Here is a 249,821-nt window from a genome sequence, read left to right on the forward strand (position 1 = left end):
GCGAGGAGAGAGCAGGAGGGCGCTGCCCTCGCTCCCGGCTCCCGGCCGGGCGGCCGCTCGGGCCCGGGCCGGCGCCATGTGCTCAAGATGGCGCCGGGGAGCCGCATGGGGGGGGGCTCGGTAAGCGCCCCGCTCCCGGGGTGCCCGCCGGGCCGAGCTCCCCCAGAGAGGATTAAGATCTAAGAGAAAACAACCACAACGACCGGGTCAGCCAAGATGGAGCAGGAGGAGGTGTACTGGAGCTGAGGTTTCCCTTGCAATCGGTGTGAGATGGCAGGCGGCCCCCTGCAGCCAGGGTGTACTTGGCGGAGCAGAGACCCACTCGTGGCCCGTGGAGAAACCCACGTCGGGAAGGAGATGCCTGAGCCCAGGAGAGGTCATGGAGCAGGGGATGCGCGACCAGGTACTGTTGATAATGGGGCATGGAATGCACGACGAGGTCGTGGAGGCATCTGGAATCCGTGGGACGCCCCACGCCGACGCGAGTGGCAGCAGCTCCCTGAGAGGCCGAGACTGGTAAAGCCCGAACTGGTACAATCCATGCGGAAGGATTGCAATCCTGCGGGCAGGACTTACTTTGGAAAAGTTTGGGGACTTCTTTCTTCATGAGTAGGGGATCCACCGAAGCAAGGGAAAAATGGTGTAAAGGCTCCTCCTCCTTTAAGAAAGGAGTGGCAGTGAACAACATGGATGAATTGACCTGCATTCTCCATTCCCTGTCCCCCTGCGCCGCCGGGGGGAGGTAGAGCCGGGAACGAAAGGAAAGGGGTTGGGGAGGTGTTGTTTTAAGATCTGGCCTTGTTTTCTCTTCTCTCCTCTCAAGTAACCGGTTTCGTTCCCTTGTGTCTCCTGTTAAGTAACTTAATAAATTCTTTTGTTTTAAGAGGAAAGCCTGAGTCATGTTTTGCCCGGGACCATGGTTGGTGGGTGCTCCCTCTCGGTTCTTGTCTCGACCCTTAGTCCAAAAAAAACACGACAATGGGGCATCCACAACTTCTCTAGGCAACCTATTCCAGTGCCTCACCACCTTCTGAGTGAAAAATTTCTTCCTTATATCCAATCTAAATCTCCCCTCTTTCAGTTTAAATCCATTGCCCCTTGTCCTGTCACTACATACCATTGTAAAAACCCCTTCTTCAGCTTTCCTGTAGGCCCCCTTTAGGTACTGGAAAGCTGCAATAAGATCACCCCAGAGCCTTCTCTTCTCCAGGCTGAACAGCTCCAACTCTCAGCCTGTCTTCATAGCAGAGGTGTTCCAGCCCTTGTATCATCTTTGTGGCCTCCTCTGGACCCGCTCCAGCAGCTCCATGTCCTTCCATACAGCTCCATACAGCCCAGGACACGATTTGCTTTCTGGGCTGCCAGCGCACGGTACCGGCTCATGTTGAGCTTCTCATCCACCAGCACTCCCAAGTCCTTTTCCTCAGGGCTGCTCTCGATCCATTCTCTGCCCAGCCTGGACTTGTGCATGGGATTGCCCCGACCCACGTGCAGGACCTTGCACTTGGCCTTGTTGAACTTCATGAGCTTCTCACAGGCCCACCTTTCCAGCCTCTCAAGGTCCCTCTGGATGGCATCCCTTCCCTCCAGTGTGTCCACAACACCACACAACTTGGTGTCATCTGCAAACTTGCTGAGGGTGCACTCGATCCCACTGTCCATGTCTCCAACAAAGATGTTAAACAGCACTGGTCCCAGTACTGACCCCTGAGGAACACCACTCATCACTGGCCTCCACGTGGACATTGAACTGTTGACCACAACTCTTTGAGTGCGACCATCCAGCCAGTTCCTTACCAACCGAGTGGTCCATCCATCAAACTCATGTCTTTCCAGTTTAGAGATAAGGATGTCGTGTGGGACAGTATCAAATGCTTTGGATAAGTCTGGGTAGACGATGTCAGTTGCTCTTCCCCTATCCATCAATGCTGTAACTCCATCACAGAAGGCCACCAAATTAGTCAGGCAGGATTTGGCCTCAGTGAAGCCATGCTCGCTGTCGCCAATCACCTCCGTATTTTCCATGTGCCTTAGCATAGTCGCCAGGAGGATCTGCTCCATGATCTTGCCGGGCACGGAGGTGAGAGTGACTGGCCTGTAGTTCCCTGGGTCTTCTTTTTTCCCCTTTTTAAAGATGGGGTCTACGTTTCCCCTTTTCCAGTCATTGGGAACTTCACCAGATTGCCACAACTTCTGAAATATGATGGATAGTGGCTTAGCAACTTCATCTGCCAGTTCCCTCAGGACCCACGGATGAACCTCACCATGGACTTGTCCACCTTCAGGTTCTTTAGATGGTCTCGAAGCTGATATTCTCCTACAGTGGGCGTTTCTTCCTTCTCCCAGTCCCTGCCTTTGCCTTCTGTGACTTGGGCCATGCCACTGGAGCTCTTGCCAGTGAAGACTGAGGCAAAGAAGTCATTGAGAATCTCAGCCTTCTCCATATCCCGGGTAGCCAGGTCCCCCGTTTCCTTCTGGAGAGGGCCTACATTTTCCCTAGATCTCTTTTTATCACTGACATATCTTCTGGATTTGGAAAAGCCAGAGGCACCCTTCTGTTTTCTTGGGTGGGATGCACATGGAGACACCCCATCTTAGCAGTCATCCGTCAACCTTGGCAGAGGTGTGGGGTGGGTCACTGGAGTGTGGACACCTGTAGCACACATTTATTTGAGCTCCACCTGTGCAGCCCTATCCAAGCACATGGACGTGTGTGTCACAGGGCAACAGCAGCAGCTGGGGCTGCAGGAAGAGCAGGACTTAGAGTTTGGCAGCTGAGTTACTGATGTGAAGGACTTGCCTTTGCATCAAAGTGTTCATCTGCAAGGCTTAGGTCTGACAGCAGGTGAGCTGGAGCCAGCGATCTTCTGTCTGAGCATCTGACTGTCACCAGGAAACATTCAAGGTCAGGTTGGACAGGGCTCTGATCTAGTGGGAGATGTCCCTGCTCATGGCAGGGAAGTTGGACTACATGACCTTTAAAAGTCTCTTCCAATTCAAACCATTCTGTGATTCTATGATCAGATACCCATTGGTGGGGACAAGTCCACTGGTGAGGCAAGTGCTGCTATATTGTAATTGGTGTAAAAGGTTGCTGGATCAAGCCCCTGGGAATGGTGAAGTGCCATCAAAGCAGACAATACTGATAATCCAATGTCAGGACAATGAGCCCTGGACCATCTATGAAGTATTTATTTTATGATATGCCACTGTAACATCACCTGCTCACAAAGGGATTATTCTGGACAATACGAGATTGCAAGAGACCACACACACCACTAAGTCTAGTCCTGGCTTAACCCATTCAGTACTTCATCCATGAAGGCCCGAAGCCCCTGCTGAATTCATCTGCGGGTTTTTCCCCTCTACTGTTTTCGGGGAGCTATTTGAGAACCTCCCTGCTCTGATGTTGAAAACCTTAAACATAATCATGATCAGCTTGTTCAGGAGCCACCACTTCTTGAATAGTTATTTAGTTGTTTGTGATGAGCATCTACCACTCCTCTGAGCTGTTTCCCTGTGTGCAGGTGGTTGCACGCGGCAAGGAAGATGTGAAGACAGTAAATTTTGGGGTTTGGGGGCATGTTGTTGCTGGTAACTCAGTGATTTCTGGAGCAGGAGGTGCCCCCAGCTTGGCTGTGGTGACATCCTTGGTGACCGTGGCTGTGCTCTTGCCCTTTTCCTACTACCTTCGTGTCTCTCCTGTCTACACAGAGCCTTTGGGACAAGGACTTTCCGTTTCCATGTGGTTATTGCAGCGTTCAGCACAGCAGGGACCCGGTCTCAGCTGGTGTCGGGGTTTAGCCCAGCTGGCAGCTAAGCTACCAGGTGACAGCTCGCCCACTCCTCCCCTCACCCCTGGTGGGGTGGAGAGGAGAAAAATTTAATAAAAGGCTTGAGGGTTGACATAAGAACAGGGAGAGCTCACCCACCAACCTTGGCCACGGGCAGAGCAGCCTGGGGACAAATCAATCTAAATCATTAATGGTTCATTCAGAGAGGATAATGAGAAACAAAGCCAGACTTTAAAAACACCTTCCCCCACCCCTCCCTTCCTCCCGGCTCTGCCTCCTCCCCCAGTGGTGCAGGGGGACAGAGAATGGCGGAATTCCGGATCAGTTCATCACACATTGTTTCTGCCACTCTTTCCTTAAGGGCGAGGACTCCTTACACTCTTCCTCTGCTCCCATGTGGGTCCCCTTCCCACAGGAAAGAGTTCTCCATGAACTTCTCCAACATGAGTCCTTCCCACATGATGCAATCCTTACCCATCAGATTGCTCCAGCGTGGCTTATCCCCACAGAGTCATGGCCTTTTACGGTGGAGCCACCTGCTCTGGTGTGAGGTCCCTTCCCGCTGACTGCAGATGCATCTCTGCTCCACTGTCGGTCTCCCGCAGTATGAGGGTTGTTCCCACAGAGACCATCCTCTATGAACTCCTTCAGGCACAGGCATCTCTGCTCCAGCGTGGGGTCCTCCACAGGCTGTGGGTGGATCTCTGCTCCATCATTAATCTCCATGGGTGGCAGAGGGGCTGCTGCCATCTCACCACAGGCTGCAGGGGAATCCCAGCTCCGGCACACCTCCTCCTGCTCCATCTGCACTGACCTGGTGTCTGCGGAGCCGTTTCTCTCAGGTCTCAGTCCTCTCTCTGCTACGCTGGGCCTGATCAGCCCGACAAACCTTGGTGCTCCTGATAGGAATGAATCCCGCCTGATGGATGCCCCAGGAGCGGAGCGCTGGGGAGCTCCCCAAGCTGCGCCACTGTGGCCATCTCCAGTCGGGTGGTGGCAGGGGGCCAGCGCCCCCACCTCATCACTGCGGGTCTCCTGGCTCGAGTTCTTTTGTCCCCTTCTTAAACATGGCATTGCAGAGGCACTGACTGGCTCAGCCCTGGCCAGAGACTGGTCCAACTGGTTTTGGAGCTGGGGAAGCTTCTCACATCTCCTTGCAGGGGGTGTCTCTGCAGCCCCTCCCCTGCTACCAAAACCCCACCACATAAACCCAGCACAGCTGGGAATGCTAATGTCACCACTGAGCAAATAGGAAACAACAAATAAAATCATTTTTTTTGGCCATTATCTGGGAACAGAGTGCGCAGAGGCTTCTCTGGTGCTGATCACATTGCTAATGACTGTCTTAAAAGGTACAACGATGTTTGCAGCACAGGAAGGTATTTCTTTAAGGTGTAACCCACATCGTTGCCAGGAAATTCCTGCCCACATATGTGCACGGGTGCCGTTGGACCACGCAGCACCAGGGCAGGAGGGTCAGAGGCAGCACAGGGATGCTGAGTGATGTTTTTTGGCAGCCCCGCCGCAGGCTGTGGGTGTGCAGGAGAGGAAATCAATGACCGTTGCAGAGGCAATTTGGCAGCACCTGATGAACCCAGCGTTCGAGCCCTTCTGGGTTTGTTGCATTAGATCTTGTCTTTAAAGGAAGGAGGTGAAGGCAGCTTACAGAACTGGCATGTTTGCTTCAAACGTCCCCAAATTCAACAAGCTGTGTACGACAGGTCTGAAGCATTGTGGCTCTTCTGCTCTCTGATACGTGGATCTGATATAGAAATCCTCTCGGGAGCTTAGCTCTGCGGAAGTTGGAGGAGAAGCATCAGGGTCTGCGTGTTTACTGTCGTTACATCAATTATGGGTCTGAACTCTGCAAGCACTTACTGGGGCTGTCTAATGTCAACAGTGGTACTGGCTTCACTGGAAGCGCTACATTCTCTTAGGTATCATACTGTTTCCATTAAGTATTAAATGTACTTTGGTTTGATAGCCTGTGCATGGTTTTAAATAATAATAATAAAAAATATTAAAAAAGGTAGTCTTTAGTTGTGTAACTTTTAAGTAAACAGAGCTGTAGAAACATCTGTTAGCTTTGATTTTAATTTACTGTGTAATAACTTACATCATAATAAATGATGTTGTGTGATTTGGATGTAATTTTGAGTTTGTCAGGAAGCTCGCAGCCAAATCGCTGAAGTTAATGGTAGTTCTGCAATCAGCTTCACTGTGTGTCAAATCAGAAGAGCCATTATTGAATTTTAAAAGGCTGAATTACTGCGTTGTTTGTATTAAATCTTAATGCCGTTTTGGATAACGGTAATGTTTTCCCTTAGAGGTATGTACTGGATAGGATTTCTGTTCCTGAATATAAAAACCAAACACTGTTTCTGTGAAATTGCTTGAATTCCATTTTTAAAGAGATTAGATATATCCAAAAGTAATTTCAAATCTGTCCTAAATGAAAGAATAATTTCCCCTGTTGGATATTGTGTTATATTGCAGTCTTTCCTACGAATTAGGAGAACTTAATGGTGCGCTGCCACATTGTTAATTACAAAAAATAATGTCCTGACATGGCTGGTCTTTAAGGGGGCGGGGGGAAGAAATGTTTACATTTCTCTAGGAGTGGGAAGGGAATGGGAACTGCCCTGTACTTGCTTGTTTTCAGGCAGTTTCGCTTCTTTCAACCACTGCAGGCTGTGCTGCAAGCACAGCAAGAGCATTGTCTTGGACTCCTCAGGGAGGGCTGGGAACAAGTAGATAGGTGTATGTGTACTGCTCTCAGACCTTCTAAAATTGGGGTGGAGAGTTTTTTTTCTCCTCCCCCAGAGCCTCAAGTCTTTTTGAAGAGTCATAGTGTCCTTGACTGGTTGTGCTGCTAGTCTCTTGCCATTTCTAAGTTTGTGTTTTAAAGTAAATAAATACAATTTAAAAAAAATCTCTTCCCATAAAGCACTTCTGGAGCTGAAACCATGCCTTGCTAAGTCAAAACGAGCCTCCTAGCTATGATCAGGTTCCTTGCTTTGCTGAATCTGGTGCTTTGGAGTTACCCACCTGGTCTCTGGACAACGAAGGCTGCATCAGCCCAGGGTGCAAACGCTCAACTCTTGTGCTGAGGAAGGGAGCGAAATTGGGCTCCTTTGCTCATGTCTCTAGCCCTGCTTTGCTAAATCAGCCTGGGCAAGCGCTGTAACAAACTCATAATCTCCTCAAGACCCAAATGACCTTTTTGGGGGTTGTTGATCTTTCAGGCTCGACTACTTGCTGTAAGGATTGATTTGTGTTTGAGTTCTCCTCTCTATCTGGAAGAAAACGAGCGATGCATAGCAAAATGGCTAATCTTGATTGTTTCTCATCACTTTTTATGCAGATGATGGCAAGAAAGTCACCCAGCCTGATTTTTCCATTGTTTCCTCAAACACAGTCCAGATGGGGCATCTCTTGGCAGGGACAAATGACCCAGCCTCCCTGTGCATTTAAAGCTGCAAACTAGTCTGAGGATTTAAAATAATTTCTGTAGCTCTTGGTTAAATTGACATTTCATGGGTATCAACATCTTTTAGAGGAATGTTATTTGAATTTTCACTTGCTCATCATTTCCCATGGCAAATTGCTGGCTGGTAGGTTTTTCTTTTTTCTTCTCTCTAAAATTATTGACTCGCTCCATATGTAGCCCGACAAAGCCTCTCTCGTGCGGGAGAGCACTGGCCCATGGCATCACTGGTGAACTGGGAGACTTCTCCCATCTCCCTCGGGCGGTGCGTGACAGCAATAGATATAATGGACTCATTTGGATAATTTAGTACTTGCTCAGTGTATCTGGTTTCTCTAGTGACACTCTGATGTTCATGCTTGACTTCCCCACCTCTCAGATAATAAATGAAAGAGGTTTCACCTTGTTGGCAGCACTGGCTTTCGGCCCGTTAACTTTCCTGACATTGTGTACTTGAGAAATTAAATTACCTAGTTTCCTGGCTAGCTCCCTAATGAATGCCATTAATTAATATGTTTTTCAAAGGAGGAGGTGTTTTTGTTCTTAATCCACGGGAGAATCTCTTCCCTTGGCCCGCCCGTAAGCCGGGTGTTTGCACACATGGGAGCAGGTCGGTCCCTCTGCAGTTGGCTCTACCCTGCAATGTCCCGTAGGCTTATGCATGAGGCTCTGTTCCCCAGGGAAGTGCCAACTGAGGATGTGGGAAAGTGAGAGATGCTCAGTGAGGTAGAGGTGGAAAGTGCTCGCTGATTCCTCTTCTCTCCCCCATCTTCTCTCCTGCATCAGTTTCTAGTCCGCTATGAGCAACCTCTGCCCTAATGAGAAGAGCAGACAGTTGATGTTTCTGCCCTCTTGACCTTATTGTTTCTCACAGCCAGCCTTAAAAATCCTATTTTTTTGTATCTTAGGCTAACGCTGCTGCACAGTGCAGTCGCCGTTTGCTCTTGGGTCCTCCTCCAGCCTTTGAAAGATAAGACAAGTTCAAGTGAAATGATTTGCAGAAGACCTGTCCATCTTCGTGCTCCCTAAACATGCCCTTTGGCATGTAACTTGTTTTATAGCACTTTTCAGAGGAAGATCTAGTCCCATCAGCAACCAGGTTAACGAAAAGGATTATTATCTCTGCAGATGATGAGCCAACGTAGCAAAGACGCTCTTGATGCAGCTAAAAGAAGAGTGGACGTGCAGCCTGGTCATTTAGTAGGAATTAACAAAAGAGTGTTGATCTGACACCCCTCTACCACTTTTTTCTCTTTAAATCTCCTCTCTGCAATGGAAGAGGCAGCCCAGTATACAGATTTGTATGGGCATATAAACCTAAGATGGGGAGAGGTGTGAAATGCACTCACCTTGGAGATCAGAGGTGGCTTTGGTTTTTCTGGATGGAGAAAAAGGGACTCATCTGGGGATGCAGAAGACCAAGGCTGAGGCAATGGGCACTGGGTTGTTTGTGGTGTCCATCTATCCTTGGAGTGAGAAGGAGGAAGCTTGGGGTGTAGGGAACATGGGGCTCTGGTGGTGCCTGGCCTCCACAGTAGGCAGTAGGTCATCAGGGTGATATGAGATGACTTGATACGGGCTCAAATTCCCACTCCTGAGCCTTTCTGGTGCCTTGGCAAGAGAGAAGCTGAATGAAGGAAGAACCTGGTGCTGCAGCTGGCTTCTTGAGCTGTGGAGGCTGGGAGATGGACAGGGAGCAAGCAGAACTGTGCTTGGGCTCTTCAGGGAGAAGCAGTCACATGGATGCAGGCAGCAGTGACATGTTCTGTGCCACTGGGGTGGGAGCAAAGCTCTTAGACCAGATCCAAACAAACCTGATTCAGGTGAGGCTCCAAGCATCGATTGATTCATTAGCTTCACTGTGTCTACTCATGCTTTAAATCTCACCGTGCTCAATACCACGCAAAACTGAACCCTTTTGGTTCCTTACCCTTGCTGTAGTGCCTGAAGGGTATATTCCACCCCGTATCCCTGCCACTTAGTCACTTCTGCTGCTGCCTCTTGTTGTGATCCGTGGTGTTCTTCGTTGGAGGGAAAGAACAATGTCCTTTGAAATCCTTAAAGCTGATGTGAGTCACAGTCTTTTTAAGAAACCCTGGCAGAACAGATACGTCAGAAAGTTTTAGGATGCAAGGAGGTAGGTTGATCCCTCTTGGGGAAAACTTAAAATAACTCCTGTACAAGATGGTGAAGGAACCTCACCCTCTGTGGGGATGCTTAGTACTTGGTATAGATTTGGCCGGTGCTCTGAATCCCTCTTCCCACTCGTGGTGGTTGGGCTAATGTACATTATGATCAAAAGGAATAGGTGAATTACAGTCTTGGGGCTGAATCTCTCGTTCTCTTGGAACAAACAGGACTTGAACTGTTAATCTTTAAGGAAAAAGTCTCTTCAATAGGAAACCATGTGTAATACCAGTAATTGTGGCTAATGCCTTAATTAGGGCTGGCTGCACAGCTGGTTTAAATAGAAATAGTGTCCTTTAGGTCGTTTAGTTGATAGTCTGGTCCCTTATGCATTGGGGTGTATCTAGGCACACTTGGAATTCCTGATCTCTGTGGGTCTCATTTTCTTTCTGCTTTGCGAAGAGGCAGTTGGAGAAGCAGGTGAAGATGCAGTCAGCGCCTTCCCCGTTTTCTCAGGTTGCAAAACTCTCTTGAACAAGAAGACTTCAACTACATCCTTCCCAGACCTGTGTTGCACAGCTCCTTTGGTGACAGAGTTTGACTTCTCAGCTTCGAGACTCCTCTGTTTATGCAAAAAGCTGCAAATAGAGATTTTGGGAGCTTCTCATGTTTGATGAGAACTCTCAGGCTCAGCTTGGCTTTCGAAGGACATGTAATCACACCCATAATCGCAGTTCAATCTATTTTTAATTGTCGCTAATTAATTCTTAGTAATGTTTAAACCTTGTGAATTGAGTAAATAAAAGAGAAGAGCACCTCTTTCACCAGCCTTACACACTTGTTCTTGTCAGGGCTCTGATTTTTCCTAGCAGCATTAAGATGCTTTTTATTCCCAGACTGTGGCTTTTAAAACAACTCATGGCTGTGAATAAACCTTAACTGATTACTGCATGTATAACTTGCTAACTGTGGGTACCTGAGGCAGTTCCTACATGTCTGATAAGAGCCCTCAAATCGGAGGTATCACAGCTCCAGGGAAAAAGTAGGCGTGAGCATCGCACTGTCCCAGCACCTCCTTATTTCGATCAGAAGTGTCATCAGGGTAAAAACCCCTGGGGAATGCTTGGCTCTTGAACCTACATTGAGCTCTGTGCTCCTGCAGCTCTTCTGGCACCTGAAGCTGGATAGGCAATGTTTAATGCCTGCTTGGCTGTGTCCTAGGAGGTGCAGGTCAGCTCCAGGAGGTGCTGGAGATGCTGGTGGGGTCTGTGCTCTGGTGCCTGTTCGTTCAGGCAATGAGAGAGACTTCATTCTGCATTGTGCAAGAGTCAAACAAAACCCTATCTTGACATGTATTTAAGACCTCCAACTTCAATCACTTGTTCCTGAAAGAGGTGGTACATATTTTTTTCAGGTTAAGAGCCCTCATGCTGTATTGCTGTTTTCAAGACTTTTTCTGACTATCTTGAGTAAAGCAGTTCCCCTGGTCCCGAGTCTGAGATGGCTACAGGAGCTGCTGTTTCAAGGCTTTTGAGGGCTCAGGGTCTATAAGCACGTCCCTGCTGGTGGACACCCGCAGCTCCTGGGAGCCAGGAACTGCTGCTCATCTCCTTGGGGGGCGTTTAGCATCTCTCATATCATTTGCCAGGGAAATATTTCTCTTGGCTAAACCCCATTTTACCAGCAGAGGCCGTCATGCCCATACGCTTGAAGACAACGAGCTCCCACTGAAGCCCATGGACATACTAAAAGCTTTCCAGCCTGTCTATGAGATGGATTTGACTCCGTACCCCAGTGTCCCCAGCCGCCTCTCTCTGAGCTGTTGGGCTGATGGGATTGCAATGCAGACGCATGTTTTGTTATTTGTGTTTAAAAAACTAATGAGTAGTCGGCTGGGGCTGGAAGAAAAAGCAAAGCTCTTAGTAGGCACCGTGGGGTCTGACTCAATCTGTAAGGACTGGGGTTGCAACACCAGCAAGGGGCTCCCCCAGCACCTTCCCTCTCCTGCCTGGTGTAACCTTGTGCACTGCTCGTGTACATGGCAGAGAAATGAAATGGCTCCATTAAAGGAATCCTTTGGTATTATTCCTGTGGCATTAAATACACTTATTTTCTGAAGGAGATGGACTGCGTGTATATATGTTGTAAGTATATGACGTGCTGGGCTGCAGTGAGTATATTCAAGAAACTATCCAGAGATGGGAATAGATCCTGCCCCACTTTTATATATGCATAAAAAATGTGCAAACCCCTGCAATACTAAAGCTGAGGCAGCAGCTGCCGACCCTGCCTGCTCTGCTGTGTCCTGGGGCTGGCAGGTGCCTCAGGCAGAGCGTCGTGTGCTTCAAAGCTCCTTGAAGCTCTTCTATCTGTAGCAATTCTGTTGCAGTTCAAGGATGCCCTTTTCTTCTGGATTATACCCCCAACCTGAACCCCACAGGAGCTGTAGAAGAGGCAGATTCAAACAGCTGGTTCATAAAATATCTACAAAACTACTTTGCCTGTCTCTGACCCATGTCTTGCCTGTTCTCCACAGCCAGTTTCTTTACACTCAACTCTATGAGGTGTGCTGGTCACCAAAAGAACATCCAAATGCAGACCATGCATGCAGACACCTACTTTGCCTCTAAATTGGCTCCAGACTATGTGATGAGGGTTACAGATCTCTCTAACCATAAGTGCAGAGCAGCGCGTATGGAAACATAACCTCAGACAGGAGGTTTCACTGCATCAGCCTTGGGAAGGAGACTAGAACAAATGTTTCTTTGGGATATGTCATTTGTGTTGCATGACGTTGGGTAGAGGACATCTGGATTTTATGGTAATAGGTGCAAAATAGGAACCGCATAGAAAAGAAGGAACTAAAGAAAAGGTGTGTTCATGCTTTGCTAATTTTTACCTAATAATTAGCAACTGACATCGTCTACCTGGACTTATCCAAAGCATTTGATACTGTCCCACATGACATCCTTGTCTCTAAACTGGAGAGACATGGATTTGACAGATGGACCACTCGGTGGATAAGGAATTGGCTGGGTGGTCGCACTCAGAGTTGTGGTCAATGGTTCAATGTCCAAGTGGAGGCCAGTGACGAGTGGTGTTCCTCAGGGGTCAGTACTGGGACCAGTGCTATTTGACATCTTTGTTGGTGACATGGGCAGCGGGATCGAGTGCACCCTCAGCAAGTTTGCAGATGACACCAAGCTGTGTGGTGTTGTGGACACGCTGGAGGGAAGGGATGCCATCCAGAGGGACCTTGAGAGGCTGGAAAGGTGGCCCTGTGAGAACCTCATGAAGTTCAACAAGGCCAAGTGCAAGGTCCTGCACGTGGGTCGGGGCAATCCCATGCACAAGTACAGGCTGGGCAGAGAATGGATTGAGAGCAGCCCTGAGGAAAAGGACTTGGGAGTGCTGGTGGATGAGAAGCTCAACATGAGCCGGCAATGTGTGCTGGCAGCCCAGAAAGCCATCCGTGTCCTGGGCTGCATCCAAAGCAGTGTGGCCAGCAGGGCGAGGGAGGGGATTCTGCCCCTCTGCTCTGCTCTCATGAGACCCCCCCTGGAATACTGTGTTCAGCTCTGGAGTCCCCAACACAAGAAGGACATGGAGCTGCTGGAGCGAGTCCAGAGGAGGGCCACAAAGATGATCCGAGGGCTGGAGCACCTCTGCTATGGAGACAGGCTGAGAGAGTTGGGGCCATTCTATCATTCTATGATTCTATGATTCTATGATTCTAATTATTAATAATAATCATCTAATTACCTAATAATGGGATAATTCCAGGTTAAGCACTGTACAGACTTTATCATCCCAGGAAAAAAAGGATTTCAGGTGAGTTTGGACCTCAGAGAGCCAAATTCTGACCTGTTGTACAGCACCAAATTTGTTATAACTCCAGAGGTCATCCTTGGCTCACGGCATTCTGTTGGGTTCTGGCCTGAGCCTTCTTCAGAGGGAGGATTTGGGGCAATCTCTTGCTGGATGCAGGGTTAGAATATAAAGCCATATAAATACTGTTGACAGTTTTAACTAACGGTTCTCACCAATAGCTTGGTTGCTTTCCCGGTAGTTCTTTATGCACCAATAAACCCCATTGTTCTTCTCCCAGTTGTTATTCATCAAAAGAACAAAAGTGAGCTGGAGTATTCTTGGCACATTTCTTTTTAATTAAAACAACAGACGAAGGAATTGTACGGAGCAAAGTTTGAATGAGACATGGTAAATATATCTTCTCCTCCAACATTTTAGCCCATTTGATAAAAGTGATATTTTTTTGTGGCTTAGACCTGATGTCCTACTCCAGGAGAAAGCAGAGTGCAAGGCTAGAGGTAGCTCAGAGGAGTGATTCTCACTGGGGCAACGACCATGGTGTCCTAAAGGTGCCTTTAGTGCCTCAGATGTTTCTTCCTGACATATGACTCATTAATTGGGGTATCTCTGCAGGTGTAGCCGGGACTGGTGCGTGGCCTCATCCCTCACTGGGGCTGCATCAGCCCGAGGTGGCTCCCAGAGTTGCCCGGAATATCCTAAAACTGTATCTCCCAGTGCAAGGAGGGGAAAAGGCATTTCTTCTACCCCAACAGCCCTGCTGCCAAAGGCAGGTAACTCACCATGGGGCTATGGGAAAGCAGGTATTAGGAAAACTATTTTAGGGTGAGAAGGGACCAATCTTGCACCTAGGTTACTTGTCCTGAGCAATCATAATGCTGCTTTTTGGCCTCAGATGTTGATGCTGTCAGTGTTTTGCTGCATAGAGCCAGAGCCGTGCGGAGCAGTAGCACTGGGGGAACTGGGTTTGGTGAAGCGTTTACCTTGCGAAAGCGTAGCAAAGATAGGAGCTTTGCTTTTCTGAGACATCTCATGACTTTTCTATTTCTGAAGGCTTGCTTTCATTCTGTTCTGTGGGATTATTTTTTGGGTGAAAAGGCTGGCTTTTCTGCAGCCAAAACCTACATCCAGCTCCTGGCTTTCAGCTGAAACGTTTGTAACCGCAGTTTCTGCTGTGGGCTGGTGTCTGTCCCAGAGAAACAAAAGGTGACAGTTATGAATATGCTGCTGTGGAAAAATAACAGAAATTGGGGGGGAATGGGAGAATGTTATCCCCCAAAGTTCAGCTTGCACCTTAACATGAGCTGTAATATTAGAGCAGCCTTGAGATAAGACACAGTTGCTGCTCCCAGGAACAGAACGCGCTTGGAACGGACAAGGCCTGCATCTAGTAGGATGGAATGTGCAATATCCGTGATGTGGGGAACGGAGTGGTATGGAGGTACCACGGCTCATCCCTGTTATCGTGGATAAAGAACGTCTGGTGAAGATAACCCCATATTTACTATCAAGCAAGATGGATCACAACTACTGTCTCAGCAATGATGGTGAAATCACGCTCTGAAGCTGAACTTTGCTCATTATAACATTAATACAATACCAAAACACACCTCCACCTCAAAAGCTACTCGCCTCCGGGCTGCGCAAAGTACGTATGACTAAAGTCACTCAAGCTCCACCTAAAAGTAAAGAAATAGTATAAAATGGCTAAAGAGAAGGGGGATGTTAGGGAAAAGACCCCTATCGAAACGTCCGGCATCAGTTGACAGGCTGAACCTCTCCTCTCCCCCCCATAGGGACACCCTATAGTACTACTGAAACTGGTGTACTCGCCGGAGATATTTCCACTAACAGACCAGTCGTTTGACCTCTTAACGTGACAGCTGTTCTGCAAAGCATCTGTCTGAGGAAATGTGCAGCATCATCACTGCAAATGTACTACACTGGAAATGTACTCAGCACTGGTGAGGCCGCACCTGGAATATTGTGTCCAGTTTTGGGCCCCTCGCTTTAAGAGAGATATTGAGCTCCTGGAGCGGGTCCAGAGAAGGGCGACTAAACTGGTCAAGGGGCTGGAAAATAAAACTTATGGGGAGCGGCTGAGGGAGTTGGGGCTGTTTAGCCTGGAGAAGAGGAGGCTGAGGGGAGACCTGATTACAGCCTACAAATACTTGAGAAGGGATGGTGGGAGGTGGAGGAAGGGCTCTTTACATTAGTGTTGGGTGATAGAACAAGAGGAAACAGGCATAAGCTTAGTCAGGGCAGATTCAGGTTGGACGTTAGGAAGTATTTCTTCTCTGAAAGGGTTGTCAGCCACTGGAATAGGCTGCCCAGGGAGGTGGTTGAGTCCCCATCCCTGGATGTGTTTAAGAATAGGGTGGATGATCTACTTAGGGATATGGTTTAATGGGGATTAGGGATGGTTGGACTCGATGATCTCTAAGGTCTTTTCCAACCTAGAAATCTATGAATCTATGAATCAAATATCCCTGCGGGATCCTTGAGCTTCTTGGGACCAGCAGCACACACGTGCCTGGACGGTCCCTTCGGAGCAGCATGGCTTGGTGCCTGCCGAGCTGACCGTCCCATGCTCGTTCTCAGAAGTGCTGTACAGAGATGTGTAACGTGTCTTTCTGCTGCTTTCCAGAAAATAAAGACCTGAGAGTAAACAGGGGATTTCAGGTCCTGTGGTGCTGGTGTCTCTGGAATTCAGCAAGTGAAAGCTGCCCTGTAAGGAAGGACAGGGATTTTATTTTTTTTTTTAAATTATTTTAAGACCTTGGAAAAGCCATTCTTGTGTTTCTTCCCAAACCTGTGGTTTAACCTACTTGGAAGCTGTCCCTGAATAATTCGTTTTATTATGCTTAATAGAAAGATTTCCATTCAGCAACAGAGACCATAAAGAACACAGTGCTTTTTTTCTGTATTATTCACGTTAAATCATTGGAGACTGATGCCAAATACCTGCTAAGAAGGATGGGACAGAACCCCACCAACTCTGGGGCTCCCCATCCACTCCTGCCTGGTCCCGTAGCACCACCCTCCTGCTCGGGCTGCACCTCCTGCCATCAAAACATCTGTTCCTCATATTCCCAATAACCCACCGCTGATGCCATTCACCCTTCCAGGCTGGCTGCTGGAAACCTCCAAATTTATCTTGGAAGAGTTTTAAATCATGTGCATTAGAGATGTAACACGGCCGAACCCTCTGATGTACCACACAATACTGATGGTGTCATTAACTTGGGCAGCATATCGTCAAGCAAATTGCACTAAATTCATCGTTGGAGGAAGCTGTGGGCTGAGTTATCCCACAGGCCGGGCAGGTGGTAGCAGGAGGCTCTGTATCATCATCCTACAGCCCTGCCATAAATTCAGCTCTTGCTTCTTCCATTAGTGTGATTTAGTGCCAGACTGACTGCCCTGCTTGGTTTACGTACACTTGAGCTACACCAGAGAAATTCAGTATGGTTTTCCATATCACAGTTTTTAATTGAACTTCATTTTCTATGACGAAACCCCTAACAGTACCTTTGAATAAGACAAAATAATTTTTCTTCTTTTCTCTTCCCGTTCGCAGTCAGACTTTAAATCATCTGCTGCTGACTGCAGCTGAGGTTGACCCAGTCTCGTGGTGTTTGTCCTTCCCTTACCTGCCATGAAAGCCTGCTGGAGCCCCTGCAGGCCTGTGTGCCAACCCAGGCTGAGCATTTGGGTCTGTACCCTTACGCCGTCATGGGGCTTGGAGCACAGCTGCACTGGTGGCTCAGGTGGGAAGACAGTGGTTGAGGGACCCTCAATCCCTTTCTACCTCCTGCTGGCATATCTGCCTCTGGGCGTGGGAGTGAAACCCCTGTTGCACGTACTAGATGTTAGGTGAGCCCCATGCTGACATCCCTGGGCACGAACGGGGTTGCTGGGCACACTTCATGCTGTGGTGTCCTTCCAACCATGATGTTATATCATTTATTTTTCCTGTCCTCCACCTATCTCACCTCAATATTTGCCCATGAGAGCTGTCAGATGGGTATGTTTGTGCTTAATCGGTTATTAATCTAATAACTTTGGTTAGCCAAGATGGGCTTCTGTAAGGGCACCTTGTGTAAGGCACGTACAGTGTCTTCTTCTGACTGTTGTATTTATTTATTGAGCATCAATTTTTCATTTGGTTGGAGGTGCAGCATGGTAACTGGAGGACTGAGGAGATGGATGCAGGAGTGTGTTGCTGTTGCTATGAAGGTCTCCAGACAGAGCTCCTGGAGGTGTTTGCTTTTTCTGGTCACTGACCTGGCTGGTCAAAAAAAAAAAAAAATCCATGTAAAGTTGAGACCTTTGTTATCAGTAAGGTGATCCTGACACCATGAATAATGGAGAGGAAATGCAGACCAGTGCGATATGGTTGCTTGGTGGGTCTCCTTTTTCACCTGCCCATCTGTCTTATAACCACACGACTGGATAGCACTAAGTAATTTTTCATGAGGTTTCTGAAGCTTGCTACATGTTATGAGGAGGAGAAGTGCCTCTGTTTTATCCTGTCCTGAGCTGGCATGTGAAGGACAAGAACCAGCTTGACCACGTGCCCTCATCTGATCAATTTTCCAGGGAGCCACAACCTTGATTGGCACGTCCTGATACTGTAGACCCAGATTGTCAACTGACCCTGAGCCGGTGCTGAGGCAGCATTGAAAAAATGAGAAAGTTCTCAGTACAGCCCAATGAATAAATAATAATAACGAAAAGGAGAAAACCCAAAGACCAGGAGAGGCAGAAGAGAGAGGAAGGTGCCTCAGCCAAGGAGGTGAAGGAAGGCAGGAAGAGTCAGAAGGAGGTGAGCTCCTGGCATCCGTGGGTTGAGAAGGACAGGGGACTCCAGGACATACCTGCACTGCGCTAAGGAGGAGGAAGGACACTGCAAAACGAGGGCAGCCCAGCGTTAGACAGGGAGAGGACAACTAAAGGCCTTTGGCAATCGGTAAAGGAGCCAGGGTAGGTGGTAGTACTCAGGTTAAGGCAATCAGAGAGAGTTATTAAAAGTGTAGGGGTGAAAAACAATGACATGAAAGAAAAGACCAAAAAGAACAAAGTAGAAGAGGAGGAGGAGGAGGAGGAGGAGGAAGAGGAGGTAGTGGAAGAGGTAGTTGAGGAGGTAGCTGAGGAAGACGGGGAAGATGAAAGCCAGGACAAAAAAAGCAAAAAGAAATCAAAGTCCGAGGACTCAGAGAATGATGGAGAAGTGAAGAAAAAGAAAAAGAAAAAAAACAAGCGCAGAGAGTATAGCAGTGAGGATGAAGACGACTATGAGCGCGGGAAAAAAAAGAAGAAAAAAGGCAAAAAAGGCAAAGAAAAGAAGAAGAAGAAAGGTGACAAGTCCAAGAAAGGAAAGATAGACGAGAATTTTTTGGAGATGTACGAACAGGAGCTTCGGGACTATCATTCGGACTCCTCCAATGCAACAGAAGATGAGTACAACAAAAAAAAAGGTCAGCTCCATCGTTTCTCATCTCCCCTCTTGAGCACGCAGTTATGTTTTTGGCCCTGCCGATTCCTGCCTTGGGACCCTTCCTGGGAGTGCAGGCACTAGTCATTCTTCTGTGCGGAATATTTCTAATGAAATATTAATTTCAATTATTTGAGTGGCCCTGTCAGATTGTGTCTCTATTAGCTCTTCTGTTCATGGAGTCACTTTTGCTGTGTGTGCGTGGTACTGCTGTAATTACATTCTCCTAATTAATATTTGCATTGTGGTGATGTTCATAAGCTGCAATCAGCAGACTCCCCTTGTGTAAGCAGGATACATTGCAAAGATGCACAGTCCTGCTCAGGTATATGTAGCAGGAGCAGGATGGTGATCTCAGCAACCAGTTGAGCAGGCAGTCGACCTCTCAGGATTGATGTAGAAGTAGGAGGTCCAGCATACCATCTCTCTGACTGTTGTAAGTAACCGAACAGGCTGGGGAAATATTGCTACTCATCTCTAAACCTCAGTACTGTGTCAGTGCAATAAATAGTCCACTCATTTTGTAGGCACAGGGTGCTTCAGTTCAATGCACGGTGAGCTGTGCAGGGACTTCAGGTTTAGATGATGCACTCAGTTTCGTTAGAAGAGCATGTTCTGGAGAAGGATTGAGGCTATCAGCCTGGCAACATCTAGACAGCTAGCGGGAAAAGACTGCATTTTAACATCTTGTATGCTGGGTGGCAGCTAGTAATACCCACCATCCCCAGCAAACCTGCAGTAGAGAGGTGAGGAAACTGCAAAGCCAACAGCAAAGACCCATGATGTATATCCCTGATTAAAAGAAAAAGCCCTCGATAGGAAGAAGGATGCTTCCAAGCTCAGGGAGGTTATCTCCTCATCAGAGAGGTGGGCAGCAAAGAGGTAATGGACTGCTGAGGGGTGACACTGGCCACCCATTACCTGTGCAACTGGATCTTGGTGTGACTGGGGCAAGACACTTAACCTCTCAGTGCTGTGGTTTCCCCATCAGTTAATTAGAGTAATAGCACGTCTTGTATGCGACAATTCGGGACACCGAGCGTGCCTGAGGAATCTTGTAAAGCATCTAGCGCTCGTGATGTGGCTGCAGGTTAACTGTAACTGATGACTTCTGTATTGGTGCCATATGGCTGTACTGGGAAAAGAAAAATGATTCAGCTGCTCTGGTGCAGGAGAAGCAAGGCCCTGACAGGTACACTGTATTTAGACCATGAGTGTAACCTACCTCATTTGTGATGGCTCCTTGGGGGAGAAAGGAGGTCTCCCCCCTTACTACAATTATTTTATGGTAGAGGGATACCAACTGTTGCACTTTTAAAAAAGAGATGTTCCAGCAAATGTTTGTAATAATGTCTCCACGGTCTTCTACTTAGTTTATCAACTGTTTCTGAAGGGAAGATAATGACTTGTGGTTGAGACGCTGGGGAATGAATTAAGCAGGGACTTGATTCTCATTGTCCCTACCAGAAATTAAAAAACTTGGTCCAAAACCTGCCACACTTACTACTGTGACATGCCTAGGACTTCCGAGAAACTTGTCATGTGGCCAAAAGTCCCAAGGCTGAACCACTGGTTGCTCCCTTGGATTGTGGACCTTCCTTCTTGAGCTGTGTCTCAGTTTTTCACACCCTCAATTTCCAGATATTGACAGAAGCAAGTGCACCTGTATGTGAGAGGGTTAGGGAGAGGAGGAGGTTGTTGGGTAGGACATAAGCAATCAATGAGCCACAGAGGTTTCCCACCCGTGAAATCGTGCTTCTGGACCATTTGGCAGGAAAAAGCAAAAGCTCGGGAGCAAACCTTGAACGTCCCTACCTTCTTGCTTAAGTTTCAATTATTCCTTCTGCTGCTCTTCATATTTTGGTTCAAAATAGCAGATTTCTTTTTTTTTTATGCCTTTGTCCTGGAGTCCACCGCTGCTTTTCTTCCAAAGGGCCACTGAGTAAAGGGACTGCTGTTGGTCAGGCTTTAGAGAAAGGTGTAACCTCTGCAAAAAGCCTCCCAGAAGATTTGGGGATGTCAGCTGCATTGGGTACTGGTGAATATTCAGTAAAGAGATATTTCAGCCCACAAGGCGTGATTCCTTTTGCTGTAAAAAGGGAGACATTGTAAATGTTTTATAAACAGGGAGTCGATGGTGCCTGTGTCATCTGATGTCCTCTCTGTCTCATTGTACTAGCAAACAGGAGAAGATATTCCCTCTCCCATCACATTTGATCGATGACTGAAGAACAAGGCAAATCCGGCTCCTGAGGACAGGAAAACAAAAGATATCAAGTGTCTGGGTGACAGTGTATCTGAGAAAATTATAGCAGAGATAGCAGGCATTTTTAACTAAATTGTAGACATTGTCCATTCCTGTGATCCTGGTGTTAATGAGGTTAGTTATTTATTAATAAGTATTTGCAAAGTTACTTCTACGGTATAACACAGAAGGCTCCTGGGAGACCTTATTGCGACCTTTCAATACTAAAAGAGGGCTTGTAAGAAAAATGGAGAGAGACTTTTTACCCAGGCCGCTAGTGACACGACGAGAGATAATGGCTTTAAACTGAAAGACAGTAGGTTTAGTTGGATATAAGGAAGAAATTTTTTTACATTGAGGGTGGTGAGGCACTGGACCAGGTTGCCCAGAGAAGCTGTGGCTGCCCCATCCCTAGAAGTGTTCAAGGCCATGTTGGATGAGGCTTTGATCTAGTTTGAGATGTCCCTGCCCATGGCAGGGGGTTGGAACTAGATGATCTTCAAGGTTCCTTCCAACCCAAACCGTTCTATGATCCTATGATCTTGAATTGCCAATAATAGTGGAAACAGGGCACACTGTGTAATATAAACTTAATCAGTGGAATCAGTAGATTTAAAGCACAGTAAGTATCCAGTGATTGTTTCTATAGCACCCTGGCTGCCTAAACCATCATTAAAGCTTCTGTAATACCAGCTACATGAGGTTCAGAGTGGATGTCCGAGACGTGAAACCAACCCTTTGCAGGAACTCCATTTCTTTCTTTCTCCATGCCTTTCTCTTGATATCTCAAATCTTGCCTGTGATAGGTAAGGAGAATGGCATGGTTATTTATCCTCCTGCTCAGCTTTGGGTTCAAAGAGCCATGAAGGAAGGCATGGTGTTATGGAACCAAGTGTCACTACCTATTTTCTGGGTCACTTCTGCCAAAGCCATGGATATCTCTAGGTTGGAAGGGAGAAAGAAAATGTTGCCTTCTCCAAACTTCTTTTTATGCCATTAACTGAGTCGTCCCTCTGGCTGAGCCGGTAGCTGCTGGCTTGGCGATTCCAGCGCCGAGACATCCACGGGCTGTGGCAGATGGTGGAAAGCTCCCTCCTGTACTGCATCACAGTCAAGTGCTGCGGACTCAGGAGGTCTTGGGGCTTCCCTCTTTGCACAGCTGCAGCTCCCCTAGGGACATTTATCATGTCAGAGGAAAACAATATTCTTTTGGATAGTATCAATGACAAAATCCTCTTTTTTCCTTTTGTCTCCTTTTTTTTTTCCTGCTGAGTTTCAGATCTGGATATTAAGAAGTGGGTGTCTGTCCTTTAAAGAGAAACAAATCCTCCTGTGGGTTTGCTTTGTCTCTTGGAAGTTTTACTGTAGCCTGTAGTCAGACCTGCAACACTGTGCTCACTTGATCAGCATCTCCAGGGCCAAGGATCCCAGGACTGTTTCACAGAGGATGAAGGATAAGGCACTTGCATTCATCCAGTCTCTTAAATGGCCAGTCTGCATGACAGCACATGGCTAGGAAAGCTTAGGTGGCTCATGATGATAAAGACACCATAGAGGTCCATAGGTAATGTACACTCCCTGGCAAAGGAATGATGCTTGGATTAGATTCATAGATTCATAGATTCATAGATTTCTAGGTTGGAAAAGACCTTAGAGATCATCGAGTCCAACCATCCCTAATCCCCATTAAACCATATCCCTAAGTAGATCATCCACCCTATTCTTAAACACATCCAGGGATGGGGACTCAACCACCTCCCTGGGCAGCCTATTCCAGTGGCTGACAACCCTTTCAGAGAAGAAATACTTCCTAACATCCAACCTGAATCTGCCCTGACTAAGCTTATACCCATTTCCTCTTGTTCTATCACCCAACACTAACGTAAAGAGCCCTTCCCCCACCTCCCCACCATCTTTTCTCAAGTATTTGTAGGCTCCCAGGAGATGCAGTACTCTGAGGCTGCAGTCGTCTCTTCCAGGGACAGATGCTGAGCACTTTGTATGAAACACTGCTGGTTTGTCCATGCTTAACAAAGGGCGAACCTGGACTTCAGCGATCTTGCCAGTGCCAATAATAATTGGAAAAACGAGGAAAGACACTTAAGAAATGCATGTTTTTGTTAACACATTGTCTGAAATGGTGATGGGAGGGGGGAAACGGCCACTGTTGATTTGTAAATGGATATACAAGCTGCTCATCATTTCTTTTGATGTGCACCACCCATTTTATGGTGTTACATTTATCACATCATGTTCCTTTAGCATCTGAAGCAAAGAGTTATGCAGAAGAAGCATTTGGGACACGCTGAGTTTATTGCTAAGTTCTGTTTAATGCAATTTAGCAGTGGAATGGAGGAAGAGAGCAAGCGCTGTGTGATGGCCAGCTCTCTCCTTGTTCTATATACAGAACTGGGGAGATGAATCACATATTTTTATGACAGATGATCATCAGTTGCAAAACCAACTCATCTGCGCCCTGCGCCGACTGATCTTCCCGAACCGAGGCTTTGATTAATATTCCAGATCGGAAGGAACAAGGACTCCTCTTTGGAAGACAGATTTTTTTTTTCTCCTTGCCACTAAAAATGAGTTTTGATTTTAGGCATAGAACATTCAGAGAAGAGTTTTGTACCAGTGGTAGTTGTCTGTCTTGTGACCCAGAGGGACATGTGAAACTTGTCACCGAGAGAAGGTGGTGGTGCACCTGCCTTGGAGAGGTAGTGGATCACACCCGTTTGCATCTCAGCATTTCCCATAGTGACAAATGGCCACAAGAAATACGAATTTTGAAAAGTTCAGATCACTTTTAGAGTTTGTTAGACGAGTGTACCTGGGAACTGTCAACTTGTGTGGCAGAACAAGCCAACACTAGACTAATTGTGATCTTGCAGTGTTGATTTAAGTTACAGGAGCACTTGCTAATAATTTTATGTAGGCACTGACAAATCTTTGGCCTGGCTATTAGACACCACTACACACCTGTATGGTCCTACTGGAAAGTTAAAGTTGTAGAATCGTAGAATGGTTTGGGTGGGAAGGGACCTTAAATATCATCTAATTCCAACTCCACTGCTGTGGGCCAGGACACCTTCCAGTAGATCAGGTCGTTCAAAGCCTCATCCAAGTTGCCTGGAGGTGTCATGCTGAAATGGCATCTTACAAATTGGAAATGAGTGGTTAAAAGGCTGTGGATGGGACTTTGCAAGGAATCACAGTGGCTCTTCGCCTCTGACCTCCATGGCCAGCCATTGACTTGCAGTGGGGCTGCTGCTAGTCATTGGTATGGAAAATCAGTGTCGTAAAGCAGAGGAGTGCAAATAAACCTTTCAGAGGCAGCCCTTGCTGGTATCTGAAGGTTTAGACCCTTGCAAAGGTCTCCTCTCGTTGCAGGTCCATGCTCAGCAAGTGCAGGCACAGGGCTGGGGGGAACAAGCGCTTGTGTACCCCCCACCTCTCCCTCTCCCCACGCAGGACCCAGCAGCCCCAACCATATGCAGCAGCCATCCTTGCTAAGCACACACGATCCATTTGGGATGGCTCAGCCCAGCTGGCAGCACCAAAAACAGCATCAAGGAGCAGCTGCAGGCGCCGGGCTGCTGAAGGCACGGCACAGCTGATGTGCCGGCTGATGCCTGTAAAACCCACACCCTCCAGGACTGCCTTTTTCCTGCACCGCTGTGCTCCTCACACCCAAAATACTTAAATCTGAGCAGAACGGCACGTTTGGTTTCATACCCTTAATTGTGTGTGGCCACTTCTTAGGCTGAACATTCGATTTTTGGACTTACAGAAAGTATTGGAGAGTTCTTGAGAGAAACTGAGCAAGATTTCATTGAGAAGCAGATGTTAAATTTCAGACCAATGTATTCAATTCTAGCTATGTTGACCCAACTCATGTGTCTTGTCTACCTAGATTTGAGGATCTGTAGCATCCAAGGTGTAGTACAAGGTGTCCTTTCTGAGGAAAGTGACCTTTAGAGGATTGGGACTAGAACTTGATCACATTGGAATAATTCAAGATTTGGCAATTTTTACTTTTTCTTTCCCTTTTTAAATTTTTTTTTTTAACTCTTAAGAAACTAAGTGTGATTCCCATGTTTTTAGAAGATCTGAGCTTTGCCTGGGTAGCTTTTTCATTCTCTGGTTGCAGAAAATGAACTGAGGAGCTGCTTTTGGGCAGATATAGAATCATAGAATGATTTGGGTTGGAAGGGACTTCAAAGATCATCTAGTTCCAAACCCCCTGCCATGGGCAGGGACACCCTCCACTACACCAGATTGCTCAAAGTCTCATCCAACCTGGCCTTGAACACTTCCAGGGATGGGGCATCCACAACTTCTCTGGGCAACCTGTTCCAGTGCCTCACCACCCTCTGAGTGAAAAATTTCTTCCTTATATCCCATCTAAATCTCCCCTCTTTCAGTTTAAATCCATTGCCCCTTGTCCTGTCACTACACGCCCTTGTCAAAAGTCCCTCTCCAGCTTTCCTGTAGCCCCTTTAAGTACTGGAAGGCTGCTTTAAGTACTGGAAGAGAGCACCCCGGAGCTCTCTCTTCTCCAGGCTGAACAGCCCTAACTCTCTCAGCCTGTCTTCATAGCAGACGTGCTCTAGCCCTCAGATCGTCTTCATGGCCCTCCTCTGGACTTGCTCCATTAGCTCCATGTTCTTCTTGTGCTGGGGACTCCAGAGGTGAATGCAATATTCCAGACGAGGTCTCACGAGAGCAGAGTAAAGGGGCAGAATCCCCTCCCTCGACCTGCTGGCCACGCTGCTTTGGATGCAGCCCAGGACATGGTTGGCTTTCTGGGCTGCCAGCGCACATTGCCGGCTCATGTTGAGCTTCTCATCCACCAGCACTCCCAAGTCCTTCTCCTCAGGGCTGCTCTCAATCCATTCTCCACCCAGCCTGGACTTGTGCTTGGGATTGCCCCGACCCACGCACAGGACCTTGCACTTGGCCTTGTTGAACTTCATGAGGTTCTCACAGGCCCACCTCTCCAGCCTCTCAAGGTCCCTCTGGATGGCATCCCTTCCCTCCAGCGTGTCCACAACACCACACAGCTTGGTGTCATCTGCAAACTTGCTGAGGGTGCACTCGATCCCACTGTCCATGTCACCAACAAAGGTGTTAAATAGCACCGGCCCCAGTACTGACCCCTGAGGAACACCACTCGTCGCTGGCCTCCACGTGGACATTGAACCGTTGACCACAACTCTTTGAGTGCGACCATCCAGTCAATTCCTTATCCACTGAGTGGTCCATCCATCAAAACCCTGTCTTTCCAGTTTAGAGACAAGGATGTCGTGTGGGACAGTGTCAAATGCTTTGGACAAGTCCAGGTAGACAATGTCAGTTGCTCTTCCACTATCCATCAATGCTGTAACCTCATCATAGAAGGCCACCAAATTAGTCAGGCAGGATCTGCCCTCAGTGAAGCCATGTTGGCTGTCACCAATCACCTCCTTATTTTCTATGTGCCTTAGCATAGTCGCCAGGAAGATCTGCTCCATGATCTTGCCGGGCACAGAGGTGAGACTGACTGGCCTGTAGTTCCCTGGGTCTTTTTCCCCTTTTTAAAGATGGGGGCTATGTTTCCCCTTTTCCAGTCATTAGGAACTTCACCAGACTGCCATGACTTCTGAAATATGATGGATAGCGGCTTGAGATGAACAACTACTTTGTGACATGTGTTCAGTGAGTCTTGCAATGCATAGAAATCCATCAACAAAAGCCAAAATTATTATTTTCAGGATGTTTTTAAGTGTTGCCACTCAGGTATTTGTGACATTGTGTTGCACAGCAGTGTCCAGCAAGGAAGAAATATCAAAGGCAGAGGAAGAACTCCTTTGACAATGTCTGGGGAAACATCTGTGCCCACAAGACACTGAGAATGAATAAATATTTGTTGGAGCAGCAACAGTCAGCCACGAAGAGGCCTTAACCAGACAAAAAGTATGTTGTGAATCTGGACGTTACGTCCTGGTCGTGTCCTCAACAGCTGACACAGAAACCCCCAGTAAATGGTAGCATGCCAGCAGCAGTCAGATGCTCTCAACACCACCCCCACCATAAGCTTCTGTTTTCCTGGGGCTCAGATGGATAAACCACCTCACTTGAGGCTGTTCAGGAGACTGACTCAAGCTGGAATAAAAATCTGACTTTTCCTGTTTCCTTAGTCCCTTATGGCTCAGTATGATTTTCTGCCCAGGCTTTCTGTCCGAATGGAGGTAATTACGCTGTTTTAATGGCACAATATTCAAACACTTGTCCAAATACCCAGGGAAGTGACGATAAACAGCTTCATGGAGAGCCTGGAAGATGTATATTTAACAAATTATAAATGGGAACAAAACTCATGATGCTTAAAATACCAGTACAGACCTGAAAGCAGGAACTTGATGCACCAATGGAGAGAACTGTGGCACCAGTTAGAAATTCTTGGTCTTTTTGGCATTTCACCCCTTGATGTTCAGATCTGCTGTAGTTTTCCACATCAGTTTGGTGACCTCCATTTTATAGACATTTGCATCATTGTACTATCTCTACCAGACTTGCTCTACAAGCTGCAAGTGTTGATCAGGAGATTTTTCAAAGAAGGAAGAAGTAGGATATGGGAAGATCATAGTTTGTATCCATTCATTTTCCTATTTTTTTTTTTTTACATCTTTTCTAAGGTGCTAGTTGCATAGTAGTAGCTGTCTGTCATGAATGATTAAGTCATGGAGTTATGATTAATTCATGATGACACCTAACAACGTGTGGGTAAATATAGGTAACACACATAAATTATAACAAGCCTCTGATGGGTGTCACTCCCTGCTTATGTCAAGCATCAACCTGGAACACAGCTGGAAATCTGTCTCGGAAGAAAAAGTTGCTGGTTCCTCAGGCGAGAGCTGCAAAGGGCTCAGTGCCACCCTCCAGCTTGCAGATGGTGCGCTGGCCGTGGGGCAGCTGTCCCTGCTCGCGGCATCATCCCGTCCTCTCCCGCCGGTGGCTTTGCCAGGTGTTGACTCCTGAACACAGTGCTCCTGGATTCGCTGCCTTGGGCTGAGGGGTTTTGAAACATGTCATTGCTGGTGTGTTTTCCTCTGCAAAAACAACTCCGTCATTCCCCAGAAACAAACCGGGAGAAATGTTGTGCTTTGCTTGTGATGGGGAACACCCTGCATCCAACACCTGCAACACCTCCAGACCAAGGCTGCTGGGGGGTCCACAAAACAAAAGATGAGTATTTGGGATCAGAGCTGGCAGCAAGGGGAGCATCTCTCCTTTGTCTTGTTTGTCCTGCTCCCTAGACAACTAGAAGAAAGTGGAGCTCATTTGAATCTGCTCCTAGGGTGACGATAGCCAGCAGGGAATGATTTCCAGTTGCATTCTGCAGACACATTGCTCTACCACAGACTTTGCTTCGTGCTGCAGGTAAAATCAATATCGTATTTCACCAAGGCTGTGCTGTACGCTTCCCATTGGGCAGCAGTGTCTAATGTTCGTGTCCACAGTTGTGATTCAGAGACACCCCGTGTCCTGGCAGGCCCTCCTTGTCTCCAAAAGGTAATGAAAGAAATGGAACAGGTGTTTCTCGCAAACGTTTCTCTCCTCTGAGGCACAGTGTTTTCCTCCAGCAAAATTTAAACTTGAGTAACAAAGATGTCAATTGCTGAGCTAATTCCACTCTGCTGTTCCAGCAAAGAACTGCTATTTGTTTTCTGGTGGTGCTAAGGCAAAAGAACTTTTAAGTGGTGGCTGGAGCACCTGATGAATAGAGTTTGGCTTCCTACGGTGCATGGGAATGAAATGTTGATTTTGCAATGGCTGATGAAGTAAAACAAACTCCAAACCACAACTACTCAGATTGTGGGAACAGGCGGGACAGTATTCAGCTTTGGATTGATATTTTGAGAGAAAAATGATGTTTCAGAGCAGATAATGCTCTCTGTGCGTACTAGTGGTGAGTTTGCAGGAAACTTCCCTATTTCATGTCCATGAAGAGTCTCAAAATGCAAGACACTCTTAATTCTGCAATTCTTTATATAATCTATGAATAACAAAGTGTGTAACAGTGTGCAGACAGTCCAAATATTCATGGAAAAAAATCTATCTTTTGCTTTGAATAATCAATTTGGCATCCATGCCGGATTCAAAAGCTGCTTTTGCTAAAGCATATAAAGAGCAAGCAATCTCTTGTAGTGTGTGAGGCACAAATCTGTTCACAGTTTTGCCAGTATGAATCCGATGTCATTGTTCTCAAGTCAATGGAGTTAGTCAGGATTTGCCCCAGAGTGAATGAGAGAGGAATTTGACTCATTTTGTGTATGACAAGAGATTATTCCTCAAATGGTGGCTTGACAAAAACAAACAAGAGCTGTTTCCAAATGCCCATCTTCACAATGGATAAAGGATGGTCCTGACAAAACTATAACCATGGGAAGTATGTAGTTGGTCTGTTTGTGTGTGTAGAGCAGTATTTTGGCAAATATAACCTGTAACAGCCAGCGCAGACCCTTAAAAGCTTCCAAACATTTTGCATAAATGTCAAGGTACTCTTAAGGTGCTCCGAGACAAACACACACTGAAGTGCTTCGGTAGGAGCCAGGGTGATTGGTGCTTTGCGTGAATCAACATTAAGTGAACATTGAGAATAACCAGTGAATTCCCAACTGGAAATATGGCAAAGTGCAAACAACCATTACAGCTGCCGAGGTAAATGCATCCTGCTAAAGGGATGCATCTGAAGGTATCTCTGATAGCCATAGCTTCAAAGCAGTTTGTGCTGGTTTGGGTTTATCTTCAAGACAAAGACGGCATTTTGCTGGTTTCTTCCCCTGCTTCAGTGTAGGATGGTCTAGTTCTCGCACACCTCGTGCACGCAGCCTGGAGGTCCAGCTTGGCAGATCTCTCTGATGAGATGAGGGGGATGAGTTTTGCCCTCGGTGTGGTGTGTGCTGGTACGTAATAGATCAGCTCAGAGAGGAGTAAAAGGCAAAGATACCGGTGCTTCTGTGCACACTGGGATGTTTCGTGCCTGCAGTCACCTTGGAGCTTGCACACAGCGTTTCCCTGCCCATGCTCGCAGCACGGCTCAGCTCCTATTTCTGCTTTCCTTCTTCCTTACCCAAACTCTTTGATGACTCCTCACTTGCTTTGCTCTCTTATTCCCCCTGTTTAATCATTCTTGTGGCATAACCCTTAATTTTTTTCTAGCAAGGACCACGCTTGCTAGACAACAGTTAGGCAGTCATGAGCTCCATCACAGTTCTCCGTACTCACTGTAGGAGAACGTGACCAGAAGGGATCTCCAGTAACTTCTCTAATTGGTGCTAAGCCATCTCATGTTGTCAGTGTCAGAAAAACCTGAATTTATCAGCCAAAGCATTCTTCTGCCCTGAAGATATTCCTTCCTTGTGGAGCTAAGGGAATTTTGCATGCTCTTAGCTAGAGGATCTTAGTCTCCGCTTGCCAGTCTTTACAGCTTTACAGTAATTTTATCAACCGTTTTGAAGCGAGTGTTTCTCTACTCGGGCCATTGAATGGGTGGGTTTATAGTATCAGCTCTTTTTATAAGGCAGGGAAATGGATTTAAGCTCTTCCAGCAACGCCGCGATGTAACCCGATATTGGCTGATTTTATGCTGTGTCTTGTGCTTGAAATGACTGTTTCTGAATGCATATCTTCAGCAAAGAAACTCATGTCTATTATTTCCTTTATTGAGCTTGTGTATGCCCATGAACAGCACTAGTAGGTTTGCAGTCCATAGCAAATCTGTTCTCTTTAGCTTGCTGAAACTTTTCACTGGTTCCCGAAGTCTTCATACCAGATAGCTGAACAGTGGAGTCAGCTGGGAATTCAGTATCTACCAGATGAGATAAGTGAACCAAATTCTACTTGATTGAGATAATATTTGGAACAAAAGAGTCTATATCAGTGGCTGTATTAAAAGCTTTATGTTGATTCTACCTAGCCCATTGGGAGAAAAGCAAGATTTGGAGACTGACCTCCAAAGTCAATCATTCCCATACTAACACTGTAGATTACTGTAACTTGACCGGGTCCTGGGCACTCAGAATAGACTTACCTTGACCTTGGCGGGTGAGGCTGTTTGCCAATTAAAAGCACCTAAATGTAGATGTCTTCCTGTGACCAGCGGCTCATGCAGCAGAAAAATGTTCAAACTGAGATCCGGTACTCTCTCTTTTGCTTTCACGACCTCTCTTTGGGGCTTCTCTAACCATGTTGCATGATGAACTCAGCCAACACTGGTAGGAAAAGTGATAAGGAGCTGCACAGATGGGCAGGAGTATCTTAACACTGGCCTGACCGAGCAGTAGCTTGGGTGAAGAGCTACCTTGGGACATTTGGGGCATCCTGTCCATGTTTGAAGGGAAACAGATGACCAATGCCAATATTTGACATTGGGACATGGGGATGTCATGGTTATCACCTTATGTTTGACCAAGAATGAAATAGGGGTATGGTGGGTGCAAAGCTATGCAGCCATGGAGAGGCTGAGAGATTTCTGCCAAAGTACATATTGATGCATAAGACCAGCAGGAATACGTATGAGCAGTTGTTTTTCACATTATGGAAGCCAAAAGTTATTGCAAAGCTCTGAAATAAGTTGAACTGAACTGAAAAATGTTCATGTTTCAAGTCCTGCTGCCTAAGATGGAAAACCAGAAACTCTTGAGGTGTGCAGCTGGTAAAACATCGCAGTGTCTGTTTAGAACTGGTCTCTCAGCTGGGTCTGCGGAGGAGATATCAATGGGTTTGAACTGGCCCTCCCAAAGTCGACTTCAAGAGCAGATCTCTTTGAGGAGCTTAAAGGTTCCCCAGTATAACTCTGACTGATGTGGGACTGCTAAAAGCAAAGCCACTGCGTACTGACATCTCATAAATTAGTAAGGGAAGAGGGAGACTTTGTGGATGCACTTGGAAACTTCAAGGGCAACCCTAAAATCCCTGTGGATGCTATCTTTATTTGCATGCAGTGATTGCTTCCACTGAGGAGGAGTCTAAATAGTAGAATGCAGGCAGATCTGGAGCAATATACCAAAACCTCATTCTCTTCTGAAAAACTGCTATTTGTCTTTTGCTGTTGGACTAAACAACAGCCCCAAAAGAAATCCTGAACTGACTACGTGCCTCAGTGTCAAAGGGTGGGAAAACAGCAACCTTTGTGCTGCTCTACTTTGCAAAGAAATAGAGCCTTTTTATTGGCTTGGTGTTGTTTGTTTTTCTTTTACCCTCCAATTTGACGATATAAACTGGATGGATTATTTCTTTTAACTTTGCCTGGTAATAAGCATGCATTCCACATGAGACTGATGCAGGTGGAGGATAAGAAAAGCGAGTACACAGGTGACCAAATTTATTTACACACTCCTCCTGTAAAAAAGGAATTGGGAGATTCCAGAGAATTTGGGCAGATATTTTCCGTCATTGGAGGAGTTTTAAAGGCTGTCATTTTTGCACCATAGAGGCAAATCTTTGGCGAGCGTTACAGCCCACCATCCTGAGAATATTCACAGCAGTGATGGAGGTGAATCTTCAGCAAGAAATTCAGAGCTCCTGAGTAGTGGAGAGAGGTTTGAAACATGGGGACTCAAACTGAGGAGAAGATTGGAAATCCCATGAGACTATCTAAAAAGAAAGTAAGGAACTCAGTGGGAAGGGAAGACCTAGCTTGCATGATGAAACAGATATGATACTCGAGATATTTAACTTCTGTATTTTCTTAATCTTCCCGTTCACAGCTGGGGCACTGAAGTAGCAAAATTGATCTTTCTAGCCCAGATTCCACCCTTGGTTAGAAGTGTGACTTCCACAGAAATCCAATTTCAAGCTTTTCAGCTAATTCGGCTTTATTGTCCCAAATCGTAAAGTACAAGATGCTTATGTTTGGGATTTGATAAGGTTGGACATGTTCTCTCACAGCCAGAACATCCGATTATTCAGGAGCAAACTCCTGGGGTGGTTGAGAAATGCCACTAGTCTACAGTTCTTGTTGTCTTGTATCACGGATCATGTTCCCGGCAAAGGGGCTTGAGGTGCAAAATGCTGCCTGCCCCCACCCCAGCACAGTAGCCTTTTCTGCCTGCTGAGTCCTCAAGCTACAGAGATGCTCCCAGCAAAAATGACACCCGTCAGCTGTCAGTGGTTGAGTTACTCCTCACCTGGAGTACTGCGTCCAGTTCTGGAGCCCCCAACATAAGAAGGACATGGACCAGTTGGAGAGGGTCCAGAGGAGGGCCACAAAGGTGATAAGAGGGCTGGAGCACCTTTCCTATGAGGACAGGCTGAAAGAGTTGGGGCTGTTCAGCCTGGAGAAGAGGAGGCTCCGGGGTGACCTTATAGTGGTCTTCCAGTACCTCAAGGGGGCCTACAAGAAAGATGGGGAGAGGCTGTTCAGAAGGGCCTGTTGTGATAGGACAAGGGGTAATGGTTTTAAAATAGAGGGAGGTAGATTCAGATTGGATATTAGGAAAAAATTTTTTACCATGAGAGTTGTAGAACACTGGAACAGGTTGTCCAGAGAGGTGGTGGATGCTCCATCCCTGGAGACGTTCAAGGCCAGGTTGGATGAGGCCCTGAGCAACCTGATCTAGTTGGAGATGTCCCTGTTCCTTGCAGGGGGGTTGGACTAGATGACCTTTGAGGGTCCCTTCCAGCCCTAACCATTCTATGATTCTATGATTCTATGAAAATGAAAGAAATTTAAAGAAAGGAAACAGTCCTGGATCCAAGGTGCTGAATTTTCCATGCCTTTGAAGGAACAGGCTAAATAAGCTGCATTTGTCTCCAGGTGCCTTTTCAAGAAAATGCTAGAATCAATATTAGTATTACACTTCCATTTTCTTCCCCCCAAGGAAGTCCTGGGCCTAGCTTCCATGACATCACTAGAAAGCCGTTACATCATTTACTTGCACAGCTGGCAGCACAGCTGTAGTACTGGAGAAGGGGCGACAGGGCTCCTTTCCCCTTCCAGAGGTGCACCCTGGCACTTGTCAAGCGCCGTGACATGCTGGTGTCACCAACCCATCCCCTGCTTTTGTCCTTCTGTGCAAAGTTAATTAAGATGATGCTAACCACAGCGTACGCACATCCGCCCCGATAAAAAGGGCTCATCCATGTCCTGCCTGCTCGCTGCGTTGCGTGGAGGCTGGATTTAGGGTTTTGAACCTAAAGTGCAAATTTGTACGTACACATGGCTTGTGTTTTCTTGTAACTGTGAGACTCCCGTTATGAGAATTGGAGAAGGGTTTTGATTTTTAAGGAGAAAATATCGTGGCTTGTTGACGATGTTGTCTTAGGCAATTTCCTTGTACCCCACCATCTCATTTGTTAGGAGTTGAAAAGTGGAAGTAAATTAGTCTCACTTACATCTTCTGTAAGGAAATTAAGGTTAGACATATAGACGAGGTGACATCAATACCCGTAGAGGTGGAGCAGACCAGTTCAGGAATGGGTTTCACTTGATGTAATATGGGCAGATGTAACATGACAGATCCTGCCTACCATGTATAACTTGTAAGTCTAAGCACTTCTCTAACAGTAAAAAACCCACCTCACTAGAAAACCTACCTGAGCATTTGAAAAGGATCTGGGAACTCGTGAAGTGTTGTGATGACTTTTCTTCTCCCTTTTCACAGGAAAAAAATGCCTTCAGCTATGTGCCTACCAGCACGGTACAACTTGACCTCACCCTCTGAAAACAAGAACTGGGCCAAATTTTGCTGAGCCTCTGCGAGGATGCATTAAAGGCCATTTTTTCAGATGAAAGCTTGCAAAGGGAAGCTCAGCTATAGCTGCCACTTTGGCAATGCCTATGGGATGCTGTGACGGTGATGAGCACTTCCACGGCACAGATAAATTGCAAGATGCTTCGAGATGGCCAGATGTAAAAGGGTGCTATAAACCAGCGCAGCAATGTCATAACTCAATGACGTCAGCTGGCTGTTTCCAAAGCAGAGTTGATGCAGCGCTGAAAACCATGAAGCCATCAGTGGTGAATCACTGGGGTGGGATGGATTACGAGTCTTCCTCCTGTTAATGGCTAATGGGAGGATGTCGCCTGTCACTCCGTGCTGTGCCAACCTCTCCCATCAGCATGTGTGAGTGTTAACAGGAGGAAGGTGAAATGAAAACCTTGTTCATACATATTACTCATGCGCAAGCTGTGGATTTCATATATCCTTTTTATTTTCGCAGAGAAATCTCCTCTTCCGTTGAGCCCATAAATGAAATACATCAAGCCAAGGGATTCTTAAAATTTAGTCAAGCACAGATCATAACTTACTGTATTTATTATAACAATGTCCCCTTCCTGTCCTATTTAGATTTGTGGAAAGGTGAATTTAGGAAAATATTGTGGTGGCTTTTTTCTGTCTCAGTGCAACAGAGCCGCTGGAAGTGATGAGTAGTTTCTAATCAGTTTTACATGAGTGGCCTGGGTTTTGCTCTAGCACCCTGCCTCCACGCTTTTTAGTTGAAACAGTGATTTAATTTGTTCTCCATGATGCTCTGAGGGAAGAGTGTTAGTGGGGAAAAACATTCGATGCTCAGAATTGAGAGTTGCAATACAGTTTTTGTCTCTTTTGAATACAGATGTGACGTAGCGAGGGAAAGATGGGCGCTGACAGAATACGTAACGGTTCTGATGCACCTGTGAAGATGGACATTTTTACAGCGTTAGTTCTCAGAAGTCACGTACTTAGCAGTCAGGCTGTGCAAGATGAAATGATGGGAGTTTAGCCTTTCCTCCAGCTTATAGGTCTGAGCCTGGAATATCATTATTAGCTAATGACCGTTGTGTTGCGTAAAGCCAAAAAGGGCCATCAAGATGCTTGGTGTGACCATAGGGAGAGTCTTATAATTTCCTCCAATTCCTTCTGTATTGAGCCAACCAAAACACACCCTTCAGAAACATAAACTGTTTTCAAGCCTTAAGTCTTGTTCAAACTTCACTCTTCCTCTTGTTATGGAAATTTGTGTCTGACTGTAATTTGAATTTATCTAGCTCTACCTTCTGGCCATTGGACCTTGCCGTGCCTTTCTCCACTTGAGTATAAGGCTCATTTTAACTTGTGTCTCTCTCAAGAAGATATCAATGTGTGGTAATAAAGCCAACACTCGATCTACTGCTTGGAAAGACAAATAGATACAACTTTTGAGACTCTAATTTAAGCATGTTCCTACCTTATTCTCATCATGATTTATCATTTGGCCACTGGTGAAGTCTCCAGAACAACTGAAATGAAAACTTTCTGGCTGTAGTGTCTTCTTAGCTTCATACAAATATGTTATCAGAGCAAACAGGAAAGTATGCATTGTGGTGACATGTGCATAAGTGAAAAATGGCTCAACAGCTTTACTCTAACGCTTCGCATAAATTCATCTGTTATATGTAATACATGCACATGCATCACGGTAGGGGAGGTGATGTATTCACAGAGAAGTTTTTTATTTTCAGCAAAATCTGTCCTAACTCAATCCCTCTCTGCCCATGTAAAGTGTCTCCAGCAGTTCTTATTTTTTTGTGTGATGATTTCCACTAATTGTGCTCACTCTTGGCGGAGGATGCCTTGTCCAAGAGATGGGTTTGTTTTGGTGGTGGGTGCTGCGATCTATCTCTGGGGTTTGAGGATGACTTGGATCTATAATGTATAGGGTGAGGAATTTCTCCTGTTCTCCTGATCTTTCTTTTCTCCTTCCACAGTTTATGAGGTCGTGACCGTGACAGGAGATGTCCGGGGAGCAGGAACCGACGCCAATGTCTTTGTCACTCTCTTTGGAGAGCTTGGGATTACTCCCAAGACTCATCTCACAAGCAAGTGAGTATCTGGAAGGAAATCTGTTTCCTTGAAGCCTGTTCCTTAGTAATTTTATTGCATTTTGATGAAACGTAATATTGTGCTGATGGATGCGGGGGGAATAAATCTGAAAGGTATTTCGAGATCACCGGGGAAATCTAAATTTTTGCTGTTGCAAATTTCTTACCAAATCCCTTGCAAACCTGCATTCCTTTCTGTAGGTGGAAATGTGTGTTCAGATCCATATTACATAAGGCTCACACTTCCAAGGTGTGGGGATATTTGCTTTTCTTAAAGCTTAAATTAGGAGCTCCCAATTTAGGAGCTGAGAATACTTGTTGCTTGGTGGAGTGGGTATGATGGGCCATGTTCGCATGCCTAAATCCCACTGAGGTCTCCATGCTAAGTCAGGTACAGAGATAAGGATCTTTGAATGTTTCTGAAGAGTAACTCAGTGGGTTTGAAGTAATGTTGTCGATGGGTAACCACCCACACTCAGCCATAGGAAATCTGAGGCAAGCAGAAATGGAAGAATTTAAGCTGTTTCCTAGTTTAGGCTGTTTCCATCCTATCTGCTGTGTGCTTGGTTGCACACCATTGTGGTGGCACTGTTCTGTTTTCCTCTGGCTGATGTCAATGCCATCCTCTGGGTGCAACTTCTCAATTCTTATTGCTATATTGAACTTAGTGGAAAACACATTTCACCCTCTAAGAACCTACTACGAGGCTTTTGGCTCTCTCAGTTGCTTTGTTGTTTGGTTTTTTTTTTTTAAAAAAAGTGAGAGTCAGGGCCAGCAGGTGCTCAGCTCCCATGAAAGCAAGGCGACTTTTAACGAAGTCCCAGCTCTCTACTAATGTACTAATTTCTCCTCAGCCAGACAATTACTCTAAGAGAGAGCAGAAATCCCTTCTCCATGGGGTCTAGGAGAGGCTGTGTGTCTCTGGTTTTCAGTGTTCTTATTGTTTCGGTTTTCTTGAAAATGTGCTTCAGAAATTATTAATTCTGAGCTAATGTCACAAGGTAACTTCACATTTTCTCCATTTCTACAGCACCGACAAGAGGTACCTGCAGCTATTTTAAATTTTACCCTCAAAAGAGCTTCTCTTCCCAGTGAAGCAACTCAAACATGAGAGTCTGTAAAGAAAATGATATGGGAATGGTAAAGAAAATACATGAAATTTCAGCCCTGTTTGCCATATTTGAAATTCAGAAAGCAGAGCTAGGGAAGGGAGTTATATTATCCCCGCAATCCTAGAAACACCAGGGAGAAATTGCTGATTGCATATGATACATCTGTACAAAACACTTTGTTTCTGTTCTGTGATTTCCATCCAGACATCCCAATGAAGTTATAAAGCTGAAAATGGATTTCTTAATTTGACAGAGGAGGAAACTGAGGCAAGGAGGTAAAAGATGACGTGGTCCCATAGCAGGTCAGTGGCAGAGCTGGAAGCAGCAGCAGCTCTGCTGGAGGAAGAGCTTCTAGCACTCAAACCTGCCTTGTATTTGGCAAAGCCATCAAGGCAACATCTACTTTCCAAGGAGTTTTCTCATGGTCAGCATTTACATAAAGGGCCATTTCATTGTGAAAGTGCTCTTCTGCATGTGGCTATAGAAAGAATCAAAATATTACCTCCAAAACCAGAATAAAACAAAACAAAAAAACCCTGTATGTCCCTGTATGTAAAAAGAAGGAGACAGAAGACCCCCATAACAGATTTCTTAATCGGCTGTGACCTTAAACAAGCTACTGGTTGTACACAAGTTGTACTGGTTGTTCATCTTTGCTAGTGCCCTGCTGAATGCCTGCTCTTTCCTCCTCCACTCACCACATTTTATTTTTTTTTTTTTTTTGTGAAAGAAAGAAAGGAAGAAGGGACACACAGGGATGGTTTTAGGTCACAGCAGCAGCAGTGTGAGCTTGTTCAGACCTGGGTTAGCATTTCAGACTTGGATCCCTGTGGCTGCAGAGAGCAGATGGCTGAGACGTTGGTAAGCAAAGATGAACGGCATGGGAAGTCAACATTCTGCAGTTCAGGGCTCTTAAAACCAATCCCATAGGAGGTGACTGCTGGAACTGCGACTGCAGCTTTCCACTGGGGTTTTCCCAAACATCAGCAAAATTTCTGCATCTCTAAGCAGCCTGGAGTGTTACAGCCCTTCATCGAGGAACAGCAAGAGAAAAGCTAGTTTGAGTGTAGAAGTGTCTGCGGATCTGCTTAATTGGTAGTCTCGTCTCCTAAGTAGGAAGCAAACCGTGAAATAGTCAGTTTGCCTCCAAATTTATTGATGCAGCTTTGTGAATATGGCAAAAGGATGGAATCTCATGCATCTTTCAACTAGATGTTTACACGAGTTCATTTATGACTGCAAATGCATGACATTTTATAGGTGTTTACATTTCCCCGGGTATGACAGAAAGCTAAAATATCATGCATTGCCTAAAGATGGTACTACCATTTCAGCTTCTGGTTAGAGTAGGTTTCTCTTATTTCTTTCGTGATTGTGCGCGGGTAGTGAAATACATGGCATTTCAGATCTTTTTGTTGTGCACAGTGAAGGGAAGACATGGCAAGATGATGAAATATCGTGTGTTTTTAACATTGGCCAACAATAAGGTAACTGTGAAAAACAGACACAAACCTTCATCATGTCTTGTCAGGAGGAACATCAGTGCCAGAAGTGGCAGCACCCAAATTCTGACCCGAAAGGTGCATTTATTTAGGCCAGGAGGTTTAGGCAAGTAGTGTTGGGGTCTGGAAGGGACTGGAATAAATCCTCCTTTGCAGCCACTGTTTGCCCATTTGGGGGTCAGTGATTTCTCCCCACCGGTGCTGGAGGTGGTGGATGGGTGCTGGCAAAGTGCTGCTTGTCCCTGGCCACTCTTGGCAAAACCCTGCTTCAAAACCCAGCTCACGAAACTCTCTGCATGTCCACCTGCCATCCTGCACCAGCTACAGCTCAGCCAGAAGCTAAAAGCATTACCAAAACCAGGTTTCTTTCCATGGTCTCCATCATAGGCACGTGGGCAGACACGAGGCATTGCTTGGTGGCATTTTGACAGACACTGAAACCGTTCCTACAGGCACAGGCGACTTCTCCATGGTCCAACATTGACCAAACAGTGCTGATCCTTCATATCATTTCATTTCTCCTTCCTCACGTGCTTTCTGCCACGCTGGGGCTGAGGACTGCATGCAAAACTCAGCCAGGAACGCAGCGTCCAGCTCATTCACAGTTATTTCATTGCAAATTTATTTATTTGTTGTTTGCGTTAATGAATCCACTTTTCACCTGGTCCTGCTTGTGACAACTGTAATAAATATATATGGGGAGATTTTAAAGAAAATAAAAAGTAGATGGAAATTACTTATCAGCTATGACAATCTAAAAGAAAGATGAAAAAATTGGTGACAGCTGGCTGCTTACGGTGCCACTGAATTTGAGGACTACGCAGTTAATTTTTTTTTTATTTATTTCCTATGCCAAACACTTTTAATTGGCATTCCCTTGTGCTTGTCTTGAGTCACTATACAGAGCTTTTCCCACTCCTAATACCAGCGAATACAAACAAATTGCAGAGTACCTACGTGGTGGTCTTTAAAGGATGTTAACATTTGTAGCTCTGCTGCAGCTAAGCCGTTACCAAGCTGCGGAAGATCTGATTTTGTTGTTTAACTACTCTGGAATAAATAAACAAATACAGGGAAGCAAGCTTACTCACTCTGAATAGTTAATATAGTAAGTTAGGATGTGTTAGAAAGTTGGTTTAGAAGGGGCTGTTCAGGCTAGGAAGGAAAGGACCACCAAGCGCAGTGGAGGAAGGCTTCTCGCATCGCTGCTGAAGCACTTCTTGAGAAATGAGTTGCAACACTTTTCCTTGGATGACACGGGACGTTTCCCGTTTCAAAGCTGCTTCTGTGCCTGACCGTGCTCTGATTTATGCCGGTACGAATCTGCAGCACTTCGCGCCTCTCTCTGAAGGCTTAATGACCCGAGGCAGCGGCGTTCAGTGGCAGCACGCTTCGGAGTCTGTATTATCTTCCAGAACGGAAGCAAAGTGAGAAATTCCTTCTCTCTCTTTCTTAGGCGTATCGGCTAACCTGTGTCTGGCATTTCAGGAATAAAACCGCCTGAGAGGGTGCTCAGACAGCGATGCTGAACAACCCAAAGATAAGAGCCAGTAGAGTTGGTGTGTGTATAAGTTATACTCTACTTGCAGCGACGCACGTAGCAGCTGGTGGTACCAGCTACAAGGAAGGTCAAGCCTTAGGAGTAGAAACAGTAATTTGCTCAAAACAGGCAAACTTTTAAGGGAATTTAGCTGCTAGACCAGGTCCCTGCTGATAAGTGCCAGCAGCATTTTTCAGACTGTAAAATCTGGCCAGTTTTCCCATGGGATGAGCATAAGGTAAATCTCCAGGAAAGCTGCAGAGGGACTTTTTCCAGGGGCATGTAGTGATAGGACAAGGGGCAATGGATTTAAACTGAAAGAGGGGAGATTTAGATTAGATATAAGGAAGAAATTTTTCACTCAGAGGGTGGTGAGACACTGGAACAGGTTGCCCAGAGAAGTTGTGGATGCCCCATCCCTGGAAGTGTTCAAGGCCAGGTTGGATGAGGTTTTGGGCAACCTGGTGTAGTGGAGGGTGTCCCTGCCCATGGCAGGGGGTTTGGAACTAGATGATCTTTGAAGTCCCTTCCAACCCAAACCATTCTGTGATTCTATGATTCTAAGGTGCCTTCCTGGAACAAATTCAACCTTTCTGCCTCACTCAAAATCCTGCCCCTACCCACAACTGGTTAATCTCAGTCTTAAAAATGCCTGAGCTCATTCTCATTAAAACTTTCAAAAGTATTTCTCCATGGGAATGGGATAGAAATTGTCGGCAAAGTAAAATTTGCCCCCGAATTTGTCAAAGTAGATGTAATTCGAATTCAAAATGTAATTTAGTGTTGGGAAATGCTGAGCAACCTTTGCACTGTTATCAGTGACACTATCCACTTTGTATACAGTTTCTCCAGGAATTAACAACCAAACTGCAGACAGCAAAGACAGAAAGCATAGCTAAAATTGTATAAATTAAATACCACCGTTTCATTTACTGTATGTAAATCATGCCACCAAAGATGAAAAACTGATATTAAGATACTGCTGCTCTGTGCAGTAAAAAGTGAAGGAGCACATATCCAATGTGTGCCATCGGGAATGCTTACGGATAAGGCAAGGGCTGTTTCAGTGTGCCCTATGGCACTTTGTAAAGTTTCAGGGTAAGTTCAGACACGGATTCTCATGGTTTTGGGTTGGTGTTTGACTCCTGGGTGTCATCATGATGCTACCCGCCTGAGCGATTTATCTCATTCAATTAAATCCTTTCAAGTGGGACCATTTTTTCACTAGCTCTTCTGTGTTTGTTTAAGCAGGATTCCTTCTGCTGGTCAGGTTATTGGTAAAAAAAACGAAATAATGTCCTTGGTACAGAGACGTTTAAAATTGCTATGCTTTTCGGTGGGTTTCTTTTCCATCTGGAGTATTTTTTGATGCATGCTGCCATACATGGTGTTTCCACCTGCCTGCTGACTGATGTTGTCAGCTTCGTGACAGCAGCCTGGGCAAAACATTTGCAGACCAAAATCCTTGGAGTATACCTTTCTCCAAGAAGGAAGTTAATGATGCTGCTATTGGAGCTCTGCATTAGGAGTAAATATTGTTTGAACATACATTTTTTTTTGCAGTTAGGCTGTCTCTAAGTCCATCCAGGCTAGTGCCCTCTCTCCAGGAGTGATCAGTAGTGGATGTGTAGGGAGGAACAGAAGAATGAGGCAAACACATAGCAAGCATTTTTCCAATATATTTTTGCATCTTGTGACAAGCCGCCGACTTAGCCAGAGGCCTGATAACACATACTCACCCAGCCTATAATGTATATCAGATAACCTGAGGACGAGCAAATCTGTCTGTATTGTCAAGCCAGGAAAACAATAGGGATAGACCAGCGCTCGTCCCTGCCACCTCTGTATGTCAAAACTATACATTCCACCCTCGTCCTTGAGAAACTCATCTCCCGTGAGACAGCAAGTGACCCAAACAGCTTTTTTTTTTTTTTTTCTAGTGAGTGACAAGCTGTAGGATGTTTTTTTTTTCTGCAACCATCTGAAATCATCCCTGCTATCCAACTCCCTTCTGCTGTTGCTAAACATCAGTGGCAGGAGCAGGTGGAGCTGAGGGCAGGGCTGCAGGGAGATGCCACCAAGAACGGACTCTTTCTGATGATTTAATGGAGCATCTTTCTAATTTTGTTCAAACTGACATCCACGGTAACACTTTGTGCTTCTGTGCAACCCTTCATCCCTGGTGTTTTTGCAGGCGATTCTCTGTGTACAAAGCATTGTCAGAAAAAACACCTAATAGAAAGGCAATTTAAATGATTGTTAATGGAGTGATTCAAAGCTGAATTGGTTCGGGTTACTCCATCACTGCTAAAGGTGATTATTTTTATGCCTCTGCTGTGATCAGTACCCAGGTTTTCCCTCTATTCCTAAGAGTTCAGCTCTGGAAAAGTCACTGCTAGGTGATCAGACATGAAGACTATTTTCTACAAATCTTCAAAATTTCAAATTCCAATGTGACTTTCATTTAGGTTATGAGTGTATTTTTTTTTTTTTAATTCCCCTTCATTAAAAAAAGAAAAAAAGGAGATTTGCTAGGCAAATGTTTATTTTACGTACTTTTGCATTTAAAACAACATGATTGATAGTTCCTTGTTGTCAACATATCAAGTAGTGGTGAAACCCTCATGGCACAGCCTCTGTTGTCTGCACCGACCTACAGAAGAGACACAGACAGGGATTTATAAATACAATACTCGAAGAGGCACCAGTTCTTGTGGTGCTTTTTAGCAACGTGACTTACCCAGCCAGGGGACATAGTGCTTTAAATCATTGTACATTTTCAGTACCCTGAGCAGTGCAACCTGCAGGCACTCAACAGAAAGAATTTGAAAACATCCTCAGACACAAAAAATATGAAATTTCCCTAGCCTGATGTCCCAACCAAACGATAGGTCTCCAAGGGAAATTCTGCTGATCCTTAGACTGAGCTTACGGCTGGCCATGCCCAGTCCCTGGGTGTGAACCCAGTCAGGCCCGAACATTGGAAATTTAGTGCTGCAATTTCCAAGTTAGAGTTTTTCCCCACTTTATTTGTCACTGGAGCTGTGCAAGCCACTGTGCTGCGTTGTTTGGTGTAACGAGTTCCTTATGGTAATCAAGCTATGAATTTCATAGATTTCATAGATTTCATAGATTTCTAGGTTGGAAAAGACCTCAGAGATCATCGAGTCCAACCATCCCTAATCCCCATTAAACCATATCGCTAAGTAGATCATCCACCCTATTCCTAAACACATCCAGGGATGGGGACTCAACCACCTCCCTGGGCAGCCTGTTCCAGTGACTGACAACCCTTTCAGAGAAGAAATACTTCCTAACATCCAACCTGAATCTGCCCTGACTAAGCTTATACCCATTTCCTCTTGTTCTGTCACCCATCACTAATGTAAAGAGCCCTCCTCATGTTTCCTACCTCATGTTTCCTACCTCAAATATTTCCTACCTCAGCCCCAGCCTGGAACAGGCTCTGATACAGCCCAGCTGTAATTCCTCCTTCTTTCACTCTCTTTCTTTTTTTTTTTTCTGGATAAACTTCAGTAAAGCTATTCACCATGGGATATTCCCTCACTCTCTCTCTTCCCACTTAATTGGCAGTGCTGGAACAATGCTAGAAGGAAAGATGGGAATTTTCCTTAGAACATCCCCCTTTTTTTGTGCTATTGACGCTGCATATTCACCTCAAAGGAAGAGGCTTGTCAAATTCTTCCTACTTCTCAGCAGCAAGACTTCCCAGGAGCTTGACTCCTGGACCGCAGTTGTGTTTCCCAACGCTTCTCCAAGCCCTTTCAAGACGCACGAAGCATCTGCTCGATGGGCACTTTCGGATGCCCACTCTACGCTCCTCCAGCCCCAGGTTTCCTCCCCCACCGCCCTCTCGCCACCCCAGCAAACGAAACAGCCCAGCAAAGCGGCGGGACTGCCGTAAGCCATCAACTACCAGGACCATTGTTTTTCAGAGCATCGGAAGCTTTAGGCTAATTAGTCTCACTTAATACTTTTGCGCCGTGCCGGTAGCAGCCTGCAGCGTTGCATTGATCTCCGGAGCCGGCGCGCAGAGGAGCCGCTGTCATTACGATGCTCGCTCAAGCCTGACAAACTAATTGCCTCGCACTCTCTGGCTGTTTTCTCTCCGACAGCCAGGTTGGGGGAGGCTGGGCCGGATTTAATTGTCTCTTGTCTTCGCGGCAAGGTTAACCGTTTTAGCCTTTGCGCGTAGCGACGATGCTCCCGGTGCGGTATCCGAAATAGCAGGATGGAGGAGGAGGAGGAGGAGGAGGAGGAGGGCTGCACGTGCGTTTGCAGAACACACAAAATAACCTTTAAACAGCGGCGTGCGCAGATCCTTCAGTGATGGGGAGAAGACAGCTGAGCGAAAACGAACCCTCTTGCTCGGGTTATTAATATTCATTAACTTTCAGAGTGCAAGACGCGTGTCACTGTGGCTTTACGCTGCTGAAGGGCTGTGGTTTCTTGTTCGTTTTAACAGGACTTGTGGGTTTTGCTGTGTTTAATCATCTGCAGTGATGCCAGGTGAAATCAGGGCCCATCAGGGAGGGTAGGTGGGAGAGGTTGTGTCTTCCGAGCAAGGACGGGGTTTGCCTTAAAGTTATTCATAGTATTTTTGTGGAAAATATGAGCTCGAAAAGGATGGAGGTGCTTGCCAAAGATCACACCACAGGCTGGAGGCGGAACTGGGAATTAAATTCTACATCCTGTGACCCAGGCCAATATACTTTATATTGCCTTCCGCTTGCACCTGTGAAATACAAACCGCACACTTATCGCTTCGCAAAAAAAATCAAACTAGTCCCTGTCCTACAGTCATTTTGCTTTGAATGAGATGCAAATTGTAGGAGAAAGCTGCAAAGGAAGCTTCAGTGGACATTAAAAATAAATCTCTGAAGATAATGTTTGGAAAGAAACATTTGACAATGCTTTTATCTCTGGCTGAGCTCTGGGAGATCTGCAGCTCCACAGGGAACTTGCTGGGCTATGGAACCCCTTTGTTCCATCACCAAAAGTGGGTCTACTTGATGCCCGTAGGCTAGGATAGCAGGGAGGACGCCTCTGGGAGTGGGAAGCAGAGATGAGAAGCATATTCAGGCCCTGTAAAGCAAATGAGGTCAGCGTGCAGGGGTACAGATTCACCAGGGTCTTCCACACTGGTTGGCCAACAAGGGCTGGTGGATAAGGTGAAATGAAGCTCTGTCTCGAGCACTCCGAACAAGCACTTTCCAGCTGCCCTGGACGGCAGCAGCTGACAAAATCCCCGTGCTTTTTGCTGTTATGTCTATGTTTTAGCAACCAATGGATAGGCTAGCAGAGTTGAGGAACCACAGAGGAGGTGTTACCAAAGAGTTGGGAATTCTTCATGTAATTTTTGCTTCATTGGCGCTGCCTTGAAATGTCTTCACCAAAGATTATTTTTAGACACCTCTGAAAGCTACTTGCTGATGGGAAAGTCTTACTGACTGCCCCAGCTCTTACCTCTATGGGTGATTTAGTTGAGGATTTTAAAAAGCTTTTGTCACGTTTTATACTTGGAGGTGATATGGAATGTGATCCAAGGTTTGCATCTGCTTGGGCCAGCATTGCATTTCCCCCAAAGCTTCCATCTCAACTCCTGGAAGGACTCAGAGATTGAGAAGGGAAAGAGTCTGTTAAATGTCAGTACTTCAAGAGTCCGAAACTTGTCACAGGAAAGAGAGCATTGAAAAGTAGGTCTTTCCAGTGCTAGGAATGACATTTCTTCATCCTTAAACACTAGTGCTCTGTCAAGCGACCACGCGTGCTTGCTGACAAGGTTGCTGTTGTTTTACTACAGCTTTTGATGCATGTGTATTACAGGAGCAGCACAGCCTTCGAGAGGAGCAAAACAGACGTGTTCCGAGTAAAAACGAACAATGTCGGACAAATAAAGAAAATAAGGTACCTGCACAACGTTGCTACCACAGTACCTGCTCTGCAAGGTGCTAATTGAATGACAGGCTGCAGAGGTTTTAGCGTTGCCATGTTTTATTCATTATTTTTTAGCGTGCTTCTATCAAGGTGAAGTTAAGGGGTAGTAAAAACTTGTTTACTGCCTAAGATTTGAACTGAAGCGTGAAATCGCCTACGGTATTGCATATAACTATCCATGCTCCCCACCAAGAATTGTATTTCTGTCATATGCAATCAGGGAGGAAGGCATTTAGGACTGTCTTTATGTCCTGATGGAGGTAAATGGGGTTCGCTATCCTCTTTCACTGAATTAGTGTAACGCAAATGATGATTATTATGTTTAAGCACCATCTGACAGATGTATATAAAATTAAATATTAGTAAATAGTGTAAAGAAACCGGGGAAAATGGGAAAAGGTGGGTAAAACAAGGTTAAGAAGAGAGAAGAGCAGAAGGGACACAGGGCGAGAGGAGAGTCACATATGGTTTAGATATGCAGATGTAAGGTGAATGAATGTATATGTCGAATGAACACGCAGGTGTATGTCTGTGTGCATCCCCTTGCAGATAGTAGCCCATATATGCACCTATGATATCTGTCCACAAATATGTATAGACAGTTGTTATTTCAAAATGCTCTGTAAAAGCCCATGAATCCTACGAAGCACTTTGGATAGACAGGTATAAACAGGCATTTTGTGTATAGCTGTTCTAGCCTTGCCTAATATAAAATATTTCACAAAATCCAAGTGCTAGAAGCCAGTCTTAATCAAAATATCAAATCTAGGGTTGTTCTTCCGCTAGGATTGAGCATGATAACACCGGATTGAATGCGGGCTGGTTCCTTGATCGTGTGATCGTGACCGACATGAACAGACCTCACCTCCGGTTTTACTTCCCCTGCAACAACTGGCTGAGCAAGGAGGACGGGGACGGACTCTACGTCAGAGACCTCATCGGCAGCCTGAATCCCATGGATGTGCCCAAAAGTAAGGGTTTTCCAAAAAGTTTGGCTTTCTGGTGCCTTGTCAGAAGGACAGGGTGGCTTTCAGGTGGCTTCAGCCATATAATATGTAATTGAGCATTCTGCGGTAATTTGAGTTTTCTTTGTAGTCGGTGGTGAGAGAAATAGGAAGATGCAAGATGCCCCACAGAGGGTAATTTCTTCTTCCAGTGTTAGACCTGACATCTTAGGATGGGATGTCACTATTTGGAAAAGCTGTGCTCTTTGGTTGACTACTGAAGGATCCGCGATAACTACTTTAAATTAGATTAAATGGATACATATGGAAAAGAAACATCCCGCCCTGGAAGATGTAGCCAGTCTCGTTGTGTGCAATCAGAAGAAACAGTGTGGTTGCAGTCCTGTGTGTAAAGTTTAGTGTTTCCAGGCTCTGGCGACGACCTGCAGGAAATTTCCATAAACAAGCCAACCCTTTCAACTGTAATTCTATGCTGGTTTACTGTATGTGTATGATATCCACATTGAACTGGTGCCTACTTTTCAGAGTGGTTTTATACTAATGATGTTGAAACGAAGCCAGGACAGCTTGCAAACCAGACATGTACTCCCAAATTGATATCAGCGTGTAGGCCATGTGGTGATGTATAGTGCGTGTAACGTGAGTGGGAAGACGATCGAGATGTGAAAGTGGAGCCAGCAAACCAGCCTCAGGTGGTATGTCAGCAGTTTATCTGCAAGTGCTAATGAGGAAACTGAGTTGTGTTTTCCTGATGACCTCACCAACGCACCACTCCTTTCTGGGAGCTTAATTTTGGGCATGGATATTGAAGTACACCCACCACTAGCCACAGGTCTGAGGGAAAGCAGACGTATAGTTTGGTGCAAAAGAGGGGAAGCTTGTGTTTTTGCTAGTATCACATCTTTTTGAGAAAATGTAAGAATTTTCTTGCACTAGCATTATTGACATGACCACTGAGGAGAGTTTTTTCCGTAAAAAGTGTTTATTGCCAGCCTTAATACAGTGCTTTGAGCATTGGTAGATACTCTAGAAGAGCCAAGTATTATTTTTATTGAGATCCTGTTTGAAATTAACAGTGAAGCAATACACCATGACACTGTTTGTTCCTGAGCTGTTAAATAATTTTACTCTATTAAGACACGACCTCCTAAACCAGTTCCAGTATGTTGAAGATGTAAGTATAAAAGGATATTGCATGTGAGTTGGCATGCACGAGCAATATCTATCGACAAGAAATGTCTGTGGGAGCATTTTAGAAATGCAGACCCCTCCAGGGTGGCTGCCACAGGGGGATGAGATAATGTCTGGAGATGCTCTGCCAAAAACCCACCCAGTGACTGCTGGGACTGTGTGTGCCAAAGTCTTTTCCTACTCTTTTACCCATCCAGTTCATGAAATGGAAGAGTTAAGGACACTCAAGGGGGCAGGAGGGATCTGGAGAAGGCAGTGGATGAGTCAAAGCAGTACACCATTAAGGAGAGGCTCCATGGAGGAGGAAGTCAACCATTCAATCTTAATAGATCTTTAAATGACACAATAGTTTATCTGAATTTATTATTGCTCCTGCCTGTGAGAGCTGATTCAAAGCAAAACATGTGATTTCCTCCATCCTGTTGAACACCTGCCTCTCAGCAGGAAAAGATTTATGGGCTAAACTCTCAACTGGTAAAAAACAGTGCAGCTCCAATAAAATTGCTAGAGCAACTTTGCATTTTACCAGCCGAAAAGTTAGTCCCCAGCGCTTCCTCTTCTGGAGAAGTGGTTTTGGGTTGTAGACCAACTGCTCACTATGCACTTTGTCCAGGACAAATACAAATAAGATTGTCTCCTAGCTCAAGAGTATGAAAGAAGAAGTTTAACTAGGCTTTTGTCATAAATGCATCTGTTCTCATTGCCTTTATCAGATAGAAAAGCCCACCTCTGAACGGCACGGGCTGGATGCTCTGCAGCCATCCGTACGAATGCAGGGAGCTGGGCTGAGGCCAGAGGCGCGGGTGAAGGGTTGGATGCCTTCCAGGTGGCAGGTCGGAATCTGTAAAAGGAGAGGGTTAGCTCAGCTATCTCAGGTTGCAGTTCCCCTTGAACCATAATTAATGAAAGATAAACATTCCCAGGCTGCTGAGGTGAACTGTCATCTGCAAATGTAAATTTATCTGAGTTCATTTGGCTCCCTCTGGATCCATAAAGGGCTGAAATGAGATTGTGATATAATTTTCTTTGTACATACAAGTCTTAAATTTGCCTTATATTTTGCCTTAAATTTGGTCGTTTTGTTGTAGTTTTTTTTTTCTTTCAAATGGATCGAACAGTGGTGTTTACTCTTCAAGTATTAATATTTTCCAGGCTACTAGACAAATGAATGATTATGGGATTTGGTGATTTTATGTGCCTGTAAGGAAAGAAAAGACCAATTACTCCCTCTTAAGTCCGTGTTCCCATGAGCAGTGTTCAGTGCCATACTTTTCTCCTTTTTGGACATGTCTCTTCAACCACTGTTCCCCTTTTTTCTCTAGTTCTTTGTAAACCATCTGGGCACTGTTGTTGCAGACCTTAGTCTCGTGCTTTGCTTTGGCTCGTGGAGCTTTTGCTCCATTTGCTGCCACAGTCTGGTGTGTTTTTGGAGGTAACCAAACACGTTTCCTCCATATTCTCTCTCCTGCAACATCTTCAGCTTTTGATTTTCTCCTGGAGAGCTTTCTCATCTTTGTCATGAGGATTTACCTTCCTCTCTTGAATTGGAGGTCACTGGTGGATGTGCATCTTGTGTGTGATACGTGTGGGATGTGGACTGGTGAAAAAAAAAAGGATTTTTTGTCATATTTTTGCTTTGTTAAAGCTCTGTAGAGACATTGGAAACATATTTGAAGGGGATTGCTTGTGCTTACCAAGCCATGGGGAGACTCAGCCTCTTTGTTGATGAGGAGCACAGACCAGTTGGAGAATCCCTATAGGTCTGTGAGCATTGAAGAGGTTAATTTAAAGGGAAAAAAAAAACCGACCCCAACAGACGCATTATTTAAAAATGCAGAAAAGAGTATGTTCTGAAAAATAGTCAACATATAATTGAAAAATTCGACACACGCACATAGAAAAGTAGAATTCTTTTCATGATCCAAATAGAGTTACCGAGGATGGCAGGAATACTTAGTGATTGCAGATGCCTGACTGATTGCATTTACTTATCTGAATAAAACGGCTCCTGTCAGGTTCTGTGTTGAATGCCACACATTTCTCAAGGAGAACAGGTTACATTCTAAGTGTTCCTGCTTGAATGATCCTCTATTCCCTGTATTGACATCCATGGCATTGTACTCCCATGGCCCTTTGAGAGTGATAGTGCCACAGATTCTTATTTACCCAGCAGCTGCTATTGGCAGCCTGGATTAATTTACATTACAGGTATTAATTACAAGGAAGGGCTATTGTTTTGCTTTATGCTGCTCCACTTGAGTTTATGAAGGCTTAGGATTGTATGACCGTGGCTGAGCCTTTATGCAAGGGACCGGCTGAAAGCTGAAGTCAGGTGCCAGTTTTCCTTTGAATGTTGCAGGTTTTGGATCACTCTGAGGGTGTCTGATGTCCTACCAAAGCGGTGGGGGAGGAGAGCTTCACTTATAGTTGCACTAATAACCGCTGACCCAATGGAGACACAAAAGCCCATTGTCTGGTATCTGCAGACCGGTCATGAATCACTTGTGCTACTCTGTGGACAGACCCTTGTGTCTCCTACCCCACAGTGACTCTTGTTTGGTTGGATTTCACTCCCCTCTCCTTGGTGGTTTGCATCCCCAGAGCTGCTCTGCACCAGGGCTATGCCTTTCTCCATCCCCGCGTGTGATGGGTACAGATTTTATCACCCATCTGTAAAGCAGGGAGTCCTGAGATTTGGTCTTCAGGTGGATTGAAGAGTGTGTCAGGATGTAATACTGGAATATTGTTGCAAGGCCTGATTCATAAAAGAAGCTGAGGTTTGGTTCTGTTAGATGTTATGTTAATTATCCATGGGCCATCTTCTCTCTAGGGTAGCAACAGGCTGTTATGACTATTTAGTTGGTTGAGGTTAGTCTAGGCTCTCCACAGTGTGACCTCCAGTTTTCCTCAGAACAAGGGAAAATTTGTGGTTAGGTACCATCACCACGTATTGGCTGTTCTTGATTACCCTTAAAATCCAGCCCTAACTGAAACAATGCTCCATACTTTTCTACCAAGAGAAAGTGGGAATATTCATTTGCAAAGGGGATCTCTACTCACTTGGTTCTTAAAACCATGTTCAAGAGCACAGATACTTGAAAACTAATTCAGTCTTCTGTGTGATTGTAATTTATGCTAACCTGTTAGATTATGGTAGAGTCTTGCCAATCTACCCGTTGCAAATTAGGTTGAGAGCCAAGGGCAGATTTCCAACTGGCTCTTTGACCATCAGCACCCTGGAACTCTTTGAGATTAGACATGATGAGCTATGAATGTGCATGGGACAGCAGCTAATGTCAAACTGTTTGAGGGCTGCATATTCACAGCAGGACAGAACTGTGTATGTGATCTCAGACTACAAAAAGCCTCCATTCTCTACTTGTTCTGGGTAAAAATTTAGTCTTATTTGGTCTATCAATGATGAATGTGTTTGCAATGGGTGTGCTATACAGCACAGTGCTGAGGAGCAGGGCAGTTACAACATGTTGCACATGCAGACCTTGAGGACGGGAGCATCCAACACAATGTGCACTGGCAGCCCAGAAAGCCAACCGTGCCCTGGGCTGCATCCAAAGCAGCGTGGGCAGCAGGTCGAGGGAGGGGATTCTGCCCCTCTGCTCTGCTCCAGGTTGGATGAGCCTTTGAGCAACCTGGTCTAGTGGAAGGTGTCCCTGCCCACGGCAGGAGGGTTGGAACTAGATGATCTTTAAGGTCTCTTCCAACCCAAACCATTCTATGATTCTATGATTCTGTTTTTTCCATACTTAAAAGTGTCAGGCATTGGTCACCTATTGTTTTTTGTTATTATTAATATTATGTCAAAAATGGATTGCAAGACCTGGTTATGTGTAGCCATGCTGTATCTAGGGCTAAGTCTGTATGGCCTTTTGCAGGCAGATATAAGTTTTCTGCCTTACTGAGTCAAGGACCAGCTTTGAACTGGAAAGTCGATGGTTGTTTTGATTCTGGCCTGATTCGGGTTTGATATACGGCACATCCAAGAGTTTGCATGGATACGTCCTAAGGGGTAACAGCTGTAAGGTCACCCTGAGCAACTGAGAACTGGATTCCTGTAAAGGCAGATGACTGGTGAAGCTTGCCCATGTGCTTGTGCATGCAGAGGGTAGTCTCACCTTTAAAAAAGGGAAACAATATTTATTATAATCACAAATGACAGAAGTTCAGCCGATCGAGTTGCATTTCAGCCCCAATCCATTAGTCTTTTACAAGTTTCTTTGAATCATAGAATCATAGACTGGTTTGGGTTGGAAGGGACCTCAAAGATCATCTAGTTCCAACTCCCCTGCCATAGGCAGGGAAACCCTCCACTACACCAGGTTGCCCAAAGCCTCATCCAACCTGGCCTTGAACACTTCCAGGGATGGGGCAGCCACACCTTCTCTGGGCAACCTGTGCCAGTGCCTCACCACCCTCAATGTAAAAAATTTCTTCCTTATATCTAATCTAAACCTCCCCTCTTTCAGTTTAAATCCATCGCCCCTTGTCCTATCACTACACGCCCTTGTCAAAAGCCCCTCTCCAGCTTTCCTGTACGCCCCCTTTAGGTACTGGAATCATTGGTCTGTCCTCGTCAGGGGCCAAGTTAATGAGATCACTCTAGGAGACTCGGGCCATTTGTCTTCATGGTGGGCCGGGAGAGAAGACCATGGGCAGAGAGAGAGACAGAACATTCTCCTTCGAAGGCAGGAAAGGCAGTCCATGGAGGTGTTATAAAGGCAGTCTGTGCTGGACTGCTCTGCCTGATGTGCTTTTGAGAACATCTATGAGAGCACACGTAGAGTTAGCATGCTCTAGATGTTCTCTGAGGTTTTTAGATCCACTAGGACCTAAAACTCATATAGGGAATGTGAGCTGTGTTATTTCTTCCCTCTGTGAAGGAGGTTTGAGTTAAGACTTCACAGTTCATTGTCCAGAGTTAATGTTGGCTGTCCCAAGACTTATAAGGCACCGACATGACTGCGGCTTGAGGAAACACTTGGGGCAGTAGGTATTGATGCATGTGCTTGGCTTTGAGAAGGTAGCTAAATCCTTCCTGTCCCAACGGGATACGCGTGTTCCTCAGGGCTGGACTGGATTCGAGCTGAAGCTGTGGCCAATATTTCTCAATAACATACTGACTGGTGCTAGAAGCTCTGATAAGGAGCAACATTTTGGATGTGAGGCACCGGTCGCTGATGCCCTGTGGGCTTTGCAGCCTCATTTTACAAAGTGCCAGGCCTGGAGGGTGGGACTGGTCCCTTTTCTGCCTCCCCTGGCTCATGATTTAAAAAGAGGTGTTATATTTTGGAAACTTCCACGATCAGAAAAACTAGAAAGGTTATTTCTGAAGGTGTAGGAGCTGGGGGAATGGATTAGTAGGCGTTACCTGCTCATCAAAACTCATCTTTATTTACATTGGGAACTGGAAGTGTACAATCAGCACAGGAAAATGCACTGACATATATTTATGAAATAAATATGACTTACTTCTGAGTAATGGCACATACCCCCTGTATTAAGGATGAGACCTTGCTGCATGCTAAGATATTCAATAAACAAAGTTTTTAGAGGGAGTAACATCTTTTAGTACCCAATTGATAACACTGGAAAAAAACTGTCATGCTGTCTGGCACACTGAGTATCCAAAAAATGTCTTTTTTTTTTTTTTCCTCCCCCTCAAAAATACTTCAGTTGGTCTAATAAGGACTTTTCAAACTTTGCACATCTTATATTACCGTGTCTATAACAAGTTAGCTATGGGTGTTTTACTTGCAACATATTTTTCACCTGTTGTTTTGTCTCTGAAGATGGGTAAGGGCGATGGGAAATTGAAATGCAGAAATAAAAAGAAACGCAGGTGACTTGTAAACCACAAGGAAGACAAGATGCACAGAGCTCAGAAACAGAGTGGAAACAGAGATTTGTAATTCATATAAAGGATCTCATGTTTGAAAACAAAAAATTTTAGAGAGGCATGAGACAACTCTATGTGTGGCTGTTATGTAGATGTATATGTATCCAACACAAAACAGACAGCACAGCGTGTTTGTGAAGACGGGGGATAATTTTGACCAATTATGTCTGGATATTGTAATTATTTCAACTATCATTTTTGAAATAAAGTAACTTTATTTACATGTATTATTTATACAAAACAAGACTGACATACAGTGATAATAATATGATTTTAAATAATACTGTAAAATTATTTTACTCTTCATTCTGTGGAGAAATGTTTTACCTGAGAGGCTATTATCAGTGATTTCCCCAATTTTGATAATAACAAGTCTGGGGAAAGCAGGAAGTGGATATTTCTTTTGTGAAATATCTGCTTTTTTTTCTCATGTGGTCCCACCCTGGGTCTGAACTAATGAAAAATGATGAGAAATCTTGGAGAATTAGATGAACAAGGATTTTTGTGCCACTGTCACAAGGTGGGTTGCGCCGTGCTAAGCTCCATGCCTCTGCAGCTAAACCGCTATTGTCTCTGGAGCAAGGTCATTTAAAGCTCACTTCAAAATGTCATCATCACTTTGAAGTCGCAGTAGGAACACCGGTTTAGCATACCCTACAAGCAAAGACTCCTGCATGTGGTAGATTGCCTCTCACAGGCTTTGCAGAGGGATGATCCGGGCTGAATCCTAATACGATAACTGTTTTGATGCATACTTTGATTTCATGTAAAATCCACAAAAAGATTGGGCTGAATCTCGGTGTCTCTGGGCTGGATGGGGAGACCAAGTGGCTGAGTTTGTTATAGGAGGGGCACAAGGCAGCAGTTGAGTCATGTTCATCAGAGCAAACAATCATTTATTTTTCCCGTCTGTTATGCCTCCTTGGGTAGTACCAATATCTCTTTCTTAAGAACATGCATTTAAAGAGGTCTTCTGAGAATTTCTCATGAAATACTGATCCGAGGTCACACCGACCTTGCACCCTCGGCTCTGCCTCTGATGATGCGCACCCCAAAGCCGTGCAAAGACTCTTCAGTATTCCTTCCCCACTAACACCATGTTTTGGCAGAGGGACTCATGGCCAAAGGCAACACGAAGGTCTTTCTTCATCAGCATCCCCTGTGCTCCAGGTGTGCCTGTAATCTGCATTTCGAGTCTGAACCCTTGGTTTAAGGAGCTGTTCACCACCTCTGAAGGCGCAGCTCATTAAGAAAAACAGTTGTCAATTACTCTTGACAGACATTAATTATGTTCAAGCTGTAAACCAACCCTTTGAATCAAACTCTCCTGGACGGGGAAAAAAAAATCTTCTTTAACTGCGTGCAGTTGCTTTGTGCAAGAACAGGCCATACTTTTGAGACAGAGCTAGCTCCTGGCGAACTTGGCAGGTCTCTGCTTTTACAGGGGTTGCTTTAGGTTCTCATTATGTCTTGCTCTGACTAGGTATCTCTAGGGTCCCTGCTACTGCAGTAGAGACAGGTGTAATGATTAGGGCTGGGCAAGTTTTTTTCTCTGCAGTGTTTGCAGAGCCTCCGGAGATAGCACTGCGTTGTATGAAACCGCAGTAAATCATCTCCACCAGAAGGTCAGGAGAAACTGATCTAGGAAGAGGTGGTGCTAGCCTGATGGGATGGACTCTTTCCCAGGACAGACAAGAACCAAATTCAAATGCTTACTCTGAATCAAGTGTGTTGGGATGCCAGATCCCAGCTTCATGCCCTAAACATGGGCTGTCTGACCTTTTAAGGTTGCTCTGACCAAGAAGCCTAGCTGTCACTGAGGAATATGCCATCAGAAGGACGATAAAGGAGCTTCCATTTTGACAAATCAGTGCTTTCCATCAGGGAGAGGTTTTGTCAGACGGTTTCTGGTGGGCTGGAATGACTGACTCGATCTGACAGCGAGGAGCCGAGGCACATGGATGTTCAACCACCTTCCATGAGCACGTTCAAAAAGGCTGCAGAAGACTCGGGTTGAAACTGCGCCTTGCCTGCAGATCCAGCCCTCCATCTCTGCCTCTAGCAAAAATCCTTTTCACTTTCCATACTAACCACAACCCTATTTCTTTACCAGCAGCAATTCAGTGACAGTCGCAGTGCCTGTCCCCTGTCTGTTCTCCCTGCCCCGTCTCTGTTCCGAAATCTGCCTGCTCAGTGCTGAGCAGCACAGGATGGATCTTAAACATTCTGCCCTCGGGGGCTCTGTGAGAACAGAAGGGTAATTGCTAAATGTGCCTGACAGAAGAATCACCCGTTGCTGCCCACGACTTAGCTCCCCGATTTTAACCCAGCGTGTTTTGCTTCTGAGGGCTGTGACAAGCACAAGTACAGGCTGGGCAGAGAATGGATTGAGAGCAGCCCTGAGGAAAAGGACTTGGGGGTTTTGTTTGAGGAGAAGTTCACCATGAGCCAGCAATGTGCACTGGCAGCCCAGAAAGCCAACCGTGTCCTGGGCTGCATCCAGAGCAGCGTGGGCAGCAGAGCGAGGGAGGGGATTCTGCCCCTCTGCTCTGCTCTCCTGGGACCCCACCTGGAATACTGCCTTCAGCTCTGGGGTCCCCAGCACAGGAAGGATATGGAGCTGCTGGAGAGGGTCCAGAGGAGGGCCATGAAGATGATCCGAGTGCTGGAGCACTTCTGCTATGGAGACAGGCTGAGAGAGTTGGGGCTGCTCAGCCTGGAGAAGAGAAGGCTCCGGGGTGATCTTATAGCAGCCTTCCAGTACCTAAAGGGGGCCTACAGGAAAGCTGGAGAGGGACTTTTTACAAGGGCATGTAGTGACAGGACAAGGGGAAATGGATTTAAACTGAAAGAGGGGAGATTTAGATTAGATCTAAGGAAGAAATTTTTCCCTCAGAGTGTGGTGAGGCACTGGGACAGGTTGCCCAGAGAAGTTGTGGCTGCCCCATCCCTGGAAGTGTTCAAGGCCAAGTTGGATGAGGCTTTGGGCAACCTGGTGTAGTGGAGGGTGTCCCTGCCCATGGCAGGGGGATTGGAACTAGATGATCTTTGAGGTCCCTTCCAACCCAAACCGTTCTATGATTCTATGATTCTACGATTTCTCAGTCACCGGATGCTGTGCCGCTGCCCTGCTCCACGGCGGGTCGTGCATGAGGGAGGCGTGCAGGGATGTCTAGCTGGGAATTCACCGTGCCGTGCGGGAAGCGATAACTCCAGGTAACGAAGTACGGCTGACTTTGTTTCCCTGCCTAAAGCTGGTGCCCCTGCTGCTACAGACTCAGCAACTTGTGCATAAACATGCTGCCTGATGTCCCAAATAATATTAGCAAGGAGATTTCTTTAGGCAATGCCATCCTACGGCGTTTCAAGTGACCATGATATCCTATCGCTAAATAAACGGCATCAACAGATGAATATCACTTGGCTGAGCAGTCAGCTGCAGCTTGCAGGTGGAAGGATTTGGCTGGGATGTGTCCTTTCATTTCCTGTGGTTGGAAGCAGGAGGTTGCACAAGAGCAACTGGGGATGTTGGGACTTGATAAAAAGATCCTGGGCAAGGTGTTGGGCTAGTGCTGCGTCCCTGGATCCTTGGGATGGAGATGGCAGAGGTACCAGCCTAGAAGGGACGTATGAGGGGTAGGAGGGCTGCAGTGCCATGCCCATCATCCCCTAGGAGCCCTGCTGGAGTGCCTGTAGCATCACAGCCCTTCACCCTTATTCTCCACAAAAATAATCCCCTTGGCTCTCGGTGGAAAGAGCCTGACTCTAGCCCACGGTGCAATATTAATCTTCCCTCTTGGCTGTTGGAAGCTGTTGGAAGCTGTTGGAAGCTGTTGGCTGAGTTGATTAGTGACAGACAAGCTGCTTGACTGTCGCACCTCTGCTAAATTAATGCAGTGGGGTCATGTCAGTTAGTGCCACCCCACTGCTTCCCAGTGATGCCATCCTGGCAATGTCTCCGAATACCTTCTTGGGACAGCTTTGTGTGCGTCAGCGTGCTGGATGGGGGATGACAGTGGGAGCTGGATTGTCTCTAATGAAGCAGACACCTTGCCTTAGAGAAAAGGAAGATGCTGTAACCATATAGGACATTTGCGCTTGTGTATTGCAAGGAAAGAGGAAAGACAGCAGAAAACAGTTACTGCTCTCACTGCCAAATTTTTGTTAGCTGTTGTGCTCTTGGCATCTTGCAGTTCGTGCTTCTGAAGCTTCTAATTTTGCTTCTGGGAAAGCTCCCCTCTCTGTGCCTGTGCTGCAGCGAGCCTGCACTGCGAGGTGGAGTCGCAGCTTTCACCAGCCGTACATCAGCATTTTCCATGTTCCTAATGCTAGCAGAAGCATTCAGGAAAAAAAAAATATCCAGGCAACATCTTGATCTCTATTTCCCAGATGAACCCAGAGCTATGTATTGAGTTAAAAAAAGCTAACTGGGTATTTTTGAAAGGATGATGCTACTGTTTTAAATAATGCATGATTAAGGGCTTGCAGAAGAGGGAACAACATCCACCCATGCTTAAAATGAAGAGTGCTTGCCTTCAGCCAGATCTCTGCCCGGCTGCAACGACAGCTTTTTCCTGCATGCTTCTAGCAGCGGAGGCCTCGCTGTCTTTTTGAGATGTAGCATCCCTTTCCATTTAAATTCGCACATCCACCATGTAATTCCGTAAGATGTGCTGATGTATGAAGCACAGAAGGACTCCTGAGCAGAATGAAGAGCTACTCTTTCTGCTGCAGCTGAGTGTTGAATTGTTCAGAGAGGGGCAGGGCACTGGCAAAAATTCAGCACGGCTCAGGATTGATCCCGTTTGCTTCCTGAAGAATTAAAATCGTCCTGTGTGCAGGGCTGAGCGGGGCAGGTATGGCGACTGGCTTGAGTGCACGCAGTTTCAGAGCTGGGAACGTATGACAAAAATCAAGGGCACAACCTGGTGAGCATACGCGAGGTGTGATGCTGTGGTCTGTGAAGCAGGGATGTGCTATGACCTAAGTGTGATGAAAAGAGGCTCGGCTACAAGGTCCAAGCAAACGGTTTATTTGCACCATGCTTACAGGTTCAACTGTAAGGCTCAAGTAACAATTCACTTGGACTGCACTTGCAGATCCAACACGCCACTATTGCAGGTTTTTATGGATACAATGGAGGAATGCACTATCACAATTCAACACCAAAATATACACTGTTACAATACACCATCTCAACACACAAGTCACTGAATGCACTATTGCAGCACACAAGAGAAACAACACACAAGTGCACTAGACTTAAAGCTGCTAAAAAATCACTGACCCTTCCAGGTAAGGGCTCTCAATCCCAGGGAAGTTACCTTGGCCGGTGTCCTGATCAAGGGGGGAGGAATCTCCTCCCAGACCAGCTGTGTAGTTGGAGAAGCAGCTCCTGATTCCCAACCCAAATCATAGGGCTTTTATCCCCTAACTGTGTAGGTACTATGCCTGAGAGGGTCTTTGGGTTTCCCCTTATCGATCATCTGAATACACAAAGTTGTCTGAGTACAAAAAGTTGTCAGCTGAAGTAGAAACCTTCCAGCTTCCCTTTACCTTATCTCAGGCAACTGGACAATGGTTGGATTGAGACTCAGGGCACGTTCTTTGTTGTGGGATTTCAAGGCTCAAATCAAGTTTTGGTTCTTTGAATAATGCAGCACTGACTCATCAGACAACTCAGGGCTGAGTGATCTACACAGCTCCCCGTGGGTAGTCTCTGCCTCAAGGCAATACAAAGTTGGGTTGCTTCTACAACCCTGCCTGGAGTCACCTGTGTGCTGGGCATTGCCGAGAAACTTGATTTGGATTTATGAGCTGGATGATCCATACACTAAGCCAAGGACCACTAAGACTCTTGGAGTATCTTTGCCTGCGGGAGCACATCTGCAAGGAGCACGGAGAAGAGGCACGCAAGTGCACACTGCACAGCTCGGCTTTGCTTATGTTTTAGGGAACAACATAGAACCCTTGCAGCACGGTGCCCTGTGGTTGCCACCAGCCCGAGGTGATAACCCACGGCATCTCCCAGTTCTGCGGGTTCAGGAATCAGCTCCGTCAAGGGGGTCTCTGTGCTGACACTCTGTCAGCAGCATCGTGCGTGTGGAGAGCCCTTGGGAGCACTTGGTGTTCTGAGCAGGTTGTCAGATGATGTCATTACAAACCTTAGATTCGAAACATAACGATGGATTCGTTCGAGGTATTAGATCTGGCAAAAAATTTTACTGGCATTTTTCTTGCTGACCAGGTGTATTTCTGCAGAAACCGTACAGGGTGCCGTTCCTGCCCTGGTTTTGGTCACTTCTGGTTGCTCTTCATTGAATTGTTCTCTACACGTGCTCCTTTATGCTCTGCATGTGTTCAGGCATCCTTCTGGTCTATACTTCAGCAGCAAAACACCTGATCCTACAAGGGTAATCTAAGTTCAGGCACTGATACTTGTTCTTTTGTGGATCCTTTTATCCCATCAGGTTCTTCTGGTCTCTGAAAAGCAGAGCAGAAAATTCATAGAATGCTTTGGGTTGGAAGGCACCTCAAAAATCATCTAGTTCCAAATCCCTGCTGTGGGCAGGGACACCCTCCACTACACCAGGTTGCCCAAAGCCTCATCCAACCTGGCCTTGAACATCTCCAGGAACGGGGCATCCACAACTCCTCTGGGCAACCTGTCCCATTGTTTCACCACCCTGATTGTAAAAAGTTTCTTCCTTATATCCAAACAAAATCTCCCCTCTTTCAGTTTAAAGCCATTGCCCCCTGTCCTCTCACTACACGTCCTTGTCAAAAGCCCCTCTCCAGCTTTCCTGTAGTCCCCTTTAGGTACTGGAAGGCTGCTATAAGGTCACTCCAGAGCCTTCTCCAGGCTGAACAGCCCCAACTCTCTCAGCCTTTTTTCAGAGGAGAGGCACTCCAGCCCTCGGATTATTTTTGTGGCCTCCTCTGGACCCACTCCAACAGCTCCATGTCCTTCATATGTTGGGGACCTCAGAGCTGAAATTAATCACTGACATCAGAACAAATATTCTGGAGGAGGAGCAATGAGCAAAGCTTCCTGAAAAATATAATCTACAATTAAAGATCTCAATGTACAGTGGGTCACTCTTAGCTAGAGGAGCTTACTGGCCAAATGGGAGCTGTAAATTGCATTCTCTCTATCCTTGGCTAGTGCAGATGAAATCCTTTGGTGTTGACATATCTCTAGCAGCTTGTTAGAGTGCGATGAACTGAAGCAAAAGAGTTAAAGAGAAACATTAAGGCATTTTCTCCCTTGTCTGAGCCTGTCTCTGTCCTCCTCTTTCTTGTTATTTAGTATTTATTGCACTTTTATCATTATTGTTTTATTTGTAATGGCATGTTTTGTGATGGGGAGCCAAGAACGTCAGCTCGATTTTTAGCCTTTCCAGAGCACATTCATTAAACCATGACAGGTGATTTTCCCTTCTCTTTGGGCTCTGCCCTTGTACTCCTCACCCCGGGAGCTGAGCGCATATTTATAATTCAGGGGATGGTCCAACAATGCTTGCTCTCACATCCTCTGCCTCAGGGGGAGCGTGTGCACCAAAGTGTCTGCTGTCTTTTATAATAATTTTTAATATATACTGATTACGGCGGAGGAGGCAGGTGACCTGCTCTGGGAGTAATTACCCAGGGCTTGAGATGGTCCCTAGATCCTGAGGGAATTCATTTCTGATGTTGGCTGGGAAGCCCAGACAAGCTTCTCCCCTAGCTTTGCACCTGCCAAAGGGAAAAAGTTGCTCACCGTTGGTCATAGTGAGAAAATTTTTATTTTTGCAAAGAAGGTATGTGTGATGAGGCCTGTGAATCTGCCCTTCTTGCAGAAGCAGCATGCACAGGACTCAGAAACAAAAAGGTTCATTCATAGATTCATAGATTTCTAGGTTCGAAAAGACCTCAAAGATCATCCAGTCCAACCATCCCTAATCTCCATTAAACCATATCGCTAAGTAGATCATCCATCCTATTCTTAAACACATCCAGGGATGGGGACTCAACCACCTCCCTGGGCAGCCTATTCCAGTGGCTGACAACCCTTTCAGAGAAGAAATACTTCCTAACATCCAACCTGAATCTGCCCTGACTAAGCTTGTACCCATTTCCTCTTGTTCTGTCACCCATCACTAATGTAAAGAGCCCTTCCCCCACCTCCCCACCATCCCTTCTGTAGGGAAGTATTTGTAGGCTGTATTTGTAGGTGATGTATCACAGAGCTTGCAGTATCAGCTACCCAGGGCTCAGTAATACAAGGTGTCACAGCTGCTTTGTCGAGGGCGTCTATGATGTCAGACACTGTTTAGAGGTAGATTTCACATTAATCTTCATCAGTTTTGCTTTGTATCTTGCTCTCTGTCTCCAGCACTGCTCCTGTATAGAGGGCACAGCACTAGACATCTGCCACAGCTGGTTTTGCTTGGAGGAGCAAAGTAGTCAAGGGGACTTCGACAGTCGATTTTGAAAGTTCTTCATGTTTGACCCAAATACAGTCACGGTGAAGGGGAGCTTTCTCATTGGTTTCAGAAGAAGCTGAGCTCAACTTTGCTGTCTTTTGGAGCCAAGTGAGACCCATCCTGATCCTTCTGAAGAATTTGCTTCTCAAACTCACTGACATGGCACATGTGAAACATTCGTGGTGTCTCTCACCCACATGATTTTTTTGCTTTGCTTGGCGCCACATGTGATGTAGCTTCATGGTGTCACAGCTCCTGGTCTTTTTTTTCTGTTTCCCCATTAAATGGAAAGGACTGGATGGTTTTTTTTTTTTTAAAAACTGGGCAGAGTAGCAGGGTGGTCACCTTCGAATTTTTGTGCTTGTGCAGTGTGACTGACCTTTCCTCAAAATACTTCTTGTCACCAGCCAGGATTAATACAAGCTAAGCTGCAAAAATAGCTGTAGGAGAGCATTCAGACCAGAGGGGTCAGGTCTGAGCTTGGGCGGACGGCTGGCTCTGTAGGACATGGATGGTCTGAAAAAGCAAGGCTGGTGTGTAGGTCCAAGTTCGTTTAATGGCCATGTATCAACATCAAAATTTGCACCTTCCTCTCATCTATTTCTACTTTCAATGTCAAGGCCAGGAACAGAGTGACCTGTTCCTCTTGCTCTGGGCAGTGAATACCCAGTGTCAGAGCTCTGACTATGGATTTTATTCCTCTTGTAGAGGAGAGGGTCAGTGTACAGGATCCAGGAGCCATGGATCAGACATGTTTTCGAGACAGCATCAGCACAGTTTGTAGTACTGTGTTTTGTATCAAACCATGGAGTTACTAATGTATTGGGATTTCTGCCTGTCTCCTTGCAGTCAACAAATACGTGGTCCGAGTGTTTACTGGCGAGGTCAGCGGCAGCGGAACGGATGCGGATGTCTTCATTAATATCTTCGGAGAGAAAGGAGACACAGGTATTCAAATGCAAATCATTTCCTAAAATATTTCTTCCTGCTCTGCAGGCCTGCGATCTGAACAACACACAGCAGCAATCTGGCAAATGCAGAGTAATTTGGCTAAGTGAAAGGCACAACAAATGGTGTTGTTAGCTTCTGGGGTGTCTCACATCCACAGCTCCTGGAAGCTGTGTCTGCGGAGCAGCCGTCGTGGCTGGGCTGTGAGCGTGACAGCAGTTACCTACCAACAAAAAACCCCAAAGTCTAAGAAAATGCAGCATAAACCACCGGTGCAGTACGTCCCAGTACACTGAGGGATCCAATACCAGTGTTGCATGCAGTGAGAACTGCATTTCCCATCTTTCTGTGTCCCTGGACAGACAATATTGTCCTTCCAGTGTGGCACAGGTTACAGCTGAGGCTGCATGGCCATTTAGAAAGATAGTCTAACCAAGGTTTATATTAACTGGCTTTAAATAAATGATGGGAGCTTTTTTTATTTACTTTTTTTTTTTTTTTTAATGCAGGTTGTATTACAACAGTGGTCTAGGAACTTGAATTTACTTTTCAAAAAATATTTTTAACTGAATAATAATAAAAGAGTGCCCAGACCAAACTTTCTGGGTCATGTCACGGGTGGAAATTCCTGGAGACCCAGAGAGCAAACATTGTCTCTCTTCTATACTGCACATATCCTGTCAAATTCAAGAAATAATGATATGATGTCTGCCAAGTGTCCTTGAACAGATTATGAAACTTAGTGGATAGGTCTCATCCGTGATTAATTCTCCAGATTTTTACAAGGGGATTCATCTGATCTTGCTGGAGACATCTGAAAGTGGGAGTGTAAACCTAAGCCGGTTGTCCAGGCACTCTGTCATATCTATGCAGAGGAATAACACCCCTAGAAAATGATTCATCCACTTCTAAGGCAAGCGGGATGAATTCCCCTCTGACACCTTTCCCTGGACTGGTGTCTCGGACAGGTTCAAACCCCCTGCAGCACCACTCGCACAGGAACGGCGCTGGTTGTAACCCAGGTCAGCGCTTTGATATTTTTCATAAAAGCGAGTTCCTGTGAGATCAGGAAAAGGCAATACCCCCGGCTGGATCCTAATCTGAAAATAAATCCTTCCTGTGTGATGCAGCAAAGAATCTTATGTCCTGAAATGTCAAAATCCGCAGCTTGTGACCAAAGCCTTTTTTAAATGATTCGGAGATTTTTAAAGACATTAAAAATAAAAGGGAAATGTGGTGGAATGAAAAAGAGATGCATCTGGATATATATATCCGAAAACTCTGAGAGCTGTAAGTAACCATGAACATTCGAGTGAAAAACCTGGTTTTTGTGTGCTCAAAAGAAGGTACATTTTTTATTAGAATATAAAGTCCTCTGCCTTCACCTTGAATCCTGGGTGCAGAGAGCTGGTACCTGAAGAATATTTGATTCAGTCAGTGGTGACATTCCGAAACATTTCTTCACTTAAAAACATGCATGTGCCAGTAACTCTTTCCTCCTTGATTCTCATATATTTTTTTTTTTTTTCCCAGGTGTGAGAAAACTGGACAATGACAAAGACAACTTTGAAAAGGGAGCAGAGGACAAGTTCACACTCGATGCTCCCAATTTGGGGAGGTTAAGGAAAATTAATATAGGTCATAATAACAAGGGTGGCTCTGCTGGCTGGTTCCTCGCAAAGGTTAGTTACTCCTGAGATGTTTAAAGAAATGCAAGGATGTTTGCTGGCCATACAGGTTCCTGGTGACCAAGAAAGGTACAAATCATGTTTTCACCTTTCCAGAAGTATCCTCTCCAGCACTTATTTTTTTCTGCAGAGCAAAGAGGTGCGGATGAAGCACTGGCAACAGCCTGGTGCACGTCAGTGTGGTGCATCTAAATGAGGTCCAGCAGATTTAGGTTTAGGTAAATTGTCAAACATCTCATGGCAGTGAGAAAATCCAGTTGTTGAGACTTGAATTTGCCTGCTCTAATCATATTGCTTCTGTCTCAGCCATTGCACTTTTTTTCACAGAGGAGACCAAATTCTCCAAGCCGTGTCCTCCAAGCCCCCCCTCACTCTGTTGCCTTCACTCATTACTGAGATGGTAGAGATAACAGAGCCTAAGAAATATCTGTTGAGTCTGTTCACAATGGAAATTTACAAAGACTTATAGCTTGCCCAGCAAAAAAAAAGATATACCTGCCACAAAGATCCTTTTCTTCCACTTTCCTCCTCATTTTAATCTCCTGCTGTAAGGCATGAAGGTATTGCAGCTTTTAATGAACTGGTTGAAGGAATATTTTAAAAGGAGAAATCTATGACTCTTTCCTCTAATCTCATTTTCTTTCCTCTGCTGCTGTATTTTAACACAGCTGGCTTTAATCCACTGAAGATCTGACCTGACATTTCTAATTCCTAGGTAACAGTGTGGTTTGATGTGTTACAAATGCAAATATTGGCACATGCTTTTCCATCGTCACCATACGCTGCACTAAAAGTTGTTATGTTGGTTGTCCACGAAAAATGCAGAAGATGAAAAACAGAGCTGTTGTGCTATCTACAATAAACAGGGGGGGGGAAATAAAACCCACATAGAAAAGGAACCTCATTCTCACATTGCAGATGAAATCTGCATGACATGGTTTTTGATGTTGGTTAGGTTGCTATAGACCCAGAGCCTGAAGTAGTGGCTAGTTGTAGTCAACACATTAATCTGACGTTCTGTCACAGGAACCACGGAGATGTTTGTGATTAAGTGAAAGGCAACTTTTGCCTTGCAAGTTCAAATGGAAGCTTGAAGGAATGAGATAAAACATAGCTGAGTTATCGTCTACTGTTGGTAGATGTTTTTCTCTAATTTCTCCAATATCTGGAGCCTCTAGAGTTGTCACTCCCAGATGAACTTGCTAAGCATCATTAGGAGTTCTTCTCATGTTTCTTGTGCTCTCAGTGTGGCTTATATCCAGAGTTGATTTTCCACTTCCAAGTCTATGATTAAAGATATTAACAGGAACCCAAAGAGAATCAGCTGGTAGAGGGGAATCTGAGTGTCAATATTTCTCCTGAACCTCATTTATTTTAGTCTCTAACACTCCATCACAGCACTGCTCTCTCACGCTGACGATCCCAGCCCTGGCAGACACTGCTGTCCATGTCTACAGAGGTACAACAAGAATTAGTAATGCTGCAGGCAACAGCACAGTGTAGGATGAGTGACAGGAGGGGAAGCTCTGATTCCCAAAGAATAGTTTCTCAAATCTATCAGAAAGGACAGATTTCAGGTTCTCCCTGCTTTCTGTGAAGGCAGAGAAAGGTGGCAATGACATTTTATCTCTAATAGTGAATACTCTTTCTCCGAGTCATAAGCTGCTGATTTCTTCTTTTCTGGCTGAAAATCTTCAGTACTCTTCACTGCTCCTTTAAAATACTGCAGTAACTCTATGGCAAGCTTCAAGAACCCAGAAGAAGATGTTGGTAAGAAATGCCTCAGCAGGAGGTGCAAGAAACTTCAAGTGGGTAACACTGGCTAAAAGGGGAAGATTGTTCCCTGGCTTGTGTCAGTAGAATACGTCCCTAGAGCAGGGCCAAGAGCCAAATCCTTCCACATTAGAAACTCTTCCTACCACAGAGTGTCATGACTGTCTCTGTAATGGTTCCATCCTGGAGTGATTGAGCGGGATAACATGATATTACTAGGTCACATAAGCTGATTCAATGGTCTTGATTTGTCCTGAAATTCCTGAGTATGATTTTATAATAAGGCTCTAAAACTGAGGGATAAAGAAGACGGCCTGTTCCCAAAGCAGAACAAAGAGCTACCATTCAGCTGATGGAGAAGAGTAGCCAGCAAACGAGCTCTGGAGAGAAGGAAGACAGACCAGCCAGCTGGTCTTGCTAGCAGAGACATCTGGTCTTGTACCCTGCGAGAGATACAGATTGAGTTCACTGGATAAAAAAAGAAAAGCAAAACGCCGTTTTTTTACTCACTGATTGTCTGAAATTCTATCAGTACTAATTAGGGAGCAGAGAGGGATCTGCTAGAGTATTGAATACAGTAAATATCAGGTAAGAGTGTGTACATTAAGCTTCTGCTCTTCTGTCACCCCTCATGTAACATCTTTGCTCTTTCCACGTGTATTTTGCAAAGTGCTGCTCCTTTTCTCTTAGGTGATCATTGAAGACATCGGCAATAAATGTGTGTACCAGTTCCCAGTTGGACGCTGGTTTGCTTTAGATGAAGACGACGGAAAAATCCAGAGGGACATTCTTGTCGGGGGCACCGAAGCCACAGGTGAAGTCATGGGCTGAATCCATTGTGGGAAATGTATGCTAATTAATGGTACTAGCGGTGTTTTCTTTAGAAGGTTGGATGCCTTGTGCTGAGGCAGACCTGCAGTCGACCATCTGCTAGTGACAGCCAGTTTTGTGTGAGGGTCCCGAAGCTACCATGACATTTCCCACCTCCGCATCTCACTGGAGAAGCTGTGCGGGACCTACCTGCTGATTTATTACCTGATGCACCTCGATATGGGGCTGATGGGCAAAGGATGAAGGAGCTGGCTTGTGCTTCAGCAAGTCACTCACCAGCTTTCAGAGTGCAGATTGCTACTTCCACAGTCACCAATGTCCCACTTCAGGTTCTTAGCTGGGGAACTACAAATTTTGATTATCCAACATGGTTAAAGCAGAGACAACCAAAAGTTACGTCTTTCATAAAAGAAACCTGGATGAAAAGTCAGTAAAATAAATTACTATGAGGCAGAAGATTATCTGGATAGTATTCTGCCTGTATTTATTCATCACCATAAAGGTAAACATTTAGACTAGGCACATAACAACTTTTCTTCATCACATGATCTTCGACATCTGCAGTCATTGTATTCCCTCTGCATGTGCAGGAGGAAAGTGGTCTGGGAGCAGAGTCCTGACTGCAGGATGCACATTGGGAAAAACTAGGGGAAGACGGGGGAAAAAATCTGAAAAAATACAACTTACTAAAAGCTTCCCTTATTACTTTACCATTCATGACTGTGCAATTTTCCCCTGCTTTCATGAGTTTTGTTGAAGATATATGCACAGTGAAACATCCTCAGATACAATTTTTAACATAAACTTCAAAGAAAGAGAGAGTTGTTTAGAAGAGAGTGCATTCTGAAGTTTCTACTTTGTCCAAAGTCCCTGTTGAAATTTCTGGGTGTTTTAAGCAAAGGAAGAATTTAGCTCGGACCTCAATGATTTTAGACATGCTCCCTAAAACACTGTTATGGTTACAGAGGTGTCTCCTTATTTGATGCCATGACACAGCCCCAAGATAGACATGTCAATGAGCCTTCTGAGAAGTAAGGCTTGTAGGAAGAAGTGTTATCTTTCTTAGACCAACAGTTAGAGCTAGAAAAAAAAAAAAACAAAACAAACAAGTGAACTTTTATGCATATAGACTTCTTCTCAGAAACATTTTTGTTTCTTCCAGCTGCTGACCCCACATTTCTAGAGTTTTGTGATGCTTCAGATCTTGCCACCACTGTTTAAAGCAACACCTGTCCATCCTCTAAACATCTAAACATGTCTGGTGCTTGATACCTCTCAAAATCAAGTGACTTAGTTGCCAACCCAGTTTTCTGCCTTTCTTCACCTAATTATCCCCACATGGTGACAAAAAAAAAACACCTTTTTTGCCTTTGAGCCATGCAACAGGGAGTTTGTCACCACAAACCTTCTTCTCTTGGGCAGTCTGAAGGTAGCTGTAGTTGTCTCAGAGGTCTTTGTGGGACAAAAACAAATGAAGCTTTGCATTTTGTATAGGTCGAATACTAAAAAGACCAGTGAGAAACAGTAGGGCCCAGTGTAAATCCAATCAAAAATTATTACTCTCAGTCTTTTTTACTCCTTTCTTTTCTTCCTAACCAAATTCCTGATTCCTTCAGGTATTGTCTACAACGTTGCTGTAGTGACGGGTGATATCAGAGGAGCTGGCACGAACTCCAAGATCCATGTAATCCTCCACGGCTCCAAAGGCTTAAAGAACAGTGGGAAGATTTTCTTGGAAGGAGGTGAATTTGAACGTGCCAGGACGGATCTCTTTAACGTGGAAATAGCTGCTCTTCTCAGCCCTCTCAGCAGAGTCACCATTGGGCATGATAATTGTGGTGTCAGTTCTGGCTGGTTTTGTGAGAAGGTGAGACTATGTTCATAGATTTCATAGATTTCATAGATTTCATAGATTTCATAGATTTCTAGGTTGGAAAAGACTTTAGAGATCATCGAGTCCAACCGTCCCTAATCCCCATTAAACCATATCCCTAAGTAGATCATCCACCCAAGTTGTTTGTAAGCAGCTCTCAGACTGCTTCCTAATCATAATTTGACCTCAAAAACAAAATATTTTTTTTAAACAACAACAACAACAACAAAAAATCTGATTCTATTTGGATGACAATATTCCCAGTTTAACAAGTCAATATTATACATAATGCATGGTAGTAGCTGATTGCCTCAAAGGCACATTAGATGCATAAGTCAATCACTTGCTAATCGAGTTGATTGCCCCTTTGCAGTCACAAAGATAAAGATTATTTTTCGCTCACCACCAAAAGCACCTTCGGATGTTCACCCAAGGGGCTAGACAGAAATGCAGCTTTGGATCGCACTGGGCATTTCAAAGTTATCATCTATACTCAGACTTTCCTGAAGTTTTTAGACACTGCTTTGGAGCTCACAAAAAAAAGTTACTGGCCACCGCTGTCACTGGGAGGTAGTGGAGCAATGCGTGATGTGAGATTGTGTACAAGATCAGCAGGAGCGGATGGGAGGGTGGAGAGGGAGGCATCAGTCTACTCTGAAGCTGTGAGGAAATATAGTTTTCCTGGAAAACAAAATCAGCTTAGGATGTGTTTGAAGGTTTTTTGTATCTTGCATTTCTTGCAAAACCCTACTGTGCATCGGTGTGGTGCAGGACATGTGCTGCACACTGACACAGCAGTGACTCCTGCAGCCACATAGCCTGCTCTCATTCCCTTCCCTGTGGTGTTTTGCCTCTTCTCAGTTGGCCCATTTTGGTGTACTTCTCGAAAAGTGGGAATAACAGGACAGATGGGTCCTAAACACACCCCAAATTTGGAATTGTGCAACCAGTCCAGTTCATGTTGGTCCAGAAAACTTGATTTTAAGAGCAGGACCAAGATCTCCAGCTCTGTCTTTTCTTTGGTTACGTAAATTTTCAGCGTCAAGGTCCTGTGGGCTGCCAGTAACAGAATACTCAAACTCACCTTCCCAATCTCTTTTCCTAGGTGGTGGTTTACTGCCCATTCACTGGTATTGAGCAAACCTTCCCATGTGGGAAATGGCTGGATGAAGATGAAGGAGACGGTCTTATAGAGCGGGAGCTCTATGAAATGGTTTCCCTACGCCAGAGAAGACTGAAAAGTAGGTACAAGTGCCCAGGAGCCTCCTGTGACCCCCCTACATGATAGCACCATGCATGCCACCCATGCAACAAAACTTGGTAGACCCATGGTCAAGTAGAGGCTCAAGTGAATGGAGTCCTGCATCAGTTTCAGCTTTGAACATCCTGGTTTGGGGAGTTTAAAGTGAAAGTTTTAAAATATTTTGAAGACTTGCACTCGTTTTCTTAAGGAAAGTAATTGGAGGTGGCAGCCTTCCTAGGTTCACTGGGCTTAGGGCTGCCTCAGCTGCCATCTCACTTTTGCAGACAAGCCAGGTTACGTTTCTTATCACTACAGAAGCAAAGCTCCCCTGTTGCAGATGGAAACAAAACCTCAATATAACAGAAAAACAAATCTGGGGGGAAACAGGAAGAAAAGCCAAACTCTCCCCACTAACTTCAACCTTTTTACTCTTGGCCTTAGAAAGAAAACAGCTCCTATTCCTGTCCCGCTGCCAAATGCGCCTCCCTTGGCACATGAGTGCTGCAGTTGAAGCCTCTTCTTTCAAGGCAGGCGATGGCACACGTTTGCTGCTCCGCGCCGTGGAGGCCAACGTGCCGGAGCCTTCATCCATCCGCACACGGCTCCGGCACCCGACCTGGCTGGCTGGCTGGTTTCGCACCAAGCCAAACGGATGGCTGCCGTCTCGCCTGCACCAGTGTGTGTGTGCAAGCAGAACGTTTTAATTAGTATAATAGACACAGTTTAATCCGAATGCTTCGGGTGGGCTCCTGCTTAAACAGCAGTTCATTTAAATAAGCTCTCTCTCTAAATGTTAGTCGGTGTTATACCCACATTGCGCCTCTGACTCGGCCCATTTAGCTAAAGCATCTGCAACCTTTAACCCTCTATTATCAGCTCTGATTGTTATTGACAGGCTAATTCCCCTGCTGCCGCGGCGCAGGAGATAGGCAGAGAGCATTAGCCTTGAGAAATCTGTGACCTTTAGCTGCCAGATTATGGAAGCGTAAGACTTGGAGTTAGAAAAGACCTATTATGTCATCTCGCCCATCTCCCCGTGCACGCGGGACCGTCCCTTTCTGTAGGGCTGATCAAAGCCTGGTTCGCCCTCTCGTTGGGTATCCATGGTGAAACGGCTCCCGGCGCAGGGCTCGCAGGCTGTTTCCCTGGCGGGTTGCAGCTCGACGTGTAGCTTGTGTTGATACTGGGTCTTTTTTTATTCTTCCCCCCCTTATCTTGAATGTTATCCTGGAAACTGTCATGTCAGGTCTAGTCCTCCCTGGTGTTTGTGCCCTGGGGAATATTTGCTCTAGCTCCAAGAATTTCCGAACTGCCTGGATCACATTTGGACAGGACACGGGAATGTGCCTAGCAAGCCCTGGGTGGATGATGATGGGTATTTGGGGAAGTGCCTGGTCTGCTCTGGCAGCTGCAGACCTAGCTCACCCACGTTTCTCCCTGCGTGGTTTCTCCCCAACAACCCTCTATCAGCATTTAATCCTGACACAAGTCCCCCTTTCACCCTCCCTGCATGCATCACTCCTCTTCTTCTTTCCTTCAGCAAAAGGTCAGGGAGGCCAAACCAGACAGACGAGAGAAGATCCTGGTGCCTGAATTGTCCTTGCTCTTCTCCCCAGGGACATCAGGCTGCTATATCACGTGCCATACGCAAACTCCCCTTAGCTTCATTTCTTCCCAGATAAAACTTCCTGGTGCCTTTCAAAAGGGAGTGGCCATTGACATTTTGCATATTATTAAAATAAGGGCAAATTTTTTTCTAAAATAGAGTTTCCTTTCCCCCCTCATTTTCTTGAGTAGCTGTTGCCTTTTTTTTACAGCCAAACACTGAGCAGATCAGCAAAAATCTAATTTATATGCATGTCATCGTATTTTTATATTCCATTCTGGGCTCTGAAGGTCAAGCCGTGCTCATGTGGGCTCAGGCATACCGAAAGTGTTGGCAATTCTTTCATTAGGATTTGTTAATAATTCAACTGATGTCTGAGTCAGGAAAGAAACCTGTTCCTTCTCTTGGAGGTGCTGCAAGGCCTGCAGAAGTGAAACGTGTTATTATCAATAAAGAATGCAGATGAGGGGCTCTTTAGAGGAAATAATGTCACCTTTATATATGCAACCATCCTCTGATATGAAAGCCAATGTAAAGTTGCTGCAGATGGGCTGCTCTTACAGCCAAAATGCTGGGTGAAGACTTAAGAGAAAAAATTTGTAGCTTTGCCATGATCTTTGGGCATGTCACTTAGAGTAACACAAGTGCGCACCGAAGTCAGGTGGGATTTAGACATTTAAACAATTTTTAAACTTTTGAAAAATATCTTTACATTGCTTTGAGCGTGTCTGCCCTATATGATGCAGCCTGGCTAGAGATACCTCAACGAGCTCCAAGCCAGCCTGTCCTGCAAAAGGCATATCTGGGGTAACTGGTCCAGGATCAGGAAGGCTCATTAGTTCATGATGGAGTGATAGGTGGTTGTTGGATAGGAACAAACTCCTCCTTGTTCCAGACAAGTTTTAGGAGCTACCTGGAGCTGCATTGCACCATACACAAGTAACTGGAGACTCCTCATTGACAAAAAGAAAGCTGGCAGTATTTCCCTGGCTTTGAAAGGGTCTTTGAAGCTAGAGTTGTAGATGTTGGAGAAGTATACTGAAACTACAGAGATGGAGCACCATGTAATGTATGACATAGAAGAATATGGCTTACCAGGAAAGTCATGATTTATGGGTTTTCTCATTTTATTTTAAATGAAAAAAGACTTATATTTCCAGGCAATCTCATTCCTTTATGTCATGTATCAGCTGATATGTTTGTACAGAAAAGGATAAAATGTTCTGGCCTTCTTTCGTACCATCCTGCCAGCTCTACCACCCAGGGGAAAAAATGAGAATTATGTCTTTTACCATGACACTTTTAAAAATTACTTTTTAAACAAAATGTCTTGAACTTTTCTTTGTAGAAAGCCCCTGGTCTCTGTGGATTTGGACAAGTGACATTAAGAATGCAGGGACAGATGCCACCATCTTCTTCCAAATTTACGGAGACAAAGGGAAGTCAGATGAGATGAAGCTGGACAATAATTCAGACAACTTTGAAACTGGACAGACTGACAAGTTCATGGTATGAATCTTGTGCTAGTGGTAAATTTGGCCTGGTGTTTTTTTCCAGGGCATAAGCGTCAGCCCTGTACAGAAAATCATCAGCATGAGATCTTTACCTCAATAAATCCTTCTGAAGTGGAGGTGAGGTCAGTCAGTTTGATGGTGTTGCAAATGATTTCCCTACCTGTGGATCTGACCTGTCTTCTCCAAACTGGGTTTAGGCTGGTGTTCCTGGATGTTCAGATGGTGATGACTTCAAGGCACGGTGGTTCTGAGTGCTGCATCTCCTTTGCGGCTCCCGAAGCCAATAGTCTCGCCCTTGGGCACAGCCCCACTCACGTTATAGATTGCTCCACTCATTTAAACCATGCTTCTCTAAAGCTAATAATTTATCTATTTTTCCCTCAGTGCCTAAGTGGTCATTAGCTATATACAGGAGAGTTAGCAGTGGTGTGTCCTCTCCTTGGTGATCTGGTCTTCAGCATCCTTGGATGTGGAGCCTTCATGAATGCTTGGGGCTGAGCTCAACAGTATATTTAATCTGGAGGCTGAGAAGGGTCTTCTTGTGTTTAAAAGTTAACTGGGGACTGGTCAGAGAGAAATTGAGAAACAAAGGATTTTAATGCATGCTGTAGCCAAAATATTTACCCCCTTTTCTCCAGCAGCCGTAGATAGAATCATAGAATCACAGAACGGTTTGGGTTGGAAGGGACCTCAAAGACCATCTAGTTCCAACCCTCCTGCCATGGGCAGGGACACCCTCCACTACACCAGGTTGCCCAAAGCCTCATCCAGCCTGGCCTTGAACACTTCCAGGGATGGGACATCCACAGCTCCTCTGGGCAACCTGTGCCAGTGCCTCACCACCCTCAGAGTGAAAAATTTCTTCCTTAGATCTAATCTAAATCTCCCCTCTTTCAGTTTAAAGCCATTACCCGTGCCTTATCACTACATGCTCTTGTAAAAAGTCCCTCTCCAAGATGCCTTCTGGAGGAAGCGTGGCTGTGCTTTGCAGACCCTATTTGAGAAAGAGCTGAAGCTTAAGAACTGGCCTTAGTTCTTTCTGGGAGGAATGATTTCAAGGAGCTTTCATGATGAGAAGTGTTTGGATTCCACTTATGTGTTCTCCTCTCCTGAAAAGAGAGGCATCAAGCTGTCTTAGTGGAGTAGCGTTTATTACTTTTAAAGAACATAATTGGTCTTCTACTTTAGTTTTCGATTCCTCTCTGATTTGACTCTTAAAGGATGTTCGAAGGTGTCCTTTGTGTACACGCTTTGCTGACTCACAGAAATGGATAATGCACCTTTTTTCCCCCTCTATAGATTGAGCTCCCTGATCTGGGCACATTTTACAAGCTTCGGATATGGCATGAGAAAAGAAATCCCTTTGCTGGCTGGCATCTGAACAAGGTGAGGGCATGGCAATGGCAGGTAGACCCGAAAAGCCAGACTGGTCACAGAGGTGTGCACCGTCGGTCCCGGGTCACCGTGTTCCCAGCCAGGGATGCGATGTGCTGTGGCCTGAGGTGCCTGCCTTGGCAGACGGTGCTGGTCCAGGGGTGGAAGTGGAAATCCTACATGAAAACGGGATGTGAAGAGAGCACATTATAGTGTTTGCAAAAATATGTGGGGAGAGAAGGATCTGTTGTGTGGTTTTCTTTGAGGAAATTCCTTCTCCTTCCCTTCCCTCTCAGTTCAGCCCAACTATGTATGGGAAATGAGAGCAATGGGAAATGGCAGCTCCAACAGCCCAGATTGATGGTGAAAAGCACTTTTCTCCATCTTTCCACTGTCAGATCACTGTAGCCACACCTGCCCCCCGCCTCCACTGCTGCCAGGGATGTTTTCCCTTCTTCAGAAAGTTTCCTACTCTTAGACATCATTAGTGTACAGAGAGGCAAACCCACTCCTTCTGTGGCCTACATAGGGAGGTCGTAACTGGAAACTGGTTATGGTAGAGACTTGTTGTACAGTGGAGCATAACCTGCCCGAAGTGCTGATGGCCCCGTTGCAGGAGATGGACACTTGCAGACTGGAGGAGCCTGTGGACGCTGTGCAGGAGAGAGCAGCACTGTGCTCTTTGGGAGACAAAAAGGGTGACCTGCTTGATCTCCAGTCACACTTCCTTTGTTCCACCAGCAATGACTACGGTGCTGCCAGCCCTCACCTGGGTCTGCAAGGCAGCAAGTTACACAGAATCACAGAATGTCAGGGATTGGAAGGGACCTCAAAGGATCATCTAGTCCAATCCCCCAGCCTGAGCAGGACCACCTAGACCAGATCACACAAGAACGCGTCCAGGCGGGTTTGGAACATCTCCAGAAAAGAAGACTCCACAACCTCTCTGGCCAGCCTGTTCCAGTGTTCTGTTACCCTTACTGGGAAGAAGTTCTTCCTCATGTTTAAGCGGAACCTCCTATGTTCCAGCTTATATCCATTTCCCCTTGTCCTTGTCCACTACTTAGGGATATGGTTTAATGGGAGATTAGGGACAGTTGGACTGGATGATCTCTAAGGTCTTTTCCAACCTAGAAATCTATGAAATCTATGAAATCTATGAAATCATTGTATGCCAGTGAGAAGAGCCTGGCTCCATCCTCATGACAGTCACCCTTTACATATTTATAAACATTAACAAGGTCCCCCTTCAGTCTCGTCTTCTCCAAGCTAAAGAGACCCAGCTCCCTCATAAGGGAGATGCTCCACTCCCTTCATCATCTTTGTGGCCCTGTGCTGGACTCTCTCCAGCAGTTCCTTGTCCTTCTTGAACTGAGGGGCCCAGAACTGGACACAATATTCCAGATGCGGCCTCACCAGGGCAGAGTAGAGGAGGAGGAGAACCTCTCTCGACCTACTAACCACACCCCTTCTAATACACCCCAGGATGCCATTGGCCTTCTTGGCCACCAGGGAACATTGCTGACTCATGGCCATCCTGCTGTCCACCAGGACCCCCAGGTCCCTTTCCCCTGTGCTGCTCCCCAACAGTTCAGTCCCCAACTTGTACTGGTACATGGGGTTGTTCTTACCCAAATGCAAGACTCTACACTTGCCCTTGTTGTAGTTCATTAAATTTCATTGTATTTCATTAAAGTTCATCTCTAAGCTGCACCCATACTCCTGCAGAGCTTGGAAGATGTTCTCTGCACTTAACAAACAACACCCTTTGCTGCGCAGCCATAAACAGCTGCAATGATAAACCACAGTTTGCCACTTAGAGATTTTTCTCGCTTGGCTCTAATGTGGTTTGACAGGTCCTGCTCTCCTGTGTTGTCAGGGAGCTGTGAAAGCATGCTGTCCAGGGGGAGAGGGCATCAAGTGCTGCCGTGCTCACCGTATGGTGGGGGCAGGTGCCTGGCTGTGGTCTTTATTGAAAAGAGAGTGCTGGTCAGACTTCAGAATGCTGCAATCATCTCTATTAGTTGGTTCACAGATGATGAGCAAGAATGCTTAGACCTTCCATAGCTACACATTGCTCCGGGATGTCCTCTTTTCCTGCACAGAAATTGCATTCACGGAGCACAAGAGGGATCTGACAGTGTGTCTAGGATTCATTTGGGCCAAATTGTCTAAGCAAACTTGATGAAGATGCATGAAATCGATCTGCCCATATACATCCAGTCTGGTATTTTCTGGATGCATCAGGCTCGTGGCATATGAATCCCATTGCTCGTGCATCCATTTTGGTACCTCGGAATTTAAATGAAGCCTTAACTTGTTCCAGTCCTCACACATTTCATGCCAGGCTTGCTTCACGTTGGGGCAGAACGTTTTCTGCCGTTTCCTATTACAGGAACACAAGAACAGCCATACTGGTCAGGCCAAAAGTCCATCTAGCCCAACAGCCTCTCTCCTGTGTCACATAAATGTATGGTTGGAGAACAGCAAGAAAAGGACAGGCATTTATGATACTTCTCCCCTAATATTCTTCCAGCTTTCAACTATTTCCCATCGGAGACTTGCTTCCTGAACAAATCTACTAAATATGAAGAATTTTAACAGGTTTCTCTTCCATCAACTTGTTTGAAAGTTCCAGTCTCTGCTTGAACAAGTAAATTTTTAGCACCCATAATAGCATTTGGCAAGGACTTCACAGGTTGTGTCCTTTTGTTTGCTTTGAACTTCGCCCTACAAGCACCATTTGATGACCTGTATTTCTTGTAGCAGAAGGGTGAGTGGTTGACCCCTCTCTGCCTTCTCCATGGCACCTGTGATTTTGTAGACCTTCACCCGCTTCTCCAGCCATCTGCTGAGCCCTACTTTATTTGTTCATTACTCCTTTGGAAGCTGTTGCAGGCCTTTCATCATTCTTGTTGCCATTTTCTGGGTGTTTTCTAAATGCGCCGTGCACTGGTTTTGAGCTGCGGGGACCAGCAGTGCATGCACCATCCACGATTTTCTCTGTGGGCTCATACAGCAGCCTACAATGAGCAATTACTACAAGCCACAGCATCCATCAAAACTTTCACAGCATCGTGGAGTGATTGGAGAAAAGAGGAACAAAAAACCATCAGCTATGACAGACTTTCTCCGTCGCTGCGGTGCGCACATCGGAATGACGGTCCCGTTATTAATATGTGTTATTTCTCTGCTGCGACTTACTTTTGCTTCCCAGGCGAAAAAAAAACCTGTCAGGAGCTTGTTGCTTTTTTTGTCTTTAAGCCTCTGAACTCACGCAGTGTTTTGGTTTAATGAAGGTAACTCTGCTGAAAACGCTGACAAAAGAAAAATACTCATTCAACTGCGGCCGCTGGCTAGATATAAATGAAGACGACAACGAGATCGTGCGGGAGCTCCCCGCGGAGGGATCTCTAGTGACTGAAGTCATGCCAGGTGAGAGCCACGGGCTCCATGCAGGGGCTCGCTTAGGACCAGAATAGAAAGAAACCCTCTTTGTGTAAGGGATGCACAGGCAGACCGATGCAATTCAATTAGCTCCTCTTTCTGGCACTTTCTCTCTGCAGTATTTTCTGCGTGCATCGTTAGCTGCATGAAGCCTCAGAAATCCCAGGCTCTTATTCTGAGCAGATTTCTTTGTGGTGGGAGATGACAGAGACCTGGCCACAGAACAATTGTTTCCAGAGCTGTATTTTTATTTTTTTTTTCAAACCTGTGTTTTTTCCAGTCTCCCTTAAATTGTGAAACGCCAGGTTTGACGGGATGGTAGTGGAAAGCAAGCTTAGATGAAATGCAATCTAAAATTTAACAATACTTTTTGGGCTTATTTTAAGTTTTATTTAATAATACGCACATTTATGCAGCTATACGTATAAATGTATAGGAAGTTGCACAGAAGAGCTGTGCAAGAGCATAGGCACCTTTCAGCACGTGTGAGCAATTTGAAATATTTATTGGGTTAACTATGGTTGAACTGGAGGGTTAATTAAGGAAAGCTGCAGAACCTGTGTTGGCTTCCTGAAGTGGTCACTTCTATCTTGACCTTGTGTCACAAGCATTAAAGGTACTTTGGAGGGAGAATTTTGCAGAGCAGAATATCTCAAGGTTGCCATTGACATTTCTCTTATGTTTACCAAAGCATTCAATAGGGCTCCACACTCTGTAGACCACGAGTCTCCTGTTTTCTGAAATTTCCAATGAACTCGGTGATCTGCATGCAGCTGAGCAGTTCCTCAGAAGAGGAAGAGTAATTGTAATTGCAAATGTTATTAAAATGTAAATAAACCTGGTTCTGAAATGTATTTTTAATCAACTGTGGAGAGGGCTGCTTGAGTTCAATTGCAGGCACTTTCCCATGAGGAGCAGTTGTGCTGAGCGGAGGCAGGATGCAGCATCCACGTGTTGGGCTTGCAGGATGGTTTGGGAGGGAGGGTGGAAGTATTGCTTCTTATCCCTCCCTGAGGCTGGAAAAGAAGGTCTCTGTCCTGAAGGTTGGTCTGTGGGCTGGTTCTTTGTTGTGAAATTTATTCTGCAAATCCTTCCCTCAATGGGATGGGAGGGCAGAGATGAGTTCAGGGTGAGGCGAGGAAGGTGGCAGCTTGAAATCCACCCAGCAAATTCCTGAATAAAGATCTCAAAGGTGACAAGGAGACAAGATGCAATACAGCCTCCTGCACTGTGAGGGTCCCAAGGAGGTGGAGCTGATGGGGCTTGTCGTGCCTCATAAACTGAACATGAAAAGTCCATGCCTCAGGTCCCTGAGCGCTCAGCCCTTTTTAAGTCTTGTTGTTTGCCTGTCAACGCCCCTGGGTGCTGAAAGTCATGGGGTTTTTTTCCCCAACATGTTGGTCCCCCATTACCAAGACCCTGTTAGGAAGGCTGGGGCCCCCAGGAGGTTATGCATCCTGACTCATGAGGTTTTACTCTAAAGGAATGACATTATATGTGCTTCTTTGGAGGGGTTTTATGGGTTTTCTTAACATTTCAGGCCTTGCTATTTTATTTTTTTTTATTTTCCTAGTCGATGACGTGTAAGCATAAAAGTCAATACCTCAGCAGAAGCACCAACTAGAAGTATGAACACTTAATATCAATTGCAAGATTGTGGGAAATGCAGTAAATTCTAATGGCAATTAATCGTGTTGCAGAAATTGTGTTATTAATTTATGTCTCCACAGTGATAAAATACCGGGTGACAGTTTGCACTGGGACGGTAAGTGGGAGCGGCACAGATGCCAACGTCTTCGTCTGCCTCATCGGTGACCAGGGGGACACGGGAGAGCGCGTTCTCTACAACTGCATCAACACTGTCAACAAATTTGAAAAAGGCAACGTAAGTTCATGCAGCAGCTCCTTGAGATGGGTTTTAAATCAGGTCTGCAGAGCATCCTAACAGGTTGTGATTGGAGGCAGGTTTAGTTTAGGGACAGTGTGCCCTTTCTTGACATCGGCATGTTCATTAAAGAGTGTCTTGGTTTGCTCCCCAGCTAAGTACTGACTGTTGAAATTGCATCTTCAGATTGGGGAAGGCTTCCAGGAAACATGACCATCTTCCAAGAGCAAGAGCTCTTTTTCTCTCCCTCTAATATGGCAAAAAATTGGCTCCTGAGGCAAAGGAAGAAAAAGCATCTTATTTAAAGTGAAAATCAGAACTGAAAGCCCAGTGAGTTTCTTTTATATTTCATAGAATCATAGAATGGTTAGAGTCAGAAGGGACCTCAAAGATCATCTAGTTCCAACCCCCCTGCCATGGGGGGGGTTTGCACATTTCCTTCAGTCTCCCCTCAATCATGCTGCACTAAGTTTTTTTGTATCTTACTTTCAGTCTGTTTTTCAAGATGTTTTTTGTGTGCCCGTGTTCTGGATTGAGGGGGGTGGAAATGACTTGAACTGAAGACCGAGCTTGTTTTATGGAAAGTTGGAGATAATGAAGAGGTCAAACTGCAGTTAAAGCCCTCACAGCATTAACAAGCGAATAGTGTGCTGATCTGATCTGTGGGGTCAACCTGCTTAACATGTATTCAATTATGAGGCACATCTGGATCTCTAGGGCCCAGCTTAAGCTGATAAAATGTAATCAGTACCTCCTGGGGAAGATTTTGAGAGTCTGAACACAGAACTCTGCAGATTTCCCATCTTTTGTGTCGTTATTGGATTGGAGAGTTAGAATGGAAAAAAAAATGAGGATAAAAGGACATCACGTTTTAAAAACTGACCGTGGAATTTAGGCTTCTGAACTATGCATTAACACTTTGGATTTGCCTTTAAGTGTTCAGAATTTCCAATTCTTCACTGAAATCACTGAGATTTTAGACTTTAAAAGAACTTTTTTCACTTTTCTTGTGCCTGTAAGACCTGACAATGGAAACACATGGCATTTACATAGTGGGAAAATTCAGTCTGCTTCTAAATTATTTAAAGATTTGCGGACACGGACACTGCAAACATCATATTTTTACCTAAGAACTTACATTATAGTTTTTTGACTTTTAAAAGACAGGTCCAAGCTGTAAAAAAAAATAAATTTGTCATTTGGTGAAGTCATGTTTTGTCAAAATGGGATTTAAATGAGTAATGTTTTGGTGGTGGTTTGAAGGCCGTTTGGATGGAGTTCCTAAAAGAGAAGTTTGGTTTAGAGAAGAGACAAGTATTTTAAACATAGATGATGACTCTTTTATTTTTACACCCAAAAATGAGTTATAGGGTAAACTGCATGAAGGGGAAAATACAAAATAGGAAAAATAGTTTTGGAAATCAGCTCATGTGATTAATAGTATCCAGATGATATAAACCAAACTGGATTCTGTTAATGAAAAACTGCTTTTGTGGCATGAGGAGCTGAATGTTGGAGAACGAATTGGAAGCTGTTTAAGGATTGATCCTGACAAACTAAGAACTTGTATATTCAAGAGACTGAATGAGTGTATCTACACTGATTAACTCAGACACTCTGTTAAAAAGAAATGTAGCTAAGTCAGTGCAGTCTCTAATCTACAGCCACTTAAACCAATAGTACCTTGATTACCAATTTAATTTGAAAAGTTTGCTTGCAGATGCAAACTAACAGCCTGTATAGAAAGCAAAATCTAAAGATGCCTCTAAATTAGGTGTTCGCCCTGCTGCGGTTCCATTTAGTTACTTACTTACTCATTAGTTTATATCAACCGTTAATAAGTAAGATGAACATCAGGCCTAATGAATTAGACTTCCATTGACTTAGACTGGCTCAGTGAGGTTTTAATACTTTAATCTCCAATTCCTCAGGTTTTGAGTACGTAAGTAACAGTTGTCCATGTATGTAAGCCTATCATTAACACTTAAAAGAGTGGTAGTACGTTTAGTATTTTTAATTGTCTTTATTTTAAAGGTCAATTTGGAGTCCTGAATGATGGGGAAAATTATGACTGCTTCAATAAATTTGAATATTTAAATAAGCATTGCCTTTCCACCACACTTTCTTTGAGCTGGCTGGATACATATTACCACCACACGTGCTTCATGGGCTTTTGGGAGATGAAGAACAAATGAATCACAGTGTTTGGTTAGCTTTCTCTCACCTAACGAGGCATCTCAGCCAGATGGTAACCACAGCAGTCGTGTCTGTTTGTTAGTCTATATGCTTCAGATATGCTGTGTATTTACACAGGTATTTACCATACATGCAAGTACATCTGTCCATGTGTCATAGATACTTGTCTATCTTGATTCCCAGAGGAGTAACTCGCTCTTTTAATACATCTGTTTTCCTTCAGCCACTGGGAACTACTGCTCCCAGTTCGCTCTTGGGTAACAGAGCTCTGGTCCTGAGGGGCCATCACTCGGGCTAATCTGTAGGTTGGTAATTTCATCCCTTTTCCAGGGGGAAAAAAAAAAAAAGAAAGTAAAAGAAAGCAAAATTCACATCTCCTGAGGGGTGTTAAGGGTATTTATCTGCTGCGTAAGGTTCACACCAACCTGTGAAGACAACTGATGGAGCAGCTGGAAATATCCCTGTGCCATTCCCAATGCTTGCAAGCCAGGAAATGGCTGAAGTTAAATTGTCCTCAGTAGACCATGTCACCTGAATTTAACACGGGGTAATGTCTTTGAACATACCTCTAAATACCTCTGTGGATTTTGTCTGTAGTGACCCACCTCGGGTTTCCCAGAAAGCTGATATCTGAGCAGGGGTTTGAACTTGGGTTTCGTGCCTCTCTGTATCAAATTACTTTTCTTTTTTTACAGTTGTGGAGGGCATGCCATGATGTGGGAGATTTAAAATGCTGGTAGATCATATATTTGTGAATCTAATGTTATACATCTAGCACAAATATTCAAGCTTTCATTCTTTGGTAAATTAATTTGTACTTTCTCCTTCGTCTCCTGAAGAATCATCTTGCAGCATGCTGGTGATGTTGGTTTGATTGCAATAATAAATTTGGGTTGTTTGTTTTCTTTTAAGGAGAAATATTGCCTTACCTTTTTTCTTCTCGTTCTCAAAGGCTGATGAGTTCTTCGTCGAAGCAGTAACGCTGAAGCAGGTGAGGAGGGTGAGGATAGGGCATGATGGCAAAGGAGGAAGCAGTGGCTGGTACCTTGCCAAAGTGATAGTGAGGGAAGAAGGACAGCCAGAAAGTGAGGCTGTGGAATTCCCCTGCTACAGGTACTGGAAAAAAATGCTTGCAAATTGTGCCTCCATCTTTGCATTTGCCAGACTTGTAAGCTGTTCCAAGGCTGGATTTTCTAAGCACAGCTCAATCCTTTTTATTTATTCATTCATTTATTTTTGCTGAGCCTGAAAGCGAAGTGTGTGGATTGGGAGGTTTAAGATATGGTTAACTGCCCTTACCAAAGACACAGCAATCTGAATTATGAACTTCCCAGCAATTAGCTCAGTAACGCAGAGAATTTCCAAAGGGTGAAATCCAACCTTCCAGTGCCACACCCAGGGTCGCTGCAATTACCTGCTGCAGAAACATGCTCTGCAACTGGCCGCCATCTGCTATTTTTATTGCATGTGTGGGATGAGGTTCTGGTCCCTCACATGCACATCCCATCTTTCCAGGAGAGATAGGATGCTATTTTTGTGTTGGGAGAATGTCAAATTGTTATGCTGGCATCCTGAGAGCTCCTTGCATGAAGGGAGATGCATATCATTCAGGCAGAGACAGCAGTGGAGCGGAGGGCTGTAACTTACCCCTATGGGTGAGTTATAATGTATTCTTCTCTTTCCTAGACAACCAAGTGGCCAAAAGAAATGTGCTGTAACTGAGGCTACCCGTGGGGAACGAGATGCACCACCTGTCCTGGCACTAACTAGGGTCCTCCTCAACACTGCAGCACAGACTAGAGAGAACTGGGTGGAAACACAAGAGACTAAAGTCAGTGTAGCTCAGTGTCCTGTAAAGTCCCACTTGCCCTCTCAGGATGTCCACCCTGTAGGACGGAAGCTCACTGAGCTCCACTTGACAACATCAATTACCTGTTCTGAAAAGTCATCTCCTGGGGGACCAGGGGAATGGTAGAATGCAAACACAATTATTTTTAAATTACAAACAAAGGTAAAACCTCTAAGCTGGTTCCTTGTCTCCTGTCACTGTAAATCAAGAAGAACTCTACCATAACGAGGGGAGTCAGCCAGATACAAAACAGGAGCCAGCCCCAGCCTCTCTGTGCTGCTAAAGCCACGTCGCATCAGAGAGCAAACTCACCGGGGAGACAGCTCGGAGCAGCAGATGCAAAGTCGTCTGGGTTGTGAAATGCAAGCCAGTCTCTCCCCTTCCAGAGAACAAACCACCGCGTTGTCATCGCTGCCTTTTGATACATATTTAACAACCATATGTTTTACTGAGTTAAGCAAGCAAGCTAGACAGGTGTCCTAGACAAGCTAGACATGAAGTGTCCGCGTGAAGAGCTGCTTTGCTCAGGCTCCTCCGAGATATTTCTGTGTCTATCTGCACCGTGCAGCTGGCTCATTTTGAAGATTTTTGAATTTTCTCCTTACATGGCTGCACGACTGGGTGTCTTCCCTCATCTTGGAGTGATGAGCACATTCCCCTGAGGTTTACACCTGTGGGTCGGAAGCACCAGAGTCCGTGGGCCGTTCTCCTCAGGCCAGGGACTGAAAAAGGAGGCAGAAAGAAGCCCCAAGACCTTATGCCCAAAATATTCATGGGGTACATTCAGGCTTCAAGTCACCAATGACGGAATTCCACTCTTCTTACCTTTCTTAACGTCTCTTTTTCCAGGCGATATCAAAGTTATTTGTGCAGCTTTGTTTGCTGTCCTTGTGCCAGCATTATCTCTTCCTCTCAGATTGAGAAGGTAACATGACTGATCGCCTCCAAGCACAGGGACAGCTGCTCCCTCCCACTATCTTTGGTGCCCATGTCTCTTGGGAGACTGGGGCATCATCGCAGTATACTGGTGTCGTCATGGAGTCTGGAGATATCTGAGGGCGAAGGTGCTCACCCACTGCATCCTCCATGTGAGGGATAAACGTCTCCATGACCTGCAGTGTTTGGATGTTCTCCTCCAGTCCTGTAGGCCAAGGACAGCTTATGTCCTCGCTGCTTTGGCGGGTGCTCAAAGAAGCCTGCTTCCATTGCTTCTTCAGAGCCAAGATGTTGGCCAAGACTTGGCCAAGAAGAATGGCCTTCTTTCAGTGAGCCAATGCAAGTGAGGTTAGTTAGAGATTCTGTGCTGGGGACACCAGGGAGGCTTCCGTTTCTGCTTGGTCAGTCTGTGGCCAGCCAGTAGACATGCTGATGTTCTCATTGCCTTCATCTCCAAGACCTGATTAACTTCCACTCTAGCATAATCACATGGTCTGGAGAAAACAACTTCTGCTGCTGTGTCCTTACTGAAAGCTACTCCATTGACTTCCTGCTGCTTAGCTGCTACTGTGAGACAGCTACCGGACAAAATGCCTTCCAGCAGAAACACATCTCACCCGTGCAGAAAGCTTCACAGGCTTCTTACCTCTGTAAAGACTAAGCTGTCCCAGAATGTGGAGAGCAGATACTATAGCAAAGAGCTGGCTAACCAGCTTCCACTAAGTTAACGTCTGTAGGATGTCCTTATAAGATCTTCATTGCATGTAACTCGTTGAAGTCTCTGTTCTTGTTATTTATATATTCATATACATGGCTATGTTTTGTCTTTTAATTTGAAAGCTTTTTTATGGCTCTGTAGGAACATCTATTACCTAATAGTCACAAGAGCTCTGTGAGAAGAACGATCTTTGTCGTACAAGGGAGCCAGCAGAGATAAAGAGAAGCTAAGTGGATTAATTGTGAGTTTGTGTCAGATTCAGGAAGAGCATCAAGAAATAATGACTCCCAGGCCTGTGCTTTCAACTCTTAAACCAGCTGGCTGTGAAGGGAATGGCTTGTAGCTCTTCTTAGAGTCGGTGATTTTTAAGGTGGTCATTTGATCTTCTGCAAGAAGTCAACACAAGTGACTTCTCCAAGCGCTATTTGCAAAGTTACCAGTACGTCACTTGGACGTGTTGCAGTATTGTTCCCCCCTTATGACCACACGACTTGGCAATATCTGTGCTTTTAGGAACTGAACGTAACCATTCAGTGGCACAACTGAACAATTCATACCTTGTAATGCCTGCTGTGGTTTGGGTATTGTGGTTATGAAAGTTCTAAACGAAGGAGTTCACCTTTCACCCCACAATTGGAGCCAAACCTTTTTGAAGCTCAGAACTGAGTTCTTCAGATTTCATTTTCTCCTCAAGGCTCAGTGGAAGTCCAGGAATGGACCAGCTGACATTCTCTAAAATATGCTATTTTTCATAATATTTATATTCCAGACAGAAATGAGTTTTCAATCAGGCAAAGCAGTGAGTTCGTGATAAGATAGAATTTTATGTGCTATAAATCATTACAGCTCCACTGAAATCTTCAGTGATACTTCGTTACATTTTTTTCTAAGCATATGGACTGCACCATCCTAATTTTTCTCCAGCACAAGCATAAGGGAACATCGTTAATTCTCTGAAGAACAACAGACGGACCGTGAACGGGATGATGCACCAGGAGGCTCCTGTGAAAGAACATTTATTCAATCAAATGCCAAAAGTGCTCGTCATACAAAGGATCTAGAGAAACCTCCTTTTTGTTTCCTAAAAATAGACCAAAATGTCTATCTATTTTACACATATTTATATATATAGGTTGTATTTAAAGACACACACACACAAATACATATGTATGTCTGAATCTGGATGTGCTAATTGTTCTAATTGCACACAGGCTATCATCTACTGGGTTTCAAATGCCATATATGATGTTATACTGTGTTTTGGTTTGTTTTGTTTTTTCTCCCAATGCTTCTCTGACTCTCTGATCCTCTAGAAATTCTATCTGAAGTGGCTTTCATGTCTGATTTTTGTCCACTTTGTTTTCTCAGACGTACAATATCTCTTTAGAACCAAGTATGTGATACAGGACAGCATTACATCCTTGGTAATAGTGTATGTAGTACACAGAGGCATGTGGATTACATACATTGAAACTGTATGGGAGCTCTGGTGAAATAAAAGATTTTGACAGGTCTCTTGTACTAGCAATATGATAGCCCTGTACTGAAAATCTATATTTTCTGCAGCCTGATGTGTTTATAATGTGTCAATCCATTTGTGTTCAGTGTAAGGCTATAAACCCCTGGTTGCAGTCTGCTGCTCAGTGATACGTTATTGGAATCACATTGAAGGGAAAATTAGGATATTGCAGCATATGTGCTGGAGGGAAGGAACACAATGGCATTGCTCATCCAAATACTTCCTCTGTCACTAGTTAAAGCCATCTTCTTGAGAAAATAGTCACTTCTGGCTGTTCTCTTGGCTGAAACAAAGCGAGGAGCCTTAATCCACTTCTGCTGATAAACTTCCCTCTTCCTCCTTCAGTCCAAGACATAATCCTTCTCTTGCCAGGAGTAGCTGCTAACCCTGGTAGAGGAAATTTCTTTATCTAGGGGTGTGTCCTCCTTTTTTGAATCATTTTTCTCTTCTGTCCTCACTGCTGAAGCAGTTAGCATCTACCATGCAGCACACAGAGATGTGTTTCTTGTGGGATGTATTTTCATCCTGCCACCTTGGTGCAGAAACGGTTCCCCCAGATTCATCCCACATTTCCCTAAAACATCAGTCATGGTGAAGGTGACAAAAACCAGCATGTACACAGGCAGCAAAACCAGCAGCTTGCAGGACACAAAAAACAGCAGCAGGAGAGCAGAAGGATGTCTATGAGCTTCTGCATTTCTGAAGGCTGTGCAGAATTCAGTGGTCCTGGTGTGTGGGGGGGTTGTTCAGGCTCGAATTTTGTGAGTCTTCCCCGTTAACATCCGTGTACACAGAAGTATCTCAACTTTTGGGATGATGTGGTCCCCTAACCACTGGATACCTGTCTAAGGACATGAATCCTGAGCCAGCATCGAGAACTACATGATACAAAGGTATTAAGGACCAGTTCTAACAGGTAAAAAAAATAATCCCCTAACCCCAAAACATCAATAGAGTCTTCCTTTCTTAAGAAAATGTGATGTCTTGTCATGCTCCTCTTCTGCCCTCCTTGCACTCCACCCTTGCTTAACTCTTGACCTCAATTTCATGGTCTTCCCCATAGATTTCCCTGCTCCTCTATCCCCACTACAACTCTCAGCTTCCACCGAGGCACAGCACCCCATCTTATGCCCTCACATGACGTTCGTTTGATCATCACATGTTCACGTGTCCATCACCTTCATGCTGACTCCCTTAGCTTTTTAACTCTTTTCAAGCTACCTGCACATGGCCACCTGCTCTACAGAGTGAAAGGGAAGAATACGGGGTAGACTGCATACCCGACAACCCGCCAAAGTTTAGAGGGGAGCTGGGAGGGGAGATGTGTGTCTGTGTGGTGGGGTTGTATGCACTGCTTTTGCATGGGGGCTTTGCTGCTGGTGCTCCTGGACTGGCTTATATTTGGATTTATTTCCTAGTGATGGTTTTCTGCATGGTTTCTTTGTGCTTATTGTTTTCCTCTGGAGAGGAGGAAACTAAAATGATAACGTTTCTTCAGATGGATGAAATGGAGACCTATCATCCTGGGTCATCCAAAATGTCTAGTTATTTGTTGGTCACCATGGCAAGTCCATGACTGTAAGCTATGCTGATTTATTACCAGAGGGATACCATGGGTTTGATCCAGCTGTCAGTGGGCATTTGTTCATGTCCCCAGATCCCTGATATGAGGGTCATTTGCTGATTTCCATGTGTGGTGGCTCATCAGCAAAATCAAAAATGGAAACTCAACTGGAAAGTGAGCTCCTCTCCTGTTTGGTGTGAGGGTTGGCCAAGGAGAAGACACACAGCACAGCAACATTGCAGGAACCTTACAGTACATCCGTGACGCGTGTGTCTGGGCAGAAGCAGGTCTTCTGCGCTCTGGTGCCATTCACATAGCTGTGTGGCCTTCTTTAAAAAGAAATAGTTTATGGGGATTCGTTTTTCTAGTTCTGGGAATTATTATAGCCATTTAAATACCCTGCACGACCTGCCAGAGCTTGCTCACTTGTCGTTTGATAACCCCACTGGTTTTAAGCAGTACTTTTAGCTGCAAAAGCTGCTCTTGCAGACAGCTGTGTTTCTGGGAAGAGCAGCCTTTCTGGGAACTGCTTCTGCTCTCACGGCACGATGTTCAGGCACTGAAATGGCCCCAGTGCACCGCTGTCGGATACCTGACCCTAAGCAGGTGCTTACAGGAATATCTTGAGAGCCACAGCAGCCTGAGTTCAAAGTGGCAAGTGAAAAATCTCTGCCAAGGCCCTTCCTGTTGTCGTACAACCGTTGCGGTACGGCATGTGATGGGTTTGGGGCCGTAATTCCTTCATCCCTGAGGCTCAAGGAGTGGCTGTGAAGGTTACCAGATTAGCAATTGGTTTCCCTCCATTATCCTTTCAGTTTTTTTCCCTTGAGATCATGCCACATTTTGCTTTTTGCCTGGCTCTTCTTCTCAGTTAGTCTAGTTGGATAAATAGATTAATGTAGAGAAGCAAGAGAAATCCTTCCTTTTGCTGGTGCCAGCTGCCTCCGCATACCCAGCTCTGAAAATGGGAACAACATAATTCAGCCCTTCCTCAGAGGACAAAAAAAGGTTATATACTTATCTGTAAGAGGGGAAAAGTGATGATAAACTAGTCTAAGTAAGCACTAAGAAAAAGGGGGTTTTAGTAACATCGGCGTCATGAAGGTTGTAACCAAGGCAGCCAGTAATTAAGTCTGCAAGTATTTCTGGTCGACGAAGATCAATGCTTTCAAGAGACTGAGATTGTCCATTTACAGGAATAACTTGTGGCCGTGGAGTCTGTGTTTCTGGACAGATGGACATCACAGCAGATGATGCGAGCAGGGCTCTTATGATCTCTCTTCTTGGAAAAACGGAGGTTTAAAGTGTGACTGCTGCGGGGTCTGGTCAAGCTCCCGCAAACTTAACAGAGATATGGAGCCCTGTAAAAATATCTTTTTTACTACAGTTTGAATTTTTTTGCTATGTGTGAAGCCAACCTAGATTCTGAAAGGTCCAATAGGTCTGATTTATTCAAAGATAACTTCTGTTTGTAAACCAGGTGGCTTGACAAAAATGAGGATGATGGTCAGATTGTCCGAGAATTAGTGCCTGCTGGGGAGTCACCAATGCTAAGAAGTGAGTTTAGCTTGGAAAAAAGAAGGTCTGGGTTTGAGCTGTGTATGCACGTATTTACTTGCTTTATTCTACTTAAAAATTCATGTCAGTTCACAGTAAATCTACTGGGCTTTTTTTGCCATTCTTATGCAAGGAGCTGCAGTAGGTCACTTGGGGGAAATGCTTCTGACCCTTAAATCCTAGTTTACGAATGGAATTAATTTGCATAAAAGAGAATAATTACAACATTATGTATGAAGAAAGAAACTTCAATTTTTAATGTCGTGATTTGTTTAAGAATTGCTTTCTTAGAAGAATCTTTAATTGCTACTGCTTTGATAGAGTAAATTCCATTGAATAACACTGTGCTGCCAGAACAAAATCACCAAAAGGATTACAGTATCCTTTTCTGGAGAACCAGGACCCCAATACTATGATTTTGTTTAGAAAACAGTGCTTACAGCACTCAGGTTGAAACACATGTTGTTTTATTTTAGAAAAAAAAAGTCAAAGCTATTGAATTAAATAGTAAATATAAAAAGAAGTTAATTCACCTCACTTGCCTAAGCTCATTTTTATGGCTTGGTAATTATCTAATGATGACAGGGAGGAGTATAGGATATTTTCTGCTTATTAGTGTAACTGTTGCATCTCTTATGTTTTGGTGAATAACTCCAAGGTGTGACAGCTTATCCAGCATGGCCTTAAGTTGCTGGATGCACAAATGAAGGAGCAAAGTGCTTTCTGTGCCTATAGCTGGACCTCACCTCCCCTGTATCTGTTTGAAGCCCATTGCCTGGCTGAGCACTGGAAATGCCACTCACGTGTCTGTGTTTCGTACACTGGTCTCACTTTAGATGTCAGTTATCACATCAGCGTGAAGACGGGAGATATCCCTGGTGCCAGCTCAGACTCCAAAGTCTTCATCAAACTCTACGGGGAAAAAGCAGACTCCAGCAAAGAGCCTCTCCTAGTCTCGGATAACGATCTAGGCAATTATTTTGAACGGGGTCGAGTGGATGAGTTTACTCTAGATACAATGGACATTGGGAAGGTAAGAACTAATTGCAGGTGGCTCTGTCCTTCATGCGAGTGTCTGAATTCAGAATCAATATAACACTCAGGATTGAATCTGGTGTAAGAATCTCTGGCCTTTACATTGGATATTAAGAAATACATCTTGTATAGACTACTACATGAGCAGTCTAGCATATATCCCAGCATGTGAAGAGTGTTTAAAGTTTATAGTTAAACACATTGATGACCATCGTGGAAGAACACGTTGCTGGGGAAGGAGATCTTTATATATTAAGTACATTCTGTTGTGTTGTGTTTTTTTCTGCCCTCTTTTCGTTTGCTTTTTTAAAGATCAACCGAATACTGATTGGACACGATAACGTGGGTCTCCGGTCTGGCTGGTTCCTGGCCAGTGTCCAGATCACAGTTCCAGTCCAGGGAAGGCAGTACATGTTCCCCTGCAACCGATGGCTCGACAAAGATGAGGCTGATGGCAGGGTGGAGGTGGAGGTCTACCCAAGTGAGATTGTGCCTATTGAGAAATGTGAGATAATATACATTGAGAAAAGTGTGCTATTTTATAGCTAGGACTAAATTTGTACTACTAGCATTCTTAAAGGTCCAGGACATCACTATGTTAAAAACACCAAAACCAAAAAGTCCCCATCCCAAAGAGCTTATGTTGGTGAGGAAAGCAAATTATTCTGCTGGGGTTTTTTTTGTTGTTTTTTTTTTTTTTTAAAAAACAGTTTGAAAAACATTAATCAGTTTTCTGTCTTCATTTCTTGCGATTGTACGAAAAATTTACCCCCTGGGCAGTATAATACAGCACAAGGAGTTGTGTTTCTTCATTACAATATCAATGGGTTCTACTTTCACATTTACCTGTCCCACTGCCCCCGTCCTGCATAAGCACAGGTCCCATCCTCCCTATATTATCCCATGACCTGGAAGACAGAGGCTGTTTGATAAGTAAAGACCAAATCCCTACGGTCTGTTTGACTCTTATCAGTAGATTTGTTTTCTTTCAAGGCTATGGTTACAATTTGCCTTGGGATCCTGAGAAAGGATGCTGTGTTTTTCCTCTGCTCTGTGTAACTCCGTCCCTTGTATTATACTAAGGAGATTGTTTAACCACTCTGTAGTTAATACTGAAATGAAATTCCCTTTTAAGGCTCTGGTTTGCATCCCTCTGACACTGGCTTAATACTTGTAAAAGGGAAAACTATCAGGTTAGTGTTCAGTGAAGAGTTGTGTTATCTGACATTTGGTTTGGATAAGAGTGAATGGTCGGCTACGTGGTCATTTGTTCAGACGAGGTAATTTAGTTTTGAACCTGAGCCCTCGGGAATGTTGTTATCTAAGCTTCTCTGCTGATTTAATGGCTTTATTTTTGGACCAGTGATAAACTACGAGGTGTCTGTAGTTACTGGAGACGTGCGGGCCGCAGGCACCAACGCCAAAGTCTTCATGCAGATTTACGGCGAGACTGGCAAAACTGAGTTGATCATCTTAGAAAACAGATCGAACAACTTTGAACGGGGAGCCACAGATATCTTCAAGGTATGATGAAAGCAGTCGTTGCCACTTCTATGAGGGGAAAGAAACGACCAGCCAAAACTGAGACATCAGCAGAACAATCGGTCCAATCATACAAAACAAAATTGCCAGGTCTGTTGGTATTGCTGTCCTCTGTCCAAACTTTTGGGAGGTTTTGTAGTTATTTAGGGAAGTTTTGTGTTTCATGCAGTGAAAATCTTTCACTTTCTGAGAGACTGGTAGCAAAGGTATCATGGAAAAATATGGTCTAATAGCAGATTTGTTTACCTTTACTTTCAAAAAGAGATACACTGGATCTCAAAACACCTTAAACTTATATTTTGAGCCTGACCACATGTTACCGCCCCTTTTCTTTATCTAGCTGGGGAAAAATAAACCCCATACAGAATATAAGGAATCCTGGCTTTGCCTGCGGTCACACGTGCCATTCACCACAGGTACATGTTGTCAGCCCAACCCTGCAGAGGTTTGCTGCTGGAATTTCTGTGAACGTGTGAGTGCCCCATGGATTCTACTGCCTGTAGCACTAGTCCAACGTGCACTGCACAGTCACAGTGCTTGAGGTGCACAGCATCGTCCTCCAGCTATCAGTCTGGCCAGCATTTAGGTTGATACTGCAGAGTCCACACCTCTTTCTGAGCAAACCAGTAGTAAGTAGAGTATTTGCAGGGTTGAAAAGCCTCAGGCATAACTCAAGCATGTGAGCCAGGACTTGGTTAATCCAGCAAGAGATCCTAGGCAGACAAGGCTGAGCAGCCGGTGTGCACCGCACTATGGTTGAACACCTCCTGAGTGGGGCCTGGCTAGGTTGGACCACTGTCTTCTGGCTTGCCTACTTGGGTTCTCTGTCCAGCAAAACCAAGGTCCAAGAGGAAAGACTGGTCTTAGTTGACCTGATGAGGGTTAAAGCAAGGACAGGATGTGCTGTCAGGGCATGTGTGTCAGAGTCACATCCTTCTGTATCGCAGTAACCTCAGGAGACACCAACATCTGGACAGTAAAGCACAGATTCCAAAAGGAAGCTGGATTTTAGGCACATCCGTCATACGTGCTCACAGCACAAGGCTCAGCACGGTGTTGCCCTAGTCTTTTCATAAATTTGTGGTCCCATAGAGGTGAGATCAATCCCATCACAAAGTTAAGCACCTGCTTGGAGCTAGTGATGGAAACTCCCCTGAGTCATCAAGACTGGAGTATCCTTCCCATTGTCACTGACGAAACAGAGGTGTCTTTATCCAGAGCTTTACCACAATTTTGTGGTGCATATTTCCGAGATCAGTTCACCTCCTCGTGACTCAGTTTCTTGCTTTATGGAATGGAGTTAGTGATTATCTATTTTCACAGAGGTTTTCTGGAATTAAGATGACTAACACCTTATAAATGCTAGCTTTTATAAGACCCTCTATAACTTTAAGATTAGCTTTCTCTCATTTTAAAGGCAACAAGCTTTCCAAAATTTATGAGTAGATGCTATTAGCCAATATCAGAGTTATAATACAGGCATATCTACAGTGTTCTCTTTACATAGCCATGTTTATATCTTCTCTCAGATGCTTATTGCCAGACTTCAAATTTCTACCCATTTCCTGTGATTTTTTTTTTTTTATAAGAAGGCAAAGCAGAAGCTCTGAAGCATTAACAGACAGATCCTCTCTCTCTTTCATGATATGAATGTTTACAGAAAGATATGGGCAAGAATAAGATCGTGTGAGCTACATGCTAATAGGAAATGCCATCAGTTATAGGCAGGGCACGCAGGATGATTATAGCAAATCTAAGGGTAAAGCGGTGTAAGGAAAGACACATTCTTTATGCTAGGACAGCTGGATCAATTTTAGTTTTCTGATAAGCATCTCGTGTGCAATTGATTTTGTTTTATCTACTGCAGAAAAAAGTGTTTCTAGACTGAAACCGTATATGCCAAGTTGCCAGATTTCAGCCCGGATAAAGTGTTTGCAAGTTTTTTTAACATAAACAGTGCCTAACAGCTTAAGCCATCATCAGAAACAAGTCATTGGTTGTTGAAGGATTGTGTGGAGTAAAACCTTCTGTCTAATTTCATTAGGTAGCAATCCGGATAAATAATCTGAATCAGCGAGGTTTTGTATCTGCTGTATTGGAAGTCTTCTTACTGATACAGCCTTCTGCTGCTGATGCCTTGTAATCACTAATGGTTGTATCCTCTCTGCACACTAGCGAAGCGAGAAGATAATTTTCCAGATGAGAAGTAAGGAGAAGGGCAGACCAAGCCCATGGTCCCTGTCAGAGATCAGGTTATCCGAGGCCAGGTTTACTACCTTTTCACTCTACCATTATTGATTCTTGCTTGGTTCATTATCCTGCTAGGTATTAAATGTATTTTACTATTAATTTTAAAAAGGACTCAGATACTGAGAATCTTTTAAACCAGTACGATATTTTGGCATATTCACGTTTAATGCCAACATAGAGACAGTCCTGTTGAGGAGAGCAATGGAGAAGCAGGGAGACCAGTAAATATGAACTCAGCTCCTATCCTCGCTGTGGTTTTTATGAAGGTCTTCAGCTCTGTCTTTTCAGGTTAGATTTGTTGGCGGGAGTTAGGAAAGAATAAAACAGGAAGGAAAAAGTAAAAGTAAACTTACATTAACAAAATGATGTTATTTGCTTAGATGGTTAGGGATGACAGAGGCGATGCTCCTCATTTTTAAGAATGCGCTTTATGAAGTTAGGATGTCTTGTATCCTCCTGGGTGCTGACTTTCCCTTGGTGGCAGAGAGAGGCTGCAGACGTTGGCAAGATTTTTAAGATTCGGATAGGCCATGACGGGAAAGGCATTGGGGATGGCTGGTTCCTGGAAAGCGTCACGCTGAAGCGCCTTGCCACAAAGACGGAGGAGTCTGATAAAAAGAAGAAGAAGAAGAAGAAAAAGCCTGACGAGGAGGAAGAAGAGGACACCAAGGTGGAACAAGTAATGGATGTCTACACGTTTGTGGCACACCGCTGGTTGGCTAAAGACGAAGGAGATAAGGAGCTTGTGGTGGAGCTGGTGCCTGATGGAGAATCTGCTCTGGAGGGTAAATATCAGAGGGAATGTGCGTGTGTGTGTGAATATGGCAGTTGCATGAAGGTCGATAACCACACTGTGGTGTTTTGCAGGACTGTTTGTGCCGCCCCAGCCACCCCATTGCCCTAGGCCTTCAGCGTAGCTTACACTGTGGCTTGGTTGATCAGCTCGGGGGAGGAAGAGGACAGTGGTTTAACTCAGGCAGCAGATGGAGGAGACAGCCTAAAATGGCAGTACCCTAAAGGATTGCTATAGGATTCTCCAAGGCTTGTGTTGGGAACTTGGGTCGCGAGTCCCACAAGTTGTTACTGTGGTTAGGAGTTTAGCAAGCTTTAACAAAGCCTCTCGTGTTTTAAGACACACGCAAACATTCTAACAAACTGCAGACAAAACCTTTCTTAAAGCTAACTGTGCTGGCATTTTTAGGCTACGTGCTCTTGTGATGGGCCACAGATCTGATGGAATACGGCTATTTCTGGGCTCCTCCTGATCTGCCTTTGTGATTTTACTTGCAGAGAATACATATGAAGTCCATGTTCTCACTGGGAATGTGTGGGGGGCTGGGACGGATGCTAATGTCTTCTTGAGCATCTATGGCCTAGGAAGAGGAGACACGGGTGAGCGCCAGCTGAAAAGGTCGAATAACCTCAACAAGTTTGAAAAGGGCCAGGTAACGCATGAACTCAACTCACTCAAGCGGGCAGAAGGCTGGCAGAGCTCTCTCAGTTATCATGCTGGACATTCATCACAGTCTCTTCTCTGCAAGGCTTGGCTTCTTCTTTCAGCTTAAATATCAGATGTGTTTTATTTCTGAAATGCATTATTTAAAGCAAAATGCCTCAAAACATTTTCCAGGGGAAAATCATTTGAATAATAAGCTGAACACCAATTCTACATCGGAGCCGCCTTTTGCATCTGCTTCCTATAAGCGTTCTAGTAATACTGTTTTCTGCCAGGAGTACTTGAAAACCACAAATTTTACACTAATATTGGAGATTATTTGTGAGGCAGCCCAAGCATGTCAGTATTTAGATTGCAAATACGATTCCAAATGTCCTACTCAACCAGTCAGGAAATAAAAGCAGTATTACACAGTGTGCTATAATTACATTATAATCCAATCCAATTAAACAACACCTCTTGTAGATTGAGTATTTGCCATAAAAACATTTATGAAAAATTAACAAGCTACTATTATAGCCAGGAATTGTTCAAGGAATAATTTCGAATAGTGAAAAATTACAGAAACAATAAGCAGCTGTGGAAAACTCGCAATCGAAAAAAGAGCCTAAGGTTGTTAAATAGGCTGTTAGCTGTGATTTATGAGCTTGGCACTGATGAAACTGCAACCTGCACACGGCTCTTCATTCAGTGGAAAGAGCTCCAAGCTGCAGATGTAATGTACTCTGCTCTTGGGAGTAGGAACCCAAAGTCTACCAACAAGTTAATCACATTAAGATGTTTAAAGTATTATGATAATGAGGACCATCCTCTCCCACTAATACAGTTAATACCTCTTGGTTGCAGTAAATGACAAAAGGAAGAGGTTCTGTGGTTTGAAATACAGCACATGGAGATGCACAGGAGGGTTTCCGTGGAGTGAATACAATTCAATCTGAGGGAAAATACTAAGCCTGAAGGTAAAAAGATTCAGGAAAGATGAGTTAAACCTAGAGGAAACTGAAATGGGATGAGGTAAAGTAAGGAGTGAAGGATTGTGCAGCTCCATGGATGTTACTGCCTTGTAGGAGCCAAGAATAAGTGTTAACAGGAGAGTTCACAGCTCTGTAGTTATTTTAATACAATCACCCAAAGAGTACAATGGGGCCTTACAAACACCTTTTGCTTTAATGGGAAAAAAAGATTACCGTTGGCCATTTGCTGCCTTTCTTACCCCATTTCTGGGAAACACGGTCATTTGCCTCTTGCCTCCTGTGCAGGTAGATGTGTTCACCATCAAAGCCATTGACCTGGGTGAGCTGAAGAAGCTACGGATCCGCCACGATAACTCTGGTGCTAGCCCAAGCTGGTTCCTGGAGAGGGTAGAGATTGTTGACCTCAAGGAGACCACCACGTGAGCAGCCTGTCGCACCCTTTTCATATGGTCAGAAAAGGGGGCATGTTCTCAGGAGCCTGCAAAATCTCAGGAAGGTGGAGGAGATGCAGAAGGGCATCGTCATAGCTCCTCACCAACTTGCAGGGAGCAGGCATCCTCTGGGAGCTTTGTGATGATTGTTCTGTTATACGGAGCATGGGGCTGTTCTGGGGTGCCTTTGTGTGGGGTTTGGATGTCTCAGCATCTTTGCAGTTTGGGAACCAGTGGTATCTGGAAGGAAACCTCAGCTGTTTCTACTGGGAGGGACTCACCTTTTCGAAGAGGTCCCCTTGCAAAGCCTGCACTCATATATTTCCTTTCAGGGATCCACTCTGGAAGTCCCTGACATCACGTTTCCTTTGTCTTTTGCATCTGCTGCAAAGATCTGGGCCAAAAGCAGGTCCTATTCTAAGCACACCTCCATGATTTTCACAGACAGCCGAGTGAGCAAAGCCTAGGCTGTTAGAAACCTGAAATATGGGCTTGCCATTGAGCTGGGGCATGCTTGAAGTCTCATGCTTAAAAGTTGCACAATGCTCTGGTGGGTGGGGTTCGTAAGGACCTCAAGATGGGTCCGCTCTTCATAAACACTAAATGCCTGGGAGAACAGAGGTTCCCTCGAGTTATTTAACTTCTTCTAGGAGTGAAAACTAGAAGGAATCGCTCATATGGGGCTGACAGCTCAGAAGAAGCACTTTTCAGTAAGTGCTCACTGACCCATTTATGGATTTAGTTCCCACAAACAATACCAAAGCTCAAGGATGAAAACAGATGTATTGTTCAGCTTTGAGTAATCTTGTTTTCTTTAAGTAGCCTCTGATCTGCGCTTAATTATGTTACTAAAGCCTGTGAAGTCCGATCTAAGTCCTGGGTGCTGCTGTCATTCTTGTAGGTATTATTTTCCATGCCAGCGGTGGTTAGCAGTTGAGGAAGATGACGGTCAGATTGTCAGGGAGCTGGTCCCAGTGGATGAAGCATTTGTAAAGAAAGATTCGGAAAATGATGGCCAGTCTCTTGCAACGCTGGGCCTGGAACAGAAAGGTTTATGTTAGACTTGTATTTCTTCCAGTACGGGGTTGAAAAGGAGCCAAGTTATTAGCAGTGCTAAGGGCATTTAATGGTTAGTGTTCACTGGGTTGTGAGTAGTTCTGCCCCAACCATGAAGTTTTCAGGTGTGAATGAGGTGTGAAGTGCGTGTCAGCCAGTAAGGAGTGGACACGCCTCATTTTTAGGGGATTTAATCTTGCACGGTTGGGCCCAAAGGCAGAAAGCTAGGAAGATGGATAACATGTTCAGTCATCATCTCTCAACTAAAATGCACATTAGTTTCTAATATCTAAGGCATAAATCCCAGTCATTTCACATCACAGACTGGAATGGTTAAACGTTTCAACATGAAACCAAGCAGAGAAACATGACCAGAGAAAGGGAAGGGACCTAAATTTGTCTCACTTTCCATCTTGCTGCTTGCGTGGCTTATCCTTCCAAATAACCTTGTCTCTCTTGTACCTGATTTTGAGTGGCAACCACAGAGCAGTGACGCACTCCCGGGTCCGATGCTGAAAGGCGCCGAGTGCCCAGCACTTCCACTGGCTTCACTGCCAGGGAAAAGTCTTAAACTCTCCCCCAACTCCACCCTTGTATGTTGTTGAACATATGAATAATTTCCACAAATCGTACAGCCAACAAATTTCCACAAGTTGTTGAGTGAGCCCTTTGGTTCAGGAGGACCTACTGGCTGAGCAGCATCTTGGAAACATGTGTCTAACTATGGAAGAAAGGTGCCGTTTTGGAAATTTTGAGTATGTTTTTGCAGCACAGTGAAGATTACATTAGACTTTTCCACATTTTTCATGAATTTAGTGCACTTGCTAGATGATGGTGCAATCAAAACCTCCCTAATGATGCTATTGTGAAGGGTGTGTTCATGAACATGAACTATATGTCAAAGTGCACATACCTTCTGGTATGTGTTATACGCACGTACATTATTTGGTGCTAATAGAATAAAGGGGAGGATGTGGTTTTTTAGATGAAATAATATAGGCAGAGGCAGCTTTGAGGAGCCTTAGAGATTTCCAGGAAGCAAATGGAAAGGCTTGAGCACATTTCTTATCTGTAGATATGCAGACAATGTACTGAATTACTGGAGCAGCAGAAGAATTCTGCAACCAGATAGCCCAGCTCACCCCAGGAGCTACCGCAGCGTATGGCAGGAATTAGAGATTACAACATGTCTGTGATCAGTCGAAATAAAACCCACAAGAAACACGCATATGCAATGAAAAGTAGAGTTAATTCCGGCTCAGACTTCACACTCTTAAATTAAGATATTTTATCTGACAGCTAAATCAACAACATACACTGTGAAAGTGAAAACTGGGGACAAGAAGAATGCTGGGACAGATGCCAACGTCTTCATCACTCTCTATGGAAGCAAAGACGATACAGGTACGGCTTCACGTGGTGGAAGAGGACAGCGTTTCACTGCTGAATATCTGAAAAGACAGGTCACAGTTTCCTTTCGATTCCTCGATACCCATTCCTCACTCCTTTTTAGCACAATTTCATGGTCTCCCTGTCTCCGCATACATCGTGATAGCTGGGAGAGTGCCACCAGCTGCGGTAAATCACTGTCGAGCTTTGGGATGCTGATTTGCACCAGCTGCTGGGCTAAAGGCTTTAATTTCAATTATAGAAACAGCACAGTTGACTGGGGCTACATTACTGAGCAGTGAATGCAGTGGATGATTTGCTTTCCTCAGCAATGAATCAGCATGCTCCTGAAATCCAGCTCTCCTCTGCCTCTTTGAGTGGCCCAGAAGTATTTAATCAGCTGAAGAGCAAATCCTCTTGGAAGCAGCCGAGCTGTGTGTGCGGTGACTCGGATGCCCTGTGAGAGTGACAGGGAACTGATGGGTAGGACCGATTTCCTTAGCTGTGAACATGACACAACAGCATCATCCCAGTGGCAATGCCAGAGGATCACTCAAGAAAGGAATTATGTATATTTTGGGTGTTGGTACAGATTTGGATTCAGAGGGAGGGAGAGACAAAGCTCAGGTCTTGAGATGAAAAGCCATTTTTTACCTTTTAGCCACTTCCCCTGTTCCACTGTTGACTTTCCCAGAGGATTTGTTTCACATGCTGAGCAATGTCCTTTTGCATCACCGCAACAGGGATAGTCAGCCTCAAGGCCTCAAAGATTAACAAGAACAAATTCGAGCGTGGGAAGGTAGATGAGTTTACAGTGGAGTCTGTGGACATTGGAGACCTGAAAAAAATCAAGATAGGCCATGACAACAAAGGTGAGATAATCTGCTTTGTAATGTAGTATTTCTAGCGCATTAGGCACACTGCTGTGTGAAATAACCTGCCTCCAAGACCCCAAAGGTAGTTTGGGCAGTTTTTAGTGGCAGATCCTTGCTGCCACTTTGGCTGTAGCTTCTACTACCTTTGCTGCTGACACCATTCCCGTGGCTGTGGCAATAAGAGCACAGTGGTGGCAACTTGCAGGTACCTTTCCAACCTCTCTCTGCAAGAGGCTCTTTAGTTTTGCAGCCAAATCTTTAGAGAGATTCCTTGTATATCACAAAAACGGATAGTTTTTCTTGTTCCACCTGAAACCTACAGACTTGTCTCATGTATTTTATCGATATTTTTGTTGTTTTCATCACTAAATCCTAGCTGTTTCTTAGACATGGATGAGTCTCTACTTAAAAACTAGGAAGCAGTGGAAAGACAGATTGGTTTCTTCCCTGTGGGGCACCAAGGGACATGTTTGTTGATAACTCCTCTGTCTTATTACAAAGGCAAATTAATCCAAGCGATGGAGTAATTAGCACTTCCACATGCACATCTTTAACCTGACGCGTACAGAAATGTAAAGCACATTAGCTCAAACCTGGACGATGGCTTGCAATGATCTTTATGGTATTTCTTCTGTTTTTCCATTGGCAAAAGAGAGGAAGATTTATTTCTCGGAAGTCTGGAATGCAATGATTTGTTTGCTCTTGTCTGAAAGGGCTTTGTGGGTTATTCACTGTTATCTCTCCAACCACAGGTAACTCAAATGGCTGGTTTCTGGAATGGGTGGAGATTGATGCCCCATCACTGGGACGGTGCCTCAAGTTCCCTTGTGGCCGTTGGCTGGATAAATCAGAGGATGATGGAGCCATTGAGAGAATTATCTTCCCTGCAGAACTGCAGACAACAGAATATATCCCATGTGAGCAGAATGCCATTTCCCCAGGATACACCCATCATTACAGAAGATAAAATCTCCCTAGCTCATGCAGTTTTGTAGGCTGAGCCTCTCCCTTGAATTGTCTTCGATAAATTTATAAATACATCACATGCCAACTATTCCAATTACTACAGAAAGGCTCCTCTGGGTGCTCTAGACTAACATTTCCTGTATTTTCCAAATCAGAGCCATTAGAAGTCATGTAGCTGTGTATGACTATCTTTTTGCTCCTTCTTGTCTTTTCCTTAATGGTTGGACTCGATGATCTTGAGGGTCTCTTCCAACCAGATGATTCTATGATTCTATGATTCTATGATTCATCTCCGAGTCTTCAGCCCATTCCAAGCCGTCTTCCTTGTCTCTAGTTTCCCTTTGATCTTGTTCTATTCCAATATTGCTGTTTCTGTGGTCAAAGCAGACACTTTGGGCTTGCTTCCAAGTCTTGGTTGCCCCAGTGCCTTTGGCATGGCACACCCCTCTCTTGCTGAAAGACCGTCTTCCAGAGTTTCTTCATTGTGGTGCTTTTCTGACAGTGTTGCAGCAGTCTGCCTCTTTTAGTATCTTCGAGTTTTTCCTTCCTCTTCATTTCACTGCCCTCTAAATTAATGTTTGAGGTAAACCCAGTGTCATTGGGAGCTCCTTCTGAGTACAAAGCTTATAATTTTAAAGTTTGCTATGGCACCTCAAACTCTTTGGTTCAGGTAACTTCTTTTCCCGTCTCCAGAACGTTGAGAATTAGATAACATGACTTTGTTGAAATAAATGACTGGAAATCTTATTTTGCTTATTTTCTAGCCCTCTCTTTCCGTTTTCATATGTGCATCCTTGCCTGTGTACAGGGAACTCACAGCCCTGGGATTGCATTTCACTTGTTCCTCCCTGGTCTGCCTCATTTCAGTTTGTCGACAAATATTTCCTGGTACACCTTCAAGGGACTGTCAAAATTGCCTTTTCCCTTCATTAGCTTGGAGGCCACAATGATGAGGGATGAGGTTTGGAAACTCAGAGTTGATTTCCTCCCCATGCCCTGCCAGGTGCTTCCTAGGTCATTCTGGACAAGAGATCAATTGTCCACACCAAAGATGTCTCCTATCTCATTGCATCCCTCATTGTGTGCGCTGATGGTATCAAAAGCCTTACCTTCTGCAGTTCCTGATCTAGACATCCAAAGTTAGAGCTGCCAGATCTCTCTTTCTCTGCCCCAGCTTCCCTCTTCATAAGAAGTTTTGAGAATAACAACATAAAAGATTATCAGCTGCTTTGACCCCTTCTTTTTTTGCTGTCAACACTGTGGATCATGTTAAAGGTCTCTTTCACACTGATTGGCCTACCCTCCAATGTCCACATCCTCATATCCTACAGTCTGTAAGCTAAAACCACCTTTCTTCTCTGAGGATGTGCCAACATCACCTCTTTGTGCCTCCACCATTCTTTGACCAAGCTATTTTTCATTTCTCATATCTTACTTTCTTTACCTGAACTGTCTGGCGCAGAGGAACACATATTCTTTGCTCCCATCCTTGCTTTTGTCAGTCAACTGCAAGACATAACAGTCTTTATGTTTACAAAAAATAAATTTCTAGACGGATATGGTGAGTATGTTCACAAGAGCAAATATAACACAGAGACCTTGAATGTGCTTCTCATTATGTTTTTCCATTTTATCGCAGTTGACACATGTTCTGATGCAGATGTTGACTGTGTAATTGATTAATATCCCTATATAGTACGATGATGTAAGAATTTCTGGTGTATCGTGCCTTTGATTACATAGTTCATGTAAAGTCGATTTTTGCCATCAGTCCACATTCAGCCTTTGAAAATAGTCAGGCCTCTCTGTCAAAAAGGTTGCACCAGACTCAGTGTCAGTGTGGGCTGTTTCACCATTTGAACCATTCCCACCGTGCTATTTACTGCAGTCTGGTTTCCAGACTGTATACCTGGAGGTTTCAGTTTGCCAAAGGTAACTAAAACAGTGTGATTTGTTTTATGATGACTCGTGCCAGAATTGTTTCACACTGAACAAACGATGAAAACACATCATGGGCAGTCCAATTAAAATCATGCCTGTGGGGGTACAACTTTAAAAAGTGCCATGTAAATGAAATGGGAGTCTGACAGCTGAAAGTTGTGCTGCTGCTGACCTTGTTATGGTGCTACTTAGCTGATTCAGTTCTGAGCTGATGTTAATATTCAAGCAACAACAGCAAGCGTCATGAGCTTCAGCAGAGATGATTTTTAATTCATAATGTGTAGCATGTGATTTTTTGGTCTCCAGCATTATTTTTTTCCCCCCTTCTTTTACATATTGGAGAAACTATTCCAGTTTACCTGCAGCACAGCAGAGCTGGTTTCGTTGAGTTGGGCAGAAAGAGTATTGAGTTCCTCCAGGCTGACTCTCTGTAGAAGAAAACTTCTTCATCTCTCTTCTCCTGAGAGCCGTACTTATAAAACCTGGGGTTTTAATGAATAATTAGTCTCCGATACTCGTAATCAGAATTATTCCAACAGTAACATATGGTGCCAGAAACCTTCTCTCTACCCTAACAGAGACGCTGAATCCGAAATATAACATAAAGTACTGTAGTGTAAATAGCAAAGATGACCGAAGTTGACACCGTGTAGGATGGTGCAGATGACAAGCAGCTGAGAAGATTGTAGTGAGGGGTGGGAAATGGTGGAAGCTGGGCAGGTGGTGTACGGGAGAGGGATGTCCAGGGACAGATCCTGGTGACAGCACTGGGCATTGAAGGCTGTGCTTATGGGCTGTGACGTGGGCTACAGGGTCTACTTGTGGCAGGAGAAGCCCTTACAGATAATCAGTGGTGCCCAAGTCTTACTGTAGATTTCAGAAAGGATTTAAAATAGAAAGGGACAGGACGTAGTTTGCCAGATGGCACATCTGAATTTACATGTCCTCATGACAGTGGAGCATCTGATTTCTCAGTATCATCAATAGATGTTTGGTCATTCAATCTGGTGAATTTGGAGAACGATTCAGCTGACCCTGAGGAAGATGCCTACAGTTGCTCATCTGACTCTTTCTCCAAAATCCGCTGACTTTAGTGATTACATCCAGAGATGTAAACACCTATTTGGCATGCAGACATCTGAACCCAGGTCCCTTATTCTGTGAGGTAAACACCATCTCAGCTTGGAAACTGAGGCGGGAAGTGACTTGACCAACGATATTTAGCACATCTGTAGCAGAGCCAGGAACAGAGCCACAGTCTTATTCCTGGGTCAGTCTTATTCCTGAGCAAGTCTGAGTCATGCTCCAGCAGGACTCAGGACTGAGAAGCTGTGAAAATAGAAAAGGACAAAAGGACGCATTGGATTGTGGTGTCACGGGGCATTCTGGAGAAAACAAGGTAACAGAATAAGGAAGAATTTAGGGGCTCGATCCTTACTGGTTTACATTCACCATTGATCTAGTAGTGATTTAATGTTTGCCTTGGTGTTATGGAGAAGGTGGTACTAAGACAAAACCAGGTCAGAGCGGACAGCAGAGGGTTTTATTTCTTTTCCTTATGATTGATTTTTGTCACTTGTTTAGTAATGAAAAAAATGGGATATTTTTAATCAATATAATATTTGTATCCTGCCTCTGGTTGGCTTAACGTCATCCATCTGCCTAGTTGCTCAAAAACTTGTGAATCCATGTTTTGTTTTAAGACTTGAGCTGTTGATGTAAACCCTGTTTCAATAACTTTAGATGGCAGGTATAAATATACTGAGTGCTTTCTGGTCGTGTGATTAACCCCAAAATCTCAGTAAATGAACATGCATCAAGGTCAATTGGCCTTGTGTGATTGAAGGAAATTCCTTTGGATTCTCATAGTGCTGACCAGCTTGATAGCTAAGTGACCACAAGTGCGTGATTCCTACCCTGTCCTCTTTAACTGTTGAGTGTTCTAATCCGGATTTTGTTTCATTAAAACGTTCTTAGGAGCATTGGTATACTGCTTACTAACTTTTTTGTTTGTTTTAATTTTCTGCCATTTCCTAAACTAGTTGTTCCATACGAGATCACGGTCTACACCAGTGACATCTTCGGAGCGGGCACGGATGCAGACGTCTTCATTGTTCTGTATGGAAGTGACGGGATCTGCACTCAGCAGAAATCCCTGTGCCTCAACAAGAGAGAGCAAAGGATGTATTTTGAAAGGAACTCGGTGAATCAGTTCATTGTGGAGGTAAGATCAAAGATGCTCACTCTCATCTTAGGTTGTCCTAGGGGGATTAAGAAGAGAAAATGGAGTGAATTGAGAACTTTTCCTCATTTAAGGAAAGCTATCCAGCTCTTCTACTCAAAGAATGCAGGTTCAAAACTGTTCTGCAACAGACTTACTGTGTACTGGATCAAATCTTTTCTTAGTGACCTGCAGTTCGTAGTGACTCAGAGGTACCAATGTGCAGTGTCCCTGAGGCTCAATGCTGTGTCAGGCCTTTTAAGGGCTGGTGCAATTTTATCATGGAGCTGAGATCTTAGAATCATAGAATCATAGAATTTCTAGGTTGGAAAAGACCTTAGAGATCATTCAGTCCAACCGTCCCTAATCCCCATTAAACCATGTCCCTACTCAGTACATCCACCCTTTTCTTAAACACATCCAGGGATGGGGACTCAACCACCTCCCTGGGCAGCCTATTCCAGTGGCTGACAACCCTTTCACAGAAGAAATACTTCCTAACATCCAACCTGAATCTCCCCTGACTAAGCTTATACCATTTCCTCTTGTCCTATCACCCATCACTAATGTAAAGAGCCCTTCCCCCACCTCCCCACCATCCCCTCTCAAGTATTTGTAGGCTGTAATCGGGTCTCCCCTCAGCCTTCTCTTCTCCAGGCTAAACAGCCCCAACTCCCTCAGCCTCTCTTCATAAGTTTTATTTTCCAGCCCCTTGACCCGTTTAGTCGCCCTTCTCTGGACCCGCTCCAGGAGCTCAATATCTCTCTGAAAGCGAGGGGCCCAAAACTGGGCACAATATTCCAGGTGCGGCCTCACCAGTGCCAAGTACAGGGGCAGGATCACTTCCCTGCTCCTGCTGGTCACACTATTCTTGATACACGCCAGTATCCCATTGGCCTTTTTGGCCACCTGGGCACACTGCTGGCTCATATCAAGCCGGTAGTCAACCAAGACCTCCAGGTCCTTCTCCACCAGGCAGCTCTCCAGCCACTCTTCCCCGAGCCTATAGCGATGCTTGGGGTTTTTATACCCCAAGTGAAGGACTCTGCACTTGGCCTTATTAAAGCTCATGCCATTGGCCTCAGCCCAACGATCCAGGCTGTTCAAATCCCTCTGAAGGGCCTCCCTACCCTCGAGCAGATCGACACAGCCTCCCAGCTTGGTGTCGTCCGCAAATTTACTGAGGGTACATTCAATCCCCTCATCCAGGTCATTGATAAAGATGTTAAACAGAACCGGACCCAGCACTGAGCCCTGGGGAACCCCACTGGTGACCGGCCTCCAGCCGGATTTAGCCCCATTTACCACCACTCTTTGGGCCCGGCCATCCAGCCAGTTTTTAACCCAAAGGAGGGTGTGCCTGTCCAGGCCAGCAGTTATCAGTTTCGCCATCAGAACACTATGAGAAACTGTATCAAAGGCTTTACTGAGGTCAAGAAAACTACATCCACAGCCCTTCCCTCCTCAACCAGGCGGGTCACCCCATGATACATGATACACGACATCAGATGCTCCATGATACATGGATACATCCATACATGCATATGGAGGCTTACCTTCCAGGTAAAGTTGAGAGCCGCTTTGGAAGGTCTTTACATCTTCTGTTTCCTAGACCATTCTCGGTAAAGAGAGGGTATCAGTCTCCATGCATGTGGGATCTAATATGGGTACATCTCCTTTCCAGTCTTATTTTTTGTATATTTGCTTTCTCTTGCAGTCTGCAATACTTTGAAAGGTAAGAGGAAACCAATGCTTGCAGTATCACTGAAACTAGCTGCCTTGTGTTTAAGGTCCTTATGCATCCTTTCATATTCCTGTTTCAGCAGATTATGTTGAAGCATCATAGAATCATGGAATCATAGAATGGTTCGGGTTGGAAGGGACCTTAAAGACCATCTAGTTCCAAACCCCTTGCATGGGCAGGGACACCTGCCACTAGATCAGGTTTCTCAAAGCCTCATCCAGCCTGGCCTTGAATACCTGCAGGATGGAGCATCCACAACTTCTCTTGGCAACCTGTGCCAGTGCCTCACCACCCTCTGAGTGAAGAATTTCTTCCTTATATCTAATCTAAATCTCCCCTCTTTCAGTTTAAAGCCATTGCCCCTTGTCCTATCACTACACGCCCTTGTAAAAAGTCCCTCCCCAGCTTTCTTGTAGGCCCTCTTAAAGTACTGGAAGACTGCTAAAAGATGTCCCTGAAGTCTTCTCTTCTCCAAGCTCAACAGTCCCAACTCTCTCAGCCTGTTTACGTAGCAGAGGTGCTTCAGCCTTCTGATCATCTTTGTGGCCCTGATCTGTGATGCTCACTACCTACATAGCACTTCATTTTGGGGAGGATGTTAATTTCTTCTACCTCTGTGGCAGCTTAAGCATCACGCTCTGTTTCTCTGTATCCTCGGACAGAGAGATTGTTACTTTACTACAGACATCATGATTTTTCAATAGCCGAGGCTAACTTTTTGAAGGATCTTACCAAATATTTCCTGAAGCGTTTAGACAACTGTATGCAAATACTAAATCAGTGCATGTAAATGATTGAGCTCATTTACATCTACAATATTCTGCAATTCCTATTAATAATATATTGTTATTGCCTAGAATTTGTGAGAGGTAAAAATATAGACAGTCCAGCTCTGGCTCGTCCTTTTGGTACTGCTGCATGTTCTCACTTTCCCTCTCTAGATGCAACACCAACACTGACTTTCTAGAGAACCACACAACTTCTCTGTGTTTTGAGTTTGGTTTGTTTTGTAAAATAATTGAAGGCAATTCTGAACCGAAACTTTTTAACAAGTTCAAATGCTTCCAGCCCACTTTGTTGTTACATGGCATGAATCATAAAATAAACCCCCAGTGTGATTCCTTAAAAACAAAGAACAAGACTTATTTCGATGGAGTTTCCACACAGTTTTTCATAATAGAGGTTGCATTACTCCATAGGTATAAATCTTAAACTGAGTGTTATTGTTATTTCTTTATTCCGTAAGATTTATTTTAGGTTTAGTAGAATCTGAAACATCACTACTTTTCTTAGATGAAGTGAGTGAAAATGCAGTTTGTTCTCCAGATTTATAACACCATATTAGCCTGTCTCCAAACTCCATTCTCTTTTTACCAGTTCCTCTTGCTGCAGGAGATGGAGATGAAGCAAAATATATTCTTCTTTCACCTACTTGTGTAGAGGCATAATTTGGAATTCAGCAGACCTTAAAAACAATCTGGGGATCACAGGAAAGACGAACTGAGAACTACCCATTTATTTTCGTGTTTTTAACTGCCCCGGCCACTTTGTATTTTGCAAAAGAGGCAAAAAAAAAGATTCGAGTCTGGTCTCAGCTATGCTCCCAAGTGATGATTTGTTGGAGATGCATGCAGCGGAGTAAAGACCTCTTCTTCTTTGACATGAATCTGTACTGGTCGAACATCACTTTATTGCTATGTATTGATCAAAGGCCTCCTTGAAAGTTGAGTATTTGGACAGACAAAGAAGGAAGAAAATAATTTTCCTCTTGTGTGTACTTGTGCACATGCATGAATTTCAGAAATGAGTTTGGATCGTGTAGTTATTTTGCAATCGATGCTTTTGCTGTCTAAAATGAGGGCAGGGCTGGTGAAGTCAAATCCATTTTGTTTGAAGTGTGAGCTCCTTAAGTAGCGCAGGAGTCGAGGAGCCTCCTAAAACTACTGATGTCTTTTCTTCAGTATGGGGCAATAGTGTCAGCTGGGAAGAGAAGAAGGGAGTAGTCTCCAGCAGTGCAAATTGAGATGTTCATTTTTCTCCTGTTTCCAAGAAAAAAAGACTCCAAGTCCCTATGGACAGAAAGACAGTTCAGTGTGCTTCTGCTGTGTGCAAGGGAGGTTTGCAGCCAGCCTGGGTTTTTTTAAAGGCCAGCTGTACAAAGGCTTGCACTGAAATAACCAAAAGCTATTACTCAGGAGCAAATATCATTTTTCCTGTTCAAGCCTTTGGAAGGAAGGTGACTTGAAGGTAATGAACTAGTAACAAATCACTCGAGTAATAAGTTGAGGCGTAAAAAAACAGTAGCCACTTCACAAGATACTGGTCCTGTTCTCTTGCTCAGAATGTCATTGGGATCCTGTGGCGGAATAGGAGAGAAATAATATAAAATGCCAGGCTGTTAATATTGTACTTTGACCTCAAGGCTATTCTTCCAATGTAATGAGAGTGCACATAAGCGTTTAAAAAGGAAAGGGATTTAAAAAGAACAATTTAAGATGTGGCAGCATTGCAATTGCTAAAAAATTACCTCATTCCCACTCACACAGAGAAGCCTGAGATGCAGGATTGCTGCTCTGCAACCAAACCTATCTCATACAGTGAGTAATTTGAGTAGAGCAAGATTCTCTCCATTTCTTGGAAGAGAAGTTCAGGGAAACCCTTTAGCTAAAATGCAAGTTAGGGCATAATTGGCATCAACTCTAATATTTGCTCCCCTGGGCCTTCATACAGACTGGAAAAATAGGAAATAAACTAAAGAAGTAGTACGTCAAGTCACCTGTTGTTCATGCCACAATCTTTCTCCTTTTTTTTTTTTTTTTTTTTTTCCTGGTAGCTGGAGGATGTTGGTGACATTATTGAAAAGATTCGCATAGGACACAAGGGTGGAGGTCTGAACTCTGGATGGCATTTGGACCGTGTGGCGATTCGGAGACTGTTGCCAAGTGGGAAGGTAGGCTACAAATCCCAGCACTCTGCAATACGTTTCCATTAGCAGCCACTTCCCTTTCCCAAAGCACATCTTCTGTATACAAAGCATGATTAACAGTGAAAAACGGCTCCCTAAAGAACAATGCACACTAATGAACTTGCTAGAGCTTGGGGATCTGGTGACAACAAACATGCATTGCCATGTTTTATTCTTTAAACGTTGATTGTAAGACTTTGCAATCGTTACTTTTTAAAAAATGCTGGTTTTGTTGTACCTTTTGACTAGAGTTATTTCCTCCTGGCAGTGGATGGGAGCAAAGCAGTGATGTTGCTCCTCAACCTTTTGGAGGTCTTCGCTACTCTTTATCTGTTGTGTGAAGGAGCAATCTACCTGCTGGATTTGAAGGCAACGTTATCATGACTTGCTTGCTAAACTGAGAGGGGAGATGCCTGAGTTTGTACCCGTTGCTCTGCAAACACAGCTAAAGAATTACAGGGCTGAGCAGATGTCCCTGTGCTGCACTGCACCACTGTCGCTGGACATCCCAGAGTGCCCAAGGCTAACTTAGATAATGGTGGTTTTGGGTGATGTGAGAGGTCAAAGCTTCATATTTTCACGTGTAGCTTTGTTCTGAGCAAGCACAAGGAAGTGCGAAGTGGGTGTACCGTTTTAAAACAGAAAGTATTGTTGCTCAACATGGGCAAGAAATAATTTCATCAGTCCCTTAATTCTGGAAGAATAAATGCAGTGAGCCAGTAAGGTTAAGACAAGCAAATCACCTGTCCATGCAAGTCCCCGAAACACTCATATAAAAAACATTAAGTCCTAGGACTTTGATTGCTCATGTCAACAGGATTAAGGCAGCGGATCCAGACTGGTCATCTTGATCTTGTCCACAAAAGAAGCTGTTCCTCGGCCGTGCTTTCAGACACTGGCTGTAAGAACAGGAATGAGTCTGGCTGCAGGGGAGTTCAGAAGAAAATCACCTCTTCAGGACCAGTTCAGAATTGGAGCAGTAGCTGTGTTTGAGAGCACCTGGGCTCTCTCCTCTGTCTTGTCCTTTCTCCCCTTATTCTGAAGGGATGTTAGCTTTCACCTCCACCTCAGTGCTCAGGTCTGTCCCCTCCTGAAGTGACTTCTAATATCAAGTGTTGGTGTAAACATGACTTGCTCGGTCACCGTGGACCTACTTCTCATCTTGATGCTCCTTCAAAATTTCCATGATATGTTCTACTCCCTTTGCCTCACAGTCGACTCAAAGGTCTGGCTTGAACCTTCCTCATTGTGTTCAAGCCTGTATCCTCCTGCACAAGCTTCTTCGCAAGCCAATACTCTTTGTTTCTCATGATCACCTTTTTGCCAACCTGTTACTATCAGACCCTCTATCTGTGTATTGACTGACTCTTGCTTTGTACAGCTTCATTAGGCCAACGAGCAAGCTGATGTTGCTTTTGGAGATATTGTTATTGGTCATAGGCAAGGGAAGATGAAGAGGGAGATGTGCAAAGGTATGGAAACCAAAGGAATAAAGATTCCTGGGCTGCCTTTTCCTACACCTACAGTTGACTGAGCACTTTGGGAAGTCCCAAGAGCTCCGTGTTGAGTGCTCTTCTATTAGCCCAGAAAGGGGCTCGGAGCTGCGCGGCTCTGCAATCGTTACAGCAGCTTTGAAGGGCAGATGGTGAGAAACCTGGGAAGGAGGAAGGGAGGAAAACCATGAACAACTGAAAAATGGAGAGATTTACAATTCTGCTGATCTTTTGATTATGGCATGGGAAAAAAGAAGAGAGCAGAGCCCTGCATGATGCCGCTGATCAGCCGCAGGATATTATGACCTGCCACAGGATAGCAATATGCTGCCAGCGCTTCTAAAAGCTGTGCTACCTGATTAGACTGCTAAGATGTGTCTAGATGTATCTGTAATGCTGCAAAAGAAAAATGAGGTCAGTAACTTTTCAGATTAAATTGAAAGCACTTGGGTAGGAAAGTAGGATTGCTGCATGCCAATAAAGCTCTGCCTTGGCATGCCAATTATATCTGATAATTATATTTCATTTATTACAACTTGGAGAAGGGCAAAGCACTGACTTTTAGCACACTATCGTACCCTGTCTCTAGCTTAGGGCCGGACTCAGACTCTAATGAAACAAATTCTGATTGGAGCTGCGAGAGGATTTTGCCGTGGGTAACATAAAACACTGCACTTTATGTCACTTAAATATTAATGCAATCACTAACAAGGAAACTTCAATAAAAAACTGCGGCAATGACATGGTGATTAACAATAATGATACAATTAACTCTTGCAGTAACTGCACATTATGCCCCGCTGTGCAGGCACTCAATTCCCTGGATATCCTATTACCAAATAAACAGTGTTTGTATCAACGGCACCTACAGCCAACACTGTCAGACCTTAGGAGCAGTTAAAAGCTTCAGTGAGAGGTCTCTACTGGGAGGAGAGCGGTTCAGCACTGGAGCCCTCTCTTCCCAGCCCAGGTGGGGGATGAGCACTGTTCATCAGCTCAGCATACAGTGAGATGATACAGGTTATGTGGTCAGACAGCCAGTGCAGAAACGAGTAGGCGGAAGGAGTGGTGTGGCCAGTCACTAGATGCTGCATTTTGCTTGTCTAGCCCATATTACTCTAGAAAGTAAAATATTTGAAATCATCTAAAGTGCTGCTGGTTTTGTTTGACACCGTTCTGTACAAGCCATGCTCCAAACCGCCTTACAGAGTTAAACACTGCAAACCTGGGGTTAAACAACAGCGCTGCAGGGAGTGGAAGAGAGGAGGAGAAATGCTGTTTTATTGACAGCAGAAGGTGTGGGTTCAAAGGATGGTTGTGCCGCAGACTAAAGACACCTGATCATGCAGGCCCTTTGGAGGGGTTCAGCTCCTGCAGATCACCTTGTCTGGGATCGGTGCGTGGTGGCACGACGACCTGTTCGTTCCAGGTCAGCAGTGACCGGAGTGCACCTCTGATCTTAGGGACACGACTGATTCCCCCCCAGTGACTGTGTCGGGGTGGGGGGCAGGACTCAGCAGCCAGTGCCGTAGTACACAGTGATAACTATATTCAATATTGTCACAGCGACAGCTATTGCTTTCTCTTAGTATATGTTAATATTTGAGTACTTAGGAAAATAGTGAAGAAAGGACCCTGTATTGATTTGATAAATAATTACGTGAGAGTAATTAAGGTGGGCTATTCATGTGTGTGTTATACATGGAAGTGATGGCACAGAGAGTACTGGAGACAGCAGAAAGTCTCTGTGCTACTTAGGAGAGGATGATGAAGTTGTCAGTGAGTGAAGAGCCGTTTTTTTTCTTCCTTTATTTAGTTACTGTGAGATTAAAACTGACTTTTCTTTTCTGTTCAGACTTGTGGGCTCTGCAACTTGCATGATGGCTCATGCCTGTTTCTTTACGGAGACATAGCCTGGGGTGCCCAGCACACGGAGCCATCTTACCATCTTGGAGGCGTTACAGGAGTCTGTTCTTAATAAGTAGTCTGGGATTGATTTTGTTTACCAAGTGGAAAACACATGTTCTATTGTTTTTGTTTGTTTGATGATAGAAAACATACTTGTTTCCACCAAAGTGAAGTCAAAACAAAAGATCAAAAATTAAATCACTATTTTTCTCCTCTTAATGCATGTATGGGAATTGCCTGGAAACCAGCTTGAGTCACAGAGTTATAGGAAAAAAATCCTGAAGTATTCGCTCAGAAAAAAAACCCTACTGACTTCAAAGAGATGCTGGCTGAATAAGGATTGAAAAGAGATTGCAGAGTCTCAGTAAAACACGGCCTCAGCAGGAACAGTGCCGATTAGGAATTTGCAAGATCAAAAACTGGGAAGGACAGAGATCTACGGGATCATACAGCTAGTGGCACTTGGCCATTGAGAATACTGTTACACGTTCAGTGCTTCTTCTCAGAGTCCTCAGATGTCCTCTTTCTGGAGGAAATATATTTTTTGTGCTATTTCAAGTCTGCATGTACATACACATACATACATACATGAGCTGAAAATCCTTGCCTGCATGTCAGAATCTTTTCAAAGGGGAAATGCTAACACACGTTCACGTTGTTTTGAAGAGATTACCTCTGTCGTGTTTACTTCAGGGCTCGGAAACTGTCACATTTCCATGTGAAAGATGGCTTGCAAAGTCTGAAGACGATGGTGAGATTGTCAGAGAACTGGTACCATCTGATATTTTTACTGAAAAACTCATGAAGGACGGGACACTCAAGCAGATAGAAGAAGAAGTTGAAGACCCATTAGAAGGTAATGTAATCCTAGGAGTAGGTGGGGACCTATTTGTCTGATTTTTTGGAAGAAAACGTGTGGATGCATGGTTCAAACAAATGCAACGCTGGTGTGACTGTTCACATTTCTTTCCCCTCATGTTCTCCAGCCTCTCTTATACCTGAAGCACTTCTGCGCAATAATACTGTCATTTTCCTGCAGGGCATTTTTAAACCTGTCACAGACATCCTTTCACACAGGCGTAGTTTGCACGTCTCCTCTGATGCGTAACAAATTTCCTCCATCTTGTCCTTGTCTTCCAGGCTCTGTAAACATTTTCACTCGTTTGCCCAGCTTCACTCGTCCTGCGCGCTCTGCCCCTTCCTTTCCTGCCCTACCAGTCTGATTTATGCTCCTCTTTTCTCTCAAAGTTGTTTTTCCTGCTGCTTTTCAGGTACGTATGGACATCCTCTAAAAAACTGGCTCTAGGCAGCCACCCTCTCCTCATTTAAGTACCTCTGGGCAATAAAATAGATTCTTATTGAGCTCTGAGCTCATCTTATAGAGAGTTCACATTCAGTGTTTGAGGTTTCATCCTAAACCTGGTGCTTCTCTGTATGTCCAGCTGCTCCTAACTCTTTTTTCCTCTAGGACCTCCTTTTCCCAAGCTCCTTCTGCCCTTGAGAGAACTCACGAACCCTCCTACACCCTGAGCAGATCAAACTGAATTCAGCCGCCGTCTTCATTCTTGGTTCTTGCATCTGGCAACGAGATGATTCAACAGAGGAAATCGTTCCTCGGCCTGTTTCTTTTCTCTCAGAGTGGTTTGCATTTACAGTACACCATTGTCAGGGTGGAATTTCTACGGATTGCAAGCGCTTTCCATTGTCAAGGGAAGAGATGTTTTGCAGTTAGGAGTGTTGGAGCCTTTGCACTGTGCCTTTAGAAGAGACAGATGTACTTCTTCCCCTGTTAGGAACTGCGTGATAGCTCACGGGAGATTTTTTTTTCCTGTGGAGGCAAAGACAGTTTTAATATCAGTTAGAAAGTGGCACGACTGCTAGATGCCTGAGTGGCATTTTCTTTAGTTTACAAACTTCTGTTGCTTTACCTTGCATTAGTTACCATGTCTTAACTAACCTAAGTGACTAATTTCTTCCTTCTAAAGGCAAAGCCTTAAAACAAGTTTTACAGCCTGTGGAATAGGATTTTTGGATGGCTGAAGATTTCTTCTGACTAGGGCTAAGTTTGGGAACTTCCATTTTAAAATATCTGGGACAGGAGCTATACATTTTGCATCTCTATGAGTCCTCATACACCTTGGGCCCTGACGCAGTGTAAACAACAGCAATGGAAAAGCAGCTTGTGGTGTTCTGAGGATCATCTTTTACACAGTGGACTGCGTTTCAGTCCTGAAGGTCTCTAGAACTGGCAAGCAAACACTAGAGGGATGCATTAGACTATACGCATTGCTTCCTCCTTCACTAATGTAGCAGGTGTCTCTCAGACATGAAGCTGTAACTCTGTAGGAGATAAGGTGACGAGACAAACCAGAAAACGTGGCAATGCACGTAGCCTGATGAGTGGTCTCAAATGACGGTCCTGATCCATTTCTTAGAGAAATCAGTGGAAACCTTTCATGAATGATGAAGCAGAACAGGCCATGCTTTACTGCAAAGGCTAGGTACAGAAGAAAAAGACAGCATAGCTACTTTCTTTGACGCTGTTAACATACAAAGAAGAATCCTAACTAAGAATTCGTGCCTCTTCCTCACTTGCATTGCCCTGGGATTTGCAAGGAGGCATTCTCCAAGGTTCGTATGCCAGCAGAATAATCAGAGACTTGTACGGTTCCTAGTTGTTCTTCTGGCAAGGATGCTTTCGGTAACTATTTGTTTTCCCTGTGTAATTGGGAAAAGAGTAGCAAAATAAAAATAGGAGTATTTAACAGGTTTAGTAAAACACATTACTGAAGATTTGATGAGGTTTTATTGGATCGTCATTGAGCAAGCTAAAGAGAAAAGGGTACTTAAAAAGTACAGTCCAACACTTCCTTAATTAAATACAGTCTCAGCAAAAGGACTCGGAAACCTGTTCTCTTGCTGTTTGGGGAATTTATAGAGATACATGCCATTAACTCCAGTAGTAATTGCACATATAAATCCCTGGAGTTTGTTTATGGAAGGTGGAGTATTAAGAATTCACAGCACTGAATCACTTGTTCTCAGATGTAGGTCCCTCGAGCCTCAGTATGAGAAGGTGCTGAGTTCCCTCACCCCTATTGACTTTGCATCCAGTAATAACCATAACGATTCTTTGCATTTTTAACGGTGAACTATGTGATCAAAGCAATACCCAGGCATTGATTAGATAGAGAAAAGGAAAGCCAGCAAATTTCAGCCCAGCGATTCCCCAATCTTTGGATCATTACCAGAAGCCCGGAAGGATAAAGCATACGGCATTTTAAACCTCCAGGAACTGAGTGATGAGCAGAAAGCTTGGGGACCATTTTCTTAGGTAAATTCAGTACCTAAGACAGACCTTGATAATTCACCTGGCCAGAAAATCACGTCTCTGTTTCTTTCTGCAGTTCACACGTACAAGATCAGCGTGTTCACTGGAGATATATATGGTGCTGGGACAGATGCTAATGTTTTCCTAAATATCTATGGAGATCTGGGGGATACAGGAGAGAGAAAACTCAGCAAATCTGAAACGAACTTCAACAAGTTTGAAAGAGGACAGGTACATATGCAACGGGTTAATAACACTTTCTGATTTCTGTCTTTAACCTGACAGATCCATCTCTGTCTTTATAGGCTGAGTTTTCCTATGGGGATTGAATTGATTGATTCCATTTACCATGTTCATTGCCTCTTTTAAAATGCTTTGTATGGATTGTCAGCTGGGTGTTACAGCTGACAGGCACTGCGGCAAACGGGTAGGTGCTTCTGTGGAGTCACTGATAAACGATTTATGAGCTTGGTCCATATAAACTGGCTTGAATTGTTCGCTGCGGGTTTGAGAGCACACAAAACCCGAGGTCTCTCATTCATACAGCCTCTGTGCAACTGATTTACATGTGCATAATTCACCGCAGAGCGTGATAAATTGATGGGACCTAAACTGTGGCTGTGCTTGTTTGACAAAATAACTCCAAAAGTGGTACTCGGCGGTCAGTCCATGAGTCATATTCACAGCCTTGTGCGGAGATACTTAGATGTAGTGATGGCAAAGGTTGTTTTATCTGGATTGTCCATAAAAACCTAACTGGATTAGAAGGAGAAGTCTTACTTAGGCTTAAAAATCAGGATGTAAAATTCCAGGAGTTCAATATTGATTGCAAAAGTGTCAATTGATTGCACAGGTGTCAATTGATTGCAAAAGTGTCACTTTGTGCAGCTGCCCTCATAGCAGCAGCAGGCTTCAAAACGCTTCCCTGCAGAACAGTTCTAGTTTACGGAGATGCCTTCTGTGGACTGCTGCAAAGCTCGTAGCCAAGCACCGTCATGTGAGACGGAACTTCAACACGTACTTCGCTCTGTAGTCTCCATTTGCTTTTGTCCAGTAGATGATCTGTTGAGAGCTCGTTAACAGAAGCAACTGTAATTGAACACTCTGCAGGAGGATACGTTTACTGTACAGGCTGTGGACCTTGGCATTTTGTACAAGATCAAGATTCGTCATGACAATAGCATGTTCAGTCCTGACTGGTTCCTGGAAAAAGTGGAGATCCTGGATGAGACCACAGAGGAGTCGTTTGTTTTCCTGTGTGAGCGCTGGCTCTCTAAAAAGAAAGAGGACAAAAAGATCGAGCGTACGCTTTATGAACAGGTACGGTTACTGCTCAGATCTGCGATCCCAACCCGCTGCTGCTGATAAAAATAAAATTATTTAATATCTGGTTGAAGTCCAAGACAGCTCATTAGAGACTTATGGGTTTTTGGCTTGTCCAAAATGCACTCATGATTTTCAGGCAAGTGCTGAAAGTGTGGCCACTCTCAGCCCAATATCACCAGCTCTGTAATTTGCAATTTCAACAGAAAAATCAAGGTCTCTAAGCGAAACTCTTCAGCTGAGAGCCAAAGTACCTTGCTGATGCACTGCAGAGTACATTTCCCTGCTGCTCTGCTTGCTGTGCCCACGATATTCAAAGTCCTCGAGCCAGAATATTGAGTCCTTTAACTTCACTCTCACTGGACTGGATGGGTTTATCTTTTCAGCTCCTTCTCTCTCTGAACATAACAAGTCTCGCCTATTTGGTACCACTCAAAGCACCAAATGTTTTTTAGTGAAATGCCCTTTCTATTTCCGCATTCTCTACTGCTGTATTAGGCTAATAAAGTTAATTGGAATTTGAGGTATACACACTAATTAGAATTAGCAAACAAGATTAATAGACCTCTTTTGCTTCCGTACGGTGAGAAAAGCAGCTGACTATAAGTCCATTGTATCGAAGGAGCCCACTCTGCAAAATACAATGATATTTTAATTGACAGTTATCATCTGTTTTATTATCAGTTTCATTATCACCAATGAAATTGGGCCAGACTCAGCCTGAATATAACAGAATGGATGTAAGAAGAGTCACACCTTGGATGCGTATTGCCATATGCTCCCACATATAATTGCAGCAGACAATGCTACAAGTGCTTGTGGTCACACTTACCCTGTTGCTCATATCAATTCATAATGAGGACAAGCTAATAATTATTTTTTTTTAATTAAGTGACAGTGTGATAAGAGCCTCACATTTATTGAACAACGACACTGAATGCATCTGCAGTAACTCCTCAAATACAATAGATGTTTCGTGTCATTCAGCTTTGCAGCACGCTCCCTCTCATGCTCTCTGACCTGTACCAGGTGCATTACTCTGACTTCACAGTCAAAGAAGCCCTGACAAGCAAATCTGGCACCGTTCCATCTGCCCGAATTTTCTGTGGCTACTGCTTACACAGGCAGCAGAGAAAAAGTCACAACACACCATTAAAGTCTGTTAGGTCCATTATGTTTTCTTTTATTATAACACATGTCCAAAACGGCCTGTCAAGGTTACCAATGAAGTAAATGAACGACCTGCAGTAAATTACAGGTCACATTTATCTGAGCTACACTGAGCCAAAAGCTACCTGGGGAACTAGAGGGATTTCTGCCCATGTTGTTCTTGGAGGCACATGGGAACAGCTGACAACACTTGAGCACTCAACCTCATTACCCTCCCATACATGCCTTCCAACTAGAGCTACGACGGTGAGCGAAACAGCCTGGATGGCTCGTCTCTCAGCCTGTCGAGTCAGGACAGCAATGCAAACATGAAGGAGACCAAAAAATCCCGCTTGGTGAAGGCGGCAGAAGAAGGATCACGTAAGCCAGCACCGTGTTTGATTGCACGCATGCGTGTGTCCTTGGCTTTCAGTGCTTTAGAGGTTGCGTTCGTCCTGGTGAAGGGCAAAGAGAGGCAGAACAGCAAATCGCTTCTCTTCAGCAGGTGGTGTGACCACTTTGGGAAAGATAGGACCAGTGCTTGTGTTTTTGTGTTTGTTGCTTTTCCTGTAGCTCTCTGATGCTAACAGAGGAATAAGCCATGAAGCCCACAGCAACTTCAGTGTTTCCAGCCCTCTTCCTTCTCTCCCGTGGAAATCTATGATGCTGTAGTTTGTCAGAACTAACTTCTCCGTTGCCAGCAGATGTAAGGTCTCCAAATAGTGTAGTGCTTTGGATAATGTTTAAGAACAACATGCAGCTGTTGGAACCAGTCCAGAAGAGGGCCACAAAGATAATGAGAGGGCTATGAAAAGAGGCTGAGAAAGTTGGGGCTGTTCAGCCTGGAGAAGAGAAGGCTCTGGGAAGACCCTCTAGCAGCCTTCCAGTACCTAAAGGGGCCTACCAGAAAGCTGGAAGAGGCCTTTTTGCAAGGGTGTGCAGTGATAGGACAAGGGGCAATGGCTTTAAACTGAAAGAGGGGAGATTTAGATTAGATCTAAGGAAGAAATTCTTCTTTCTGAGGGTGGTGAGGCACTAGCACAGGTTTCTCAGAGAAGTTGTGGCTGCCCCATCCCTGGAAGTGTTCAAGGCCAGGAGGGATGAGGCTTTAAGCAACCTGGTGTAGTGGAGGGTGTCCCTGCCCATGGCAGGGGGGTTGGAACTAGATGATCTTTAAGGTCCCTTCCAACCTAAACTATTCTATGATTCTATGTGACTGTATCATTAGGTAGGTGGTTGTTCAAGGGTACACTGCTTTCTGTTGTGGTGAGGTAAAAGGCACAGGGTACCTCTACAGACAATTACAATCCTAAATCCTGTCCCTTAGATGCCTAAAGTTAGATGAGTGTATCCACACCACCAAATGTGGAAGAAAAGTTGACAACATCCATAGGGCCTGCTCAGCAAGAAATCCACTGACCTAAAGAATCATACTCCTTCCTCCTCCACCAACAACCTCCTTGCAGACAGCACTTCAGAGGTGGGAGAAGTGAACCTACCTTCTGGACAGCCGAGTCTGACAGAGTTAAGGGAAGAATTTATGGGAGTTTTGTATAATTTTTTTCTGAAGTGTCCTTCAAAGGATCCAAAGATCTTTGCAGTAAGAGGGACTGTGGTCAGACACGCTATCACCAAAAGAGCCTCCCTTGGGTAATCAGAGGCTCTTTTCCACATGATTCCATAAAGTAGCTCCTGTTTCTGATAGCAGCTGTTTGTTTGGTTTTTTTTCCTGTATCTCTTTGACCTACTCAAGATGATGTTTCATGTAGCATGTTAGATCTGAATTACCAAAGAAGGCTTTGAATTTCCCAAGACCTTATTTGCCACGCTTAAGGCATCTCCCCTTTTCAGGATCAGACTAGTAGTGCCTCATCACTGAGGATGTTTGTTTAATATGAATTTAAATGTGATTTATTTTAGAACCCTCCAGATTTTTTCCTTACAACATGTAGCTGCATCACAACAGATGTTGGGTTGGAGGAGAGTGGGATACAGGGAGCTGAGCAAGAGCTCAGATAAGTCTCTCGGCTCTCAGAAAACAAGTTTCAGATGGGAGCACTCAGGCGAGTTTGTCCTTTTCTGGAAGGTGAATGGTCTTATAATTGGGCAGGAGAGGAGGGTCTGCAAATGCTGCCACTGAAAGACAGAGAGTCCATGAACTCTAGGCTGAAGTTCTTGCTCAAATAACTGATGGAAACAGTTGGTGGCTGTAGTGTAGAGGTTCATTTTTATGCTCTGGTTCCTGAGACAAAGCAGAGTTGAATATAAAAGAAAAATCTGTTTCTGGATTGCAAGTTATAAAAAGTGAACTATGCTGGGCTGTGTCTGTAAAGGCCAGCTTTCGTGCAGGGAGGCTAGTCTTGCTTGACTGTGTCCGATACGAAGTGGGAAAGTTGTGCAGGTTTTGTTTCTGTCATGGCTGTGAATGAAGCCTGGAAGATCAGTGTCCACCAGATGAAGTTAACCTTGGTGGAAAACTTCCCCAGTCCACCAGTATTTCCTTATAACTTCTTTACCACTGAGGCTTCTTTTTTCCCTCTGTACTTACGTATCTTTTGATTAACCACCTCTGTGATTCAGAATGAAGACTTCTGGTCTAAATTGCACCTACAGTTTGTCATTGTCCTACACAGAGTCTTCTAGTTTTAGATTTAGATTTTAGATGTGTGATTAAGATACTGTGTTGTAGCAAGTAACTGGGCAGCAGCTGAGTCACAGTTACTCTCTGCATATGTGCTCTTAGTCCACAGCAAGTGCAAAATAATTAAACTTATCTTAGACTTCCGTGGTAAGCCAAGCGTAAAATGATGTAATTTGGCTGAGGAGTTTAAGATAGCTTTCAGTGACATGGTCCGAGGGAACTCACACAAATGGTCACTGCAGCTCAGCTGATGCCCAGTGGCTTGTTGTGATGTGATACCTGGGTTGCATGTTCCACACCTTTAAGTTGTGAAGCAAACATAACGCTGCACATCGCTTAGCCTAGTCTGCAACCCATGTGTCTCGGGACAATCCTTCTTTTGTAATCTCATATTGTGTTGAAATGCAAAATAAGCAATTCCCATGTTCCTTCTGATACTACTTCTGTGGCAAGACAATGGATAACATCTGCAATGTTGACATTCCATGTAGTTTCACAAATAATGGGTAAAAGATCAGCATCTCCCCTGAGAACCCATCTCCAGCAGAGCCGGGATAGTTCCCATCATCCCCATTGTGCCAGGGTGGTCTTTCTTCTCTGAGTCCTGGAGCTTGTCATCGCCACTATCTCTGTTGCAGTGACATGGCTTCATTAAGGAAGCTGTCACTTAAAGGAATGTTGGATAAAGATGGACTGTGTGAGCTAGGCAGCCACCTCCTGAGCTGGATAAAAAAACAGCTGTTAATTAGTTGATTAGGGGAAGAGGTATTGGGAGGTGCCTGGGAAAAGGAATGACACTTTGAGCAGCCCAGTTCTGACTGTCCCATGCTCAGATGGGGAATATCTCTGAGAGACAGGAGATGGACGTGAGCATGAAGCACCAAGAAAAGTCCTGTTGACTAGGAACCTGCTTAGGTCTGAACTGGGAACCCTAGTCCATGCTGGAAGGCAGTGCTGGAGATGGTGTGGTCCACACCCTTAATGAAACCCAACCTCCTCTGAGGGGGACGTGTGCCATCAAACAGCCTGAACTCTGCGAAGAGACTCAAGGAAACAGGGGGCAAAAGGAGACGGGCTGGAGGACCTGTGTTGTCCTGCTGTGGCCACGTACCTCAGGTTTTACATTCTCCTATGTTTGAAGAAATAGAACTATGGAGTCACAGAGAAAGAAGGAGACAGTGGAGAGGGGAGACAGACAAATTGAAGGATCACTTTTCTAGTTTTTAGAGGAAAGAGCAGCAAACGGTATTTCCTACTGTTTTGTAGCAAGCTCCTCTATGTCGCTGCATCCTTTATTTAAAATGGGAAATTATGACAATTTCTCATAGTTCTCACTTTTCACACAGATGTTTCAAGTACCTTGTTGCTTGAGGATGCAACATCAGTTGGAAACGCTGGTAGTTCTGTGAACTTAGACTATCGCAGGAGAACAGGGTAAAAACTACATAAAAGAAAATTTTGTCTCTATTCAAAATAGACTTTATCGAAAAGAGGATTCTGGAGCTGCTCTGAACATGACCCCTCAACATATCTGTATAAAATCTGTCTTTCCTACAGCTAAACCCTTTCTTCTGCTAGTACCAGCAGCTCCAATGCTTATTTTGTGAAGAATGCGTTGCGTATCTTTATGCCGATGTGCACACTGAAATGTAAATGATATCATAAAAGGGGAGAGTAAGTCTTGCCTAATCATCAGTTTATTTTATGATGGTATACAAAATCCTCAAATTGGGGCTGAATGAATCTCTTCGAGTTCTGCTCTGTCCAGAGGTAAGAAAAGATTTGGTCAGCAAGAATTCTTGCCTTCTCTGATGTTGTACACATATTCTGAGCTCATAGTACAACTCCTACACCAAAAATGTTGTTAGTCATCATAAAGCAAAATTAGATGTCAATCCTGGGTGATTTGAAACCAACTAAGTTTTTCATCAAGGTTTATAAATCTCCTTTTTTTTTTAAGTCAAAAAAGAGATGATGAAGCCAGGCTGAGTTTCGAGTCTGTGATGAGGAAAGGTTCAGAGCTCCGAGTCTTGTCAGAACGGTTTGAACAGCCCTGCACAAATGTTCTGGGAAATCAAACGAGTATTCAGCGTCTAATTCTGCACCGCCCGCTCGACTTACCCAAATGAGCTTTTGGAAAGCACTTGAAAAGCAGTCTGGCACTTCCACCCTTTTAACAGCTGAACTGAAATCTCTGAAAACCGCAGGAAAAACCTGCTAAGTCCCAAGCCTTGTCCCGAAGGCTGTTATCCTTATGCAATATACAAAATTATTGCGTGACCTACATTTAATACGAAGCATGTTTACGCGTCGTTTGCCTGGTTTTGCAAAGGGATGCCGAAACCCTGAGCTGCCCCGTAGATCACAGCAATCTTTGAATGAGGCACAAAAGAGAACACCTGCAGTCGCACTGGGATGTTCAGTCAGTGATGGTTTACCTTGGACCCAGCACAGATTTATTTGCCTTTATTGAACGGCTGGTGTAAGACCGCTTCAGTCTAATAGCCTACTTAAGATTTAAGTACCCAGTCTCGTCTTCAGGAAGGTCTCTTGGTGTAAATAAGGATTCAAAACCTTTGCTGTTCTGTCGTCTGTTAGGGAGAAATCTGGACTTATATCGTCCTTGCAGCCTGCAGGGTTGCCTGGGGAAATTAACCCTTGCAGAATTCAGTCCCAAGTGTGTATGGGAAAGCAGTCTCCCACGCACGTTTGTAGCCCAGGGCAGCATGGTGTTATCCCTTCTGCGAATGAGTTCAATGGGATGTGAACCTATTTAGCATGCACAACTGCTCTCTCTGATGGGATGAGTCCCTGGTTTTCTGAAATCCCACTTAAACGTGTATGTGTGGGGGTTTTCTGGTGACTAAACCTCTGTTTGTTGCAGTGATCCCGTACCACATCACCGTCACAACGGGCACAGAATATGACTCCAGCACGGACAGCCGAGTGTACATCATCATCATGGGTCCTCAGAAAGTGCAGACGGAGAGGCTGTGGCTGGATCTCCCAGAAGGAAAAGACGAGTTTGCAGATGGCTCTGTGGAGAAATTCTCTGTTTGGGGCCTAGACGTCGGGGAGATCAAAAAAGTGGAGGTACTTTGTGAACGCAGGGCAAGCACTGGAAGCATCTGAAATACGTGGCCAGAGAAAGCACATGTTCCTGTTATTCTTAGTAGAGAAGGAAAGGCACTTGGGTCTAAAAGGAATGTAAACGTGGGTGTGCTAATGAGATTTCACATGTGTCTGGCCCTGAAAATAAGTACGCTATAACTCTGGCGAAACCAAGATCCTTGAGAGGCAGAAGATAATTTTGAATTATAAGGAACTTGTAATATGTCCCAGTTTTGTGCCATACCTGGCGCTGTTTTTCTCTTAGTCAAGCCCTGTTATTGACAGATGCAGCGAAAGTTTCCAGGATGCAGCCTTCCATCAGTCTTTCTCCTAGTTGATTTTTACACTACTTCCAGCCGGGTGTCATAAATTGTGCCTGCAATGAGAAACACATCTTGTGTAATTTTCTAGCTAAATATGAAAATTGTTTTCACAGCTTGGAGGACCCAGGCTTAGAGGAGAAAATTAATCATCGTTCATAAGTAACATGCACAAATAGATTTTGGTACAGGGGCCATTTTTTCTGCTATGGCTCAGGGAGACAGAATTTGCATAGACTTTCCATCACTGAGCTTATACTTTACATGAATCTTCCAATATGTTTGTGTACATCATTCTTGTTTCATATGGCAGTTCCAACTCCTGAAAGCCTGCTCCAGCTCCCAAGAGCTGAAAACCACAGCACCTGAGGACCTCAAGATCCTATTTGATTTTATTTCTACCCCATGCCCTGTGTTGCAGTGAACCTACCTGTTGGTGTGTGTGCTTGTGAATTCAGAGGGAGGAGAATGAAAGAAGTATAAAAAGAGAAATCCTAACTAATTAAAAAATCTTTGCAGTTGTATGTCTTCTTGCAGCAGCTGATAGACTGAAGCAGTCTCATTAGCTTTCGTTCAACCAATAGATTCTGGCACCTTGAGAAGTCCTCATAATAGATTGGAGTTTTTTATCAAACCATTTTCTTAGTGCACTCTAAGTGCTTGGATGAGTATTAGTGGCACTTTCTATCTAGCCCATCCCTAGGTCAAACTTTGAAAGTGAAGTGAGTGTATAAATCCTTCTCTTCCAGACTGTGTGCACATGGAAACAGCCATGGGCTGGGACAGAGAGGGAGGAAAAAAGCAGTATAACCCCTCAGTGTCAGAGAGACAGAAAGAACAGGCTGGAGAAAGAAACAGAAAGGCAGGCTGGGAAACAGACAGTGAGTAGGGTGAGGAAGGGGTAGGGGATAGGAGAAGGTAGGAGCAGACACTTGGAAATAGGCAGAAGTAAGGAAAAAATAATTGGAAAAGGATTACAAACAGGAGAGAAAAGATTGCAAATGAAATGCAGAGAGTTAGAAAAAGAAGTAACACATAGCTTTCAAGCTGGGTCGTGGTCTTCTGCACTCTTTCACCCGAGTCCTCAGTGATCTCACCTCTTGCTCATTTTTCCCTTTCAGTTCGTAACCTGGCAGCTCGTGGCTAGAGGAGTCATCTGCTCCTGGCCTTCTGCCTTCCTTCATGCAGTGCCCTCTGCTTGGAAGGTCTCTTCTTGTTGATGCACGTCCCAGCGATGACATCGATGTGCCAGTCTGCCACGGTTGCCATGGCATCAGTCCATATTTTCCTTGCAGAAAATTGCAGTGTTCAGGGACATTGCAGAAAATTGCTATTTATCTTCTTGGGAAAAATGATGAACAGTTCGTTCTTAGATTTGGCATTTGGCTGCTTCTGGAAAAAGGCAAAAAGTTCTGAATATGAGTTACCGTGTGAAAATAGCATAGCATGGGGATTAAGTTTCCAGAAGCCCTCTGTACAACCCAGGCAGCAGACTGCAAGATTTTGTAGGATCGTGAGATCTGCAGCGTGATACCACTTTCAGATTGGCCTTGTTCCTCTGTTGCAAATTTACCATAGTGAAAGCAGAAACAGTGGAACATGAAGTAATTTGAAAGGGGCTCATTTATACCTGTCTTGTAAGCCCTCGGATATAATATTTACTATTGTGCACTTTACTGCACACACTGACATGAAAATAAATAACACAAGTTATTTGGTATAAGCACTTTGTACTGTGTTCTTAAATTAAGTTTTAATATTTCTTCTCCTAATGAATGAAATTTAAAAGATGATTTTGGTGACCTTCTATGATGGGGTTACAATGTTGGTGGATAAGGGCAAGAGCAACTGACATAGAATCATAGAATGGTTTGGGTTGGAAGGGACCTCAAAGATCATCTAGTTCCAAACCCCCTGCCATGGGCCCGGAAATCCTCCACTACACCAGGTTGCCCAAAGCCTCATCCAACCTGGCCTTGAACACCTCCAGGGATGGGGCATCCACAACTGCTCTGGGCAACCTGTTCACTTCGAGTCACTTCCTTATCCACTGAGTGGTCCATCCATCAAAACCACGTCTTTCCAGTTTAGAGATCAGGATGTCATGTGGGACAGTATCAAATGCTTTGGATAAGTCCAGGTAGATGATGTCAGTTGCTCAGGCACATCATCTACCTGGACTTGTCCAAAGCATTAAACACTGTCCCACAGGACATCCTTGGCCCTAAATTAGAGAGGAATGGATTTGACAGATGGACCATACGGAGAATAAAGAATTGGCTGAATGGTCACACTCAAAGAGTTGTGGTCAATGGTTCAATGTCCACGTGGAGGCCAGTGACGAGTGGTGTTCCTCAGGGGTCAGTACTGGGGTCAGTGCTGTTTAACATCTTTGTTGGAGACATGGACAGTGGGATCGAGTGCACCCTCAGCAAGTTTGCAGATGACACCAAGCTGTGTGGTGTTGTGGACATGCTGGAGGGAAGGGATGCCATCCAGAGGGACCTTGAGAGGCTGGAGAGATTGGCCAGTGAGAACGTCATGAAGTTCAACAAGGCCAAGTGCAAGGTCCGGCACGTGGGTCAGGGCAATCCCAAGCACAAGTCCAGGCTGGGTGGAGAATGGATTGAGAGCAGCCCTGAGGAAAAGGACTTGGGAGTGCTGGTGGATGAGAAGCTCAACATGAGCCAGCACGGTGCGCTGGCAGCCCAGAAACCCAACTGTGTCCTGGGCTGTATCAAAAGGAGCGTGGCCAGCAGGTCGAGGGAAGTGATTCTGCCCCTCTACTCTGCTCTCCTGAGACCCCACCTGGAATACTGCATTCAGCTCTGGAGTCTCCAGCACAAGAAGGATATGGAGCTACTGGAATGAGTCCAGAGGAGGGCCACGAAGATGATCAGAGGGCTGGAGCACCTCTGCTATGAGGATAGGCTGAGAGAGTTGGGGCTGTTGAGCCTGGAGAAGAGAAGGCTCTGGGGTGATCTTATTGCAGTCTTCCAGTACTTAAAGGTGGCCTACAGGAAAGCTGGAGAGGGGCTTTGGACAAGGGTGTGTAGTGACAGGACAAGAGGCAATGGCTTTAAACTGAAAGAGGGGAGATTTAGATTGGATATAAGGAAGAAATTTTTCTCTCTGAGGGTGATGAGGCACTGGCAAAGGTTGCCCAGAGAAGTTGTGGCTGCCCTATCCCCAGAAGTGTTCAAGGGCAGGTTGGACGAGGCTTTGAACAACCTGGTCTAGTTGAAGGTGTCCCTGTCTATGGCAGTGGGTTTGGAGCTGGATGATTTTTAAGGTTCCTTCCAACCCAAACCCTTCTACGTTTCTATGATTCTATGAAGTATCCCTGTTCCTAGACTGCTGTCTCTGCAGAGAGACACAGGCATGATCAGAAGAGTCCTGCATTGGTCTGCATTTCTAAACCACTTCTGGTTCTCCATCACAAGCACAGAGTAAAGCGTGATGGAGTGCAAAGTGTTGCAAGTCTAGTACCTCACTGACTAGGACCTGATCCTGGAAGACCCTCAGGTCTGTCTAGTATTCTCTGCACCTTCCAGAATAAGCAAGAAAACCCATTTTTTACCATCTTTTCCTTCTATCTGTCACTCAAATTCTCTCCCATTTTCCCCTGTTGTTACTTTTGGTTTCAGTGTGATCATGACCTGCCCAGTGCAAATTGTGCATCTTATCTTGGTGATGTGACGTACTCAGGAGTCCCTCAAGGACAGCTGGAATGAGTGACAAAGATTTTAGCTGAGTTTGTCCCAGATTTTACAACATTGTTCTTGGAGCGCCTGGAACTCCGCTTTTGTGCAGGTTCTCCAAGGCAGCTCGATGTGCAGGATGCTTTCTTCTGGCCTGTCTCTGATACCAAAGGAGTTAAAGGTTGCTGTGAAAATCTGGTACCTAGCAATGTCTTAGAATGATGTCTTAGGAGTTGGCTGTAATGAACCCAAAAGAGCAGTAGGCTTTAAAGGGCTCATTGGGATTGTCCCTCCAGCTGCTCTGTCCTTGCTTCACTGCAGAGCTGTTGCCCTGAACTCTCCCCACCGCCTCATCTGCACCATCCTGCAACAAGTCTCGAGAGGCTGTGTGCAGACTCTCAGAGGAGCTTTGGGTTTGGTGAAGGGCAGCCAAGCTGGCAGAGAGGGAATGGGAAGCTGAGTGTTATATTCCCATTCACCTCACACCCCAGGAATCTGAGAATTAATGCATCCATTGTAGACTTGAATTTCCCTAGTGGTTAACTCTAATTTTCTGCAGCTGCACAGGCATTAGTATAGTAATAATGCTCCTAATAGCAGTGATGGCTGAGACAGTCAGATAAAAAAGCTCACTTTTTGGGGGGTAGAAAAAAGATACCACAGACATATCACCCTAGATAAAACCGTTATTAAAAATTATTTTCTGAGCAAACCTAAATATCCTAATAATTTAAAAACAAAACCAGGGAGAGCTAAGGGTCTCATTTTCCTAGTGATGACACAAACATCTAGAAATTTTCTAGAAATCTAGAAATCTATGAAACAACACTTGCTCTGAAAACAACGAACTGTAGGTAGCTCTTGTGTTCAACCTTTTATGTACGGATAGCTCATCGTCATGACTGGCTGACTGAGTTCCGGACATCAGCTGGGATACATAATTATGCTTAAAGTCTGCCCCAGAATGAACTACCCACGTTCTGTAAGAGGGACACGTGCGGTTTCTGGCACAAGTTTGCAGCATCAGGATCCTTTTGCTGCTGATATACCTGTAGGGCACTGATTGTTGCACTTCACGGCCCTTTCCAGACAGCTCCAGGTGAGCTTTGGCTTTCCTAAGCTCCTCCCTGCATATGTGGGCAGTGTCTCTGTATTTCTCCAGGTCCCCTGTCCCTGCTGCCACTTCTAGTATTCTTCCTTTTTCCATTTAAGTTTTGTCAGGAGCCCCTTGTTCATCCATGCAGGCTTCCTGCTAGTCTTGTGTGACTTCCTGCTCTCCAGGACGGGCCATTCTTGAGCTTGGAGGAGGTGGTCTTTGAAAATCAACTAGCCACAGATGTAAGCTTCATCTGTTGGCTCCTATACAAACAAGGAGCTTTTGCAGTTTAAGGAGATGGGAAGCAGAGAAACAGCCTGATACATGTAGTTGACTTAGATGTGGTTTTTTTGAGGGAAGGAGTGCTTGAATAATGCATGTGGGTGTTTGTATAGCTGCATCTTGCATCCTGGTTATGAGGCTTTGGATAGTCACTTCCAAGTGTTGCAATGGTCATGGAAGGGGTTGGAAAGATGGAAGAATAGGTCTGCAGAGATCAGCAAACCAGCAGATAGAGATCAATGGAGCAGAAGTAAAATAGTAAGAGACTGGACATGTTTTCATGTAGATCAGTCCAGTCTGCCTTGCTTACTTTTGACATTGGTAGTGTCGGGCCTTCCCTGAAGCTCAGCAGCTGATGACCTGAGCTCCCTTGTCCACATCAGCTGCCATGGACACTGATGTCTTGGCTATTGAGCAGCAATGGCACAAACTATTTCACAGCTCACTCCATTCCACTGTGAAGTGGTTTGTGTGACGGTCTTTGTAGTCAACGCTCTCAGTCCTCCATCACTGGTTGAAACATCCAATCGAGGTCTTTTCTCTGAAGAAATCCCCTTTAACCAGCAGATGTTTTCTCACTGACTGTCACAGGTGGGGCATGATGGTGCTACCCCTGAGAGCTGCTGGCTGATGGAAGAGCTGACCATTGTCGTGCCCACCAAAGGCGTGATGTATAACTTTGTCTGTAAGTGCTGGCTGGCCAGAGACAAAGGTGATGGACGCACTTCACGAATCCTCAACATCCTGGATGCTGACTGTGTCAACGTTGGCATCAAGGTAGGCTCTAGGCTCATCCTATATCTTCAACTGTTGTATGGATCTGTGCTGATATAAGTTGTGTGTCAGCAGTTCTTGTACTTTGACTTCTGCATGTGGTTTGAGCCTTTTACTTGCAGGTGATTTCTTTGTTGTTTCTTTAGCAAAATCTCGAGGAATGGTTTAGCACCATTACCACTTGGAGCACTCTTTAATAATGCTGACTGGATGCAGCCACGGCATAGGCAGAAGGACAGGGTGGGGCAGAGTAGGTAGGAGACAGCTCAGCAGCGTGTCCTCATTTTGTCACCACATTTGGAGCACCCACTGCACCACCTGGGACACATAGAGTGGGGGCAGCTGGAAGGCGAACACCTTCATGTAATCTAACTCCACTGTGCTTCCTTTGAGGAGATTCTTCTAACTCGTCAAATAACAGTAGTGGAGATATTTTAATCTTCGCATAGTGCAGCTACATATCATATTTTCTAACACAGGGTAGGAAACTGAATTCAGTTAGAAACTAACAATAACAGCAAGTTGTTGAAAAATGGAAACATTTGTGAGCTTGATCTTTGAAATGAATAACTGATTAAAGTTGAATAAGCAATGAAAAAAAAAACTATATAGTCTTTTCATCCATATATATGAAATTTGAAGTAATGTGTGCTATGCCATATTTCAACCAAGTACACATTGAAAAGCTGAGCTATGCTGATTTTGGATGTTAGATTTACAACAGAAGTAACAGTCTGGATTAATGGGATAATAATACTGTGTTTAATACCTGTATGGCAATTTAAAATCTCTATAGATGTATTTCTATTTACAGTGAGGTTACACTTTCATAAGACACTAACTTTTGCTTATGCTGCTCTTGATTCCCAAGCTATAGATTTTCTCCTGAAATCTTTTTTGTTCCCTAGACACACAAAAGTGTGACAACATTTTTAGCATCTGTGAAGGATTCGACAACTCTACACAGGTTTTGGTGGTGTAGAATTGAGCTAAGAAAGGAAATAAACTCCCTCAGACTGAATACCACAGTTAAAACCTAATCTCTTAAAAACTTCCCATCAGATGTTTAACCTCCTGGATAAAGTTTCCAGACTCCTATTGGTGAGCTGATGGCTTGCCCATAGATAGAAGTGGATGTCAATGAAGACCCATGTTCTGTCTTCCTTTAAAAGCCCAATCCTGAATATTTATTTTCATAAACATGCCAAAAATAGACGCATCTAACTAAATTTTTTTCTACGATGTTGGGCCAAAAACTTGCTGAAAGGTTGGAAAGAAATCAGGGAAGTTGCTTGAGATGTGAAATCAGAAGTGCTCGTTTGACTTTCTGATCAGTCTCCTAGTTGAGGAAATTTGGGACTGTTCCCTCCTAAATAGCTGTAGTTAGAAACGCAGTTTCTTTTTTTTTAGAGTTCAAAAAAGACTAATACCTTTAATAGTGTGGGGAAAGTTAATGCTTTTTTGGTTTTGTTTTTGCCTGAGTCTTGCACAGCCATACATGCCCATTTCCATTTAATTTTCTTCTTGGCTTGGTATTCCTTCTTTGTCTTTTAAACTGAGTATTTGCTTTCCCATATATAGAGAAACTAGTTAATGTCCACCACAGTCATTAAAAGGTTTAATGTATTTGTAAGTTTTTCTTCTCCTAAATATGGAGCAAATATGATGCTCTGCTATTTTTTGAAATGTGTGTGGATGAATATATGATGGACAGGTCACTCAGGATCGACCAAACACGAGAAATAATTTTTTTCCATGGCATTATTCTTTTGCACTGTTTATTTACATGGCAATCACAATTCAGGTCAATAAAACTTGCCTAGCAGTGCACTATTTGAAATACGTTTTGTTGGGGCTGTTTCCTGATATTCTTCCACCTCTTAAATCCAGAGGGCTTGTTACCATAGGTACGATCTCGAAAGCATCTAAGTGGTCTAAAAGTCTTAATGCCACTGGCAGCCACTGGGAGTTGCACGCTTTTGAAGTATTTTATTCTGAATCTTATTATTCACATGTCAGGAGAAAAGAGCAAAGTTAAGCTAATAAGGGGAAAATGATGCAAAATATCTCTTCACAAATTGGCATATCTTTAACATGCAAGATCTGGGAACACGCTGCGTTTGATGCAGCAGTGTGTGGTCCCACTGGGATCTAGGATAGCTGCATTCTTCTGCTGTACAGAGTGTTTGGATGTATGGACTTTAAAACTATCAGAGATGTTGGACTAAAATGTTGCCCGGATGGACCCGGAACACTTGGGGGAAATATTTTACAGTCAAAGGAAAGAAATAATTGTGCCTTTGGGAGCTGTTTTTTAAAAGCGGCAAGAGTTTGATGCAGTACGGAGCTGTGGAGTGCTGGGAGGTGGCTGGGAGGAGATGCCAGTAGCAGAGGGCTGGAGACCCACACACTGGCGTGGGGGTTGTGACTCCCATGGAGTAGCATTTTACCAGGTCTTCATCGCTCCCCAAGCATGTGGTTGTCAAAATGGATGTGTCTCTCTCTATGTAGGCTGAGAAAACATGCAGAAAAAGTCCTAGATTAAGCAAAGAGGAAGGTCCTATAGCAAGTGTCAATTTCTAACTTCACCTCCAAGAACCACAGTGCAGAAAGAACCCAAAAAAGCTGTGTTGTGACAACTTCTGGCAAAGAAGTAGACCTCCCACAGATTCTGCCTAGCCTTTTACCTAGGCTTTTGCATGGGTTAAGGACAGCTGTTCGAATGAGACCTTCTGATTGTTCAAATCCTCACCAGGTCCTCTACGAAGTCACGGTTGCGACTGGAGACATCGAAAGCGGCGGTACTGATGCCAGTATTTTCATGACTGTCTTTGGATCCAATGGCACCACTGAGGAGATGCAGCTGGACAAAAATGGGGACAGGTACGGTAATTTTGTCATTTTTGTTGCTCAGAAATGGAGTGATAACAGATTCTGGTGTCAAGTCAAGAAGCATTTGGGGCTTTGATCACGCTCCCACTGAAACACAAAGATAAACTCCCATTGACTTTACAGATTCAGAGCTGGGACCCTTGTGTTATTGTAGTGTATTTAGCAGAGTAGAGGAAAGGAGAGCACTGTGTAGCCAGGGAAACCATCCCTTGCCATTTGTAGAAGTTTTGTTTAACCTGTTCCTCAGTGTCTTTAGAGATAAGCCTTGAGAACAAAGATATGAACTGTGAAATCTTGCACCAACTCCCAGAGGAACTGTGGACCTTGCGTGAAAACCGCAGATGCAATTTCTGCAAAATGCATCTCTTGTGGAAGAATCAGTGATTTAACCTAAGCATTATTCAACGAGAATGTATTAGTAACTGCAAAGACAGACAAACCAACACGCACATACCCGCTTTGGGAAGTGCCTGTGATGGGAAGGCGCTGACCCTCCTCCATCTGCTACTCCCGTTTGCTTTGCTGCCCAGATGTCAGCCAACTTGGTCCATATGCTACACGAGGGATGTCAGGGCCTGAGCTGGTAAGCTGAGGGCTGCTGAGAAGTTGGCTTCTGGGCTCAGGATCTGAGCCATGTTAATGTCACCGTGCCGTTTCAGAGCCGGAGCTGGTTTGTCTTCAGCTGGCACAAAAGGGACACGCACTGACATCTGCCTGCCCAGATGTGGCCTTACGGTGCAGAGAGTCAGAAGTGGGTTGTGAGCTGCACAGGCTGCTGCACTACATGCTCTGATTTGCTAAAAAGGTGAAATCTCATGTTTTCTTCAGCACAAACAGCTTTCAAACACTGTAACCCTAGCCTGACGCCAGCACTTCTGCAAGCCAAAAAAACCCACATGCCACCCATCCATTTCCTAACACTTCCCTGTTCCTTTCCAGCACCTCCCTCGGTACAGAAAAGCTTTGGCATGCTCAAGAATGAACATGGCACTAACCATCTTTCAGAGATGAGCTTCATCAGGCTTAAATTTAATTAATTGACTACCTCTAATCTTACTCAGTAAAGCATCTGCAGAGCATCAGGAGGGCTGGAGCATTCGGCCACATGGCTCAAGCTCAGCTTGCTGAGGTGATGCTGGAATCTTCCCCATCCTTCCGGCGATGCAGTTCCTCTGCTGCAGCTCTGCGCGTCACGTGTGGGACAGATAATTTAAGACAAGGCTCCCTACATAGAGGTGTTTGCTCAGGGGATGTTTTACCTGCAGCTGTCATAGCAGAGTGGGTGTCTGGGCAAGCGTGTTCAGCTAAGCTTGAAACCTTCATGTGTTTAGTTAGTAACAACCACAAGCCCTGTTTGCTCTGAAAAAAAAAAAAAGTAACAGAGGTACTGCTGACTCAAATCTCCATGAGAAACATGGCTGAGTCACGCAGAAAGCCATAGCTCTTGGCCTTGCTCCCCATCACAGAGAAGACATTCAAGGTGCAGGGCAATGCACTTGGGTTACCAGTGTGTCTGGCTATCGGTGACATCCCCCTTCCAAGACCACAGGCCATCCCAAACAGATCTGTTATCCACTATTTCAAGCCCAATATTCAATCCTATAGGTGGGAAAAAGGACCACGACTGTTTGTATTTAAAAGTAACGCACAATTCACATCAGGGTTCATCAAACAAAAATCTCTGAAAGAGACCAAGACAGCTCCAGCCCCTCAAGAGGGGGATACCTTATACCTGGGAGACCTTCTAGCAGCCTTCCAGTACCTAAAGGGGCTACAAGAAAGCTGGAGAGGGATGTTGACAAGGGTGTGTAGTGATAGGACAATAAGCAATGGCTTTAAACTGAAAGAGGGGAGATTTAGATTAGATAGAAGGAAGAAATGCTTCACTGGGAGGGTGGCGAGGCACTGGACCAGTATGCCCAGAGAAGCTGTGGCTGCCTTGTCCCTGGAGAAGTTCAAGGCCAGGTTGGATGGGGCTTTGAGCAACCTGGTGTAGTGGAGGGTGTGCCTGCCCATGGCAGGGCGGTTGGAACTAGATGATCTTTGAGGTTCCTTCCAACCCAAACCATTCCGTGATTCTATGATTGCAGTTTTGCTCCACCTGGCCAGGCAAGTGATATCCCTACACTATGAGGCCTGTTGAAAAAACATTGCACTTGTCTATACAGATGGAAGGATAATATTTGCTACAAGGATATGAAAAAGCAATAACGGAGAGCCACACAGTTGTGTAGTATCAGTTGCTTGGGCTGTCTTCTGCCAGTAGAAGATCTGCAAAAGGTGTTGAAAACTCGTTGGAGCTGTATAAAGAAGGACGCGTAAAACACAGCTATTAATACGTTAATATCCTCAGGATGCTGTGCTATTCTTTGGGGATGTACCAGCACATCTCTGCTGGCTGGAGGTGTTCTGTACCACACCTCCAACTGTACAGAGCTCTCGTCATCTCATTAGCACCCTCTGCAGAGGAGATACGTGTCCCCAAATACACATATTGCCTATTTCCACACCATTCCCACCAGTCATCATCCAGCTGTTAATGACGCAGGCTTCCCTGGCTCTTGTTTTGCATGGAAATCTCTCCAGCCTTTGCGCCAGCAGCGAAGGGTGGGTGAGAGCCACTGCAACCAAATGGTAAAGGGCACTTCATCTTTTTTGGGGCCATCCAGTGCCGATTCGCTCACAGCAGCTTAACACATTACAAAGAACTGCCTAACCCGCTGCAGATTTAAGGCAATTTTAGCTACATTACTGTTGTTGCCAAGACCTCTGGGCAATAGAAATATTTATAAATGCAGGCATGGGTAGGAAAGCTTAATGAAATCCCTTAGATAAATGTTTCAGCGTCCTGGAAAATGAATAGCAGCAGTCAGTGTGCCTGGGTACTTCTTCTCTTCTCGATTTTTTTCAGGCTTATGTTCATGTTCATATAAATTAGGGATAAAAAAGAGCTCTTGGGTCACCCAGTTTACCACTTGGGCAATTGCTTCCCTCTAGTACGACGACTTCTTGGAAGCAGCAGGTGAGTGTCAGCCTTACAAACTGTAAACAGCATTTACTGAAGAGAAATAATGGTTAATTTTGCTGACTGACTGTTTAGCTTGGAGTTGCTCAGCCTGGAAAGGAGCAGAGAGAGAGACTTGTCTGAAGCCTTGCAAGTAATAGTGATTGTAATGAAAACTGATCATAGGATCACGGAATAATTCAAGCTGTAAGGGTCACACCTCTTTCTTAAATAGAAGTGGAAATCAATCCAGTCCAGGCACAAAAGCACACTCTCTTTCTCACAGTGACACAGGCTGCCTTGGTATCCGGTACCTCAGGAAGACAAATAACAAGAGAGGGGAGTTTTTCAAAGAGCAGCATAACCCTTAATAACTAGAAATGGACAGGGACCAAAACGCCCTATCCAAATGCCTCTGGGAGCGCAGGGAAAGCAATGCCTGGATGAAAAATGAGATGCTCGAGCCAATCCCTATTGCTAACATCTGCAGCAATGCAGGCTCAGATAATGGTGTGAGGGCAATCACATTCACGCTGCAGGATGTAATCTGAGCAGAGGTTGGTAAAGAAATGTTTTTTTTCTCTATATCCTGGCATAGCTGTAGGAGGCTGCGTACATTGCCAGGAATGAGATATCATCGTTATGGATTGTCTATATTGTGGTAGTGCCCACAGCTCAGAGCTCTCTCCAAACCCCTTGGCAGACTCAGTTAACTCACTCACAAGAAGAAGTTTGCACGACGGAGGAACCTCAACAGCGGAGTGGTCAAGGTGGTTCTTGGCAGACCCCTGGATGTGGCTCCCTTTCTACTTAGCAAGGGTTGAATTTCCATCTCCAAGCCCACAGCAAGTCTGCCAGAGTATTTTGAGGGCAAACCTAGAAGATACACTTGCTCTAAACAGGGTAATATTGAGCCTGAGGCAGCACTTTCACAGGAGCAAGGCTTTCTTCCTAGCACCATTGATGCTAACAGGGAGGCACGGTGGCTGCAGTCCTAGCCAGTGTAATATCTTCTTCAGGAAGCATATGTTAGTTTTTCCCCTTTTCCTGCTTTCTGCTGATTGCTATGGATGAGCAGCTCCTACACATCCTTGTGCCTATATACAGCAGCCAAACGTAGGGTAAGATCTTTCATGCAACGTTGCACAAATCTATCCTGGTCCTTACCAAAGACGGAGCCAGTTTGCAAATCCAAATTCCCCAGATGCAGGAGGGGAGTGCAGGATGGTCAGTTGTGGCTCTTTTCTAACACAATTTGCCTGCACTTACCAAACTCAGGCGTCGGGCTCCGGCTTGCCATCCAGTTGCCGTATTTAGCAGAGCTGCAACTGTCTGTCACCGCGGCAAACGCAAAATTACGTGCTGCGTCTCAGCGAAAGAAGATTAAGCAAAATTGCTTTGCCTCCTCGTTGGGATGGGCTAAGGGCAGGCATGTGGGCAGATGCCAGGAGGAAGGCGACGTGCAGAAACCTGACTGTGAGTCTCTATTGTTCTGGTTACAAACAGAGTGATAATACATGCTGCAGGCTGCCTGGAATGGCTCCAGGTGCCTCGTATGGGCTTGATTTTCCAGGGGAGGAGGAATCCCTGTCAAATCTGCACTGAGGTGTCTTTCCAAAAAACGCAGTAGCTGGTGATTGCAGGGCTGAAAAGCTCAAGTCCAATAAAGTGCACTTATAAACTTTTAATTTGAGGGTGTTGGCAAGGTGCGAGCGGCAGCACGGACAGGGGATCGAGACGCAACGATGCTGTAAAGCAGCGGGAAAAACCTCTTCTCTCTTTCGATCCCTCCAGGTTTGAGCGAGGCCAAGAGGACAGTTTCATTATGGAGATCGCCGACATCGCACCCCTCAGGAAGATGAGGATCCGGACGGATGGCAAGGGGACCCGCCCGCACTGGTTCCTGGAAAGGGTAAATACACTTCACATCTCGCGTCTCGGCAACCTGCTCGTGCTGGAGCCCCTCAGCCCCTGAGAAAGTGGAGAAAGGCAGCGAGTGACTCACTTTTATTCATTTATTACATTTTTCCATTTGGTTTCTCATGGTTTTTTTCCTGCAGGAACTGAGTCAAAAAAGAAGAGAGGAAGGGCAAAAGCTGTGCTGTAAAGGTTAACCACAGTCTCTGCTGTTAGGTCTCACTATCCCTCCCTGCAAAAGAGCCTTGGCTCACAATCCAGGGCACCTGCAATATATTCTGGTCCCCGGGACGCACCCTCAGCTCCTGCAGAAGCCAGCCATGCCCTAAGCCCATGGGAGAGTGGAACCCCTCTGTGAGAGCCTGGGCTGGGTGGGACATTTCCAAATAATCCATCCTTTCAAGTGAAGCATCACGTCTCTCCCCTTCCCTTCTCCCTCTTGCACACAAGCAGGTTTCTTTCTTTCTTTTCTTGTTCGTACAAATAAGGTGTCATTTCATTTTCTCCTTGCATTTTGAAAGGAGTATGCAAAATGACTCCCATCACTTCTGTTGATTGTATTTTACCCTGGTGTCGTATCTTGCACAAAAGCACAGTGGCTTACCTTTACCTTCCCTAACAAACCACCAGCCCCAAGTAAACACCACTTATATTTGGGCAATAAAATGTAGCTTGTTTGTTTGTTATGGGTCACTGTAAATATATGTCTGAGAAAGGAATGGAGTGATTAGATATAAAGAAGATTTAGATTAGATCTAAGGAAGAAATTTTTCACTCAGAGGGTGGTGAGGCACTGGAACAGGTTGCCCAGAGAAGTTGTAGGTGCCCCATCCCTGGCAGTGTTCAAGGCCAGGTTGGATGAGGCTTTGGGCAACCTGGTGTAGTGGAGGGTGTCCCTGCCCATGGCAGGGGGGTTGGAACTAGATGATCTTTGAGGTCCCTTCCAACTCTAACCATTCTGTGATTCTATGATTCTATGATTCTATGATGTGCTCACTCCACACCATCAGATGTCACCAAGCGATGAACACATCTCTGCTACGTTTATTTAGCGTGCTTTTTCGTAAATATCCTTCTGGTTTTCTGTGTCTTGAATTTTTATGAGAACGGGGTAAGACCCAGTGGCTTAACCCATGGTCAGAAAGAACAGTGAATGATATTTTATTGAGTCTTTTATCTCTTTCACCTAGTCTGAACTTGTCCTTTTTCCTGTAAGTAATAAGTTTCTAAACACTGGTCCTAGGTGGCCACCAGTTTCCAGCCAAGTGACGAACTGCTCTTCGCCTACTTTAGCACGGTCTTAAAAAGGTTTCTGTGGTGCAGCACCTTTTCGTACTTCAGCATTGCCACTTCTAACTTTTTTCTCAGAAACTCTTGTGCAGCTTTCCAAAGAATCAGACCTCCAGCATACATCTTCTGAATATATGGCACAGACACACAATTTTTCTCTGTGCCTAAGGAATACCTCAATCTGTTCTCTGATTTGACTCAGTCATCTTGGTCAAACTCCCTTTGCCAGTTGCCCCATACTTTCCCCTGAGCTTTATAAATCACTTTCACATAAAATGAAATCAAATAGAGCTTATTCACCCAGAGACATTCCAGATTTTGCTGTCATGAACTAGCAATAGCACAAAGGGAAGGGATGGTGGTATCTTTAGTGGCAGGTAGCACCTTCCCACCTTCCTGTTGCCAGCTATGCCCAGTCATCCAGCATGCTGGACTGTCCCACCCAAGGCAAGGCTTTCCTAGAGAAGCAGGCACAAGATCTCTCATTTGGAAGCAGATCATGGGTTTATAGCCCTCTTATTGCTCTATAGAAGCAACAGGCAGACCATGCACACAATTCTTAGAGACCAGGATTTCAGAAGCTTTTGAAAATTGTTCCCATACTTTCTATTTTTCTCTGAGAAATAGAGCATGGGGGATCTTCTATCTCCAGCGATAGCAGTGAACTGTATTTATTGGTTTTCTTTCCCACCTTCCCTGCAAAGGTAAACATGGCATTTGCATTCCCAGGCAGAGTGAGGACAGGAGCACTCGGGAAGAGGGAAGGAAAGATTTGTGTTCTCTGATTTGTATTCTAGCCTTGAAAACTTATGTAGCCTGGTGTGACATGAAAACTGATCTGAGCCCATTTCCATTTCTGTCAAAAGTGCATATTAAAACTGCATAATGAAATACTTGTGGGGGTAGTGCTAAACTCTCAGACAGATGGTTCACAGTTAGTGCTAACTAGCACAGTGAAATGAGAAGCTAGATTAAGCCATCAACCCCGTAATTAACCATTTGTTGCTCCATTTATCTACAGGATATTTTCAGTTTTCTTGTTCTATTAAAATAACAATAAATGATCTTTTTAATTCTCTTTGGTCTTTTTGTGAACTGTTGCTGGTCGTAATTTATACTGCTCTTAGTTTACCAGAAATAGAAGTGCATAAATACCAATTAAAATGCATGAATTATCAATGATGTCGTACACAACCAAAAGAACCAATTTACAAGCAGGGAAGTAGTCGGGTTTTTTTTTTTCTTTCTGCTTAGATAAAATACATTAAATTTCATTCAGAATCTCAGCAAAGTAATGAACTTGGTGCCAAAGATTCAAACTACGCAAAAAGTGGCAATAAGATTTAAACAATGATACTTAATCCTCTAGAGGGAACAAAATTTGACTAGTGATGTGTTGGGCCAGAATGTATATTATTGATCATTGCTATGCACAAAAAGAGATACTGAAAACTCTTTAAAGCTGAGCCACATTTTCTGATCTCACCACTGCTGGGAGAGACGCAGAGCTTGGATATTTTCCTCTGACCTAATGCTGAGTCTCATGTTCTTCCACATCAAGCTGCCACGACACTGCTCTGTGTTTCTGAAAAATCAGATATTAGAATCACAGAACGGTTTGGAGAATCACAGAATGGTTTGGGTTGGAAGGGACCTTTAAAGGCCATCTAGTCCAATCCCCCTGCAGTGACCAGGGACATCTTCAACTAGATGAAGTTCTTCAGAGCCCTGTCCAACCTGACCAAGATTGTTTCCAGAAATGGAGCATCTACCACATCTCTGGGCAACACATTCCAGTGTTTCATCACCCTAATTGTAAAAAATTTGTAACTCCTAACTAGAAAACTTATTTAAATGCATGCTTTGGAAGCCTCCTCCTGGGATAGCCAGTTCCTCGATCCACATGACTTCACCTGCTGCCGAGTGTCTTAGATACAGAGTTGAAAAGCCAGAAATAAGCAGGGATGAGAGCTCTCTGAGTGAGATGACAAGAATTGTAAGACTGTTGAGTTCTGCAGAGTTCCTTCCCTCAGAATTTTAATGTTACTTTGTGCTGTCAAAGCCAGGCAGATAAGAAGCTGTCTTAATGAAGCACTAATTGCATTGCATTCAAATGTCACAAATAATCCTGAATGTGGGACTTGGTCTTTATTCTGTTCTTCTTCCTTTATATAAAGGAGATTAAGAGAATTTCAGGCAATTCATTACAGCAGAAGCTGACTGTTGTTCTTCGCAACAGAGAAAAGTCTTTGTTTTACAATCAGAGGACCCTGGTTTTAAGCAAAAACTAATGACGTGCAACAGAACAGTGAAAACGTGCTGTTGAGTCTTTAAAGATGAAATCCAGGACCTATGTGTTTCGGTTTTAGTGTTCTGCACTGCAGCTGGGAGAAGGCTGGGTTGAGGTAAATCAGATGATTGGATGTGTCAAACCAGTACACTATTAATTTCAAGTTGCTGGTTTAAAGATCCTTTCAGCTACGATATTTGCTCAGCTACAGGGCAAATTATCAACATTGCATTCGTACGTACTGTTCCTTCTTCCTTTTCATTTCTATAGGTGTTCCACAGCCTAGTGAAAAACTATGCATAATTAGTGATAACGTTTGAGCTTAAAAGCATGCAGGGTAGACACAGCAAATTCTAGGCATCCTAAAAAATAATTTAGATGCAATGTAAAGCAGCAGTCTCATTGCCAAGCGGTAGCTAATTTTTCTGAGAGGAACAGACAGAAAATAAAAATAGCCTCAGCTCAGCTCCCTGAGATGACTTTCTTGACCCTCGCGATCCAAATCAAAATCCTACATCATCCTGTGCGTGTGCAACACCTATGAACATCTCCTTGTAGGATGGGATTCATTTTGTGCTGGTTTAGTCATTGGAAAAGCTACGTTCAGCTTTCACTTCTTCTACCAAACTATTTGGACCTATAGTCAGCAGAGAGATAGTTCTGAGACAGGGAGGGATGCTTTGAATGGAGGGAGCTGGGACTGTTTAGTCTGGAGAAGAGGAGGCTCAGGGGCGACCTTATCGCTCTCTACAATTACTTGAAAGGAAGTTGTAGGGAGATGGGGGTCGGTCTCTTCTCCCACGTTATGAATGACAGGACGAGAGGGAATGGCCTCAAGTTACACCAGGGGAAATTTAGGTTAGAAATCAGGAAAAATTTCTTTCCTGAGAGAGTTGTGAAGTACTGGAACAGGCTGCCCAGGGAGGTGTTTAAAAACCATGTAGATTTGGTGTTGAGCAACATGGTTTAGGGACCCTGACAGTGCAGGGTGAATGGTTGGACTCGATGATCTTGAAGGTCTCTTCCAACCAGACGATTCTATGATTCTATGAATGGCCATTTACCTGCCCCCAGCTCACGTGGGATGTGTTTCTTCCCTGGTGACACCCACCTCTGACCGCTGGCCTTAGGGACGGCCAACACGATGTGCTGGGACTGGATGGCTGGCGTTTAGGCAGTTCATGCTGGTTAAGTTAGGTGACGTACCCGTGTTGTGACTGAACAATCAGCCTGCCACGGGCTTCCAGCTGCCTCCATGTCTCTCGCTGTGATCTCCTCTGAGCAAACGAAGCTGGCAGAATTAATGTCTTGCTCTTACCTGCTCCTCTCTGGAGCATCATCTGGAGCAGAACAAGAGAGCAGGGGCTGCTCACTCTGTCGGTGCTAACTGCTTACATGAAGCTGCTTACAAATGAAATCACTCATCCTGGGTGAGGCGCTGGGGATGGAAGGAGAAGGCATTTTGCTCCAGCGATTTTTGTTGCCAGACGGTTTTCCCAGACAGCATCTGGAGCATTGGGCAGGGGCTGGTTATTTGTGAGAGGTCTGATCTCCCTGTCTGCGAGTGCACTCCAGCTGGCAGCTCTAATCTGCTTCTACCCCCTGCTGCTTTCCTGACATTTCATAGAATCATAGAATCGTTTAGGTTGGAAAGGACCTTTTAGATCATTGAGTCCAACTGTTAACCCGGCACTGCCAAGTCCACCACTAAACCATATCCTTAAGCACCGTATCTGCACGTCTTTTCAATACCTCCAGGGATGGTGACTCCACCACTGCTCTGGGCAGCCTGTTCAATTTCAATGCTTGACAACCCTTTCCGTGAAGAAATTTTTCCTAATATCCCATCTAAAACCTCCCCTGGCACAGCTTGAGCCCATTTTGTCTCATCCTATCACTTGTTACTTGGGAGAAGAGACCAACACCGGCCTCGCTACAACCTCCTTTCAGGTAGTTGTAGAGAGCGATAAAGTCTCCCCTGAGCCTCCTTTTTTTTTTTTTTTCTCGAGGGTAAACATAGAATCATAGAATCATAGAATTATAGAATGTTTAGGGTTGGAAGGGATCTCAAAGATCATCTAGTTCCAACCCCCCTGCCATGGGCAGGGACACCCTCCACTACACCAGGTTGCCCAAAGCCTCATCCAGCCTGGTCTTGAACACTTCCAGGGATGGGGCAGCTACAACTTCTCTGGGCAACCTGGTCCAGTGCCTCACCACCCTCAATGTAAAAAATTTCTTCCTTAGATCTAATCTAAATCTCCCCTCTTTCGGTTTAAAGCCATTGCCCCTTGTCCTATCACTACATGTCCTTGTAAAAAGTCCCTCTCCAGCTTTCTTATAGGTCCCCTTTAGGTACTGGAAGGCTGCTGGAAGGTGTCCCTGGAGCCTTCTCTTCTCCAGGCTCAACAACCCCAACTCTCTCAGTCTGTCTTCATAGCAGAGGTGTTCCAGCCCTCTGATCATCTTCGTGGCCCTCCTCTGGACTCGTTCCAGTAGCTCCATGTCCTTCTTGTGTTGAGGATCCCAGAGCTGAACACAGTACTCCAGGTGGGGTCTCATGAGAGCAGAGTAGAGGGGCAGAATCCCCTCCCTCGACCTTCTGGCCACGCTGCTTTGGATGCAGCCCAGGACATGGTTGGCTTTCTGGGCTGACAGCGCACAGTGCCGGCTCATGGTGAGCTTCTCCTCAGCCAACACCCCCAAGTCCTCAGGGCTGCTCTCAATCCATTCTCCGCCCAGCCTGTGCTTGTGCTTGGGATTGCCCCGACCCACGTGCCAGACCTTGCACTTGGCCTTGTTGAACTTCATGAGGTTCTCACACGCCCACCTCTCCAGCCTGTCAAGGTCCCTCTGGATGGCATCCCTTCCCTCCAGCGTGTTCACAACACCACACAGCTTGGTGTCATCTGCAAACTTGCTGAGGGTGCACTCGATCCCACTGTCCATGTCACCAACAAAGATGTTAAACAACCCCAGTTCCCTCAGCTGCTCCTTGTAAGACTTGTGCTCCGGACTCTTCACCAGCTTCATTGTCCTTCTCTGAACACACGAGCTTTGCTCAGGACATTTTGCTACTAACAGTGTCACTGTCACTCCCAAGCAGGGCAGAGGTAGAGCTGGATGAACCTTCTCCAGTAAAGAGTTTATGCACCAAGGGGAAAACAAAACAACAAAACAAAACAAAACAAAATAAAACAAAACAAAACAACATTTTCGGTCAACCTGAGATTATCCACAATTCAAATTTTAGCCAAAGAAAAGTTTCTCAGTTGAAATCCTAAGAGGATATAGACATTGTTCATGAGTCCTTGAGAGAGGAGACGTCCTTCTGGTCGGCACCCCAGTGGAGAGAGCACCAGCTGGGGTGGTGGAGACCTGATTTCTCCTTGGTTGAAAGCAAAGATCTGATTCAACATCTCTTGACTCGGAGCAGTTCTGTGACCACAAAGTAATAATGTCACCAGCTGTGAATAAGAAGCTTTTTACTAAAGTGGGACAGCTTCAACAGCCCAAAATGTCCTGTATCTCTGGGATGAAGGTGCTGTGTTACAGATCCCTGTTTAGCATCAGGCAGAGAGAAAACCCCGTATGAGTGTCCTACCCAAGGAACAGTACACTGCACAAATACCACGGCTACTGCTTCAGCTTCAGTGTGGCTACTGCCCTCTTTAAAATCGTTTTTTTTATAACCTGGAGCAATGCTCTTCTTTTGAACTGCTGAAAGGCTCTGGGAAATCCTGGTTGGGCTCAACAGAAGTGCATGGACTGGGACACATGCTGTTTCAGGACAGAATTTGAGCACATTTTATCTCAAGATAAGTTTTATAAGTTTCTTAGGCTGATATGTGAGAGTGCAGCGGAAGGTCACTAAGATAGTCAAACGGCTGAAGCATATGGCATACAAGGAAAGGCTGAGATAAATGGAGTTTTTAATCCTTGAGAAGAAAAAGCTAAGGGGGAATCTAATTGCAGTCTTCTGGGGCTTAAAGGGAGGTTAGAGAGACCATTGATTCAGCCTCTTCTCAGAGGTGAACAGTGAAAGGGCATGAGGCAATGGACGCAATTTGCACCAAGGAAAACTCTGACTGGGTATGAAGAAAAAAAGTCATCCCAATGAGAGTGATGCAGATCTAGGATGGAGGCCCACAGTGCTGGGAGAATCTCCACCCTTGAAGGCTTTCAAAACTCAGTTGGACATGACCTTGCAGTTAGCCCTGCTTGAAGCAGGAGGTGGGACTAGACACCTCCAGGTGTCCCTTTTAACTCAACATTTTCCATGCCTCCATGATTCTTTTCTTCCTAACATCATGTTGCTCTTCTCTGGCATGTCTGGGCTCATGTTTCTGTGGCCTTCGCAGAGATGGGCCTTGCAAGACGCTGTTTCTTGATGCACTGCTTCACTCAGGTATCGTCTCTGTTTCTGTTAGATGGTAACAGAAATGGTAATTTGCAGCCCTGTCTCCTCCTTTCCCTCCAACTCCCCCAATTTAGTGAGAATTTACTGCCGTGTTTTTGCTGTAGGCAAGTGTAATGTCTTTTTCCCAGTAGACAGATGCTCCTCTGAGCCCATATTGAACAGGACACATAAAGGTGGGTAGTTTATTAGGTGTTTGCTGGAGTATCTCAGTGGCTTGTTCTAAGTAGTTTCCTATTCTGTTCTTATCACCACAGCGTCTGAGCTCCTTCCCGTGACACATTAGACAGAGTGACTAATATCTGTTGCCTACTGTTTGTTCTGTCACCTTTTCCCAGAGGGAGAAAAGTGTGAAGCGTTAAGTTTTGCTGGCCTAATTTTGTCTTGTGCGTTGCTTTAACTTGTTTGGGGTCGGTTTGCGTATGTCTACACTGATAGCTGCGTGTTTGCAGAGAGGAGGCAGGCAAAAGAATGATACCGTGTACTTCAAGCAGAGGTAGTGAGGTTTTCAGTAACTCTCTGTCACTACTACTTTAAACTTAATTCCATACTGGCTTCCAGGAAAGGTCTGACTCTCTTAGAGATGAATTTTGTCCATAACTTATGTCAGAGGAGCAAATTTCTTCCTAGGCTTTAACACACATTTGAAAAGGTCAGCTACTGCGCAGACCATTTCCTAGGACAAGTCACCACTGCAAACATTGTCCATAGCAGAGGGCTCCGTTTGGCCCACAAGAGCTCAGTACAGGTTTTGAAGAAATGACTAAGGTCTACTCATATCCTACCACACCGTACACTTTATAGGTTTGATCTTTGCCTTTATTCAGCTGGTAGTTGAAGTTTAGCTGAAGTTTTTTTCCTTCTTTTGGCTCTTCACAGATCATCCTTAAGAACCTGACCAATCAAGAAGTGGCTACATTTACCTATGGTGAGTGGCTATCAAAGCTGAAAAATGCCAAGGGAAGTCTTGTGTGTGAGATGCCAGCTGTGATAAATGACGAGCAGATGATGGAGGACACAACGTACACTCTTCAGGTTAAAACCAGTGATGTTGGAGGTAAGGTCTTGGTGGATGTTTTATGACTTTTCTAATATAAAGACTGATTTTTAGCAATGGAAAACATCTTCTGCTTAATCTGATATTATGTTAAAAAAAGTGTAATTTAACCCTACTATGCTGGAATACCTCCTTTTTGGTTGTCTGTTTGTCATGACTGTTATGCTGTGGGATTCATCCCCATCTGAGCACTTTGCATAAAATATTTAGATACAAAGCCTAGATTTGACTGCTCACTGTTTCCTCTGAAGGCACCTCAACAGAAGCTATTGCAGTGGTCAGGAGCCCCCTTTGACTTTTTTGGTCAAGTTCATCCATGTAGGATGGAAAAAAAGGCTACAGTCAAAGCTGGTGGGCTCCAGGTTATCAGCTAACACCATCTACTTTGGCCAAAGACAGGAGCAATAATTCACCCTCTTTTTCAAAGTGTTTTGAGACCATTTATCTCAGGCCATGAAAAACCATCCCTAAATGCACACCAGATAGAAGAGGTGGAACAGAGTATAAAGAAAGCTGCAGAGCTTCAAGAGCCAAGAAATGGGATTTCTATGTCATTTCCTGGGATCACTGCCTCTTTTCATGAGAACTTCTGTCAGGCTGCAGAATGAAACCTGCAACCACAGACAAGCTGCCTTGTGCCAAAATTGGGCAAGTTAGACATTGTCTTCCAGACACCTTGTTTGACAGGTTGACTCTTAAAGGAGATTCTGCCACACCAGTGCACATAATCACCTCCTGATCTCTACTTCTCTTTCTTTTTTCTTTCTTCTTTCTTCCTCCCACCCCCACCCCCTGGATTTACCAGTGGCAATTTATGCAGCTTGTGAGGTTTGATCTGAGAATATAAAAACTCCTCTGGTGGAGTGTCTTCGTGCCACCTCACCATTTTTAATCTATCTGCTCTGCCTGCTGCTTGTCTGAAAAACATGTAGTGAAATATAAAAAACAAAAGAGAGAGAGGAAGATTTGTCTATGTATCTGGCAATCCATCTAGTATAATGGTGGATCTTTCTGTGACCTTTTTGTGAAATCCAGCCCTAACTCACAAAGGCGATGGAAATAGAAACGAGAGGAGAATGGAAGATGACAGCAACAGCAGACAGATCTGCCCTTCCCATTGAACGAAGGATGACGGGTATTAATGAGGAAACATTTTATTTTATTGTGAACAGTGAGAACCAGTAGGAAAGGGCAGATTACAGAGAGATTTCAGAGAGTCTTGTTTATGATTAGATCACACAGTGCACTGACATAATGCTGAACTTTATCCAGCTTATCTAAAGAGGGTACAAGTCATGAACCATCTCCCCTCTTTCATCATTATGTATTCCACGATTACTCCTGGTTGGACCAATTCAGAAAAACAGACATTTTACCCTTGACGGTTGGTTTAGACATGTTATATCATCTCCTACCACACTGACAGTATCTAAGGACAGCAATGCTCCCCAGTGAATAAAATCAGATATGTTTGTTTCTAGGTATGAAGTTTTCCTATGTTATAACTTTCAACTTGTCAGTGCACCAGAAGCGTTGAAACAAAAAAAAAAAAAAGAAGAAAGAAAGAAAATGTAGAGTAGGATTCATCTCACCTATTTGTCATTCTCAAAAAAATCGTGAGTTAAGTGGTCTTAACTCCTTTTAGTCTAGACTGTCTCTGGTCAATTCATCTGGGAGAGGAGTCTTAATCACTTAATCAGCAGTCTGGATCATCCTCTGGAGGGTCTCTGTTACTCTGTCTTCATCAGATTCAGACAGAGCCAGCACAATTAAGTTAGGCAAGATGGCTAAAGCTAGGGAAAATGAATCCCACAAAAAATGTCCTGCAGTAAGCTAGAAAGCAGCAATTGTTTCCTCCCCAACATGCACACACATATTCAACAGCAGTCTCATTTTAATTTTTCCTCAAAGAAACAGTTTGGCTTTCCAGAAGTCATTGAACCTGGATAATCATGTAATATACAGTGGTTGCACCAAGGAGAGACTCCTCTCTTGTGAAGGTCAAATCTCCTCCCTTCCCAAGGTCAAATCCGGAGGCCACCAGAAATACCTCAGATGGCAGCTCTCAGAGAACATGCAGATAAGGGGAGAAGAGGCTGTTTTGGCAGGCACATTCCAAGCCAGATGGAGGATCTTTGGTTAGAACCAAGATCTTTATTTACTTTTGATCTTATTAGAGAAGTAAAACACCATCTTATTTTCTTGAACCTATGACCCACATATGCAGCTGCAATGGAGCTGAGGCACCTGATGGCTCTTTCTGTGGCACAAACATGTCCTCGCCAGTTAATTTTGATTTACACAGACTTTCTGTACTCTACATGCAGACATCATATACATGGTAATGCAATAAAGATGGAGAAAGAGTAAATACTGCTTTCTCATCTTCCAAGCGTTAGCGAAGAAGGAGGTTTTTATCTCTAATGTTTTAAGATTAATTATTATGTTGCCAGCTCAGCTGTAGCCTACAAATTGCATAATTTAGGAGAGCTGGTGTCAGTTCCTAGAGCCTTATCCAAGTCTTTGTTAAGTCAAAAGGAGGACATTCTTTGACCTCGAAAGGCTGTGACTCAAGCCTGCAGTTTGTTTAAAAATTATGCAACTGCCCAATAAGAGTCATAAAATCACAGACACTTTTGTTGGATGAGTCCTCTGGAGGTTATTTCATCCATATTCCTGCTCAAAGGATTATTACCAGAACTAAGTCTGATCAACTAAGACTCTGTCCAGACGAGTCTTGGACATCTCCAGGGATGGTGAAGTCATCACCTCCCCAGGCACCTGATCCAGACCTGTACCATTTTCCTATTTTTTTTTCCTGATGCTCAGCCTGTATCTCCCCAGGAATTTATGGCTGTGGCTCCTTGGGGTATGGTCTGATATCTCCACAGCACATGAGCCTGTCGTCATTATCCCTGTCCCTCCATGTGGTCCAGGGGTCCTTGTTCACCTGCGCCAGGTCATCTCCCTTGGCTTTTCTTCATGGTTTTGGGCCTCGGCTCCTGTCCATCTTGGCAACCACCTGCTGAGCCCTTCTCAATGTCTCGACATGACCCAAGGACCCAAACTGGCACCATAGTCTAAATATGGGCTCCTCAGTGCTGGGCAAAGGGGATAAGAGCTTCCCTTCAGTGGCTGGCCATGGTCCTCCTGACGTAGCCCAATACATGGTTTGCACTCAACACTGAGCATTTGCTGTTAGCTCAGATCCAACCTGAATATGAACATTTCTTCTATGACCTCTGGGTCTTCTTCAACTCCCCAGCACATATACGTGCAGGGTTTGTTCCACCCCAGATGCAGAACTTTCCATTTCTCCTTGCTGAACATCATGAGATTTCTGCTTACCCAGTCCTCAGGTTTCTCAAGGTCCATCTGGGTTGGAATTCTGCTATTCAGCATGTCAGTCACTCCACCAAATTTATTGTCACCTGGAAATCTGCTGAGGATGCACCCTGTCATTGCTTAGGGTGTTGATGATGGTGTTCAGTGCTGCAGACCCCAGTATTGACCCATGAGCTATTGCACTTGCTGCCAGTTAAGGCTTGTGCAACCACAGTACCTTCACCTCTTCTTTTGTCAAATTTGTAACAGTTCCTAAATGTGCCTGACAGTTTCCGAGAATTAACAACACCACCAACAAAAAAAAATAAAAACAACCAAAAAAAACCCAAAACCAGAGAGACACACAAATAGGTAAAATGTACATTGATTTGGTAGTCTCTGTTCTTTTCTTTCTCATCTGCTAATTGCTTGTGAGGGAAATGTCACGGCATGAGACCTTCATAAGCTTCTTCCTGCGGGGAAGGTTTTGCTAAGAAACAGTTGTTTCTGTGCTTTTCGAGACCTTGCATTAATTGGGACCCTGCTCTTTGTAAGGAAATGGACTTTAGTTTGCTTTGTTCCTCACCTCAGCAAGCTTTGAGGTCATAAAAGGTACTGCCAGATGAACTGCCTGAATCCCTGATGCTTTTTCTTCCTTCTGAAGTCCTTCCCAGGGAACGGCTGAAAATTAGCCCCAATTTAACATAGGCAATTTTTCACGTGGACACCAAATGTTGCTTTGCCTTTTCTCTGTATGAGTCTTTTTCTCCTCTTTATTTCCTTCTTTTAATATTTTTTTTCAGTCCTTCTGTGAGAAGAGTTGTGATTTCTTGCTTATTTCTGTACTCAAATAATTATCCCGAAGAAGTGGTAGCTTTCTCAAAAAGTTTTCGGTCCCCCCCCAACTTTGTCTCTGCATTGTGTTGTGAATGGAGCTGTGGGAAATACCATCCGTGTGGCCCAAAGAGGATTTATGATACTCTTGAGTAAAAAATGGCTTGGCAGGCCGTTGGAGTTTTCAAAAGCTGGGCTATCTAACTGAGGGCAGCAGATGTTGGGATTCTTTGTAAGACAGATTTGGGTCTGATGATCTCATTTTCGTTTTCCAAAATTCAAGGGCTTTGTTTCTGACATAGCAATGAACATCTGCCCACGTGGGATCAAATTTCTTTCTATGCATCTGCCTTTTTATTATGACATCAAAACCAAAAAGCAATAATTTTGGTCAAATTATCAATAGCGCCAGGTAAAAATGTTGTGACACTTACTAACATTTTAGCTGAAAGCATCAGAACATTTTTACTTGCAGGTGATGGTTTGGCCTTGAACTCTCCAAAAGTCAGGAAAATTGACAGGATAGCTGTTTTCTGGGACAAAATGTACATAGTATCGAGCGTATGAAATTTAATATCAGGTAATAAAGATCATCTTAAAAATTATTCTTTTTTTGACATATACGTAAGAAGAGGTGGGGCATACTGTTGTATGAGAAACTAAGACTTTTTCCATTCAGTGAAGCATGGACAGTATTTGGAGAAACAGGAACACGGAAGGAGGGCCTATGGAAGGGGAAAGTGAGCCACAAGATGCCGTAGTGGTTTTGTTGATGATCTGCACTTTGCTTTCAAATCCCTGTGCTCCACAACACAGGGAGAGCCGTACGAGACAGACCTCAACCAACATGTCCTGGGTGCCACGGGACAGCTTGAAGGAGGTTGTGGGACTGCAGAAGGAGACCACAGTGTGAAACAGGGACCACAGAAACTGTGGCCCTGTGGGAAGCCCAGGACAATGCATACTAATACTTTGTAGCTAGAAAAGTTAAAACATGTTCTTTGAAACTCTTTTGTAGATTGTTGAATGTTGCAGGGTAGTTCACTTTGCTTCGTAAGCCATCTGGGAAAAATGGGAGTCACGACACTGACATCCTCTGCAAAGGGACGTGATGCACCGTGCTCCATCCGGAGCAGATGCTCCTGCTTCCGATTAGTGCTGCTGCCATCACGGTCACCATTCCTTGAACACAAGGGCGAAGCGTTCCAGCTGTATTTGGGGGATGGGCTGGATGGGCTGCCTTGTTAGCTACCATGGGGTGTCCTCCTTGCAGGATCCTCCACAAATTCACAGAAATTCACAGAGAAACCTGAGCATCTCTGCAGCCTCTTCAGCCCTGCCTTTGCTGGGGTCTGGGCATCAGTCCTATGTGGCAGACCATCTCGTGACAATGTGCCTTTCTCTCTCCTTCCAGGAGCAGGCACCGACGCCAACGTGTCCTTGATCCTGTTTGGGGAGAACGGGGACAGCGGGACCCTGGCTCTGAAGGAGTCCAATAAGTCCAACAAGTTTGAGAGGAACCAGATGGACGAATTTAACTTCTCGGACATGCTGAGCCTGGGAGACCTCTGCAAAGTGCGGATTTGGCACGACAACAAAGGTCAGGGTAGAGACTTGGGAGGGTGGGAGAGGTTGGGACGATGTTTTTACTGGAGGAAGGGATGTCTCCTTGTCTGTGTAGACATAGCCCCTTCACGCAGGAGAACATCTCCCCATGTGCTGGTGTTGTATCTGCTCTAACGAGTCCCCAGCTTCAGACAGAGCTTACAGCCGCCGCTGCAGCACGAGTAATGACATCTCCTGCAAGGCAAAGCCACCCAGCCTGTTATCCCAGCACACCGACTCTGTTAATGCAATACCTTTTTCACAGGCCAGCATGGCACTTTCTTAGCAATTCAGTGCTATGAGTCTGACACTGACACGTGGGGTAACGCAGCCCAGCATAACACAGTGAGCTTTAAAAGACAGAAACAAAGATCTATGTCTGCCTTTATCAAAATCACTGCATCATACGGTGAGTGTGCAGTGCCCTGCTGAGAGAGATTCTGATGTTTCCCATCTGCTGGGTGTCCTAACCGGTTTCACAAACCGCAGAGCAGCACTCGGTACCACTGTCACAGTCACTTTTGCTGTTATTCAGGTACCAACAAGCATCTTGTAACAAATGCATCAGTCATGCTGCTGTGATGACATCTCATCCCATCCCATCTTCACCTAAAAGAGATGATCTTGCATTAACAATGGATTGCTTGCTAATGGCAAGCCCTTACTGCAGCCCAAAACTGAAGCTTGATGGCTCACATAGACCTGCCCGAGTCAGTATTAACGAGGTGGTTTGGGCAGCAGTATTTATAGAAGTTCTGGGAGGAATAGGAGCAGGACTACTCAGTTGTTACCTGGTTGTACTAAGGCAGCTGGCTTATGGCTGGGCTGGGGTTGTATGTCAGCAGGGACACGTCCTGGCCATCGTCTTCTTGAATTCTCCAGGTTCTGGCAGATGGGGAAGGCTGCATCTCATGCAATATTAATAAAATGCTACCTCTGAACCACACTCTCCCACTGGAAGCTTGACTCCTTATTTTTATTCAAAAAGAAAAAAAAAAAAGAGCAGAAATCTTAATGTAGCCCGTCTATTGTGAAATATGGGAAATACAACCATCCACCTAACATGGCTGTTTATTCTCACCCACTGTAAGCTTTGGGACCGTATCTAGCACTCCCACAACACAGGACAATTTAGTTGATTAACCTGTGTAATATCATGTTATTTAGCCAGTGCTGAACGTAGCAAGGGAGCAAGGTTTTATCCGATTTTAGTTGCCACTTATTCCTTGAATCTGCAGTTTAGATGCTAAAACAGAAAGGGTTATCAAAATATCCACCAGTGGTTTAGCTCAGCAAACAAGCATCTCTGCAGTTGCAAGGGTGGTCCAGATGTCCTCTTGAGAGCAGCAAGAAATCAACACGGACTTGCAAACTCGTTTTCAAATATATTACCAGCTAAAATGTCTACAAAAAGAACATTTTCCTCAAGAGGCTTTGTGGCTCCCCAGTGATGGGTCATGCTAACAGAATGAACTACACCCACCGGATCAGAACTGATCCTTAGGGCTCAGTCATGCGAACAGGCTGGGATGTAGGAAGATGAGAACTGGGTCAGACCAAGGGTCTGTCGAGCCCAGCAGCTGTTTCCAATAGTAGCATCCTTGGGTGCCCGAGGAAGAGGAACTGGACGAGTTTGTGTAATCCTTCCCTGACCCTCTGCATCTTACTAGACGTAGCTCCGGGCATCTCCTGAGCTGGATATCAGTTTTGTCCATTAAGTAACTTTCAGCAAATTTTCTCAGTCAAGTGCTTGCCCAAACTCTGCAGGAGACATTTAGCACCCATGGCATCCCTTGGTGATGAGTCCCACGGGTTTGCTCTCTGCTGCACGACAGCAGAATCCTGTTAATGTGGGTGGTTTTGCTGCCTTCTCCTTCTTGAACAAGCGACCACGGTTCACCTTCTCTGTGTCACTGGTGATGTTGTTGGTACAGGCTGGGAGTTTCCACCATGCAATGGCTATGGCAATTGCTATCTGGGTGCTCTTGCTTAGTGGCAATGGGAAGCAACATAGTTTAGCCTTAGGCTAAGCAGTAAATAGGCTCAATTTGTTTAAATTTGCTGCGGGCTAAGAGCATGTACCCAGATAGCCACCACAAGTCAGGTGAAGTAGTAAACCATGTGTCCAGAACCTGGAAAATACTGTATAAAGACATATTGCAATCTCATATTCTCTTTCCTTATTTCCCTCATATCACTGTTTTCTGTTTATAAATAATAGTGAACAGGGCTTTTACCAGACCTAGCAGATTGCAGGGTTAAGCCTTGGACAAGCAACACGCTCAGGTTTTGTTTGGCAAAAATGTGCTTGTTTTTCCCCTCAGAAAGAAGGACAACTGTAGTTTAAATCATAACATATGTTGTCTTCATTGTTCTTGCATTAGTCATGTGAAAGGCACATCCTATCTAAAACTTCACACAATGCAGCATGACAGCTTTTTGGGTGGGTAGAGTATTTATTACTGCTGGGATCCCAGACTGTAGCTATCCTTTGCATATACGCCTGCTCTCTATATATAATTTATATAAACTGGCTGTGCCACTGGTTAGAAATTCCTAGCTCCATTTTTTTGGAAAGGAGTAGTGAGGTCAGTGGTACGTTTTTTCTCAGATGCTTGGGGGACTTTGGGTATTAAATAAAAATGCGTTTGCATTTACCATTACTTTGAGGCATCAGATGTTGATCATCCTTTCCTTAGTTTTTTTTTTCTTTTTTGGACTAAAAGGTTGTTTGCCAATGGTCTGTGGAAGACTCAGCCTCACACTGGCCTGCCCCATTGCTCTTCACATGCTGAGCATCTGGAACATGATTGATGTTCTTTTCCTAATTTTCTTAGTAATCAGCCTCAATGTCAGCATCAGCCTATTTTGACTCATGTTAGGTGCCTTTGTCACCTGTGGGCTAGTTAAGGGAACACTAACCATCACAAGGCTTCTTTTTCTTTGAAACATCACGGAGTCCAAGCAAGAAATCTACCAGCCTTCCCTCATTTTGGGATAAAATGCATTTAAATGTATTGCCCAAGGAGGCTGTTTTGCCATGAATTCTAGTTCAGCGCCCGTCTCCATCAGCAAAGTTTTGCTCCCAGTTCACGTCCCACTTTTGTTTATCCTTTCACTGAAATTTGACTGTAGAGGGGTGTTCAGGGTTGAAGAGACAGTAATTGCAATGGCAAAGACTGCTAGAAGGTCTTCAAATTGCAAACATTGCATTTGCCTGTTCTGGAAAAGCACGCCAGTTTTATGGTCCCACTTTAATGCTTTAAAATGCCATTTTCCCCACAAAAACTGCTGAGTGGCATCTTTGTATGAGATATAAAGGAGGAACGAAGCCCCTGTCTAATTCCTCTGACTTCAGTAAAATTGATTAGGGAGGAAGTCAGTGCTCATTTGAAAACAGGCAGTTTAGAGACTTCGCAACTGCAATTTCAAGGAACTTGTTCCTGATTCTTTAGATGTTTAGAGCTCATCAGTGAGCGTCTGGTAACAATGAATTGCTGTGAATGAAATGTAGTTTTAAGTTTTGCTCTGTCTTTTTATCTCGCCTCTGTTTGCTTTGAGATACTGATGTTCGACCTAATATATTTAGACTCCCTGAGCAAATTTAATCGTTTCCAGACTCCCCATCTCCTGATCTCAGATAGGCACTATGTATTTTTGTCATATCTCAGTTCATTTACTTCTACATTTATGCAAGATCAGTGTCTGTAGGTCGGTAGAAACACTGCCCTTCTAAATATAGGCCTCCATTTTTCCTCTGGTTTAAGGAGTAAATCACCATTCTGGAAGAACAGCTTAAAGTTTCTCAGTATCTCAGTAATGGAATTATTTACGTAGAAAAAGCTTTTTTTCCCCCCTTTTTTTTGTTACCTTTTTCTCCTTGCAACAAGGAGAGATGGGAAATCTGGATTTAGCTCCCTCATCTGCCTAAGTAAATCTGAACCCAGGTGATAAGCAGTCTTTCTAAAGTCATTAATTTCAGATCCTTGATTATCTCAGTTGCCATCAGCCAAAGGGAGCCAGGAAGAGTCTAATTATGGATAAATCAGACTTTTCTGTGTTATTATAGGAGCAAAGACAGAAGTAAATAACAAGGTTATGCAGCCCAACTTCTTCTTTGCCTCAACAGGGCCCTTCTCTCAATTACACCAACTGCTATGACACAGTCTAATTGACTTTTAAAGGGCCTAACTGCCCCAGTGACTCTTTTTGTGTGAGTCTTCCAATAGAGAAAGTATCTTATTCCCCTGTCTTGATCTGGACACAAGACAAGTCAAAAACATTAGTATACACTTGTTTTTCCTTTCCTTTTCTGAAGGAACTACCTTTTTAAGGAGCATGATCTTGGGTCAGATCTTGAATTGCCCAAGTCTAAAACTCACAGCACATGAATTCTGAAATTCACAGACATGATTCCAAGCCTTTTGGGCACTTGTAGGCCATAAATTATTAAAAGAAACCTAAACATCTGCCATTTTAGCCCTTTGTAAGCATTTGCTTCTCTACTGGACTTGAGAAGGGCTTTTCTAAGCCCTCTTTTCACCAATTGACATTTGCATCATAAATTGTGTAGATCCATGTGGGCAGATTTGTTGAACAGTTTCTGCTTTAAATAAAAAGTGAGGGGAAGAGAAATAGATGTACAAAACTGCCCAAGGAAAGGAGAGTCCATCATCCATCCTGTTTTGTTGATGGCTCAGTACAGAGGAAGACAACGTCAACTCCTGCATCTTTCTGGACTGATTGACGTCAACACCTTAGACAAGGCACAAATGGATGTACAAGCTGCAAATCTGTGTAGAACACCAGCAACCATGCCGTGGCTCCTTAGTCCTTCAGAGTGGCCAAATTTGGCTTCAGTCCCTCGGCAGACCCCAGCACTGACCCACAGAATCCTCCTTACATGCTGCGCACCTTCCTCTCTCTTCAGTGGTAGTTCTTCTCCTTATGCTCAACATTCCTATCGCTGAGATGTGCTACAGGCATTACAGTGCAAGCAGAAGACACTGCAAAGATCTCATAGTCCAGACATAAACTAGGGGGGAAAAAAAAAAAAAAGAAGAAAAAACGATGTAAGCAAACGAAACAGCAGACTTGGAGAGAAGGTGAAGACTTCAGTGCTGACCTTGTGTAGTCATTCATTTCTTCCCAATCTCCTGTAACTGCAGCACCCTTCACTACAGAGTAGAAAGTGCCCAAAAAGCTAGATATAGTTGTAGAATTATCAATTCTGTAGAAGCTTCTCTTTTCTACAAGTGTCCTTTTCTCCCCTTGGGGACAAATTTTCCTGCATCCTTGTTAAATGCTTTTACATTAAGTATGTCTCAATAAAACACAAAATGCACTTCAATTGCAAGAATATCGTCTGAGAAACTGTTATACCTTCACTCTGAGCTGTTAAGTGTTTTTGCACTGGAGTAACTTACCCGTAAGGTGTGGAGGTCGTTTTGTCTGAGAGTAATTTATGGGTGGTTTTAACCTGAGTCAAATCCTGTACTGAAGAAGTCATGTAGACAACAGATGAGGAGGGGCAGGGGACCTGTTTTCTATAACTGTCCCAACTGTTAAGCTTTTGCTTTATCAAAGGTTGTGAGAGGTTTTGCATTGCCTGTCTGCCCTGATGAGAAATGTTGTGGTGTGAACTAACATGATCCTAAAGGAGAGATACACAAAATGGATCTATTTTTACTCTGCCACTGGCTTGCTGAATGACCTTGCGTAAATCACATCCTTGTACCTCATTTTCAATTATGCAAATTAGGGATTAAAATTGTTCACCTTCTTAAAGTGTTTCAAGATGTACTGATGCAAAGCTAGATGTTATGATTTTAACACCTCACAATTAACTCTCCATTTCTAGCCATCTGATGCTGCTATCGAAACTCCCACCACTTTCTGGGTGATGCCTCAAGTGGTGAGTTTTAGGGATGGATGGTCATCTAACCAGGCAGGAGATAAATAATGTCAGAGGACACAAGGCTGATGAACTGTCTTTGCAATGGTCATTACTTTATGTTTCAGAAAATGTGAAAATTAAAAAAAAAAAATGTAATTAGGGGGCTGAGCAGTGCTGGTTGATGACTGTAAATGGCTGGGCTGCATCAATTCTTCACTGGGCCCTGAGCAGTCAACATCCCAAGCAGGAGTTTTTTTTAAATCCTGTGGGAACACAAGCACCAGAAATTATAACTACTATCCTTGACTGGGCATCAGCTGCTTTCAAAACCAAACCAAAGCAGATCTGCTGCAGACAGACAACACCTAGAGAGGAAAGTCAATGCATAAGGCTGCAAAGAGTGGAGACAGTTTAACTTCCATGGACATGTGTGCGTCCAAGCCTGGAGGTGGTTCTGCCAGCCCAGATTTGACCCCACCAGCTCTCACTTTGCAAGGAATAGTTAACGTTCACTAAAGCAAGGTCATGGACCACGTGCCTGGTGAGCAGTTAACCCACCAGACTCTGTTCATTCTGACCCTTTTTCTCCCACTCTCCTGTGTTTCTGCATGTGTCAGAATAGCTTAATATTTTAGGGGTGAATATAAGCTGAGGCAAGTGGTGGCTGTTCCCAAGAGGGGCCATGGAAACTTCTGGTGCTGCAAGTTGGGGTTTTAGTTAAATGAAGTGGTAATGCCATAATGTGTGCAACATCCACTACTTCTAAAGTTAGACTCAGTTGTGCTAATCACTGCAGAAATGCATGACAAGGAGCTTGCTTATCTCTCTGTTCAACGTCAGGAAAGCACAGACTTCTAGCATCACCTGGGAAAAAGGCAAGATGGTCCTGCAAAGGCCTTGCAGACGTCTGCAGAGGGTCATTGCCCACGTCCGCAGAGGGTCCTTGCCCAGCATCACCCAGTTATCAGCCTGGGCCTTTTCAGAAAGGAGGATAAATGGTACAAATAACTCCCTTTTTGGACAAGGACACTCGAGGAAGAGCATACATTTCCCCACACGACACTAAATTATACAACTGCCAGAGTCCAGCAAGCAAAGTGATTCTGTCTTCCCCAAAGCTCTTCTCCTCCTCTAATTACATTTGAAATGTTTTGTACGCTATTGAAAATGTCACTTCCAGCTGCGGACCGTTAAGGAGCCTACGTGGCACAGACATGGGTTTTATTAGGGCGGGTTTGCTGCTGGGCATTTTGATGGCAGCAAACAGACCCGGAGTGAAGTACGTTTTGTTGCAAACATTGAACACTTGTTATGGTGATAGATCTTCTACAAAGGCACAGTGGTGGCCAAACTGTTTTTAAGACCGAGACCTGCATAATCAAACATGAACTGCTCAGATATGTGCTATTTCTTCCCTTCTGCCCCAAAGCAGTAATGGAGACAAACGTAGTGGTCCTGGTTTGTACTGGAGTCACTGCACAAAACCCCACTATGCTCTCCAAGGCATTTGTGTTGTTGATTAAGAATCGTAGAATGGTTTGGGTTGGAAGGGACCTTAAAGATCATCTAGTTTCAACCCCCCTGCCATGGGTAGGGACACCCTCCACTACACTAGGCTGCTCAAAGTCTTATCACCCCTGGCCTTGAACACTTCCAGCGATGGGGCAGCCAAAACTTCTTTGAGTGACCTGTTCCAGTACATCACTACCCTCAGTGTAAGCAATTTCTTCCTTATATCTAACCTAAATCTCCGCTCTCTTAGTTTAAACCCATTACCCTTTGTCTTATCATTACACACCCTTGTAAAAAGTCCCTCTCCAGCTTTCATGTAGGCCCTTTGAGGTCCCTTCCAACCCTAACCATTCTATGATTCTATGTGCTGAAAAGACGACTCTGGCCCATCTCTCCCTGTGGTAAAAGAGCAGGTTTTTGCTGCAACTCTCCTGGTAAGCAGATACTGGGACCAGGCTGGAGAAGAGGGAGGAGAGTATGTGCATCTCATTCTGTCTCTCCTCATACCACCACTTAGCACGGATCCTGTCCCGGTCACACTGTTCGCTGCTGGCAACTAGACTAAGATCACCAATTTATTCTGTCCTGGCCTGCAGTCATTCATATCTCTCTCTGGAGAAGGATGGGATGTTTTCTTTCTTTCATCCTGTACTCTTTTAACTAAAGTTTTGATGGAAGCAGAGCAGTCTCCTGACTATTCTGCAGAGACGATCATCTAACTTAAACGGAAACGAGCCTGCCAGAAAGTTTAATGACTGACATCGCCAACACATTTAGCATAAATTTCCAAACAGCCCCAAAGAGCATGTTGCTCCAGACAGAGCATGGTGGGAGGCCTGGGGAGCTTGGTCAGATCTGCCCGGGAGGCAGTAAACTGGTGAGGATCAGTGAGGGTACTGCATGCCAGCCCACTCCAAACCCCTGCTTAGTACCTTTGTCCTGCTGCTGGGGCCTGGACGATGTCTACGTTTGGGTGGCGCATCCAACTCCCCTGCCTGGGTGCTGCACCCAGGGTATTTGCAGAGGTCTTGTCAATGGCACATGGCACTGTCCTCCCAGTTCAAGAGAGACAAGGACGTACCGGAGAGAGTCCAGCGAAGATGATTTGTCCATCGCGAAGATGATTTTTCCATCACAAAGATGATTAAGGAATTGGAGCACCTGTTGTTTGAAGAGAGGCTGAGAGAGCTGGGACTGTTCAACTTGGAGAAGACAAGACTGAGGGGGATTTTATCGACATGTTGAAGTATCTGATGGGGGGAGTAAAGAAGATGGAGCCAGACTCTTCTCAGCAGTGCCCGCTGATAGGACAAGAAGCAGTGGTAACAAACTGAAATACAGGAGATTCCATTTAAACACAAGAAAAAAGCTTTTTTTTCTCTGCACAGTAATCAAACACCGGCAGAGATTGCCCAGAGACGTTGTGGAGTCTCCATCCTTGGAGATAATAAAAACTTGACTGGACACAGCCCTGAGCAACCTGTTTTAGCTGACTTTGTTCTAAGCAAGGAGTTGGACTAGACGGTCTCCAGAGGCGTCTTCCAGCCGCAATGATTCTGCAATTCTGTACCCCCTAAATTGGAATTTAAGAGGCAAGTGGTATCTTTGGTTGAGGGCTGCACTTTGGAGCAAGTGATTTCCTAGCTTGAAGAAAGTTCAGGAAGCCAAAATACACAACACGATTGGCTGAGAGGCTGGTGGAGAAATGCCAACACGAGGATGCAGACCACAGGAGCAATGTGACTTGTTGACATAACTCAAAAAGGTGCCATCGTTTTCTTTTCGGGGTTAAAGAAGATTAATATTTGCAAACTGAGGAAGTAGGCCTGTGGCAGCAAGTTCTTGGAAGAGTTAGAGAGCTATTTAATGTCTCTGGGATGTAAATAAGTCAGCAGAGATCTCTCATCATGAACATGACCTTTCTTTGTCTGACTAATAACAGGACTTTTAAGAACTGTCAGAATCTCCTGTCCTCCCAAGCTCAACAAGGGCTTCTTCTATTTCAACAACGAAATAGGAAAGTGTTCCCAAATGCCCTTTTCTTAATTTTCAAGTTGTTTTTCCACTAAAAAAAAAAAAAGAAAAAAGGTAGAAAGCTAAGAGGGAGCTAGGACTCCTCAGAGGGTCCCAAGGCAAAAATCAGGTGATTTGGTGGTTCTTGCTGGAACACCCATCATTCAGTCTGTCCTACATTCGTGGCCAGTCACAGCATTAGTGAATTCACCCTGGTTGCTTGGCAAGATCAGAACAGCAGGGGTGATTTCCCTGCATGTGCTATTGGGCAGAGCCAAAGGAGCCTAGAGCTTATGGCCAAGTAGCATTCCTGAGACACGAAGGGACCCCCACGAACGCTGCACATGGTGCTGTGTCTAACTACAGATATGTGTGATGGAGGGGTGAGGGTTAACTGGAATGGGAATCCATATCTTTGTTTTGACTTTAAAGCTTGATGTTTCCTTTAAAATGGAAGGAAGAATCAGCAGCTGTTTCTGTGACAGAAGCTGCTCCACTAGCTTTTGCCCCCAAACCCTCTGATTTCCAGGAGATTTCATGCTTCTGGCTCTGGCAAGCACTTCTGCAGGGTCCTGGTTTCCCTGAGGCTTTGTAAAGCCTTGTTGTCCCTAAGCCACACTAGTGCTTCTTCCTGGGACGGTTGGTGTGTTGACATGGGGCACACCAGCCTCGGCTCTCCCTGCCCACTGCTGCTGCTACTGGTATTGCAGAAGCCCTGTCTTGTGCAAAGTGCTGGGCAAGGATAAGAGATGACCCCTTGCCCAGACAGCTTGAAATCTAGCTTATCCGGGACCACGCTCCAACACCCTTATATCTGTTCAAAAGCCAGCAACTCAATCAAAAGCATGGCCTGATTCTAGAAGGGGGATCGGGTTATGGTCTTGAGCAGGTTACCACTGCTTTTCGTGTCAGGGCAATGTCATGTTCACCGATGACATTATCTGAAGCAAATACTAACCATTTCTAGCACCAGCAGCGTGCTCCTGAGGAGAGGTATCTCACCTCTTTACCCAAGCTATCTGAAAATATCAAAATCTCCTTTATTTTGTTGTTTTGCTAGGAATAGCACCAGGCTGGCACTTGGAATATATCGACGTGACGGACTCTGCCATGGACAAGACATTCCGCTTCCAGTGTGATCGCTGGCTGGCTAAAGGTGAAGACGATGGGCAGCTCATAAGGGAACTGGCTTGCGCCAATAATGACATCCTGGAACTGAAGGAACGGACTGGTAAGTTTAGAGTTGTCTCGTGGCACGTGCTGAAGGACCCCAGAGGATATAGGACCACACCTCGTGTAAGGCACTCTACCAAGGGTTCCCATGCAATAGGCGTTAGTATTTGCAGATTTTAAGGGTTAAATTACTTAAGGTACTCTTCATTTCAAAAGTGCAATGCTGTGATAAGAAAGAAACAGATCAAGATTTATGGGGAAGAAAAAGATCTCATTCTGGGTTGAATCTTAAGAGGGGCCCATCTGCAGCAGTTCAATCCAGCAGAAAGCATAAGGACACATGGTTATGGTCTCATTAGAAATAATAGTCTTGAGTCTTTGAGGTGGAAAATAAGTTCAATCCTTAAAGCTTTGTAAGTTACATTGCTCCAGCTTCCTCCTTAACGTGTTCTGGGCTACTAGCTCAAGTATCCCAGCTGAGCATGATGGCTGAGCTTAACACCCCATAGCCCTGAATCTGCTCCGGGTAATTCCACTGAGTCCAAGGCAATTACACTGGTGTCTAATGCGGTAAGCGAGCGAGAAAGAGTTATTTAACCACACCAATGATACGCAAAGTGCATCTCAAGAACTCCTGCACTGCAGTGCTCTTCTTCAGGAGAGTACTGGAAAGCCAATAATCACATTACTTCAGTGTGATTTCTCTCTGCCTCTCAAAAAAACAGCCTTGTGATTGCCAGTTTGGGTACTTACATGCCACCACGGCATCTGAGCACATCCTGTTGGGTACATGGGTATACTCACGGTCCTGCTGTTAGGAACAGTGGCACAAAAACAACAGGATTTGGGCTGTGTTAAAAAGCAAGTGCTTAGCACAGCAGGGAGGTGGACACAGCTTGCTCAAGAGCAGCTCCATCAACTCTTGCTAGCTGATCGAGCAGTATTCATATTCTTCAGGTACTCAATCCCTGCCTGAAATCCAAAGCACGTAGAAGTCAAAAGACCCACAGATTTCAGTGTGGTTCCATCCTTATTTTGCAAACGCTTTCCCGTGTGCTGTGATAAATATTAGGAAGAGAGTTTTTAAGCAAAGTGACAGCCAAATGAAGAGATTTTTCTGGCCATCTGCTCTCCCTTTTCTGTTTAACGTGTGTGCTAATTATACTTTAAAGTCTATGAGATTGTCACAGTAACAAGCGACAGAGAGGACGCAGAAACAAAGGAAAACATCTGGATCATCTTAGAAGGCAAGCTGGGCCGCTCGAAAGAATTCCTTATGGAAAACTCCTCCAAGAAGAGGAGATTTGAAAGGTAATGGGACTGGATGGTGGGCTAGAGGAACCACCCACCAGCTGTGTGTCTTCCACAAATGCCACCTCTTCTCCAGGACTGTCTACAGAGTTGTGTTTGTGCCATGCTGTTTCTTATTCCTCTTCCAAAAAAACCTATTAGCTTCTTACTTGGAGTAAAAGGAAGATGGAAAATTAATTTCTGATGGTCAGACACAGAGGAGGTTTAAAAAATGATAAGAAAAATGCATCTGGTTTAAAGATATATAGATGATGAACGTGTGCGTGTGTGTCCTTTTGTATTAGTACACACAAACGGGCTTCTGGCCAGCCCCTGGGAAAGCTGTGTATTTTTGAGCTGGGAAGAGCAGAAGAAAGCTGGAGGTGGTTTTAGTTCCTTGTACAGCATCTCACTGGCAGCAGGAATCAGAGAGAAAGTAAAAATAGTTGGAAGATGAATGTTGTCAGAGATGCTCAGATTTGACTTTCCAGATGGATCTAGGGGGTGAGGCTGAAAGATCACCATCACGTGAGGAAAGCCGAGTATCAGCCCCCTTGCACAGGTGAGCTGGAGGTGCATCTCAGTAACCTGGGGCAGGTTCCTTCTCCCACATGGGGCCAAAGCACTCCAGATGTGAGATGGGTTTTCTGCTTTGTTTAAGGACAGAGTATGCCCTCGGGAGGTGGGAACTGCTTCAAAGTCATGGACACTGCAGTTGCTTCACAGGGAAGAAAAGTTTTTCTTGCAGTTCTGAAAGGAAGGTGAAATTACAGCTGGTGTGGACTGTGGTTTGAATGGCTGAGATTTCATGTGAAGCATGAAAGCTCAGGAGGAGCTTCCTCCTGGCCTTTAGCTGACGGTGTCTGCACTGGAGTCACAGACTGCACTCTCCAAAGCATTAGTAGGAGTCCATCCTTGGAGAGAGGTTGCAACAAGGACCAGTTCAAGGAGATAAACCTAATAGATACCCAGGAGACATGACAGGGAGCCAGCCAAGGGTTTGACAGAGACCTATTGTTTCTCTAAACTGTTCTCAAGCTGAGCTTCAGAAAGGATGGCAGAACTAGCGAATTTAAAACAGCTATGGTGGGTAGATGTGTAACAGATACAGTATCTGTAAAAGGATGAATGAATAAGTGCTGGAGGGGAAATTAGTCATTCTTCAGCTTTATCTATAATGAGGCAAATTGATTTTGTATGTGGAACAGCTCAAGTTTATCCTGGAAAGTCCTAGTGGCAACAATTTAAAGCGTCACTCTTAATCAGAGAAAATACTAAATTTAAATATGGAAATTATACTTTGTGTTGAATGATTGTAGGTTAAACCAAATGACTTTAAATGAAGGCTTATCCTCTATCTTCCGTAGCCATGTACAAATTACTTAATGTCCATATGAGACAAGTCTCTCATCCCTCAAGATACTGACTGAAACTGCTCCCTGTTTCCGGCAGGGGAGCAACAGACACATTTCAGTTTTCTTCAAAGAACGTGGGTGATATTGCAGCCATCTGTGTTGGTCACTGCCCAAAAGACGGGAAAAAGTCATCTGCAAAAGCTGATGTCTTCTGGCACGTCCAAGAGATTATCATAACAGAGATGGAGCTTTGCAACAAGTAAGTGCCTTCTCCTCTGCATGGAGCCGCTCCAGGAGGGCACGGGCAAGCAGAGCAGCTCCGCGTGTGACCTCCTGAAGCATTTCAGACTTAAGCAGTAGTGAAAAGTCTTATCAAATCTTAGAATCATAGAATGGTTTGGGTTGGAAGGGACCTCAAAGATCATCCAGTTCCAACCCCCCTGCCGTGGGCAGGGAAATCCTCCACTACACCAGGTTGCCCAAAGCCTCATCCAACCTGGCCTTGAACACTTCCAGGGATGGGGCATCCACAACTTCTCTGGGCAACCTGTTCCACTGCCTCACCACCCTCAATGTAAAAAATTTCTTCCTTAGATCTAATCTAAATCTCCCCTCTTTCCATTTAAATCCATTGCCCCTTGTCCTATCACTACATGCCCTTGTAAAAAGTCCCTCTCCAGCTTTCTTGTAGACCCCCTTTAGGTACTGGAAAGCTGCAATAAGATCACCCTGGAGCCTTCTCTTCTCCATGCTGAATAGCCCCAACTCTCTCAGCCTGTCTTCATAGCAGAGGTGCTCCAACCCTTGGATCATCTTCGTGGCCTCCTCTGGACTCGCTCCAGTAGCTTCATCTCCTTCTTGTGTTGGAGACCCCAGAGCTGAACACAGTATTCCAGGTGGGGTCTCACAAGAGCTGAGTAGAGGGGCAGAATCACTTCCCTCGACCTGCTGGCCACACTTCTTTTGATACAGCCCAGGACACGGTTGGCTTTCTGGGCTGCCAGCACACATTGCCGGCTCATGTTGAGCTTCTCACCCACCAGCACTCCCAAGTCCTTTTCCTCAGGGCTGCTCTCAATCCATTCTCTGCCCAGCCTGGACTTGTGCTTGGGACTGCCCTGACCCACGTGCAGAACCTTGCACTTGGCCTTGTTGAACTTCATAAGGTTCTCACAGGCCCACCTCTCCAGCCTCTCAAGGTCCCTCTGGATGGCATCCCTTCCCGCCAGTGTGTTCACAACACCACACAGCTTGGCGTCATCTGCAAACTTGCTGAGGGTGCACTCAATCTCAATGTCCATGTCTCCAACAAAGATGTTAAATAGCACTGGGCCCAGTACTGACCCCTGAGGAACACCACTCGTCACAGGCCTCCACGTGGACATTGAACCGTTGACCACAACTCTTTGAGTGCGACCATCCACCCAATTCCTTATCCACTGAGTGGTCCATCCATCAAAACCATGTCTTTCCAGTTTAGAGACAAGGATGTCTGGCCTGGATAGGCACACCCTCCTTTGGGTTAAAAACTGGCTGGACGGCCGGGCCCAAAGAGTGGTGGTAAACGGGGCTAAATCCGGCTGGAGGCCGGTCACCAGTGGGGTTCCCCAGGGCTCAGTGCTGGGTCCAGTTCTGTTTAACATCTTTATCAATGACCTGGATGAGGGGATTGAATGTACCCTCAATAAGTTTGCAGACGACACCAAGCTGGGAGGCTGTGTCGATCTGCTCGAGGGTAGGGAGGCCCTTCAGAGGGATTTGAACAGACTGGATCGTTGGGCTGAGGCCAATGGCATGAGCTTTAATAAGGCCAAGTGCAGAGTCCTTCACTTGGGGTATAAAAACCCCAAGCACCGCTATAGGCTCGGGGAAGAGTGGCTGGAGAGCTGCCTGGCGGAGAAGGACCTGGGGGTCTTGGTTGACTACCGGCTTGATATGAGCCAGCAGTGTGCCCAGGTGGCCAAAAAGGCCAATGGGATACTGGCGTGTATCAAGAATAGTGTGACCAGCAGGAGCAGGGAAGTGATCCTGCCCCTGTACTTGGCACTGGTGAGGCCACACCTGGAATATTGTGTCCAGTTTTGGGCCCCTCGCTTTAAGAGAGATATTGAGCTCCTGGAGCGAGTCCAAAGAAGGGCGACTAAACTGGTCAAGGGGCTGGAAAATAAAACTTATGGGGAGCGGCTGAGGGAGTTGGGGCTGTTTAGCCTGGAGAAGAGGAGGCTGAAGGGAGACCTGATTACAGCCTACAAATACTTGAGAAGGGATGGTGGGGAGGTGGGGGAAGGGCTCTTTACATTAGTGATGGGTGATAGAACAAGAGGAAATGGGCATAAGCTTAGTCAGGGGAGATTCAGGTTGGATGTTAGGAAGTATTTCTTCTCTGAAAGGGTTGTCAGCCACTGGAATAGGCTGCCCAGGGAGGTGGTTGAGTCCCCATCCCTGGATGTGTTTTAGAATAGGGTGGATGATCTACTTGAGGATATGGTTTAATGGGGATTAGGGATGGTTGGACTCGATGATCTCTAAGGTCTTTTCCAACCTAGTAATCTATGAATCTATGAATCTATGTCATGTGGGACAATATCAAATGCTTTGGACAAGTCCAGGTAGACAATGTCAGTTGCTCTTCCCCTATCCATCAATGCTGTAACCTCATCATAGAAGGCCACCAAATTAGTCAGGCAGGATTTGCCCTCAGCGAAGCCATGCTGGCTGTCACCAATCACCTCCTTATTTTCCATGTGCCTTAGCATATTTGCCAGGAGGATCTGCTCCATGATCTTGCCGGGCACAGAGGCGAGACTGACTGGCCTGTAGTTCCCTGGGTCTTGTTTTTTCCCCTTTTTAAAGATGGGGGCTATGTTTCCCCTTTTCCAGTCATTGGGAACTTCACCAGATTGCCACGACTTCTGAAATATGATGGATAGCGGCTTAGCAACTTCATCTGCCAGTTCTCTCAGGACCTGCAGATACACCTCATCTGGTCCCATGGACTTGCCCACCTTCAGGTTCTTTAGATGGTCTCGAACCTGATCTTCTCCTACAGTGGGCGGCTCTTCATTCTCCCAGTCCCTGCCTTTGCCTTCTGTGACTTGGGCTGTGCCGCTGGAGCTCTTGCCAGTGAAGACTGAGGCAAAGAAGTCATTGAGAACATCAGCCTTCTCCATATCCTGAGTAGCCAGGTCCCCTATTTCCTTCCGGAGAGGGCCTACATTTTCCCTAGATCTCTTTTTATCACTGACATATCTATAGAAGATTTTGTTGTTGCCCTTGATGTCCCTGACCAGATTTAACTCTATGAGGGCTTTAGCTTTCCTAACCTGATCTCTGGTTGCTTGGACAATTGCTCTATATTCTTCCCAGGCTACCTGTCCTTGCTTCCACTCCCTATAGGCCTTCTTTTTGTGCCCGAGTTGGTCCAGGAGCTCCTTGTTCATCCATGCAGGCCTCCTGGTGTTCCTACCTGACTTTCTCTTTGTTGGGATGCACCGCTCCTGAGCTTGGAGGAGGTGATCCTTGAATATTATCCAGCTTTCTTGTGCCTCTCTTCCCTCCAGGGCCTCATCCCATTGTACTCTAGTGAGGAGATCCTTGAAGAGGCCAAAGTCTGCTTTCCTGAAATCCAGGGTAGTGAGCCTGCTATGCACCCTCCTTGTTTCTCTAAGTGTCTTGAATTCTACCATTTCATGATCGCTGCAGCCAAGGCTGTCCTTGAGCGTCACGTTCCCCACCAGCCCGTCCTTGTTGGTGAGAACAAGGTCCAGCGTAGCACCTCTCCTCATTGGTTCCTCTATCACTTGGAGAAGGAAGTTATCATCCATGCATTCCAGGAACCTCCTGGATTGCCTATGCCCTGCTGTGTTGTCCTTCCAACAGATATCAGGATGGTTGAAGTCCCCCATGAGGACCAGTGCTCGTGAACGTGAGGCAGCTCCTATCTGTCTGTAGAGGGCCTCATCCACCCAGTCCTCCTGGTCAGGTGGTCTGTAGCAGACCCCTACTACTATGTCCCCTGTCCCTGCTCTGCCTTTAATCCTAACCCATAAGCTCTCAGTCGGGACCTCATTCGTCCCTAGGTGCAGCTCCATGCACTCCAGCTAGTCATTGACATAGAGGGCAACTCCTCCTCCTCTTCTCCCCTGCCTATCCTTCCTAAAGAGCCTGTGCCCTTCTATTCTGACACTCCAGTCGTAGGATTCATCCCACCACGTCTCCGTGATGCCAATAAGATCATACCCTAACAGGCGGGCGCACACTTCTAACTCCTCTTGCTTATTCCTCACGCTGCGCGCATTGGCATAAAGGCATTTAAGTTGGGCCCCAGATGGATCTGACTTCCTGGCTGGAGCGGCCGCAATTCCCTTCTTCTGTTCTACAGGTACTTCCAGCATATCTTTATCATTCTTGATATTACCCCCTTCCCCCTTCAAATCTAGTTTACAGCCCTGTCAATGAGCCCTGCTAGCTGTTGCGCTAAGACCCTCGTTCCCCTCCGAGAAAGACAAGTTCTATCTGGTGCCAGTAGGCCTGGTGCCATATGACCCATGCCATTGTCAAAGAAGCCAAAATTGTGGCGATGACACCAGCCACAGAGCCACTTATTAACTGACTGAATGCACTTGCTTCTTCCAGTGTCATTGGTCGCAACTGGAAGGATGGAAGATTACCTGTGCCCCAGATCTTCTTACCAGCTGTCCCAGGGTCCTGAAATCCCTCTTGATTGCCCGTGGACTCCGTGTTTTGGTTTCGCCACCACCCACATGGAAGAGCAGTAAAGGGTAGTAGTCCGTGGGCTGTACCAGGCTAGGAAGTTTCCTAGCGACGTCTTTAACCCGGGCTCCAGAAAGGCAGCACACTGCCCTCAGAGCAGGGTCAGCCCGGCATATTGGACCTTCTGTCCCCTTCAGATGGGAGTCGCCTATAACTACTACCCTTCTTTTCTTCCCTGTGGAGGCAGTCTTGATACAACAGGTAGCCCTTTCTGACCCTGGTGACACCTCCAGTGCAGATGGTTCCTCAGCTTCACCATTCATCGACGGGCCTTCCACCTCCAGAGCTTCATACCTGTTGTTCAGGGGCACCTGGGGAGCTGAGGTAGGCAAGGAGCAGGGGGGTCACCTGTTGCCCCGAGTACGGACTTCTTTCCATTCATGGTTCACCTTTGACCTACTGTCCTCCGCTGTGTGGGGCGAGGAATCAGAAAGCCTTTTGTTTTGGGTTGCCATTTCTGGTCTTCCTGTTTATGTTCTTGCTTCAGGTCGGGCAGTGCCCAACACCTCCGATCTTTCTCAGGCTCCTTGATACTTCTCAGCCTTTCTACTTCCTCCCGCAGCTCTGCAACCATGATAAGCAGATCTTCCACCTGGTCACACCTCACACAGCTGTTCTCACCACTTACCATGGAGAGGCTCAGGCACTCCCTACAGCCTGAGACCTGGACAGCCACGTCCCTCCGTGGGAGCTCTGTCTGCGCTCCCACATCCCTCTTGCCAGGTGTGGAGGTCTTCGCCTTCTGCCGGGTGGTCACCATGGCTGAGTTTTCTCTGAGAAGGTGACAGCTGACTGCTAAACCTCCCTCTCGAGGAGGAGGAGCAGCAGACTGAGACTGACTGACTGACTGACTGACTGACTGACTGACTGACTGACTGACTGACTGACTGACTGACTGACTGACTGACTGACTACGCCCTTCTCCCGCGAACTGCCGCACCACACCCTGGTCGCCGCGCTCCCTGGGCGGGTCTGTTATAGGGGCGGGCGGGGCCGCCGTTGCTCTGGCAACGCGCAGGACACGTCAGCGTCTCCCGCGAGAGCTGCCGGCTCCTGGGGGGCGGTCACTTCACTCCCTCGGCGTCTCCCGACTTTTCGAGAACATCCCGTGTGCGCGCCGAGATCTGCTGCTCCGCAGCAGGTCGGTTCTGCTCCGGCGCAGCTCCTTCGGCAACTGACCGAAGTTAATCCTTTTCTGAAAGCTAAGGACAAGCTGGTGTGTCGGGTACACAACTTCCCCTCCTGACCTGCCCGTGCAATTTCTGAGTTGTTAGAGAGGGCGTTTGCACGTGCGAATGAACAAGTTGGCTGGGGTGCATCTCGCAGCTATGACAAATCAGTGTCTCCACTTGTGGAAAATACTCAGGGTGACCGCAATTTAAGGGGTTTGTAGGATTCTCTGCACAGGCTGGCATTTAGGTAAGTCTTGTAAAAAGGGCTCCTAGAAAGAAGTTGAAAGTAAGACAAAATCTGAACCTCCAGTTCACACCAGTTTGAATGCAAGGTCCTTCTAGGATGGCCCAAAAGGCCCACCGGTTGCAGTCAGCTACCAAATCAGAAATGCTCAGCTTCTCTGATTTAAATATGACTGAAATCTGCCATAGTTGAAAAACAAATGTGTCTGAAGAGCCCCAAGCACATCAGATGCTCCAGGCTTTGGTCTGAGCCCCATTTTCGGAAGGGGTGGTGTTCACAACTTGGAGCAGACAGCCCAACACAGGAACCGGAGAAGATCATCCGTTTGCAGAGCAAACTCCTCTTCAGAGAAAATATCTGCAGTGTTAATTGTGTATTTCTTTTCTTCTCCACGTTTCCATTGCTGCGAAAGAATTTAACTATAAGGACTTTGTTCCAGCTGAGACAATTGAGTGTTTAAGAATAAATGCTTGAAATGATGGGTTTTTTTAGATGCTAAGAGTCTCTCCTAGAAAATTAATCAGCCAGCAGAAGAGCCACAATAATATTTACTGAATGAAAACTCAATCAATTACATACTAAAACATGTTCTTTTCTCCTGGTGGGGAAAAACCTGGAACCCTTAAAGTCCAGCTGTGCAATCAAATCCATGCACAGAACGTGCTGAAATTGCTGAAACAGTACAATGTCAAGGGGCCAAAGGTCTCCTCATAAAACCCTAGTTTTTTTTAAAGTTGTTTTAATTTAAAGAGGGCAGCCAGGAGATACCAGGAAAGCCTGCAGCCTGTTTTGCACTGAAGCAAGGCTCCTGCTCTACAAATGCAGCACTTCACAGCGGTGTTTGCTCTACAAACCACCAGCTGCAGATGGCACCCAGAAAGCCAGCTCTCACTTCAGATATTCCCTATCCCAAACATCAAAAAATCCCCACCCACTCAAGCAAAAATAAAACAAATTAAAAGAGTTATGAGATTGCTGCAGCAATAGTTTTGAATTATACTGGGATTTTTGCCTTTTAGTCCTGGATCACAGTATGTGAAAGGGCTGTATTTAAAAGCTTTTTCTTGCAAATCCCAGGTGCTAGAAAGGTCATCTTTTTTCTTCTTGCCCCTCGTGAAGACTGATGTGCCCCACTGTAACTCCAGAACATGAGATATTACGTAGCCCAGGAAATAAAACTGCAGCATCAGGCAACAACTCCCCTCCATTTTCATGCATTTTCTCTGTCCCTGAGCCTAAAATTGTGCTTCCATCAGAACTTCTCGTTTACAAAGCTTCTTTCCAGAGAAAGGACAGCTTTGGCTGAGGAAAATGTCAAAGGTCTTGGAAGTGCTTAAGAAGCACAGCCCTGCTGCAACTGCAGTAATCCTTCCTCCAGATGTTTAATTTACACACACACACTGCAACTCAGCTGCAGTCCTTCCAGGAGGACCTGCTGCAGCTTGGTGAAGGCAGGAGGAGGGGGGAGAACTCATTCGGAAGTGATCTGCATCATTGGAAATGAAATACCTCATTAAAAGCAGAGTGCTCCAGCCTCTGGCAGGCTGCCAGGTACGCAGTAATTTATGGATGTGCTATAGGCTCCCCGCACATCACCACGGGCAGCACTGCAGAGCCAAGGGCTTTCGGCATCTGGTACGTATCACTTCTGTGCTCGATGCTTTTTTTTGCCTGCTAAGAATGGGATGGGTGATCTAGATGAGAAAAGGAGGGGATTTAAATCTCCTTCTCCCAGCTTTCGTATTCCCTTTTTTCCTAGTTCTTAGCCCAACCTTAACCATACCATCAGTGAGGGTAGCTGCTGATCTCCCTGTTCTCAGACCAGTTATACTCAGTAGTTCTGGGCAGCCTCCGCTGCGAGGCTGATCACTCGTCCTGCCTTGGTGGGTGTGTAAGTGGACATGTCATTGCACAGGCAAACGAGGTGACAAACACCCCGCTGCAACCCTCCCATGTGCAGGGTGTCTGCAGCTGAGCAGGCCAAAGGGGAAGGACATGGGGATGCTGATTGAGCAGAAGCTCAACATGAGCTGGCAATGTGCGTTGGCAGCCCAGAAGGCCAACCGTGTCCTGGGCTGCATCCAAAGCAGCGTGGGCAGCAGGTCGAGAGAGGGGATTCTGCCCCTCTGCTCTGCTCTCATGAGTCCCCGCCTGGAATACTGGGTTCAGCTCTGGAGTCCCCAACACAAGAAGGACATGGAGCTACTGGAGCGAGTCCAGAGAAGGGCCATGAAGATGATCCGAGGGCTGGAGCACCTCTGCTCTGAAGAAAGGCTGAGAGAGTTGGGACTGTTCAGCCTGGAGAAGAGAAGGCTCTGGGGTGATCTTATTGCAGCTTTCCAGTACCTAAAGGGGGCCTACAGGAAAGCTGGAGAGGGACTTTTGACAAGGGCATGTAGTGATAGGACAAGGGGCAATGGCTTTAAACTGAAAGAGGGCAGATTTAGATTAGAGATAAGGAAGAACTTGTCACTCTGAGGGTGGTGATGCATTGGCACAGGTTGCCCAGAGAAGTTGTGGCTGCCCCATCCCTGGAGGCGTTCAAGGCCAGGCTGGATGTGATTTTGAGCAAACTGATCTAGTGGAAGGTGTGGCTGCCCATGACAGGGGGGTTGGAACTAGATGATCTTTAAGGTCCCTTCCAACCCAAACTGTTCTATGATTCTATGTTGGGTTGCAATGTTGTTGATTCTATGTCGCAGTTGCAATGTTGAATTATGGCAGTCTTTCTAGAGAGAAACTCTAGTGCTAGCGCATACATGGAAAAGTACTGAAAGAACATTAATATCGGGCAAGTTAGTAGCATGTCCAGACCATAACATTTACACAATAAAGTGGCCATCCATATCATTAACATGCCATTAATATTCCTTTGGCAGATACTTTTTCAGGTGCAATGCGAAAATCCCTCTGCGATACAAGAGACGGGACTACAAAGTCTTTGAGTGTGCCAAGGTCATCGAGAGCTTTGCCAGCAAAGCCCGGAGCTTGGTGCCAGTCAAATATGAGACCATCTTGGTCACAGGCTTTGAAAAGGGTGCTGGGACCGACGCCAACGTGTTCATCACCATCTTCGGGTTGAACGGGGACTCGGGAAAGCGGGCGCTGAAGCAGAAGTTCAGGAACCTCTTTGAGAGGGGCAAAACCAATAGGTTTTATCTGGAAACACTGGACATGGGGGAGCTAAAAAAAGTCCGGATTGAGCACGACAACAGTGGCCTGGCACCGGGCTGGCTGGTGGAGCGGGTGGAGATCACCAACTCAGCGACCGGCGTGACCACCATATTCCCCTGTGGGAAGTGGCTGGATGAAAACCGGGGCGATGGGTTGATCTGGAGGGAGCTTTTTCCTAGGTACTGAGGAGGGCAGGGCTGCAGGAGGGTTTTGGTCCCTTCTGCACGCGCGTTTTTCTCATTCCACTGTTTTATACTGCATTTTGCTTTTTAAAACACCACCTTTTATACCACGAGATTTTCAGTTGCAAGATGTGCTTCCTGGGTTAACATTTTGTAAAAGTAATACTACTTTTTTTAAAGCGCATATAAAATCGTGAACGAAATAAATACGTTTCTCACTTATTTATGATTAAAAGCCACAAGTAGCAGAGCCATAAACTACCCTTTAAGACCTCAGACGCGGTCTTCTGCTTTCAGTGCTTTGTCCTGCCAGGGCTGGGAAAGCCCACTGGCCCACCCACCACTTACTGGCTCCCCTTTTAGGTGAGTAAAGAGGATAAAAGAATTCAGCCAATATATTCAAGAAAATAGAGTTTGGAGACCCCAGTTTTTCCCGTTTATGATGACTGTGAACACTGCATGTCCATACACACACGTACACCTCCAGAAGGCACCGTGTCGAAAGCAGTGAGGACAACAGATTTTTCTGGAGGGAGGTTGGGAAGGACCTGTTATCCACCCAGCCAGGTCTCAATGGGTGGGATCTGGGTGGCATTTTCCACTCGTGGGCTTTCCCCTCCAAGCCAGAGCCAGCTCTCAGGCTTAATTCATCCAAGTCCGCCCAGAGCTGAGGTCTACAGCTATGGCAGCTGGAACAAAATAAAAAAACAAACTAAAAAATAATCAATTCCACTTCAAGGAAGCTGTACTGACTATATTCAAAGCTGTCTCAGAATAGTCTTACCCTATATGGCCTGAATATCAACTCTGTTTCAGAGCAGCTGCAGTCCATTTTATTATTTTTTTTTCTTTTAATAGGGATAGCTGTTTTGTTTTTTTTTCTGTGGTGGAGAAGGGATTTCTCGGCCGCAATAAAGGCTGGTGCTCCTGTAGGTGAGCTCTGCCCAGCTACTTGCATCTCTACAGGTACCAACAAGAAAAGCTGTTTAAACATCATTATTTCCGGAGCCCTGTCTCCCTTTCCAAGCAAGCAATGCAGCAGGACACATCCTTCGGAGGAGAAAAGGGGGTGCCTGAGCTGCCATGAGGAGAAGACTTTGCCCTTGACCCACCCGTGTCCTAGGAGAGGTCTTTCCCCATCCCAGACACTGGTTTTAAACAAGCACTTTGTGCAAAGGGGGATCGAATGACTCAAGAGTGAGTTCACCCACTCCATCAGTCCTTGGATTGGGGATGATGCTTTGGCTGGGACATGACCTGGATGCGCCTGGCCACAAGGCAGGACTGTCCCACTGCTGGTTCCCCGCCTGGTCCTGGCCAAAGGATGCCCCAGCAAAGTTCTAGTGATGCTGAGACAGGAGATAGGGCTGTATTGCGAGGGCTGTCAATGGCTCCTGGATATACGAAAGCCAATGCATCCCACCAAAGCCCTGGTGGGGAAGCACTGCATCTTTATTTTCTGCAGCAGGCACCACCGAAGAGACTTGAGCTTATTCAAGGCTGTCTGTGCCAGCTCACAAATAATAGCTCAGACTAATTCATTTTAGAAACCTTTATGGTAACTGATGGTTTTGGAGCAGAGTAAGTTGCTTAAATGAGCCCAGTAATCAACCTCATAAACGATTAACTACTCCCTGATGGGAATAATAATAGCAGCCTTTATTGGATGTATTCTCCTTCCTCACTGCAGACCGGTGCTACCAAGCTCTGAGCAAGGACCAAACCAGGGCTAGGGGCTCACAGGAGGAGAAGGACAGACCTCAGGAGGATTGAAGGCAGGTGCTGGGGTCAGCAGGCATGTTGCATCCCTGGGACCCCACTGGGATGGGGCTTGGGCTCCCGGGACAGCCAGAGGGTCCCACCAGCAGCGTCTGGAGCATTTGCTTTTGCTGCACATCATTGCAAAGCTGCGGTTCCCAGTGTGTGTTCAAAACAAAGAACGGGTCAAGGTTTTGATCTCCCACCCCAGTCTACCCAGGCTACAAACAGACTCTCCCCATCAGTAGATTTGGCCCATTTTTAGATAAATGTGTGCTGCGGTGAAATAAGAGTTTTTCCCTTTAAAATGTTGAAATCTCAGCCTTTCCAGTTGGCTCCACTCAGCACCCACTGGGTGTGGAGGTGCCAGAGATGATAGTTTTGCAGCATTGCTGCATTGCAGCAGATTAACCCCTGCCAGCCCCTGAGCAAATCAACTGTGAGACACGTGGGACGTGCACTGCTTCACGATCCCAGCTCTTGGGAGTGGTGGGGACAGCTCCTGATCCACACGTCACCCCTGCATGGGGCAAGGAGGTAAGAGAAATTCTTAGCTTGCCTATGAGATGTCCTCACACCTGGGAGAAATCACATGTAGCAAGTAGCTACAGCCGTGGGCTGCGGTCTTACTGAAGCAGGAGTGAACATGTTCAGAATCACCAAATCATTGTGTAGGTGAGAGATGGAATTGCAGATATCTGGGTTGCCATCAAAACCATCTTCCATCCCTGGATCGGCATGTTCAACCCAAGAGCTGTGCTGAGCTCCAGGTAATGCTGCCCTAAAAAGGGCCAAGGAGGAGTTTGCTGATATGGGGTCAAAAACTTCACCACCTCCCTAGAAGACAATCTTGGTAAAGCATGAAAAAATCTGCTTTTTTTCTTCTAAAGACTTCAGAGATGCCCCTTGTTTGTGCAAAACTCAGTTCCATCCTGGCTTTGGGGAGTCGTTCTGTTGCTACCACAACTAATGCTACAATAGTAATAAGGCAGGAGTGAAGTCTTTCCAAGGGCTGGGTTTGCATTAGGCTGCTAAAACCCACATGTTCTCAGCCAAGTGGAGAAATGGGAAGGAGAAAATCCAAAACTGTCCCGGTGCTGTTTCTGTTGCAGGACTCAGGCACTCTCTGCTTGGTGGGGCAGAGTTCCCCAAATCTGTTGGACAGATACACAGCTTTTGCATACCCTGCCACTCTTTACCTTTTCTTCTTTTTGCTATTTGTTTCTTAATTGGTTTGGTTTTAGTGCATACGCCTTCAGCCAAAACCCTTGAAGTAGGTGAGAAGCAAGAGAAAGGACAAGGATGGTGGCACACAGTGGGAGTCTCCAAAACCCGGTTATCTCATTGTCCCTGCGGTCCCCATCATTTTGGGTGCCCAAAGAAGTGCTATGTTTATGAAAGCACTTAGGTGCTGCCAGTGAAAACAAGGAGCTCTTTGTACTCTTGGGTGCCGAGAGGGACTGGTTGTCTTTTGCTGCAGGACTCAGAGAATTGTTTGAAAATCTCTACGAAATTGTTGTGAAGCATTTTAATAGCATCGTATGCCAACACCACATGCATGAAGACAGAATAAGCAAGAGCTGTGAAGTATCCATCTTGCAACCTCCCAGGCCCCATTATTAAGTGTAGAGGCCCATTTTGACACAGAAAGAAGCCTCATTAAAAAAAAAAAAAAAAAAAAAAAGGCAAAACCAAAATATTTCTATTTACTGATGAGGTTGTACAGCTTTGAGCTGCAACCTGTGGTCTGGCTGAGGATTTAGATACTACAAAACACAAATAACAGCTAAGCTTCCTGACCCCTGTCAGCTGCTGTGACAGTAGATGCTCGCAGTGAATAAATACTTTGCATCTTGGCCCGTGGTGTTATACACCTTGATGGGCACAACCCCTCTCCCTCCCCAGCACAGCCACCCGTTAGCGCTCGCCGCGCTCGGCAGGGCTGTTATCAGATCACAGCGGCGTGTTTGCTGCAGCAGCTCTGAAGCAAAACCGATTGCCATCTCAAGCAACTCTCTCCATGCCATTACCCTTTCGAAGGACATCAACAAGATCTCAGTTTGGGATTTTCCCCAGCAAGTCATCTTTAACCTGTTTTTTGTTTTCTGAGTTCGTAAAAGCTTCCTATAATAGGAGCTTCATAATGCCTGAATATGGTGCATCCCTTATGGAGCCTTTGCTGGATGCTGGAGGAGCAGGAAATTCCCCTTGGAGACTGGAACCAAACCTCTGCCCTCAGCAGCTGCCTGTCTCCAAGGCTTATTTAGTCTAATCACATAGTCAAAGCTGGGGACCGGTCTCAGCCTTTCTACATGAAATACATGAGGATGAAGAGCCGAATCGAGAGTAGGTGGGAGGAGAGACTGGCACCATTCATTGTGGGGAAAAATAAAAGTGCAAGAGGACCTATGAAACGAGCTGTGCAGGATGCAAAGTTCAGCGTATGGCCCATTGGATTCTCCAGCAGGTGACGAAAGAAAATACTCTCAATTACATCTGCATTCATTTGGAGGATTTTTATTTTTTTCCAGTAAGTTTCTCTTTGCTTAGTTTTTAAACAAAAGATAACTGGGAGGGAGATGCTTCTCCACCGGGAGGGCGATGCTTCTCCACCGGGAGGATGGAGGACCTGTCGGACTCTGCAGGACAATCCAGAGATATCCTACAGGCATTGTGGGCTGCCTTTAGAGGAGAAATCTCTCTTTAACAGCCAATTTTCACTAGAAAGTGATTTTGATCCCTAATCATAAAACCAGAGCCACAGGACATCAGGCATGGTGGTGTGCTCAGTGTGCAGAGCCTCACCTCGCCTCTGCCACGGAGCTCCAGCACCAAGACCCTCTGCAAACCCTCTGGGCGGAGTATTTTGTGACCCATTGACATCTCTTTTGCACGTGGAAGTCCAAATGAACAAGCAGAGGAAGAAGAATTGACTCTGACCCAAAGAAAGAAACGAGCCGTAAATAAAGACCAGGCGATCGCGCTGCTGGGTGACTTCTGCACGGCACAGGTGTATAGTTAGCAATGCAGTTTGTTTTATTAGTTATAAATAAAGTACAAAAAATCCACCAAAAGTGAATCTAAGCATTTACACAATTTCTAATGTCTTTTCATTTCTTCAATGCACTATTGCTTTAATATTAATAATAAATATTTTTCTAGCTTTCTTCTATAAAATAGTCTATGTAGCAAAATGTTGCACAGCACAACAGAACAGCAGTAGGAGTACAAAAATGTAGGTGATCCTTTCACCAGCCCAGGTCATTAAAGGAGAGGGTTTTTGTTCGCTCGCTCCTTGTTTTACTGATCCCTTTTGCAGTGTCTTTGTGGGGAGGGAAGAACCGACCCCTGTCCCCGCACGGCTCAAAACCGCAGCTCCAGGCTACAGGGGACGAGCATTACGGAGCAGCAAGGGAAAAAACACAGACAGGTTTTAAACCTAGGGTAAGGCAAAGTCAACAAAGCAGAGCAGCACCCTGAAGGGACAGAGAGAAAAATATAAGATGCAGCAATTGTCTGCCTTTCTGACCGAAAAGGCAATTGCATCCAAAGCCTTTTGGGGGGAAAAGCTACTGGCTGAGCACATGCATCGAACCCCACTTCTGTCCTTTCATGGCTGAGCATCTGCACTGACCAAGAGCGGTTATGGCTTAAAGCTTAAAATATTATCAAAAGTGCTCTAACCCTCCCGTGAGGTTTGAGCACTTGATATTCAAGAGCCTTTTGGGAAAGGGCAGCGCATTACGAGAGCGGCACGGCCATGGATGGGGATGGGGATGCTCGGCCGCGGCTGCGGAAGCGGGATGTCCTTGGGGACGGGAGGGCTCTGGTGCAGGTCCCAGCCCTATAGTGGATTAAAAAGCTTCAAGTCAAGGTTTTCCCCTCAACAGGGGGGAATGAAACCAACTGGAAGGTTTTTAAAAAGAAGGATTCTGCTCCATGCATGTTTTACAGCTGAGTTATAGCAAATGCTTCTGGCCAGCCATTACAAAGGGATCTCGAATCGCTCCCACGTCCATCCCAGTCCCTCTCAGCTAGACCAGGGGTCAATCCTTATAAATTGTAATGAATCTCTTGGGTTTTATGCCTTCCAGCTCAGGCTCCATCAATTGCCTCCTTCACCCTCCCTGCAGCACCCAGCTGGGTTCATACACAGGGGATGAAAGAGCCAGACGGAGCACCAACAGGCGCCAAAAACTGGGCAGATCAACCACGCCTGAGCTTCCTTCCTCGGATTTTGAAGCCATTTGCCAAGTGTTGCACTGAATGCCTGCATGGCCCCAAGCACAGCCTCGTAGCGGGGTCCCACCAGGTGTTATTGCAGGGTAGCACATGCAGCAAGAGCAGTGGCATCACCAGCGGCGTTGGGGACAGGGCGGCAGCGAGAATCATCCGAAACGTTTTGGTTTTGCGGAGCGCCGTGAATCGCCTTCAATGCGCGGGGATGCAAGTGAAAGGATCACCAGAGTTTGATTATGAGTGCAAATAATATTCATATATATGTGCTAAACACAGTCACTATATTGCAGTTTTCCACTATGTCACAGCATACAGAATCAAAGGTTTGCATTTTTATGGAATGTATCCAAGGTAACAGCACCACAGTAATACAGTTTGTAATCACACACCCTGATTTTTTTCTCTTTTTTTTTTTTTTGACAAGATAAGCATTACTCCCCACATCCCACGTTTAATTTTTATTTTTTTTTTTAAGTACCGACGCATGCAAAGCATTCCATTCCCAGAAACAATGCAAAAATGAGGTAATAGGAGTAATAAAAAAAATTAGTATTAATTTCTAAATAAATAAATTATAATTAAAAATGCAAAAAACAACTATAAAAATAATTAAATAAGAACCCACAATATCTACAAGTTAGTCATAAATTATGATTGTTAAATATAAGGCATTTAAACTCACAAAACCCTGTAAACTATCAATGTTTTATTCCTAGAGATTTTTTGTTGTTTGTCTCGTTTTGTTTTTAAACTCATCCTATTATCTCAACCTACTCGTACAAATTATTTAAACGCAAAGGAACCTGACACACCGATGCAACTCCAGACGCTGTAAATTCGCACGCACCTTGGGATCAGTCACTCACACGAGACCACGGGAGTTTGGTGCTTTTCTTCACCAAAGATTTTTTTGTTTTGTTTTGTTTTTTGTTTTTTTTTTTAAAAACTGTGCTTGTTCATTAGGCAAATAGTAATACTTTCGCATAGGCTTTAAGAAAACACATGGTTCGGAAGCGCTCCTCGTTCCCTCCCCGCCCTGCCAGGGTTCAAGTTGCCCCGTTCTTCCTCCTTATTCATCCCCAGCTCACGCCTGGACAGACCAGACCGGCTTACAGTGTATGTTATCAGCAAAGTCTTGCTTTGCTTGTCCGTATCATTAGTAATATTAGTATTAATTTTAATGCTGCTTCAATCTGCTGCTGCTGGAGCAAGCCTCAGAGGTATTAATGGACCGCTCCTTGACCTGTGGACATCAGAGCTGGGACCATCACATCCCCCAAGAAGTCATTGCTTGTGCTGGGTGGCAAATAGATCGCAGAATCACAGAATGGTTTGGGTTGGAAGGGACCGTTAAAGGTCACTTAGTGCAACCCTCCAGTACTGACCAGGGACATCGTCAACTAGATCAGGTTTCTCAGAGCCCTGTCCAACCTGGCCTTGAATGTTTCCAGGAATGGAGCATCTACCAACTCTCTGGGCAACCTGTTCCAGTGTTTTACCACCCTTGGACTAAAAAATTTCTTCCTTATATCTTCCTTAGATGCCACCATGCGTCCTCCACTCCCTCCTACCTGCATGGGCACAGTAAGAGAGAGGGACCTGCATCCTTACACCCCACAGGGCTTCCCTCTTCCCCTCTCCTATCCAGTTGGGGAAAAAAAAAATCTCTGGGGGGCCTCTGAGGCCGGTGTTTTCCAATTCTGGCTCACAGGAATCCCACGGTCTCTCAGATGGCAATTTATGATTGTTTCTACTTGGAAAGCATCGCTTGGCTCCAGTGAAATGGATACTCAGGGGAAACAGAAATCATCCCCACCACATCAGCATTTTCAATGTATAATATTCCCCTTGTTCCTCCACATCTCTCTTTTACTTCCCTAGTATGCAAACAAAAAATAGATTTTTTAAAAAAAAAAGAAAAAAAAGTGTTTTGATTGTGAATGCTGGTTCTCCCAAGGGTTCTCAGCTTGATCCCCGCAGTTTTCCCCAGTAAAAAGTTGGAAAGAGGCAAACCCCTCTTCCAGCCTGCCTTCCCCTCCCACACCAAAACACTCATGGCTCTAAAGGTGCCTTGTGACCATCAGGTTTTCTCCCATCCAGTTATCAGAGATGCTTTTACGCAGGAAAGGAGGTGGCGTTCTGCGTCTCCCAGCACCAGTCAGGGATTATTATATCCCAAAGCACAGCTATAGGCACCGACTCCAGTGACCATCATCTTGGACCAGTGCTGGCAACGGCTGCTGAAGCCAACCAGCCTCACAGGAGAAACCATCATGGGCAACGGCAATCGTGAGAACAGCCTTTCCTTGGATTTCAATATGCCAGGCTACATCATGAAGATACGGAAAGCAAAGAAACAGCGTTTACTCCGGTATTGTGCCCCTACAGAAAGCGTCCAGCACCAGCAGATAAGCAGGAATGAAGCTTCTCCCTATTGCTTCATTCATTTCATTGCCAATTTTTTTTTTTTTTTTTAAGCTACTCTAAATTTGCAACACACTGTAAATATAAGGAAAGGAAGCATACGCGGCTAAGGCGAAGAGCGCAACCCTTCTGACTGTAAACAGGATTTTGCTTTTTCGCCTCTTCCCCCCGAAGGGTGGGAAAGCTTGACCTCTTTATTCCCCCTCTGCAATGTATTAATCAGGCACCAAAATAAGGAATCTATGAAAAAATATTTGGTGCAAATTAGGTAACAGCAACATGTCCACCACAAGATGAGTAGGGCATCAAACACAACATTTCTTAAGCTAACATGCTCCAGCTGCCATCCATAGAAATAGCTAAAGGACCCCTAACATGTTTCTACGTATTCGAGAGGTATATATACAATCCTCATGAAATGCAGGATTGACAGGCCAGACTACCACAACTAGTTCCTTCATGTTCAACACTAAATCTTCTGCAGCACGGGGTCTCTGAGCTCCGGGAATGCCAGCTCCCTTTCACCGGGCCCGTATCCTGCGTATGTGCAATATCTCCTACAGCTAGATATTGTACTGCCACCTCCTCCTCCTCCTCCTCCTCCTCCTTCTCATCCTCCTCCTCGCTAACGTGCCTGCAGACTTTTCCTCTCAATCAAATGGCTCAGAAGGCAAAAATTTTGCTGCAAGGGTTTATGGCCATACGACCTGGTAAGGAAAATGGTGTGTCCAGCCAGTCCTTTCAGCTGTCCGAGCCAAGCTGTGTTTCAATGTCCACCCTGCAGATCGGACACTTCTTGCTGGTGGCCAGCCACTGGTCCACGCACACTTGGTGGAAGAGATGCATACAGGGCAACCGCCTGTAGAGAGAGAAGTACCACCCCATTAGGACACAGGAGGTCCAGGGGACCAAGAAGAGCCAGAAAGCAGCAGCCAGGGCTGCTTCGAACATGGAGAAGCACCAATACAGTGACACCAGTGCTGCCCAGGTCCTATGTCCTCCCCCAGCCACATCACACAGGGCAGTAGGTCAGAGATGGTGTACTTCTCGGCTGAAAGCCTTTTAGAAAACCCCACATCTTCCTGAACTGCGTTGTTCCAGTTGTTAATTACCCTGGCTGCTGCTTTTTAACCTTTCAGGAGTATTAGGTTATTATATTATTAGTATCCACAGCCTCTCAGTTCTTCATCGTTGTGAAGATGAAGCACATCATGAGCACCCATCACTCATATAGGGCTGTCCGGTGTGACCCAGGGAACATGGTTGCTTCTCACTACATCACCTTTGTCATCTCTTTGCTCACCCTCACAAGCCGGAGGGACCCTGAACCACAAGGACCCACGGCAAGAGGATCAGAGCTTTTCTTGATGTTTTAAGGCAATTAAGGGGTGAGGAGTGGGACCAGGTAGTGCAGCTGCACTGCTGACCTGCAGCTCCTTCAGCTATGGTAGCTCATCCCCTTGCAATTGCTTGTCCCTATCCTCTGTCACAAGGAGAGATTTGACCCAGCCAAGTACCTGGGGGTGTCTGTAAAGGATAACTGTGGCTTTGTTGTTGGCTCAGGACAGCTCCCTGTGACTGCCCTGGTGGGGTAATCTCACCCGTTTGACAATAAAGCAGCTCTGTCCTGGCCACAAGCCAAACTCCCCTGAACTTCACAACCACACTCCCCTTTATCGTACTTTGTCCTCGAGCTCCAGATGGCTGTCTGAGACCTAAGACCCATCCTTCTCTGACACTTGCCACCTGGACCATTGGCACAGCCTTGACGCAGGTGATCCAAACCTGGCAGACACTATAAAAACTTGACCCTCCTGCTGCTGCAGAGCTCTTCCTACCTACAGCCCATACCAATGTCCGTGTAAATGGCATTTTGTTTCCCAAACCCTGCAACAGCCCAGGTGAGTTTCTTCAGGACAAGAATGGGGACAATCCCGCCAGCGCATGGCAACATTAATCCCAAGAAACAGAACTCAGATGACATCGAGAGGCAGAGGAGCAGAGGGAAAGATCATACCTGACGTCTTCTCCGTCTTCAAGCATGGAGAGGCAGATTGTGCATTTCTCATCAGTGTCCGACTCCTCTCCATCCTCTTGCTCAGCTTTGCCCTCCTGTGGTCTTCTCTGCAGCGAGGTTAAAGACATAAATTGGTTAGGTCTTGACTTTCTAATGCTCTCCCAAGCCTGAGTAGTTGCAGGAAGGCAAATAATAAGAGCTTCGTCTATCAGCCAGATCCTCCAGCCTGGGCAAGCCAGCCCAGTCAAAACAGCCAGAGAGGCAAGGATGCCACCAACATGCCGCTGTTCAGCACGTCTCCTCCTGGGGCAGGTGGCAGTGGGGCTGGTGGTAGTGGCCCAAGGAGCAAACTGCCCTCCGTTGCCCTAACATAGCCCCCTGCCACCTCCTCCATCCTGCTTGCTGTGGGGATGGCCCCATAATCTCCTTTGCTGGAGGCTTCTCCTGGAGACCCCAAAGCATGTGGGGCCACCACTGCCAGGAAGGGCAACCACTGTGCCCCACACCAGCTTGGCCACTGGCCCAGCCCCACGCTGTGCCATGTGTCAGTGCTTAGCCTGTCAGCTCTCCTGTTTTCTCTTCCCTCCATACATTCATTCCCATTAATATCATTTTTCTGGATCCACTGGAGATGTAGTAACTGGCACCCGTTTCCTTACAGGCAGGACATCAGCTCCAACAGAGGAGACACCCCTTGCAAAGCGAGGGGAGGACAACCTGCTGCCCCACGCCACGGAGCCATGCAGAGCGGGGTGAGTTCTCGTGCACGAAGCCCCCTTGGTGTGTGCACTTTCTTACCCACTGCGGACAGTGGGGACATTGCACCCGCTGGGTGGGAGAAGGTTGAGACTCTTTTGAAAATTTGGCCCACAGCTTCCTAGCCAAGAAGTGAGAAACAGCCAGCTGAGCTATGCCACCTCCTCAGCCCGGGAGCCCCGCAAGATATTAAAGCATCAATTCTGGATTTCGCTTTCCTCCCCCTTTTTGGGGAATATTTTGATTGACGATGGCAATTTGCCAGCCCTAAGGACTGTGACCCACCAAAGTCCTTCCTTCTGTCCGCTCTGAGCCCGCAACCCTTAGCCAACTGAGAGGGGCTGGCAGGCGTGCCGAGGTTTCGGGATGCTCACCTTCTTGTACTTGTGGGGGAAGGTGAACCTCTCAATGGTGTTCTGGACGGCACCCCGGCTCACACTGCCCAGCCTGTCCTCCAGCTGCAGCAGCTCCTGCAGCAGAGGAACGGCAGCAAAGCATGGTCAGCATTGCTCCTGGGGAACAACGTCCCACCACCCCACCCTCCCTGCTGGGGACCAAGACTCCCTGCAGCCCTTTCTTTGGTGGAAATATCCATTGAACACAAATCAGTTGTGCTTTAATGGTGGATCTGAGCACTGACACTTAGGCTAAGGGCTCAAGGTAGAGAGCTGGATATCCAGTATTTCAGAAATCAGGGTGGAATTCGAGCTCTGTTTGACAGGCTGGGAAACAAAACCCCATAGAACCGGACCCCTTTGTTCACAGACATGAAGTGAGCTGGAGCCAACCCGAGCCAGACCCAAGTATCCCAGAGTAAACCATTTTTTACTAAACCCCTTCGCCTCTCAGTTATTACTAAAATTCCTGCAGGACTCAGTGTGACTTCCATGCCACAGAACCATCTTACAAGTTCATTCCAGAGCTTGCATAGATACCCAACACTTAAAAATTAAGTAATACCAGTCCCTGAGACACATACTTCATAGCTCTCCCGCACGGCAGACGTGTGTCTGCTTGGGTTCAATCCCTGAAGAGCAAGTAGCTGAAGCTGAGGATAAGGGTAATTTCTGATTTCGTGAACAACCTGCGAGAAGTGAGGGAGAAAAACAAAGCCACATGTACTTGCAAGTGGAAATAAATCCCTCATGTACCCTGATTTAAATTTAGTCCTTTAAAAATTCAAAAGGAAAGAAAACCTTCCCCAATGTAAGCCTTTCAGTAACAACAACAACAAAAAAGGTTTTACTAATTAGATTCCTACGAATGATAACTAAGAACATGCATTTTTTCTGGATAAACTATCCGATACAATTCCTGTTGCATATATGGCATTGCAGTTGCAGACTCTCAACGTGGATTAGCTTAAAAAGAGATTTTATTTAGTTGTAAATGGGTGAATTTCCCCTCATCCAAGCATCAATTTTTTAAGCCTCATGTTAGTACACATGTGTCTGGGTCTGACTATAGGCGCAAGGACAAAACACCCTTGTGGGATTTCTGAGGATGCTTTAAGGATTAGCAGTGCTCGGCATGGCTCAGCTCCAAGCGCAGCACCCTGATAGGGGAAGGGCCAGAAATCGACCCCAGTCAGCCCATCTTCTCTTCAAACTCCATCTCCACCTGTGCAACAGGTCACACAAAACCTTCACAGACGCAGAGAGCAATGATGTGATGAGGGATGGTCCTCGGCGCTGAGCCCGGGAAAGGGAGTCACCTACTACCAATTCAGGGAGCCTTGGCAGCCCACAATTTGTTCCAGTATTAATATTATTAGTAGTAGAAATAACCACTGAGTCTCTCACGTCCTGCGCAGGTTTTGCAGACCAGCCTGTGAGCATGGTGCTGCAAGCGACGGACCAAATCCTTCCAGAGCAGCTGAGCTTTCCTTTCCTTTCCCTAATCCAGAGTGCAATGAATTGCAATATTATCCTTTCAGACGCTCCCTCCCACGGCCGGAGATAAGTGGGATTCACAGAAGACAGGTGAGGGAAAGATAGCAGCCTTTATTTTGACTGCCTTCTGGCAGACAATGCATAAAACATTTCTCGGTAGAAGCGTTTCACTTACCATCTGTGTCGAGGATGTGCTTCTGGGGAAATGGTGCATCCGAGGCGTAGCCAAATAATGCTGATAGGGCTGGGGGACCGGCCGGACCTGGAACTGGGCGTGAGTCAGTCCCGCATCGACGCTGAGGTCCCTGTGGGCACGAGGATGAAGATATGGCCTTTAACGGCATGGTCTTATTGCACGGCAATATATATGCAAGCCAGCTCACGTTCACGGGGCATGGGGGTCATGGTGGGCTCCAGGCTGCTGCGGGTTCCCCAGCCTGGGGTGATGCTATGGCTTGGAAGAGAGTTTCCTCCAATTTGGGCAGTCGCACACTAGGCCAGCACGAAGGATCGAGGGATTGTTTTTAAGTCAGCAAAAATTTCTTAATTCTTAGCCAGGGTTAAGAGCTGCACAACAGCCTGCTCATTTCAGATCAAGAGCATTTTGGAGGCTCAGTCATTCAGCCTGACCACACCAGGTCTTCCCTATGCCACCTTCATTGCAAACAATTACATTTTGCCTTGAATATTTTGCAGAAATACAGCTAAATACCTCGGAGCACCCATTGGTGAACCATTCTGGGTAGTCGTTAGGAGCCATAGGCACCATCCAGGGGTTTCTTGATGTGCCTGTGCTCTCCTTGGAAGTCTCCCAGCCCAGGTCACAGTAGGACCTGGGGATACAGAGGAGACTGCACCTCCCCTGAACCTGGCTTCAGGGAACCCCGAAATTGCTGTTTGTGCAGAAAATATAAAGGTTTTAAGAAATTGCTGGTGGAGGCTGCTGAAGGAAACGGTGTCACAGGACCAGTGGTCCAACCTCCATGAAGGAGGACATCACAGTGGTTCCAGTCTTCTGCACACAGCCTGGCCTAGGCAAGTGAAGCAGGATCTTCACTCGGGCTGGGGCTCAGCTTGGTGAGTTTGGGCACTTTGTCTCTCCAGAAAAACAGCCCAGCTCAATCCCAGGACTTAACACAATCCCAGCAAATGCCGCTGCTCTGGCCAACACAAGCAACTCCATCTCCATGTCACATGGAGGGTACAGGAGGAGACCTAATGGAGCATCTCCATCTATAATCCAATTAGCTGATCCTTCCTCTCTCCAGCCACAGTGTCTCAGCAAACAAGCGCTTTGAATGTCATTCATTTTATCATAATTACAAAAGCCGGCGTTCTAATAACCATTGTCTTCTCATTCGCCAAAGCAAAGCTAATTAGAGCACAGGAGCAGCTTTCCCCTTCAGCCGTGAACTTCGCGTCCCCTCTGCGGAGGACAGCGGCAGCAAGAGCCACGGCTTGTTGGGAACAACCCAGATGTGTCCTCCAGCAGCTGTGGAACTGCTTTCACCCAGCAGCAGGTAATGGACACAAGAGGACAGTAAATGCAGAAATCCTTCACCCAGAGCATCCTGTGTACCAGGCAGCAAACCCAGTGCTTTAGTATCCCCTAATAAGACCCACCCCGCACCAAGCTGAAGCAAAGAGAGGGGCTATCTTTGCTGGCCTTGTGCTAGACATGTCCTAGACAGACGAGATCTGGCAGAGGGCAAAACACAGCAGGCAACTGGCAGGAACAGAACCAGGGTGAGAATCCGCAGGACTGGGAATTTTCCAGCTCCCGTGTCACGGTTTTGGATATTTATGCAATAGCTGAAGATTGTTTTCAGGTGGATGGAAGGCTCGACTGGAAATGAGGAGGCTTTGGGTCCATTCCCAGCCCTGCCACTGCTCTGATGCATGACCTTGACTGTTTCCTTTCTGCTTTCCCATATTCTCTGTCTACAAAATAGATCCCATAATCCACACCGTGCTTTGAGATCAAGGACCGACGAGATCCCTCAAAGACAAACGGCCATTATTAACTTGCACAAGTAATTGCAATAACAGCACTGCTGAACTGTTTGTGCACTGGTGCACCTGGAGCCTTCAAACTGGATGTCAAGGCTCCTGAAGCAATGCTGTGGGTCTACAGAAGGGCCCAAAGCAGAATACTGCATGGAACAGCGTTTTCCCAAGGTTTGGGGGTGAATAAGCAGAGCACATTAGCTGAAGAAAACCAAAACAAACCATCACCTTGTAGTTTGTGCTATGCAGACAATCCTACAGCAATTTGATGCTCAGACATGAGGTTCAAGAGCTGTGACGCCTACGGTACGCAGGATGGCAACAACCAAAAAGTGAAGCATAAGGTAACAGGTTGGATGGTCATCACAGAATCATAGAATCATAGAATGGTTTGGGTTGGAAGGAACATTAAAGGCCATCTGGTTCTAACGCCCCTGCCACGGGCATCACTAAATGCCTATATGAAAGATCTTTTAAGGAACCAAATGGGAGTTTATTTCTTGTTCACCAGAAGATTTTAACCGAGGTCAGGCCATCCGAGATGACTGATTACCTTCAGATCTTCCTCCCATCCCCATTTCCCGCGACAGTGCCTCCAAGCGAGCGCCGCTGCTGCTCGTGCGGTGGTAACTCATTAGAGGAAAGTTTTTGTATCTGTCACTGGGCGAAACTGTACGTGTGCCCCAAGAGGAAGTGAGTCACCCAAATATATACACACAGCGTATGATTTCTGTCATCCCGACTCCTTAGGTTTTACAAGGCTATGGAGCAACACGGGGGAAAAGGAGGGAGGAGGAGGGGAACACAAAGCAACGCTTTATCAGATCCTTCTAATGATTATAATTAAACACTCTGCGCCGAAAGAGAGGGAGAAAGAATGGCTCTATCCAGATGGTACGTGAGCTGCTTTGCAAACTGATCTGAACAATGTCATCCCGGCCAAATTCAGCGCACAGCAGTGCCAGTAATGGGAACACCTGGGAAGAAAATGGCAGAAGGATCTGACCATATTTTAGGTTGTATATTATTACTCCAGTGGGGGAAAAAAAGAAACCTATGTTAAAAGGACTCTCCATTTGCAGAGCGAGGCACTCAGATGTTAGGAAATGCCGTAATTAAGATTTCCTGTGATATTTTATTTCAGTCTCCTTGTGCATATACGTTGCGATTGTCTCTAATTGCATGTTCACATGCTATTTTTTCCATTCAGTGCACAGAATGGACTTTGCTCAGCTAACAAGCAGCTACTCAGAAGTATGTTTTTATTTTGTTATTCTTCCAAGTAGGGCACCATACCTAACTAACTGTGCAAGAGCTCAAAACCTGCTCTGAAAATGAAATGATCAGTTCCCTGCCTGGCTTTTCCAAGGTATCGAACATTACAATGGGAGAACAATTAACAACTATTAATTCATTTGCACCACCCTGCTGGGCAGGACAGCACTGTGCTCCCTAATTTAGACCGTAGAAAGTGTTGTGGCCACTGGTTTTTGAGTGACTGGTGGACAGCGGAAGACCTAGTTCAGGCAAAGACGGCCTACAGGAAAAAGACCTTGGCTGTACTACCCTGCAGCAGGAAAAGCCACTGGAGGTAGATTAATGCTTAGCTCCACTTTGCATCCATGGATCACAGAATCACAGAATCACAGAATCACACAGAATGTTAGGGATTGGAAGGGACCTCAAAGGATCATCTAGTCCAAGCCTCCTGCCGCAGCAGGACCACCTAGATCAGATCACACAACAACATGTCCAGGCGGGTTTGGAACATCTCCAGAGAAGGAGACTGCACAACCTCTCTGGGCAGCCTGTTCCAGTGTTCTGTTACCCTTACTGGGAAGTTCTTCCTCATGTTTAAGCGGAACCTCTTATGTTCCAGCTTATATCCATTTCCCCTTGTCCTATCATTGGATGCCACTGAGAAGAGCCTGGCTCCATCCTCATGGCAGTCACCCTTTACATATTTATAAACATTAATGAGGTCCCCCCTCAGTCTCCTCTTCTCCAAGCTAAAGAGACCCAGCTGCCTCATAAGGGAGATGCTCCACTCCCTTCATCATCTTTGTGGCTCTACGCTGGACTCTCTCAAGCAGTTCCTTGTCCTTCTTGAACTGAGGGGCCCAGAACGGGACACAATTTTCCAGATGCGGCCTCACCAGGGCAGAGTAGAGGGGGAGGAGAACCTCTCTCGACCTACTAACCACACCCCTTCTAATAGAGCCCAGGATGCCATTGGCCTTCTTGGCCACAAGGGCACATTGCTGGCTCATGGCCATCCTGCTGTCCACCAGGATCCCCAGGTCCCTTTCCCCTGTGCTGTTCCCCAACAGTTCAGTCCCCAACTTGTACTGGTACATGGGGTTGTTCTTACCCAGATGCAAGACTCTACACTTGCCCTTGTTGTATTTCATTAAATTTCTCCCTGTCCAACTCTCCAGCCTGCCCAGGTCTCTCTGAATGGCAGAACAGCCTTCAGGTGTGTCAGCCACTCCTCCTAGTTTAGTGTCATCAGCAAACTTGCTGACTGTGCACTCTATTCCCTCATCCAAGTCATCAATGAATATGTTGAACAATACAGGTCCCAGTACCAACCCTTGAGGGACTTCACTGGATACAGGCCTCCAACTGGACTGGATGGATGGAGCGTTATGGGTGATATCAATGCCTCGATGTTATTGTATACATGCATAAAGACTTTAGTGTGCACCCACCTCCCTCCCAGAGGTGTATTTTCCCATTGCTTGCTCCCCACATTGTATCTGTTGAGCTGCAACCACTAGCTTCCATGAAAGCGTTGATCAGTGATGACAACCACCAACCTTTGCAGCCTCCCCAGGACTTTTTAAACACCTCATTCAACACACAAGTGAAATGTGGAAGACTTACCAGTCCGTGCCTTCGGCTAAATACCTGGGCTGGGGCCCCATGGGTTGTGGGGTCTGCAGTTGGTGGCTGAAGTCAAAGCTGGGGTGTAGACGGTGAGGCTGAACGGACATGCGCTCTTGAGCCCGCCTGTGGGGAGGAGAAGACCAGCAAGCGAGTTAGCTGTGCGGCGGGCACTGGTACGTATGGCTCCTGCTCCGAGCCCGTGTCAATAAACCAGGGGAAAACCCAGACAGCTGGGCTTGTGAATAGGTGTCCAACCAAAGGAGTCCAGGCATGTGTCAGAGATGATGAGAAGAGCAACCCATGGTCACCACGGACATAATGCAGACCTCCACTCACCCGGCAGCATCCACACACACTCAGTTTACAGGAGATGCTATTTGGTAGCAACATGGAGCAAAGAAGAGGAAACCAAACAACTGCCTTAGCAGCTTTGTGCCATTTGCACTGTTTTCTTTTCCTCCCCTGTCAGCCCCGCAAACAGCACACAAGATATACCGTGTCCCTGGTTCGGCTGTTATCCATCATCATAAAGAAGCTGCAGGTTGTCTCGTCTCACCATGCACTCCATAAACTCCCGGGGAACCTCATTCATAACAGAATTACTCAGGAGTAACTGAAAGCAGAATTGACTCTCGCTGGCCTTTGCCAACATTTCTCTGGATGATGGACAGGCCAGGCTGGGATCCAGCTCCTTCTTCCCCAGCTCTTCTGCCTTTGCAGGCAGGGAAAGGAAAGCGGTCAGAAACATAGCGAGGTTTTTCTAGGGGTTGGAGTCTCTTCTTGTGATTATTGGTCATTCGAACTGCTCAGAGGAAGACCGTGTGCCGCTCCATCAGTGTCCACATGTGGAGAGAGACAAGGTGGCTTCACGAGCAGGATTTGCACTACAAACAGACTCACACTCCTTGCTCCCTGCCAAGTCCCTGCTTACCAGTGAAGCCATCACAAAGTAAATGTACAAGAAAATGATAAAGCACACGGAGCAGGGAACTGCAAGGTAAAGAATCTTTCATGCAGCCACAGCTCAGAGGCTTCGCTTTTCAGAGCATGACACAGAACCCTGTTACTGGGACCTCATGCCCCACACCTGCAAGGTTCCTGACACTCTCCTCCGATGCAGCTGTGCTTTCAGAAACGGGCTGTGGGACCGGGCAAGGGCTTCCTGCCCTTTTCCACACCACAACCCACTTGACAGCATTTACCAAAGCAGCTTCTGTGTGGAATCAAGCTCCCTGCTTCTATCTGAGTTCAGCTTATGACTAAGAGATAAACACTTGTATCATCAGTGCCTCAGCCTCGCACATGTTTGCTACCCAATTATTAACTAATCATTAAATCCACCTAAAATCCAGCTTATGCGAAACGAAACAAGGGTAAGAAGAACACACGCTTTTCAGACAGAAAGGGTATGCAAAGAAAGTGTTTTCCATCCGTAGCATTCTTTCCAAATGAAGCATTATCGCAAAGACTCATCCTCTGATGCTTGATCCATGGGTACAACCTGCAAATAGCTTCCATATGTTTCCAAAAAAAACACTCCTCTCTCCTACGTGCTATCTAAGCCCCCCTCTCAAGAAACACAATCAGGACAAGGCCAGGCATCCACTTCCACCTCTTCTGAGCTAACGGTAATTCTCTCTGCGATCGTCAGCCCAGCCTGAATCTAGGCTGCTTGCCGTGATTGAACGTGCCGCAGGTCAACGGCACCATTCCCTCATAGATCTGGGAAGACTACCTAGACCCAGAGGAGCAAGCTCTCTTACACGGTTTTGAAACAGCAGCTGCGAGGTGGTAGCTTGTGCACGCAGTCGATTGTTCTCTCTGCCGTGCGGGACAGGTTGACTGGCGTTACCACCCCAGTTCTCCTACGAGTGGCGATAACAGGTGACCTTGGGACATACTAGATGAGCACGGTATGGATCCCCATGGGCAAGGCACACCTGCAGGTGCAGCCTGCCCCGCAGCTTCCCTTCTGGTGGATGCATTTTAGGGGTACACAGATGAACTTGTGAAGAAAACCCAACGTTCCTGCCATGTACTTTGCCAAAGTGAGGCTGATGCAGCTTCTCAGCATCCTCAAAGAAGAGTAAGACCCTCTTACCTGGGATGGGGCATGAGCCGGCGGTGCTGTGCCTCAAGGAGCTGCTGCTGGAGGAGGTATTGCTGGTGAAGCGCCTGAGGTAGGAAGGAGGGTCCGGCCACATCCTGGAAGGGCAGGGCTGGCACCGGCGCCAGGGGCTGGTGCAGTGGGCCACTGTGCTGGTGCGCGGGGGCCATGTGGGGGGTCAGCCCCGGCTGGGGCTGCACCGCGTGAGGCAGGGTGAAGTCGGCGGAGAGCTGAGGCTGGGGACCCAGGTGGAAATGCCGGCAGGAGGTAGCATGGGGATGCTGAGATCTTTGAAAAGGAGCACCTGGAAGAGAAGAGCATGGCCGTCACGGGGACCAGCGGCAGCCAGGGCACCCTAGCCCGTTGGTCGCCCATCTGGGGCAAGAATTGAGAAAACAGCTATTTCTCTCCTCCGCCAAAGGGGTTGAAAAAGAGAAAACAGGTCAGTTAATGTTGATTACATGGAAAACTGTTGATTTTGACCAACAGTTTTTATCCTTAAAAAAACATTGGAACTAAAACATAAGTTTGGTTTCAAAATGACTCTTTGGCTTCAGAATGACTCTTTGGCTCCAAATTGAAGTGTGTACTGATGAAAACTGCTTCAGCTTGTTTTGATTTGCCTGTCTTAAACAAAAATTTTAATAGGACCTGTAGCGATAGGCCAAAGGGTAATGGGTTCGCACTAAAAGATGGTAGAATCAGGCTGGATATAAGGAATAAAATTCTTTACGGTCAGGGTGGGGAAACACTGGGACACATTGCCCAGAGAGGTGGTAAATGCCTCATTTCTGGAAACTTCAAGGTCAAGTTGGATGGGGCTCTGAGCAACCTGATCTAGCTGAAGATGTCCCTGCTTATTGCAGGGGAGTTGGACTAGATGGCCTTTAAAGGTCTCTTCCAGCCCTAACCATTCTATGATTCACCAAAGTTTTCAAAGCTTGGTGACTTTCCGTGCAATTCGAGGTATTTCTTGGCTTGTCTAAAAAGGCAAGGAAATAATCTCTGCTCTAAGAATCTGTCTCTTGATGACTGCAGGACGTGAAGGAGACACCTTTCACCTCTGAGAGCTGGGATTAAGACCATGCATCTTTGCTGAGACCCTTCAATAGCCCGTGCTCATGAGCTGCATGCAGGGAGAGAGCAGCTGTGGGAAACACAACATGAACTGCTGTGAGACCAGCCATGAAACTGATGGGAATGAGGAAGAAATGAGGTGTGAAAGATATCCGTACCAGAGGTTTTTTACAAAACATCTGGCACTGACTTGCACCTCCCTCAAGACCTTTACTTGGATGGGCTCTTGGCCCAATTCGACGCATTAATTCCTACATTCCTGGAGCATTTTCAAGCACCACGGCAAAACTTTTGGCTCTTAAACGAGAGAGAGAGGCAGCTCAGAGGTGAAGGGAGACTTGAGTGAGGCTATTAGACACGTCTCTTTGCTGAGGATCATCCCCAGGATAGGACAGCTATCCTTTCACGCAGTCTTTTGAACACCTCATCTTCCCCAAAACTCCTTTTTTTCACCCAGGAATAACAGCACCAAGAGACACTGAGCGTTATCCCAGGACACGCCCACGATGCGTTCTTCACCCAGATCTCTTCTGCTCCCATCTCCCTTTTCCTGGCAGCCAGGGCCAGTCCATCACAGCAGCTCAGGGAGCCCCGTGTGCTTTCTGTTCACGTCCATATGGAAACGGGAGATGCACAAAGCAAGCCAAACGCCAGCAGGAGAAACAACGGGAGAGGACCTAACAGAAACTAACGTTTTGCAAAACTGTGCATAAGTAATTAGACTCAGCATCTCTTAAATACAAACCAAGACTCCCTGGTGCCCCTCTGAGAGAGGCCGCGGGTAACAAATGCATGGACCACCAGCAGCGGAACTTCTTAAGGTGTTAATTTCTCATGCTGTCAGATAACAGCATGATTTGGCTACCCTACTGATTAAAACCAGTTGGGATCTAGCCCACTGTTCGCCAGCGAAGGAGCTGCGAACCCAGACCCATGAGCCACCTGTGTACTGCATCCTCCCAGTACTGCCCATTATATTTGCTGCTGCTGGCTTCCCCCCAGTTCACCGTACCCCACCAACAGGTAAAGGCTGAGTAACGAAACAGGGATCCTGCGCTGCCCTGGCCCGTTGCTCAAGCTGAGCAACACCGCAGCCATGGGGAGATGCCTTCCAGCTGCTGCGTTTGCTGGGTACTTGCAGAGCGACTCATGGTGAGGTGCTCAACCTCTAATGGTCTTCCCAATGGAAAACAGCTATGCTGAGTCATGGGTGAGCCATCTTACACCGCCGGGTCTTCACGGCACCAGAAGACAAGTTGCTAGAGCCGGTTAAAGTGCTAATCCCTCTGCACTCCCAAACGCAACAGCCTGTGCCACCAGGCAGCAGCTTAGCTGTATTTCAGACGAAGCTGGCTTACGAGAACACGAGACCATGAAACTTAGTGATATTCCCCCAGATTTACTGGGACAAATTTTGCAGAACATAAGGAGAAAAAGTCAGTCTCTCATCCTCTGTGTCTCTCTCATCGCTTGACGCCTGGTGCAACCTTAGCCAAGGATTTCGAGCCTTTTACTGGAAAGGGAGACCACTGTCTGATTTGGCAAAACATCTGCAGGACCTTTGATACGAAAGCCATGATGATCTAGAGAGCACAGGATGGGCAGATCATCTTGTCAGAGCTTTTGACTTGAATTTTTCCTCCCACACCAAGACAGTGCTTGCAATTAACTTGGTCATACACTTCCCTGTGGTCCAGAAAGTGCAAACTTTATGTCTGATATCTAGGCAGGAAGGTGTACAGGGACCGTGCGGAGACAACATAACCTAAAGTAAAAGCCTAACTCGTTTTGGTTTGGTATAGAGTAAATTTGCCTTGGTTTTAGGCACTAGTCAATCAAACCAAACATTTTTTTAGTATTTTTTCTGGTACCTACTGGTGCAGTGATGCATTTCCCTTGATAGGAAAAATACTATGAAGATGTGACTGAGACCGTATGATTAAATAAACGCCATCAATTTGCCTTAACATAATTCACTACTGTGTGTTGTAATTGTTCATTCCCTACAACTAATCCAATTGCTGATGAGGATTTTGACAGCAAAGCAAAGACTTTGGGGAATAATTCAGCAAATCTATGCTTATTAGCAGTCACCAAATCATACAGCTGGCATAATTGAATCCCCTTGTACAACAAAGAGCCAGTCCTTGCCAAGCATGGCACTGGTGGACCCCACAAAGCCCTGGCAAGCAAACAACAGGGTGCAACAGAACATTTCATCTGAGTTCTCTATTCCCAACTTCACCCTCCTCTAGCTTCAGGGGGCCTCGGTGGGGACTGCTTCCTAAGTCCACATGTTGATCTTGCATACGCAAGGTAAATCCGGTGTCACCCTGTTGACACCAGCTGAACAGCCTTACTCCGCATAATTCACCAGGACCAACAGCAGAATCGGGCTCACAGGTGCTCACCTCTCTTCAGCATGACGGAGGATCTCACGTTAGCCATGCCTATTAATGATTACTCCACTAGCGCATCTTCCTTCTCTTTCCCAAGATGCAGTTCGGTCCTAGGTCACATTTGCATTGGGACAAGCATTGCCTGTAAAATGCTTCAGGAAAATTTGATTCATGGATTTAATCTACTTTTTGCCTGGACGGTAACATCTGCCACAGCAGAGAGCAATCCCTGACTAAAAGCCAGTCCAGATACTCCACTTCAATGTTTTTTTTTACTCCCTGGAACAAGGTCAAGGCTGACATTTTCATCAGCTAAGCTTTGAGGACATTTCAGCAGCAAAGGCGATGAGGTTGGGAAACATACCTATCAAGCTCCAGAGCCACTAATTGCATCCTCCATGAGCCACATTCCCCACTGCCCGCCCCAGTGGTGGCTGCAGGCAGGCAATGTTGCTCTGGCATTGGCAAGGCAGAGACCCTTTCCCCACTCTGTAGGTTCCACAGTTTTGGCCCTCATCCTACCGCGGGATTATCCTCTCTGTTGGGATGCTTTGATTTTGCAGTACAAGGGGTCAGTCAGATCTTGGATAGTTTTTATGGCACCTCACAAGTTCATCATCTTCAGTGACCTTTGCTGCAAAGGCTTGTCCCCTCCAGCTGAAGAGGGAGGGGGAAGCCCAGTGTCGTTGCTGCAGAGGCAATGCAGTCCTCACCAGCCCTGAGAGGTTTCTGACCTGAGGCCAACCTGGAAACATGTGTCCCCATGTCCACCCTGCTGGTCAGGAAGAGAGAGTCCACACCACTTTGTGAGGCTCATTGACATTCTCCTCCTAGTGGCATGAGTAGCTCCAGCGGCTCATATCTGGAGCCGTGGAGGACTGACTTCTCTGGGTTCACTGTCAGGCTGCCCACCAGCCAGAAATGCTTCTTTCCTTGCCCTGTAGCTTCCTTTAATTTAAATGCTGTTGCTGTGGCAGATGATGACAGCTCAGAGCAACATCAGACCAGCAGCTCTGTGATGAACAATGCATCACTTCTTGCAAATGCAAAGCAGACAACATACTCCAGTTTTGTGTCATCTCCCATTAACCAGTTGAGGCCAAATGTCATTGAGATCAGAGACTTCTGTCACAACGCAAGCATCTAAACTGAGTTATTTCTTATCAGAGCAGAGGGTTATTTCCCCCCCTTCTTTGCCTTTCCTGTCCCTCTCCATTTTAGTTCCTCATGCTCCTCTGTTGACCATACACATTTGCAAGGTCTGCTGTCTTTCTCAGCCTGACCACCCACCCAAGCTTCCAGCTTGGACAGCCCTTGTTCCTTTACACCCTAATGGCCTCAGCTAAGCCATAAATGCAGCTAATCATAGAATCATAGAATGGTTAGGGTTGGAAGGGACCTCAAAGATCATTTAGTTCCAACCCCCCTGCCATGGGCAGGGACATCCTCCACTACACCAGGTTGCCCAAAGCCCCATCCAACCTGGCCTTGAACACTTCCAGGGATGGGGCAGCCACAGCTTCTCTGGGCAACCTGTGCCAGTGCCTCACCACCCTCAGATGTCTGACCCCAGCTCATTCAGGTCTGAAAAGTGCCCTGCAAAAGTATAAAGGTTTGCCCTTACACGTGGAGGCAAAGGTTGGATCCAGCAGACACGTGAATCAGGTTTTGGGCAAGCCAGGCTATCTGTGGGGTGGGAAAGAGGAGCTATGTGGTCCTCTGACATGCCTGGGGCCCAGTCTGGCCCGAAAGAAGCTATGGCACAGCGTGACAGTGTAGGACCACATGGCCATGGGTACCTGGTGCCTTTGAGTAAGAACCAGCAACACCTCCCTGCTTTGTGTGATGCTCTGATAGCCACTGCATCCACTTCCCCTTGGCTTCTTCCATGATGTCCCGAAGCCAAGGTCAGCGTTAGGAATCGAGGGGTGGGGGAATCGGCGCTCCACTAATTCCTGCAGCTGCCAGAACACGACCACAGATGGGCAGCTGCCCCAGCTGGTCTGGCCCACCTCTGCTGCCGCAACAGACACTGCAGCTTCACACCGCGGTGCCGAGGACCCACCGCGGAGCTGGGTCAGCTGTGCTCCCAGCAGCAACACGGCTCGGCGGCGCCGTGGCCCCGTCTCCCTACCTGCACCGTGAAGATGATCTTCAGCTACAAAACCTGCGGGGAAGATGGCTTAACAGCTATTTACGTAGCACCCGACACACTGAGCTGGATGTTGGCGTTATAGGCTGCAGTCTCAAGCTGAGGGGGTATAAATTCGTTTTTAGAAAGCCAACAGATGATGCAGGCACGTGGAGAGCTGAACCCGTTTGGTTTCCGTTTCCACCCTTCACTCACGCAGCCTCTGAACGCAGCGGAAACCCGCGGGGAAACTCATCACATCCTCCTCGCAGCCGCTTTTTCACTTCCACAGCTTTTTTTCTTTTTTTTTTTTTTTCTTTTTTCTTCTCAGTTCTGCAGTTATATTTATTGTTTCTATACACTATCTGAAGCAGACTGGACTTTTTTTGCATTAAAATAAATGCTCCCAATTCCTTCACGCCCCCAGGTGAACCCCGTAAATGACAAGTTCGTATCTTTTTGCAGATTGGTATGTGACATCGAGTCACAGAAATTTACTGGTCTGATACTGGGTGTTTCTGTCACTGGGGATTCTCCTTCAGCACCAGTCAGGATTTGACTATGAATATACACATGCGTATTTATCCATCCACCTATATTTCACCCAGAAAAGCTCAAAGGATTCGTGAGCTCATTAAACACTGACCCATCTCAGAGATGTGAAGCCCCTGGGTAAACCCAGCAGAGAGATAGGGGATGCTACAGGCTTTATGAAAAGAAAAACCCAGAAAGCAGAACAATTTATTTCCACCCCCTTTTCTCCTGGCAGCAATGCTTGTGAAGTGGTCAGGCTACCAGCAAGGAACACAGGATGAGGCCCGGAGCCGACACTGGGGACAAGTATCTCGAGCAGACAGCTGCATCCCAGGGACCGCAGCCGCCTTCAAAAGGAAAACAAAATCTGTCTTCTGCTGTTAAGCTGCCTGCCATGCATGTGAATTTTCCCCCTGGGTAAGGCAACCTGGCCGGCTTGTCGAGGCATTCAGGGTCCGTATGTGAGCGTGTGGGGCCGGGGGGGTGGGAAGGGAGGCTGGGCCTATTTATACATCTTGATCCCATTGCGGCAGAGAGGGAGAAGGCAGCTCCTGGAGAGCACCCTGGCTTCTCTCACTGTCAGATTTTGCAGATCTGCCTGTCGCAATTGGCAGAGACGGGGGCTGGAGCTGCACCATCTCAGCCATTTCACCCTGACTGGAGCCCCCCCAACCCCTCCTCCTGCCCTGGGATGGCAGATAAACCCCATAAACCAGAGCCATCCAGGGTGCCTCTCTGAGCATCAGACTCTGCAGAGAGATGGCCAGGCTTTTAGTAGCCAAGGTGCCTGCAGATTATTTCCCTGGACATGCATTAAATGTCCCCTTGGAAACAGAAGTGCTTCGGGAAGTTAGTATCCATCCCAACGGTGTACAGCCATTAAGGGCTAAAATTGTGGGAGCAGCTCCGACTTCACGTGGCACACGGAGACGGACCGCATTTACAGACAAGCTACTAATTGCCTGGTGCTGTCAGCCACGTGTTAACTCTTTGCAAATTATTTGCAAATATATCCTTATTAGACGAGTCAAGTTGACTTGCTAATAGGAAATGAGGGGTGACACTGCACCTGGAAAATAAAAAATTTAAAAAAAAAACACCAGATGAAACCCACAGTATACTCAGCTAAATAAAAATCTAGCAGTCTTCCACAAAGGGAAATATCAAGCCATCTCACTCACGTTATAGGATAGCGAAGAGATCAGGATAGGGAGGACGGAAGAGGAGGAGGAAAGAATTCGAGAAAAATTTATCAGTCAGGAAGGAATCTGTCTCACTTTCAGCACCTTCACCAGCAGCTTTCTCATTTCATTTAGCAAATGGCAAGAACTGTGCCAAAAATAATAGGCAGCCAGCTCAAATCCAGCCCAGGGTGCTGCCTGACATCCCACTCATCTAGTGCCATGCAATGGGTAGCAGACTCCAGTACCAGCCCGTGGCCGGGCAAGGGGCAGCCCCGGCACATGTTAACAACAGACAAAGAGCATTTTAATTTGCCTTATTTGCTTGGCCAGGCTGTGCAGCACCAGGGACTGAATCAGGATGGGGCCCTCGCGTTGGGCAAAGGGCTGGTCTGTGGTGTTTGGAAAAGCATGGTTGGTCCTAGGTGAAAGCACAAGGTTTGGGAGGTTTATCATCCTTCTGCTCACAGTCTCACACGTTTGATGGGTTTAAGGGAACAGGCTCCCTCACTGCTTTTTAATGGTTTAATGGTCACTTCCACCCAACAGCCCTTATTGCATCCCACCTCTGCGGCCCTCCGTGCAGGCACAGCAAAAACACAGCTCAGCTGGTCCTGAAAAACAGACAAACACAGATCTTGGAGGCTGCAGATCAGCCCTGGCTTCTTTTACAATCCCCGTTCAACACACTCTGGTGCTAACGAAGCCTGTCATTAATTGCTGCATGGCACGAGCTGGTGTGGCTGAAGCACAGGCTCATACACACACTCATGGTCCCCAACGCTGAGCAGAGCATCTCCTCTCCTGCACACCACGGAGGGAAACCGCAAACAACCCTGATGTACCCAAAAAAATGTCTGAGCTGGGAACGTACTCAAAAAAAAAGCTGAGCTCGGACTCCTTCCAGAGCCCAGACTCAGCATTCAATAAAAAAAAAAACCACTTACAACTGGCAACAACCAGCGTTTATCAGCACGTTTTCATCAGGGGTGAAGTGGTGCTGAGAGGTGGGGATGGGGAGCAGCGAGAGCTAGTGATGGGGCACGGCCACGCAGCCTGGACCCATCACAGGAGAGAGAAGGCTGTTCATACAGCACTGGCTGAGAGGTTTTTTTCCTGCAACCCTTTTCCACTAGCTCCAGGGGGAAAAAAAAAAAAAGTTTTGTTGAAGATGATGTTTCACAGGAACGTGTTGAATTCAGCAATATTTTCCGAGGAGGAAGGAGAAACACTTCGGCAGCGTTGCTACGCTTAAATCTGTCTTTTTGCTTTTATACTTTGCACTATGTTTTAATTATAGCTTTATTCTCATGTAAGGCATCTGAGGGTGTATTTATCATTTTTGGATCATTGCACCAAAAAAAAAAAAAAAGAAAAAGCCAAATCGCGTTGAAAGTAAATGTTTTCTGAGGTTTAATGGTCCCAGTTTCACTCATCCTGTCCCAGGCTGTCATGTGCCTGGAGGGATGGTTGGCCCTGGTCAGCCTGGCGTGATGATTCCCACCCAGCCCAGCAATTCCTCCACAAACTGCCCCATTTCTCATGGTTTTGAGCCCAGCTCTGCACATCTGCCAGGAAAGGGCAATGGAGGAAACACAGCTTTGGAAATGTTGCAAAACCCCTCTGCAGCTTTTTTATAACACTTCTCCTTTCTGTTTGGTCTGAAGGTGTTGGAAAATATGGAAAAGGACCGGCCAACAGGAATCACACACCCTCAACGCCCATGCTAAAAGCAGGGGTCACATGGCAGTACTTAATGACGTTTTTGGGCTGCTGGGCCGTTTGCGGGACTTTTGCCCGAGTGAAAACCTGGCACTGCCAAGCGTACAGAGGGTTTGGCTGGTACCTGAACTTCAAGACAACTCTTGGGGCTTTGCCTACCAGCCATACAACCCAATGTGCTCACCCGTCCCTTCTCCCTCACCATCATCCCAGCCAGCTCCTACGTGTAACCCAAGCCCATTTTACATGTCGTATGGTGGGGAAGGCAAACAGCATCAGAGCTTTTTCCAGTTATTGGCAGGTGCCTGGACTCAACAGCCCTTCTCCAGGGCTTGCACTGTTATCCCAATTTAGAAAAAAAAAAGTTGAAAAGGGAGTTGGAGGGGGCCAGGGGTCCCTCTGGTCAAAGAAGGCAAGTGAGCTCATCTTTTTGTGGTTATACATTACTAGCAGAGTGTTACATCTGTGCGAAATAGTCTCCAACCTGGAAATGGGAAAATTAACCAGGGGAAGGAATTCATCCTCGACTTAAAAAAAAAAAAAAAAAAGAAAATCCTGGCGTGACTGAGGTCTATTACTTGGCTCTGCCTGCAGAGAGAGACGGGGAAACTCTTGGAGCGAGCCCTATCCCTGCCCTTGGGAATGTGAAAACGTGCTGACTTGTGCACGCAGGAGCCTTCAACTTTGACAGGCAGAGATACTCTGCAGCCAGTTGTTTGGAAAGGGAAATTCAATACTTGGGTTTCCAATGTTTCCTTGCTTTCACAGTGTCCAAAGCCCTCCACAGACATTTGGAAGTGCTCAACACCTGCCTTAAAACACCCTCAACTGCTCCGAAGGACCAGCTGGGGGGGCCTGCAGCAGCTTGCTCCTACCAATAATGATATGGAGGACATCCAGAAACAGGCAAAAAGCCAAAACCACGGGGGGAAAAAAAACAGCCAGACATTGCAAAGACCTGGTCGGATCTCAAGTGTTGTGTTGCGTCGCTCACCGAGCCTCTTAAATCTGCGACAGCCCGCACCAAAACCCAAATGCTGCCAAACCTGGTGGGTTTGAAACCCAAAAGCAATTTTAACCCTTCTCTAGAGAAGGCATTAATGGGAAGAGCCAATGATCTCAGCTGTCTCTTGTCCTTGTTCAAGCAAAAGGCTTCGTGGTCCCACCTGGTCTCAAACCTGCATCTGTTCATCATCCATCTGCGTCACAACACAGCAGCTCAGACAGGAGCAGAGTCCTTCAGTACACCCATCCCCCGTGGGCACTGGGGAACCAGGGCTTACCCATGGACCTGGCACAGCCCAGGGGTTGGGACAAACTTTGCCCTGCAAGGCTGTGGGGATGCAGCAGCAGCACCCTGGTCCTGTGCCGGTCCCAACATCCCCTCCCTCTTCAGCAGTTTTTGGATGGTCCTTGGTGCCACCTTGTATCCCCTGTCCATAGGGATTTCCAGCGAAGAATTCCATCCTGCTCTCCCTGTATCATCAAAGAGGGTAAAGATGCTTTTTGGAACACAGATTCTGACCTGATATAAACCCTTCTGCTAGGGAGACATCAGAGCAGCATTTGAAACCTGTCCTAAAAACATAGAGGACGCTGTTTTGGGGGGAGTTACTCAGCATCAATCCCACCGATCTCCATTTTGTGTGCATTGATTTTTCCCCCCATCCCATTTCAAATGGGACTGTGAAAACCACCTGGGTTTTCCTGCCTGGTTTATTTATCTGCAGCTTAAGCCCAGAGGTGGGAGATCCCACCTTACACATCTGCACAGCTCCAGAGTGAGTGGCAGTGATATGAGGGGCGGGTTTGGGAAACCAGTGGAGTGTTTCATCATTTCTGGAAAGAGCATGCCAGGTTGGATGGGAGATGTTTTTGCAGTCCAGCCTTTCTTCTTTGCTGGCTCCCCAGCAAATCAGCCCCAAAGCCAGAAGTTTTTGACAGTGGAGCACAGCTCTGAGTTTTGTTTCCCCTAGCATCTGCAGAAATGTGCCACCAAAACCAGCTGCCTGACCTCACGGAGAGGTCCTGGAGAGCAGCAAGAAGTCAGGCTGGCTATTAAAGAAAGGGAGATGGCAAGTGCTGAGTCTGCAGTTAGTGACACTATCCGTGGTGAGGGCTGATAGCAGCGAGAGGTAAGGATGAGAGTCAGGACATAGGATGTCTGCTTGCAAAAAGATCAGTTGATCCCATGTTGCAGGTCATCTTCTGGATTTCATCCTAAACCTTACAGAGACATACCAAGTGCGGTACGTAACATTTACTGGGCTGCAGGAGACCCTCCATGGGGCCAGGAGGGCAACACTCCAGCATGGACGGCACCTGCTGCCCAGGCAAGCCAAGTTACTGTATGATCCCCCTTGATTTTTTTTAGAGACTGCCCAAAACCCACACCAAAATATGCCCCTTCTCACCCCACAAGGCAGAAGGCAGGAGCCCTTCAGCAACTGGCACTTCTTCCAAGTGACAATATACAGAAGACAGGAGTGTCTTACTATGGCTGGGGTAGAGAAAATGAAGATTATGTCTCGAGAGAGTAGAAATGCTCCCAGTAGGTGGGTCCATGGGATGCAGTAAATGCAACAAGGTTGGCAAATCACCTGTACAGCGCTATAAGGTCCTATCCTGAGCCCACGAGCTCACCCACACAGCCCTCACCATGGAGACTTGCACCCATGGAGCTCCTGTAAGTTCCAAATCCTCACCAGACCTCTTCATTTAATTAACCTAAAGGACTTTGGAGGTTAGACCATCTCTGTTCACTGGTCGGAGGTGCCATGTGGGGACCTGTTTGCACCCTCAGCACCGCAGCAGCACCTGGGACCACGGTTCATCCTGAGGACCAAGGCTGAAGAGAAGCCTTGTGAGATGCGTTGGGTGCTGGCAGTGAGCTGTCACGGGTCAGGGCAGCTCAGCAGCTTTCACACTGAACTGACTTGAACTCAGGTCTGGGAAAACTCCAGCTACTGCGAGTCCTGACGCGCCACGTCCTGGAAATTCCCCGTTTATACTCCGTGAATAAGAAGTCTGTAGTTAAAAATCAAAGATCCTGGAAGCCTGTTCCCTATCAAACTTAATCTCCCAAACTTTATAGGTATGCGTCACTCCAGGAGAGAGAGAGATGTGTTTAAAGTACAAGTAAAACATCAGTTTCTCGATGAGGAAATAGCTCTTACTTTACATTCCTGCATGAGGTCCTGGCATGAGTTAGTGCTGCTAAGCCCTGCTGTAAAAACATATAGAGGAAAACTCTACTCAGACTGCAAGAAATATGTATTTTACACGCCTGAATGTAAAGTCATCCACCTAAGAAAAGCCATACAGGTCCTGTTTGCAGGTGCCAGGCTCTCTGAGGGAAAGTGATTTTTGGTAATCAGCAAACCATGAGCTCCCAGAGCCCCAGCAGCATCTAAATCACAGAATCATAGAATGATTTGGGTTTGAAGGGACCTCAAAGATCATCTAGTTCCAACCCCCCTGCCATGGGCAGGGACACCCTCCACTACATCAGGTTGCCCAAAGCCTCATCCAACCTGGCCTTGAACACTTCCAGGGATGGGGCAAGTCTGAAGGTGCAAGTGTTTGCTGTGACACTTGGGAGCAGTATGTTGATGCCAAAGCCAGGAAGGAGGCTTGGAAAGGAGCCCAGGGGTGCCATGCATGCACCCTGCAGGGAGTATCACTGCAGGAGACCTGTGTCTTCAAGTTAGAAAGAGCAAAGATGAAACCAGGGTTGAGCACATCTTAAAATGGTCCCTTGCACTGGTTGGGCAGGATGAGACTCACCAGCCTGGTAATGAGCCTTCAAAACCCATCGACCAGGACTGACCTGCAGCCAACACAGGCTGAAACACCAGGCACCATGTACCCACAGCCAAAATCTCCTCCTCAGCACTGGGGCTGGTAAAGTTGAGGCTGGATCGTTTCCTAAAGGACATCCTGTTGAAGGAATCAATTTTTGGATGTAAGATGGAGAAGGTGACAACAGCTGTCCTTTCTGGCATGAAAACGCAGCTGCTTATGGGTATTTTCCCCTCCCACTGAAGTCAAATGAGGCTGATCACGAGGAACTCACTTTTCCACCAAAATGGGAATAGGAAATTGGGCTCCTGCTTATTCCATCAAGAATATCCTGCAGGGCTGCGGGTGCCCCAGCAGCGACCAGGTAGGATGCTGCAGGTACAGCTCCACATCGCAGGCAGCATCTCATTTCCTTGCAACCAGCTTCTGAAATATCCCAACGAGCACCTGGCATCCCTGGGAAAGTTAAGACTAAGTCAATGTTTCCGTCATGAACGACGCTTTCGAGGGGCTCGTAACTCTCGTGAGGCCAAAACTTGGCACAGAAGCAGGCGGCCCAGATGCAGTTTTATTTGGTAATAAATAGCTTAAATCTCGTAAGCCTTTTCTTTTTTTTTTTTTTTTTCCCTCCTGGCTTAAACATGTAAAATGGGAAAAGAAAAATGTGTGGGATTTTTTTTTGCCCCTACCTTCAGATAATTTTGGAAAAGCAGCTTACGCTGAATAATGGCAGGTTTTTTTCAGACACACAGGGTCTACAATACTACTTCTCAAATATCCGGTCTTTTTAATATCCGCTCTTTAACAGGATCAGTGTCCTTTGCCCAGCGCAGCGCCAGCACTGCAGCCCGAGATTTCCGAGGCTGACTCACCACGCTGGATTATTTGATCTTTGGCACGTTAAGACCGATGTTCAGGAAGAGCTAAAGCTGGGTAAATTTCCCCAAACCCTTTCATCAGTGTCGGTAACATTTTGAGGATGGATTGTTGTTTTAATTACGCCGCTGTGACACCCCACTTCTACAGATTTCAGGCAGTTATTGCAGCCCAACACTGTCTAACCAGCCCAGAGTGAGCACTGTTTTTTATCAGGTATCCACTGGGATTTAGCACTTTCAGATTTACCCCAAACTCAGACATTGTTCTACCAAGGCCAGCTACTTTCCAGTGGCCAGAAGCCAAAGACAACCCCCAAGCCCCCAGCCCAAGGGCTTGGCCACCCTTCAAAAGGCCACCTCAGCTGGAGCAGAGAGGAACAACGGTGATTTTGCTCATACGGTAAGCTCCAAGCATCGGAGGGTCCCCAGTGCGATGCTGGGCTACTCTCCAGCTGGCACTGTTATCCTAATGCTTTGTTGTCTGCAGGGCTGGGATTTTTTTGCAGGAGGCTGCGAGGGGCTGCTGGGTACGGGACTGTTGCACTGGTGTGGGAAGTCGGGCTGATGTTGGGTCAGGGTCATGCAATGTGGCCCGAGGAAGACTATGCAGATGTTACCTTAGGAAAATGTCCTTTCCATGGGGTGAGGATCCACCCATCATGCCCTCTGAGCCACATCCCTGTTTGCTGGGAGGAGGGATTGAAGGCAACCTTACAGGGTTGGAATTTTTCCCCCAAAACAGCCTCTGACTAAGTTCTCCATCTCAACACCAGGCCTGTAATCGACCAGCACACACTGAACCTCCCCATGCCCTTGTTCCACATCTCAGCTGCCCCAAATCCCAGCAGACCCAGAGAAAAATTACTTTCAAGATTGGTACGGGGAATTTGCTGTCTGGAAGCACGGCAGGTGGCTCGTGATGCAGAGCCCACCCCTCATCCCAGGATGTCCCAGCCTGCCATCAGCCCTGTGTACCTGTAGTCTCCAGGAGGAACAGGATAGCCCCCGTATGGTATGGATTTGCACGGGATCCAGGTGACTCGCTGAATGAGGGAGTGGGGAATCGGAAAAAAACTCCCAAATATACACATAGACCTCGGGCCATCTGCCCTCGAGCGATGCTAGCCACAAGTCACATTATAAAGATGTCGCAGCAAGAAGTTGCTCGTGTGAAACTGCTGGGACACAGCACAGCAATGCACCCAAGGAAGAAGCATCCTCCTGCTGCAACGAGGCCATTGCAGGAATTTTTAGGTGGAGAAATCGCAACGCTGCGTCCAAAGCTACCTCCAACCACAGCGAGGTCTTCCTACCTCTCGTTCACCTAAGATGTTCCCACCGCTGAGTCTTTAAAGAAAACACCAGGCACGGCCCGTGGTTGGGAAGCGTTTGCTCAGCATCAAGCCAGGACCAGTTGTGTGTGATGCAAACCCTGCACACCGGCGTCAGTCTGTCTGCAGGACAGACGGCAGCGGTGGGTCTGAACCCCCTGTGCCCAACGTCAGTGAATGGCTTTTTTTTTTTTCTTTTAGATTTAAAGGCAGCAAACTCAGCCTCCTCGAACAGAAAAGATGTTGTAGAGCCAAAAGTTTAATCCGTGTGAATATTTAAGACCCGGAAACTACTGGCAAATCCAGAATGAACCAAGCCAGGTGATGAGGGAAATCCATACGCAAACCTGCAACCTCTGGTTTCATGTCTTCAGCAGCTGCTGCTGAAGGAATGAAGGGCTCAAGCAGAGGAGAAGGATGCAGGGCAGGAGGCGATGCTCTCCTTTGAGCAAAACACAACCCCTAGCAGTCTGCTCCCCCTTGAAGCAGTTCAGGCAGAGCTAAATTGAGCATCACAGGGTGGGAAACCAGTCTGGGTCCAGATTTCTCGCACCACATCAGCCCCTTGATGGGACATGATGGGCACCTCGTGGGATGGAGAGCATCAGGGGGGACCTGAGGGAGATGATGGGAGAAGAAAGCACTTCTCACCGGGGGACAAGCCAAACCAGGCAGCCTCAAAACACCTGAAGGGATGGTTACGAAGGCAGTGTCAGCCGAGTTCATCTCCCTTCACTGTTTTTTTTTCCAAAGAACTGCCTTCTCCCATTGTGCACAGGAGCAAACCGCCCAGCCGGGACCCGAGCTGACCTCCCATTGTGATTTTTACTGTTCCTGACAGTGGTTTTGCCAAGCCTGCTCAGACAGAAACATTTTTCCTCTCTCTCACGTCGACGTCGTTTTTATTACATCTGCCTCGGAAACCCACGCGCTGCCATTCAGCACAACCGGCACGCAGAGCGGGTACGGAGACGCTACACGGGACCAGCAAACCCCCTTGGAGAAACCCATTAGCAGCACCAGGTTGCCACTGTTGTCTTGCTTTCCAAAGCCAGCCTCGCTGTTTGTTGAGAAAGGACACTGGCATTTAGAGGGAATGCAGCTCTCAGGGCTGCGGATGCTGCCCTCAACAGAGACAACGAAATAAAGAAGAGGTTTTCGGTTACAGGGTGCAGAATAACCTGCAAATTGTTGTTTATAAGGCTGGTTAAGTGCTCCATAAATACAAATAGTGGAGTTAGGTGAGCTGTCACCTGGGGGGAGGAGGAAAGAAGGGTGATGTGGTAGGGAAAGTCTGTGTCCCCAGGCTGGATGGATGCATCCAGCCACACGTTTTCAGGATCAGTCACCACCGACCACGTAGGAGGTGAGATTTCTCTCATGCCGATGGGTTATTTCATGTTTGTAGGGTGTCTGGAGCAGGCTTCCAGTGGTTTTAATGGGTGTGAGTTCAGCTGCTCCTCAGACTCCTGGTCTTGGACCTCTGGAGGTTGTGGGAGTCCCATTGTCAGGCACCTGAAATTGGTCTAGGGGAGAGTTAGTGAACCCAGTTAGACCAGCCATCCGTGTCAGCACAAGACCTGAGGAATTTGCCGGTTAATTAGCACAATACTATTAGGAGAAAGCTGGTGGCCTTGGGGAGAAGCCTGCAACCTTGTTGAGCTCTTTCCACAAGAGTCTAACCCCCTGGTTAAACTGATTTTCCCAGATGAAATTCCTGTCCAGTACAGGACTGCACCGGCAACACTTGCGTCAGATGAAGCCTTTAAAAGACCAGATTTTCAAGCAAATACAGGATGTGGTGATGTACCTAGCAGAGAGATGTCCCCTTGCCGTCCCCATGAGACGGGACCAGAGGCTGGCAGACAGACAACACTCTGTTTCACAGCAGCTCATTAAACAGGGATGACGATGCTCGCCAAATTAATCAGCGCTAGCCACACGATCTACGAGTCCCTTTTGGCTTTTAAAAATCTAAGAATTTCCCAAATTTGTTTTCGCATACCTCACCAGCCTGACATTTTCCCTGGAATCTGCGGTTCCCGAAGCTGCATCTCTCTTTCAGAGGGGGTTTGTGCCAGTTTTAGACGCCGTGAGTTTGAACGTGTGGCAGGAGGACCTCGGAGCCTTCATGGCTCTTGGCCTTTTGGAGAGGACGGACTAATCTTTGGCTGATATTTAGCAGAGGCTGTCAGCGTCACACGCGACCTCCTGCTTGATATTGTTATGACCTTTCGGCTTCCTTTGAGGAACCATCTGAAATTTGTTTGGTTTTGGTTCCTCTGCAGGGCCTTCAAGCAGACTTTTCGTGCCGAGGCGAATCACGGCGCGCCCAAATTGGCTGATTCTCTACTTAAATCGCACGGCGTGGAGGGAAGGCAAAGTGCCTGCCCAGCACAATGGGAACCAGGCTGGTTGAGGTGCCTTGTCTTACAGAGGAGGAGATGGGAGCTGGGCAAAGGACAAAAGTGGGTGGTGGACTCAGGACCAGACCCTCTCCTCTGCGTATTTCCCATGAAAAAAGGGAAAAGGTGTTTGTACAACCGCAGGCTGCTGCCATGCCGTTCCCTTCCCCGCTGCCTCTTGGTGATGCCTCAGGGACCGAAGCCACCTTTTCCCTTACGACCAGCCGAGGTCTCCTGCATCACCTCATGCTTGCAGGCCATTTACAGATATCACCCCACCCAGGGGTCCCACACCGACTGGTGTGTTACCATTGCTATTAAGATGAACCAAAGAACAGCAGGGCTGAGTTTCTGCCAGTAGCAGCCTGGATACCCCCTTTTTTGCCTTACATGCACCATTTTTCCCAGCAGCAGGTGGTTTCCTGCCCTGCGAATTGCAGACACAAGTGATCAGGAGTGGCAAGATGCATCCTGGAGGGCACTGGATCAACCCCAGGGAGGTGAGCAGCAGATTTACAGACTGCAAGATAGCCCAGCTTGGTCTATGTATATCACTCCTGCATCTTAGGGAGCAGAGATCTTTGCTTCCCAAAGGATGACAGGGCACTTTTTACAACATCACGGCCCCAGATGCTCAGGAGGTGTTTAGGAAATTGCAAAAATGAGGAAAACAGCCCCTGCCTGGCCCAGCTTGTGACTCAGCTGCACAGATGCTCTTGACAGCAGATAACCTCACCAAGGGAGCATCCCAAATCAGTGCAAGATCCTCAACCCTCAGGTATATCATATCACATCAACCTGCTGTCTGCACTTCCCGCCGGAGCAAGGACCACAACTGAGCACCAGGGGTGGGAGGAGACCGTGGCCACTCTGAGCACCCAGCCGAATTTTAGCAGGTGACTGTCCCCAAGACCAAATAGGGACTGTAAGTACCCCCATTCCTGTAGGTAACACCTCTGGGTCAAGCAAGGAGGTACCCCATGGGGCAAGGGGTGAACCCCATGGATAGGTTCTCAAGGGTACAGGGACTGTGTATCTCAGCAAAGCAAAGGATATCAGGAGGGTGATGGTGATGGCTATGAGGCTGGAGATGCACCCATCTGAGTGGGGTCAGGACCATCACAAAATTTCCCACCAGTCTAGGGCGAATAGACCATTCCGTGGTCCTCCTTGTGGCACACATGACACTGCCAGGAACTCGTGCAGTTGCAAAGTGGAAAAAAAATACACTTTTTTTAGTTACATGTGTGACCTCTAGGCCCCGAGGAGTTTTAATAATTACTAAATTTAATTTATTTTTCTGTCTTCTTGGGGCTAAGGCTTTGCATTGCTGGGCCTGTATTGTTTCTGTTATAGCCTGCTAGTGTCCAGAGAAACTTCAAATTAAATATCAGTCACACATTAAGGTCAGGCAGCATAATTCCATTAACAGGCGACGAAACTCAGTCTCCCTGTAATGAATGCTGCCCATGCCTCCTAATGATATGGGCAGAGGAACCGGGCAGCACCAGCACAGAATGATTGGCACCCCACTGACACCAGGGATCACAAAAGTTATTTTAAAAGTCCATTCATCTTCTGCAAATCATGGCTTAAGTTTTCCTGACCTGTGACAAATCTGCACAAGCTTCAATTGAAAGAATGAGCCAAGAAGAGGAGGAAAAAAAAAAAAAAATCCACGAAAAAAAACTATGAAAAAAACTACATAAAAAACCCCAACACTTTTCAGCAGGGTTGTTTTGTCTCAGCTTCCAGTCCTCACCCCCAGCCATGAATTTCTGCTTCTCACTTTATGAGCAAGATTAAAGGTTTTTTTTACCCCACTGCCTGCCACAAAGAGGCCGTGAAGGATTTAAAGATGCTACAAGATCCTCCCTGTTGCTGGAGTCATGGACATCAGGTCAGGATAAGTCCACCCCCATTGAGTCTAACCCTCCATCTGCTTTTCATAGCCCAACAGCGACCAACACCCTTATCTGCCCATACCCTCCTGGCTGGTGGCGCAATTCACCTGTGATTTCTCTCCCTGTTTCTATGACAAAGTGGTGTAGCTACTGTCACCCAAGGGGAAAGGAGGACCTACTGCTAAAAAAAAAACCACATCAGAAAACACTTTTCCTGCTCTTTAGCACAATTAACCCAAACCTGAGGGTGCAGTCAGCTCATAACTGCTGGACCAGTACAAGCTGCAGCTTCCTATATAGCCTTAATTTATCAAAGCCCCATTTGGGTATCGAGGTGAAGAGGTTCTCCACCACATAACACAACAACATGGAGAAGAAGCTGACCTGGTCTGAAGTCAGGAGTTGCCCTGCTGAAGCAAGACGACAATTTTAGGTGTGTGCAACTACCCAAGGTCTCACCAGCTGTGTGCTCCACATCATCATTTCAGGGACGTTTTGGAAGTGGAATTGGTGCAGGGGAGGAGATGGGGAAGAGGATGAAACAGGACTTTAAGGCACTACTACAGCGTACGGAGTCTGCGTTTCAGGCTGTACGTTGTCACCCCGTTGTTGCGGAGGGATCTGGGAGATTTATAATCACTCTTTACTGATATTCCTCCTTCCTAAAGAAAAATATTTGTCCCACTCAAGTACAAATAAGAGCTAAGCACACGCAGACCGGTTTAATAGCATAGTTATTGTTGACTGCAAAACTAACATCAAGGCATTACACACTAATTCCCTCTCCGTGACTTCAGCTCTGATTTACTTCGACAAATCCCCTGCTATCAAGAAGTGGCCACAAGCCTCCATGGCTTTGCAAAAAATCACCATCAGACTCAAAAAGTTAACATCTATCAGCTGCATGGGGGAAGGAAACCTATTGATCAGAGCAGCTAGATAAGGAAGTCATACCCTCAGTGTCAGCAGCCAGATTTTCTCCCAGATCATTATTTTAAAGCAGATTTCATGGAGGAGATGGGGCCTGAGTCACGCTTCCCACTACTGCAATGGGTGACCTTGGGAAAATGCCTCACCCTGGATTAAAACAACATGATGTTAAAACTAGGACGGTAAGAAAGGATTGAGATTTTTATTTTCCACCAGAAGTCTCAGCTTTGTCAGTTTTCTGCTCCACTTCTAAATCCATTCCCTGAAGAAAGCAGAGGCATCTGACCAAGTTTTTATGGCTAAATACAGTTCTTCAGACATCTCCTGTAACACATTTCCTCAACAGTGACCACAGAAAGGAGGATGAAAACCAGAAATCCACTTTTGCCTATCCACATTTACATTTTCCCAGGAATTTTACCTATAAAGGAGCAGAATCATCCACATTTTCCTTGTTCCCTGAATTTCATACCCGGTGGCCTGCAAGATGGGCACTGGTGCATTGCGCAGATGGAGAAATGAAGGTGGAAGACCAACCTTAGGGAAAGCCAGAAAGTCTGAGCAGGGATCCGTGGAGCTGGGGGTTGGTATGTTGTGCTGCTGCTTACCCAGACCCACACATGCCATTTGGGCAAGCAGCAGTATGTCCAGCACTTTGGGAAGAGCCAGTTTCTGCCCTGGGTGTTGGACATAGCCCAGCTGCTTGGCCTTGGCCCAGACCCATGGTGGTTTGGGATCTTCCCCATGCAGATGTGGCCATGGAAGTGGATATCTCTGCCCACAGAAAGTCCCCTTGTTTGGAGAGGATGGCCTCGGTGCAGAATGGACAGAAAGGGTCCAACATTGAATTTTATGGTAAGGGAGAGTGCATCTGCACCCCTGTCCATGATATCTGATTGCTCATCCAGCCCTGGGAGCAAGTGTACCCACAGGGTCTGCTGACCAGAGAGCAGGCACCTCCAAGGTGCTGTCATCTCCATCCTTGAATATATCTCAGACTGGCTGGGCAAGACCCTGAGATACTGGATAACTGTGAAGGGAGCCCTGCCCTGAGCAGGAGACTTGTCTGGAGACCTCCAGAAGTCCCTTCCCAGCTGAATTATTCTGCAACTCTATCAGCCAGTGGAGGATGCTCTTAAAAAAAAAAAAAAAGAATAAAGCATCTTCTGGGACAGCTGGGTAGGCACCTCCACATTACAGCTGTGAAAGCACCAACAGCATGGAAAACTCCTCTACCTTGCAAGAGGTGTGCTTGTAAAGGCACCCACATGCAGAGCACTTCTGCATCATGAGGGGCGCAGACTTCACGCAAACAGGCTGGAGTGAAAATAATTCTGGATGTGCATTTTCCATTTACATTCTTGGTTCACAGCTTAACTGAACCTTTGGAGAAAGCAGAAACAGATTACAAGATTTTTCACAGCGCTAACCGCTGAATCCAGGAGAAGACTTCTGCCTGAGTTCAAATAATACGGCACAAATAACACTAACCCATGTAACATCCATTGGTCAGTGGTTCTGGCAGACATCAAGTAGGAGAGATAAAAGCAGCAATTACAAAGGTGTCTTTCAGATTCAACCCAGCACTGGAGAAAAACAAAAAAAAAACAAAAAAAAAACCCCAAAGCAAAACCCAACATCTGTTGAAGCCACAAAATCTGTTGACTCCTCAGAGCTCCCAGTGACAAACAAAAAGAAATTAAAGTTGGGATCTGAACTTCCCAGCGATGTTAATTAAAGCTTGGTGCTTCTGGAACACCAGCTGAGCTGCACGCTGCTTTTCTAAAATTTCTCTCGTGTTTTTGAGAAACATAGACTACAAAGGAATGGGAAATCCTGTTCCTCCATTCAGAAGAAGCATTTTGACCAAATCAATCAAACCAAGCCCCATTAGGAGATGCTGGCTGGCTCAGAAATTGTCCAAGATTTGGCAGATCTGCAAACATTTAGCCCCAGAGAGATGTTTGCAGGCAGTCCCCAAGCCCTGAACATCCTCGCGCAGAAAGCTGGATGAGAGAATCTTGATTTCTGACATTTTACAGCAGGATGATTCTTATTTTTCAGAGAAACAACAAAAGCTATGTGGATGGCCAACGTTCTCCGGGACCCCTGGGTTCAGGCCATTTACTCTTCTGCCATAACAGAGCATATGGATTTCTGCTCTCCGTGTTTCAGGGCAGCAGCACAGCAGCGTAGAGCCCCACTTGCAATATCCTGTTGTAGTTTTAAGGGCAGAGATGCCCTGGTATTACAGGTGCAGCTTGGGCAGCGCTGCTGCACTCCTGAATGCCCCATTTTCTCCATGAAAAGCTGTGGCTCATTCAACCAGCCCTTCAGAGCAGCTCTGTTTGCTTGACAAAGATCTCCTTTTCTCTTAATATTGTAGAAACCCATCAATGGCCACCCCCAAACCCTGCCCAGCTTGGACTTGGTGGACACACACAGTTCTCCTAACCATTACCAGGCTGCACTGACGAGCATCCCCATCACGTGGTGTGGGATCTCTCTCTGCATGTTGCTTCTTTTCCTTGACTTTCCAGTCCATCATCCCCTTCCCTCAGTCTCCCAGGCTTCCCGATGCATGGTGCCCTCCCTCTTCCACCACCACCCAGCACTTCCACTCCAGAGTTCAGCTAAAACCTCTCCCACAGATGCAAATTCGCCAGGAATTTTAAGCCCTGTTCTTTGGAGAGAGCAGGACACCAAAGGTGAAAGCCACCTTTCTCACGGTGGAAGGTGGTACACATGTGGACACACAGAGAAACCAGCTCCTACAGCTTAAGAACTGCACCACAGCCAACCCCAAGCCCCAGGAGATGTGGGGAGCAGACCCATCACGGCAGGCAACGGTAAGAACAAAGCACCTTTCCATCAGCTTTTTGGTGTTTGAAACTTGGCAAACATTTTGCATTTTCGTGTAACTGTTGTGTTCTGGGCTTCTATCCCTTTTTTTATACATTTGTTGGCTTTCTCAAAGCTCCAGCTCCCTGGTGTGACGCAAAAGCGCGTGTGTCACGGCATCAATAGAAACAGACTTGTTCTTCGCACTGAAAAAAGAAAAGCAACCAGGAGCTGGGTCTGTTCATGGGTTGGAAAGGAGCGCTTCGGCTCAGGGGGCGGGGTGTCATCTCTGCCCATTAAACTTACCTCCAATGGGCTGCTTTCAAAGAGGACTCCCCGAAGTCCTCTGCAGAGCTCCAAGTGGGGTTAGTGGTTGGGTGTCCTTACATCCCTCCTCCCCTGAGCCATCCATCTGCCTGGCCTTGGCTCACAGGAGGGTCCCAGCACCTCTTTGATGCCCTTTGGCTCTCAAGTTGGCCCGGACATCACCTCCCCACAAGGGATGCTGCCAGTAAGTAGGGTTTCTGCAACTCACGTCCATCCCCCCATTTCCCATTTGAATCGCAGGGCGCTGGGAAGGGCCCCTTGCTGCCTCCCCATTCCCATCGTGGGGACAGAAAGCTGTGACCGGTTGTGTTGGTGCACCAAAACCAGGAGGTGAGGGAGCAGAGAGGCACCAGCCCTCCCTGTTCTACATGATAAAAAAGCAGCAGCACTTTCGCACAGGTTTTTCTGCAAAGCATCCATCAAAACCACACCCCTTCTAAAAGCAATATTTTCTAGGAATGAGGTTGGATGAGGGATGTGTACCTTGAGCCCACTTGGCACCACACCATGATGCTCCTTTCCCCTGGCCAAGTGACCAATGTGACCATTGCTCTGGTTACAAGATAGACTTCCCCATCACTGCATTCCCAACACCAGTTATTACTGCACTGCCATCTCCCAGTGCAGCAGCCAGAGGACAGCACATGTTCTTCAGCCTCCTCATCCCTTCAGGACAGCACTTGTTCTTCAGCTTCCTCATCCCTTCAGCCCATACAGAGCTCCCAAGGAGGTCCTCCATCTTATGGACACACTGTCCCATGGAGAGCAGTGCCTTACCCTCCCCTCCACCAACATACACCAGACCAGCGTGCTTGAGAATCTCAAAAGTTTCATAGAATCATAGAATCATAGAATGGTTTGAGTTGGAAGGGCCCTCAAAGACCATCTATTTCCAACCCCCCTGCCATGGGCAGGGACGCCTTCCACTACACCAGGTTGCTCAAAGCCCCATCCAACCTGGCCTTGAACACTTCCAGGGATGGGGCAGCCACAGCTTCTCTGGGCAACCTGTGCCAGTGCCTCACCACCCTCTGGGTGAAAAATTTCTTCCTTATATCTAATCTACATCAGATAGGTTTCCAGCAGGTTTGAGCCCCCTGGAGCCAGCACTAGCCCTGAGGAAGACTTTGGAGACTGGAGAATGAATGTGAGGAAGGAGCAATTCAGAAAAACCCATCACATCCAACAGGAAAAAAAAAACATGGCGGGAAAAGAGAGAGGTAACGATGAAGAGATCAAGTGAAGGTAATTCCAACAGCAGTGCTGGCCAGGAGGACTTCTCATCTGGCATATAATCAGCCTCGTAATGCATTTGCTGAAGAGCAGCATATGTGGTGTCTCTGCAGAGAACCAGAGGATGGGTCTAAGCCTGGGTCTGCCACCATCAAGGTCAACCCAGGCTGAAAAGACCTCCTCTCAGAAAAAGGTCCAATTAGAGATGCTGGGCTGTGGATAAGGAAACCCAGGTCAAGGACAGGGGTTCAGCACAGCTGGTCCCACACGATCTGGATGAATGCACAAGCCAATGCAAGACATCCCAAAAACTGCTATGAGCTTCCCGAATGTTGTTGAGCCCATGGTTTTGTTCATGGGGCTCAAAATTGGTTGTTACAGGAAGAGCAGAGTCACACCAGACACCTGACGAACCTACTTCAGCTTCCCTAACAGCACCCCAACGCCTTTCAGGAGGAACTTCTTTCTGTCCAAGGGAGAGGGCAATTTACCTTGTCTCCCTTCCCCTTGGTCTGTGTCCTATTTTTCTAAGCTTGTAACTGCCTTCTGGTAATACTTTCCTTCCCCAGGACACCCCTGCACCCTATAGAAGAAGTAACTGGATGGCATCACGTCCATCTGGGTCTGGCAATACGGGAGTCTCCTTGCAGATGACCCACGACAAGACCGACACATCTTTATCATAGAATCATTAAGGTTGGGAAGGACCTCTAAGATCATCAAGTCCAACTGTCAGCCCAACACCACCGTGCCCACGAAAGCATGTCCTGAAGGGCTACATCTGCATGTTTTTTGAACGCTTCCAGGCTTGGTGACTCCACCACTTCCCTGGGCAACCTGTTCAAATGTTTGTTCACTCTTTCAGTAAAGAATTTTTTCTTTATCTCCAGGGTACTTCTATGGTCTCCTCAGGCAAAACACCCACGATTTTCACTGGCAAGTTGGTCACATGTGCCAGACAGATTTTCCTACTTGAACCAAATAAGGCCATGGAGAAGGTATTATTTGTCCCTGCAGGCTGAAATAACTCAGGTGAATGAGCCCAGCGAGGAGCAAACCTGTGGTCGCACACGCCGTTCAAGACCTCAGCTCTCCTTTCTGTTTTGGAAACCGCCTCCGGTCCTTGCAAGCCTGGACGAGGCAAGCAAGGAAGGAGAGACAGGGGCTGGCATGACCTCCCTTGTTGTGTAAGGGGCCAACTACACTTTGCACCCTCCCGCACCAGGAACGCAGCCTTCGTTCCTCCAAGACTCATCTCAGGCATTAAAGCACTTTCTGTTGGTTAAATAAATCCAATTCCTGCAGACACTAAAGTCACCTTATGGTTTCACAGTACAAGAACACGGAAGACTTGGGGCAGTCTGCTCCTGATCATTGCATCTTTCCAGGTGAGTACGAAACACTGAATCCATCTCTCGGGTGTGGAAAAGATTGCGTCTAGGTGAAATGTTTCTGTACGAAAAATCCAACTGAAAGATTATGATAAATTGGTTTTATTCCCTGCACCCAGTTGATGCTGTTTTATTTTCTGCCATAAGATAGCATTTCACTTCTGGGGTTGTGCCCTATTTCATCTCACTTCAAATGAACCGTTTAAAAGCTTCTGCCCCCCCCTTCTCATTTTGCTGAAAAAAACTCAAAGACAATATAAAACTAGGAAAATGAATTTTCAGCCAGCGAACAGGAAAATAGTCATCATCATCCAAAACAGATATCTGTTTTCACATAGCTTTAGTCCCTAGCAACTCGGGTCAATGGAAGTGCCATCAGCTGAGCTGCTGGTCCGACACCCATCACTCACCCGTGCGTCCCTCCGCTGCCACTGGGACACAACATCCCTCACTTTGGGGCTCAATTCCCATGCAACATTCCTCCACGTCACAAACATGTTGCCATCTTTTGAGCTCATACCTTCAAGGAGCTGCCTTGGAGACAAGAGTCTGGCCACCACTCATTAATTTAACGCAGAACGGGGTCAGGTAGAGAACTGAGCAACAGATTAAGGATGGACAATGGGGTTCTGCTGCTGCTTTGGTAAGAGCAAGAAGGTATTTCACTCCCTGGACTGTGGGTCACCCTCCAGACCTTGCAGATAGGAGGTTGAGGGGCTCCATCTCCCCACATCCTCGCAACCTCTGGCTGCCTCTTGCCTGCCCAGACTCACCTGTGCCGTCTTTCCACACCCAGGCCAGATTTACACACTGGTAATCAAAATGCCAGATGGTGCAGGTCAGTCTGCAGCCCCGGCCAGGTTTGTTGCTACCTCCAGGATCTCCCAGAGCTGCACTTGACTCATAATATAACCATTATCTGAGGTTCGTATAGATGTTTCCTACTCGGGCCAATGAGAGCTGAGCAAAGCCAGCTCAGTAAGTGCTTTTGGTACACGATGGATAAAATTTTCTCCATTCAGCCTCATGGAGAGCTGCCTGCAGCCCATTGATCTCGACTGAAGCCCTGCAAAGAGGAAGGAGTTCAGGGCTGCTGATGGGCTTTGCAGGTGGCCAGAGTGGGAGGGGATCCTTTTTCATAAGGTTGCATGCAGCGGAGACAGTCACTGTTAAAAGCCTTGTAACCCCAAGGTCACTCGTGTCATGCTATCTCTGCACAGAAAGCCTCTCTTCTTGCCTTATCTCAGCCCCTGGAGATTTGTCATAGGATCATGGAATGGTTTGGGTTAGAAGGGACCTCAAAGATCATCTAGTTCCAACCCCCCTGCCATGGGCAGGGACACCCTCCACTACACCAGGTTGCCCAAAGTCTCATCCAACCTGGCCTTGAACACTTCCAGGGATGGGGCAGCCACAGCTTCTCTGGGCAACCTGGTCCAGTGCCTCACCACCCTCAGAGTGAAAAATTTCTTCCTTATATCCAATCTAAATCTCTCCTCTGTCAGTTTAAAGCCATTGCCCCTTGTCCTGTCACTACCTGCCCTTGTCAAAAGTCCCTCTCCAGCTTTCCTGTAGGCCCCCTTTAGGCACTGGAAAGCTGCTGGAGGTCTCCCCGGAGCCTTCTCTTCTCCAGGCTGAATAGCCCCAACTCTCTCAGCCTGTCTCCAGAGCAGAGGTGCTCCAGCCCTCAGATCATCTTCGTGGCCTCCTCTGGGCCTGCTCCAGCAGCTCCATGTCCTTCTTGGGGAGCTGGGGACCCCAGAGCTGAACACAGTATTCCAGATGGGGTCTCACCAGAGCAGAGCAGAGGGGCAGAATCCCCTCCCTCGCCCTGCTGCCCACGCTGCTGTGGATGCAGCCCAGGACACGGTTGGCTTTCTGGGCTGCCAGCGCACGGTGCTGGCTCATGGTGAGCTTCTCCTCAACCAACACTCCCAAGTCCTTTTCCTCAGGGCTGCTCTCAATCCATCCTCTCCCCAGCCTGTACTTGTGCTTGGGATTGCCCCGACCCACGTGCAGGACCTTGCACTTGGCCCTGCTGAACTTTGAGATTTGTGGGATATCACAAATAACAACTGGACAAGAAAAGGCTTCTTCCAACACATTGGTGGCTCCTAACCTCTACAAAGCCGCATCGTGACAGACCTAGATGGACCAGTACCTGGGGATGATACACCTCATCCATTGCCAGTCCAATCCTGCTCTTTTCCAGAGCAAACGTTGTGGATTTTTCCCCGCTGTTGATGCCCTTGGATGCTTCAAACCCTACCAACACCTTCACCTCCCACCAGGAAGAGCAGAGACCAAAGAAACTCAATTTTGGCCAAGTAAAGCTTAAATCCACTCCCGATCCTTTCCAGCTCCTGGCATTGATGGAACTTCTTAAAATTTCAATTAGTCGCCCGTGCAGTAAAACCCTCCGAGGAGGAGGAGAGCTGTCAGGATCCGACCCTCCAGGGCTTACCACCGTGGTAATGCAAAACCAGGCACGTTGGCAACGAGATGTTTATAGCCCAGTGATTCATAATACTGCAGAGTTTGCAGGAAATGTAGCACCATTCATGATTAAGGAATGCTCTTGTTTTCTGCTAAATATATAAAATAATCACTCACCCCCTGAGCAGCAGATGCAAATTATACATAGTATTAGCCTCATATGCCAACCGGTAGAATTCCGGTGTGGCACGAAGCCGTTTCCCAAGGCTCTAGAAGTCCCTTAATCTGCCTTTTGACGTCAAATGACAAATTTCTTGCCTGGGATCATTAACTGGATGACTAATGAAAGCTGATAAGTGAATTTATAAATGAAATTAAGGACATTAATATTAAAGGCCAGGCTACAAGAAAGAGAAATGTGGATTTAGCAAACCACAACAAGAAGCGCAGTCATCGGTATGAGATTTACAGCTCCTTTCCTGCCAGGAAAATGAGAGACGTGGTACTTTCTGCCTGAAGATCGTGGAAAGTGGCAGGCTCAACGGACACCTCTCTTGAAGCATCAGCACCCCCGTTACCTTGAGACGCTGCCTCAGATTTAAAAAGGTCCTACTCAAGTTTGCCAGCAAATGCCATGCCAGGGCTGAAAACGCGTGGGCAGTCTTGCAAAGACAACTACATCACCAAACCCTCATGCCAAGAAAATACCTTCAGACTGTGGTTGGTTTTCTGGCAATTAGCGGGCTTTTTTTTTTATTAAAAAAACCCAACAACAACCACTTCAAACTATATTCTCGTCTTACTCATCCTACTAAAAATGCCAAGCAACTTTTTTTTAAAGTTGAAGACTTATTTTGGGTTTATTCACATACAAACGAGTTCAGACCTTTCCAGCTTTGTGTTTGATCCCACGTCCAGGCAGCTTCACCACAGCTCAGTTCTGACTCCAGCTGCTCCTCACTGAGGTTTGGGGCTCACATTAAGTCCCAGCTCCCACCAGCTGATGATGATCAGCCCAGAACGGACCAGACAAACATTCTCTGCTGCCCCAAGGAACACAGATAAATGAGATCCTTCCCAGTGCTGCAGGGCTGCATAAACATGGGCTCCTCCCCTGCTATTAAAAAATAATAATAATAAAAAAGAAACATAAGAAGGGCATGGAGCTGTTGGAGCAGGCCCAGAGAAGGGCCACCAAGATGATCCGAGGGCTGGAGCATCTCTGCTATGGAGCCAGCTGAGAGAGTTGGGGCTGTTCAGCCTGGAGAAGAGAAGGCTCTGGGGTGATCTTATAGCAGCTTTCCAGTACCTAAAGGGGCTACAGGAAAGCTGGAGAGGGACTTTTGACAAGGGCATGTAGTGACAGGACAAGGGACAATGGCTTTGAACTGAAAGAGGGGAGATTTAGATTGAATATAAGGAAGAAATTTTTCACTCAGACGGTGGTGAGGCACTGGCACAGGTTGCCCAGAGAAGTTGTGGCTGCCCCATCCCTGGAAGTGTTCAAGGCCAGGTTGGAAGAGGCTTTGGGCAACCTGGTGTAGTGGAGGGTGTCCCTGCCCATGGCAGGGGGGTTGGAACTGGATGATCTTTGAGGTCCCTTCCAACCCTAACCATTCTATGATTCTAAAAAAAAATAAAAAAGAGGAGAAAGCTTCCTTTTATCTGCAGATGCCAAGTTTTCCAGCAGACATATCATAAAAATAGGTTGGTTGGGCAAGTTCTTATGTGTGGTGCCTCCTCACACACCCGCAGCTTCCAAAAAAATACGAGATCCCTTTGGATGTATCAGGACCCTTAGCAGCAGTGTGACTGAAGGAAAAGTCAGGTGCCACCAGGAGAGTGACAAAAGCCCAGAGACACAACACGAAACACTACTGGGGAGGGCACATTTGCTATGGGGAAGCTTCCCAATCCCACCCTCCACTGGAGGAGCCCAGTGCTTGGAGTAGCTGCAGCATGATGGATGCCCAAGGAACTGTTTCTGAACGTCTTTAGAGACCTCCCCAAGTCTGGAAAAAAAACAAGAGCAGGTTTCCAGAATAGCTCCTAACTCAACCCCAGTATTGGGTGCCTGGACATGTGGCCTGGTGGGCTGTCCAGTTCCACCAGAGTCCTGCTCAAGGTCTCTTCAAAGAAATCCCAGAAGGTACCCATGGCCTGGCTTTCTCCTCATTTAGGAAAACGGCTGCTCATTTTACCATTTGGGGAAGGAGGTGGATGAGAGAAGCATGAGAACATCTCGGCAGCATCACCTGAGCCCCATCACCCACACTTCAGGGTGTCACCTCCACCCAGGACAGATGCTGCGAGTGGCCAGGAGCACAGGGACGCCGTGAGAGAGACAGAAACACCCGCGTCTTTCTCCGAGCTACTGAAATCCTCATCGGAACATCTCCCCACACGTATGTCCTCACTTTGAAGGGTCCCAGCCCACACGCACCGAGCTGCCCCTTGCTGCATCTCCCCATAACCTGCATCTTCACCGCTTCCAGCATCTGCTTCTACCCTGACCACACTGGGCTTGTTCACTCAAACCAAAGCGATAATCTTCATTAGAGAGCGACAAACCATATGTGTGCAACTTCCCTGCGAGAACATTTCACAGCCTTTAAAGGGAGGGAGAGAAAACAGGAGTAGTTAAGGACACTTACCAAGAGGGATCCACGACAGCACGTGCCAACCAGCCCAACCCAGTCGGGGCTGGGACATGCAAAGGACCAGCAGGCAGGAAAATAGGTGGGAAAAGGTCCAGGGAGACTGCAAAACCGAGCAGAGGAGGAGCAGGATGGGTTAAGTGAAGATGAGGAGGAGGCACGGAGCAGACGTGGGTTTGCTTTCCCTGCGTCCTGGAGCTGTGCCCACCTGAGCTCTCCGGCACAGGAGCCCGGTCCCTGCCACGACCGGGATCTGCTGCTCTGGCTGAAAAGTGATTTGGGGCAATTTTAATTTAAGAGGGAGAATTTAGCCACTCCCGAAAGACCTGAGTTTCTTCATAAAAAGGTTTAGGAGTACGATAAGACCAAGGAAGGATTAAATTAGGGGTCTCCCATGGTGTCCTGTGCAGAGCTGCTCGTGGGCACAGCACGGCTGGGAAACTGTGACACCGCTGCCAACCCTGACTGCAGACCAACCTGCTCCATCTCCCCAGACTGAACCCAAAAAGGGAGAAAATTATTATTTTCCCCACTGGGTCTTAGCCCCACTCTCGCCACCCACCTGCCCTGGCCCCAACATAGCCACACATCACCCTTCTTCCCAAACCACCGTGTCGGCTGAAAAATCTCCCAAGCCTTGTAGCTGACTTCTGAGTTTTGAGCACCAAGTTTGCTGTAAGCAGCAATCTGAAGCTCTACTTTAATCAAACTAACTCTACCCTCTAATCAAAAAGCCTGGTGCTATAATCCGACTCCAGGAGGTGCGGGTTTATGTGGAAACACCCAAAAACTGTGAGATGCCCAAGAGTCACGACGTCCGGCGGTGCCATCACACCCATCACACCTCTCCCATTTGCAAAACCAGCTCCGGTCTTGGAGGTTATGGATATCAAAGACGACCTAGATGTAAGAGAAGACCTTCTGCAAAGTCTCCCCTTGCACTTCTGGCACGTTTATTTGACGCTCCCCAAAACGAGCGTTCCCAGATTAAGGGAAGCTTTTCTCTGCTGACCTGCTGCAGCACGTGTCCAGTTTTGAACACTTCTAGAGACAAGGACCTTCCAGTTTTGGCATTGGGCAGCCCCAGTGCACGGTTTGGGTTTAAACCACCACATAAACAGGCTGGAGGGGGACGCCCATGCCCTCGCTACCCCCTGTCGTGTCCCCAACAGAGCCATCCTCCCCTCTCCTTCCACCCGTGTGCCTCCAGCCATCGCGGCCATCCTCTGTCTGGCTGGTGGAGGGGGATGAGCCGGTCCCGGATGTCACACGTGCTCCCCGTGACACCTTGGGAGGAGTTTCTCCTGCAGCTCTGGGAGGACGGGGCTCCCGCACCTGCCCCAGCAGCGCTCCATCCTCCCCTTTCAGCTAACGAGGTGCTCCCCGAATGACGAGCAGGGTTTAAAACAACGACAGCAACAAAAACAAAAAAGGAAGCTCAGACTTACTCTAGGACAGTCCTTCCAGGCGGTTCACGGAGGAGGACTTGGCACAAGACCGGTGACTCGGTGAGGACCGAGGCCGGAGGTGGTTATGGCAGCATCCTGGCACCTACGGATCTGGCCCGCCCCCCTCCCCCCCAGTTTGGCACCCCATGCTCCGTAGGGGACGCACCGAGCGATGCCAGAATGTGTCCCCACTGTGTCCCCACCACCTCATCCCCCCTGGCCGCGGCAGCTCCTGGGTTTTGTGGCAAACACCCCCCAATGCCCCCCCGCCCCCGACTTCGCAGCGTTTGCCTCCTCGCTCGGGCACCAACTCACCGGTTCATAAATAACACATTTCCACGGGGCCGGATCTGCACACAGCCAAGGTTAAATCCAGACCAGCTTTCTTTATACCTCGCTGGTAATTCCCAACAGGAGCAAAATGTGACTGCTATTTGTTTACCTCTTCCTTAAGAACGCTGGAAATTGTGACACCACCCCAAACCCCGTGTGAGAGACAGATCGGTCCAGCGCCCGTTCGGCATCATTTAACGCCGGCAGATGTGTGTAAGACCTTTACGCAACCCTTACGTAAATGGATCTCAGAGCCCATTTTGTTTGTGTTTGGGATTATCCCTCTCCCTGTTATTGAAAAAAAGTTATTTACAGCAGCCCAGGAAATACATGTTGGTGCTGGAGGGATGTATAGGCTTTATAGGAACCGCTGCGTGTGCCCCCCACACCCACAGCAGCACCACCAGCACGTGACTCCTCTTGGATTTCCTCAGCCTGCGATGCTAAAACCAAAAAAAGATTATTTTCTTTGCAGCAGGTGGCTTTTCAAGACTCAGTGTGTCAAAGGAATTAAGTAATTAAATCGTGGATGCGTTTGATGGATTATGAGCTATGAAAGCCTGGTGGTTACCGGCTAATAAGGCTGGGAGGTGGAGTGGGGGGGGGACACACACACGTTTCCTCTCGTAAGAATGTGTTTCTAACAAGACAGGTCAAAATATGATGCGGATGATAAATTTCTTAGCACGAGTCACCATTAACCCAGCAGCTTTCGGGATTATTAGATTACCAAGGTATCCTCAGAGCATCTTGACCAAGCAGTTTTGCTCTGTATTAGCGCTAATTTGCAGAAGATCTGGGGTGGGGGTGGGGGGCATTATGCTCGCTGCGGTGAACCCACCGCTCCTAACAAAGGGGCAGCTGCCGGCAGGTGTCCATAGCGCGAGGTACGTTTCGGAAGGGACCGGATTTATCCATCTCGGGGGGTTTTGGGGTGGGGTAGGGGTGGGGAATCCATTTTTTTTCCACGCCATAACCCAAATCTCATTGTTTCACATGGGGGTTCAATTAAAAAAAAAAAATAAAATTATTAAAAAAATTTTAAAAAAGGAGGGGGAGGGAGGTAAAAAAAAAAAAAAAAAAAAGAAAAATCACATTGGAAAATGATCAGCCCCAACAGGCATGCATGTCTCCCTTCATGCAAGCGAGAAGCACAGCCTCCCTCCTCGGGATGCGTACGGGGACATGTGTCACGCAGGGAGCTCAGCGCTGGCCCAGGGCGAGGATGGAGCGAGAACAAAGGGCCACAGCATACACTACATCCAGGGGGGAGCGGGGAGGGGGGGGGGCAACCCGCTTGTGCTCGTACAGGGGGGGAACAGGATGGCCAAACAGTCATCGAGATACACGGAAAAGGAAATATGGTGAAAGAAATAATAAGGAAATGGGGTTTTTCTTAAAAAACAAAACCAAACAACCAAACTCAGGATAAAGCTAGGAGGGAGGTGGAAAGGCAGGGCTTTGCAAAATGATGCGTCTCTTCCAGGGATGCTGGGGTAAGGCAGGGCAGGTTGCTGGAGCCACTTGCTTTTGTTTCCTTGGCAAGCAGCTCCTCTGGATATTTTAGCGGTGGGAACCACTGACCTGCTGAATTTGTCTTCCTCTCATTAAAGACAAACAACCGATCCTGTGTCTCTCTCCCCCCCACCCCAGCTTCTGTGCAAATGCAATTAAGACAAGATGCTCCCCCACCACCACCACCACCTCCTCCTCCCAGCCCCATCTCCTGCTTTCGGGAGCCCTGACTTCCCTCAGTTTCTGGTGGCATCCCAGCCAAAACTGGGAGGTTTTACAGGACCATTTTGCAGACCCGGGGAAGGAGGTCTGGCGCAGGGAGAAGGAGAGGTGACCGGTGTTATTATCGCTTTGCAGCTGCAGCAAAATCGCTCACTGACCGCAATTTGGTTGTCCATCCCTCCCTGCTTCCAATATTTTTTTTAAGGTTTCCCATGACTTTCTCCCAACCCCAGAGTTTACTCTTTTGACCAAATCGGGTCATTCAGAAGATGGTGGGCCTGGAGGATTCAAGCAGGAAAATGTAGTTACAACATTAACAGCTGGGATGGTTTTACGAGCCCTGCCTTGCAGGGGTCCAGTGAAGATATTTATAGCGTGCCAGTCGCCGCGGGACTGGGGCACGGCAACTTCTCGCCAAGCAGATGGTGGGCAGGGCACTCGCATATATGTATATGTTTAAATATACAGCTAATAGATCACAGGGACTTCTTTTTTTCCCCAGGTTCTTCTACTTCTTGTTAATCAGAGTTAAAAAAAAAAAATTTACTCCCCCCATCCATCCGGAGGTCTTCCCTCTCATTTTGGTATCAATCTGGTAAGGAATGTGTAATGTTGTAACCAGAATGAAATAAGTGGCAGACCCTTCACCAAATATCTTTTTTGATTAATAAGGACTTGGATTTATATGTATCTTTTTCTTTCTTTTTTTTTTTTTAGTTATTCTGCGGTAAAACAGAATTCTGCATCAGCACAATGGTAATACGGACTGTGCGTCTAGGGAGTATGTACACAGAGACTAATGCTGAGGGTAGGTATGGGATAGGAGGAGAAAAAAAAAATAAATAAATGTATTAAGAAGCCCCCATATCTGCGCTACGGGGAAAAAAATCCACTCACTCAAACCTCACGATGGGGGAAAGCAAGGAAAAAATCTAAACAGCAGGATACGACAATAAATGGGAAAACAGCAATAGAAAAAGCACACTAGGTTAATATAGGAAAACTAGTTTCTTTATTGAGAGATCGTATATTAGTATTAGTGGAATCGTGTGTAACAATGTCATCATGCACACAATACAAAAAGGCAAGGCCCACCATGCTATGGAAGGGCAACAGAACAAAAGCAGCGTACACTGAGCAGATGTATAGGCTACAGCACATTACATTTCAGCAGGGTATGTCTCTACAGAGAGATTTACATCAGAAACTAGGTAATGTAAAAAAATACAGACCATGCTTTAGTTTTAGTACAAGAAAAAGGTGGAGATACACAACCAAAGGATATTCGATACAGAAAATTACCCACAAAATAAGAACAGGAAGTAATTTAGCACAGCAGAAAAAAATGTTATCCCTGTTTAATGGAAAACCATTTTGCCAGTCGTTTCTTTTCCCAATCGAATTTTAGTTGGGGGTGGTGTTCGCCACGCCGGAGGTGCGCCGACGGGACGGGACACTTGTGGCTGATGGGGACAGGCAGGACAGAGCGTGGGGTGGCCGGGCACAGCTGTGGGCAGCGGTGCCGGGGGGCGGGGGGGACACACGCTGCGGCCCTTTGCGGGCGACTTTGGCCAGCAGCTCTTGCGGGGGGAGAGGTTTATCCCCCATTTGACCACAGACGTTGCTCTCCAACTCTTTTCCCATTTTATTTCTGGAATTCAGGCCAATCGCGTCTCCTTGCCAGACTTCCCCTCCCCAATTTGATTTTTTTTTTTTTGGTTGTGGTTTTGGTTTGTGTTTTTTTTTCGCGTGCAATTCGGGGGCGTTCGGCCCCTCGAAAGCCCCTCCCGGGAGACTCTGCGCCCAACGACCACAGCAAAATGAATCCACTTAACAGGAATTTACAGTGCAATGTACTCAGCTAAACAGGATGAAGGTACAAAAATGGCTGTTATCGGCTACAGCTACGCTGAAATGGCCTGGTGGCTACGCTACACGGCGAGACGGGGGTGGGGTGGGGAGCGGGTGGGTGGGGGTTTAAATTAAACAATAAAATAAAATTTGAGGAAAAAAAAAAAAAAGGAAAATGGATCTACCGAAGCACAGACTGGAGGTGCAGGCGGGAGCTGGGCAAGCGGCGGGCGCCGGGGCGGCCCCGGGGAGAGTAAGGAGGGGAGGGGGGAACCGCCACAACGGGCACTGCTGGGGGCTGAGGCGGGGGGGGGGGAGAGGGGGCGCGGAGCCCTGCGCGCCCGCGGAGCGAGGCGGGCTCGCCCCGACCGCACGCTGAGAGCGCGGGGAGACAGAGGGGTGGGGGGCGCGGCGGCACCCCTCCTCCTGCCGGGGCGCCCGGAGCCTGGGCCGAGCGGGGCGGCGCGCAGCCATACGCGCCCGACCACCCCCCCAAACCCCCCCCCCCCCCCGCCCCAACACCGCGCGGAGCGGCCCCGGGACGCGAACCCGCGGCCCCCGCACACGGCGCGGTACCTCTGTTGCGCACGGAGCCGAAGACGGGCAGCACCAGGTAACCGACGTGCACCAGGACCATGCTGCGGCCTTTGTGGCGCGGCGCGGCGCGGCGCGGCCCGGTCCCGCCGGCCCCTCCGACGCGGCGGCGAGTGGCGGCCGCCCGCTCCGCCGGCACACAAAGGCGCCGGCCGCCAATGGCAGCGCGCCGCCCGCCGCGCGCCCCGCCCCGCTGACGCGGCGGCCAATGGGAGACGGAGGGCGGGGGCGCGCGCGCGCGCGCGGCCGGGGTGTGCGGGGGGGGGGGGGGGGGGGGGAGGAGGTTCTCCGCATCGCCGGGCGCGCGCGTGCACGCGCAGGTCGCGCGCGCAGCGCGAGGAGAGACCGGCGGGCGGGCACGCGCGCACGCGCGCGCCTTGCGCGTACGGCCGCGCGGGCACACAGGCGCGCACACGCCGTAACGCCCCTCTGCGCCGCAGCCTCTCGGCAGCCGCACGCGTGGGAAGCGCAGGGAAGAGGATCCGGTGTCCGCGGGAGCGCGGAGGGGCTCCTCCCCGTCCCCGTTCCCAGTCCCCGTTCCCCATCCCAGTCCCACTCCCATTCCCCACAGGCGACACAGTGGCCTGTCGCGTTGACGCCCCAGTTACCCACAGAACTTGTCCGCTGGGGCATCGCTGACCTGACACGGCTCCGGCCACGCCTGGAGGGATGCGGAGAGCGCCCGGATACCCCACGGGGCTCCGAGCCGCCCCCCGCGTGGAGCAGGGAACCCCGCGGCTTAAAGAAGGGCAGTTCCTCCAAAAAAAAACCCCAGCCAGAGGCTCATCCCTCTTTATTTCAATTTTACGAGGTGGGAAAGACCCCGCTGTGCCGGAGGGGCTCCTGTCGGGGTGCAGGGCCCCGGGAAGCGTTTCACCCTCCCGCAAACGGATTTTTTTTGGTGGCCTTTGCACCCTGGCCGGGCGCGGGGGGGCTGTTTGCCACTTTTCCCCCCGCGCTGCCGTGGGGAGCCCCCTTAATCCCTGCTTAGCCTTATCCGTCCCGTGCATCTGGCAGGTTTCGGCGCTCGGCAGCCTCCCAACGTGTACGTGCGGGGGATTTGTGCGCCTGGATTATTGCGTTGGGTTTGGTTTGCGGATTTTTTTCCCTGGTGGGAATTAAAACAGGGGCTTGGCAACCTGGGCCCGTTTAACCCTCTCCCTCCCAGCAGCCCAAGGGCGGACGCCGGGCCCTTGCTGTCTTCTCCAGAGCTGTGACGCCCACCCAAAAGGGCTCTTTTGGGTAAGATTCCCGCCGCTACTGTCCCAAGCTCCCCTGAAATGGGAGTGGGATAAGTCCTAGGTGCCCACTGCTTTCCCAGTGCACACCCGATTGCATCCCAGTTTGGATTTTCCCTCCTGCCTTGCCCCCCTCGATGTCTCCCAGGGGGCTGCGTGGACTCCAGAAGAGTTTTCGGCAGGGAAAGGCTGGATTTTGTCCCCACCTGTCACCGTGCTGCTCTGAGCGATGCCCACATCTGCAACGCTCCGTATTTGCAGGTACCACACGTCGTCCCACCAGCACAAATATTCCTAAGGAAGGAGCAAACTTGGTTGGTTTGTTTGGTTTTTTCCATGCTTATGCTGTAACGAAACCCTTCCCGTGCCCTCCGGTTTGTGGTGTAGCATGGAAAAATCACTGCTTTCCACTCATTAAGACCAGTGGCCAGAAATCATTCCCGGCAGCAAGGTGCGACCTGCCGGATTGCGCTGTGTTAAACACACCCTACCGAGGGACTCATCCCTAAATTCTAAAAAACCCGGAGTGGGTAACGTAGCCAAACACGTGCATCAACCACGGAGAGATTCCCACCTCCTCTCGCCTCCACAGCTGACGGCTGCGGAACGAGTCCCAGGGGCCTCCCAGGGCACAGGGGGACCCTGCAAAGCCCCTTTGGTCCCCTGAGACTGTCTCTGGCCCCGAGCCGGGGGCTGCGGCAGCCCCACCGCCGGCTCCGGTTGCCTTCGGCAGCTGCTCCGGTGGCCCCCGGCACAGCCGCGGCAGTTGTCGCCGGTATTTCGCGGGGCTGAGCCCTCCCTGCTGTTGCTTTTCATCCGTGCCCAGTGCCCCCGCTCCGGGACACTCGATCCGTCGCTGGGGCTTTGCATGTCACGCAGATGCCTGACATTAAAATTAGCCCTTGGCTTCCTCCCACCCGCGTGGCCGGTGCCTGTTGGTGTCCCCCAGTGCAGCTTTTGGGATCCCAGCACCTCCAGTTTGGGGCGTCCTCCTGCTTTTTCCCCAAACTCTCTTTAAATATTAAAGCCGTGAAATTCATAGAATCACAGAATGGTTTGAGTTGGAAGGGACCTCAAAGATCATCCAGTCCAACCCCCCTGCCATGGGCAGGGAAAACCTCCACTACACCAGGTTGCCCAAAGCCTCATCCAACCTGGCCTTGAACACTTCCAGGGATGGGGCAGCCACAGCTTCTCTGGGCAACCTGTTCCAGTGCCTCACCACCCTCTGAGTGAAAAAATTCTTCCTTCTATCCAGCCTAAATCTCCCCTCTTTCAGTTTAAAGCCATTGCCCTGTGTCCTGTCACTACACACCCTTGTCCAAAGTCCCTCTCCAGCTTTCTTGTAGCCCCTTTAGGTAACGGAAGAAATTCTTCTTCCACATAATGTTCTCCAACCTCACAGATGTCACACGTGCCACCAGCATATCTATGGAGTAGGGGTTTTGGAGATGGTGCAGTGCAAGCATCAGAGTGTCAGGGCTGTCTCAGCCCTCAGTCCCACAGGGAAGATTTCTTCCCTTAACCAAAGGTGGATGATATTCAAGAAATATAAATGTGATACAGAGCAGTTGAGAAGTCCTGGGGCACGTATGGCACATCAGCCACCATCCTCAGGCAGGTCTGGGGGTGACCATAACTCTCATCTCGTTTCCACACCTGGCACTCGCCATCTGTCCGCCTCAATGCTCTTGGTAATTTCAGTGATTTTTCACCTTCTCTGCAAAACTGAGCCCGGTGAAATCTTTCAAGACGTCAAGATGGAATCAAATGGCTCAAAACCTGATGACCCAACATCCTTCAAACTTGTTTTTTTTCATAGAATCATAGAACGGTTTGCACTGGAAGGGACCTCAAAGATCATCTAGTTCCAACCCCCCTGCCATGGGCAGGGACACCCTCCACTACACCAGGTTGCCCAAAGCCTCATCCAACCTGGCCTTGAACACTGCCAGGGATGGGGCATCTACAACTTCTCTGGGCAACCTGTGCCAGTGCCTCACCACCCTCAGAGTGAAGAATTTCTTCTTTATATCTAGTCTAAATCTCCCCTCATTCAGTTTAAAGCCATTGCCCCTTGTCCTGTCACTACACGCCCTTGTAAAAAGCCCCTCTCCAGCTTTCCTGTAGGCCCCCATTAAGTACTGGAAGGCTGCTATAAGATCATAGAATCATTAAATCACAGAATGGTTTGGGTTGGAAGGGATCTCAAAGATCATCTAGTTCCAACCCCCCTGCTGGAAGGCTGCTATAAGATCACCCCGGAGCCTTCTCTTCTCCAGGCTGAACAGCCCCAACTCTCTCAGCCTGGCTCCATAGCAGAGGTGCTCCAGCCCTCAGATCGTCTTCGTGGCCTCCTCTGGACTCACTCCAGCAGCTCCATGTCCTTCTAGTGCTGGGGACTCCAGAGCTGAACACAGTATTCCAGGGGGGGTCTCACAAGAGCAGGGTAGAGGGGCAGAATCCCCTCCCTCGCCCTGCTGCCCACGCTGCTTTGGGTGCGGCCCAGGACACAGTTGGCTTTCTGGGCTGCCAGCGCACATTGCTGGCTCATGTTGAGCTTCTCATCCACCAGCACTCCCAAGTCCTTTCCTCAGGGCTACTCTCAATCCATTCTCTGCCCAGCCTGGACTTGTGCTTGGGATTGCCCCGACACATGTGCAGGACCTTGCACTTGGCCTTGTTGAACTTCATGAGGTTCTCACAGGCCAATCTCTCCAGCCTCTCAAGGTCCCTCTGGATGGCATCCCTTCCCTCCAGCGTGTCCACAACACCACACAACTTGGTGTCATCTGCAAACTTGCTGAGGGTGCACTCAATCCCACTGTCCATGTCACCAACAAAGATCACGCCGAAGCCTTCTCTTGTCCAGGCTGAACAGCCCCAACTCTGGCAACCTCTGGCAGGAGAGCAGAAAAGCCCCAGTGAAGGATTTTTTTCCACCAGTTTTGAAGCAGTGGTTTTCTCAACATGGACATCTTGCACCCCCAGCAGCCATTCTATCAGTTTGCAGGATGAGGAGCAGTGGGGATTGGTGGCTCGAAAAGACCTGATGCCTTGCTCCTGGTATGGATGAAGCATGTGGATGGTGCTGTCTCTTTGCTAGACGATGGTCTGAGCCTTCGAATATTTTCTGATCCTCAACTACTGTTGGGATAACAATTTCTTTGGGAGCACATCTTGACATCAATGATGCAACAACCATGGCGCGGCCATGGCTAGATCTTTGGTGGTGTTTCTAGGGCAAGGGTGGTGGTTCTTACAAACCTCATTAAGAAGAGTTTTGGAGTTTTGGGAGTCTCAAGTCTTTGATGGGAGAAGACAAAAAGCCTCTTGGGCTTGAGAGACCAGCACTGAAGAGGAGAACCTGCAGGGAAAAGTGAAGGTGGAAAAATTAAAGGTAAAATGAAGAACGGATAGGGAAAGTATGAAAAGGGAGGAGAAATCTCTCCAGCAAACACCAAGGCATTGTACTGTGCCTGGGAGTGACAGCAACCCAAACCCGGGTGGGGAGCCAGAAAGTGGGTGGCTCCTGGTTCGTGAAAGGTCATTCTTTGAGATTTATTTACATTGACATTTAACCTGTGTTTATTTTGCTCTCTTATTTTCTCTCTCCCAATACTTTTTTCTCTGCTGCCTTTTACCTCCTTTTTTTCTCTCTTTTCCCCAAAAAACAGAGAGGTGAGGTGGAGAAAATCATTATGCATTGGCTTGAAATGAACCGTTTCCATCGTCCGGTTTCACGGGGATAAAAAAAGGAAATAGGTGGAAACGCCACTTCCAAAGAGCAGCTGTTTGGGAGGCGAGAAAGAAAACACCATGCTCCTGTTTTGCTGGAGCAGATTTCAGATACGCGGCCCGGGACTTTCTCCGGAGGAAGGCAGGAGGTGGTTTCTCCTCTTCCCCTGAGAATGTGGATTTTTGGGATCTCACAGCTGCTCGGTGGGATGCAGTGGCCACCCAGTGCTCTCCTCAGCTCGTTTCAAGAGGGACTGCAATTTGTTCTGGCGAAGGGGGACAGGGGTTGCGATGCCCTCATTTATATCTAGTCATTTTGCTAAAATTGAACAATTTTGCTTCAAAGAATTTCATTCTCCATTTCTTCCTACAATTTAATGCACTCATTTCTTCCCTCTGAGTGTGGTGAGGCACTGGGACAGGTTGCCCAGAGAAGCTGTGGCTGCCCCATCCCTGGAAGTGTTCAAGGCCAGGTTGGATGAGGCTTTGGGCAACCTGGTGTAGTGGAGGGTGTCCCTGCCCGTGGCAGGGGGGTTGGAACTGGATGATCTTTGAGGTCCCTTCCAACCCAAACCATTCCATGGTTCTGTGATTCTGTGATTTGTGCAGGATACGGCAGCCTACAAAATAAACTATTTTTTCCAACATGTGACAGCTGTTGCAAAATGCGAGCTGGTGATGTTTTGCTGTATTGAGCTCGGAGCAGGATATTGGGGTTGATTAAATGCTTCCTTCAAATTACACTTTTAACTGGACATCTTCAACATCAACCCCATGCCATGCTATGGGGCAGGCAGGGATTGGGCTTTATGGTATTCCACATCACCCTATTTCAAGCAGAACATCCCCAGACTCGTCCTTTCTTCTCCGTCCTGCCTGTAATTTTGGGAAGCAGAGGTTTCAGTGTGTTATCCTTGGTGGCCCTCCCAGTGCTCTTTTCATCCCAGCATCCTTCCAGCTCTCTGCGGCAGCAACTTTGGGATGCAACCACGGCCTGTGCAAGAGTCGGGGCGGAAGGAAAGCCCTCCCCTGGCAGCACTCTCAGCAGCAGCCTCGCTGCAAAACCCGGTGATTTCTGCCACTAATAGACATTGGAATATTTTATCTGTGAAAACCACTCCTTGCTCTCCAGGTGGCTTTGCACTACACAAAAATAAGGCAAGGTCAACGACCCCTGGCTACGTTCCCAGATCCCAGGCTGGAAACCCGGAGAAAAGACCTTCCATCAGACCCATCGGTGATTAATTACCTTGAAATCACAGCTGGATAATTTAATTTAAGCGTTTCGTCCAGATGATTCAATTTCTTTTGGTCTTCCTGGAGCCTGCTTCACTGCTGTGGGATGGGTGCCGGCTGCGCAGGCAGCGTCTGGCCAAGGTGATGAAGTCCAGCATGGTTAGGAAAACAAAAAAATGTTGGTCTTTTCACATCCACGAGCCTTTTTGCTCATTTTTGGGGGCACTTTCTCCCACTCTGGGATACGCAGTGGAGGGTGCGACGGCAGCCCCGAGCCCGTATCCTCCGGCTTTGGTGCCATCTAGTGCCTTCCCATGGGCTGCTTCCAGCCAGGGCTTTCTGAGCGAAAATGTGGGTGGACAAATTGCATTAAAAATCATGAATATTGCCTCCTTTGCAGACTGAGTGCTGCCAAGAGACCCACAAGCCCTCCTCCAGCCTTTCCATGGGGCTGGGAGTGGGTCGAGCTGAGCCTGGAGCAGCAGGAATTAAGGGGATTCCTCCCTGGGACACAGGGAAGGGGGAAAGTGAGTGTAAAGCCAGTTTTTTGAAGCATTTTTGAGAGCTTTTCTGAGCATTTTAGGGTTTTGCTATACCCTCATGCTGGCTGGGAGCAGTGATCCAGGGCAAGACCTCACACTGGTCATCGAAGGATGGGGAATCTCAGCATCACCCCTCCAAAAACTTGGCTTTTGCATGTTGTGCTGCTGCTTACCAGGATATAAAGCATTATAATAACACTTTTTTTGGCTGGCAAGGAGCTCAGACTCTTCTGGAAAGCATGCTCCCTGCCCTGTGTCATGCCCAGGTGTGACTGCTTTAAAAATTACGCTAATTCTTCTTTTTAACAAGCAGCTGGAGGAAGGAGGAGGAGGCAGAGATTGAGCAAGGAGCCTGTGGTCATGCAGCTCCAAGCAGTATGGGGTTTTTAATGGCTTGAGACTGTGTTTTAGCAGCATCCCAGCCACAGAAAAGGTTCTCAAACACTCTCAGGAGGTGTGGAGGATGGTCAGGTGTGCACCAGGGGCTCATCCTCCTTTTGCAATGGAGGAGATGAACTAAACAGCGTTTTCAACTAGCCAAGTCTTGTCCAAGACATGCTGTGAGCTGCCTTTTGAAGTTATCCCTCTTTTCATTAGGATTTACTTACTGCGTTATGTCTTCTGATCTGAGTATCTTAAACCGCCAGCTTGCTCTTCACCTTCCTAGTGTTGTCTTCTAATGGCTTGAGTCTGCCCTGGTTACCCCAAAGGTGACCTGCACCCACCTCTCCACCTCTGCAGGGGACAGTGGTTGTCAAACCTAGGGTTGAACCCATGGAGGAACCCACCATGAGCAGTGGAAATAAGATGGAAAAAATAAAACCCAGCTGAATGAAGAATGATACTGAGAGTGGTTTTACACCTCCCGGCAGCAGCCGTGGGGCAGCATGCTGCTCTCCAGTCCCTTAATCACATCCTAGGCATCATGTGGCAGGGCCTGGGGTTGCACAAGAGGAGTCCAAGGCCTGTATTGGGGCTATCTGATGCTCATCATCAAGAATATGTCTACAACAGACCCACCTGCAGTGCTGCGTTCAGTTCTGGGGTCCCCAAAAGAAGAAGGACATGGAGCTCTTGGAGCGGGTCCAGAGGAGGGCCGTGAAGATGATGAGAGGGTTGGAGGACTCTCCTACGCAGACGGGCTGAGAGAGTTGGGGCTGTTGAGCCTGGAGAAGAGAAGACTCCAGGGACACCTTCTAGCAGCCTTCCAGTACCTAAAGGGGCTACAGGAAAGCTGGAGAGGGGCTTTTGACAAGGGTGTGTGGTGATAGACAAGGGACAATGGCTTTTAACTGATAGAAGAGAGATTTAGATTAGATCTAAGGAAGAAATTCTTCACGCTGAGGGTGGTGAGGCACTGGGACAGGTTGCCCAGAGAAGCTGTGGCTGCCCCATCCCTGGAAGTGTTCAAGGCCAGGTTGGATGAGGCTTTGAGCAACCTGGTGTGGTGGAGGGTGTCCCTGCCCATAGCAGGGGGTTTGGAACTGGATGATCTTTGAGGTCCCTTCCAACCCAAACCATTCCGTGATTCTATGGCAAATGAGTGCATCAGCACAGGTAAACACACAGTCTTCAATTATTCAAGGGAAGGCATCTGCTTACTTGTGCCAGCCGGGGTAACGCATGATCGTTGGAGCAGCTTCGCACCTTCCCTGGAGCCAACAGACACCAAAAAGCCACAGGATTGTGTTAGGTGTTAAGGGATGGGTTGAGCGTCTGCTTATTTAGTACGTCCTGGGGTTGTTGGAGCAAACCTACGCCCAGCCCTGAGCGCCTGCAGAAGGGCGTATGGCACATACAGTGCTTCCTCCACATGCTCCTGGCTCCCTGGTCTGGCTTTTCCTGGGCCAGGCATGGTTTCTGGACATGTAGCAACTCCCGGCGACTGGATTTTTCATTGTTTCAGGGGCTTTTTTTAATGAGAGGTATTTTGGAGGCTAGTTGGGCAAAGCACAGAAATGTGGGTGTTTCTACAAGCTGGTGCTCCCGTGTCTGTTCGTCCTCCAGGATTTTATCCGGCTAATCTCAACTGCTCACCTGTCGAGAGCTGAAAACGGCTGTGAAGAGCTCTGCTCCTTCCACAGTGTCCTTGTTTTGACTTGGACAGAGTTTTTTGCTTTAGCAGCTGGAATAGTTTGGATTCATGGGACTCGCTATGAGAAGAATGTTGATAGCACACTGATGTTTATAGTTGGTGCTGAGACATCAAGGACCTTTTATCTTCCTGTTTTTTGCCAGTGTGCAGGAGCACAACAGGCTGAGGGGAAGCAAGGCTGGAACACAGAGCCCACAACTCCCCTTGTGATTTGAATTTAGATTTAGGATTGAGGGCTAAATTGGCCAGTGGAATATTCCGTATCACACAACATCAAGCCCAGTATATAGATTAGGGGTGACCAGGAAGAAGCCCTTGCTCTTCTGGGGACTCTCTCTCTCTCGGACTCTTGGAGGTCTCTCTCTTTCTCACTCTGGGAAGTTGATCTCTCAATCACTTACGGGGATTGCGACTTACCTGGTGTTTCGGGATCGCTTGCCGGGATGGGACAGGTGTTTGTCACAGGGTGGTGGTGAGCAATTACACTGTGCAGCGCTTCTTTGTGTAGATCATATTATATATCATATGTGTGCATTCATGTATTATTATTATATCATTAATACTTTTAATTGTACATTATTTTAATTATTAAATTGTTCTTATTTCAGCCCACGAGCCCCCTCCCCTTTTCCCCTTTAATTCTGTTTCCCATTCCGTGGGGGTGTGGAGGGTGAGCGAGCGGCTGCGTGGTGTTTAGTTGCCGGCCAGACCAAACCACGACACACAGAACGAGAGTGAGCTCCTGTCACCACCTGTCCAGCCTGATGTTCAGCGTGGGATTGGAAGCGTGACACTAACAGTCCAAGAAAAGTCTCAGCATGTGTAAAGAACCACCAGAAATAAAAACGATCAGACAAAATACCCAAATCTGCAGTTTTTCCTCCTTGGAGTGCATCTCACAGGCAGGCAGGACCCGTCTCCCACCTTCACCGAGGAAAGGAGAGACGGTCCCTACCAGGGATGTGTTTTGGCTGCCTCTCTCCACAGTGTTGGAGATGACCCTTCTGCCCAGGGCTGGGCATCTCCTCCAGAAGCAAGAGGCAAAGGTGGAGGAGCAGTTAAGGAGTCACCCACCAGCTGCCCTCGATGATGTCCCATCCTCATCAGTACCCCATGTTGTGAGGGTGCCTCCATCCTTCCCCATTCCCGTGCAACGGAGATGGGAAGCTGAGCAAGTGCAGTTGCCTCATCTCCAAGAGCCAACCCCGAACGCTCAGAAGAACCAGGGCTTCGCCCAAATCTATTCATTAACCCACATCACTGCTTTATTTAAGTGGAAAATGGGTTTCTTAGGGTGCCCTTCCCTCTTGCTGCTGATGAGGAGTGGGAATCCTCCTCTCTGGGACGTGCTGCTGACCAAGAGAAGAAGGAAAGCCCAGCCAAGGTGGTGTCCAGCCCATCACCGCATCGCAGAGAGCTTTGTGGTGGCTCTTCGTGCAGACGATGGATCCCGTTAGAGCTGTAGAACATGGGCAGAAGGGAGGTGTTACTGAGATGTCAGAAAACAGATCCGTGGCCCTCAGCTGGGGATTTGTAACTGGCAGAGCTCCTGCGAGGGGCATTTCCATTTGGCGGTTTTGTCACATGGGGTCCAGGGAGAGTGTGAATAAATGGACCTGAATGGGAAGTGTAATCGTGGAAAAGCAGTAAAATTACCCTTTCATGAATATCTGTCATATCCTGTGCCAGGTGAGACGAGCTTTGAGTGAGAATAAGTAACACAAGTGACACGTTTCCCATCAGGATCTTAACATCTTCACTCCAGCCCAACCACCTCTGACTCGAAAGCTCCTCGTTGCCTCTACAGGACCACTGCTGGCTCATAACACCATGGATCAACATCTCCTACGTATCCACAGCCCCGGATGGGGGGATTTGAACATGCCCTACTTTGAAACAGCAGCCTCCCTTGGAGATCCATGCTGCCAAACACCGGGGCATCCAGAGGGCTATTGTAACAATGGGGAGAAACCAAGAGTGTTTTAGGATGCAGATAATTAAATCTGCTCATGGTAACATTAGAAAACATGCGTTTCCAAGGAAGCAATGAAAAGTCACTAATTTTATGAGTCACCTTGGCATACAGGGTTGGAGATTTCTACTAAAAACTGCTGATCACACAGAGTTGTGCAGCAGCACTGTCAGTACTGGAAGACGTGGATGAGGGCGGATGAGCTGGAGTGATGGACGTGACATGGGAGTTCAATCATGTCAAGTTTAAGGGAGACACACAAGCGCCTGGCGAAAAGGGAATGGGAAAGATTTGGGTGTCCTTGATCATGGGTCAGTCAAAAGCTATCAACGCTTTGAAGCCATGGACAAAGCAAACGTAATCCTCAGCTCTACGAGACGGCATTCTGGGAGAGGCATGCGTAGGAAATACCCTGGAAAAGGCAGCGGTCAGACTCCAGGAGTTCTGCACTGAATTTGCATCTCCCACAGTAATGAAAAATTAGTTTGACAGGGGGATTTTATTTGTTTCTTTTTCCAGCTCTGATGTGATTGCCCTGGATTCACCCAAAGCTGCCAATGCAGCTAATAAATGTAGAAAATTATCTGAAATTAAACTTTCAGACAGTTTTCCCCTGACCAGTTGAGCTTTGCCCCAAGATTTACTGTCTGAAAGGTCCTTCCTTCCCAGTAGCTGACACTCTATTCTAATTTTAAACTGAATTATAAATCCAGATGACTAACGAGCTCCAAGAGAAAACTTCCAAGGGGCATTTATGAATCAGTAGTCGTAAGGACTCTCAAGAATGCATTTATATTTTCACAAACTCCCTAGTATCAAGATACAGACTTGGAGGTGGGGGGGGCAGTGTTAGATCCTCACCTGCTATTTAGTTTCAATAAAAGGAGGGTGTTCGCCTTACTTGAACCAAAGATGAAAGTAAATGCAGGTTTGTCTGCTCAAGTTTGCATTTTGCAGTGTGCTGCTCCTTTCCTTTGCAGACAGAAGGGAAACTGCATCCCCGTGATGCTCGGGAGAAAAAGCTGCAGCACTGACGTTCACAGATGATGAACCCTAAAAAGGAGACAAAACAGTAGTATTTCAGCAAATGGAGGTGATGCACTCAGCAAAGGACACCATTTACAGATTCTCCAGCGAACTGGGTAACTAATCCACTTAGTAAAACCCTTCCCATTCCATTTTAAAGATAAACTAATTTTTCAGCCACAAAATTAATCTGCGTCGCGACAATTTCAGTGGGGAAAGCGATACAAAATCTAACCTGTTTGGGTAGCTCTGGTCAGTTCTCATGTTGCCCCAGAAATGACAGCTGCCACAAAGCCAAGTGCCTCCTACAGAAAAGCAAAGCGGCCTGAGCCACGAGGGATGTGCCGAGTGCCCCAGGAGAAATTTTGCACTTTCCATACTGTGTATCCTGAAGTCCAAAGACTCTGGGTATCTCTTGGTGACAGAGGAAAAACAGATTCAGGAGATATGCCAGCTCTTACCTTTCATTTCCACATCTGCACCAAACTCCACAGCACTCTGCTCTCTCAGCAGAATGCACGTGAAACAAAATCCGAGTCCAGTGCCGACTGCCACAACCACCACCAGACCCAGAATTTGTATTTTCAAGCTTCACAAAAGCCGAGGACTCAGTGGGGCTGAAAAGCCAATTCACTTCAACTTTCATCATCCATCTGGACATTTAAAATATGTGGATAAACAGGTCTCCTTACTTACACCTCTGAGAGCCTTCTCGTGTGATGAAAACATCACAACTAAAGCAAAGTCTCCTATTTAGCTGGGAAAAAAATGGATTTTATTTTTATTATTATTCCTATTTCCATATTGGCTATAAGAGCTCTGGAGCGAGTCCAGAGGAGGCCACAAAGATGATCCGAGGGCTGGAGCACCTCTGCTATGGAGACAGGCTGAGAGAGTTGGGGCTGTTCAGCCTGGAGAAGAGAAGGCTCCGGGGTGATCTTATAGCAGCTTTCCAGTGCCTAAAGGGGCTACAAGAAAGCTGGAGAGGGACTTTTTACAAGGGCGTGCAGGGATAGGACAAGGGGCAATGGCTTTAAACTGAAAGAGGGCAGATTTCGATTAGATCTAAGGAAGAAATTCTTCCCTCTGAGGGTGGCGAGGCACTGGCACAGGTTGCCCAGAGAAGCTGTGGCTGCCCCATCCCTGGAAGTGTTCAAGGCCAGGTTGGATGAGGCTTTGAGCAACCTGGTGTAGTGGAGGGTGTCCCTGCCCATGGCAGGGGAGTTGGAACTGGATGATCTTTGAGGTCCCTTCCAACCCAACCCATTCTATGATTTTACAAATTTGGGCAGTTGTAACTCATTCCCAGAGTTTAAGGATTTATTTTGGAGTTGTGACAAACAGCAGCAAACTGAACGAAAGTCGGAGGGAAAAAAAA

At 46.3% G+C, this 249,821-nt stretch overlaps 3 protein-coding genes across 4 annotated transcripts; 2 read left to right on the plus strand and 1 right to left on the minus strand.

Annotated features, from left to right (window-relative positions):
* Positions 1-71,780: 71,780 nt before the first annotated feature.
* LOC147526310 (lipoxygenase homology domain-containing protein 1-like) lies at positions 71,781-85,553 on the plus strand. The gene is made up of 7 exons (XM_086629210.1): positions 71,781-71,811; positions 74,768-74,928; positions 76,233-76,319; positions 79,607-79,742; positions 81,485-81,681; positions 84,788-84,920; positions 85,522-85,553. Exons 1-7 carry the CDS (start codon positions 71,781-71,783, stop codon positions 85,551-85,553), a joined length of 777 nt encoding a protein of 258 aa, XP_086485336.1.
* Positions 85,554-92,996: 7,443 nt separating this feature from the next.
* Positions 92,997-179,370, plus strand: LOC104376602 (lipoxygenase homology domain-containing protein 1-like). The gene is made up of 25 exons (XM_086629495.1): positions 92,997-93,011; positions 93,326-93,518; positions 94,377-94,537; positions 97,290-97,590; positions 98,096-98,250; positions 99,521-99,654; positions 100,568-100,716; positions 102,022-102,126; positions 102,855-102,983; positions 107,936-108,117; positions 112,692-112,808; positions 116,918-117,080; positions 119,632-119,786; positions 120,666-120,875; positions 122,285-122,408; positions 127,553-127,761; positions 133,770-133,955; positions 136,708-136,835; positions 141,643-141,760; positions 150,642-150,819; positions 156,392-156,577; positions 167,064-167,234; positions 168,349-168,487; positions 169,919-170,080; positions 178,890-179,370. The coding sequence occupies exons 1-25, from the start codon at positions 92,997-92,999 to the stop codon at positions 179,368-179,370; spliced, it is 4,251 nt and encodes a 1,416-aa protein (XP_086485621.1).
* A 9,158-nt stretch (positions 179,371-188,528) lies between these two features.
* On the minus strand, positions 188,529-236,639 carry ARK2C (arkadia (RNF111) C-terminal like ring finger ubiquitin ligase 2C). Of its 2 annotated transcripts, XM_086629690.1 has the most exons (9): positions 236,579-236,639; positions 199,450-199,759; positions 197,346-197,471; positions 192,628-192,757; positions 191,540-191,644; positions 190,935-191,030; positions 190,603-190,707; positions 189,805-189,911; positions 188,529-188,646 (listed from the first exon to the last, which is right to left on the minus strand). In XM_086629690.1, exons 1-9 carry the CDS (start codon positions 236,637-236,639, stop codon positions 188,529-188,531), a joined length of 1,158 nt encoding a protein of 385 aa, XP_086485816.1. The 2 variants fall into 2 exon arrangements, with proteins under 2 accessions (XP_086485816.1, XP_086485817.1); XM_086629691.1 differs by lacking the exon at positions 190,603-190,707.
* Positions 236,640-249,821: the final 13,182 nt, after the last annotated feature.

The sequence above is a fragment of the Tauraco erythrolophus genome, chromosome Z (genome assembly GCF_009769465.1).
Source record: "Tauraco erythrolophus isolate bTauEry1 chromosome Z, bTauEry1.pri, whole genome shotgun sequence".
NCBI lineage: Eukaryota > Metazoa > Chordata > Aves > Musophagiformes > Musophagidae > Tauraco > Tauraco erythrolophus.

Bases quoted from the DNA above. Each gene is read 5' to 3' on its own strand.
- LOC104376602 (XM_086629495.1), top strand. The intron at 102,127-102,854 runs GTACGGCTTCAC...TCACCGCAACAG, and splicing joins TGGAAGCAAAGACGATACAG to GGATAGTCAGCCTCAAGGCC. The intron at 167,235-168,348 runs GTAAGTTTAGAG...TATACTTTAAAG, and splicing joins GGAACTGAAGGAACGGACTG to TCTATGAGATTGTCACAGTA.
- ARK2C (XM_086629690.1), bottom strand. From the start codon at position 236,639: ATGGTCCTGGTGCACGTCGGTTACCTGGTGCTGCCCGTCTTCGGCTCC. The intron at 192,758-197,345 runs GTAAGTCTTCCA...TCGTGCCCACAG, and splicing joins TTAGCCGAAGGCACGGACTG to GGACCTCAGCGTCGATGCGG. The intron at 191,645-192,627 runs GTAAGTGAAACG...CACTTCTCGCAG, and splicing joins GCACATCCTCGACACAGATG to GTTGTTCACGAAATCAGAAA.
- LOC147526310 (XM_086629210.1), top strand. From the start codon at position 71,781: ATGGTTTCCCTACGCCAGAGAAGACTGAAAA. The intron at 74,929-76,232 runs GTATGAATCTTG...CCCCCTCTATAG, and splicing joins GACAGACTGACAAGTTCATG to ATTGAGCTCCCTGATCTGGG. The intron at 81,682-84,787 runs GTCTGCAGAGCA...TCGTTCTCAAAG, and splicing joins TGAGATGGGTTTTAAATCAG to GCTGATGAGTTCTTCGTCGA.